The sequence below is a fragment of the Pongo pygmaeus genome, chromosome 2, assembly GCF_028885625.2.
Source record: "Pongo pygmaeus isolate AG05252 chromosome 2, NHGRI_mPonPyg2-v2.0_pri, whole genome shotgun sequence".
NCBI lineage: Eukaryota > Metazoa > Chordata > Mammalia > Primates > Hominidae > Pongo > Pongo pygmaeus.
The window spans coordinates 206,955,295-207,243,652 of record NC_085930.1 but is presented as its reverse complement, the minus strand read 5'-3'; the positions used below and the strand labels follow the sequence as shown (position 1 = coordinate 207,243,652).

General features: G+C 43.0%; 7 protein-coding genes, 1 non-coding gene and 1 pseudogene across 14 annotated transcripts; 5 read left to right on the top strand and 4 right to left on the bottom strand.

Moving 5' to 3' along the window:
* Positions 1–7,224: 7,224 nt before the first annotated feature.
* Positions 7,225–12,481, top strand: PIGZ (phosphatidylinositol glycan anchor biosynthesis class Z). The gene is made up of 2 exons (XM_054480495.2): positions 7,225–7,435; positions 10,604–12,481. The coding sequence occupies exons 1-2, from the start codon at positions 7,318–7,320 to the stop codon at positions 12,130–12,132; spliced, it is 1,647 nt and encodes a 548-aa protein (XP_054336470.1). The 5' UTR covers positions 7,225–7,317; the 3' UTR covers positions 12,133–12,481.
* A 3,273-nt stretch (positions 12,482–15,754) lies between these two features.
* On the bottom strand, positions 15,755–16,653 carry NCBP2AS2 (NCBP2 antisense 2 (head to head)). The gene has a single exon (XM_054480559.2). It carries the CDS (start codon positions 16,651–16,653, stop codon positions 16,282–16,284), a length of 372 nt encoding a protein of 123 aa, XP_054336534.1. The 3' UTR covers positions 15,755–16,281.
* A 50-nt stretch (positions 16,654–16,703) lies between these two features.
* On the top strand, positions 16,704–23,906 carry NCBP2 (nuclear cap binding protein subunit 2). Of its 4 annotated transcripts, none has more exons than XM_054480548.1 (4): positions 16,704–16,874; positions 19,866–20,047; positions 21,667–21,805; positions 22,233–23,906. In XM_054480548.1, exons 1-4 carry the CDS (start codon positions 16,704–16,706, stop codon positions 22,302–22,304), a joined length of 564 nt encoding a protein of 187 aa, XP_054336523.1. In that variant the 3' UTR covers positions 22,305–23,906. The 4 variants fall into 4 exon arrangements, with proteins under 4 accessions (XP_054336523.1, XP_063517452.1, XP_054336524.1 ...); XM_054480550.2 differs by having other exon boundaries at positions 16,873–17,354; XM_063661382.1 differs by having other exon boundaries at positions 21,667–23,906.
* A 700-nt stretch (positions 23,907–24,606) lies between these two features.
* Positions 24,607–91,655, bottom strand: SENP5 (SUMO specific peptidase 5). Of its 3 annotated transcripts, XM_054480480.2 has the most exons (10): positions 91,428–91,655; positions 72,416–73,956; positions 59,467–59,572; positions 59,175–59,313; positions 58,826–58,873; positions 55,617–55,694; positions 35,743–35,880; positions 31,413–31,496; positions 29,613–29,663; positions 24,607–28,491 (listed from the first exon to the last, which is right to left on the bottom strand). In XM_054480480.2, exons 2-10 carry the CDS (start codon positions 73,923–73,925, stop codon positions 28,381–28,383), a joined length of 2,265 nt encoding a protein of 754 aa, XP_054336455.1. In that variant the 5' UTR covers positions 73,926–73,956; positions 91,428–91,655; the 3' UTR covers positions 24,607–28,380. The 3 variants fall into 3 exon arrangements, 2 of the variants coding, with proteins under 2 accessions (XP_054336455.1, XP_054336456.1); XM_054480481.2 differs by lacking the exon at positions 31,413–31,496 and having other exon boundaries at positions 91,428–91,617; XR_010125609.1 differs by lacking the exons at positions 24,607–28,491; positions 29,613–29,663; positions 31,413–31,496; positions 35,743–35,880 and adding an exon at positions 51,741–54,045 and having other exon boundaries at positions 54,727–55,694; positions 91,428–91,620.
* A 38,824-nt stretch (positions 91,656–130,479) lies between these two features.
* Positions 130,480–240,735, bottom strand: PAK2 (p21 (RAC1) activated kinase 2). Its single transcript, XM_063661366.1, has 15 exons — positions 240,632–240,735; positions 180,542–180,755; positions 159,964–160,064; positions 158,829–158,976; positions 156,626–156,657; positions 155,319–155,426; positions 154,107–154,239; positions 151,345–151,408; positions 148,811–148,859; positions 148,213–148,325; positions 146,494–146,611; positions 142,867–142,966; positions 140,499–140,695; positions 133,744–133,881; positions 130,480–133,015 (listed from the first exon to the last, which is right to left on the bottom strand). Exons 2-15 carry the CDS (start codon positions 180,726–180,728, stop codon positions 132,929–132,931), a joined length of 1,575 nt encoding a protein of 524 aa, XP_063517436.1. The 5' UTR covers positions 180,729–180,755; positions 240,632–240,735; the 3' UTR covers positions 130,480–132,928.
* On the bottom strand, positions 226,922–250,953 carry PIGX (phosphatidylinositol glycan anchor biosynthesis class X; the record flags this gene model as incomplete). The annotated part of the gene is made up of 6 exons (XM_054480892.2): positions 226,922–228,069; positions 230,720–230,820; positions 233,732–233,945; positions 240,632–240,773; positions 246,115–246,178; positions 250,416–250,953. Coding segments are annotated over 6 exons (1,203 nt in total), but the record flags the coding sequence as incomplete, so codon positions are not given.
* Positions 247,763–247,817, top strand: LOC129034398 (U7 small nuclear RNA; annotated as a pseudogene).
* CEP19 (centrosomal protein 19) lies at positions 250,783–256,843 on the top strand. Of its 2 annotated transcripts, none has more exons than XM_054480551.2 (3): positions 250,783–251,131; positions 254,405–254,604; positions 255,216–256,843. In XM_054480551.2, exons 2-3 carry the CDS (start codon positions 254,463–254,465, stop codon positions 255,575–255,577), a joined length of 504 nt encoding a protein of 167 aa, XP_054336526.1. In that variant the 5' UTR covers positions 250,783–251,131; positions 254,405–254,462; the 3' UTR covers positions 255,578–256,843. The 2 variants fall into 2 exon arrangements, with proteins under 2 accessions (XP_054336526.1, XP_054336527.1); XM_054480552.2 differs by having other exon boundaries at positions 250,795–251,131; positions 254,408–254,604.
* Positions 254,165–254,270, top strand: LOC129034296 (U6 spliceosomal RNA). The gene has a single exon (XR_008501802.1). It is a non-coding gene; the product is annotated as a U6 spliceosomal RNA (small nuclear RNA).
* Positions 256,844–288,358: the final 31,515 nt, after the last annotated feature.

Genomic DNA, 288,358 nt, shown 5'->3' with positions numbered 1-288,358 from the left:
CCCCAGGCAATGGCACAGGCTTGGGCAGGGTGTGTAGTAACTGGAGGGCAAAATAAGAGTGGGTGAGGGTGAGGGTGAGATAGAGGACAGCAGAGCCACGCTATCGAAGGCCACATGCCCATGAGACTGGCTTGCTCCATCGCGGAAGTCACGATGCCAACTCGCCTACCCTCCCATATGCTGAGGAACAGGCTTCCATCAGTCCTTCCGGAGCCCAGCTCAGAGACCTAGGTATAGCATCCTCCATTCCCACTCACCCTCAGCAGATGCCTTCAGCAGTTGTGGAGATATACAAGTTCCCCCATAGTAGTTTTGAGACACATCCTGTGATTGCAACACAGTCCCCTTATGTTTCCTGCCCCCTCCCCCAAATCATGACCAGAAGGATCCGCTGACCAAGGCTGTCCCTTAAATATATGACTTCCTTGAGAATAACTTGACACGGTTTAAACTAATTTAGCTTTTCTCAATCCCTGTCTTAACTCTCAACGTGACTATTTCTTATGCCAACATTATGCCAAAGTGTAGATATATAAGAATAAACAAATATAATCCTATATTTTCCAAGAAAATCATATATCAAAATGTTAACAGTGTTTTTTTTGTTTGTTTTTTGTTGTTTTTTGTTTTTGACGAAGTCTCGCTCTTGTCCCCCAGGCTGGAGTGCAGTGGCGCGATCTTGGCTCACTGCAAACTCCGCCTCCCAGGTTCAAGCGGTTCTCCTGCCTCAGCCTCCCGAGTAGCTGGGATTACAGGCGCATGCCACCATGCCCTGCTAATTTTTGTATTTTTAGTAGAGATGGGGTTTCACCATGTTGGCCAGGCTGGTCTCAAACTCCTGACCTCAGGTGATCCGCCAGCCTCAGCCTCCCAAAGTGCTGGGGTTACAGGCGTGAGCCACTGCGCCTGGCCTAACAGTGTTTTTTTGAGTGACAGAAACTGCATGTAATTTCCATTTTCCCCTTTTGGCTTACTGCACTTTTTACTTTTTCTACAACCTTGTATTATGTTTATGCATAGAAAAAAAAATAAAGGTTGTTAAACAGGACACAAGTGGAAAGTTGTCCTTGAATTATAAAAGGAATAAAGTGCTGAAAATAACTAAAATGCTGGATAAAATAGTATGTAAGCCGAATAAAATGTCAGTAATACTTGGGCATGAAGACAGGGACTTAGAGAGGTATGCAAAGCGCAGGAGCCAGATTTGGACTTGAGGATACATACAAAACTGTGAATTTGAGAGTATCCTTGGCTTCCTCATTAACCAAACCACTGGCCACTTCAGGCTCCTACATTGCATGCCATTTGACAGCAGGGACCCCTTCCACTATTCCTATCTCCTTCTAGGGTGTCTTATTGTACTGTAAAGGCTAGGAAACAAAAAGCTATTTTTTGTAGATACCCTCAAAGTTGGGTTATGCAAATTAGGTTTTCAGGACTTGGTAGCTTCTCGGGACTAGCAGGACAGAAAATAAAGCCTACTGCCCACCAGGAGGGAAGCCCAACAGGAGACTCCCCGCAAAACTGTGACTCTAGAGGGCCACATTCTAATATAAAGGTGGCCTAAGAAATAAATTCGGCCGGGCACGGTGGCTCACGCCTGTAATCCCAGCACTTCGGGAGGATGAGGGCGGTGGATCATGAGGTCAGGAGTTCGAGACCAGCCTGGCCAACATGGTGAAACCCCGTCTCTACTAAAAACACAAAATTAGCTGGGTGTGGTGGCATGCGCCTGTAATCCCAGCTACTCGGGAGGCTGAGGCAGGAGAATTGCTTGAACCCGGGAGGCAGAGGTTGCAGTGAGCTAAGATCACACCACTGCACTCCACCCTGGGTGACGGAGCAAGACTCTGTCTCGGAAAGAAAAAAAAAAAAAGGAAGAAAAAAATTATTCCATCCCTACAGGACTGAAAGGAAAACTGCCCTTGTTAGATCCTGATGCTAATCAAATTGAGCTCGGGGTGGGGTATCTGTCTTCAGAATTTGTAATCATGAGCCTGCCCTCATGAATTTACATGACCAGGCACTATCCCCCTTCCTAAGAGATACACACACACACACACACACACACACACACACACACACACACAAAACCTGGAGCCAAAAATTTGATTAGAAATGGTCCTAGGCTTGTAATGCCCACAGTTACCTGAGAGAAGCAAGTGTAAATCCTTTCAAGAGGAATTCAGAAATTTGCCTTCATCCCTGACCTTTAAGAATTCCCACAGTAATATTCCAAAGAAAATGAGCAGCCCCTAAATAAAATAATTCACTAACTATACAAATAAACAGGGCACTATGAGTGAGATCCAGCAGAAACAAGTCAGCAGATTCAGATCCAGACTTTAGATGCTGGAGTTATCAAACCTAGTATATCCAACAAGTATGTTTGATATCATTTAATAAGTGAGAGTCTTGAAAATATCACAAAAGAGCAAGCAGATGTGGAAAAAAATCAAACAACTTGTAGAAATGAAAAATATAACAACTGAAATTTAAAACTCCATAGACAGATTTAACATGTAGATACAGCTGAAAGGATGATGATTAGAGACATGGTAGAACAGAACTTATCTGACATATAGCCAAGAGAGCTAAAGATATGGAAAATATGAAATAGAACTTAAAGAGACATGGAAGATAGACTGAGAAGGTCTATGATATGGTTTGGCTGTGTCTTCACTCAAATCTCATCTTTAATTATAGCTCCCATAATTCCCACGTGCTGTGGGAGGGAGCTGGTGGGAGATAATTGAATTATGGGGGTGGTTTCCCTCATACTGTTCTCGTGGTAGTGAATAGGTATCATGAGATCTGATGGTTTTATAAGGGGAAACCCCCTTTGCTTGCTTCTTCTCATTTGCTTGCTTCTCATTCGTTTGCTTCTCATTCGCTTTTTGCCTGCTGCCATGTAAGACGTGCCTTTGCCTTCCACCATGATTGTGAGGCCTCCCCAGCCACGTGGAACTGTGAGTCCATTAAACCTCTTTTCCTTTATAAATTACCCAGTTTCAGGTATGTCTTTATCAGCAGCATATAGTCTAATGAAGGATTACTTTCTATAAATGACAAAGGGTCCTAATCCACAGGTTCGAGAAGCCAAAAAACTTTCGACTATAATAAATAGAAAGAAATGTGCACCCAGAATAATCATAGTGAAGACACATAATATAGCATACTAAATATTAAAATATTAAATAATATATGGTATTTTATAGCATATTGGAAACTGAGTATATGTAACTTCCAAACTGTTAGAGAGAAAAGAGAAAAAATACTAATACAAAAGAAGGCAAGAAAGGACAACAAAAAGTTGAAAAAACAAGAAAAGAAAACACAACATAAGATGGTACAAATAAATGTATCAATAATAACACTAAATTGGCCAGGCGCAGTGGCTTATATCTGTAATCCTAGCATCTTGGGAGGCCAAGAAGGGCAGATCACCTGAGGTTAGGAGTTCGAGACCAGCATGGCCAACACGGCAAAACCCCATCTCTACTAAAAATACAAAAATTAGGCAGCCATGGTGGTATGCGCCTATAGTCCCAGCTACTCGGGAGGCTTAGGCAGGAGAATCGCTTGATCCCAGGAGGGGCAGAGGTTGCAGTGAGCCAAGATCATGCCACTGCACTCCAGCCTGAGCGACAGAGCAAGACTATCTCAAAAAAAAAAAAAAAGAAAGAAAGAAAAGAAAAGAAAAGGGTGGAAAATGATGTAGCAGGTAAATACTAAGTTTCCAAAAAGTGTGTATAGCAACATTAATATCAGAAAAAATATATTTTAGGACAAAACAGAACTAGAGATTAAAAGATTACTATATAATGATAAGATATTCAATTTTCCAATAAGGCATAACAATTATAAACTTCTACAAATATAATAATATAGCTTCAAAAATGAACTAAAATTGACAGAATTACAAGGAAAATTAGATAAGTCAACTATTTCATGAGCTAGTTCAACACACATTTCTGTGATTGATAAAATAAGCAGTAAAAAATCAATGAATTAAGAATATAAAAGATTTGGGCCAGGCAAGGTGGCTCATGCTTGTAATCCAAGCACTTTGGGAGGCTAAGGTGGGAGGATTGCTTGAGCCCAGGAGGTCAAGACCAGCCTGGGCAACATAGCAAGACTTTGTCTCCACAAAAAATTTAAAAATTAACCAAGGATGATGGCACATACCTGTCTTCCTAGCTACTCAGGAGGCTGAGGTCAGAGGATTGCTTGAGCCCAGGAGGTCGAGGCTACAGTAAGCCATGATCGTGCCACTGCACTCCAGACTGGGCAACACAGTGAGATCCTATCTCAAAAAAAAAAAAAAGATTTCAACAATGCAACTAATAAGCTTGATCTAATGACAATTTATAGAGCTCTATATCCAGTAAGTATAGAATGTATGGTGTTTTCAAGCATCCATGGAATATCTACAAAAATGACCATTAAAAATTAAGTCCTTCAACCATAAGACATTAGTGGAAGAAGAAATTACAATGGCAATTAGAAATATTTAGAACCAAAAGTTGATGAAATTATTACATAGCAAAACTTGTGGTGTGCAGTTAATACTATATTTAGAGGAAAATGTGTAGCCTTTAACACTTCTCATAGAAAATAAGGTTCAAAATTAATGAGCTGTGTTCATATCAAAAGATTTGACATAAAACAATGAAATAATCACCCAAAAGAGTAAAAGGAAAGAAAAAATAAAGACGAGCAAAGAAATTAAAAACAAGGGCAAAAGTTGATGTTTTGAAAAAATTCGCAAAATCAACAAAATTCTGGTGACGATTATAAAGAAAGAAAAAAGAATGCACAAGTAAACCAATATTAGGAATAAAAATAAGTTTAGAATATAAGCTACAGTACAAACTACAGTTAGAAGATTTAATTTCTAATGTTTGATAGCAGAGTAGGGTAACTATAGTTAACAATGTTTTCTTTTTAAAAAAATTTTTACTGATTGATTGAGACAGAGTCTTGCTCTGTCCTCCAGGCAAGAGTGCTGTGGCGTGATCTCAGCTCACCACAACCTCCACCTCCTGGGTTCAAGCAATTCTCGTGCCTCAGCCACCCAAGTAGCTGGGATTACAGGTGCACACCACCACATCTGGCTAAATTTTGTATTTCTTTGGTAGAGACCGGTTTTTGCCATGTTGGCCAGGCTGGTCTCGAACTCCTGACTTCAAGCAATCTGCCTGCCTCAGCCTCCCAAAGGGCTGGGATTCCAGGTGTGAGCCACTGCACCTGGCTTTTTTTTTTTGACAGGGTCTTGCTCTGTCACCCAGGCAGAAGTGCAGTAGTGTGATCATAGCTCACTGCGGCCTCAAATTCCTGGGTTCAAGTGATCCTCTTGTCTCAGCCTCCCGAATAGCTGGGACTACCAGCACACACCACTGCATCCAGATATTTTTTCGTAGAAACGGGGGTCTCACTTTGCTGCCCAGGCTGGTCTGAACTCCTGGTTTCAAGCGATCCTTTCATCTCAGCCTCCCAAACTTCTGGGATTATAGGGTGAGCCACCTGACATTACACCTGAGAGCAAGAACTATTTAAGGTCAGAATTTAAAATATCAAGAAGTCAGGGCAACATCACTATGTCTGGAGGAGGGACAAGCAGGTTGTCAAGCTTGCTTTCCTGTTCAGCAGCGATGCTCTGGACTTACAGATCCGGCATGCAATGGGCTCAGATTGTCACTGCTGTTTGAGTTACATAGCAAAACTTGTGAGATGCAGTTAATACTATAGTTGAGTTGAGGGAGTTAGGATTCTCATCATATAGAGTTACAAATGTTCCCATCACCTTCCAAAAGGCAGGTTCCAGGGTGTGTGAAAGTTGGAGGGAGTGACTGGAAACAATGAGGTTGAGTGTAATTTTTGCAGGGAAATGGGTGGCATCCGTTGACTTTCGCAAGTTTTCAGAAATACAAGCAGCAGCCTGCTATGCTGGCCTGTGGATAGGAGCTGGTGATCAGGATGGGCTGCAAGACCCAGATTTGTTGGGTACCCTAATCTTCCTTGCAAATGTCACAGTGAGCAAATGTCATATTTAGACCCTGTATAAGTCAGGGTTCTCCAGAGAAACAGAAACAATAGGGAATTGGCTTTATCATTTACTATGAAAATTAGCTCCTGCAATTACGGGGCTGGTGAAGTCCCACAATCTGACACCTGCAAGCTGGAGAACCAGGAAAGCTGGTGGTTTAATTCAGTCTGAGTCGGGAGCCTTAGAAACAGAGGAGCCTACAGTGTAACTCTCAGTCCTAGTCCGACGGCCTGAGAACCTGATTCAGGGAGGTGGGTTGGGGGGCACTGGTGTGAGACACAGAGTCTGAAGGCCCAAGAACCAGGAGCACCGATGTCTGAGGCAGGAGAAGATGGCCATCCCAGCTGAAGAGAGTGCAAATTCACCCTTCTTCACCTTTTTGTTTTATTGAGACCCTCAATGGGTTGGGTCATGCCCGCCCACATTGGTGCAGCTGATCTTCTTAGTCTACCAATTCAAAGGCTAACCTCAGCCGGGCGCGCGGCTCACGCCTGGAATCCCAGCACTGTGGGAGGCCAAAGTGGGCGGATCATGAGGTCGGGAGTTCAAGACCAGCCGGACCAACACGGTGAAACCCCGTCTCTACTAAAAATACAAAAATTAGCCGGCTGTGGTGGCGCGCCTCTAATCCCAGCTTCTCGGGAGGCTGAGGCAGGAGAATTGCTTGAACCCAGGAGGTGGAGGTTGCAGTGAGCCGAGATCATGCCACTGCACTGCAGCCTGGGTGACAGAGCGAGACTTCATCTCAAAAAACAAACAAACAAACAAAAAAACCACAACAAAGGCTAATCTCTCCCTGAAATATCCTTATAGACACTACCAGAAATAATGTTCTACCAGCTATCTGGGTATCTCTTAGCCCAGTCAAGTGGACACATAAAATTAACCATCAGACTCCTTAGCAAATATGATCAGCAAGTAACCGAGTTACTCAGCAGAGGCCTCCGTTTCCCCATCTGTAAAACAGGGATCCTAAGACCCACTGCCCCAGACTGTGGAAAGGATTAAATGAAATATGCATGTCAAGTGCCTGGCAGTTAGTGGGCATAGAGTATAAAGTAGCTATTATTATTATTGTCATTTTTATTAAATGACAGATCCATTTCGAGTTTGTTCAGACAGCTGAATATATTATAATTTACATCGTGATAACCAAGAAGTGTTATCCTCAACAGATGCAGATCTGAGGATCCAGCGTAGCATCTGTAGCAGCTGGGACATCATTCCAGGTTTTGGGCCCGGTGTGTTGGCAACAACTGGATCTGAAGATGGCAGTCAGGGTGCTTTGGGGTGGCCTCAGCCTGCTCCGAGTGCTGTGGTGTCTCCTTCCGCAGACGGGCTATGTGCACCCAGATGAGTTCTTCCAGTCCCCTGAGGTGATGGCAGGTAAAACTCCGCATGTGTGGCTGAGACAAGTTGCAGCAGAGTCTGGTTGAGAAGCTGACGGGAGACTTTGTGGGGAGGGAGTAGCATGTCTGTGCAGACGAGTAGTAAATCAACAAGCAGAGCATCAGCCTCTCTCTCTGGGGTAAGAACTTGGAAGTGGGGACTTCATATCTCCTTCCCGAGTGGTGACACTGACCTTCTGGGTAATGCTAATAAACCACCAGTCTCTCTGATGTATCCCTGCTTAGACCAACAATACAGGTCATTTAGAATGAGAGCTGTGTTGGACTTCCCAGGGGAACACTTTTAGAGTTAGGCTTCCCCAGTGTTTGGCAAGAGCTTCCATAGGGCTGTGATCTGAGATCATGAAACTTCTCTTCTGTAGATTCAAGTGAGGGGTGAGGCAACCCAGACCTGGGACACTCATTTATCTGTTAGGCGGTGTGGGACACATCATGAGGCTAATTGCCTTGTCCATGCCATCTCACCCAAAGGCCTTGAGGCCTTTCAGATGTGACGGGCATGTGGGGTCATCCTTATAGTTCAAGACAGCTGCTTGAGCTCCAGCCATCAAGTCTACAAGCAGTCTTTCCAGCCAACAAAGGAGAAGGGCATTACTTCTCTCTTTAAGGTCATATTTTGAAGGTCGCATGCTTTTTGCCCATTTCTATCACACTGGGCAGAATGTATCATGAGGCCACACCTAGCTGCAAAGGAAGCTAAAAATTATAGTCTTTATATCTGACCAAGTGCCCAGATAAAGAGTCATAGGAGTCAGACGCAGTGGCTCACACCTGTAATCCCAGCACTTTGGGAGGCCGAGGCAGGTGGATCACCTGAGGTCAGGAGTTTGAGACCAGTCTGGCCAACATGATGAAACCCCATCTCTATTAAAAATACAAAACATTAGCCGGGCATGGTGGCAGGCGCCTGTAATCCCAGCTACTTGGGAGGCTGAGGAAAGAGAATTGCTTGAACCCAGGAGGCGGAGGTTGCAGTGAGCCAAGATTGTGCCACTGCACTTCAGCCTGGGCAACAGAGCGAGACTCCATCTCAAAAAAAAAAAAAAAAAAAAAGTCTAATGAAGGAGGAGGGAATAGATATTTTGGAGGCATCAGCTTTCTTTGCCACAGGGCTCAACAGGTTAATTTTTTTTTAAGTTAAAAGGCTCATCTTCTTTCCCTCACATTGTTTTTTAACCAGAAAAGCAGCCAGATAGATTTGATCCTGGATTTTGCTTCCCTTTCACCATCTAACATAGACAGATAAAACAGCTGAAAGGCTGGAGAAATAAGTAGCAGAATTAAAGAGCCCGAATGATCCCCAGGCTGTATGATCAGCTCGAAACAGCCAGCAGGTGATCAAGCAAGAGACGCTGTGAACAATGAGGCTTGGAGTGGAGCTGCTCCCGCAACCCCACCCTCAGAGCTCTGGGATGTTGGGGCACAGGGTTACAGAACAGGCAGCAAGTATTTCTTAAATTATGTAAGTACTACTTGGATATATTCTTCTTACAAAAAATTTAAGTATCATAGGCAGGGTGCAGTGGCTCACGCCTGTAATCCCAGCACTTCAGGAGGCTGAGGCGGGTGGATCACCTGAGGTCAGGGGTTCGAGACCAGCCTGGCCAACATGGTGAAACCCCATCTCTACTGAAAATACAAAAATCAGCCAGGCGCAGTGGCAGGCGCCTGTAGTCCCAGCTACTTGGAGGCTGAGGCAGGAGAATCACTTGAACCCCAGAGGCAGAGGTTGCAGTGAGCCAAGATAGCGCCACTGCACTCTAGCATGGGCGACAGAGTGAGACTCTGTCTTAAAAAAAAAAAAAAAAAAAATGTAAGTATCGTAAACAAAACTAAACATAAATCACCTCTGACACAACCCTGATGGCTCATCCGCTACCCCTCTTCTCTCCCCCATCTCCTGATAACAATCATTATCAGAGATGGGGCTCTGCAGTCAAGCTTCACGGGTCCTTGACTTTTGAGATCTTAGAACCCTGAGAAGAGGTTAGGCCTCCCCCACCTGCCCGCCTCCCACACACTCTTCCCAGGACACACTGCCGCCTCATCTCCCAGGGAGGCACCTCCTGCCCTCTGCACTCTGAGCTCCCCTGCACTTGCTTCTGCTGCTGCTGACAAATCCTCAAAATCCTAGCAGCTGAAAACTGCACCCATTTGTGAGTTCCCAGTTCTGTCGATCAGAAGCGTGGCACGGGCTCTCTGCTCACAAGGTGGACATCAGCGTATGGACTGGGCTGAGTTCTTGTCTGGAAGCTCTCTAATTCTAGCAGAATCTAGTTCATTTCAGCTGTGGAACCTATGGTGCGGTTTCCTTGCTCTTAGATTTCAGAGGCCACCCACATTCCTAGCCAATGGCCTCTTCCATCTTGAAGCCAGCAGTGGCATGTCAAATCCTTCTCAAGCTTTGAATCTGACTGCCACTTCTGTGTCCGGCTGGTGAAAACTCTGTTATTAAAAGATTGTTGCGATTAGGTCCGGTCCACCGCATAGTCTCCCTATTTTACAGTCAGTGCTCCTGTATAACGTAACCTAATCATACGAGTACAGTCCATCGTATGCGCCAGGTGCAGTGGCTCAAACCTGTAATCCCAGCACATTAGGAGGCTGTGGTGGAAGAATGGGTTGAAGCCAGGAGTCTGAGATCAGCCTGAGTAACATAGCGAGGGCTATGATCTCGCCACTGCACTCCAGCCTGGGTGACAGAGACGAATGAAGGGAAGGAAGGGAAAGAAGGGAAGGAAGGGAAGTAAAGGGAAGGAAGGGAAGGAAAGGAAGGAAGGGAAGGGAAGGAAGGAAGGGAAGGGAAGGAAGGGGGAGGAAGGGAAGGGAAGGGAGGGGAGGGGAAGGGAAGGGAAGGAAGGAAGGGGGAGGAAGGGAAGGGAAGGAAGGAAGGGGGAGGAAGGGAAGGGAAGGGAGGGGAAAGGAAGGAAGGGAAGGGAAGGAAAAGGAAGGAATGGGAAGGGAAGGAAGGAGGGAGAGAGGGAGGGAAGGGAGGAAGGGAGGAAAAAATCCATCCTGTGCACAGTCCCAGGGATTATGCAGGGCACACACCGAGGGGTGGGAAATGTGGGGTGCCATCCTAGAATTTTGCCCACTACATCTCTGAGCTTGGTGCTGGCTCACCTCTGCCTCTCTGTCTCTGCAGAGGACATCCTGGGCGTTCAGGCCACCCGGCCCTGGGAGTTTTACCCCAGCAGCTCCTGCCGCACGGTGGTCTTCCCCCTGCTGATCTCTGGCTCCACCTTCTGGCTGCTCAGGCTCTGGGCGGAGCTGGGGCCGTGGCCGGGCCTGGTGAGCGGCTATGTGCTGCTGGTGGGGCCTCGACTCCTCCTCACCGCCCTTTCCTTTGCTCTGGACGGGGCCGTGTACCACCTGGCCCCACGGTTGGGGGCGGATCGCTGGAACGCCCTGGCCCTGCTGTCTGGTTCCTACGTCACCCTGGTCTTCTACACGAGGACCTTCTCCAACACCATTGAGGGACTCCTCTTCGCGTGGCTGCTGGTGCTGGTATCCTCCCATGTAATGTGGGGCCCTACACGCAAGGAGCCTGCACCGGGTCCACGGTGGCACAGCTGGCTTCTTGGAGGCATTGTGGCTGCCGGCTTCTTCAACCGGCCCACCTTTCTAGCCTTTGCTGTCGTCCCCCTCTACCTCTGGGGCACTCGTGGAGCCACAAACCCTGGCTTGAAGTCCCTGACCCGGGAGGCCCTGGTGCTGCTCCCTGGGGCGGCCCTCACAGCAGCGGTGTTTGTGGCCATGGACAGCTGGTATTTCTCCAGCCCCGCTACATCCAGGACCCTTGTCCTTACACCTGTCAACTTCTTGCACTACAACCTGAATCCCCAAAACCTGGCGAGACACGGCACGCACGCGCGGCTCACTCACCTGGCAGTCAACGGCTTCCTGCTCTTCGGGGTGCTACATGCCCAGGCCCTGCAGGCTGCGTGGCAACAGCTGCGAGGCGGCCTCCAGGCCTCGGCACAAATGGGCCTCCTGAGGGCACTGGGTGCCGGGAGCCTGCTGTCCAGCCCCAGGTCCTATCTCCTTCTCCTCTACTTCATGCCTCTGGCCCTGCTGTCTGCCTTTAGCCACCAGGAGGCTCGGTTCCTGATTCCCCTCCTGGTCCCCCTAGTCCTGCTTTGTAGTCCACAGACCCAGCCTGTGCCTTGGAAGGGCACCGTGGTCCTCTTCAATGCCCTTGGTGCCTTCCTCTTCGGCTGCCTGCATCAGGGGGGCCTGGTGCCTGGCCTGGAGTACCTGGAGCAGGTGGTCCATGCCCCTGTGCTCCCAAGCACACCCACCCACTACACGCTCCTCTTCACTCACACCTACATGCCCCCCCGGCACCTCCTACACCTCCCAGGCCTGGGGTCACCAGTGGAGGTGGTGGACATGGGTGGGACTGAGGACTGGGTCCTGTGCCAAACCCTGAAAAGCTTCACCAGACAACCAGCCTGCCAAGTGGCTGGTGGGCCATGGCTCTGCCGCCTCTTTGTGGTGACCCCTGGCACCACCAGGCGTGCCGTGGAGAAGTGCAGCTTCCCCTTCAAGAATGAAACACTTTTATTTCCCCATCTGACCCTGGAGGACCCACCAGCCCTGTCCTCCTTGCTGAGTGGGGCTTGGAGGGACCACCTCAGTCTTCACATTGTGGAGCTGGGGGAAGAAACCTGACAATATGACAGAGCACCCACTGCCCAAGACTCAGCCATAGAAGATGCTGCCCCACCTTCTACTTGGGTAGCTGGGCTGGGACGCTGGGACAGGACCCCGTTCTTCACGACTCCCACTGCTGCCTCTCCTGGGCACAGTTGTTAGCTGTTCTGCCTTCTGGGTGAGCTGGCACTCTTCTCCCTGAGACCAAAGATTTGACCTGTCAGTCTTGATGTCAAGGTCCCCAAAGACCAGGTTAAGTGACGACACCTGTCTGTTCCTGCCCTGTTGCTTCCAGCCACTGTGATGTTTGAAATATGTAATAGTACCTGGTTGTGAAAAAAGACAATGAACTGCTAGTGACATTCCTCGATGACCTCTCCCAAACCTCCCATGATGCCTTACCCTTGCTGTCACGACAACCCTCTGGCTTCCTAAGACCCATCTGCCTATTGAAATATGTGCACGTCAGTGAGACGAAGTAAAGAGAACAGGTGGCCCAGATCCACGGGACCCAACTTCTAGCCCCTTGGTCTGTCACCCCCTCGCTGTATGATCTTGAGAAAGCCCCTTCCACTCACCCACCCCACTTCCCTGTCTGTTGGAATCAGAAGATCTTTGAGGTGTCTGCCAGCTAACATTGTGTCATTCCTGGAGTCCACAGTACACGTCCCCTGCCTCGACAGGCACAGCTCTCACAAAGCTCTTCAAGCATGGAAGTGGGAGTTGTGTTGTACTTCACGGCACTCTGATGCCTGCTGTCTCAGTGTCTGGTTATTATGCAAACAAGTAATGTTTGAAATATATAATAGCACTGGAGATTTTCTCCCTACTTTCTTTTACTCCTGTTCCTGAGAGGTGGTGGGAAACTCTCCAACCATTTCTGCACCTTGTCCTTAAGAGTCATTCTCCTGGCTGGGCATGGTGGCTCACACCTGTAATCCCAGTACTTTGAGAGGCCAAGGCGGGCAGATCTCGAGGTCAGGAGTTCAAGACCAGCCTGGCCAACATGGTGAAACCCCGTCTCTACTAAAAATATAAAAATTAGCCAGGCATGGTGGCACGCACCTGTAATCCCAGCTACTCAGGAGGCTGAGGCAGGAGAATCGCTTGAACCCTGGAGGCAGAGGTTGCAGTGAACCGAGATCCACTGCACTCCAGCCTGGGAGACAGAGAAAGACTCTGTCTTGGGGAAAAAAAAAAGGGTCATTCTCCCAGATTAGGGAGCCAGATGTTCTTCCTCCTTAGAAGAACTGTGGGTCTCAAGCCCTCCCATCCTGCCCCAGAGAGCAGAGAACACACAACACTCAGCTAGTGTCTGGTTTCCAGCCTCAATTTTTCCGATGGCTTCAGGCTTTCTAGATTGCACGATTAACTGTGCTGCCTAATCAGAAATGATCAGAGCTGGGTGTGGTGGCTCACACCAGTAATCCCAGCACTTTGGGAGGTGGAAGCAGAACTGCTTGAGGCCAGGAGTTCAAGACCAGCCTGGGCAACAAAGTGCAATGCCATTTCAACCAAAAACAAAACAAAACAAAATTGTGGCTCGGTGCGGTGGCTCGCGCCTGTAATCCCAGAACTTTGGGAGGCCAAGATGGGCAGATCACAAGGTCAGGAGATCGAGACCATCCTGGCCAACGTGGTGAAACCCCGTTTCTACTAAAATACAAAAAATTAGCCAGGCATGGTGGCACGCACCTGTAGTCCCAGCTGCTCAGGAGGATGAGGCAGGGGACTCACTTGAACCCGGGAGGTGGAGGTTGCAGTGAGCCAAGATCACACCACTGCACTCCAGCCTGGTGACATAGTGAGGCTCCGTCTCAAAAAAAAAACCCCAAAAACAAAAAAAAAAGTTTTTAATTAGCTGGGCAGTGTCATGGGCCTGTAATCCCAGCTACTTGGGAGTCCCAGGGAGGAAGATCGCTTGGCCCAACGGGTCGAGGTTGCAGTGACAGCTAATATTGTGCCACTGCACTCCAGCCTGGGCAAGAGTTAGGCCCTGTCTCAAAAAAAAAAAAAAAAAAAAATCAGAAATTTAGCTAGGAGCTTCAAATGACAGGACATTTCTATATACAATGGATTTCCTAATCATGGGTCCGCTAACTAGCTGGACCGTAGTCTTAGTTTGTATCCCTGACCCTCTAAAATGAGGGGTAGTGAAGGGGTGGGTTGCCCCTCCACACCTGTGGGTGTTTCTCGTTAGGTGGAACGAGAGACTTGGATAAGAAAGAGACACAAAGTATAGAGAAAGAAAAAAGGGAGCCCAGGGGACCAGCATTCAGCATACGGAGGATCCTGCCGGCCTCTGAGTTCCCTTAGTATTTATTCATCATTCTTGGGTGTTTCTCAGAGAGGGGGACGTGGCAGGGTCATAGGATAATAGTGGAGAGAAGGTCAGCAGATAAACACGTGAACAAAGGTCTCTCTGCATCATAGAGAAGGTAAAGAATTAAGTGCTGTGCTTTAGATATGTATACACATAAACATCTCAGTGCCTTACAGAGCAGTATTGTTGCCCGCATGTCCCACCTCCAGCCCTAAGGTGGTTTTTCCCTATCTCAGTAGATGGAACATACAATCAGGTTTTACACCGAGACATTCCATTGCCCAGGGACGGGCAGGAGACAGATGCCTTCCTCTTGTTTCAATGTCAAAGAGGCGTTCCTTCCTCTTATACTAATCCTCCTCAGCACAGACCCTTTACGGGTGTCGGGCTGGGGGAGGGTCAGGTCTTTCCCTTCCCATGAGGCCATATTTCAGACTATCACATGGGGAGAAACCTTGGACAATACCTGGCTTTCCTAGGCAGAGGTCCCTGCGGCCTTCTGCAGTGTTTGTGTCCCTGGGTACTTGAGATTAGGGAGTGGTGATGACTCTTAACGAGCATGCTGCCTTCAAGCATCTGTTGAACAAAGCACATCCTGCACAGCCCTTAATCCATTTAACCCTGAGTTGCCACAGCACATGTTTCAGGGAGCTGGGGGTAAGGTTACAGATCAACAGCATCTCAAGGCAGAATTTTTCTTAGTACAGAACAAAATGGAGTCTCCTATGTCTACTTCTTTCTACACAGACACAGTAACAATCTGATCTCCTTCTTTTCCCCACAGGATAGGAGTCCAGGTAACTCCTTCTATGGCAGGCAGTAGTCTTTTTTTTTTTTTTTTTTTTTTTGAGAAAGGTTCTCGCTATGCTACCCAGGCTGGTCTCATCTCAGGCTCATGCGATCCTCCTGCCTCTGGTGGCCCTGCCCCTAGACAGTAGTCTTAATGGCTGATGGTGGGGGGTTGGCGAAGGAAGGCATCGAGTATCAGTAATGCTGCAGAGTAATGCTGCAGAGTAATGCTGCAGAGTAAATGCTGCAGAGCTGTGTTAAGAACTTAGGCCCTGGAGTCAAATGCCTCTGCTCACAAGACTTGGGGCAACTTAAGCAGCAGCCTGTTTCTATCGCAGTGGCTCTTGCCTGTAATCCCAGCACTTTGGGAGGCTGAGGCAGGAGGATCACTTGAGCCCAAGAGTTCGAGACCACCCCATCTCTACAAAAAAATCCAAGAAGTAATTTGCTTCCTCATGTGAACGTCGTTGTAAGGAATAAGTGAGACAACACAGAGTGCAACGAGCAAGTCCCAGCACAAAAGACTCATTTCATAAAATACACGTTTATTATTACCATAGGCCTACAGTCCCCGGTGTGCTTAATACATTTTGCCTGAGAAGTATCATATTCATGCCTATCAACCAGCTCATACATTTAATCAAAGGAATTTGGCAGCTGTAGGGGTGTCTTTTCATCCATATCGTCCCTGGAATTAAGTGTCCTGCTATACCAGTGCAGATTCGGCAGCATCTGTCAAGAGTTTCAGTCCCATTTGCAGAGAAAAGGCTCTCTGGCTTCGGTCCGTGGCTCTCCGCAGGTGCCGTGTCTGGACCCAGCCTACCTTCATCTCTGTTAGGCTTAGGGGTCTTTCTCCACACTGTGTCTTGTCCAATCACAAGACTTCAACGGAGCCGGCGGTCTGGCCTACGCTCTTATGCGTGGGATGTCTGCAGGCCAACAATCCGAGTCGGGATTCGAAGCCGCGCGCAGTGCCCGGAACGACCCCTCCACGTCGAGGCCACTGTAGAGCCCGGAAGGAAAAGTCAGCGGCCTCGGCCCCGCACAGCCCAGGATTAAATGTTTGCGCCAGGGCCCCTCTGGCTACCTGGTGGTGGTCCCGAGCGGCCTCGGAGGCCGCGGCGTAGCTCCTGGGTGAAGGCGTCTCTAAATCGCTCAGCGCGGCGGCACAGGGAGCCTACGGGCCCAGCCGCGAGGTCCTGCAGGCGGCGGGCCGCGTCCTGGCCCCGCAGCTGGGCCTGCAGCAGTGCGAAGGCCGTGAGCTGCGCCGCACGTCGGATAGGCCGCGACTCTGACAGACGTTCCACCAGCTGCGGGCTGTGCAGCAGGGCGGCCAGCAGCCGCCGCAGCACCATCTTCTCCAAGCGCCGGGAACCCGACCTCGCCGCCCTCGTCTTCCGCCCCGCGGCGCCCGACCCGGACGTCATATGCCCCCGCGCAGCTTGATGACGACACTGCCGCCCTCGGATTGGGTCCAATGAGATGCTCGCCTCCGCGCGTTTCCGCTTCCGCCATCGCAGACGCAGCCTCGTGCCGGGAGTCGCTGCATTCTCGTCCGCTTCTCTGCACTATGTCGGGTGGCCTCCTGAAGGCGCTGCGCAGCGACTCCTACGTGGAGCTGAGCCAGTACCGGGACCAGCACTTCCGGGTGAGGGAGGCCGGACCGCGAGACGGGAAGGCCCTGGGCCAGAACGCTGAGAAACGGTTTGCTCTTGTCTCATTGTGTCGCCTCCCATTCAGCTGCAATCCGCAAACGCCAAGTGGGGCCCCGGTGCCTGCTGGCGAGGCAGGGAATGGGTGCAGGAAGGGCGCTTGGATATCGCTGAAGCCACTTTCTCTGGAAGACAGGGAATTTGAGGCTCGCTTTCCCATTCGCTCGCAGCCGCTCCCTGTACCCCAGCCAGTGCCGAGAGGTTTGAGCGGTGGTGGTAGTGGTGGCTCCCGTTTCCGCCTCGGCAGATGACTACGTAACAAGGGGGAGGGGTGCCCTTCTCTATCCCAGAGATAGAGGCGCCTTCCTGATGCAGATGCGGGGCTTTTTACTTTGTTTTTTTAAATCGGCGAAGCAGTGCCCTTCGGCGCTTCGGGCCCCTTCTCTGGGAGGATGGTGTTACGGAAGCTGTACGCGGTGCGTGGGAGACACAAGTGGAGTCCTCACTCCGCCCTCGGGGAAGCTTCGGAGTGGGGAGGTGGACCTGCCAAGATAGGCACTTTGAGGGTGTTCGGATGGATGTAAAGATCGGAGAATTGCTGGATTTCAGAAGAGGGAAATTTTTAGTTCGGACTATATCACAGTGTATTTTGTGGAAAAAGGGGAGGCAGCAGATATTCAAAGTAGACTTTTCAGTATCAGCAGAGGTAGGGATGGAATACGGTTGGGGGGTTGGCGGGGCGGGACTCATTAACCCAATTATTTAGTAAACGTTTATTGAGTGCTGTCGCCAAAGCCTTGTGCTAAACCCTAGAGGGAGAGGGAAGACAGTTTCTGCACTCTGCGAGCTCATAATCCCCTGTAGTGAGGATTCAGAAAAGGGAAAAATCTCCTTGTGACTTGGGAAATGAAGGGGCGCATATAGCAGAGGGTAAGTGTGGAGAATGTGTGAAATGTGTTACTAGAGTAGGGAAAAGGAAATTTTGTTTGACGCCAAATTAGGGAAGCTCTTAAATTTATTTAGTCAAGGCTGGGAACGGTGGCTCACGCCTGTAATCCCAGCACTTTGGGAGGCTGAGGCGGGTGGATCACGAGGTTAGGAGTTAAAGACTAGCCTGGCCAAGATGGTGAAACCCCGTCTTACTAAAAATACAAAAATTAGCCGGGCGTGGTGGCGGGCGCTTGTAATCCCAGCTATTCGGGAGGCTGAGGCAGGAGAATCGCTTGAACCCGGGAGGTGGAGGTTGCAGTGAGATCGCGCCACTGCACTCCAGCCTGGGCAACACAGCGATATTCCTTCTCAAAAAAAAAAAAATTTATTCAGTTAATATATTTTATTTTTTGAGACAGAGTCTCACTTTATTGCCTAGGCTGAAGTGCAGTGGCGCAATCACAGCTCATGCAGCCTCAACCTCCTGAGCCTAAGTGATCCTCCCCACCTCAGCCTCCTGAGAAGCTGGGACCACAGGCTCGCGCCACCACATCCGGCTAATTTTTTGTAGAGACAGGGTCTTCCTGTGTTGCTCAGGCCGGTCTCGAACTCTGGGACTCAAGCGATCCACCTGCCTGGGCTTCCCAAAGTGCTGGGATGCCTAAGTGCCAGGCATGATTTCCACTTCTACCGCTTTTACAGTCACTGCTTGAGACAGTTCCACATCCTGACCATTTTGAACTTAAAGCATCCTGTGAGATGAAAACTGAAAACTTTTGACTTTGTCTGTTACTCATCTCCTCAGTCGAAAACCTGTAGCTTTTTTTAGATGGTAATGCCATACTGTCGTGGAATTTCTAGCATTCTGTGAATGGAATCCATATTAATATACTTTAAGTACTTACACCACAGTTATCTTAAAACTGTAGGCTATTTATTTGGATCTTACTTACATGTGTGAGAAAAGCAGAAAGAAAAAGATGCCTCCTCTCCATGTTAACAAATCAGTAACAGCAGTAAAATGAAAGGAATTTACTTTCTCTAATGTCTCACTCCAAAGTTCCGAAAACCTCTTTTTAACATACAATGACTACTGTCCTGTGGACTTTTCTTTTTTTTTTTTGATAAGAGTTTCACTCTTGTTGAACAGGCTCAAGTGCAGTAGTGCGATCTCAGCTCCCTGCAACCTCCACCTCCCAGGTTCAAGCGATTCTCCTGCTTCAGCCTCCCGAGTAGCTGGAATTACAGGCACCCGCCACCATGCCCAGCTAATTTTTTGTATTTGGAGTAGAGACAGGGTTTCACTATGTTGGCCAGGCTGGTCTCAAACTCCGGACCTCAGGCGATCCACCCACCTCAGCCTCCCAAAGTGTTGGGATTACAGGCATGAGCCACCATGCCTGACCCCAATGAGCCATTTTGGACCCAGGGATTTGTCTGTCAGGTGTGTTGGATGAAGCCCAGTTATATTTTTAAGTCTCTGGCTTCATCCTGTTATCCCAATTTGAAAGCCCATTAAGAAAGTGAGCTCTGTTTTGTTTTTAGTGATCACTACATTTTTTCCCTAAACTCAGAGAAAAAAATATATGAGCATGTAAAGCATCAAAGTTGTTGCTTTGAACAATCCTATGGGGTTATTAAAAGAGGAACTCTATCTCTGAAAATCCACTTATTTTTCACTACAGAGGATAAAAGGGCCCTTTGTCATATATTGGGTCAAGGTCCAGAGTCTAAACTTGGGTTTAAAGGATGCACTGCTGAGGATATGATGTGTGCAGGGAAAAGGCAAGCCGCTTGTGTGGCAGTCTGGCGTGGAAGTGACTTTGTTGTATGTGGTATAACTTTTGAGCCTTGTCTCTACTAAGAGTCTGGACTTTGCATAAGTGCTTCACAGAATGTGAACATCCCCCTTTTTTTGGGCAAGGGATTTGTGGTAGGCTGGGATGAGAGAATTTGATTTCCAAATCAGAATGAATGCATGTTTCTGCCGTACTTAGAAATACTCTTTAAGCAAGGCTCTGAAGTTGCTTAACTTTTGTCTCTATTTGAAATTCTAGGGTGACAATGAAGAGCAAGAAAAATTGCTGAAGAAAAGCTGCACGTTGTATGTTGGAAATCTTTCTTTTTACACAACTGAAGAACAAATCTATGAACTCTTCAGCAAAAGTGGTGACATAAAGAAAATCATTATGGGTCTGGATAAAATGAAGAAAACAGCATGTGGATTCTGTTTTGTGGAGTATCCTTCCTGTGCATCTAATGTAGCTGCTGAACCAGGGTAGAGCTGGGAGTGGTAGCTCATAAGCGTCCCTGCACTTGCCCGTTTTCCTTCATCTCCCTCCTACCTTCCACCCAGTGTGTCTCTGCTCTTATACTGTAAAGCTGATACTATTTATATTCTTTTCTGAAATCCGTGCTTTATGGTTCTTTAACAAAAACAGTTTTTCAAGAATGCCCTTCACGTAAAAAAAAAAAATTCCAAAGAATGTAGTGAAAATATAAAAATCTTGTACTGTTCTAAATCCCTAATTCCCTTTGCCAGAGGCAGTCAGTTACCAGTTTCTTGGGCGTCTTTCAAGAAGTAACCCTGTGGGTGTGCGGTAGTGTATTTCATGTGCTGTTTTTAAAATCATTTTTTTATTTTTTATTGTTCCATTTCAGCACATGTAGGTCTGTTTTTAAAATAGCTGTACAGCTGAGCATGATGGCTGGTATTTGTAGTGCCAGCTACTCAGGAAGCTGAGGCAGGAGGATCAGTTGAGCCCAAGAGTTCAAGGCTACACTGAGTTGTGACTGTGTTCCAGCAGGGGTGACGGGTTAAGACCCCATCTTTAAAGAAAAAAATTTTTTAAGTAAATAGCTGTATAGTATTTCATTATATAGATGTATATAAGCTGATTGTATAGGTACAAACCAAAACTGTATTTACTTGTGATCATTTAATTCCCTTACTCAGACTCTCTTAAGTATTGGACCTCTTGGATTTATCCTGTGTTCTTTTTACTTTATGTTTTGGTCATTCAATTTAATATTCTGAGAAATTTTGCAGACCCAATCTAATGTATCTTTTGAATTTTTTCCTGTGCCCTGAATTATGTTTGTTTCGGTTGAAATTTTTCCTTAAGTGTCTGGTGGTCCCTGGATTTCTGCTCATAATTAAGGAAAAGAATGCTGACTCACTGGACCCAGGCAGGGCTTCTCTCCCAGATTGCAGGCTTGTCTTGGGGATACACGGGTTTCCCAAATGCTAGAATGAAAAGAGATTTTATTTTGGCTTGCTAACATCAAAGATACTAGTTTCTCCAGATGGTTTATTCAGAACACTATTGTCTTATTTTTATTTGTCTGAGATTAAATGCCTTCCCCTTTAATTAAAGGGAGGTCTCTCTGATTAAGTAGGTTTGGGAACTGCTACCTTGGTGATACCTTGAGTCTTTCCTTTAGTGAAGTGCAGCACAATTCCATGTGCACGGTGACCTTCTCCTTATTAGGGTGCCTTGGAATATATAGCACCTAACTTGAATATATAGCACTTGTTTCTTGGATAAGAAGTGTACAGTGATCTAAACTTGCATTGAATGTATATTTTGCAAACCAAAATACAGAGATGATGGGACCAAAAATTATCAACAGGAATGTCCAAGAAATATGATCAGTGTAGCCATGGATACGTGTCATATTTGACTCTATGTGCTTCCAAACCAATCGCAAACAGGCCTGTGCAAGCTGAATTACTGTCTTTGAACTCCATCTGGTTGGATTAGCTCTTGTACTTTTTAACAACTCAGCTTCATTTGCATGTTGTTGCCCTATTTCCAGAAATGTCTGGAAAAATGCTAGTGTTCCTTAATACTTAAGATATTACTCACGCGCAGATGCGGAAAACGCCATGCGGTACATAAATGGAACGCGTCTGGATGACCGAATCATCCGCACAGACTGGGACGCAGGCTTTAAGGAGGGCAGGCAGTACGGCCGTGGGCGATCTGGGGGCCAGGTATGCGAGAAGGGTCTCTGGGCTCAGCCACTGCCTGGGATTCCAGTCACAATGACAGGTGTTTTGGCAATCTGTATTTACTCTTTTGTAAATAACTTTGTGTCTATAACCTTGGCTTGAAGTGGATCTGAAAACCACCCAACGGTTTGGGTGAATTGTTTTTTTAAACCCTGAAATGGTATGTTCTGTACGTTTCTAACAAGCAACCATTCTTGAACTTCTGCTAGGGCTAGATATCTTCCACCTGCAGGAACATCTAGAATGAAAGCAAAACGCACTGAAGTGAGTTGAAGTGCTTATGTCCTGCTTGAAATGTTCACATTGTGGCATCTGAACAGGTTTCACTGTTTGTCTGACATGTTTGTGGGAGGCATATTTGTTACACCATTCTTTTTCATACTGTAACTCTGGATTCTTTCCATTAAAGGTTCGGGATGAGTATCGGCAGGACTACGATGCTGGGAGAGGAGGCTATGGAAAACTGGCACAGAACCAGTGAGTGGTGAGAGCTCCGTCAGTGACAAACACTCCTTTGGCCTGTTGAATTTGTTGAAGAACATCACCTAAAGTCTGCAAACGAGCCCATTTTTACCAAGATTTGATCAGTGTCTTTACTGAGCTGGAAGCCTCTGAAAGTTATTAAAGGACAGAATCCAAAAGAATGCCTTTAATTCTTGTCTGAGAATCTTGGCCATGTGTCAGATTATCAGAACAATTTTGTTACCAGGTCAGAAATTGTGTTCTTTGACAACAGATTGGATCTATAATGTTGATTAGTCTTTAGCCATAACCACTACACTTTTAGAAAGACAGAAAAACTTAAAAATTTGTTTTTACCATAATGAGTCTTAAGGAGGTTCATGATCTACATTGGGGCCTGGGATTTTTTTTTTAATTTTAAGTTTGCATGAGACAGCCTAATAAATGGAGGTGGGGCCAGGCATGGTGGCTCACACGTGTAATCCCAACACTTTGGGAGGCTGAGGAGGAAGGATAGCTTGAGGCCAGGAGTTTGAAACTAGACTGGGCAACACAGCAAGACCCCCGTCTCTACAAAGCAAAACAAAAAACAACAAATGGAGTTGTGCTATGTTGTATTGCTTTGCACAAAATTAGGAACAGGTATTTGACAACAGAATTTGTTTTCTATGAATTCTAACCTCTAAAGGCAAGCTTAGAGGTCAAGGACCTTCCTGTATAGTTGGTGCAAAAGCAGTCTCCACAGGACAGCACTGCTTCCATGCTTTACACATCAGGAAATGAGGCCAGAACTTGAGTATTTACTAACACGTTTTTCAAAAGATGTCAATGTTATATCTCAAGCTAAAAAAAAGCAAGGGTTTGTCATAGAGGGAACCTCTAAATAATTTCAGGGGTAGGGGAGATGTTGTCAATAGGAAATGGGATAAAATATCAAGAGACAATGAAAACACTGCCTTGACATGAGGACCAGCAAATTTATTCTTTTCATTTTCAGTGATGTTGGGAATGGACTGGGTTTAAAAAGGGAGCTTGAAGATGGAATGTTTAACAGTCACAGAAGGTTCCTGCAGGAGATGCCTCTTTTAGCCATTTCTCATTTTTTTCCTCAAATTTTACCTACTGAGGCTCAAGCCTTCACAGTGAGCTGATGGTCTTTACAGGGGAGGGGAGTCTAGGGAATTTATTTGGTATTTGTAAGGCAAGAGGTGATTTTTCTCTAATATATCTGAGTTATTGCTCATTTAAAACTGTTAAGTCCAGTATAATTTTCCCTGATATGAAAAAAATGTGAATTTTTTTCACTTAGCAACAAAGTACCTTCTAATTTCCAATAGTCCGTGAAAGTTGGGGCTGAAGTACCATAGTGTGAATGTCTCATGTTAAACTGAGTGTAGAAATCTGAATTTTTAAAAGAGCTATAACTAGTTGTAAGTGCTCAGGAAGAAACTTTGCAAACATTTAATGAGGATACACTGTTCATTTTTAAAATTCCTTCACACTGTAATTTAATGTGTTTTATATTCTTTTGTAGTAAAACATAACTCAGATTTCTACAGGAGACAGTGGTTTTATTTGGATTGTCTTCTGTAATAGGTTTCAATAAAGCTGGATGAACTTATCGTTGTTGCTGCCCGTTTCCTGGCCTATAAAGAGGGTTGTGTTCTGGAACTCCTGTACTCTGGATACACATGAATGAGATCCAGGGGGATTCTATGAATAGTGTGGACAATTTGCATGTCCATTTTGATTGACAGTTGGAAATAACTATTGCTGCATGTGAAGAGAGAGCACAGATGTTCTTGTGAAAGTGATAAAATAGGCACCAAGCAACCTCTACTGATGGAAGAACAGGTTAGTTTTCCAAAAAACATGCTCTGGATGATTGCAGGGGAAGGGAAATTGTGGGTGGATTAAGAGCATCTTATGTTTCCTGGGCCTAAGAACACTAAATGTGAGTCTCTACTGCACCATTCTTTCCTATTTCTCATGGATAGCATCTGACCTGTTTCTCACTTTAATCGGAGAAAGTGAAAATTCAAACGTACACTAAGATGAAGGAATCACTATTAATACATGTTAGTGAAGTGTGAGAATTAAACATTCAGTTTCTCAGTCAAGCTAAGATGAAGATATAGAACATTTCCGTTGTCGAAAATTCGAGTGCTGGTGCTGCTGCTCTGAGGGTGAGGTGCTCTAAGGGTGAGCTGGTTAGGGCCTGCACTGTTCACTGTTCTGAAATGACCTCTGTCGTGACTGGAATGTCACAAGAAAAAAATTACTCCCCACCAAACAGTACATGTTACTCAAGAGAACACAAGTTTATAAAGGCATTTAGTTTATTTTTCAAAAAAATACTTTGCTAGAAGGGTTGAGCACTGTAATTTTACATGATCATAATCTCTAAATAAATTCTTTTTCTGACCAACAGGTACCAGTTAAGTGAACAGCTTGTCTAGGTCTGCTTTTGTAACACCCAAATACAATTAGCACTTCTCTGGTGGTATTCCCTGGGCCGTCTTAATTATCTAGAGGCCAGGAGGCAAAGCCTAGCACATAACAAAGTATGTGCTTTATAACTGCTGATTAATTCAGTTTCTTAACTAGGCAGAGCAGGTCATCAGTATATCTAATTCACACTATTAATACACTGTCTTGCTGAAGAGCCTGACCTGCCCAGAACCCCGTTACGTCTAGCCCAGGGAAGCAGTAAACTGCAAAGCAGAGAAAAGGGGCAGCTAAGATGAGGCTAGTGCTGGCTGAGTCCCAGTTAGGTCTGTTACTGTTCTGTTCCAACTATAAATCCAGGATGACTGTTACTCAGATTCAGTGCTATGTAGAAAATAGGATGCACAGCCAAAAACATAATTTGGGGATGACTGGCAGCACCTTCTTTTCCCTTTCTTAAGAGGCTAACTGAAAGTTGATTAGGATTCTTGAGAGAACGTAACTAAAAGTTGAATCAAATCTATATTCACTGCTATAGATTTAATAAAAGGAAAGACCACTGTAAAGATGCAACTACAACCTGATGCATTTGCTGAGGAGAGGACTGGGCAGCTTGTTGAAGGTTCGTCAAAAGTAGCGCTTAGTTATCACAAGGCCTGCACTCAACCTCAAAAGCATAAGGTCTAGGCCGGGCGCGGTAGCTCATGCCTGTAATCCCAGCACTTTGTGAGGCAGAGGCAGGTGGATCACCTGAGGTCAGGAGTTCGAGACCAGCCTGACCAACATGGCGAAACCCTGTCTCTACTAAAAATACAAAAATTAGCTGGGTGTGGTGGCACACACCGGTAGTCCCAGCTATTGGGGAGGCTGAGGCAGGAGAATCGCTTGAACCTGGGAGGCAGAGGTTGTAGTGAGGCGAGATCACATCACTGCACTCCAGCCTGGACAACAGAGCAAGACTCCATCTCAAAAAAAGAAAAAAAAAAGCATAAGGTCTGCCTACCTCATGTCATGGGCACCCAAACAGTTCAGTGCCAAACTAGTACCAGTAAAGCCATGCCTGCCTCTTTCACCAACAGTCCAGAGTATATTTCAAAAATATCTTTATTAACCAAGGAAGCAATTACTGCAAACATCAGGACAAAGGACATTCTAATCTAGGACTTGAGTTAAATAGAGGTTTACACCTAATCACAAGAAGAGAGGGAAAGCAATTATGTGTGCTGAAACCAAGTTTCATCAATGACAAATATTTTTAAATGACTTTTAAAATACTTAACATTGGCCAGGCACGGTGAATCACGCCTGTAATCCCAGCACTTTGGGAGGCCCAGGCGGGCAGATCACTTGAGGTTAGGAGTTCAAGACCAGCCTGGCCAACATGGTGAAACCCTGTCTCTACTAAAAGTACAAAAATTGGTGGGGCGTGGTGGCACACACCTGTAATCCCAGCTACTTGGGAGGCTAAGGCAGGAGAATCACTTGAACCTGGGGGGTGGAGGTTGCAGTGAGGCAAGATTGCGCCATTGCGCTCCAGCCTGGGGGACAGTGAGACTCTGACTCAAAAAAAAAAACCAAACTCAACATTTAGTCTAAGCCACACTGGGGCAGCACACCTCAAGGTGCCCTATGAAGCATGAGAAGAGTCACTGATTTGGGCAGCTCTCTCTCTGGGCGCTGATTTTCTTCCAGGAACTATTGTGTCTCTTCTGCATGCCAGGTTCTGTCACTGAGGAACTGAAATACTTCCTCACTCCGAAGTACAAGACATTTTGAATTGACAGCCCAGTGACTGGCTAACTGGCTACTTTGGTATACCGCACCGCCACCAAAAAAAAAAAAAAAAAAAATCAGAGGCAAATTTCTGGCATGTTTTGAAAAATCTCATGTTTGTATAATTATGTTTGAAAAACTCATTATGAGATCTTCCTTACCCTAAACCGTCATTTTTTCCTAACGCTGACAGAACCCCACCTATAGCAGCATAAAGTGCCTCTACTCTCAGTCTTTTTAACGACTTGAAACACAGTAAGAAACACTGACCTGGTTTGACATTAAGGATTTTGAGTCTGGAGGACTCAGGAGAGGAAAGTGCTGGGGCTGCTTCCCAGTGTCACCACTGGTGTTGGGAACCCTGCATGTAAACATGGTCGGACTCAATCCTCAACTGCTGGCAGTCAGCTGTCTCAACCATACCTCAGGGCCAAGTGAAACTAAACATTTTAGCTTTTTCAACACTCCAAACCTACGCAGGCATAAACTCGAGAATCTTCTGCCATTTACTTTGTTTTTCTATTCAGACTTCTGAGTTTCTCGTACATACATTGGTTGGTTTTCCTCCCGATTCAGAAAGGGTAATTGGGTAGGTTTCACATACATCTTTCCAATATGTCACGAAAGGCTGGATTAAAGATGTAAGATGCGTGACATTAACTCTAATGCAGCTAAGTGTATGGACAAGGGCCACTTGGGCCTTTCTTCAGAAGATGAGTTTCAATAGGAGAAAAACAACTGTGCTAGTGTCAGCACTGGTCATGCAGAAGCCAGATGTGCCCTGCATGTTACTGAGGTCACTAAAGGGACAGGAGAAAGAACCTGACACGGTTGCTGCGCTCCCATGGGACTAAGTTGTCTCTATTACCTTCCCTCTTCTCTCCAGCCACCTGCAAAACATCTAAAGTCAGTCAGCCTTCAGTTTTGAATGTTTAAATTTCAGATACCCTTGAAATAGAAATGCATTTGGTAAACCTTAACTTCTTCCAATTGGGAGGCAACACAGGGAAATGACAACTTAAAAATTACTCTGAGAATAGCTGCATTCTCATTTGACCACTAGTTTGATGGATGTTAAGATTTTTTTAACAGGTCGAAAACAGAAAAATTCAGGGAATTCAATATCCCAGCAAAAGCCTTTATGAGATGTACGCCACGTATTATAATTCTTAAAACCACGATTGAAATCTGTCATTGTTACTGGCCTCCAAGGTTGTTTTTTCTCACACCTTACTCTTCCCAAAGCAGCCACTGTGCTTACAAGTGTGCCTCCAGAAACAGAAGACACCAGTCAGTTTACGACCACTTCCATCTCACCCTTCAAAAGGAATGGACTGCACTCTCTAAGACTCACTTGGAGAGGGAAGTTGGTGAAAGTTGCCACTGGTAAAGTAAAACAGGACTGGATTTGTCAAAACCACCCCCAGCTACCCTTAATGCCCCAGGGAACACTTACTATTCTGAGTTATGTTGTATCAAAAACATCTTGCGTTTTTAGGTTCTGGGAGTATATTTGAAACCTGTATTCAGTTCACGTCTAACTAAGTTTCAAAAGCTGCACCAAATCTACTAAGCTTTTTTTTTTAATACTCTTCACTGCATGCTCTGTCTATATGCATGCGTTTGAATAATAAATATTAAATATGGGGGACGCACAGAACCATAAAATTAAAAATGAAACCAAACTGAACATTAAACAATAGTACATGGTAGCTGGAGAAATGAATAAGGGCAAAAAATAAATTTGAGGTAACAATAGTGGCCCAACACCACTGATCTGAAATATCTGTAAAAATTCAACTAAGTGTTTGGAGATTCAAGTAACAAACCATCTGCTCCAACTTGGTCAGACTTCCCAGAGTCCCTGCTGAGTTTCAGTCCATGAGCCGGCACTCACATAGCTCCTTGTAAATCCTCTTCCGCACTCGGGGCATGTCTTCTTGTGAAAACTGGAAAGGCTGCTCTAAGGCGAGGCACTTGCAGTACTGCAAAAAAAAGGTCCCAGAAACACTTCAGTGGCACTTGGAGTTGTGGACCAGCCCGTTCTGTTTTACTAAATGCAGACCTAATAGTGTCTAAGGCAGAAGACCCCAACCTTTTTGGCACCAGGGACTGGTTTCATGTAAGGCAATTTTTCCACAGACTTGGGGGAGAGGGGGTTGGTTTTAGGATGAATTATCAGGCATTAGTTAGATTCTCATAAGGGGTGAGCAACCTAGATCCCTCGCATCTGCAGTTCACAACAGGGTTCACGCTCCTGAGAACCTGATGTGGACGGTATCTGTCCGTGGCCCAGGGGTTTGGGACCCCAATCTAAGGCAGCATTTTCATGTCTGTTTAAACTACTGTAAAAATACAGTTTTAAGCATTTACCCAAATTATAGGTGACTGACCAAGCTAGTGCATGGCTTGGGATCTCCTCTCCCTCCTGACCCAATACTGTGAAGAGCAGCAACTGATGAAAAGGCCTTAATTCCTCCCAAAGTGCAACCTGCTGGAATGCAGCTAGACCCATCATGGCCCTTAATGGGAACGTGAATTTGTTTATAAAACCCCAAACATGCATGAGGTATACAAACGAACCTGTCTTCCAAGATCTTTGCAAATCTCTAAATTCATGCATCATATTCTGTAATTTCCTTCATAAATATATGTATAACTGAATTTTTTTCCATAGCCCTTTTCGATCTCTAAGGAGATCTACAGCACGAGATGGCAGTTTTTCAACGTGGACCTCATTTAAAATCTAATCACTGTGTCAACGACCTGCAGATTGCTTGCCAATGGTTTTTTTTTTTAATTCTGCAAATGCCAATGGTTATGATATGGACAAATTCAAGTCAGTCTCCAATGTGGCTTACTAATAACCTCCCATGAGACATGGATGATACCCACAGTTCACTCTTGATCCCTGGAAGGTGGTTCTTCCTAATGATAACATCTGAAAATGCAGAAACTACTGCTCCTCAGCAATAAAGGGGAGGAAAAGTACTCCGTTGCTCATACCTAGCATCATATACACATACAGGAACTGCCATCTCTCCTCTTTCAACCCAACAAACTCAATTCACACATTGTAAATTCCGAAAAAGCAGTATTTCTTTACCTGGAGCACAAAGACTCCACAGTCACTGTCATTTTTCTGTTGTGGAATACACTGAAGGGAAAAACAAAATACTCATTAAAATAAGATCAATTACTTCTCTTCAGATAAGAAAAACTCCTTTATGGAAAAATGCGCAAAAGATAGGAAACTTTTCTCTCTCCAGGACAGCTGGTATATCTGATATCTCAAGCATCTAATTTTATGGAGGCACCTGGCCACATAAAAAGAGCTATCAGGTGGCAACCCCAATTTATAGAACAATGTTTTACCTAAATATGAGAAATGGGAAATCAAATGTAAAAACCTATTTTAAAACATGCATTTGGATACTGAGCTCTGCTATCAATTCACTGACAGTGGAGTCAAAATGGAATTGTGGCTGGGAGAACAAAGGCCCGGCCTCTGGATGCTAGGATGGTGACAACTCCGCTGAGCGGTCTTCACTTGATCTCGTATCACACGACCCTGTCCTATTCTTTGAAAGAAATCGTGAAGGTAAACAGTATGGTTTTTGTTTTGGGTTTTTCGCGACAGGGACTCACTCTGTCACCCAGGCTGGAGTGCAGTGGCACGATCTCAGTCTCCTGAGTTCGCGCAATCCTCCCACCTCAGCATCCCAAGTAGCTGGGACTACGCCTAGCTAATTTTATTATTTGTAGAGATGAGGTCTCACCCTGTTGCCCAGGCTGGTCTTGAACTCCTAGACTCAAGCAATCCATGCACCTTTGCCTCCCAAAGTGCTGGGATTACAGGCGTGAGCCACTGTGCCCAGCCAACCGTATGTTTTTAAAAGAACTGGTTACTGTATTCTGCCCAAAGCGGTAATACAGAAGATCCTGACTACATTTAGAATACCCAGATTTTTTAGTTGGGTAAATTCAGGAAATTTACTGGTTCTGGTTTGAACTGGTATACTAGGTTATTCAAAACACAAAACTTAAGCTTAATTTTAAAATTTAGCATTGGTTGGGTTCAAGGGTGAACTAATAAATCTTGTCTCTTTGGGTTTGGGTTAAAGGTTTGTTTCAAGATCCTGCCTATAACATTGTGTCAATGATCCAGACAGACCTGTGTTCAAGGACCTGACTCTGTATCAATAGTTTTGATGTCCTTTGGGGAAAATCACACCTGGGCTTCAGTTTTCTCATTTACAAAATAAAGACGATGCTTATCCCTAAATGACCTGCCTACCTCACAGGTTATAAGGATCAAATGAGATCTAATATACAAAAACACTGGAAACAGCACAGCCCACCATCAATGGAAGACACTGGTATTTACGACAGGAATAAGCGGCTGTGCCTGGGCACTCTGCCCCACAGTTTGAATGTCATGGGCCAAGCATGGTGCTGCATCCAGACAGCGGTGGGACTGAAGCGCTTGGGCTACTATCTTCCCCACATGCCTGGCAAGTAGCCCAATGCACTTTCTCCCCCTCAGTGGGTCCAAATAGTCATTTCAGCATTTCTCTGGGTCTATATGGGTCATCTGGAAATAAGAGCCATGATGCAAGAGGCAAGTGCCACCCAAAAAATTTTTTTTTTCCCCAGAAGAGCAAACACATCATTAGCAACTTCCTCAGGGAGGAAATGACTGAAGTGATTTGCTCCCGGGAAGCACCGGGCAACTGAGCAGCGATGATGAATACTAAACTGAAGTTTATTCTCAGCTGCCTCCCTGGAGCCTCCAGGCTCTCCTTGGTATCTCTGTCACTAGTCTTCAAATGCTCTTAAAGGCACCCACCCTTAGATAATTCCATCCCCTGGACATGCCTGGGTTTCATTGTTATCACATACTTACCTTCGTAACAGCAGTCTGCCAACCCTGAAGAAATTCAGGTCTATTTTTTTCTCTGGCTTCAGTCAGCAAATACTTTCTTATATTCTGGTTAAAAAGAAACCACAACACAGATGCTGTGTTCCATCAGTTGGTGAAAAATGGAACATGCCCATAGCAGACAGAAGGAAAGGAGGAGGCTGTGGCCCCATAACTGGGCAGAGTATGCATTAAGAAGCTGGAACAATTTTTTTTTTTTTTTTTAAGAGAGAGGATCTTGCTCTGTCACCCAGGCTGGAGTACAATGGCGTGATCATAGCTCACTGCAGCCTTGAACTCCTAGGCTCCAGAGATCCTCCTACCTCAGCCTTCCAAGTAGCTGGGACTATAGGTGTGTACACCACTGCTCCCGGCTAAAGCTGGAACTTTATTTCAGACTCTTCATTTCATATTGTTAAGGGGGAGTCAGACCTTCTGTATTCAAGGTATGCATCAAGACTGTGGACGCTGGCATTTGTTTAATCAGAACATTTTATGAGATGGTTAGCCAGCCCTTCCCAGCAGTAAGTCAGCTTGCTGCATTTGAAACTTACATACTGGCAAGTCAAAAAGAAAGTCTTTATCATTGCCAATGCTCAACAGAGGAAAGGAACCCATGGCAGACATCATTAATAACTAAAACAAAATGAAAAACATTCCAGCCTTAGATATTCTGATACACTCCTTATTTTTGAGGGCTGCAGAAAAGGTTAACATTCAGCTTCTGGAAAGTAATACTAAAATTCATTCTGAATACTAAATATGGTCAAGTCCACTGTTGAAATATCTACCAAGATGAAGCCTGCTGGAGTTTCAAAATGTCCCCAGTGATCTCAACCTCTGTGCATCTCTCTCCACATCAAGAGTGAAGTCAGAGGTTATGTGAATAACCCACCCCACCTCCCCCAACAAAAGTGGACCAGGGCCAGACGCGGTGGCTCACACCTGTAATCCCAGCACTTTGGGTGGCTGAGGCAGGTGGATCACATAAGGTGAGGTCAGGAGTTCAAGACCAGCCTGACCAACATGGTGAAACCCCATTTCTACTAAAAATACAAAAATTAGCCAGGTGTGGTGGTGCACACCTGTAATCCCAGCTACTCCAGAGGCTGAGACACGAGAATCGCTTGAACCCAGGAGGCAGAGGTTGCCATGAGCCAAGACTGGGCCACTGCTCTCCAACCTGGGGGACAGAGTGAGACTCTGACTCCAAAAAAAAAAAAAAAAAAAAAAAGGACTGGAAGCCACCTCTTCAGAAGAAAATACATGATGAAAGCAAATACTTAATATCTAACAAAGTATGACAGCATGTTGCACTGCTCCCTCTAAAGAATTAACTTCAAGTTCTCAGAATAAGCAGTATATATAAATTCTTTTTTGAGATGGAGTCTTGCTCTCTTACCCAGGCTAGAGTGTAGTGGTGCGATCTCTGCTCACTGCAACCTCCACCTCCCAGGTTCAAGCGATTCTCCTGCCTCAGCCTCCCGAGTACCTGGGACTATAGGCGTGCACCACCATGCCCAGCTAATTTTTGTATTTTTAATAGAGACGGGGTCTCACCATGTTGGCCAGGATGGTCTCTATCTCTTGACCTTCTGATCCACCCGCCTCAGCCTCCCAAAATGCTGGGATTACAGGCGTGAGCCACCCTGCCCAGCCAGTATATGTAAATTCTTAAGTAAAATACAGGCAAAAAAGGTTTGTCCTTAAAAATGGTCACCGACACTCAAAATGTACTGAGCATCTCTAATGGTTCAAGTGCTGGGGACACTAGTGAAAAAAGCTCTTGTAGTCTCTGTTGTCATGGAATCTACACATTTATGTGGTGACTGTTTAAAACACTTTTCGTCAATTCTTTGAAAATACAGGCCCCTAACTTAGTTAAGGGCCCCTTCTACAACCCCTACATCCTCTTAAAACAAAAAACAGCTTGACCCCACCTGGCCAGATGACTGAACTGTATTTGGCTCTAAATGACTTCTAGCTATCACTTAAAAGGAGTCTGTTCTTAGGGTCTTTTTGCAAATGTGCAAAATTATTAGGCCAATTGTAATTTTGCTGAAAAGGTAAGAACTCTGCAGGAGGGCTTGGGCAAAAATTCAGAAGATGATTTTTCTTACTGTGCAGAACCAGGCCCTAATGATTCTGAATCGACTTAAACCCAACTGCAAGTTTTACAAACAAAATCCTGTTTAACCATCATTCACTCCATGAAGTCGAACGTCTCTCTAGCCCCTACCTGACTCCCTAGCATCAGTGCCTGGCACAAAGCAGGAGGCACAGTAAATAGTTCCTACATGAAACAATTTTCCCAACACCTCTGCTCTCCTCTGCCTGTCAGAATCCGATTCTTGAAGGCACTGATATGGCTGCACTTTTGGTTATACCTTTGCAGGTTTGTCTAGGAAAGAGACAATATAGACAGGCTCTGGCAGGTATAGGAATATGTTGGTTCAGAGAAAGGCAAGGAATTAGGGGAAGGGAACTGGAAAAGACGCTCACATCTGGTATTGTGAGAACTCTGGGCCCAGGAGGCTTCTCGTTTTTGGGGTATTTTTTTCCTGGATTTCTTGGAAATGAAAATGTGGATTTTGAAAACTTGATTTTCCTCATAGTTTGCATTATACTTAATTTTTAAATTAAATGTTAATTAAACAAATAATACAAGAAAATATTCTCCTTGTAAAAAAAAAAAAAAAATCCCAAAATAAGGCCAAATCCCCTTTAATTAGTAGTCCTGCTTTTCTACACTTAACCAAAGGTAATAATCATTGATATAAAAAATGGTAAGATCCCATCTTTTTACTTACAAATATGTATGTATATATGTGTCTACACATACACCTGCATGGATTTGTGTACTATACCGTATCATTCCACAATTGGCTTTTTAAAGCTCTATGCCTTGGACATCTTTCCATTTGAGGACTTGAAGGTCTACTATATTCAATTTAACTGCTATGGTCAGTTTAATAGTATGGGTATACTGTACCATAGTGTATTTAGCTATTCTCTTGCTAGAGCTAAATTTGGGTTGTTTTATTTTGCACTATTATAAATAATGCTGCCATGAACATCCTAGCACATGCCCCATCCTTGTGTGCATATACAAGCATTTTTATGGAGTAGATAACAAGAAATGGAACTGATATGCAACAGAATTTGTATCTTTTTAATTAACAAAGCACTTAGAACTGATGAGAACTGCAACTATCACCAAGTGGCTGTATCAATTTATACACTCCACCAGAAAATATGAGAATGCCTATTTCCTTACGCTCACATAGACACTTGAATAGCATCACTTTTTCTAACATAATGGACAAAAAATGTAACTGATGTAGTTTCCATTTGCATTTCTTTTATTTCTGGTGAGGCTGAACACCTCTCTGTGTGTTTTTAAATGGTCATTTGCATTTTTCCTAAAATTTACTAAATTAGCCTTTGTCCATTTCTATTAGGTCCTTTTATCCTCCCCTTATTCATTTGTAGGAGTTTCCATGTATTCTGGATAGTTATTGTCTGTTATTTGCATCATACATATTTTCTCCAAGTCTGCTGCTTGTCCTTTAACTTTATGATATACAGAAGTTTTAAATTATTAGGTGGTTAAATTTATCCAATTGTTCCTTATGTCTTTTCTTTGGTTCCATGTAAGAAGTCCTTCCCCACTCTGTGAACATAACATTCTCCATATTTCATTCAAATACTTTTACAGTTTTGTACAGATTTCTTTTAAGTACCTAAAGCTTTAGGAGTTTTCATCATAAAGAATTTCCACATTTCTTCCTAGGGCATATTCCTAGGTTATTTATGTTTTTTTCTTTTATAAATGGAATCTTATTCCCAGTTACATATTCTTATTGGTTCTTGATAGTGCAGGAAAATCCGGAAACCTACTCATTTTTCTTGATTTTGTATCCCACCATCTGTTTATTAGCTGAACACTAATATTTTGTCAATTGATTCCGTTAGGTTATAGTTTATTCTACAGGAGTTATTTTGCAGATACAAGCCAATTTTAGCTCTAAGATGATCAAAGAAACAATTTCTAACCACATTCAAGATGTAGTTTTAAGGGAAAAGCAGAGAAAATCCAAGTGGAGTATCTCAGAGGGGGGGATCTGGATCCTAGACAGATCCTCTCCTCAGCCAGAGATTCCCCTTCTAGTCCTTTTCTCAGCTAACATTTTAGAGGATTTTCATGACATAAACTGTTCCTATACGGTTTTGACTGCTGCTGTTCTATCTAGAGCTAAGATGCTATTTGGCCAATTACAAAACAAATGAAAAAATAGGCAGTATATTAACTTACCTCTACACAAAACTTAAAATGAATGCCTTGGGAATCATAAAATGAAATAATTCGATTAGAGAGTGTCACAGTAATGAGAGACCAGTGGACTTCCAGGTGAATAGGAATCAACAGAAGGCTCTTTTTAAACAAATCCACCTGATCAAGAAAAGAGAAAGAAATGCGGCCATCACCACAGCTATCCAAACCACCAAAAAACAGCAGCTTCCATTTGCTGACCTTTGACCTGCACAAGGGCAAAAAAGGAGGAAGCAATGAACCAGAATTTGAACCCAGGTCTTAATCTAAGCCCATGCTTGTAACTATTAAGCTATAATACACAACAATAATATAAAAATAAAGATATACAAAGTACAGTTTTCCAGTTAATCTACTAAACCTGTGTGTCAAGTGCCTGATAAGACTTGGCTCCTTGTTTACCTCATTTTCTCATATACATATTTAACCTGGATTCAACTCTTGTTTAGAAAGCAATCATAGTATTAGAAAATGGTATAAGGGGCCAGGCACGGTGGCTCACACCTGTCATCCCAGTACATTGGGAGGTTGAGGCAGAAGAACTGCTTGAGCCCAGGAGTTTGAGACCAGCCTGGGCAACATAATGAGACTCTGTCTCTACAAAAAATAAAAAATCAGGCCGGGCTCAGTGGCTCATGCCTGTAATCCCAGCACTCTGAGAGGCCAACAGATGGTTTGAGCTCAAGAGTTCAAGACCAGGCTGGGTGACATGGCAAAACCCTGTATCTACAAAAAAATACAAAAACTAACCGGGCGTGGTGGTGTGCACCGGTAGTCGCAGTTACTTGGTAGGCTGAGGTTCAAAGGATGGCTTGAGCCTGGGAGGCGGAGGTTGCACTGAGCAGAGATTGCGCCACTGCACTCCAGCCTAGGTGACAGAGCCAGACCTTGTCTCAAGAAAAATAAATGAATAAAAAATCAGCCAGGTGTGGTGGTGCACGCTTGCAGTCCCAGCTACTTGGGAGGCTGAAGCAGCAGGATCACTTGAGCCCAGGAAGTCGAGGCTGCAGTGAGCCATGATCACACCTCTGCATTCCAGCCTGGGCGACAGAGTGAGACCCTGAAACTGCATCTACAGACATGGTGTAAGCAGCAGTTAAGATTATGGGCTCTGAAGCAAGTCTGCTCAAGTTCAAATTGTGGCTATTCCACATATTGGTCACATGACTTTGGTAATTTCCCTTGCTTCTTTGCACCTTGATTTCCTCAACTAATAAAATGGATAGAAAATAGTACCTACCTTATGAAGTTTTTAAGAGTAGTAAAAGAATGTGTAAAATGCATAAAACTCTGTTTAGCACATTATAAGTAGCCAAATATCTTAGTTATTATTATGATTACTTGCTTGGGTCTCTCAAATGTCAAAATTGAGAAAAACATCCTTGATAATACTTTATGCATCCTTTACAGTCCTAACATATCCTTTATATCATAATATATATCCCTTTATAATCTAGAAATGCTTGCTATTCCACTCAAAATTCCAGTTGTAGAGTGGGTGATAAAGTAGTAGATGCTCCACACACATTTGTGAAAGAGTGAATCAATTTCCCTTCTCAGGTATTTTTTTAGCATAATTTGGTGATTACTTGGGTTAAAACATTTTAAACTACCTCATATTCTCTGAAACTAATTTCCCGAGATTTCCTTCTCGCTTTCTGATACTCAAATAGTGTCCTGCTCTAAATGAATCTTCTGTTAAGTCTTCATGACCTTGGGGCAGAATCACTTTAGCTTTTCAGTTTCTGCATCCATAAACCTGGGGAGTGAGGTGGGCAGAAGGAAATAGTGAAAATAATAAACAATGTTCCTTTCCAGATTAAAAATTGAGTATCCATTTTTTTTTAATTCCGAGTATCTAAAACAAGGAATCATAGTTAGAATACAGTAGTAAATAAAACCAGATGTATGTTCTTCTCAAAAAGTAATGTTTTCTACATCGTAAAATAGATTTTTATATAAAAATTAGAAATACAGAAAAAGATACACTTCACCTATCTTTCCAAATCATTTTCTTCTTCTAACACATTAACATAGACATACATAGAAGCTTTATACAGGCTGAGTATCCCTAACCCAAAAACCTGAAATCCTCCAAAATCTGGAACTTTTTGAGTGCTGACATGATGCCACAGATTGTCCACAGGGGTGGCTGAGGTAGTGACATTTTTACTTTCTGATGGGTCAATGTACATAAACTGTTGCATATACAAAATTACTAAGAATATTGTAAATTACCTTTAGGCCATGCATCTAAGGTGTATATGAAACATAAGTGAATTTTGTGTTTAGACTTTGGTTCTACCCCCAAAATATCTCATTATATATATGCAAATATTACAAAATCTGAAAGAGTCCAAAGTCCTAAACACTTCTAGTCCCAAGCATTTTGGATAAGGGATGTTTAACCTGTACACATAATTAAGAACAATGTGCATGACAGATTGTATCACTGACCCCAATTATTTGTTGCCCTCCCTGTGAGAAGATTATACAGACCTGCCCATTGCCATGTGACTTCTCTGCCCTCCCAAAGAGAGAACTGTAGTCCTGTCATATGATTTGCTTTAATCAAAAGGATGTAATAAGCAGAAGTGAAGTTATGTCATGATCAGATTGAAACTTTTAGAGCTACCATGTGAGACTGCCATGTCTCAGGAAAGGTGCTGCTCCTTCAGTTTGGGTCCCATTCGCATAATAAAGAAGAAAAACCATAGGTTCATCTGCTTAGATGCAGGAAAAGCATTTGATGAAATTCAGTATTTACTTATGATTAAAAACTCTCAGGAAAATAGGAATAATAGGAAAGCCTACACGATAATAACAGGAAAGCCTGACATCATACACGATAGTGAAAAACTGAATGCTTTCCAAGACTGAGAACTAGGGAAAGATGTCCTCTCTCATTACTTCTATTCAACACTGTAGCAAGTCTTAGCCAGTGCAGTAAGGCAAGGAAAAAATGACACACAGATTGCAAAGAATGAAACAAAACTGTCACTACTTATAAGTGTCTATGAAAATTTCACAGAATATACAAAAAAGCTCCTAAAAGTAGTAAATGACTTTGGTAAGGTCAGAGGATACAAAGTCAAAATACAGAAATCAACTGTATTTCTATATACAAACAACTAGAAGATAATATTTTTTAAAATTCTTTTCATAGCCATTTCAGAAACATGAAATACTTAAGGATACATTTAACAAGAATGTATATATAAGATGTATACACTAAAAATTACAGATAATACTGAGAAAAAATAAATGCAAAGATATACCATGTTCATACACTGAAAGGCTTAATATTAGATGTCCATTCTCCCCAAACTAATGTATAAACACAATCCCAATCATTCCAGCATGCTTACTAAACAACAGAGTTTGACAAACTAATTTTCAAGTTTATATGAAAATGCAAAGGACTCAGAATTGCCAAAACAATCTGGAAAAAGGATAAAGCTGGCAGACTCACAGTGATTTTGAGACACACTATGAAGATACAGTAATATTGTGTAGTGTTAACATAAAAAATAGGCATCAGTCTAAGAGAACAGAAAATCCAGAAGTAGACCTACACATGTATGATCAGTTGACTTTCTATAATGGTGCCAAAGCAATTAAATTGGAAAAGAAAAGTATACTAAGAAAAAAAAATCTTGATCCCTCCCTTTTTTTTTTTTTTTTTTTTTTTTTGAGATGAAGTTTTGCTCTTGTTGCCCAGGCTGCAGTGGAATGGCACAATCTCGGCTCACTGCAACCTCCGCCTCCTGGGTTCAAGTGATTTTCCTGCCTCAGCCTCCCAAGTAGCTGGTATTACAGGCATGCTCCACCACACCCAGCTAATTTTGTATTTTTAGTAGACACAGGGTTTCTCCATGTTGGTCAGGCTGGTCTTGATCACCTGACCTCATGTGATCAGCCCACCTCAGCCTCCCAAAGTGCTGGGATTACAGGCGTGAGCCACTGCCCCTGGCTGGTCATGTTTCTTTGTTGATTTGTTTGTTTTGAGATAGAGTCTCACTCTGTAGCACAGACTGGAGTGCAGTGGCGCGATCTTGGCTCACCAAAACCTCCGCTGCTAGGGTTCAAGCAATTTTTCTGCCTCAGCCTCCCGAATAGCTAGGACTACAGGTGCCTGCCACCACCCCTGGCTAATTTTTGTATTTTTAGTGGAGACAGGGCTTCACGAAGTTGGCCAGGCCGGTCTTGAACTCCTGACCTCAAGTAATCCACCCACTTCAGTCTCCCAAACTGATAGGATTACAGGCGTAAGCCACTGCACCTGGCCCTTTGTTGATTTTGAGTCCAATGTTGAAAGTGGCGTGTTGAGGTCTCTAGCTACTATTGCATTGTTGAGTCTCTCTCTCTGGCTCTTTTCTTTTTCTTTTTTGTGTGTTTTTGTTTGTTTTCTTGCCTTCTTTGTGATGTTCTCTCTTTAGCTCGGATAATATTTGCTTTATATATCTGGATGCTCCAGTGTTAGGTATGTGTGGAAATACATATATATATATATGCTCATACACAATTTTTATATTGTCTGACCTTTTTATCATTATATAATGACCTTCTTTGTCCCTTTTTAATAATTTTTATCTTAATACCTATTTTACCTGACATTAAGTATAGCTACTCTGCTCTCTTTTTTTGGCTTCTATTTGTATGGAAAAAGAGGAGGTCTGGTTTTTCCAGCCCTTTCAGTCTGTGTATATCCTTATAGGTGAAGTGAGTTTCTTGTAGGCAGCATATAGTTGGGTCTTATTTTTCTTTCCATTCAGCCAATCTATGTCTTTTGATTAGAGACTTTAGTCCATTTACATTCAATGTTATTATTGATACATAAGGACTTCCTACTACCATTTTGTTATCTGCTTTCTAATTGTTTTACGGTCTTCCCTTCCTCCCTTCCTTCTTTGTGTTGAAATGATTTTCTCTGGTAGTATATTTTTATTTCTTGCTTTTCATTTTTTGTATACCTGTTGTAGATTTTTTGTTTTGAGGTTACATGGTTACCTCAAAATAAAAGCCTCACGAGGCTTGCAAACAATATCTTATAAACAACTATTTCAAACTGATAACTCCAGTTACCAAAAAAAAAAAAAAAAAAAAAAGTCAAGAGAAAACGAAAACAGAACTCTACACTTTAACTCCAAACTCCATCCCCCTCTGACTTTTTGTTGTTTCTACTTTTTTTTTTTTTTGACAGAGTCTCGTTCTGTCGTCCAGGTTGGAGTGCAGTGGTGCAATCAGGGCTCATTGCAAGCTCCGCCTCCCAGGTTCACGCCATTCTCCTGCCTCAGCCTCCCGAGTAGCTGGGACTACAGGCGCCCGCCACCACGCCCACCTAATTTTTTTTTGTATTTTTAGTAGAGATGGGGTTTCACCATGTTAGCCAAGATGGTCTCGATCGGACCTTGTGATCCACCCGCCTCGGCCTCCCAAAGTGCTGGGATTACAGGCGTGAGCCACTGTGCCCGGCCATTGTTTCTATTTATCTTTTTTTATATTATCGCTTAAAAAATTGTAGTTATAATTTTTGATAGCCTTTGTAGTCTTCCTACTCAAAATATGGCTTACACACAGCAATTAGTGTGTCAAGCCATTCTGTTCTTGTGTACTTACTGATACCAGTGAGTTTTGTACCTTTGGATGATTTCTTATTGCTCATTCATGTCCTTTCCTTTCAGATTAAAGAGCTCCCCTTAGCATCTCTTACAGGTCAGGTCTGATATTGACAAAATCCCTCAGAGCTTTTGTTTGTCTGGGAAAGTATTTCTCCTTCATGTTTGAAGTACATTTTCGCTGGGTATGATATTCTAAGATAAACGTTTTTTTCCTTCAGCACTTGACATGCCACTCCCTCCTGGCCTGTAAAGTTTCCACTGAGATGTCTGCTGCCAGATGTATTGGAGCTCCTTCATATGTTATTTGTTCCTTTTCTCTTGCTGCTTTTAGGATTTTATCCTCAACCTTTGGGAGTTTGACTATTAAATGCCTTGAGGCAATCTTATTTGTGTTAAATCTTCTTGGTGTTCTAGGACCTTCTTGTACCTGAATATTGATACCTTTCTCTGGGTTTGGAAAGTTCTGTTACTATTTGAGTGAAGTTTCTACCCTATCTCTCTCTCTCTACCTCCTCTAATAACTCTCAGATTTGCCCTGTGACTTCTAGATCTTGTAGGTTTGCTTCATTCTTTTTTCTCCTCTGTGTATTTACATATAGTCTGTCCTTAAGCTTACTAATTCTTTCTTCCACTTGATCAATTTTGCTGTTGAGAGATTCTGATGTATTTTCTAGTATGTCAACTGAATTTTTCAGCTCCAGAATTTGTTTTTTGTGTTTTTTGGGGTTTTTTTGTTTGTTTTGAGACAGAGTTCGCTCTGTTGCCCAGGCTGGAGTGCAATGGCATGATCTTGGCTCACTGCAATTTCTGTCTCCCAGGTTCAAGCGATTCTTGTGCTTCAGCGTCCTGAATACCTGGGATTACAGACCTGTGCCACCACACCCAGCTAATTTTTGTATTTTTAGTAGAGATGGGGTTTTGCCATGTTGGCAAGGTTTGTCTCAAACTCCTTGCCTCAAGTGATCTACCTACCTAGGCCTCCCAAAATGCTGGGATTATAGGTGTGAGCCACTGTGCCCAGCCTCTGCTTTTTATTTTTAAAAAAAAAATGTCAATCTCAGCTGGGTGTGGTCACTCAAATCCCAGTACTTTGGGAGGCTGAGGCAGGCAGATCACAAGGTCAGGAGTTTGAGACCAGCCCGACCATCATGGTGAAACCCTGTCTCTACTAAAAATACAAAATTAGCCAGGCGTAGTGGCACATGCCTGTAATCCCAGTTACTCAGGAGGCTGAGGCAGGAGAATCGCCTGAACCTGGGAGATGGAGGTTGCAGTGAGCTGAGATCGCACCATTGCACTCCAGCCTGGGCAACAAGAGGGAAACTCTGTCTTTAAAAAAAAAAAAAAAAAAGTCAATCTCTTTCTTAAATTTCTCTGACAGGATTCTAAATTCCTTCTCTGTGTTATTTTGAAATTCTCTGGGCTTCCTCAAAAGTTATTTTCAATTGTCTGAGAGGTTGCATATCTCTGTCACTATGAGACTGGTCATTGGTGCCTTTAGTTTGGTGAAGTCACGTTTTCCTGCATGTTCTTTTTTTTTTTTTTTTTTTGAGACAAAGTTTCATTCTTGTCACCCAGGCTTGAGTGCAATGGCGTGATCTCGGCTCACTGCAACCTCCACCTCTCAAGTTTAAGCAATTCTCCTGCCTCAGCCTCCTGAGTAGCTGGGATTACAGGTGCCTGCCACCACGCCCAGCTAATTTTTTTGTATTTTTAGTAGAGAAAGGGTTTTACCATGTTGGCCAGGCTGGTCTGGAACTCCTGACCTCAGGTGATCTGCCCACCTCAGCCTCCCAAAGTGCTGAGATTACAGGCGTGACCCACCGTGCACAGCCTTCCTGGATGTTCTTGATGCCTGCAGGTGTTCATCGACGTCTGGGCAATCAAGAGTTAGGTATTTATTCTATCTTCACAGTTGGACTTGTTTTTATCTGTCCTTCTTGAGAAGGCTTTCCAGGTATTCAAAGGAAATTGAGTGTTGTAATCTAAGTCTTTGATCACTGCAGCCATATCTGCACTACGGGGAGCCCCAAGCCCAGTAAGACTGACACTTGCAGGCTTCTAGAGGTCTCACCTTGGTGTGCTTGGGTAAGATGGAGAGGAATTTCCTAGATGATTAGGAAATCTCTCATTCTCTTCCTTCACTTTCCCCCAAACAATAGTCTCTCTCTCCATGCTGGGCTCCCTGGAGTTGAGGGAGGAGTGGTGCAAGCACTCCCATGGCTACCACAGCTGGCACTGGACTGGGTCACAACTGAACACAGCATAGTACTGGGTCTTGCCCAAGGCATGTGGCAACTCCTGCCTGGCGACCGCTGATATTTATTCAAGGTCCAAGGGCTCTTTACTCAGTAGGTGGTAAATTCTTCCAAGACTGGGCCCTTCCCCTCTGGCCCAGGGTGGGGCTAGAAATACCATCCAGGGTCTAGGGCCTAGAACTGGAGGCTTCAGGAATGATTGGTGCTTTATCTTACTGTGGCCCAGCTAGTGCTCAAGTTGCACGACACGATATTCTGTACTCTTTCCTCTCCTTTCCCCAAATGGAAAGATCATCTCCCCAAGCTCCACTGTTTCCAGTTGGGGGAGTGGCAATCCCTTCACTACCAGAGCTGGTGTCTGAGTTGTGTGCACCCCAAATCCACAGGCTCTGACCCCAGGGCAGTGCCAGGATGTGCCAAAGGAATGCAGTCCTGTGGCCTGACTGCCTTTCAAATTTATTCAGGACCCAAGTCCACTTTACTCAACTGGTGGTGGAACTAGCTGCAACTCAGGTTCCTACCACTGGGGCCGAAGATTCTCCTCTGGCTGGAGCTAGTCTGAATGCTCCCTCCATGGGTGCTGGCAGAATTCTGCCCTGTGTTGTATTCCATTGTGACAGGACAGCACTAGAGTTTCAATGCAAAGTCCCACAATCATTTTGCTCTTCCTCCTCCAAGCACACAGATTCTATCTCCGCACACTGCCAGGGGATAGGGAAGGGGTGGTGTAGGCAATGCAAGAGTGTCTTTCCTACCCTCTTCAATGCCTCTTTCCTTGAGATGCTGTTAAAACCAGGTACTAGGATCACTCACCTGATTTCTGGTTCTTATGATTTTGTTGCATGGATAGTTGTTCAATTTGGTGTTCCTGCAGGAGGACGACGGTTGAAGGGTACTATTCTGCCATCTTGCTCCTCCTCCTCTCAGCTTAACCAATTCCTATAAAACCCCTCCCCACACACATATGTATGTGTGTGTAGACATATATATATATATTTTTTTTTTTTTTTTAAAAGCAAACCTCTGGGCTCAAGCAATGCTCCTGCCTCAGCCTCCGGAGTAGCTGGAACTATAAGCACCTACCATTTTGCCTGGCTTTTTATTTTTTTGCATATACTTGTACACTTTTTTTGGAGGGAGACATCAATCACAATATTTTACCCCTAACTACGTCAGATGTTTTCTCCTATATAACCACAATCTCACTATCTCTGAAAACAAAAGATATTTAACATCAGTTTACTAATATCATCTAATGCATGAATGACCAAGTATGGCCCACTGCCAGTTTTTATTAAGTTTAATTGAAACACAGCCACACTCATTACTTGGGTATTATCTATATCTGCTTCTGTGCTGTAACAGGTCAGTAGATAAATCAAAGACCATAAGGTCTGCAAAACCCAAAGTATTTATTATCTGGCTCTTTCAGAAACAGATCGCTGACCCCTGAATATATTACAGTCTATACTAAAATTTCCCCTAATTTACCCAAAATATTGCATCTCTTCCAATCCAGGATCCAATCAAGATTAACTCGTTGCATTTATCTGTCATTCGGTGTGGTTTTCATTTGCTTTTCTTTTACTGTGAAGTTAAGCAACTTTTTATATGTTTAAGAGCCTTTCTTGGCCAGGCACAGTGGCTCATGCCTGTAATCCCAGCACTTTGGGAGGCTGAGGCAGGCAGATCACTTGAGGCCAGGAGTTCGAGACCAGCCTAGCCAACATGGTAAAACCTGTCTCTACTAAAAATACAAAAATTAGCCAGGTGTGGTGGTGTGCACCTGTAATCCCAGCTACTTGGGAAGCTGAGGCAGGAGAATCGCTTGAACCCGGGAGGCAGAGGTTGCAGCAAGCCATGATTGTGCCATTGCACTCCAGCCTGGGCAAAAGAGCGAGACTCCATCCAAAAAAAAAAAAGGCTTTCTTATAAACCTTTTCATCACTGAGTCTTCTAGTGAGTTCAGGGTCTTACTAGTTTTGTTTTTTTTTTTTTTTTGAGATGGAGTCTCACTCTATCACCCAGGCTGGAGTGCAGTGGCATGATCTCAGCTCACTGCAACCTCCGCCTCCTAGGTTTAAGAAATTCTCTGCCTCAGCCTCCCGAATAGCTGGGATTACAGGCGTCCGCCACCACACCCAGCTAATTTTTTTGGATTTTTAGTAGAGAAGAGGTTTCACTATCTTGGCCAGGCTGGTCTTGAACTCCTGACCCCGTGATTCACCTGCCTCGGGCTCCCAAATGCCACCTTGCCCGGCTAATAAAAAATAATTTTCTTTGTGGCTAAGTACATGTTCAATTTTTACAAATATTCCTGAACCACAGCAATAAATGTATATTCTCTTAAGGAGCATAAACATCTATTAAATCAATTATATTAATTGTAATTTTTGTGTATGTCTTTATTGTCTACTAGATTTATCCACTTATGAGAAAAGTCTGCCACTATCAACATTTTACCAAGGTCGTCTTGTTTCTGTTTTAATTGTATTACATATATTTAGCAACTGTGTGCTTTGGTGCATAAAGATTGGTCATTATATCTCCTTTATATTGAAATTTGATAATTACACAATTTGCTTCTCACCTTAAATTCTATTTCAACTGCTACTAATATTATTAATATTCCTTTCTGTTTTTGTTTCAATTTGTCTAGTACCTTTTCATTTCTACAATTTTTAAACAAATTATTATTACCTGTAGAGGAAAGGTCTGTCCCCCAGGCTGGGGTCCAGTGGTGTGACCGCTGCTCACCACAGTCTCAAACTCCTGGGCTCAGCAATCCTCCCACCTCAGCCTCCGGAGTAGCAGAGACTACAGGCACACACCACCACGCCCAGCTGCCTAGTACCTTTAATTTTTTCTTTTAATGAAAACTTGAATTTTTAAAAAAATTTTACTTTAAGTTCCGGGATACATGTGCAGAACAGGCAGGTTTGTTACATAGGTATACATATGCCGTGGTGGTTTGCTGCACCTATCAATCCGTCATCTAGTTTTGTTTGTTTTTTTCTTTTTAATTGAGACAGAGTCTTGCTCTGTCACCCAGGCTGCATTACAGGCATGAGCCACCGCACCTGGCTGTCATCTAGGTCTTAAGCCCTGCATGCATTAGGTATTTGTCCTAATGCTCTGCCTCTCTTTGCCCCCAACCCCCCGACAGGCCCCAGTGTATGTTGTTCCCCTCCCTATGTCCATATGTTCTCATTGTACAACTCCCACTTATGAGTGAGAACATGCAGTGTTTGGTTTTCTGTTCCTGTGTTAGTTTGCTGAGGATGATGGCTTCCAGCTTCATCCATGTCCCTTCAAAGGACATGATCTCATTCTTTAAATGGCTACATAGTATTCCATGGTGCATATGTACCACATTCTCTTTATGTAGTCTATCACTGATGGGCATTTGGGTTGGTTCCATGTCTTTGCTATGCGTACTGCAATAAATTTACGCATGCATGTGTCTCTATAGAGAATGATTTATATTCCTTTGGGTAGATACCCAGTAATAGGACTGCTGGGTCAAATGATATTTCTGGTTCTAGATCCTTGAGGAATTGCCACTCTGTCTTCCACAACGGTTGAACTAACTTACATTCCCACCAACAGTGTAAAAGCATTCCTATTTCTCCACAGCCTTGCCAGCTTCTATTGTTTCTTGACTTTTTAATAATTGTCATTTCTGACTGGCGTGAGATGGTATCTCATTGTGGTTTTGATTTGCATTTCTCTAATGATCAGTGATTAGCTGTTTTTGTTTTGTTTTGTTTTGTTTTTTTGAGACGGAGGCTTGCTCTTGTTGCTGAGGCTGGAGTGCAATGGCACAATCTCAGCTCACTACAACCTCTGCCTCTCAGGTTCAAGCGATTCTCCTGCCTCAGCCTCCCGAGTAGCTGGGATTACAGGCCCCCACCACCACAACTGCCTCAGCCTCCCAGTGTTGGGATTACAGGCGTGAGCCACCACGCCCAGCTGACGAGCTTTTTTCATACGTTTTTTGGCCACATAAATGTCCTTTTTTTTTTTTTGAGACAAAGTCTCATTCTGTCGCCCAGGCTGGAGTGCAGTGGCGCAATCTCGGCTCACTGCAACTTCCACTTCCCAGGTCAAGCGATTCTCCTGTCTCAGCCTCTCGAGTAGCTGAGACTACAGGCATAAATGTCTTCTTTTGCGAAGTGTCTGTTCATATCCTTTGCCCACTTTTTGATGGTTTATTTTTCTTGTAAATCTGTTTAAGTTCCTTGTAGATTCTGGATATTAGATCTTTGTCACGTGGGTAGACTGCAAAAATTTTATCCAATTCTATAGGTTGCCTGTTCACTCTGATGATAGTTTCTTTTGCTGAGCAGAAGCTCTTTAGTGTAATTAGAACCCATTTGTCAATGTTGGCTTTTGTTGCAATTGCTTTTGGTGTTTTTGTCATGAAGTCTTTGCCCATGCCTATGTCCTGAATGGTACTGCCTAGGTTTTCTTCCAGGGTTTTTACGATTTTGTGTTTTACAATTAAGTCTTTAATTCATCTTGAGTTAATTTTTGTATAAGGTGTAAGGAAGGGGTCTAGTTTCAGTTTTCTGCATATGGCTAGCCAGTTTTCCCAGCACCATTTATTAAATAGGGAATCCTTTCCCCATTGCTTTTGTCAGGTTTGTCAATGATGAGATGGTTGTGTATGTGTGGTGTTATTTCTGAGGTCTCTGTTCTGTTCCATTGGTCTATATGCCTGTTTTGGTACCAATACCAAGTTGTTTTGGCTACTGTAGCATTGTAGTATAGTTTGAAGTTAGGTAGTGTGATGCCTCCAGCTTTGTTCTTTTTGCTTAGGATTGTCTTGGCTATACAGGCTCTTTTTTGTTTCCATATGAATTTTAAAGTAGTTTTTTCTAATTCTGTGAAGAATGCCAATGGTAGTTTGATGGGAATAGCATTAAATCTATAAATTACTTTGGGCAGCCAGGAGCGGTGGCTCACATCTATAATCCCAGCACTTTGGAAGGCCGAGGCGGGCAGATCATGAGGTCAGAACATCGAGACCATCCTGGCTAACATGGTGAAACCCTGTGTCTACTAAAAATACAAAAAATTAGCTGGGCATGGTGGTGCATGCCTGTAGTCCCAGCTACTCGGGAGGCTGAGGCAGGAGAATCGCTTGAACCCGGGAAGTGGAGGTTGCAGTGAGCCATGATCACGCCACTGCATTCCAGCCTGGGCAATGGAGCGAGACTCCATCTCAAAAAAAAAAAAAAAAAAAAGATTACTTCGGGCAGTATGGCCATTTTCAAGATACTGGTACTTCCTATCCACGAGGATGGAATATTTTTCCATTTGTTTGTGTCCTCTCTTACTTCCTTGAGCAGTGGTTTGTAGTTCTCCTTGAAGAGGTCCTTCACATCCCTTGTAAACTGTATTCCTAGGTATTTTATTCTCTTTGTATCAATTGTGAATGGGCGGGTTCATTCATGATTTGGCTGTCTGCTTGTCCATTGCTGGTGTATAGGAATGCTTGTGATTTTTGCACATTGATTTTGTATCCTGAGACTTTGCTGAAGTTTCTTATCAACTTAAGGGGTTTTGGGGCTGAGACGATGGCATTTTCTAAATATAGAATCATGCCATCTGCAAGAGAGACAATTTGACTTCCTCTCTTTCTATCTGAATACCCTGTATTTCTTTCTCTTGCCTGATTGCCCTGGCCAGAACTTCCAATATTATGTTGAACAGAAGTGATGGGAGAGGGCATCCTTGTCTTGTGCCAGTTTTCAAAGGGAATGTTTCCAGCTTTTGCCCATTGATATTGGCTATGGGTTTGTCATAAATAGCTATTATTGAGATATGTTTGATGAATACCTAGTTTATTGAGAATTTTTAAATGAAGGGATGCTGAATTTTATTGAAGGTCTTTTCTGCATCTACTGAGATAATCATGTGGTTTTCGTCACTGGTTCTGTTTATATGATGGATTATGTTTACTGATTTGCATATGTTGAATCAGCCTTGCATCCTAGGGATGAAGCTGACTGGATCATAGTGGATAAGCTTTTTGACGTGCTGCTGGATTTGGTTTGCCAGTATTTTATTGAGAATTTTTCACACCGATGTTCATCAGGGATATTGGCCTGAAATTTTCTTTTTTTGTTGTGAGTCTCTGCCAGGTTTTGGTATCAGGATGATGCTGGCCTCATAAAATGAGCTAGGGAGGAGTTCCTCCTTTTCAATTGTTTGGAATAGTTTCAGAAGGAATGGTATCAGCTCCTCTTTGTACCTCTGGTAGAATTTGGCTGTGAATCCGTCTGGTCTTGGGCTTTTTGTGGTTGGTAGGTTATTAATTACTGCCTCAATTTCAGAACTTGTTATTGGTCTATTCAGATATTCCACTTCTTCCTGATTTAGTCTTGGGAAGGTGTATGTGTCCAGGAATTTATCCGTTTCTTCTAGATTTTCTAGTTTATTTGTGAAAAGGTCTTTATAGTATTCTCTGATGGTAATTTGTATATTTCTGTGGGGTCGATGGTGATATCCCCTTTATCATTTTTTATTGTGTCTATTTGATTCTTCTTTCTTTTCTTTAGTTTAGCTAGAGGTATATTTTGTTAATTTTTTCAAAAAATCCAGCTCCTGGATTCATTGATTTTTTGAAGGGTTTTTTTGTGTTTCTATCTCCTTCAGTTCTGCTCTGATCTTAGTTATTTCTTGTTTTCTGCTAGCTTTTGGATTTGTTTGCTCTTGCTTCTCTATTTCCTTGTTGTTGTTGTTTTTGTTTGTTTTGAGACGGAGTTTCACTCTTGTTGCCCAGGCTGGAGTGCAATGGCGCGATCTTAGCTCACCGCAACCTCCACCTCCCGGGTTCAAGTGATTCTCCTGCCTCGGCCTCCCAAGTAGCTGGGATTACAGGCATGTGCCACCACACCCAGCCAATTTTGTATTTTTAGTAGAGATGGGGTTTCTCCATGTTGGTCAGGCTTATCTCAAACTCCTGAACTCAGGTGATCTACCCGCCTCGGCCTCCCAAAGTGCTGGGATGACAGGCGTGAGCCACCACGCCCAGCCGCTTCTCTAGTTCTTTTAATTGTGATGTTAGGATGTTGATCTGAGATCTTTCCAGCTTTTTGATGTGGGCATTTAGTGCTATAAACTTCCCTCTTAACACTGCTTTAGCTGTGTCCCAGAGATTCTGGTACATTGTCTCTCTGTTCTCATTGGTTTCAAAGAACTTCTTGATTTCTGCCTTAATTTCTTTATTTACCCAGGAGTTATTCAGGAACAGGTTGTTTAATTTTCATGTAGTTGCCTTTTTTATTTGTTTTAAATTGAGACAAGGTCTCAGTCTGTCACCCAGGCAGGAGTGCAGTGGCGTGATCAGGACTCACTGCAGCCTCGACCTCCCAGGCTCAAGTGATCCTCCCACCTCAGCCTTCTGGATAACTGAGACCACAGGCTGCCACCATGGCCAGTTAAGTTTTTTAAATTTTTTATAGAAACGGGGTCTCGCTTGGTTGCCTAGGCTGGTTTCAAACTCTTGGGCTCAAGCAATCCTCCCATCTACAGTAATTTTAGGCCTCCCAAAGTGTTCAGATTGCAGATGTGAGACACAGCACCCAGCCTCTTTAAACGTCACTTCATTTTCAACCTTTCTTTTTCATATTATTTTATGTATATTTCTTATATTCAGCATATAGCTGGGTGTTTTTTACTTAACGCAATCTCAGAAGATCTAGAGCAAGCTTGTCCAGTCCACAGCCCACAGGCAGCATGCAGCCCAGGACGGCTTTGAATGCAGCCGAACACAAATTTGTAGACTTTCTTTTATGGGATCATTTTTGCAATTTTTTTTGTTTTAGCTCATCAGCTATTGTTAGTGTTGGTGTATTTTATGTGTGGCCCAAGACAACTCTTCTTCTTCCAGTGAGGCTCAGGGAAGCTAAAAGATTGGACACCCCTGATCTAGAGGAAGGCATAATTTAGTTTATTATTTAATGAATCAACTCACATATTTGACTTTATTCTTTCACTCTCATGTTTATCATTCAGACACTTTTCCATGAATGTGTATTTTTTGCCCACACTGCTTGTTATTTTTCCCCACCCCAAATGGAATATAAGCATCTTTCATTATCTTTTTTTTTTTTTTTGTGAGACGGAGTCTCTCTCTGTCGCCCAAGCTGGAGTGCAGTGGTGCGATCTTGGCTCACTGCAAGCTCCGCCTCCTGGGTTCAATCTCCTGAGTAAGTGGGACTACAGGCGCCCGTCACCACATCCGGCTAATTTTTTTGCATTTTTAATAGAGATGGGGTTTCACCGTGTTAGCCAGGATGGTCTCGATCTCCTGACCTCGTGATCCGCCTGCCTCGGCCCCCCAAAGTGCTGGGATTACAGACGTGAGCCACTGTGCCTGGCCCATCGTTCATTATCTACACAGCTTTTCCTGCTTAAGTAGCATCCAATTATATGGCTGTACATTTTAAATCTGAACGATCCTCTACTAGTTGTCCTACATTTTTCTAATGTAAATACAACCATAGGCCATCCAGTCATACAAGTCACATACGTGGAAGTCATCTTTCACACTTCCTTGTCCTTCATCTCCATAACCAACTTATCACCAAATCCTGTTAATTTTACTTCCTACATCACACTCATCTTCCATCTCTCCTGCTATCATTATAGTTCAAAGTACCATGAATCTGAAATGGTCTCCTGTTCTACCCACATCAACTTTGCTCCCATACCCATCCGTCTTCTTCAGTACTGTTAGAACAAAGACTACAAAGTGGATAATGTCACTTAAAACCCTTCAATGGTTTCCTATTACATTTAGGATAAAATCCAAAATACAAACCTTAAGGCCCTGATCTGTGGATCAGGTGCACTTCATGCCACTCTCTTCTTTACTCTCTGCATTTCAGCTACACCGGCCTTTTCCCATTCTTCTGCCAGATACTTATTCCTTCTGCCTATGTTTCACATACCCCTATTCTCCATTTACCTAGTTAACTTGTATTCATCTTTGATATTTCTGCTTAAATATTACTTCCTATGAGAAACATTCCCTTACCCTCAGGCTAGGTTAACCAAACCTGCATTCCAACACGCTCCCGTAGTACTTTTCTTTTGTACCCACTAAACAAATAATTACACCACCAAAAATATAAATACAAACTGTGGTAGGTGCTGTCTCCACCACTAGACTGAAGACTTTATGAAAGCAAAAACTGTCTCTAATATTATTTTACTTACCACTCTATTTCTTGATTTACTATAATGTCTGGCACTATGATACTGTAAAATAATAAATTTGGTCTTTGACCTCATTTCCTGGCATACAACTCCCTAAAGTCCTTGGAATTTCCGGTATATTTTTTTTTTTTTTTTTTTAGAAAGTCTTGCTCTGTCACCCAGGCTGGAGTGCAGTGGTGCAATCTCGGCTCACAGCAACTTCCACCTCCTGGGTTCAAACGATTCTGTCTCAGCCTCCCAAGTAGCTGGGACTATAGGCACATGCCACCATACCCAGCTAATTTTTGTATTTTCAGTAGAGACAGGGTTCCACCATGTTGGCCAGGCTGGTCTTGAACTCCTGACCTCAAGCGATCTGCCTGCCTCAGACTTCGAAAGTGCTGGGATTACGGGGACATGAGCCCAGGCCCAAAGCGATGTCTTTTTGTATGTTAATGATTAACTGACTGGCTGGCAGCTCCTAGGTAGCTTTAGGGTAAGAGCAAGGCAGAATTAGAGGACTGTGACTTTCAGCCCCACCCAACCCCCCAACCACCAGGGAGAGAAGAGAAGCTAAAGGTTAACCAATGGTCACTGGTTTAGTCAATCACCTATGTAATGAAGCCTCCATAAAAACTGACTGCACTGGGAGAGCTTCTGGATACTAAATACATGGAGGTTCCTGGAGGGTGGTGTGCCTGTGGAGGCCCTAGAGAATCCCTGTGCCCACTCCCCTACATCTCTTCCCATGCATCTCTTCATCTGAATCCTTTGTAATATCCTATATAATAAACTGCTAAATGTAGGTAAGAACTTCCCAGAATTCTGTGAACTGCTCTGGCAAATTAATCAAATTCAAGGAGAGCGGTGTGGGAACCCTCACTTGAAGTCTGTTGGTCAGAAGTTTCAGAAGCCTGGACTTGCAATTGGTGTCTGAAGTGGGTGGGGGGCACTCTTGAGGCATGAGCCCTCAACCTATGGGACGTGGCGCTGTCTCCAGGTAGACAGGTCGGAACTGAATTAGAGGGCATCCAGCCAGTGGTCGCTGCAGAACTGCTTGCTTGCTTTGGTCACAGAAGTCTTCTGTGCTGACTACTGTTGTGGTGTGACAGCAGAGGAAAAAACAGTTTTTCCATTTAAGCACATAACAGGTACTCAATAAATAACTGTTTAATGCCGGGCACGGTGGCTCACGCCTGTAATCCCAACACTTTGGGAGGCTGAGGCGGGCAGATCACCTGCCTGAGGTCAGGAGTTCGAGACCAGCCTGGCCAACATAGTGAAACCCCGTCTCTATTAAAAATACAAGAATCAGCCGGGTACGGTGGCAGATGACTGTAATCCCAGCTGCACAGGAGGCTGAAGCAGGAGAATCGCTTGAACCCGGGAGGCAGAGGTTGCAGTGAGCGAAGACAGCACCTGCAAGACTCCATCTCAAAAAATAAATCAATAAATAAATGTTGAATGAATGAATCAATGTTGCTAAGGACAATCCTATCTATCATTCACACACACACTCATACACACTCCTCACCTGCTGCTTAAACCCTCTAATGTCTTCATTTTTATTTTTTATTTAGTTTTCTTTTGACATGGAGTCTCGCTCTGTCACCCAGCCTGGAGTGCAATAGTGCAATCTCGGCTCACTGCAACCTCCACCTCCCATGTTCAAGCGATTCTCCCACCTCAGCCTCCCAAGTAGCTGGGGTTACAGGCACCCACCATCACAGCCCGGCTAATTTTTACATTTTCAGTAGAGATAGGGTTTCGCCACATTGGCCAGGCTGGTCTCGAACTCCTGACCTCCAGTGATCTGCCCACCTCAGCCTCCCAAAGTGCTGGGATTACAGGCGTGAGCCACCGCGTCCGGCCTAAACTCTCTAATGTCTTTAAATTGCCCTCATGATCCAAACTCTTTACCAGGGCCTATATGGCCCCACATGACTTGACCCCTGCCTCCTTCCCTGACCTCCTGTGTGTAATACTCCAACATACCAAACTCACTTCTGCTTCAGGGCCTTTAACATTCACTCTTCCATCTACTGGGAATGCTCCACTGATCATTACAGTTTTCAGTGAAATGGGATCTCTTCAAAGAGGCCTTTGCTGATGAGCCTATCTAAAAGAACTAGCCCATCTTCCTCCTGCTACCCTATCCCAGTTACCTTGTATTCTCAAACTGTGTTCTGATGTTTCCATAGCAAATAGCACTTACCACTCTCTGACTAGAGTACATCATACGTAGTAAATTAGGTACATGGTTTTTGGAAATTCTTTCAATTACATGTATGTATATGATTTTATGACTAGATTGTGATATAAAAGTTATTTCTCCTGATGGATCAGTTAGCATTTTAAGAGACAGGATCTGGCTATGTTGCCCAAGCTGGCCTCAAATGCTTGTGCTCAAGTGATCCTCTGGTCTCAGCATCCCCAGTAGCTGGGACTACAGGTGCAAGGCATCGTGCCCAGCACTGGCAAAAAATTGTTGAAAGCTTCTGCTGTCTGCTGACAAGCCTACCAGATAATACCAAATGATGGCAGCTCCTTCTTTATCATCCCACTGTTCTACCACTATAATTGGGACCAGGAGGCAATTAAGGTCTTTCAAACAATAAGATTTAAAAGAAACAAATTTAAAACTTGTCACATTAAAAAGTCTGTTTCTACTTAACATCATATTGGCATTGAAGTTCTTATCCTTCCACACAAAGTGGTTTATCATCTGCATTTCAAATTTGGAATAAAAAAGAAATAAAGAGAATACCTTTTTAGTCCATCTTTTTACTCCATTATATCCTTTGGTTACCAGCTGTCTATGAAAAAAGCTGTTGAAGAAGTGAACCTAGAACAGACAACAAATACAAGTAACCAGATTATATTAGGCTGTGCCCAGATTTAACTTCAAAAGAAAGAGGAAATTTTAAAATGTTTGAATGTAAAGCAGACAAAAAAAAAAGGAAAAATTTCTTCTTAAAAACAATGATTGAGGAGGCAAGTGGATCATCTGGGGTCAGGAGTTTGAGGCCAGCCTGGCCAACATGGTGAGACACTGTCTCTACTAAAAATACAAAAATTAGCCAGGCGCAGTGGCACCCATCTGTAATCCCAGCTACTCAGGAGGCTGAGGTAGGAGAATCTCTTGAACCTGGGAGGCAGAGGTTGCAGTGAGCTGAGATCACATCACTGCACTCCAGCATGGGCACCAGAGCAAAACTCTGTCTCAAAAAATAATAATAATGATAATAATGATCAAAATACAGGAAATACATTACATGGTTTACAGAAAATGCTGTTCCAAAGTTTTATTGGAATGACCTTACAGCTGTGGTCTATAGTCAGATTTGGAATGGGGCCGTAAATAGATTACCTGAATCCAATCAAGTAGAGAAGCAACCTGACAAATCTCTCTAAATCAGGTGAAAAAGCTGAAAGAGGCTATGAAAAAAATGAGGTAACAATTACCTTGAACTCAAGGGAGATGGATTACAAAACTAACTCCATGTGAAGGATGTGGATTTAGAGACTCCTGTTGTTATAGTAACTATAAAAATGCCTTAGCATGATTATTTCTAGTACCACAGAATTACCCTGGCTGTACAGAGTATCAGGTCCTGCATCCTCGGCTTTGAATTTCCGACTTATAAGTAAGTGGTATATTAGCTCATCTCAGATGGTAAACATATTGTGATCTCGAAGTGCTCATTCAGTAACTTGAGGTGATAAAACTGTTCCCTTAGCGCTGTGGTTCTCAGAGTGTGGTCACCTGACCCGTAGTGTCAGCATCATCTAGGAACTTGTTAGAAATCCAAATTATCAGGCCTCATCCCAGACCTATTAAAGCAGAAACTCTGAAGGTAGGGCCCACTAATCTGGTTTTACAAACCTTTCAGATGGTTCTGAGGCACATCCTTTTGATAACCATGCAGCTTAACATACAGATTAAAAGAGCTGCCAGACATAGTGGCTCACACCTCTAATCCCAGCACTTTTGAGAGGCAGAGGTGAGAGGATTACTTTAGCTAAGCCCAGAGCTCAAGCTAGCCTGGGCAACATAGCAAGACTCCTGGCTCTACCAAAAATAAAAATAAACTAGCTGGGTATAGTGGCACAGTGGCACGTGCCTCTAGTCCCACCTACCTGGGAGGCTAAGGCGAGAGGATTGCTTGAGCCCAGGAGTTCAAGGCTACAGTGAGCTACGACTGTGCCACTGCACTCCAGCCTGGAGTGTCTTTTTAGTGTCTCTAAAAAAAAAGGTTATTTTTTATAATTTTAACAAAAATAAATAAATAAGAAAGAGCTTATAGTAGCTGTCTCTAGAGCAGTGATTCTCAAAATTGGTGTCCATCAGAATCATCTGGAGAGCTTGTCAAAACACAAATCGGTGGTCCCCACCTCCAGTTTCTGATTCAGTAGGTGTGGGTTGGAGTCTCAGAATGTGCATTTCTAGTAAGTTCTCAGGGGATACTGATGCTGCTAGTACGGGGACCATGCTTTGAGAACTACTGCCTTAGTTAAGTGTCCTTTTGACTCCATGAATGTTTAGAATTAAATGTACAATGGTGGTAAATGAAACCCTTGAAATTAATACTTTTATGTTAAAGATAATCTACATTGTTTAAACTTCCTGATGATTGAGAGAATTTGACAAGAGCATCTAGTAGATTAGCCTCATGATTCCAATTTATAAATGTATAACAGATTTATAATTTAAGTGGAAAGTCATAAAACATTTTCTATAATTCATAAACAGTATCAGAATCTGACTTTTTAGTATTTATGTTACTTTATTAGATTGGTTTTATAAAGCACTTGGAAATTTTTGCACCTATCAGGCATTTGTGTATTCAGAAAAATACATTAAGTAAAAAAATAGTTTTGATATGAAACAAAACTCTTAAGAGAATTTAGAGTTTATGAGGGTTCAATCTGTATTTGAACTATCAAAGATTTATCCAAGGAAAAATGAAAGATGAGTATTTTTTTACATTTTTAAAGAGAGCAAGATTTTAAGTTAAATGTAAAAAGCTGGCCTGGCATGGTGGCTCACATCTTTAATCCCAGCACTTTGGGAGGGGGGTGGTGGGCGGATCACCAGAGGTCAGGAGTTCGAGACCAGCCTGCCCAACATGGTGAAACCTCGTCTCTCCTAAAAATACAAAAATTAGCCAGGCATGGTAGCACACACCTGTAATCCCAGCTACTCGGGAGGCTAAGGCAGGAGAATTGCTTGAACCCAGGAGGTGGAGGTTGCAGTGAGCCAAGATCACGCCACTACACTCCAGTCTGGATGACAGAGCAAGACTCGGTCTCAAAAAAAAAAAAAAAAAAAAAGTAAAATATATACATAAATGTAAAAAGCTTAGCCAGTCCCTTTTGCACATCTCCCCACCAAAAAAAAGCCCTCTCCAGAAATCAACAAACATACCTACCCTAACACAAATAAATAGGAAAACAATTGCACAGTGATTTTCTTATGCCGAAGTGATTTGATGGGGCCAGGCGCTGTGACTCACACCTGTAATCCCAGCACTTTGGGAGACCAAGGCAGAGGCGGATCACCTGAGGTCAGGAGTTCGAGACCAGCCTGATCAATATGATGAAACCCTGTCTCTACTAAAAATACAAAAATTAGCCAGGCATGGTGACACGCGCCTATAATCCCAGCTAGTCGGGAGGCTGAGACAGGAGAATCGCTTGAACCCGGGAGGTGGAGGTTGCAATAAGCTGAGATCACGCCATTGCACTCCAGCCTGGGCAATAAGAGCAAATCTCCATCTCAAAAAGAACAAAAAAGAAGTGATTTGATGGAACTTACGGTCAAGCCTAGTACATGATCAAGACAAAATTGAACTCTTCTTTTAAAAAATTTAAGGAATGTCAGATAATTACATCAAATGTAAAAACAAAAAAACTACTCGTTTTATTTAATACACAAGGACACTCTCTCCTGCAGAAGAGGAAGTTTTTACTTACTTTGTCTGGGACTGCATCCATTATCAGCTCACCATACATATTAATGACCTATAAAAAGTCAACATAAAACCAGCTTACTATCTCTGCCAGTAAGTTGAAGAAAGAAAAACAAAAGAAATAAATAAAATCAGGCTACTAACCCTATACAATTCAGAACATCCCAATCAGAATAAATAATATATTATTACTGCCAACAGTAATCAAACCGTTTGGATCCTGGGGCAAGTAACCAGTAAAGAATAAAGAATCCTTATTCCAAAAGACAACTGTGAAGCCAAACTAGAGATTATATTTTATAGACTAACGTCCTCTGCAACTTCTCCACACTGACAAACTACAATATACTAACCTGGTCATTCAGCCAGTTCTGACCATCCAGAGTCGCCAGGTCGTCCATATCCAGCATGTGTTTATTATAGAAGATACGGAAGTTACATTTTTGATGTCTGGCCCGATAGTTTGTTATTTCTCTATTGATAAATGGTTTTCTGAAAGAGAAAGATTTTGAAACAAAAGGTAAAAAAACATGAGTACTTCTCAATTTACTGCTGAATATCTTTTTTTTCCTGTAAATCAAGAGAAAAGTCATATATGCCAAAAATTTTATTTTCAAGGGCTTAACTTTAGCATCGTTTATATACCTATTAGAAAAGTCTTCATTAAAGACATCTTTTAATCTTCCAAGGACTTCTTTTTCACTGAGTGGAACCAAACTGCCATACTTCTTCATAACCTCATCTAGGAATCCTTAAATAAAGGAAGAAAGAAAAGTTAAGATGGAAAAACAAGCCATTTTCAGTAGAGTCATTCTCCAAACACTTAACCTACACACAGCACTTAACACATACAGTGGTTAACCTATATTACTATATAATATTGATAATATAAATATTTTTGAAGTTATATCTTTTGTAAAAAATAAAATATATTAGGCTCTAACCAATGCAATCTAGAAAGACATACTGTGAGGAATCATTTCACATTAGATTTTTAAGTTACTGATGCATTGTTAGAGAAGGAATGGATAGCTAGAAGGAAATACTAACAGCTTCCCATAGCTTAACCTTCTCTTAAAGCGTGACTTCTAAAGGGCTTAATCACATAGTCAAATGTGCCTATCCTTTTGGTAACTGAAAGAATTATTGTTTTAAAATCACAATTAGCATTAACTGATGAGATCATTGTGATTCTATTATTTGGTAAAGGTATGTACTTTAGTATCAGCAAGGGACAATATCATACAACTTGAAAAGTTATTATACTCATGACACCAAATAACCCTCTGAGGTGAGCTCAACTGGATAACAGCTAGTGAGGCACTTTTTTTTTTTTTTTAGATGGAGTCTCGCTCTGTCGCCCAAGCTGGAGTGCAGTGGCACGATCTCTGCTCACTACAAGTTCCACCTCCCGGGTTCACGCCATTCTCCTGCCTCATCCTCCTGAATAGCTGTGACTACAGGCGCCCGCCACCACGCCCGGCTAATTTTTTGTATTTTTAGTAGAGACGGGGTTTCACTGTGTTAGCCAGGGTGGTCTTCATCTCCTGACCTTGTGATCCGCCCGCCTTGGCCTCCCCCATAGTGCTGGGATTACAGGCGTGAGCCACCGCGCCCAGCTAGTGAAGCACATTTTAAGACAGTAAATAGAATTTTTTGGAGATGGGGTCTCTTTCTATCATCCAGGCTGGGGCATAGTAACACAACCATAGCTCATTACAGCCTCAAACTCCTGGGCTCAAGCCATCCTTCTGCTTGGATAGTTAGCTGGGACTATAGGCATGTGAAACCACACCCAGCTAATTTTTTAAGTTTTTTTGTTTTGTTTTGTTTTTTAAGATGGGGTCTTGCTATGTTGCTCAGGCTGGTCTTGAACTTCTGGCCTCAAGTGATCCTCTCGCTCCAGCCTCCCAAGATGAGAAATAAAATTTAAAGGTGGCTTTTTGGCCACACCATAGGACAGTCTTCAGGTAAATGTAAGTAACATGTATATGTGCTTATATATATCACTGAATGATCCACTGAACCTAAAAAAGCCCTAGGAAATAAACCCAGGACGTTCTTTCTTTTCTTTTTTTTTTAAGACAAAGTCTTGCTCTTTTCACCCAGGCTGGAGTGCAATGGTGTGATTTCGGCTCACTGCAACCTCCCCCTCCTGGGTTCAAGTGATTCTCCTACCTTAGCCTCCTGAGTAGCTGGGATTACAGGCGCCCGCCACCACGCCCAGCTAATTTTTGTATTTTTTTTAGTAGAGATGGGGTTTCACCATGTTGGCCAGGCTGGTCTCGAACTCCTGACCTCAGGTGATTCACCTGCCTTGCCTTCCCAAAGTACTGGGATTACAGGCGTGAGCCACCATGCCTGGCCACCCAGGACATTATTTCTAAGTAAATACAAAAAAGCTGAGGCAAGGCTTAGACACTCACGAAAGTACAGACATGACTTAGGCTGTTCACCAATGCTGAATGGGCAGAGCAACAAACTAGCTAACCATCAGTCTGACAGTTAAGTCTGCTGAGTTAAGACAGGAAAAATGAGGATTGTTAGCCACATATCTTAACCAGCTCCCTTTGTAACTCCAAGAATGGCCTCTGCCATGCATCGATATAAACAGGATAGAAAAGATGATAAGAGTGTCTTGGGAATGAAGTGTTTTGTCTTTTATGAGGGGAGAGACAGACAAAGAAGTGAACAATTTATTTTTCCTCCTGTTAATCTCCCACCAGAGTACCTCTCAATTTTAAAGGCTTAACACAGGTGCAAAGGTCAGGGTACAGTAAACAGAAAAGAGGTCCTTTCTCACGTCCAATCTGCTCTAGGCTTTGGGCAAATACAGTAGACAGGAAGATAGTCCCATGCTCCAACTTCATCAGGGTACGAAATAAAGATTTGGGGCTTCTAATCTAGGAACAGACCATATACTTGTCTCTAGTGTTTACTATTTCACATCTTACAGTTACCTAATCATAACCTTGTGTCTACATGGGGGAATGGGCCCAATGGAAGATAAGGAATCCCACCATTTGAGAAACTGCGTTGAGAATTATTTTTCGTAGTAAAATAATACCCCTAACAACAATAAAAATTAAACTTTAGGCCCCACAACTTTGATTGAGGCTCCTCAAATAAGAAGGCAGTGTCCCCCACAATGGGATATGGACGTGAATTTCAAACTAGTATCATGGTGCTCGTTAACAATGTTATTTCTGGTGGTAGAATGATGGAGATTCTAAATTATTACGCATTTTCCTCTTATCTGTATCTTTATTTTCATTTTCAGATGATAAACATAGATTTCTTATTCAGCAGAAATGCCCTTCAAGGTACGATCTTCAAGGAGAACCCTAGATGACAGTGTCTCACTTACACACACCATTATCTCACTGGGACCAGAAATAAAACAACAGTTAAAAAATACTTATAAGACAAGCACTAGCATGTCTCATTTAGTTCTTATAGCCTCCTTGGGTGTTAAGATAGTATCCCTACTTTACAAATAGAGACACTGGGCCAGGTGCGGTGGCTCATGCCTATAATCCCAGCACTTTGGAAGGCGGGTGGATCACCTGAGGTCAAGAATTCAAGACCAGCCTGGCCAACATGGTGAAACTCTGTCTATGCTAAAACTACAAAAATTAGCCGGGCATGTTTGTGTGCCTGTAATCTCAGCTACTTGGGAGACTGAGGCAGGAAAATCACTTGAACCTGGGAGGCAGAGGCTATAGTGAGCCGAGATTATGCCACTGCACTCCAGTCTGGGCAACAGAGCGAGATCTCATCTCAATCAATCAACAAATCAACCAGTCAATCAAATGGAGACATTAGAAGCTTTGAGAGGTTAAGTTACCTCCCCAAGGCACTTAACTAGCATATGGTAGAACTAAGATCCTGATTGTAGGTCCCGTGACTACAGAAACTGGGCTGTTAACTATCATGCTATGCCACTTACAAAGCAAGAAATATCTGTTATCTTTTCTCTACAAAAACAACTTGATTCTTCACCTTTCCTTTTTAATATCTGTGGGCCAAGAACTATCCAGAAACAGATTTTATAAAATGACAGTTAAATCCACCATTCTTTATCCACTTGCTTTCACTAAACTAACCAACTAAAAAACGAAAAATGCACTTGGTATATACAATTTATTTTACTCAGAAACAGATGTTATAATATGACAAGTTAAATCCACCATTCTTTACCCACTTGCTTTCACTAAACTGATCAACTGAAAAAGGAAAAATGCAATTGGTATACACAATTTATTTTACTCCCAAAGTACTAAAATTTCAAAGTGACCCAAGAAACAAAGGACAAAATGTTAGGAAAAAACAACAGACAAAAACTGGAGTTCAAATTATAGAGCACTCTGCAAGTACAAAAGGTAGTAATATAAAAAACAAAACCTGAGGTGTCATTTTAGAATTTAAAGTACCCGGCCAGGCACGGTGGCTCACGCCTGTAATCCTAGCACTTTGGGAGGCTGAGACGGAAGGATTGCTTAAGCTCGGAAGTTCAAGACCAGTCTGGGCAACAAAGTGAGACCGCTTCTCTACAAAAAATACAAAAATTAGCCAAGCGTGTTGGCACATGCCTGTAGTCCCAGCTACTCGGGAGGGTGAGGTGGGAGGATGGGTTGAGCCTGGGAGGCAAAGACTGCAGTGAGCCAAGATCCCACCACGGCACTCCAGCTTGGGCAACAGAACCAGACCCTGCCTCAAAAATAATTAAAAAAAATAAAAAAGAAAGAACTTTTTTAAAAAAAGAAGTTAAAAGTAAGGCCAGGCACGGTGGCTTACGCCTGTAATCCCAGAACTTTGGGAGGCTGAAGCAGGTGGATCACGAGGTCAAGAGATCGAGACCATCCTGGCTAACATGGTGGAACCCTGTCTCTACTAAAAAATACAAAAAATTAGAGGGGCGTGGTGGCGGGCGCCTGTAGTCCCAGCTACTCGGGAGGCAGCAGAATGGCGTGAACATGGAAGGCGGAGCTTGTAGCGAGCTGAGATTGTGCCACTGCACTCCAGCCTGGGTGACAGAGTAAGACTCCATCTCAAAAAAAAAAAAAAAAAGAAAAGAAGTTAAAAATACCCATCATGTTAAACTAACGGCATTGGACAGTTTTCGTTTGATACAACTGACCTGGGTCACATTCCACCCTGAACGTGGAATGAGGTTCACTGTGTTGTGCACATACGAAATGCAACCACATGGTTCTCCAACAAAACACAATACCTACCTCAGAAAGGGCCCATCAACAATAAGGTATAAAGTATCTAAGAACAAACATAAGGAATGTGCAAAACCTAAGTGAAACGCTGCGAAATATTACTAAGGTACGGGAAGTCTTTTGCAATGAAAGCAACTGTCCCTAAATTAATCTATAAATATAATGCAACAACAAGTAAAAACCACACTTTTTAAAAAGATTACAAAACAAATCCAGAATTTACGTTGGGACAAAAATGTGAGAAATTCCTAGAAATTTCTGAAAAGAATTAAAGGAGAGAGGTGAATAAGGAGCGCCAGGTCCTGTCAAATGATAAAACTACGCTAATTAAGGCAAATAGAGCCAGCACGGAATAGAGATCAAATCCAGGGAGACTCAGTGGTAGGTTGCATTTCTGAACCACAGGGAAAAGAGCAAATTACTCAATAAACAGTATTAGAACTACCAACTAATTTCATTGGTTCCCAGACCCATGGGAATAAATTTAAAAAAAAAAAAGAACTCACAACTAAATATTTTATTAACAGCTGGAATTCATTTTGGTGTAAAGAATGAGGTAAGGATCTACCTTAACTTTTTTCCAAAGCACTAAATTAAAAATAACACATTAGGCCGGGCGCAGTGGCTCACATTTGTAATCCCAGCACTTTGGGAGGATAAGGCGGCGGATCACCTGAGTTTGGGAATTTGAGACAAGCCTGACCAACATGGAGAAACCCTGTCTCTACTAAAGAGGCACCTGTCATCCCAACTATTCGGGAGGCTGAGGCAGGAAAATTGCTTGAAGGCAGGAAAATTGCTTGAACCCAGGAAGCGGAGGCCACCGTGAGCCGAGATCACGCCACTGCACTCCAGCCTGGGCAACAAGATCAAAACTCCGTCTCAAAAAAAAACAAAAAAACAAAACCACATTAATATCTAGAAAAAAAGAGTTGGACATTTTTATAAACATTTACTTTATATGTGGAAACAAGCTTTTAAGTAGTTATTTTTCTAATACACGACCATAAATATTTTTAAATAAATGGCAGTGAGCCCACAATTCCTTTTGGACTTTCAAGCCCCTTGAACATGTATTTCTTAAACACACTAAATTTTTTTTTTTTGAGACGGAGTCTCACTCTGTCACCCAGGCTGGAGTGCAGTAGTGCGATCTCAACTCACTGCAACCTCCACCTCACAAGTACAAGCAATTCTCCTGTCTCAGCCTCCCGAGTAGCTGGGACTACAGGCGCATGCCACCATGCCTGGCTAATTTTTGTATTTTTAGTAGAGACGGAGTTTCACCATATTGGTCAGGCTAGTCTTGAACTCCTGACCTCAGGTGATCCACCCACCTCGGCCTCCCAAAGTGCTGGGATTACAGGCATGAGCCACTGCGCCCGGCCTAAACTTACTCTTCTTGAAGCTGCTTTTTTCCATTCACTATATCATGGACAGTTCTCTTTTCCCTGAAAAAAATGCATACTGTATTGTAACCAGTTCCCTACTGATGGCCATTTATTTTTACCTCTAAATAACGTAACAATTGAAACTCTTGATCTATCCTAGTTCTACTGTTTCCCTTGGACACACCTGCTACAAGTTAAATTTCTGGGTAAAAGGGCATGTATATCTAAATTTTTAAATTTTCATCTAACTTTTGCTATAGACACACACATGCACACAAGATTTAAATGTTTGTAGAGTCAATCTGGTATATTTTCATTGCTTCTGAGCTTCCTATTATGGGCAAAAATGTCTTATCAATATAAGATTATAAAAATGGTCTCCTGCTCAAACAACTGAATAGCAAGAAGATAACCCAAATTAAAAAGCAGGCAAAGGACTTGAATGTGGAGAAAAGGGAACCCTGTACACTGTTGGTGGGAATGTGAATTAGCACAGCCATGAAGGAAAACAGTATACAGGTTCCTCAAAAAATTAAAAATAGAACTACCATATGATCCAGCAATTCCATTTCTGAGTGTATTTCAAAGACAATGAAATCAGTGTGTTGAAGAGGTACCTGCACCCCATACTCACTGCAGCACTATCCACAACAGCCAAGGCATGGCATCAACCTCAATGCCCATGAGTGGATGAATGGAGAAAGAAAATGTAGTATATATACACAATGGAATACAATTCAGCCTTAAAACATCCTGTCATTTGCAACATGGATGAATGTGGAGCATAATATGTGAAATATGCCAGACACAAAGAAATATACTGCATGATCTCACTTATATGTGGTATCTAAGGTCAAACTCACAGACGTAGAGAATCAACGGTGGTTACCAGGGGCTGGGGCTGGGGCAGAGAATTGGAAGATGTTGGTCAAGGGTTATAAAGCTTCAGTGATGGGAGGAAGCCATCCTAGAGATCTATTGTACAGTCTGGTGACTATAGTTAATAATAATGTACTGTGTCTTGAAAATAGATGAGAATCGACTTTAAATGTTCTCACAACGAAGTGAGTGATGGATATGCTGATTATCTTGATTTATTACACAAAGTAAACATATATCAAAACATCACATTGTACCCCATAAATATATATAATTTTGTCAATTAAAAATAATCTTTAGGTCAGGCACAGTGGCTCATGCCTGTAATCCCAGCACTTTGGGAGGCTAAGCCGGGCGGATCACTTGAGGTCAGGAGTTCGAGACCAGCCTGGCCAACATGGTGAAACCCCATCTCTACTAAATATACAAAAAATTAGCCAGGCATAGTGGCGCACCTCTTGTGGTCCTGGCTACTCCAGAGGCTGTGGCACGAGAATCGCTTGAACCCGGGAGGTGGAGTTTGCAGTGAGCTGAGATCACGCCTCTGCACTCTAGCCTCGGAGACAGAGGGAGACTCTGTCACAAACAAAGAAACCAAAAACTTAAAAAGAATGATTTCCTGTATTTTCTTTTTCTTTTTTTAAGAGACAAGGTCGGCCGGGCGCGGTGTCTCACGCCTGTAATCCCAGCACTTTGGGAGGCTGAGGCAGGCGGATCATGAGGTCAGGAGATTGAGACCATCCTGGCTAACACAGTGAAACCCCGTCTCTACTAAAAATACAAAAAATTAGCCGGGCGTGGTGGCACGTGCCTATAGTCCCAGCTACTCCGGAGGCTGAGGCAGAAGAATCGCTTGAACCCAGGAGGCAGAGGTTGCAGTAAGCCAAGATCGCGCCACTGCACTCCAGCCTGGGAGAGAGAGCGAGACTCTGTCTCAAAAAAAAGAGAGAGACAAGGTCTTGCTGTCACCCAGGCTGGAATGCAGTCGAGCGACCATAGCTCACTTCAACCTCAAACTCCTGGTTTCAAGCAGTCCTCCCACCTCATCCTTCTGAGTAGCTGGGACTACAGGCATGCACCACCACACAGATAATTTTATTTTTTGTAGCGATAGAGTCTCGCTAAGTCTATATACATCCCTCTACGTATTTATATTGCTATGTTGCCCAGGCTGGTCTCAAACTCCTGCCCTCAAGCGATCCTTCTGCCTCAGCCTCCTAAAGTGCTGGGATTACAGATGTGAGCCACCATGGCCGGCCTATATTTGTTTCTTTTTAACAGCTTTATTGAGATGTGATTCACACACCACAAAATTTGCCCCATTAAAGAACACAATTCCCTGTTTTTTAATATATTCAGATTGTGTAACTATCACTACTACCTAATTCCAGAACACCTCCATTACCCCACAAAGAAACTCTATACCCATTAACAGTCATCTCTCATTCCCCTTCTTCCCAGCTCCTGGCAACCATTAATCTACTTTATATCTCCATGTATTTGCCTATTCTGGACATTTCAAATGAATGAAATCATATGTTATAAGGCCTTTTGTGTCTGGCTTTTCACTTAGCATGTTTCCAAGGTGCATCCACATTTAAGTATATATCGGTGTTTATTCCTTTTATAGAATAATATTCCATTGTATAGATATACCAAATTTTATTTATCCATTCATCAGTTGTTGAACATTTAGGTTGTTTTCACTTTCTGGCTATTATGAACGATGCTGTTACAAGCATTCGTGTACACGTTTCTGTGTATTTGGTTTTAATTAGCCAAACTTTTAATCCATCTGGAATGTTTTGTGGCACAGGAATCTATCCCTTTTCCCTCCAAAAGAAGTAACCATCCAAGTTATTTCTCTTGGATGTGCTATAATTTTACCAAACTAAATTTAGTGTGAGTTTGTGTATGTATTTGTGTGTTTTAATCCTGATTGGCACTTACAAAGCCTTTCAACTTTAGACTCAGACTTTCTTTCACTTCTAGAAAACATCCCTAATTTCTTCAGTTTCCCTTCCATTATCTCCTGGCATACTCATGACATAGAGGTTAGAACTTTAAAGTGAAGCAAGAACTTAAAGAACTTGCAAAGTAATCTCAGTACAGAGTTCTAGACTTTCATACACTCCCTCAAATCTTTTACAGTTGTCTTGCATAAGCGTATCAGTATTAATTTTTTTGGCAGCAACCCGCTACTGTCATTTTTACAAAGCATTCACCTTGGTTTTCAAGGGAGGAGCTTTCTTCTTACACTCATATTTCATCATTTTATGTAATACTGAATAAAATTATGAAACTGCAACAAGTAAATTTCCCCTAAGTATAACTGACTCTTAAACATGTAAATCAACTGAGGAGCATAATGTGCAGTCACATTAGAGACAAGCCAGCATTCAGCACACCACAGAACTCAATAGTGGCTAATGTTATAGAAGTCAGTTAAAGGATTATCTATTGTACTCATTGCCCCATTAATCAATACTGAGGTTTAGTTCTGTTATTTGCTGAATTTGTCTATTTCATTGTGTTGGCTTTTCTCAGAGGATGGTGATAGACTGTTAGTTCATCTCTACTTAGGTAACTTGCTGAGAATTGAGGGCAAAGGGCTATGATGGGCAGTAGCTGCTGCTCTACCTTGAACTATTTTCAGTGGGAATAAGGACACTAAGAACCCCAGCAGCTGTTCTGAAAATGGATGTTCCTCACTCTTGCCAAGTGTTACAAGGTGTACGTGTGTGGGTGAGTATCCTGTCTCTTGTCCTTAGACTTTTGGCTTGATAACAGATTTGTTCTTTGCTGATATGTGGCACAGGCAGGGAGAGATTCCCCAACTACTCAGTCTTTACCATGGGTGTCCCCTTTCCTCTCCACTTCCACCATCTCCAGAAATATGAGCACTCAGTATCACACCACTTCCCTGTACTAATCTTCCTTCTGCCCGCCTGGACCTTCCCTCTACTTTTTGCCCAGTGGGAGCTGATTCTCAGTTTCTGATCCACCAAAACTCTCTCCTCCTTGTTTGTGAGTATGAAGACACATGTGTTTTTAATATTTTTTCATAATTTCTATGGATTTGGTAGGAGGAAGAAGAGACTCCATGAGCTTACTTCATTCTCTTAAACCTGAAACTGCTATTGGCTTCTGATTGATATTCTGTAGTAATTCAAGGAAGCTTCCTTTATTACTAGTTTTCTAAGAGATTTAAACACAAAAGGAAACAATTTTACTAACAGGCTTTTCAGCACTTGCTGAGATACCATTTTTTTCCCCTTTGGCCTATTAAAATAGTGAATTATATTGTCACTAACGTGAATTCTGTAAGAATTCCTACTTCCTCAGGTCATGCTACAGGTTTTACTATGTGCATATTCAATTTATCAATTGTATTTGAAAGTGTTACATCTATAAAGGTTAATTGGCATTTGTGGGTAAATGCTAATTTTTTTCAGGTTTAAGTATCATGGGTCTGCTAACCTCAGTAGGGAAATCTGGCTTTACTCTAGGACAGTACAGACAAGAGTTTTTTTGGTTTTTGTTTTTTTTAATTTGCTAGGACTCTGTACTTTGTGTCTTTTTGTGAGGAAGAATTTATTTATTTATTTATTTATTTATTTATTTATTTATATTTTTTTTGAGACAGAATCTTGCTCTGTCGCCCAGGCTGGAGTGCAGTGGCGCGATCTCGGCTCAATGCAAGCTCCGCCTCCCCGGTTCACACCATTCTCCTGTCTCGGCCTCCCAAGTAGCAGGGACTACAGGCGCCTGCCACCACGCCTGGCTAATTTTTTAAATTTTTAGTAGGTACGGGGTTTCACCATGTTAGCCAGGATGGTCTCGATCTCCTGACCTCATGATCCGCCCGCCTCAGCCTCCCAAAGTGCTAGGATAACAGGCGTGAGTCACCGTGCCCAGCCAGAAGAATTTATTATACTTAATGGTTGGAAAGAGAAAGTGCTCAGAACTGTTTCAACTACTAAGAAATAAACCTCCTAACTAACTCCCCAAAGCCAATGGTAATAATATCCATCCAGATGTCCTATACAAATGCATATGCACACATATATACACATACTCATCCTACATATGTCATATACATCTTTTAACAAAATGGTTTCATAACATTTTGCAACTTACTGTTTTTGCTTTTTTTTTTTTTTTTTTTTTTTGTGAGACAGAGTCTCGCTCTGTTGCCCAGGCTGGAGCACGGTGGCATAACCTAAGCTCACTGCAACCTCCGCCTCCCAGGTTCAAGCGATTCTCCCTGCCTCAGCCTCCTAAGTAGCTGGGATCACAGCTACTTAGGAGTGCTGGGATCACGCACCACAACACCTGGCTGATTTTTGTATTTTTAGTAGAGATGGGGTTTCACCATGTTGACCAGCCTCGTCTTGAACTCCTGACCTCAGGTGATCCGCCCACCTCAGCCTCCCAAAGTGTTGGGATTACAGGCATGAGCCACAGCACCTGGCCTGTTTTCACTTTATACAGACATCTTTCAGTATCAAAATATAGATCTATATTCTTAAACAGCTGCATAGCAAACTATTGCCTGAATGGGCCATAATTTATACTATCATATTGTCTTCCAAAGAAATGTTTACACCAGTTTACCTTATGGGATAGATTTTTGACAAGAGAAGGCTTCTTAAAGCATGACATAAAAACTAGAAGCCTCAAAGTCAAAGATAGACAAGTTTTAGGCCGGGTGCAGTGGCTCAAGCCTGTAATCCTAGCACTTTAGGCAGACTGGCCGAGGCGGGCAGATTGCCTGAGCTCAGGAGTTCGAGACCAGCCTGGGCAACATGGTGAAACACTGTTCTACTAAAATACAAAAAATTAGCCGGGCATGGCAGCGTGTGCCTGTAGTCTCAGCTACTTGGGAGGCTGAGGCAGGAGAACTGCTTGAACCAGGAAGCAGAGGTTGCAGTGAGCCGAGACTGCGTCACTGCACTCCAGCCTGGGTGACAAAGCAAGATTCCACCTCCAAAAAATAAAAAATAAAAAATAAAAAAAGACAGATAAGTTTTACTACATAAGAACTGAAAACTCCTATTAAGCAAAAATATCAAACAATTTTGGGGTACTGAAGGCTTTTACCTTTCGTGAGGGACCATTCTTATGACATTTATAATCAGCAATTAATTTAACATTTTTATGACTAGAATGACACCAAGTTCCCTGAAGGTCATATATTCTGTTCATTGCTACATTCTTAGGAACCAGCACAGTGCCTGGTACATTGAGCGTCTCCTATATTAAAAAAAAAAATAAAACAGAAACAATCCAGTTGAAAAATAGGCCAAGGGGCAGGGCACGGTGTCTCACGCCTGTAATCCCAGCACTTTGGGAGGCCAAGGTGGGTGGATCACCTGAGGTCAGGAGGTCGACACCAGCCTGGCCAACGTGGTGAAACCCCATCTCTACTAAAAATACAAAAATTAGCCAGGCGTGGTGGCGGGCGCCTGTAATCCCAACTACTCGGGGGGCTGAGACAGGAGAATTACTTGAACCCAGGAGGCGGAGGTTGTGGTGAGCCAAGATCGCACCATTGCACTCCAGCCTGGCGACAGAGTAAGACTCCATCTCAAAAAAAAGAAAAATAGGCAAAGGAAAACCATGCACACACAAAAAAGTGGCCAATAAACACAGAAACAGATGTTCAAACTTAAAACTCAAAAATGCAAATTAAAACAAAACTCTGTGATCTGTAAGACTGGCAAAGCTTAACAAATGTAAACTGGTTCAACTTTTTGGAGGGTAACTTAATTATCTTAAAAATTTAAGTGTGAATATTCCTTCACCATCAATTCTAATAATGAGAATTTAGCTTACAGGAACAAATGTATAAATGTAAAGACATAATTTCATCGCACTATTAGCTTATGAAAAAAATGGAATCAATGCAAGTGTCTACGAGGATTAAATGGTGGAACATCTCCATAATGCAGCAATATAAAAGGCTTCAAGAAGACTAACTGGTTTAAAGAAATATCCATGAGTGGGAGAAAAAAATAGCACTCTTATTAGCAAGGATAATGCACAGCAAATGTGAGCTTGGAGTTTGAGGGAGAATAAAGGAAAAGTGCATACCAGAAAGACAGACTGACAGCTGTTCATCATCCACTGGAGAGGCTTTTTGACTGTTCTTTCCACCTCCTACTTGATTTTCTAGTTTGAGTCCACTGCACACCAAGGGAGCCTCCAGTGGACTTTTACAGTAAGGGTGGTCCAGCAACTCAGAACTAAGAATGTTCTGCTTGAGAGATCCATCCTCCTCCATCTGGTATGAGTTCTCATTTTGAACAGACTTTTGGGACATAGGCCCATCTACGCTACTCACAGATGTATCTGCTCCAGACACTGACAGTTTTACTCTGTCATCACTGACAGAACTTGTCTGATTTTCCTGACCCAGAGTCATAATTTCTCTTTCAGTTTCTGAAATGAACATGGTATTAGAACGATGTTCTGGTAAGGGGATGTCATGAATCAGCTCCGTACACTCCCACTTAGGAGAACAGGATGACTGGTCCCAGGCGTTTGTGGCACTGCCATTCTGTTGGTCAGGGAATGCTTCATCTAAACTAAGCTCCTTGCCCAAGAAAGAGCTTCCTTTAGTGTGGCAATCAGGCACATGAGAGTTCGTCCCCTTCACCACAGCATTGCTGTCCATATCTGGAAAGTACGGCTGATGCCGACAAGAAGGGTCTTTAGGTTCTGGGGAAGGAAATGGGCTGCAACTGCCACCCTCACCGTTCTCCCTACGGGTCTCTTGATGGTCCCCAGTGACCTTCTGTACCCAGCTTCGCTGGGCTTTTCTTAGCTTGCAAACCTTGCTTTTGGTTCTGAAGTGCTGGGATCTGAGAATCCTGTACCGAAATCTAATCATGGATAATTTCTCATACATCATAAGAGGAGATAATTTTATTCTTCTATGTTGGTTAAGTTGGAACTTTTTTGGAATCAAGGGTCCCCTATTCCTGTGGTGCTCCGGCCCTTGGCAGCAGCTGTAACAAAAGCCCTTTCTCTTATGGTTGCTCAAGGTGACCACAATCGTGCCACTCTCACCTGGACTTTGGCTCTCCCCATTGAACTTCATGGGAAAGTCAGAAGCTTGTGGGTCTGTCCTAGGTCTGTGACCATTGGCCTGACCTAAAGCACTATTTGATGGAAAGTCAGTAACTGCCTTCAAGAGATTTTTCTCTCTGCAGTATTCATGGTCAGAATTCTTTGCTGATGACAACAACTTCTCTGCTTGGAGTCTCAGGAGAGTCTTTGAGGAGGAAATGAAGTGTTTAGTGTCCTTTCTTTTCACTTTAGAGGATAAAGTACTAACATTTTGAGTAGCCACATTGAACTTGGTCTTAGCACAAAGGGGTTCATCCTTGATCCACGTTTTCTGGATTTGAAGAGCTTTCTTTCTACCCTGGAAATGTTTCAACTGTCTATTCCAAGTAACTGGCCTTCCCAGCTTAGCTTTCAGAATGCACAAGTGTTGGTGAAAATAAAACTTCTTAAAGCCTCCAAACCCAGTATTCCATTTCTCAGAAAAGGCTAAGTGGATTCCTTTCCTCCATAGAATTTTCCTCTGTTTTTTCATTTTTCTGATGCATAATGAGATCTGGATGCAGCTGTAAAGAAGAGAAGTAAGTTATATTTCTGTCTAAAAATAAGGTCATGAAGACATATTCACAGTAATTAAGATAGAAAATTGAGGGAAAAAAAGAGTATACATACTTCAATTTAGACTATTAGACACAATGAAATCTTATCCGACCAAGGTTTTCATCACAATGAAAACTGGAGAGGAGGGAGGACATGAGTAGCCTAACAAAAAGCCATTTGCTGTACACCTGCCTCTGAGAAAAATAAACTTAAGAATCATTTTCGACCAGGCACAGTGGCTCACACCTGCAATCCCAGCACTCTGGGAAGCCAAGGTGGGAGATTGCTTGTAATCCTCACACCTGACACCAGCTCCTGGGGAGGCTGAGGCAGAACTGCTTGAACCCTGGAGGCGGAGGTTGCACTGAGCCAAAATCGCGCCACTGCACTCCAGCCTGGGTGACAAGAGTGAAACTCCATCTCAAAAAAAAAAAAAAAATCCGATTTCTGTAACCTCAGTGTGATTTGGAGAGGGAACTGAGGTAAACATGTGTTCAGTCCTCCATTTTCTTCCCCAGAGAAAACTTATACACAGAAAGGTAATACAGCACTTCTGAGTAAATTGTTAGCAAGCTGAAATTAGAATATTGGCTTCTGATTCATAGTCTTTCTTCCACTCTACCTGCAGTGGCTGGTTGCCTTTCTTTCTAAAGAGCCTTCGCTAATATTAGATCTTATTAAATCCTGAGGGGAAGTCATTGTTTGGTTTTGACTGTCATTCATTCCCATCTGCTTCTAGAGTGTGTTCCTGCAGTATATGTGTGTATGCTTGTGTTGGTTCTTGTTTCCTATATTCACTTGAGATCCAGAACCATCACTGGGTGAGAACATTTGATAAAGTCCTGTCCTTGCATGGCTACCCAGAGTCTTTGACTGGTAACAGAGGAGCGTGGCCTCCCTCTTGAGATGCTGACATCACATGTATTTACTAAATATCTACTGGTGCATGACTATACAGAACAAAACTACCTGCTCTTTTAAAAATTTGCTGTATGAAACAAATTATTTTGCTATGAGCAAATTATAATTAAGTCAATATGGAATCAGTCTTAACTGGTATTTGGTCTCCTCTCCCTTCCCCATCCTTCATTTTACAAATGAGAACACAGGGCCAGGCGTGGTGGCCCATGCCTGTAATCCCAGCACTTTGGGAAGCCGAGGCAGATGGATTACCTGAGGTCAGGAGTTCGAGACCAGCCTGGCCAACGTGGTGAAACCCCGTCTCTACTAAAAATACAAAAATAATTAGCCAGGCTTGATGATGGGTGCCTGTAATCTCAGCTACTTGGGAGGCTGAGGCAGAAGAATTGCTTGAACCTAGGAGGTGGACGTTGCAGTGAGCCAAGATTGCGCCACTGCACTCCAGCCTGGGAGACAAGAGTGAAGCTCTGTCTCCAAAAAAAAAAAAAAAAGAAGCTACAGGACCTCAGAGGCAACATATACCTATGAAAGTCAGGAGTATGGGTGGTGCTGAAAAAGGAAGGGCTGGCTCAAAGTCTGAATAAGAAGCAGTGAAACTCCTAGATACCATCTCCTACCGTGGCAGATAATGAAAGTTTCACTTTATGTGGAGGATGACCCAGGATAGTCCAGTATATCATGTACTGCTGAGCACAGGGGTATAGTATACCAGGAGGATAAATGAGTTTACACTGTGAATTCCCCTCCAGGCCCTTCCCCACTCAGCTTCCATAAGACTGGCAAGAAGCTCTATACCCACAAGAAGGCGACTAGTCCCTGGGGAAAAACAGATCATTCACGGAGAAAAAACCAACAGACAGTGATATCTGGGGATGTCGCAACAAAACAAGTCTGAACAATTACTCAATAGGGTGGCCTAAAGTTTAAGAAGCAGTTAGACTCCAGATCCCTACTTAACTCCACATGGCAGGTAAGTGACCCTCCCCTATCCAAGACTGGAAGTTTATCCTTTAGATAAAATAGTAAAATGTAAAATGTAAAAAAGAGTAAAATGGAAAGTCTGCACACAGAGGGACTCCAGGCATAGTTTGAAGATGGAATTATGTACTGCATATGAGACTCCAAACACACTTTGCCACTCATCTCTCAGAATGCTAGCAGTCTGTCTCACCCATGCAAGCAGACTGAAGATTCTTTTCTGGAGACTATAACTAGTCCAACAACAACAACAAAAAAATTCCATAAAGATACAGATATTACCCCACAAAATGGCCCACAGTGTACCCCAAAGTTGGCACGTCCCACCATGTGTTAAGAGTTCCCAAGCAGTTTCTTAGTGGTCATTCTTAAAAACAAATAGACGGGCCGGGCACGGTGGCTCACGCCTGTAATCCCAATACTTTGGGAGGCCAAGGTGGGCAGAGCACTTGAGGTCAGGAGTTCGAGACCAGCCTGGCCAACATGGCAAAACCCCATCTCTATTAAAAATACAAAAATTAGCTGGGCATGGTGGTGCATGCCTGTAATCCCAGCTACTTGGGAGGCTGAGGCACAGGAATCACTTGAACCTGGGAAGCAAAAGTTGTGGTGAGCTGAGATCGCACCACTACAGTCTAGCCAGGGCGACAAAGCAAGACTCTGTCTCAAAAAAATAAAATAAAAAATAAAGGATGACCAAGAATCACCAGACGTCTAGGGATAAAAACAGACCAAAACAAACAGATAAAAGCAAAAACTATATAAAGTCAACTTTTATAAACCAACAGAGAGGGGGAGAAAAGGGAGTTATTGCTTAATGGGTACAAAATTTCAGTTTGGGAAGATAAAAAGGTTCTGGAGATGAATGGTGGTGATGGTTGCACAGCAATGCGAATGTACTTTAATGCCAATGAACCGTACACCTAAAAATGGTTAAAATAGTAAATTTTATGTTACGTATATTTTACCACAATTAAAAAAAAAGAGGGGGCCGAGTGTGGTGGCTCACACCTATAATCACAGCACTTTGGGAGGCCAAGACAGGCGGATCACTTGAAGTCAGGAGTTCGAGACCAACCTGGCCAACAAGGTAAAACCCCAACCCTACTAAAAATACAAAAAAAATTAGCCAGCTGTGGTGGCACGTGCTTGTAATCCCAGCTACTCAGGAGGCTGAGACACGAGAACTGCTTGAACCTGGGAGTTCTGAAGGCTGCAGTGAGCCAAAATTGAGCCACTGCACTCCAGCCTGGGTGACAAACCAAGACTGTCTCACAAAAAAAAACAACAACAACAACAACAACAACTAATACTATCTTCAAAGAAGCAAAAGCAAATATTATATCCATTGAAAAAAAGAACAGGATGTTATTCTTTTTCTAAAGGAATGGCCAAAAACAAGAAAGGGGTCTTGAAAATTAAAAATAATAGCAGAAATTAAAAACTCAACAGAAAGCTTGGAAGTTAAAAAAAATAATAAATAAACAAAATGAAAAGACAACTGATAAACTAGAAAAAAATATTTGCAACATGTATCATAAAGGCCTAATATCCCTAATATATAGAACTCTTAAACTAAGGGATAACTGAAAAAAAGCCTAATGGAAAATAGGAAAAATACATAAGGAGACAATTTACAAATAAAGCTTTTTAAATGTTCCTTAAGCTTAAGAAAGATGTCCAAATTCATTTAAAAGACAATTGGCAAAAATTGTAACACATTCTCTTGGTGGGGAAGAGGGGCCTTTCCACACTTTGTTAGGAGGACTACAAATTGATCCAATCTTTTTGGAGGGTAATTTGGTAACATTTAATAACTACAAAAGTATTTACCTTTTAATCCAGCAACCCCACTTTAAGGAATTTACCTGAAGACATGCCTACAATAATACAAATATACACATGTACAAGGCTATTCATTGCAGCATTGTTTATAATAGCAAAATATTAAAAACAACCAGCAGGGAACTGTGGCTCAGCCTATAATCTCGCACTTTGGGAGGCTGAGATGGGTGGACTGTTTGAGCCCAGGAGTTTGAGACCACTCTGGGCAACATGATGAAACCCCATCTCTACAAAAAATATAAAAATTAGCCAAGTATGGTGGCATGTGCCTGTGGTCCCAGCTACTCAGGAGGCTGAGGTGGGAGGATCAACTGAGCCCAGGAGTTTGTGGTTGCAGTGAGCTGAGATTGCACCACGGCACTCTAGCCTGGGCAACAGAGTGATGTCCTATCTCAAAAAAAAATAAAAAAGGAAAAGGGCCAGGCGCAGTGGCTCACGCCTGTAATCCCAACACTTTGGGAAGCCAAGGTGGGCAGATCACCTGAGGTCGCGAGTTTGAGACCAGTCTGGCCAACACGGTGAAACCCTGTCTCTACTAAAAATACAAACATTAGCCGGGCATGGTGGCACATACCTGTAATCCAGCTACTCAGGAGGCTGAGGCAGGAGAATTGCTTGAACCCAGGAGGCGGCGGTGGCAGTGAGCCGAAATCACGCCATTGCACTCCAGCCTGGGGGACAAGAGCAAAACTCCATCTCAAAAAAAAAAAAAAAAATAGAATAACTGGCTAATACTCTTCAATCACGTCAATCAAAGTCCTGAAAGACAAAAACAGACTGTCCTAGAATGAAAGACTGAGATTAAGGAGACGACAATTAAACAAGGTATAATCCTGGATTAAGTCTCAGTTCAGAAAAAGAAAAGTCATGTGACAACTGACAAAACTGGAATAAGGTGTGCTGATCAGTTAGCAGTATTTTCTAAACATTAATTGCCTGGCCTTGACAATGTGCTGTAGTTCTATAACATTGGAGAGGCCAGGTACAGTGGTGCACACCTGTAGACCCACCTACTTGGGAGGCAGAGGCAGAAGGATTGTTTGAGCCCAAGAGTTCAAGATCAGCCTGGGCAACATAGCAAGACTCTGTCTCCTTAAAAAAACTGAAGCAAGGTTGGGCACGGTGGCTCATGCCTGTGATCCCAGCACTTTGGGAGGCTGAGGTGGGTGGATCAACTAAGGTCAGGAGTTCAAGACTAGCCTGGCCAACATAGAGAAACCCTGTCTCTACCAAAAATACAAAAATTAGCCAGGCACGGTGGCATGAACCTGTAATCCCAGCTACTCGGGAGCCTGAAGCGGGAGAATCACTTGAACCCAGGAGACAGAAGTTGCAGTGAGCCGAGATCACGCCACTGCACTCCAGCCTGGGCAACAGAGCGAGACCATGTCTTCAAACAAAAAAAACTGAAACAAAACTTCGGAGCAAAGCTAGGTGAAGCATATATAAAACTGTAATATTTTGCAATTTTTTTCAGTAAATTTGAAGTTATTTCTAAGTTAAAAGTAAAACATTAAAACATTTAAAATTTTGAGCAATCTCCCAGAAAGTACCACAAAACGACAGACTGAAACTAACATAACAACTAACAAAAAAGGTTTACAGAGATGTTAAGTTATCAAAATATTTACCTCCCATGCATCCTTCTCAGAGAGTCACAGGAGAAGGTACTCTGGCAAATAAGGGAGTAAGTCAAGAATACACAGGATGCAGGAAATGAGATCCAAAAACAAGGGTCAGGCAAAAAGAATACTAAAGATAACAGTAAAAATAGATGCAGAATGACAATGTGCCTCAAGCCTGGAGGGCCACCAATCCAGAAGGGAATGGTCAAAAGTCAGTCAAAAGGCTCCAAGAATGTGATCCTGATAGAATTTCTAAAGTGTATGAATGCAAATAAAGGAGACACAGACAACCAGAAGAGAGTCTGCAGTTAGTAGGTGGTACAGAGAACACTAAACAAAAGATAAAGACAATTAATTTCAGGGACAACAGAAAAATGTACAAGAAAGGGAAAACAGTGGTTGTAAACCTTGGTATACTACATGGTTTAACTATGACTACCATTTACATAATAGTAATAAGCTAAACACTGATCTAACCCAATGCTTCTCAACCAGATACTCCATACCACCTCAACCCAACATTTGGAAATGCGTGGGAAATTCTTGGTTGCTGTAATACATTCAGGTTGGTATTGACATTTACCACTGGGGTCCAAGGATGCTAAGTATCATGCAATAAACACAACAATGAAGGATTATCTCACCTGGAATGGTAATACTGCCCCTTATAGTATCCCTATAGTGGGAAGATACAGTGGTATCTTGGAGGGAAGATAAGAAGTATGCAAGTACACAGACGTGGGGAACAGATGTAAAAAAGAACAATCTTCATCTTCAAGTCAACAGATAAAGCATAAACTAAGTAATCAAAAGTTACATTATAAAAAGGTAATTTAGGCCAGGCATGGTGGCTCATGCCTGTACTCCCAGCACTTCGGGAGGCCGAGGCGGGCGGATCATTTGAGGTCAGGAGTTCGAGACCAGCCTGGCCAACATGGTGAAACCTTGTCTCTACTAAAAATACAAAAATTAGCCAGACATGGTGGCGGGCGCCTGTAATCTCAGCTACTCGGGAGGCTGAGGCAGGAGAATCACTTGAACCCAAGAGACGGAGATTGCAGTAAGCGGAGATCATGCCACTGTACTCTGGCCTGGGTGACAGGAAGACTCCGCCTCATAAAAAAACAAAAATAAAAAGGTAATTTAAAGACATGTTGTTTATACCAAAACAATACCTCAAAGACTTGAAAGAGGATGCTTTTGGTGAATGGGAAACAGCAGAAAAGGGCAAGATTCTGAGAACTAAGTCAGGAAAAAAGGCTAGAGGTTTCTACCTTCAGCATATAGATTTCCACTATAAGGCACAGTACCTTATCCTTAACTATGCATGGTATCCCTCAGTCCAGATAATAATCGTTTTCTACTCCAGATAGTAAGTCTCTGGTTACCCTATTTATGTCTACGGGGAGAAGAAAGGGAGGTCAGGAATGGAAATACTTTTCTGAAACAGACTTTCAAACAACTCCTCATATTTTCTGTCCCACCTCCACCTCCACAGTACACGACACAGCTAATCTTGAGACTTTTAAAGGGTTTGGTAACATAACATGACTATTTGAAGGCTCTCTCCATTGTTGGTTTAGGATACAGCTTTCTCAAGTTGGCGAATTAGGTGCCATTAGTCTTTTCTGCTTTCCAGCTTTCACGATATTGTTGTTATTCTCATTGTTCCTGTTCTTTGTTATCTAGAGGGTTTTAGGTCCTCTATTGTTTTAATGAAATTTTCAGGCTGGCATGAAATTAAATGTATGTATTCAATCCACCACCTTTACCATGATACACTGCTGAATGGAAAAAATCAAGCTGCTGACCAATATGTACCAGCACACTTTTGTTAAAAGGAAAAATATATGCATATGCTTGAATGTCTGGAGAAAAATATCTAAAAGCATATACACCAAACTATCAAAAGTTTAGGATCACAGTTCCCAAACTGTGCCCAAGGTAACCTGGGATTCTGTAGAGAACTCACAAGAGCACCACAGGAAATTCTAAATTACAGGGAAAAAGTAATCTTCTATACTTGTCAAACAACCTATCAACTACTAGTTCAAGACAGTTCAGGTTCAAAATAGATCACACTATGTTCCTTTTGATGATATCATAATCTTTGCAAAGCTGAGTATCTGTTGGTTGCTGTGATTTTAAAAAAAATACTGTGCAAAAATCAATTTAGAGCAAAAAATGAGTGGAGAAAACAAAGATGTAAACAAATGTTATTTATTTTTTAAAATAGCGAGATAGTGGCCGGGCATGGTGGCGCATACCTGTAAGCACAGCACTTTAGAAGGTCGAGCAGGGCAGATCACCTGAGGTCAGGAGTTCCAGACCAGCCTGGCCAACATGGTGAAACCCTGTCTCTTACTAAAAATACAAAAATTAGCCATGTGTGGTGGTGGGCACCAGTAATGGCCAGCTTCTCAGGAGCGTGAGGCAGGATAATCGCTTCAACCAGGGAGGTGGAGGCTGCAGTGAGCCAATATCACGCCACTGCACTCCAGCCTGGGTGACACAGTGAGACTCCATCTCTAAATCAATATCTAAAATTAAAAATTAAAAAAATAAAATAAGGTAGCGAGATGGGGTCTCACTATGTTGCCCAGACTGGTCTTGAACTCCTGGCCTCAAACGATCTTCCCACCTCAACCTCCCAAAGTGCTGGGATTACAGGCATGAGCCTCCATGCCCAGCCAAAAGCAAATTTTTTTTAATTAAAAAAAGTAAAAAGCAATGTGGGTGGCAGTGTCCAATATGATTCCACGGTTTGGGTTTTTTAGTGCCCAACAAGTATATACGGTAAATAACTGCAGTTATTTAAGAATGAAATTAAAATGTAATTTTGTCTTTCTCTTATTTCTTTGAGAGTGTCTCACTCTGTCACCCAGGCTGGAGTGCACTGGTGCCATCAGAGCTTGCCCCAACTTTCCAGGCTCCAGCAATCCTCCCTCAGCCTCCTGAGTAGCTGGGACTACAGCAGACACACACCACCATGCCTGGCAATTTTTTTTTTTTTTTTTTTTTTTGTAGAAATAAGGTCTATGTTGCCCAGACTGGTCTTAAACTCCTGGACTCAAGTGATCCACCCACCAAAAGAGCTGAGATTACAGACATGAGCCATCACATCTATCCGATTTTCTCTTTCAATTTGTGTATTTCTTAGATGTCAATTAGGTTGCAAGAACATAAATACTTTTTTCTTTTCTTTTTTTTTTTTTTTTTTTTGAGACAGAATCTCACTCTGTCGCCCAGGCTGGAGTGCAGTGGCGCAATCTCGGCTCACTGCAAGCTCCCGGGTTCACGCCATTCTCCTGCCTCAGCCTAGCTGGGACTATAGACGCCCGCCACCAGGCCCGGCTAATTTTTTTTGTATTTTTAGTAGAGATGGGGTTTCACTGTGTTAGCAAGGATGGTCTCAATCTCCTGACCTCGTGATCCACCTGCTGGAATTACAGGCATGAGCCACAGCGCCCGGCCCATAAATACTTCTTAAGCTGTTTGAACCTAATTATTTAATAAATCAAACTGTTAAGCTTAGGGACATGTAAAAAATACATTAAGGAGGGTGTAAACAGAGAAAGTTTAGGAACCTCTAGTTCAGAATATTGTGTTTTACTTTATCAGTGGAAAAATCACTTCTGTATAAACAAACTTCTTAATATGAAACAAACAGTGTAATTCAAATAAACTCTTACTATGGTACACTGCCAATATCGGCCAGGCATGGTGGCTTATGCCTGTAATCCCAGCACTTTGGGAGGCAGAGGTGGAGTATCGCTTGAGCCCGGGATTTCAAGATCACCTGCCTGGGCAACACACGGAGATCCTGTCTCCAAAAAAAATAGCCAAAAGTGGTGGTACATGCCTGTGTTCCCATCTACTCAGGAAGGTGAGGTGGAAGGATCGCTTGGGCATGGGACATCAAAGTTTCACTGAGCTATGATCACACCACTGCACTCTACTTTGGGTGACAGAGCAAGACCCTGTCTCAAAAAAATAAAAAATAAAAATAAAAAGGTCAAGTTCAGGGTACAATGGAAATATCTGGCAAAAGGGTCAGGAAACACCTCTCTGAAGAAATTATTTTTTCTCTGAAGAAATTAGTTTTCAGCTGAGACAAATGATGAGCAAGACTTACTAGGAAAGAGAGGGAATTCAGTATTTCAAGGAACGGAAAGAACTTCAGTAACGCTTAGAGGCACCGAAGGGGTAGGTAAGGAACAGAAGAGCTAAATTCATGATGCTGATACTTAACATAAGGTTGGTGTGAAGCCACTGAAAGACAAAGATCTGATTCATACTCTTGAAAAAAATCATTCTACCTGCAATGTGCAGAATGGCTGGGAGAAGGCCACAGCAGAAGAAACCCATTAGGAATTTGTTACAGGTAAATCAATGCAGACACAGTGGGAAAGCTTCTTGGATTAAGAGAAAAACTGGGAGGATATAGCAAAGTGAATCAATCTTCAGGACACAGAAATGACAGGACTTGTCATTTGTCAAAAGCCTATCTGTTGTTGGGGGTAAAAGTTCCAGTATCAGCTACTAGGTAGATAGTGCTATCACTGATAGGAAACACAGATGGAGATCGATTAGGGGAAGGTTATACTGAACTATGCCTTTAGTCTTTCACATGTTCAATTTGAGATGACCATTAGAAATCCAAGTGGATATATACAGTTGGATACACAGTTCAAGAATTCTGAAAAGAGGACATCATGTGAATTCCAGTTTTCAGCTTAGAGTAACCAAAGCTATAGAAAATGATAAGATCACCTAGAAAGAATTTGCAAAAGGTAGAAGAGAATGAGAGAATGTACCCTAGGGCAATATCCCAAGGACCTCTAGGAATTTTTTTTTTTCCCCACTCTTGTTGCCCAGGCTAGAGAGTTTTGCTCTTGTTGCCCAGGCTGGAGTACAATGGCACGATCTCAGCTCACTGCAACCTCCGCCTCCCAGGTTCAAGCAATTCTCCTGCCTCAGGCTCCCAAGTAGCTGGGATTACAGGCATGTGCCACCACGCCCAGCCAATTTTGTATTTTTAGTAGAGATGGGGTCTCTCCATGTTGGTCAGGCTGGTCTCGACCTCCTGACCTCAGGTGATCCACCCAACTCAGCTTCCCAAAGTGCTGGGATTACAGGCGTGCCCAGCTGGAACTCCAGGATTTAAGAGTGAGATAAAGAAAGAAGACTAAGCAAAGGAAAGTGAAAAAAAATGACCAGGGAGATAAGGTCAAAAATCAGATAAAGGTGGTATCAGCAAAGCTAGAACAGGTTTCTAAAAAGAGGGAAATGGTCAGTCAAAGGTTGTTGAGAAGTCAAGCAAGATAAGGATTAAAAGTGTTCACTGAATTCTCTTGACATTTGCAGGAGAATTTTTAGTACAATGGAAAGAACAAAAACCAAAGTGGAATAAAAAAGGCGATATATAAAAATTGTTCAAGAAGCCTGAGTAAAGCTGAAACATTTTTTTAGTGGAGATTCTTATACATGTTTAAATTCTGATGAAGTACTTTACTTGTGGATAAAGACTGCAGATTAAGCAGACACATTTTACCATCATTCCCTCCTAAAACTTCATTAAGAATTAAAAAATTGTCCTTTATCTTTTTTTTTTTTTTAAAAAAAAGGTCTCATTCTGTCAGCCATGGCTCACTGCAGCCCCAAACTCCCAGGCTCAATCAAGTAATCCTTCTGACTTAGCCTTCTGAGTACCTAAGATTACAGGTGTGAGCCAATAAATTAATTTTTTAAAAGAAAAAACCAGCCAGGCACCATGGTGCATGTCTGTAATCCCAGCTACTCAACAGGCTGAGGCACAAGGATCCTTTGAGGCCAAGAGTTTGAGACCAACCTGGGCAACACAGCAAGACCCATCCCTAAATAACTAATTAAAATTTATGGTTTTTGTTTTTCGTTTTTTTTTTTTTTTTTGAGACGGAGTCTCACTATGTCACCCAGGCTATAGTGCAGTGGTGCATCTCAGCTTACTGCAACCTCCGCCTCCCAGGTTCAAGGATTCTCCAGCCTCAGCCTCCCGAGTAGCTGGCACTTCAGGCGCCAGCCACCACGCCCGGCTAATTTTTTGTATTTTTAGTAGAGATGGGGTTTCACCGTGTTAGCCAGGATGGTCTTGATCTCCTGACCTCGTGATCCACCCACTTCGGCCTCCCAAAGTGCTGGGATTACAGGTGTGAGCCACCACGCCCAGCCACCAAGAATTTTTTAACTTAATTTTTTAAAGATATAATTTACCTACAGTGAAACACATAAACCTGAAGGGCTTTTGTTTTTTAAAGCATATGTACACAAAATGGAAGACCGAACAACAGCAAAAACATTTTGAAAGTTGGAATGTGGACTGACTTAAAGATCTAAAGAAGTTAAGTCTCAGCTGGCGCCGGGTGCGGTGGCTCACGCCTGTAATCCCAGCACTTTGGGAGGCCGAGGCAGGAGGATCACCTCAGGTCACGAGTTCAAGACCAGCCTGACCAACACGGAGAAACCCCATCTCTACTAAAAATACAAAAATTAGCCAGGCATGATGGCACACGCCTGTAATCCTAGTTACTCAGGAGGCTGAGGCAGGAGAATCGCTTGAACCCAGGAGATGGAGGTTGTGGTGAGCCAAGATTGTGCCACTGTACTCCAGTCTGGGCAACAAGAGCAAAACTCCATCTCGAGAAAATAAATAAATAAATAAAATCTCGGTCAGATGTGGTGGCTCACGCCTGTAACCTCAGCACTTTGGGAGGCTGAGGCGGGCGGATCACCTGAGGTCAGATGTTTGAGACCAGCCTGGCCAACATGGCCAACCCCGTCTCTACTAAAATACAAACATTAGCCGGGCATGGTGGTGTGCACCTGTAATCTCAGCTACTTGGGAGGCTGAGGCAGGAGAATTGCTTGAACCTGGGAGGTGGAGGTTGCAGTGAGCCAAGTTCATGCCACTGCACTCCAGCCTGGGAAACAGAGCGAGACTCCGTCTCCAAAAAAAAAACAAACAAAAAAAAATCTCAAGCTTGCAGGGAGGAAAGCAATCTAAAGAACAATACCTCAAAACAGGTCAGGAATTGTTCTACAGAGGGATGTGAACATGAATATGATGCTAAAAATAAAAGAATTGGTCAAATGATTTAAATATCCTCCCACATGCCACAAAACCAGCCAACTGTCCCCTACCCATCCTTGCAGAAACCTGGAGTCTTCTTCTCTAGACTAGAACAGCACAGCCCAATAAAATTTCTGCAATGACAGAAATATTCTATATCTGCTGTGCCCAATATGGTAGCCTCTGGGCAAATGTGGCCATTGAGCACTTGAAACGTGTCTAGTGCAAGTAAGGAACTAAACCTTTAATTTTAATTATTTAGATTTAGGCTGCTACATGTGGCTAGTGGCTACCGCACTGGATAGTGCAGCTCCGCTATCCAATATGGTAGCCACTAACAACATGTAGCAGCTTAAAACAATCCTATGTAAAAACAAAGAATTCCTGGACTGGAAAGCTTTTCAACTGGTCCAGTTGAGAATGAGGTCATCTTACTGAAAATAGTTGGGTTACATGAACATGAATGAGTGTTCATATAATGAATGCTAAGACCTCCAGCCTTTCCCTAAGTTTAGCAGCCAGACTGCTGGAAGCCCAATTTGTACTCTCCAAGTAGGAGATCCCTTCTTCTTTAGGGAATCTGACCCTGGAGAGAAGACAAGATACTGCCATTGAAGGTTCTCGAATACAACGGTCCAGTAATTAAAAGCAAACTTCACATGCGTTTCCTTTACATTTCTGCCCCTGTATTCCCAGCCATGCTGCTGTATGTTCGTATTGACCAAATATCAACATTCCTTCAAAGATAAAACACACACACAAGGGAAATAGAAGGTTTACATTCTTATTAGATAGATACTCACTGACCCTAGGACAGCCCCAAGTCTAAACAGCTCCTTAAGGAGCCCAATATTTGGGTGAAAGTTCGCAGCGCAGCCACTGTACAGGTTAACTGAAGCTTCACTATGAAAAAGTTGTATCGGCCAAGCGTGGTGGCTCACGCCTGTAATCCCAGCACTTTGGGAGGCCAAGGCAGGCGGACTGCTTAAATCAATCTGCATTCCAACTTCCAAAATGTTTTGCTATTTTTCTGTCTTCCATTTTGTGTACATATGCTTTAAAAAACAAAAACCCTTAAGGTCTATGTATTTGACTGTTTTTTTTTTGTTTGTTTTTTGAGATGGAGTCTCGCTGTGTCACCCAGGCTGGAGTGCAGTGACCTGATCTCGGCTCACCGCAACCTCCACCTCCCAGGTTCAAGAGATTCTCCTGCCTCAGCCTCCTGAGTAGCTAGGAGTACGAGTGTGTGCCACCATGCCCAGCTAATTTTTGTATTTTTAGTAGAGATGGGGTTTCACTATGTTAGCCAGGCTGGTCTCAAACTACTGACCTCAGGTGATCTACCCGCCTCGGCCTCCCTAAGTGCTAGGATTACAGGAGTGAGCCACTGCGCCAGGCCGTAAATTATATCTTTAAAAAATTAAGTTAAAAAATTCTTGAAAATTTTAGTCTCAAGTAGTTTCAGTCAGAAGACTGCCTCAAGAGCCAGCAAGTGACTTCTAACCTTCAATTTTTGCTAGGTTGTTACAGCTCCCTAGAGCTGCTTTGTTTCAATGTTAAATCTACAGTATCAGTTTAGACTGAAACTGTAACCCTGGGTTCATACTAACCCTTCACATGTACCTCTACTTGTCTCCTGTCAGAATCTGAAATTCAACATCAATTAAAACTTCAGAATTAAGGTATTCCAGACACAAAAATAAAATTTTAGAGATTCAGCTATTTGGTTTCTCAGATACATACCAGGTCTCTCTAGACTCTGAATGTATTAGACAACCTATGTGTTAACATGACTTGTTTTTTGTTTTTTGTTTTTTTTTTCTGAGACAGAGTCTCACCCTGTTGCCAAGGCTGGAATGCAATGGTGCAACCTCGGCCTCATGGGTTCAAACCATTCTCCTGCCTCAGCCTCCCGAGTAGCTGGGATTATAGGCGCCCGCCACCATGCCCAGCTAATTTTTTTGTATTTTCAGTAGAGATGGAGTTCCACTATGTTGGCCAGGCTTTTCTCGAACTCCTGACTCGTGATCTACCCGCCTCGGCCTCCCAAAGTGCTGGGATTACAGGCATGAGCCAGCGCGCCAAGCTAACCTGACTTTTTAAATCATTGACTTTAGGATGTCCTTTGTCATCTGGTTGTAGAAAATCAACATGCTGCTGACCGGATACAGTGGCTCACACCTGTAATCCCCGCGCTTTGGGAGGCCGAGACAGATAGATCACTTGAGGTCAGGAGTTCAAGACCAGCCTGGCCAACATGGTGAAACCCCATCTCTACTAAAAATACAAAAATTAGCCGGGCGTGGTGGTGGGCGCTTGTAATCCCAGCTACTTGGGAGGCTGAGACAGGAGAATCACTTGAACCTGGGAGGCAGAAGTTGCAGTGAGCAGAGATCAAGCCGTTGCCCTCCAGCCTGCACAACAAGAGTGAAACTCTGTCTCAAAAAAAAAAAAAAGAAAGAAAGAAAATCAACATGCTATAAACATGATCATTTTAGAGAAAAAAATAATTTAGTATATTTGGAGAATCTGTGATGTAGGGTCCATTTCCAGCTCTACTAATAATAGAGCAGGAATTGCTAAAGCAATGAGAAGGCCACCAAAGAATAATTGGAGAATGAATATATTTCCCTAAAAGAGAATGTTCAACGCAGCCTGATGGCCTATTTACCTTAATTTTGAAAATATTACCCACACCCAAAAAAAAAGTCACAAGGGTTTCACCATAATAAGTAAGAAAAATACATGTAAAGCACTGTGACCACCTTATCAGCTGACCCTTTCTGAGCGTCTAACAAATTCTTTAAATCAGTGACAGAGTACAATCTAACCAAGAAAAGAAAAAAGAACTAAAAATTCGCAAAGACATGCTTAATATCGCGAATGCCAAGGTGATCTACTTCCATCAGAGTTTGGCAACTAGAGAAGCACAGAACCCCCTGTTCTCAAACTGAGCTCCATAGGAAGCTGGCTAATAACACAAAGTAAATGGCCATGCATGCCAGGATGGAAGAGGCAGAAAGGCAGGCCTGCGTATAGAGCACTGGGTTTATGACAAGCTAGAATAAAAGCAAAATATTGTTAAATTTCAATTTTTCTATGATTTTTGAAGGATTCACATAATCGCCTACCAAAAAAAAAAAAAAAAAAGGCTGATTTAGAAAGTAATATAGCCCAGGCGCAGTGACTCACGCCTGTAATCCCAGCACCTTTTTTTTTTTTTTTTTTTTTTTTTTTTTTTTTTTTTTAGACGGAGTTTTGCTCTTGTTGCCCAGGCTGGAGTGTAACGGCACGATCTCAGCTCACCACAACCTCGCCTCCCGGGTTCAAGCTATTCTCCTGCCTCAGCCTTCCGAGTAGCTGGGATTACAGGCATGCGCCACAACGCCTGGCTAATTTTGTATTTTTAGTAGAGATGGGGTTTTCACCATGTTGGTCAGGCTGATCTCGAACTCCCGACCTCAGGTGATCTGCCCGCCTCGGCCTCCCAAAGTGCTGGGATTACAGGCGTCAGCCACCGCGCCCGGCCGATCCCAGCACTTTTGAAAGGCCGAAGCAGGTAGATCACTTGACGTCAGGAGGTCGAGACCAGCCTGGCCAACACGGTGAAACCCCGTGTCTACTAAAAATACAAAAATTAGCCGGGCGTGATGGCGCGCACCTGTAATCTCAGCTACTCTGGAGGCTGAGGCAGGAGAATCGCTTGAACCCGGGAGGAGGTTGCAGTGAGCTGAAAAAATCGCGCCACTGCACTCCAGCCTGGGTGTCAGAGTGAGACCCTGTTCCCCCCCCCAAAAAAATTGTGAGCCAAGGCGTAAATGAAGCCCCCCTCCCCACCACCCTCCTCTACATACCAAGCTTTTCTCCTAGAAAAGATGCACTGGGAAAAAGCTATCTTGAGTAAAAATCAAAACTGATATAAGCCATCACTCATATACCTCATATACCAATATGCCATCAATAAGCGTGAGACATGTGGATGGCTAGAAGAGAGTCTGGTTTCTTCCTGATGCTGCCCACCCAAAACAGAGACTGCAGTTAGGCTCTGACCACACAAGCGCCTGGCATCTCTGGGCACCCTTCTCCATACCAAGCTTAGTTATTCCGGGCAAAATGCAAAAAAAAAAAAAAAAAAAACAAAAAACAAAAAAAAAACAGAATTAGGAACCTATCATGAAATGTCCTGGATATTCTTAAATTAAATTTAACCAGATTCTCAAAACATTTCATAACTAACGTCTGCTTTCTTCATTTAATTCTCCAAACATTATAATTTATATTGGTAGAAGAAAGTCCCACTTTACCTGCGGTGAAAAAGGTCGAAATGTCTAGCATGAGATGAAAAACACTATCAGACAGCAGGGTAGGATTTCACCTCGGCTATTCTCGCTCTAAGTCCAAAACTCCCACATCCTCTCCGCATCCCTCTACCCCAACAGAGTGGCCACAGGGCGTAGAGCGGAGGCTGATACCGCTCAGAGCAGACCGAAGGGAAAAGACGTCTCCCACCGCGCTCATGCCCAAACAGGCTCTCTGGAAAAGGGTCCCGGGGAGCGCGAGGAAAGAAACCAAGGCCGGAAGGAGGCAGAGCGGTCTAAGCAAATAAAAACCCCGGACTTCCAAGGCGGCCGGAGCTGGAGGCCTGTGACAGCGGCTCCTCCTCCCAGAGCTTTCCCGGCTTCAGGAGGAGCTGGGGGGCGCCAGCTTCCCGGTGCCTGCGACGCACAGCCCGGCTGGAGCGAGAGCGCAAGGCAGCGGCCCCTCGGGACGAGCTCGCGCGCCTCCCCCGGAAAGGGAGGCTGTGGTCGAGACGGACGGCGGCCTCCAGCTCGGGCGGGGGAGGGCGGCTCGAGGCCTCCGGACCAGGCGCTGAGGTGGCGCACCGGCGAGGGAATGGCCCCAGCCAGCCCCGCCAGGTGATCGCTGAGTCCGTCACTCGGCTGCCCGCCTCCCCGCTTACCTGCTACCCTCGTTCCTGGCAGCTGCCCCGCCGCCGGCCCCGACGCGGCAGCAGCCTGGACCGCGGACCCCGCCTTCGTCAGCTCCGAGAGAAGCCCCGCCAGCGACGAGGCGTCCGGCCTGCTCGCCGCGGCCACAGCCGCCGAGCTTCCTCTGAAGCGGCTGCCGCGACGCCGGCGCTGGCCTATCGCGTCACCTCCTCCGCGCCCTTCCGCCTGCGGGGCTGGGCCTGGCACCGCCCGCTTCCGGCGCTCCCGCCCCGCCTCCCGACCCGGAGCCGCGCCGCCCCCGCCCGTCACCGCGTTCTTAGCCCCGGCCTCCCTCAGAACGCGCTGGGATGGGAACCGCGTTCAGGAGCTGCTAAGCGCGTTTGAGACTTCAGCCCCTTCTCCAGCTTTTAACCTAAAAGGGCTAAATCAGACCGCAGCTAGTGTACACCCCTACCCTCCGCTGATCCCGTCACCCCTGCGCCGAAAGCAAAAGACCCATTCCAGCTCTGGACGTTGTGAGGCCTGGCCCAGGCGTCCGCTCTCTGATTTTACCATTGATCTTACCCCTGGCATTGTGATTGGCCTCTTTATCTGTGTCCTACCCGCCCCAACTGTGAATGCTTTCTAAAATTATAAGCCAATGTCCTGACAGGTAAAAACATAGTAATAGCAGATTTATGGCGGAAGATGAGTTCAGTTTTGAACATACTCGATCTGGAAGAATAAAGTGGAGGTGACTGCAATGGAATACCAACGGTGTGTTGCTGAGAGCCTGTGTAGGCAGTAAGGATATGCATTGATGGTGGAGAAGATAAAAACAATACCGAAGCCAACTGCAGGATGGTTTGCTTTTAATTATCATGTGTCAGAAAATTCTAAACAATGTTAATGATAAAGTACTTCTTTCCAAACAAAAGCTTTATTTACTCTTAGTTCTAAACAATGGCTACAATTACTGTTGATTTTTTTTTCTTTTTTTTTTTTTTCCAAACACGGTCTTGCTCTCTCGCCCAAGCTGGAGTGCCGTGGCACAACCTAGGCTCGCTGTAACCTCTGCCTCCTGGGATCAAGCGATCCTCCCCCCTCATCCTCCAGGGTACCTGGGACCACAGGCTCCTGCACCATGCCCGGCTAATTTTTTTATTACTATTATTATCATTATTTTTGTAGTGATGACATCTCCCTGTGTTGCCCAGGCTGGTCTTGAATCCTTGGGCTCAAGTGATTCTCCCACCTGGGCCTCCCACAGTGCTCGAATTACAGGCGTGAACCACCACACCAGGCCCTCTCACTTCTTTTTAATAGTTTCTCTGTCAGTGATTTTTTTTTTTTTTTTTAGAGGAGTGTCGCTCTGTCGCCCAGGCTGGAGTGCAGTGGTGCCATCTCGGCTCACTGCAAGCTCTGCCTGCCGGGTTCACGCCGTTCTCCTGCTTCAGCCTCCCGAGTAGCTGGGACTACACGCCTGGCTAATTTTTTTCGTATTTTTTTAGTAGAGACAGGGTTTCACCATGTTAGCCAGGATGGTCTCGATCTCCTGACCTCGTGATCCGCCCGCCTCGGCCTCCCTAAGTGCTGGGATTACAGGCGTGAGCCACTGCGCCTGGCCTGTTAGTGATTTTTAGCCATTTATTTTGTGCCCTATCTTTGTTTTCTTTGTATTTATCTGTCTTGGATATCATTGAGTTTCTCTGATTTGTGGGTTGATGTCTTTCATCAGTTTTGAGAAATTCTCAATCATTATCTCTTCAGATATGGTTTTTGCTGCATTCTCTATGCCTGTTCTCCGAGACACCAATTACATATGTAAGATTATTATTATTATTATTGAGACAGAGTTTCACTCTTTTTGCTCAAGCTGGAGTGCAATGGTGCGATCTCGGCTCACTGCAACCTCTGCCTCCCGGGTTCAAGCGATTATCCTGCCTCAGCCTCCCGAGTAGCTAGAATTACAAGCGCCCACCACCACGCCCGGCTAATTTTTGTGTTTTTAGTAGAGACGGGGTTTTACCATGTTGGTCAGGCTGGTCTTGAACTCCTGACCTCAGGTGATCCACCCGCCTCAGCCTCCCAAAGTGCTGGGATTACAGGCATGAGCCACTGCACCCAGCCCATATGTAAGATTATTTGATCTTGTTCACCATGTCTTTTACACTTTGTGATGTCAATTTTTTTTTCGATTCTTCAGTTTGAAGGTTTTCTGTTTTTCAGGTTACTGAGTCTATCTTCTATAATCTCCAATCTGCTGTTAAATCTATACATTGCGTTCTTAATTTTAAATATTAGATTTTCAGATTTTGTTTTTTTTTGTTGTTGTTGTTGTTTGTTTGTTTTGAGGCCAAGCTTCGCCCTTGTTGCCCAGGCTGGAGTACAATGGCGCACTCTCGACTCACTGCAACCTCTGCCTCCCAGGTTCAAGCGATTCTCCTGCCTCAGCCTCCCAAGTAACTGGTATTACAGGTGACCGCCACCACGCCCAGCTAATTTTTGTATTTTTAGAAGAGACAGAGTTTCACCAATGTTGGCCAGGCTGGTCTCAAACTCCTGACCTCGTGATCCACCCGTCTCAGCCTTCCAAAGTGCTGGGATTACAGGCGTGAGCCACTGCATCTGGCCTGTTGTTAACCATCCTTATATCCACGAATACTCATTATTTAGCTTCTACTTATAACTGAGAGCATGCAGCATTTGGATTTTTGTTCCTGCATTATTTCACTTAGGATAACAGCCTCCAGCTACATTCATAGTTCATGTACTTCATACTTTTTATGGCTGTGAAGTATTCCATAGCCTGTTTGTACATTTTCTTTATCCAGTCCACCACTGATAGGCACCGAGGTTGACTCTATGTCATTGCTATTGTGAATAGTGCTGCAATGAACATACAAATGCATGCGTTTTTTTGGTAGGATAATTTATTTTCTTTTGGATATATACCCAGTAATGGGATTGCTGGGTCAAATGGTAGTTCTGTTTTAAGTTATTTAAGAAATCTCCAGGCCAGGCACAGTGGCTCACGCCTGTAATCCCAGCACTTTGGAAGGCCAAGTGGGGCAGATCACCTTAGGTCAGGAGTTTGAGACCAGCCTGGCCAACATGGTGAAACCCTGTCTCTACTAAAAACACAAAAATTAGCTGGGTGTGGTGGTGGGTGCCCATAATCCCAGCTACTCTGGAGGCTGAGGCAGGAGAATTGCCTGACCCTGGGAGGCGGAAGTTGCAGTGAGCCGAGATCGCACCACTGCACTCCAGCATGCGTGACAGAGCAAGACTCTGTCTTGAAGAAAAAAAATAAAAGAAATCTCCAAACTGCTTTCCACAGTAACTGAACTAATTTACATTTTCACCAACAGAGTATAAGTGTTCCCGTTTCTCTGCAGCCTCACCAGCATGTTATTTTTTGACTTTTTAATAATAGCTATTCTGACTGGTGTGAGATGGTATCTAATTGTGATTTTCATTTGCTTTTCTCTGATGATTAGTGATGTTGAGCATTTTTTTATATGTTTGTGGGCCACTTGTATGTCTTCTTTTGAGAAGTTCCTATTTATGTGTTTTGCCCATTTTATTTATTTATTTATTTATTTATTTATTTATTTATTTATATGGAGTCTTGCTCTATTGCCCAGGCTGGAGTGCAATGGCACAATCTTGGCTCACTGCATCCTCCATCTCCTGGGTTCAAGGAATTCTCCTGCCTAAGCCTCCCAAGTAGCTGGGATTACAGGCGCACACCACCACGCCTGGCTAATTTTTGTATTTTTAGTAGAGTTGGGGTTTCACTATGTTGGACAGGCTGGTCTTGAACTCCCGACCTCATAATCTGCCCTCCTTGGGCTCCAAAAGTGCTGGGATTACAGATGTGAGCCGCCTCTCCCAGCCATTTGCCCATATTTAATGGGGATATTTGTTTCTTGTTTGTTCAGTTAAGTTCCTTATAGATTCTGATATTGGACCTTTCTTGGATGCATAAATTATGAATATTTTCTCCCATTGTAAGTTGTCTGTTTACTCTGTTGATAGGTTCTTTTGCTGTGCAGAAGTTCTTTACTTTAATTAGGTCCCATTTGTCAATTTTTGGTTTTGTTGCAATTGCTTTTGAGGATTTAGTCATAAATTATTTCCCAAAGCCAATGTGCAGAATGGTGTTTCCCAGGATTTCTTCTACGATTCTTATAGCTTGAAGGGTTACATTTAAATTCTCAATTTATTTTGAGTTAATTTTAGTATACGGTGAAAAGTGGGGGTCCAGTTTTATTCTTTTGCATATAGCTAGCCAACTATCTTAGCACAATTTATTGAATACAGTGTTCTTTCCCCTTTGCTTGTTATTATCAACCTTGCCAAAGATCAGATGACCATAGGTATTTTTTTTTTAACCAATACCATGCTGTTTTGGTTACTGTAGCCTTGTAATATAGCTTAAGTCCAGTAATGTGATGCCTCTGGCTTTATTCTTTCCACTTAGGATTGCTTTGGCTATTCAAAGTCTTTTTGATTCCATGTAGATTTTAGAATAGTTTTTTCTAGTTCCTTGAAAAATGACGTTGGTAGTGACAGGTGAAGCCACCTGGACTTCCTGGGTTGAGTGGGGGGGACTTGGAGAACTTTTCTGTCTTTAAAAAGGACCGTAAAATGCACCAATCAGCACTCTGTAAAAACGCACCAATCAACACTTTGTAGCTAGCAAGAGAATTGTAAAATGCACAAATCAGCGCTCTGTAAAATGCCCCAATCAGCACGCTGTAGCTAGCAAGAGGATTGTAAAATGCACCAATCAGCACTCTGTAAAACACACCAATCAGCACTCTGTAAAATGCACCAATTAGTGCTCTGTAAAATGCACCAATCAGCAGGATCTTAAAAGTAGCCAATTGCAGGGAGGATTGAAAAAAGTGCACTCTGGGCTGGGCACCGTGGCTCACCATATAATCCCAGCACTTTGGGAGGCCGAGGTGGGTGGATCAGAAGGTCAGGAGATCAAGATCATCCTGGCTAACATGGTGAAACCCCGTCTCTACCAAAAATACAAAAAATTAGCCAGCATCATACTTAATGGGGACGCAATAAAAGTTCTCCCAAACTTGAAGTCAAGAACAAAAGAGGTTTATCCATTTTTACAGCTATTACTTAATAGTTTTCTGGATGTGTTAGCCAATATAATTTGACAAGAGGTAGAATATAGAGATAGAGAAATAAGAATGGAAGAAAAAATATTATTTTCAGATCAAAATAACTGTATAGTTGGAAAACACAAAGGATTTTATTCAGAAATTACACACCAAATGCTGGTGAGGATGAAAAGCAATAGGAAGGGCCATTCATTGTTGGTGGGAATGCAAAACGGTATACAGCCAGTTTGGAAGAGAGTTGGCAGTTCCTTACAAAACTAAACATGCTCTTACCATACAATCCAGCAGTCGAGCTCCTTGATATTTATCCAAATGAACTGAAAACTCAGGTCTACACAAAAGCCTTACATGAGGCGGGGCGTGGTGGCTGACGCCTGTAATCCCAGCACTTTGGGAGGCTGAGGCGGGTGGATCACAAGGTCAGGAGATTGAGACCATCCTGGCTAACACGGTGAAACCCCATCTCTACTAAAAATAAAAAAATTAGCCGGGCGCTGTGGCGAGCGCCTGTAGTCCCAGCTACTCAGGAGGCTGAGGCAGGAGAATGGCGTGAATCCGGGAGGCGGAGCTTGCAGTGAGCCAAGATCGTGCCACTGCCCTCCAGCCTGGGGGACAGAGTGAGACTCCGTCTCAAAAAAAAGAAGGCACTTTGATAGGACAGAAATGGAACATGGGAGGGCCAATAAGGGAATAAAAGCTGGCCACCCACAGCCAGCAGTGGCAACCTGCTCGGGTCCCCTGCCACGATGTGGAAGCTTTGTTCTTTTGCTGTTCACAATAAATCTTGCTGCTGCTCACTCTTTGGGTCCATGCCACCTTTAAGAGCTGTAACACCGCGAAGGTCCATGGCTTCATTCTTGAAGTCACCGAGACCACAAACCCACCTGAAGGAACCAACTCTGGACACAGTACCTTGATAGGAATAATGTTTAGGCTGGGTGTGGTGGCTCACACCTCTAATACTAGCACTCTGGGAGGCCAAGGGGGGCGGATCACCTGAGCTCAGGAGTTTGAGACCAGCCTGGGCAAAATGGTAAAGCCCTGTCTCTACTAAAATACAAAAATTAATCAGGTGTGGTGGCAGGCATCTGTAATCCCAGCTACTCAGGAGGCTGAGGCAGGAGAATGGCTTGAACCTGAGAGGCAGAGGTTGCAGTGAGCCTAAATTGCACCATTGCACTCCAGCCTGGGTGACAGAGAGACTCTGTCTCCAAAAAACACATAAATAAATAAATAAATAAATAAATAATGTTGAATCTGTAGATTGCTTTTGGATGTATACCATTTTAACTATATTGATTTTTCCAATACATGAGCATCGAATGTTTTTCCATTTGTTGGTGTCATCTAAGATTTCTTTTTTCTTTCTTTCTTTTTTTTTTTTTTTCAGATGGAGTCTCGCTCTGTAGCCCAGGCTGGAGTGCAGCGGCGCAATCTCGGCTCACTGCAAGCTCCGCCTCCCAAGTTCATGCCATTCTCCTGCCTCAGTCTCCCAAGTAGCTGGGACTGCAGGCGCCCTCCACCACACCCGGCTAATTTTTTTTTTTTTTTTTTTTTTTGTATTTTTAGTAGAGATGGGGTTTTACCACGTTAGCCAGGATGGTCTTGATCTCCTGACCTCGTGATCCACCCGCCTCGGCCTCCCAAAGTGCTGGGATTACAGGCGTGAGCCACCACGCCCGGCCTTTTTTTTTTTTTTTTTGACATGGACTCTCGCTCTGTCACCCAGGCTGGAGTGCAGTGGTGTGATCTTGGCTCACTGCACCCTCCACCTCTTGGGTTCAAGTGATTCTCCTGCCTCAGCCTCCTGAGTAGCTGGGACTACAGGTGTGGGCCACAACGCCTGGCTAATTTCTGTATTTTTAGTAGAGATGGGGTTTCATTATATTGGCCAGGCTGGTCTCAAACTTGGGACCTCAGGTAATCTGCCCACCTCAGCCTCCGAAAGCACTGGGACTACAGGCATGAGCCACTGCATCTGTTTTTTGTTTTTTTTTTGAGATAGAGTCTCACTCTGTCACCCAGTCTGGAGTGCAATGGCATGATCTCGACTCACTGCAACCTCTGCCTCCCATATTCAAGCAATTCTCATGCCTCGGCCTCGTGAATAGTTGGGATTACAGGCACATACCAACACATCCAGCTAATTTTTGTATTTTTAGTAAAGATGAGTTTCACCATGTTGGCCAGGGTGGTCTTGAATTTCTGGCCTCAAGTGATCCACCCATCTTGGCCTCATGAATTAACTTTTTGATGTGCTGCTGGATTCAGTTTGCTAGTATTTTGTTGAAGGTTATTGCATCCATTTTCATCAGGGATATTGACCTGTAGTTTTCTTTTCTTTCTTTCTTTTTTTTTTTTTTTAGACAGTCTCACTCTGTCTCCCAGGCTGGAGTGCAGTGCTGCGATCTCGGCTCACTGCAACCTCCACCTCCCAAGTTCAAGCGATTCTCCTGCCTCAGCCTTCCAAGTAGCTGGGACTATAGGCATGCACCACCACACCCGGCTAATTTTTATATTTTTAGTAGAGATGAGGTTTCACCATGTTGGCCAGGCTAGTCTTGAACTCCTGACCTCAAGGATCCACCTCCCTCAGTTCTCCCAAAGCGCAGGGATTACAGCCGTGAGCCACCATACCCAGCAGTTTTTTCATTGTTTTTGCCAGGTTTTGGGGTCAGGGTGATACTGGCTTCCTAGAATTAGTTAGGGAGGGGTCTCTCCTCCTCAATTTTTTGGGAATAGTTTTAGTAGGTGATGTGGTTTGGCTCTGTGTCCCCACCCAAATCTCATTTTGAATTTTCATCCCCATGTGTCAAGGGAGGGAAGTGATTGGATTATGGGGGCAGTTCCCCCCATGCTGTTTTCCCAATAGTGAGTCTCATGAGATCTGATGGTTTTATTTTTTATTTTTTTATTTTTTATTTCTTTTTGAGATGGAGTCTCATTCCATTGCCCAGGGTGGAGTGTAATGGCATGATCTCAGCTCACTGCAAACTCTGCCTCCCAGGTTCAAGCAATTCTCCCACCTCAGCCTCTCAAGTAGCTGGGATCACAGGCATGCATCACCACGTCTGGCTAATTTTTGTACTTTTGTAGAGACAGGGTTTCACCATGTTGGCCAGGCTGGTCTTGAACTCCTGACCTCAGGTGATCCACCCACTTCGGCCTCCCAAAGTGCTGGGATGACAGGTGTGAACGACTTTGCCCAGCCTGATCTGATTTCTGGTTTTAAAAGTGGCAGTTTCTCCTATGCTTGCATTCATTCTCTCTCTCCTGCCACCATGTAAGATGGGCCTGCTTCTCCTTCTGCTATAAGTTTCCTGAGGCCTCCCCAGCCTTGCAGAACTGTGAGTCAATTAAACCTCTTTTCTTTATAAATTCCCCAGTCTTGGGTATGCCTTTCTAGCAGTGTGAGAATGGACTAATACAGGAGGATTAGTCTTAGCCTTTGTACATCTAGTAGAATTCAGCTGTGAATCCACCTGGTGAGGGGCTTTTCTTGGTTGGTAGACTCCTTTTAATGATTCAGAATCATAACTTCATATTGGTCTGTTCAGGGTTTCAATTTCTTCCTGCTTCAACTTTGGCAGATTGTGTGTTTCCAGGAATTTATCCATTTCCTTCAGATTTTCAAGTTTGTGTCCATAGAGGTGTTCATCTTGAGGATCTTTTTTAAATCACTGTGGACTTGTTGTAATGTCATTTCTGATTGTGCTTATTTGGATATTCTGTCTTTTTTTCTTCGTTTTTTAAATTTTTTTGTTATTATTTTTATTATTTATTTATTTATTTATTTTAGATAGAGTCTCACTCTGCTGCCCAGGCTGAAGAGCAGTGGTGCAATTTTGGCTCACCACAACCTCCACCTCCAGGTTCAAGTGATTCTCCTGTCTCAGCCTCCCAAGTGGCTGGGATTACAGGCATGCGCCACCACACCCAGCTAATTTTTGTATTTTTAGTAGAGATGGGGTTTCACCATGTTGGCCAGGCTGGTCTCGAACCCCTGACCTCAAGTGATCCACCTGCCTCGGCCTCCCAAAGTGCTGGGGTTACAGGCATGAGCCACCGCACCCAGCCTCTTTTTTTCTTTGTTAATCTAGCTAGTGGTCTATCGATCTTGTTTATCCTTTCAGAAAACCAACTTTTGGTTTCATTGATTTTTTGTATGGATGTTTGTGTCCCAATTTCATTCAGTTCTGCTCTGATTTTAATTATTTCTTTTCTCCTGCTAGCTTTGGGGCTATTGTGTTGTGGGAAGTCAGGGACCCCAAACAGAGGGACCCACTGAAGCCATGGCAGAAGAACGTGGATTGTGAAGATTTCATGGACATTTATTAGTTCCCCAAATTAATAATTTTATAATTTCTTATGCCTGTCTTTACTGCAATCTCTGAACATAAATTGTGAAGATTTCATGGACACTTATCACTTCCCCAGTCAATACCCTTGTGATTTCCTATGCCTGTCTTTACTTTCATCTCTTAATCCTGTCATCTCATAAGCCAAGGAGGATGTATGTCACCTCAGGACCCTGTGATAATTGCATTAACTGCACAAATTGTAGAACATGTGTGTTTGAACAATATGAAATCTGGGCACCTTGAAAAAAGAACAGGATAACAGCAGTTGTTCAGGGAATAAGAGAGATAACCTTAAACTCTGACCACCGGTGAGACGGCGGAAAAGAGCCATATTTCTCTTCTTTCAAAAGCAAATGGGAAAAATATCGCTGAATTCTTTTTCTCAGCAAGGAATATCCCTGAGAAAGAGAATGCACCCCTGAGGGTGGGTCTATAAATGGCCCCCGTGGGTGTGGCCATCTTCTGTGGTCGAGACTGTAGAGATGAAATAAACTCCAGTCTCCCATAGCGCTCCCAGGCTTATTAGGAAGAGGAAATTCCCGCCTAATAAATTTTGGTCAGACCGGTTGCTCTCAAAAGCCTGTCTCCTGATAAGATGTTATCAATGACAATGGTGCCCAAAACTTCATTAGCAATTTTAATTTTGCCTCGGTCCTGTGGCCCTGTGATCTTGCCCTGCCTCCATTTGCCTTGTGATATTCTATTACCTTGTGAAATACGTGATGTCTGTCACCCACACCTATTCGCACACTCCCTCGCCTTTTGAAAATCAGTAATAAAACTTGCTGGTTTTGCGGCTTGTGGGGCATCACGGAACCTACCGACATGTAATGTCTCCCCCGGACGCCCGGCTTTAAAATTTCTCTCTTTTGTACTCTGTCCCTTTATTTCTCAACCGGCTGATGTTTAGGGAAAATAGAAAAGAACCTACGTGACTATCGGGGCAGGTTCCCAATAATTGAGGTTCCTTTAGGTGTGATGTTACCTCATTAATTTGAGATCTTTCTAACTTTTTTGAGGTAGGTGTTTAGCACTATAAACTTTCCTCTTAACACTGCTTTTGCTGTATCCCAGAGATTTCAGTATGTCTCTGTTTTCATTTATTTCGAAGAATTTTTTTACTTCTGCCTTAATTGCACTATTTACCCAAAAGTCTTTTAGGAGCAAGTTGTTTAATTTCCATGTAACTGTGTGGTTTAAAGAGATCTTCTTGGTATTGATTTCCATTTTTATTCTACCGAGGTCTGAGAATATGGTTGCTATGATTTAGGTTTTTTTAAATTGATCGAAACTTGCTTTATGGCCAGGCATGTGGTGGAATGTGTTCTGTGTGCAGATGAGAAAAATATATATTCCTGTGGTTGATGGGTGGAGTATTCCATAGATGTCTATTAGGTCCAATTGGTCAAGTGTTGAATTTAAGTCCAGACTTTTTGTCAGCTTTCTTTCTTCTTTCTCCCTTCCTTCCTCTTTCTTTTCTTTCCTTCCTTCTTCTTTTTCTTTTGTTTGAGACAGAGTCTCGCTCTTTCATCCAGGCTGGAGTGCAGTGGCGCAATCTCAGCTCACTGCAACCTCCACCTCCCAGCTCAAGCGATTCTCCTGCCTCCGCTGCCTCCTGAGTAGCTGGGACCACAGGCGTGCACCACCATGCCCAGCTAATTTTTGTATTTTACAAAACAGAGACGGGGTTTCACCATCTTGGCCAGACTGGTCTCAAACTCCTGGCCTCAAGTGATCTGCCCACCTCAGCCTCCCAAAGTACTGGGATTACAGGCATGAGCCACTGCACCCAGCCTATTTTTGTCAGCTTTCTGCCTCAATGATCTGTCTAGCAGTGTCAGTGAGGTGTTGAAGTACCCTACTATTATTGTGTGGCTTTCAAAGTCTTTTCATAGGTCTGGAAGTACTCATAAATCTGGGTGCTCCAATGTTGGGTACAAATATATTTAGGATATTTGTCTTCTTATTGAATTGAACTCTTTATCACTGCATAATGCCTTTCTTTGTCCATTTTTATTGTTGTTGGTTTAAAGTCTGCTTTATCTGATTAAGAATAGTGACCCTGCTCTTTCTTGTGTTCTGTTTGTGGACAGATCTCTCTCCAATGCTTTACTCTGAGCATATGGGTGTCGTTACATGTGAGATGGGTCTCTTGAAGACAGTAGATGGATAGGTAGTGTTTTTTTAATCCAACTTGACACCCTGTGCCTTTTAAGTGGGGCATTTGGACTATTTACATTCAAGGTTAATATGGATGTATGGAGGCCAGGCATGGTGGATCATGCCTGTAATTCCAGCACTTTGGAAGGTTGAGGTGGGTGAATCACTTGAGCTCAGGAGTTCAAGACTGGCCTGGGCAACATGGCAAAACCTTGTCTCTACAAATACACAAAAATTAGCCAGGCATGGTGATACATGCCTGTAGTCCCAGCTACCTGGGAGGCTGCCCGGGAGGCTAAGCTACCTAGGAGGCTGCCCGGGAGGCTAAGCTACCTGGGAGGCTGCCCGGGAGGCTAAGCTACCTGGGAGGCTGCCCGGGAGGCTAAGCTACCTGGGAGGCTGCCCGGGAGGCTAAGCTACCTGGGAGGCTGAGGTGAGAATCACCTGGGCCTGGGGAGGTTGAGGCTGCAGTGAACCACGATCATCACACCACAGCATTGTAACCTGGGCAACAGAGTAAGACCCTGCCTCAAAAATATACATATTATAATTATTTTAATACTGGTAGAATTTTTTCTTTTTTTCCCTATAATTTTTTTTTTTGAGTCTCACTCTGTGGTCCAGGCTGGAGTGCAGTGGTGTGACCTCAGCTCGCTGCAACCTCTGCCTCCTGGATTCAAGCGATTCTCCTGCCTCAGCCTCCCGACTAGATGGAATTACAGGCACATACCGCCATGCCCAGCTAATTTTTGTATTTTTAGTAGATACAGGGTTTCACCAGGTTGGCCAGGCTGATCTCCAACCCCTGACCTCAAGTGATCTACCTGCCTCAGCCTCTCAGAGTGCTGGGATTACAGGTGTGAGCCACTGCACCCGGCCTCCTATAATTTTTTTTTGTCTTTTTTCCCTTTCATCTTCCCCATAGGGGGTGTGACTGTAGAGAATGCTGGGTAAGCCAGTGTGGTGGCTCATGCCTGTAATCCTAGCACTTTGGGAGGCCGAGGCGGCCAGATCACTTGAGGTCAGGAGTTCGAGACCAACCTGGCCAACATGGTTGAAATTCCATCTCTACCAAAAATACAAAAATTAGCTGGGCGTGGTGGCATGCGCCTATTTTCCCAGCTACTCAGGAGACTGAGGTGGGAGAATCACTTGAACCCAGGAGTCAGAGATTGCAGTGAGCCGAGATTGCACCACTGCACTCCCACCTGGGCGACAAAGCGAGACTCCGTCTCAAAAAAAAAAAAAAAGTGCTGTTTTGGGCTGGGCACAGTGGCTCATGCCTCCAATCCTAGCATTTTATGAGGCCTAGGCAGGAGGATTGCTTGAGGCCAGGAGTTGGAGACCAGCCCAGGAAACATAGAGAGACCCTCCCAATCCCCCAAATCTAAAATATATTTTAAAAATTAGACAAGGCGCGATGGCTCACGCCTGTAATCCCAGCACTTTGGGAGGCTAAGGTGGGAGAATCACGAATTCAGGAGTTTGAGACCAGCCTGGCCAACATGGTGAAACCCAGTCTCTACTAAAAATACAAAAAATTAGCTGGGCATGGTGGCGGGCGCCTGTAATCTCAGCTACTCAGGAGGCTGAGGCAGGAGAATCACTTGAACCCGGGAGGTGGAGGTTGCAATGAGCCGTGATCTCGCCATTACACTCCAGCCTGGGTGACACAGCGAGACTCCATCTGGAAGAAAAAAAAATTAGCTGGATGTGGTGGGGTGTGCCTGTAGTCCTAGCCATCTGGGAAGCTGATGCAGGAGTATCACCTGAGACTAGGAGTTGGAGACTGAAGTGAGCTAGGACTGTGCCACTACACTCCAGGCTGGGTGACAGAACAAAACCCTGTCTCAAGTTAAAAAAGAAAGAAAGAAAAAAAGGTACTATTTTGCCTTCTCTTCGGTGTGAAATACTCTACACTATAAAAAAGATACCCATGCATAGCTATTTAAACTTAAAAATAAGGCGATGGCTCACACCTGTAATCCCAGCACTTTGGAAGATGGAGGTGGGTGGATGGCTTGAGCCCAGGAGTTGAAGACCACTGTGGGCAACATGATGAAACTTTGTCTCTACAAAAAATACAAAAATTAGCCAGGCATGGTGGCGCACACCTGTAAGTCCCAGCTACTAGGGAGGCTGAAGTGGAAGGCTTGCTTAAGCCTGCGAAGTTGAGGCCATGGCACTCCAGCATGGGTGACAGAACGAGACCCTGTCTCAAATAAAATAAAGTAAAATAAAAATAAACTTTATAAAATAAATTTAACTAATCAATTAACAAGTTGATAAAATTAATAAAACTCAGTTCTTCAGTTGCACTAGTGACATTTTAGATGCTTAATAACTAACTACGTGGGGTTGAAGGTTTTACCATAATGGAGGGTGAAGATACAGATATTTCCATCATTGCAGAAAGTTCTATTGGAAAATGCTACTCTTTGAAAACTTTTAGAGAAAGTATCATGAGAACAACCTTCTCTCCATGCTTACATATTTGGAAAATGTTTATGGCCTGCCTGCCTTTATATGTGAACAATGATTTTCCTGGGCACAGAATTCTAGGGTGACACTTGATTTTATTTTATTTATATAAAATATTAAATATTTTAAAAGCATTAACATAATCATTTAGTATTCAGCCTTGTTATAAACAATTCTGAAGCCAACTTTTAAAAAAATAACTGATATATATCCTAGATATATATTGGTCAATACTGGTATATATCGATACATCAATTTACGTTGCTATATATTCTGGATACAAATACTTTATCATATGTATGAGTTGCAAATACGTTTTCCCTTTCTGGGTTTTTTACTTTTATTTTTTATTTTTTTTTGAGATGGAGTCTCACTCTGCCACCCAGGCTGGAGTGAGTGGCACGATCTCAGCTCACTGCAACCTCTACCTCCCGGGTTCAAGCAATTCTCGTGTTTCAGCCTCCCAAATAGCTGGGATTATAGGTGTGCGCCACCATGCCTGGCTAATTTTTGTATTTTAGTAGAGATGGTGTTTCACCATGTTGGCCAGGCTGTCTCGAACTCCTGACCTCAAGTGATCCGCCTGCCTCGGCCTCCCAAAGTGCTGGGATTACAGGCGTGAGCCACCATGCCCGGCACCTCACTTTCTTAATGATATCATCTGCAGCATAAGACTTTGACGTTTTGACCAATCCAATTTATCTATTTTTTTCTTTCGTCCCTCGTGCTTTCGGTCTCATGTCTAAGTAATGATTGCCTCACTGGAGGTCATGAAGGTTTACTCCTATGATTTATTCTAAGTGTTTTCTAATTTTGTCTCTTACAAGTACATCTGTGATGCATTTGGAATGTTTGTGGATGGTATAAGGAAAGGTCCGAGTTCATTCTTTTGCATATGAATATTCGGATCTCCCAGCACCATTTGTTGAAAACACTTTTGTTTCTTTCTTTTTTTTTCTTTTGAGACAGTGTCTTGCTCTGTTGCCCAGGCTGGAGTGCAATGGCGTGATCTCCACTCACTGCAACCTCCGCCTCCCGGGCTCAAGCGATTCTCCTGCCTCAGCCTCCCGAGTAGCTGGGATTACAGGCACCCGCCACCACTCCTGGCTAATTTTTGTATTTTTAGTAGAGACGGAGTTTCGCCATGTTGGCCAGGCTGGTCTCAAACTCCTGACCTCAGGTGATCCGCCCACCTTGGCCTCCCAGAGTGCTGGGATTACAGGCGTGAGCCACCACACCTGGCCTATATGTCTATTTTTATGTTAGTACCACACTCTTGATTATTGTAGCTTTTTGTTTATTGATCTTGTGTCCTCAAACCTTGCTGAAATCATTTATTAGTTGTAATATTTTTGTATGTGTGTGGATTCCTTAGGATCGTCTTTACTTATATATATATATATATATATATATATATTTTTTTTTTTTTTTTTTTTTTTTTTTGGGTACAGTCCTGCTCTGTCACCCAGGCTGGAGTGCAGTGTGGGACTGTGGATTGTGGCTTACTGCAGCCTCAACTTCCTGGCCTTAAGAGATACTCCCAGCTCAGCCTTCTGAGTAGCTGGGACTACCGACGTGCAACACTACACCTGGCTTGCTCATTCATTAATTCATTCATTCATTCATTCATTCAGTAGAGATGGGGTCTCCCTATGTTGCCCAGGCTGGTCTTGAACTCCTGGGTTCAAATGATTCTCCCACCTCAGCCTCCCAAAGTGCTGGGATTTACAAGCATGAGCCACTGTGCCCAGCCATGATTTTCTTCATAGAAGGTCATGCTGTCTGTTAATTGACAAAGTTTTATTTCTTTCTCTTCAATATGGATATTTTTTATTTCTTTTTCTTACATAATTACCCTGTCTAGGGCTGGGTATGGTGGCTCATGCCTGTAATTCCGACACTGGCTCATGCCTGTAATCCCAACACTTTGGGAGGCCAAGGCGGGTGGATCACCTGAGGTCAGGAGTTCGAGACCAGCCTGGCCAACATGGCAAAAACCCGTCTCTACTAAAAATACCAAAATTAGCTAGGTGTGGTGGCGGACACCTGTAATCTCAGCTACTTGGGAGACTGAGGCAGGAGAATCGCTTGAAGCTGGGAGGCGGAGGCTGCAGTGAGCCAAGATCGCACCACTGCAATCCAGCCTGGGTAACAGAGCAAAACTCTAAAAAAAAAAAAAAAGGCTGGGTGTGGTGGCTCACGCCTGTAATCCCAGCACTTTGGGAGGCCGAGGCAGATGGATCACGAGGTCAGGAGTTTGATACCATCCTGGCTAACACGGTGAAACCTGTTTCCCCTAAAAATACAAAAAATTAGCCAGGCGTGGTGGCACGCGCCTGTAATCCCAGCTAGTCAGGAGGCTGAGGCAGGAGAATCGCTTGAACCTGGGAGGTGGAGGTTGCAGTAAGTTGAGATCACGCCACTGCACTCCAGCCTGGGCGACACAGCGAGACTCCATCTCAAAAAAAAAAAAAAAAAAGAGAGAGAGAGAATAAGCACCGTTGGACCTCCTGCGTGCTTCTGGGAGTCATATCACAGGGGAAGAAAGCACACAGGAACCACGAAGCGAACCTACCTCTTCTTATGCCTTACAGGGCAAAGAATAGTAGATTTCGAGCTGAGGGGTAACAGATTGTGCATGGGGCACACCCTCTACATTTCACGTTGTCTTATGATCCCCAAGTTCTGTCTCAGGACCCTTCAAGCCAATAATGCTTTCACTTTTTGCCACCTGAATTGTGTGTGGGTTGAGGAACAGACTCAGTATAAAACTCATAAATCTCACCAGGATCACTTCTGTCTTTGAGGTAGGATCCCGGGTGCCCCTGCCCCTGGCCCCCACTCAGTTCCTCCTTGCCATTTTGTAGGGGTCCCTGGAGCTCCTGTGTACATTTTGTAGTATGGCCAGCCAGGAATTTAGGCAGAGTTTATACTCAGATTTTGAATCCAACCCAACTATGACTTTCTCATTTCTAGAATTGATCCTTTAAGTTTCTAGCTGCTCCACTGTTTTGAACTCCATCTGCCATGTCCATCTGGTAAGGCTGTGGTATTCTGCATGGAGAGTTGAGAGGGTTCAGAAAGCTACAAAGTTGGGGTTCTTATCTGACATGATAACAGTCTTTTTAAGAGTTAACTCTTCTCTTGACCGGGCATGTTAGCTCAAGCCTGTAATCTCTGCATTTTGGGAGGCAGAGGCAGGAGGATCCTCTGAGGTCAGGAGTTCGACACCAGCCTGGCCAACATGGTGAAACCCCATCTCTACTAAAAATAGAAAAATGAGCTGGGCACGGTGGTGTGTGCCTATAGTCCTAGCTACTCACAAGGCTGAGGCAGGAGAATTCCTTAAGCCCAGAAATTCAAGGCCAGCCTGGGCTACATAGAGATACTTTATCTCGAAAAAAAAAAAGAGACCATAAAACAAAACAAAATATGCCCTAAGACCATTTTGTACAACACCCTGAAAAATTATTTTCTTTCTTTTTTTTTTGAAAGGGAGTCTTGCTCTGTCGCCCAGGCTGGAGTGCAGTGGTGTGATCTTGGCTCACTGCAACCTCTGCCTCCCAGGTTCAAGCGATTTTCCTTCCTCAGCCTCCCGAGCAGCTGAGGATTACAGGCGCCTGCCACCACGCCTGGCTAATTTTTGTATTTTTAGTAGAGATGGGGTTTCACCATGTTGGTCAGGCTGGTCCCGAACTCCTGACCTTGTGATCATCCCGCCTCGGCCTCTCAAAGTGCTGGGATTACAGCATAAGCCACCACACCCAGCCTGAAAAATTATTTTCTTAGTGACATGATCCAGCTCAAATGTAGCCCTATATGTTACAATTATACATGATTTTTTCTTGCACTCATATATAAGCCTATTTTTCATAAAACTATTTTTGAAAGTAAAATACAAAATACAATTTTACTATTTAATGTGTAACCCCTGTTTTATTTTTGCTGAACAAATATTGTATTCAATCCTGCATTGAGCTTGAGATAAGCACACAGTGATTTCATTTGCCACTGAAATAAGATTATTTCCATTTTTTCTCCTGATGTCTGTTAAACAAGAGAAAGTTTGCTCATATGAAGCTAAAATTCTAACAAAATGTGCACTTCTTTCCTAAGAATGGCAGGGTATTCTTCCTTCACAAATATCCAGAACTGTGAAGACCAGAAAATGTCCTTCATCTAGTCACACACTTCTGTTTGTTCCTGCCTAACCCATCTTGCATCCATAGCTGCAGAATTACATTAAAAGTTCCCATTGCTGAATACCTAGCTCACGGATTGTGCTCGGCACTGCTCCTGTCATTTCCCTCAAATCATCTGGCTCTAAACTTTTTTTTTTTTTTTAAAGATGGAGTCTTGCCCTATTGCCCAAGCTGAAGTGCAGTGGTGCCATCTCGGCTTACTGCAACCTCTGCCTTGGGTTCAGGTGATTCTTCTACCTCAGCCCCCCAAGTAGCTGGGATTACAGGCACCCCCACCATCATGCCCAGCTGATATTTGTATTTTTAGTAGAGACGGGGTTTTGCCATGTTGGCCAGGCTGGTATCAAACTCCTGGCCTCAAGTGATCTGCCCACCTCAGCCTCCCAAAATGCTGGGATTATAGGCGTGAGCCACCGTGCCCGGCCACCAACTTTTTTTTTTTTTTTTTTTTTTGAGGCAGTCTCGCTCTGTCACCAGGCTGGAGTGCAGTGGCACGATCTCAGCTCACTGCAACCTCCACCTCCCAGGTTCAAGTGATCCTCCTGCCTCAGCCTCCGGAGTAGCTGGGACTACAGGTGCGTGCCACCATGCCCAGCTAATTTTTGTGGTTTTAGTAGAGACGGGGTTTCACCATGTTGGCCAGGATGGTCTCTATCTCTTGACCTCGTGATCTGCCAGCCTCGGTCTCCCAAAGTGCTGGGATTACAGGCATGAGCCACTGCATCCAGCCCACCAACTTTTTTAAACTTTTTTTTTCTTCCTTTACACATAAACATCCCTCTTTGCCTTATCCACTTTGGGTTGGTAACCCACTCTTGCATTATCTACTCAGCCCCGATATGACACTCCCTTAAGACATTGCTTCCCATGCTGCCCCCTTGGTTGCAGGCACCACAACCCATGAGCAAACAACTATTAAAACTTGCCCAAGTTCCTAGCCCAGCTCCTGGAATTCAGTTTCTGCCCAGTCCTCAGTTCTTAGCATCTGAGACCATCTCCCCAAAGCCCTCAAGCGTGAAAATGATAACTCATCAGATTGACTCAGCCTGTGTGACTGGGAGAGGTACCTTAATGTGAAAGTCCCAAAAAATTAAGGTGAACACCCTAAACACCTCGGAGAGGCCTGATAATGTCACTATACTGAACCCCTGGGATTCAGGATGAACTGAGAACATCAGATTCTCTTTCTTAAAAACTTAATAATACTAAATGCAACTTAATAATACTAAATGCAATATGGTATCCTGGATTGGATCCTTGAACAGAAAAAGGACATTAGTGGAAAAACTGCTGAAATTTGAACAAAGTCTACAGTTTTGTTAATATTATTGTACCAATGTTTTGGTTTTGATAAATGTTCCATGGTTATAGTAAGAGGCTAATATTAGGAGAAGCTATGTGAAGGGTAGATGAGATCACTCTGTACTATCTTTGTAACTTCTGTAGATCTAAAATTATCTTAAAATATTCACAGCCAGGCAAGGTGGCTCACGCCTGTAATTCCAACACTTTAGGAAGCCAAGGTGCGCAGATCACCTGAGGTTAGGAGTTTGAGACCAGCCTAGCCAACATGGCAAAACCCTGTCTCTACTAAAAATACAAAAATTAGCTGGACATGGTGGTGGGCACCTGTAGTCCCAGCTACTCGGGATGCTGAGGCAGGAGAATCGCTTGAACCCAGGAGGTGGAGGTTGCAGTGAGCCGAGATCATGCCATTGCACTCCAGCCTGGGTGACAAGAGTGAAACTCAAAAAAAGAAAAACAAAAATAAATAAAAACAAAATTATCTTAAGTTAAAGTTAAAAATAATAATGAATATGTTTTGAGGGATTTCTATTTACAGACACTGTGCTAAGCACCTTAAGTGAATGAGCAGACGTGTAATAGGCAAAAGAAAGAGAAAAGAAAACAGCTCTCTCTCTAGTGAGAGAGAGGGGACTTAACGAGAGGAAAAGTCTGGCCAGCAGCAGATGTGCTAGATTTGATAGTCTGGCTTGAGGAGGTGGTGTCTGATTTACATGGGGCTCACAGATTGGTTCAATTAGGTATGATATTTACATAACGTGTGGGGAAGGCTGGCCGCCCCACCCTAATCTCATTATGCAACTATCCCCTTGGCCAGTGCCATCTTGTCTGCTCCTTACTGTACATGTGGCTGGCAGAGAAGGGAAGAGGGAGCCGCCATCTTGAACATGACTGGCACAACTGCTGGCATGTATGTCTGCAGCTCAATTTTACAGGCTGTTCTTTGTTAGAAAGGAAAATGATTTGGGGCTGTTTTTCACTAAAAGGAAAACCTTACTGAAGACTTCCATACCCTCACTATCTGCCTAAGTAATTTCTTCTTAACTCCTGTATCATTCCCCCCTTCTGGAGTGGTGTAACCCTAACTGTTGTTAGGGGGTGTTGGATAAAGACTCTTTCTGGCTGCTTCTTGCTGAAAAGGGGCATTGTGTGGGAACAGCAGCTAGGGCTCCTCCTGGGGCCAATCTAAGGGTCCTCGGAAGAAAGGCATGTCCATGCGTGGTTCTGTCTGCGGCAGCGTTTGGAGTTTGATTGCTGTCAGCCATTCTGATGGGTTCTAACACTGGCTTGCCTCCACCAGATGTTGCTGAAATGTTAATATAAAAGCAACATTCCTTTTTCTTTCTTTTCTTTTCTTTTTTTTTTTTTTTGAGATGGAGTTTTGTTCTGTTGCCTGGGCTGGAGTGTAGTGGTGCAATCTCGGCTCACTGCAACCTCCACCTCCCAGGTTCAAGCAATTCTCCTGCCTCAGCCTCCCAAATAGCTGGGATTATGGGCACATGCCACCAAGCCCAGGTAATTTTTAAATTTTTAGTAGAGATGGGGTTTCACCATGCTGGCCAGGATGGTCTCAAAATCCTGACCTCAAGTGATCTGCCCACCTTGGCCTCCCAAAGTGCTGGGGTTACAGGCGTGAGCCACTGTGCCTGGCCAAAAAATAAACATAACAAAATAAAAGTAACATTCCTTTTAGGATAAGTGGCATTGGATTTGGGTGGCTAGGGTAACTTTAGTGTTAACTTTGGCTAAATCTTTCCTGCATAATTCCTAAATTATGAATCCCTTCATGACTTCCGCAGACCATCTAAGACATGCTTAAACTTTCTGACTTGTCTTGAACATCCTTTTTTTTAAACAACCAGGCCGAGTGTAGTGGCTCACACCTATAATCCTAGCACTTTGGGAGGCTGAGGCGGGTGTATTACTTGAGATCAGGAGTTCAAGACCAGCCTGGCCAATATGGTGAAACCCTATTTCTACTTTAAAAAAAAAAAAAATTAGCTGGGCATGGTGGCACACGCCTGTAATCCCAGCTACTTGGGAGGCTGAGGCAGGAGAATCGCCTGAACCTGGGAGGTGGAGGTTGCAGTGAGCTGATATTGTGCCAGTGCACTTAAGCCTGGGCAACATAGCAAGACTCTGTCTCAAAAAACAAAACAAAACAAAACCAACCAACTATTCTTTTTAGGATGAGTATTTACCATACAAGGTCCTTTCTTACATAAAATCTCTTTCTTTTATAACCTTCTTTGCATAGCCAGGGTGTGACATATTACCAAACCCGATAAGAAGTTCTAGCAGACTCAGTGATAGTAAAATTTTCATGCTTCCTTTTTGTTGGTAACTATTATCTCTGCTATAGGTATAATAATTGAGCAAAACATGGCTGGGCGTGGTGGCTCACACCTGTAATCCCAGCACTTTGGGAGGCCAAGGTGGGCGGATCACCTGAGGTCAGGAATTTGAGACCAGTCTGGCCAACATGGTGAAACCCCATCTCTACTAAAAATACAAAAATTAGCCAGGTGTGGTGGCAGGTGCCACCTGAGGCTGAGGCAGGAGGCTGAGGCAGGAGAATCACTTGAACCTGGGAGACAGAGGTTGTAGTGAGCCAAGATCGTGCCATGGCACTCCAGCCTGGGCAACAGAGCAAGACAACGTCTCAAAAAAAAAAAGTCAATTAGAAGGTGCTACTGTGTATAGCTCTATTACAAATAGTAGAGTGAGAATAGCAATTCCTGCAAGGGTGGCATAGTAGATTATTTCCGTCTAAAATTTTACTTGCCAAGATATAAAAAATTTCCCTTGGGGGTTATGAAGTTACTTGGTTTTATTTTCCAAAACAAAGAAACCTCCACGTTATGGAGACCCTACTCACTTTCATTACCTGGCAGAATTTGCAGGATAATTGTCCAGAACTAGTATATTGATCCAAATTTTTACTACCCATCCCTTTTTGTTTCTTCCAGGCTGCAGGAGATCACCACTTGATTCACAGGAATAAGCAGCGTTCGTCTAAAATGTTGGCAAAAAGTTTAAAAACAGGCTGGACGCAGTGGCTTACATCTGTAATCCCAGCACTTTGGGAGGCCAAGGTGGGCGGATCACTTGAGGTCAGGAGTTCCAGACCAACCTGGTCAATGTGGTGAAACCCCGTCTCTACTAAAAAAACAGTTAGCTGGGCATGGTGGCAGGTGCCTGTAATCCCAGCTACTCGGGAGGCTGAGGCAGGAGAATCACTTGAACCCAGGAGGCAGAGGTTGCAGTAAGCCAAGATTGTGCCCCTGCACTCCAGCCTGGGTGACAGTGTGAGACTGACAGAGCCAAAAATCCTTTAAAGACTCTAGTCCTTAAAATATTTTGTCTTTGAAAAAATGTTCATGGCCTTGTGGAACATTTAATGGGGCTCATGCCATGACCCCAAGAACTCGTGTAAGCATCACAGGATATGGACTGTATAATTTAGCCACACTGAACTGGATATTTTGTTGTTGTTGTTAGAGATAGGCATCTCAATTTGTTGCTTACATTGGTCTCTAACTCTTGGGTGTAAGCAATCCGCCTCTCCTGCCTTGGCCTCCCAGGTAGCTGGGATTCCAGGTGTGAACCACAATGCCCAGCTCTAAACTGGAACTGTATTGTATCTTTTTTTTTTTTTTGAGACGGAGTCTCGCCCTGTTGCCCAGGCTGGAGTGCAGCAGCGCGATCTCAGCTCACTGCAAGCTCTGCCTCCCGGGTTCACACCATTCTGCTGCCTCAGCCTCCTGAGTAGCTGGGACTACAGGCGCCTGCCACCACGCCCAACTAATTTTTTTGTATTTTTAGTAGAGATAGGGTTTCACCGTGTTAGTCAGGATGGTCTCGATCTCCTGACCTTGTGATCATCCCGCCTCGGCCTCCCAAAGTGCTGGTATTACAGATGTGAGCCACTGCGCCCGGCCTGTATTGTATCTTATTTATTTTTTCTTTCTTTTTTAAACTGGAATCTTAGAGGTAAAGACACCTGACTTAACTTCTGGGACTAAGACTGGATGCACAGTCTGCCGTAGGCAAAATTTTATGGCACAATAAACCTCTGACATCCTGATACCATCATAAATTCCCAAATAGCCCTAAATAACATAATGTTCCCCCCAAAAAAATCACTAAAGTTCAACTGAAAATTTAAGTTGAACATTAATGGGAGTTAGTGCTTAAACGCCAAGAAGAAAGTTTGGATGAAGAGTGACTGGCTAACTTCATTTACTAAGCCAAGTGATCCTCCTTCCTACCCATCAATCTTCTAGGTCACAAAATTAAATTCCTACCTTAGTAAAATTACAAGCAACTACAAATTACTGCTGATAAGCAGTTAAACTACAAATATTAAGAACCAACTTCTATTATGATGTCTGCAATTTACTTTAAAAGATTTTAGCAAAGATGGTGTGCATTGTTTTATTAGAAAATTCAGGCCGGGTGCGGTGGCTCACGCCTCTAATCCTAACACTTTGGGAGGCCAAGATGGCTGGGTCACTTGAGGTCAGGAGTTTGAGACCAGCCTGGCCAACATAGTGAAACCCTGTCTCTACCAAAAATACAAAAATTCGCTGGAAATTGCTTGAACCTAGGAGGCAGAGGTTGCAGTGAGCTGAGATTGTGCCACTGCACTACAGCCTGGGCAACAGAGCAAGATTCTGTCTTAAAGAAAAAAAAAAGAAGAAGAAGAAGGCCGGGCACAGTGGCTCACACCTGCAATTCCAGCACTTTGGGAGGCCGAGGCAGGTGGATCATCTGAGGTCAGGAGTTTGAGACCAGCCTGACCAACATGGAGAAACCCCATCTCTACTAAAAGTACAAAATTAGCCGGCACGCCTGTAATCCAAGCTACTCGGGTTCAAGTGATCCTTGAGGAGGCTGAGGCAGGAGAATTGCTTGAACCCAGGAAGCGGAGGTTGTGGTGAGCCAAGATCACACCATTGCACTCCAGCCTGGGCAACAAGAGCAAAACTCCGTCTCAAAAAAAAAGAAAAAGAAAGAAAGAAAATTCACACATTAGGGTAGTCAGTGTCTAGTCAGAAAGGTTACACAGAGGCAGCTACTAACGGCACTTTTTTTTTTTTAAGAGATAGGGTCTTGCTCTGTTGTTCCAGACTGGAGTGCAGTACTACAAGCGTTTCTATTATCTACATCTCAATCAACGCCTGAGGCTCAGTTAACAAGCTGAGTGATTATCAGTAATAGATGTTTTGGCTGGGTGTGGGGGTTCACACCTGTAATCCCAACACTTTGGGAGGCCGAGGCGGGAGGATCACTTGAGCCTAGGAGTTTGAGATCAGCCTAAAACCGCTATTGCAAAATTGTAACTGAGTCAGTGAAAAAGATTTGCCCTAACTCACTCCATCTTGCTTCTAACCTCCAAGCTGTCCTTGTTCATTCCTGGGCGTAGGCTGAACTAACTTTGGGAGGAACTTATAGTTTACAACAAATATGGTAACAGCCCTTTCCCAAAACAAACCTCCTTCTTGCCTGGCTACTAGACTGCCTTTGTAGGACAAACAAATTAGCCACAGGATTAGAAATTATGGTTTAGGAGCCATGCAGCAGGAGGCTACAAGATTCTGACCCTCCCTGAACTGCTCCTAAGATCAGCGCTTGGGATATTTTGCAGACTCCGCACTTGATGGATCAGCTGGCACCACCCAGATGGATAAACTGGCTCACCTGATCTTGTGGCCCCGACCCAGGAATTGACTCAGCACAAGAAGACAGCTTCGATTTCCCATGATTTCCTCTCCGGCCCAACCAATCAACACTCTCTCACTGGCCTTCCCCCACCCACCAAATTATCCTTAAAAACACTGATCCCAGAATGCTTGGAGAGACTGATATGAGTAATAATAAAACCGCGGTCTCCTGCACAGCCGGCTCTGCGTGAATTACTCTTTCTCTACTGCAGTTCCCCTGTCGTGATGTATCAGCTCTGTCTAGGCAACGGGCAAGGGGAACCAGTCACAAGCCTGGGCAACATAGTGAGACCCCATCCATACAAAAAATAAAAAAATCAGCCAGCTGTAGTGGCGAGCATCTCTGCTCCCAGTTACTCAGGAAGCTGAACTGGAAGGACTGCTTGAGCCCAGGAGGTCAAAGCCATGATCACACCACTGCCCTCCAGCCTAGGCAACAGAGCTAGACCCTGTCTCAATAAATAAATAAATAAATGAAAAAAGAAATGGTTGTTTCCTGATGAACTTAGCTGCTTGTTAATTAGTAATGAGGTCATAAATGGGCTCTCATCAGTGAAATGAAAGGTGTTCAGGATCCTTCCATTGGCTAAAGTTATTTGAGAGACTCCTGCTGCCTTTGCATAAACAAGTTGTAAGGATCTAGTGAGGCCAGCAACTTGACCCCTTAGGAATGGCCCTCAAGGCTCCATCGTTAAATAATCCTGTGACCAGCCACTAGTTAAGAGGATGTCTGGTTACATGATGCCATCTTTAAGGGTAACAGAATCCTGGCCCCTGGCATGTTTCCCTCTCTGCCTCAAGTGAACTTTTCATGCAAAGTTGTGGACAGAGTATTTGGGTCAGAGAGCATGGATTATAGTGAGCTACAGGATAGGCTGAACAAACACTTTTACTGATAAATGTTTGCTTAAATTAGCTTTCAGGTGTGTGGCAAGATTTGGTCTGAGACTTGCTTTCATTATAATCTGGCAGTGGGGTTGTCAGAAGTTAGTTAACCCTCACCACTTCAAACTCCATAGGTAGCTAACTTTACGGAAGGAACCTAAGCATGTCTGGGTGAGGTAGCTCACACCTGTAATCCAAGCACTTTAGAAGGCTGAAGCGGCGGATCACTTGAGGCTAGGGGTTCAAGACCAGCCTGGGTCACATGGTGAAACCCGTCTACAAAAAACACAAAAATTAGCCGGGCGTGGTGGCTGGTAGTCCCTACTTGAGAGGCTGGGGTGGTAGGACCACTTGAGCCTGGGAGGTGGAGTTTACAGTGAGCTGAGATTGCATCACTGCACTCCAGCCTGAGCGACAGTGTGAAACCCTGTCTCAAAAAAAAAAAAAAAGCAAAAAAACAACCAAACAAAAATGAGGCATGATCAAACCTGGCTTAGGTTCATTTGCAACAATCTGCAAACCACGTTTTTCTTTATCCCTTTGTCAGAGGTGTTTGAACCAGAGTGACTCCATCTTGAATAAGGGCTGGGTAAAATAAGGCTTGCAGCCTGGAGGTCAGCACAAGATACAGGTCATAAAGACCCTGCTGATAAAACAGGCTGTGTTACGAAGCCAGCCAAAACCCACCAAAACCAAGATGGCAATGAGGTGACCTCTGGTGGTCCTCACTGTTCATTAGACGCTAATTATAATGCATTAGCTGCTAAAGGACATTCCTGCCAGCACCATGACAGTTTACAGATGACATGGCAACGTCAGGAAATTACACTAGATGGTCTAAAAAGGGGAGGAATCTTCAGTTCCGGGAATTGCTCACCTCCTTCCGGGAAAACTCATGAACAATCCACCCCTTGTTTAGCATATGATCAAGAAATAACTGTAAGTATATTCAGTCAAGTAGCCCAAGCTGCCACGCTGCCTATTTAGTAGACGTGCTCTATTCCTTTCTTTTCTTTTTTTTTTGAGATGGAGTTTCGCTCTTGGGCCCAGGCAGGAGGAGTGCAATGGCACAGTCTCGGCTCACTGCAACCTCTGCTCCCGGGTTCAAGTGATTCTCCTGCCTCAGCCTCCCGAGTAGCTGGGATTACAGGTGCATGCCACTACTCCCAGCTAATTTTTGTATTTTTAGTAAAGACGGGGTTTCACCATGTTGGCCAGGATGGTCTCGATCTCTTGACCTGGTGATCCGCCTGCCTCGGCCTCTCAAAGTGCTGGGATTACAGGCGTGAGCCACTCTGCCCGGCCCTATTCCTTTACTTTCTTAATAAACTTGCTTTCAGTTTACTCCGTGGACTCCCCTGGAATTATTTCTTGCGTGAAATCCAAGAACCCTCTACTGGGGGACTGGGTCCCTTTCCATGAACACCTTTCTACCTCTTCTCCTTCCAAAAGTCCAGAGTTTCCTCAATCACAAAAGCTCCTCAATATAAAGTCTACCAAAGTCCAGGTGCAGTGGCTCACACCTGTAATCCCAGCACTTTGGGAGGCTGTGGCGGACGGATCACAAGGTCAGGAGTTCAAGACCAGCCTGGCCAATATGCTGAAACGCCATCTACTAAAAATATAAAAATTAGCCAGGCATGGTGGTACGCGCCTGTAGTCCAGCTACTGGGGAGGCTAAGGCAGGAGAATCGCTTGAACCTGGGAGGCAGAGCTTGCAGTGAGCCGATCACACCACTGCACTCCAGCCTGGGTGACAGAGTGAGACTGCGCCCCCTACCCCCCAAAAAAAGAAAAAAATAAAGTCCACCAAACTCTGCAATTCTGAAAGAGGCCAGTCTTCAAAATTGCCTTTTGTGCCTCATTTCCCTATCCACTAATTCAGACACACAACAGGCCCTCAGCATGTTTAGGAGTTATGACTAAAGAGCATCTGAATGGGGAGTATTAAAGTTTGCACTGAATTATCCTGAAAAGGAGGCATAGTGGGTATACAATGTTCATTCATCTCTATTGGATGCCTTTTTGTCTTCCTCTTAGAAGCAGGATCCCTGAATTAGGATAGGCTGAAATTTATAGCCTTCCCAACTATTCTCCTTTTTGAATATTATTATTATTATTATTATTTTGAGATGGAGTTTCACTCTTTTTGCCCAGGCTGGAGTGCAATGGCATGATCTTGGCTCACTGCAACTTCCACCTCCTGGGTTCAAGCGATTCTCCTGCCTGAGCCTCCCAAGTAGCTGGGACTACAGGAGTGAGCCACTACACCCGGCTAATTTTGTATTTTTAGTAGAGACGGGGTTTCACCATGTTGGCCAGGCTGGACTTGAACTCCTGACCTCAGGTGATCCACCCACCTCAGCTTCCCACAGTGCTGGGATTACAGGCATGAGCCCCTGCGCTGGCCTCTACAGGCTACTTTATGGCTTCTGTAAAGTGTCTCTTTATACCAAAATTTAGGGGACTATATATTTCTGACATTGAACCAATGTTTCATTTATCTGGGTTAAATTGAATTAAATTGTTTCTCTTTTCAAGCACAATTTCAACTACCCATAAAACAGTTTCCAATCCAACATTTAAAATCTTTCAGTAAAATCCTCCCTTTTTATTTATTTATTTATTTTTTTTTTTTTTTGAGACAGAGTCTCACTCCATCACCCCAGGCTGGAGTGCAATGGTGCGATCTCGGTTCACTGCAACCTCTGCCTCCTGGGTTCAAGCAATTCTCCTGCCTCAGCCTCCTGAGTAGCTGGGATTACAGGCGCACGCCACCATGCCCAACTAATTTTTGTATTTTTGTAGAGATGGGGTTTCACCATGTTGGCCAGGCTGGTCTGGAACTCCTGACCTCAGGTGATCCAAAGTGCTGGGATTACAGGAATGACCATTTCTAGGTACTTTGTATTTTCGATCTGTTATAAATGGTAGATTTTTAAGATTACATGTTCTATTTGTTGCTAGTGCTTAGCAACATAATTGACTCTTGCACACTGATTTTGTTTACAGCAAACTTGCTAAATTTCTTAATTTTAATAGTTTATTGTATCAACCTTATCTGAAAATAATGAGATTTTATCTTGCTTTCCAATTCCTTTTTTTTTTCGAGACCAAGTCTCACTCTGTTGCCCAGGCTGGAGTGCAGTGGCGTGATCTTGGCTCACTGAAACCTCCACCTCCCAGGTTCAAGTGATTCTCCTGCCTCAGCCTCCAGGATTACAGGTGCCCGCCACCACGCCCAGGTAATTTTGTATTTTTAGTAGAGACCAGGTTTCACCATGTTGGCCAGGCTGATCTCAAACTCCTGACCTCAGGTGATCCACCTGCCTCGGCCTCTCAAAGTGCTGGGATTATAGCCGTGAGTCACTGTGCCCAGCCATTGCTTTCAAATTCTTTTTTTTTTGAGACGGAGTTTCGCTCTTGTTGCCCAGGCTGGAGTGCAATGGTGCCATCTCGGCTCACTGCAACCTCAGCCTCCCAGGTTCAAGTGATTCAGTTCACTCCTGGCTGGCACGGTGGCTTCACTGTAATCCCAGCACTTTCGGAGGCCGAGGCACGTGGATCACCTGAGGTCAGGAGTTCAAGACCAGCCTGGCCAACATGGTGAAACCCCGTCTCTACTAAGAATACAAAAATTAGCCAGGTGTGGTGGCTCACACCTATAATCCCAGCTACTCGGGAGGCTGAGGGAGGAGAATTGCTTGAACCTGGGAGGCAGAGGTTGCAGTGAGCTGAGATCATGCCACTGCACTGCAGTCTGGGCAACAGAGCAAGACTCTATCTCGGAAAAAAGAAAGTTCACTCCTAATTTGCTAAAATATATATTTTTAATCATGAGTTGATATTGAATTTTACTAAATGCTTTTTTTTTTTTTTTTTGAGATGGAGTTTTGCTCTTTTTGCCCAAGCTGGAGTGCAATGGAGAGGTCTCAGCTCACTGCAACCTCTGCCTCCCAGGTTCAAGCGATTCTCCTGCTTCAGCCTCCCGAGTAGCTGGAATTACAGGTACATGCCACCATGCCCGGCTAATTTTTGTATTTTTAGTAGATACAGGGTTTCATCATGTTGGTCAGGCTGGTCTTGAACTCCTTACCTCAGGTGATCCACTCACCTCGGCCTCCTAAAGTGCTGGGATTACAGGCGTGAACCACCGTGCCCAGCCAATGCTTCTTTTTTGTTTTTTAAAAGAGATGGTCTCATGCGGGCTGGAGTGCAATGGTGCGATCACAGGTCACTGCAACCTTGAACTCCTGGGCTCAAGCCATTCTCCTAGCTCAGCCTCCAGAGTAGCCAGGACTATAGGTGTGCTACCATACCTGGCTAATGTTTTTTTTTATTAGGTTTTTTAGAGACAGGGTCTCACTATGTTGCCCAGGCTGGTCTTGAGCCTGGCCTCAAGTGATTCTCCTGTGTTGTCCTCTCAGTGTGCTGGGATTACAGGTGTGAACCACTGGGCCCAGCCACTCTCTTTAATCTGTTGAGATGCCCAGATAGTCTACTAATACTGTAAATTTTCTTGATTTTTACATGCATAACCCTACTTGTTTAGGATGCACTATCTCTTTTATACATTGCTAGATTGTTTGCTAGTAATATATTTAATAATTGCACATTTGTATTTATGAGATTATCCTATAATTTTTTTTTTTTGAGACGGAGTTTTACTCTTGTTGTCCAGGCTGGAGTGCAATGGCACGATCTCGGCTCACTGCAACCTCTGCCTCCTGGGTTAAAGTGATTCTCCTGCCTCAGCCTCCCAAGTAGCTGGGATTATAGGTGCATGCCACCATGCCCAGCTAAAGAGAGGGAGTTTCACCATGTTGGCCAGTCTGGTCTTGAACTCCTGACCTCAGGTGATCCACCTGCCTCAGCCTCCCAAAGTGCTGGGATTATAGTTGTGAGCCACTGCGCCTGGCCTATCCTGTAATTTTCTTCTTCAATTATTTTGGTACCATGGCTACGCCATCCTTATAATAGAATTTGGGGAATGTTTTCTATATCCTCAAATACTGTGTGCAGGATTGGAATTTTTTCTTTGAATATTCTTAGAACTCATTGGTAAAACTGCCTGGGTGTTTGTTCTAAATTTCATCCAGGGAATGGGGAAGAACTACCCCTGTAAGATGGGTTAGAAGAGAGGGAAACAAAAATAAATTGTCTTTGATTGCACCCTTCAAGAACTGCTTGGTCTACAAAACTGACCAGTATCTAGATATAATGCATAGAGAAAGGTCTGAAAAGATGGAAACTAGCAAGAGATTTCCTTTGGAACGGGGACTTGGACTGGGATTGAAGAGGCTTTCTTTTGTCTGAATGGCTGAAATTTTATAAATCAGAATGTATTTCTCTATTATGTAGTTACTTTTTTTTTAAGAATAAGAATTATTATAGGGATCCAGGCTCTCTGGAGCACTAGGAAGTTGGGGAGACACCCAGACTTGTTTTCTCTCCCTGTGAGAATGTAGCTTTGCTGATACCAAGTTTGACTCAAGAACCAAAAGAACTCCATGTTTCTCAACAGTCAGACTGCTTGTAACATTGAATAATGTTACATTTGAGTTCTTCCAGAATGGTGACATAAACCCGAGGATAGCAGTGCAATGGCAAGAATTGGGCTTTCACCTCTGGCAGGCTCCATCTTTGAGGAGAATGACAGTGGGAGCAGCACCCCCTAGAGGACACTCAGGGGCCAGGAACACCCATGAAGGACTATTTGCTCAGGGTCACCTAGGCTCCTGCTAAACTAAATCAATCAATTGCTTAATCAGGAATTTATAGCAGATACTTTTGGTCTCCTCCCACGATGGATCACTAAACTTGCAACACTGCCAATTACATTTAAACTGCATTTATGACTTCATAAGCAATTACGTTTCTTCAAAACTAGCTCTCTAGCTGAGGCCTAGAGAGTTGAAAAGTTTCCAGTTCGTTAACCCAGAAGAGCTGAAATTCTACCTGAATAACACTGAAGAGGTTAATACTCTAGCCCCTTTCCTCATATTTAAAAGTGAGCACCCCCATCAACCATGTAGTATCAAAGGAGTCAACAGACGGGGCAGTGCTCTGTAGAAATAGTAGGGGAGAAGCTACAAAAAAATTCCAATAGGGCAATTTTCACACTGAAACTATAGTGGTCACAGTTATATACTATTTCCATCCCTCCTTCTTTACTAACAAGTCTGATTTTATCTGGAGAAACACTCTTCCCTAGACTCTCTTGCAGCTATGGGGTGCCAAATGACAGTTCTGGCCAGTGGGACAGAAGTTGAGGGTTTCTGGGAAAATTTGTGTTCTCTTGATATAAGCACTACTCCCTTGTGCTTTCCACGTTGCCTTTTGCCATCTCTCTTTTTCCTGCTTGACACCTGGACAAGAGGTTGGAAGTGCACCAGCCATCTAGTATCTATGTTGCAACAGGCATTAAGGATACAGGCCTACATGCTGAGAATGATAGAGTGACAACGTGGAGTCTCCAAGTGCTGGTGGGGTTGCTGGACTCCCTGGTTGTCCCAGGACAACCCCAGACCAACAAACACTGAACTTCTTGTTACATTAAAGGTACTAACACTTTGGAACCTGTGGTTTACAAACTTATTTCTAATAGATACATAAAATAATTCTTGGCTGGGTGTGGTCGTTCACACCTGTAATCCTAGCACTTTGGGAGGCCGAGGCGGGAGGATCACTTGAGTTCAGGAGTTTGAGACCAGCCTGGGCAACATAGTGAGACCTTGTCTCTATTTAAAACAACAACAAACAAACAAAAACTTCAAAAACCAATTCTTGAATTAAATTTTTTTCTTTGCAATCTGTCTTCAGGAAAGTGATTATCCAAACTACAATGCAGAGTCTCATATTGCCAGCTATGCAATACTGTAAAATACACAATTTCACACTGTGTGGCCAAATAGTGATGTACTGGGGGTCTTCTTTGTGGAAAGCTGTGTAACAGCTGGGTGTGGTGGCTCATGCCTGTAATCCCAGCATTTTGGGAGGCTGAGGTGGCGGATCACTTGAGGTCAGGAGTTCAAGACCAGCCTGGCCAACACGGTGAAACCCTGCTTCTACTTAAAACACAAAAATTAGCTGGGTGTGGTGGCTCACTCCTGTAGTCTCAGCTACTTGGGAGGCCGAGGTAGGAGAATTGTTTGAATCCGGGAGGCGGAGGTTGCAGTGAGCAGAGATCATGCCACTGCGCTCCAGCCTGGGTGACAGATTGAGACTCTGTCTCAAAAAACAACAAACAAACAAAAACTTCAAGAACCAATTCTCACATTAAACTTTTTTCTTTGCAGTATCCCTTCAGGAAAGTGATTATCCAAACTACAATGCACAGTCTCTTATTGCTAGCTATGCAATACTGTAAAATACACAATTTCTCACTGTGTGGCCAAATAGGGATGTACCGGCGGCCTTCTTTGTGTAAAGCTGTGGGACAGCCAGATGTGGTGGCTCACGCCTGTAATCTCAGTACTTTGGGAGGCTGAGGCGGGTGGATCACTTGAGGTCAGGAGTTCAACACCAGCCTGGCCAACATGGTGAAACCCCGCCTCTACTTAAAATACAAAAAATTAGCTGGGCGGTAATGGCACGCGCCTGTAGTCCCAACTACTCAGAGGCTGAGGCAGGAGAATCGCTTGAATCCAGGAAGCAGAGAGTGCAGTGAGCCGAGATTGTGCCACTGCACTCCAGCCTGTACGACAGAGTAAGATCCTGTGTTAGGAAAAAAAAAAAAAAAAAAAAAAGCTGTGTAATATTTGCAGCATAATTTCCATAATGCATATTTTTTAAATATGAGAGATGGGAGAAAAGTGCAAATAGCTCTGTGCAGCATTCTGTTACTTCTGCATCTGCTCCCGCAATATCATAGAGGGGAAAAAAAGCAATGAGAGGAGATTACATTTATCAAATGTTTACTTCGTGCTAGACATCATTCTAAATATTTTATTTGAAATTAATGAATTTAACCCTGAAAACCCCCTATGATGTAGGCCCTTGTATTATCACTCAAAACAAAACACAGAAACAAGCCCACCAATTCACAGTAACCATTTTTGTGCACATTCTACTAGAGAGGGCTGTTACTAACTTCAAAAAGGAGTCCTCCCTCTAGCAGCAAATCTCAAAATTAAACAGTTTCATTTAAAAGAAACTCATAAGTTCAAACATGACTCTAAGATGAAACTAAGTAAAAATAAGCTTTCATTCTGTGTCTTGCTTAGTGACTGGATGGGGAATGTGCAGCAAGAAACACTCGTGGACTCAGACCCGTGATAACACTTTGACCAGCTGTGCTTTGTCATAAAACAAAAAAAGACACTACGGAAACCGGACAGAGCAGGCACATAACGGAACACAGTTTATCCGTGGTAAAATATGCAGGGCTAAAGGGAAGTGGAAAAGTATTTGCTGACAATGCAAGTTCTATGAAAGTAGCTGATCCACATATCCAACAGTCCATGGCCTAAGGTCATTTTCAATGACACCAGTCTTATGGCATGGTCCAATAGAGCATGAACAGATGAACAAATAAGATGGTCATTTACACTTCTATAGCACCAAGTGTGAACAAAACAGTGACAATCTCTATAGTAAAAACTCAAATGATTAAGATTTTTAGTTTACTGAAAAACAGCTCAACAAAGATACTAGCAGCAAATCGTAAAGTGTACTAAAATGTAAGGAATATTGAATGTGACTAAGATGTCTTCTAGTTTCAATCCTAAAACTCCTTAAAGATTTTACCGACAATATATTAAAGCAATCAGAGTTGGATTGTACTGTTAGATATTCCTTAATTTTATGGCCTCGATCAACTAGGTTTTGAAAATGGTACACTTCTATTTTATTATTTTTTTTTTGAGATGGAGTCTCGCTGTTACCCAGGCTGTAGTGCAATGGTGCGATCTCGGCTCACTGCAATCTCTGCCTCCCGGGTTCAAGCGATTCTCCTGCCTCAGCCTCCTCAGTAGCTGGGATTACAGGCGCCCGCCACCATGCCCAGCTAATTTTCTATTTTAAGTAGACACGGGGTTTCACCATGTTGGCTAGGCTGGTCTTAAAACTCCTGCCCTCAGGTGATAGATACACCCACCTCGGCCTCCCAAAGTGCTGGGATTACAGGCGTGAGCCACCGCGCCCGGCCCTACACTTCTATTTTAAATATAGAAGTCAAAGTGAAGTAGTTTATTAAGAATTAGAGGAAAATAGTTTTTTGGCAATGTGTTGATGATGCTGTGCTGTACATACCTACAGGTCTAAGAATGAAAAACAGAAATGTATGGCACTGTCACTCTATCTGGACTGTTACAGCACTACAAGGGTGAGACGTTTCCATCTGCTCCAGAGCAAACTGGGATGGATGGAACGAGGGAATGCAACGGGCACCTTTTAACAACTATCCAGAGATGATGTATCCACGGGCGTCATTCAAGATCAGCAGTCTCTTTTTCTTTTTTTTTTTTTTTTTTAAAGACAGAGTCTCACTCTGTCGCCCAGGCTGGAGTGCAGTGGCGTGATCTCGGCTCACTGCAATCTCTGCCTCCCGAGTAGCTGGGACTACAGGCGCCCGCCACCACGCCTGGCTAATTTTTTGTATTTTTAGTAGAGACGGAGTTTCACCATGTTAGCCAGGATGGTCTCGATCTCCTGACCTCATGATCCACCTGCCTCAGCCTCCCAAAGTGCTGGGATTACAGGCAGGAGCCACCGCGCCCGGCCAAGATCAGCAGTCTCTTGACGTAACTCACAAGTTTATATAAATGCTGTCATTTTCTGAACAAATTGTTTCCCAGAAATGCAGCATTTTTAGTCTTTTTCCCTAACCCCAAACTAAGATGTATGGGTAAAACAGCTATAATCAGGATTATTGAGACTATAAAATTCTCTTTATAGAGATATAGGCAATTATCAACTCTCTTTTTGTGAGACAGGGGTCTTGCTCTGTCGCCCAGGCTGGAGTACAGCGGCATCATCTTGGCTCACTGCAACCTCTGCCTCCCAGGATCAAGCCATCCTCCCACCAAGCCCTAGAAATAGAGCTTCTGAAATTAACCGCAGGCTTTTAAAAGTTTTCTTAGGCAATGCTTTGAGCATTTGCTATTAGTTCAAAGAAATATAAATGTTAGAACAAGACGAAACAGCCATATAGTGTAACAAATACATTTCAAAGTCATTGCCTCCACTTCTCACCCAGGATAAAAATGTGTCTTTTTTTTTTTTTTTTGAGACAAGAGTCTTGCTCTGTCACTCAGGCTGGAGTGCAATGGCATGATCTTGTCTCACTGCAACCTTCACCTCCCGGGTTCAAACAATTCTCGTGCCTCAGCCTCCCAAGTAGCTGGGACTACAGACATGCACCAGTACACCTGGCTGATTTTTTTTGTATTTTAGTAGAGATGGGATTTCATCATGTTGCCCAGGCTGGTCTCCTGCCTGAGCTAAGGCAATCCGCCAGTCTCAGCCTCCCAGTGCTAGGATTACAGGTGTGAGCCACCGCGTCTGGCCTTATTTTATGCTTTTTGATAGTAAACCATTATTGTGGCTGTTCCCTGTTAGGTAGGGTACCTAAGATTCCAAATTAACTCACATAATGAAGTGATGCCTTACGATGTATTGCACTCTTAAAGGTTTCTTGGTTCATTTAACACAGAAATTCTGATCAGGTTTTTATTACTCCAGCAAGGTGTGTGTTCAAATCAGAACTGTTTCCCTGGGTCGATAGAGAAACACTGATAAGAAAATTATTCTCAACTTGATTTAGAAAGGGAAAACTTCCCCAACTACTCAGGAGGCTGAAGCAGGAGAATCACTTGAACCTGGGAGGCAGAGGTTGCAGTGAGCTGATATGATATTGCGCCACTGCACTCCAGCCTGGGAGAAAGAGTGAGACTCGTCTCAAAAAAAAAAAAAAAAAAGGAAAACTTCATGTTTACTGTCCACACATTTCTAGAAACCTTCCTACTTTGGAGCTTTGTAATAAATTCAAAATGATGGCACAACACCATTAAAAGGTTTAAAACATTTATCACTAAAAATACTAGAATGTTCTTTGAAAACCTATTAAGACATTTAAACATTCTTTATGCTATCAAAAGACATTTAAGTATTCTTTTATGCTGATCAAAAGAAAGAATAAAAGTTTAGGAAAGGGCAAAATGCATATTTTTTTTAAAAAGTTTATTTCTAGCCCTGAAAGAACAAAATTATTGAACAAAGTCAAAATACAGCAGTTAATGTCAATGTATAACAATTAAATACTTGAACGGGATTAAATTAAAAATAAAAGGCATTATAAAATTTGAAGACAACAGAAAAGACAAACTACTTTTGCTTAATTCCATTTCTATCAAAACAAGAAAAAAAAAGCCAATGCGTTCCAACCAAAGATGTTGAATTCCACACGTAACTGTTTCTCTTATTACTTCTTATTATAAACAGAAGTGTTTCTAAGAGAACAGAAGTGTGCTTGACAGAATGATCATCCATTTCTTTCTGCCTCTGTCGTGGCGGCGTTCTAGAGAAGTGAATAGGAAAGACTTCCGTTCTTTCAAGGCCAGGCCAGTGCTTGCTTCTTCTTTCCAACTCCAACCTCGTCTACCACAGCATCTTTGCCAGTGTTCAATCAATGTGTTGACTGAGAAAAAAGAATGTGTATATATTTTTTCTTATATACACACACTATCAAAAAACTGATTTTACCAGTTTCAATACCTACTGTGGGAGCAGCGGAGACAGGAGGACAATCTGCTTTTTGTATTACTATGAAGTTCCACTATAAAAAACCCCAAATGAGTATTAATCTGGATTTCAGCTATAATCTATAATATTTTGACACTGACATTTCACTAGATGTGGATCTCAGTATATTTTAAAAGATTGACTCAAAAATTGATGCAAATTCTTTAAGCACCTATTTTGTTTTTTTTCTAATTTTAGCTACTACCTGATCAGATCTAAAATTATTCTGGCTAGAATACAGTATATACAAAGATGTATTTAAGTGAGCCCTAAAAGAAATACTCATAGGTAGTTTAAAATTGCTTGTCAAAGGCACAGGCTCGTTTACAACTGGTGGTTACTAGACTGTAAGCAGCTTAACATTTACATGTTAAAGGGAAGAAAATTAATACTATGTGCCAGGCACTCAACACATGAAGGCAGAGTTGTATTAGCCTTGGTGTCTTACGCTTCACAATTACTTGTTTACTATTCCAGGTAGGATAAAATGTTCCATGTTTCATAGTTTCCCAGTTTTAACTGTCCCTAAAAGCAGCAGAAGAAAAAAGAAAAAGAGAAGATAACTTTAAGTCTAAAATATAATAAATAAGTACTATAGTAATACTGTCCTAATAACACAAGAGGACTATTAAGGTAACTTTCAGATTTAAATGGGAATTTTCATTCTAAAGTAATGACAAAAAGGGTAAATATAAAAGGCAATTATTTAAAAAACATGAGGCCAGGCGCAGTGGCTCACGCCTGTTAATTGTAGCACTTTGAGAGGCCAAGGTGGGCAGATTGCCTGAGCTCAGGAGTTGGAGACCAGCCTGGGCAATGTGGTGAGACTCTGTCTCTACTAAAAATACAAAAAATTAGCTGGGTATGGTGGCACGCACCTGTGGTCTCAGCTACTCAGGAGGCTGAGGCATGAGAATTGCTTGAACCCAGGAAGCAGAGGTTGCAGTGAGCTGAGATCACGCCACTGCACTCCAGCCTAGGTGACAGAGTGAGACTCTGTATCAAAAAAAGTAAAAATAAAAAATAAAAAACATGAATCTTGATTCAGATATAATTTTTCTTTCAGATATAATTTTTCTTTCAAGTTCTGAATGTTTTAATTTAAAATTAATAAATCACAATTCTGTATTACTTTTAAGATTGTTTAAAAATGACACATTTCAAAATTAACCAAAGTATATTTCTGTTAGAGGTCAGTTTATCCACGTAACTTAAGAATAAACCACAGTGTAGCTCCCTTAACCAAAGAGCCAGGTTTTAATGACAAGTCGGTTGCCAGCAATGGACGTGCAGGTAACTATCGAAGAAGTCGTAACTACAAATCCCAAACTGCTTCTATCAATGGAAAAGCCCTTTGTTGAGTCACAAGCCTGAAGCGAGGCCTTGGCACATAGTCAGTGAAGATGGTCTTTGACTTAGGAGGGAAGTGCCTCTGAGCACATGAGGATCAGTCTTCTCATCTCGTTGGTTTTCTATTTCATTGGTAGCATCTTCTTTATCATAATCCATCCAACTGTTTACAAAGAATGGTAAAATTTGGAACTCAGGTGGCACTGCAGCTTTCTGCCAGAAATAAACCAGTTTCTATAATTCAGTAATAGCTGTAGAAGGCCAATATATTCCAGAGAAAAATGAAATCAAGAATTATATTGAAAACAGAGACCATTAAGTGCTCTAAATTCGTTTCATTAATTATTTTACTCATTTTTCTGAAAACCTTGCCTTATCAATAAAAAAGTCACTTCTCTCCTTATAATTGCATCTTATCATAGATATAGTGGAAATAAAATAATGGAAATAAAACCTGCTAGTTTCCCCAATGTATACTACAACAGCAAAATTATTTTTTATTCATGATTTATACTACTGCAGGATGGCAAGCAGGGGGGAAGTTAATGGGGGAAGGAGATGGTGGGAACAAAATGCCAGAACCAAACCACAGATACTTGAACAACACCTACTCCAAAAGCAAAACAATGAATAAAGGAAAAGGAAAGGAGAGGAGAGGAAAAAAGAGAAAGGGAGGGGAGCGGAGAAGGGAGGGCACTCAATTAATGCTACAGGTCTCAGACCTTTTTGAATCTTTAAAAGAAACAAATTATTGCTATCAACACGCACATTTCATTTTCCTTTCTCGTTTTTTACATTAATAGTCTCTACTTACTTGAAAAAAAAAAAAACCTAAAGTAACTCAACATCTCAAATGATCTATAAATTCACCAAGAAATACTCTGTCGCTCAAGTTCTCATAGATAATAGCACACTGATGATGACCTGGGGCAATGCCGCCGCTGCCAAGTCCCTATAGTTGATTTGCTATCGGCTGCTTCTCTGTAACACTAACGTTCTCTTTCATGAGTATAATCTCTTCTCACTACATCAGAGCTCACCAAGGTTCATGCCTCTCACTCTGCCTCTGCTGCTAGTCCCAAATAGTTTTCTCCTTTAAGTGGAAAAAAGCTAATGTTTAAATTCCTGAAAATTCACTGGTTATTATATTATTTGCCATGGGAGGGGGTATCTGTGAGGTGAGAGAGGATTAATGAAAAACAAAAAGAACAAACCTAAACCTAAAATTGCAACATATACAGAAATTTATTTCCAAATTGAAGGGGGAAAAGAGGGAAGAGGAAGGTAGTGGCACTAACCAAAGTCATAAAGCCCAGGTTGGAACAAGAACAAATCACTTTGGTTACTGGAGCCAAACCTGAAGGGGAAACAGGCAGAAGGGAAGATAAAATGGGAAGAAGTCTACGGTCAATGGGAATCTTTTTCTATCTCAATGATTTAGTTATAAATAGAGATTATTAGTCTTCTCTCTATACATGTAACAAATGCCAAACTTACTACCACGAAATTTCTAAAACTGACTTTTTCACATTTGTTAAAAAAGGTAAAAATCACATACTTTTCTTCCCTTCCTTCAGGTCAAGTTCTGAACTAAAATATTACATGTAACAACAGCTGGTCCTAACTTTTATACAAAGTGAAACTATATAGAGCTCCTTTGCCAACATAAGGAGCTACATAATTTCTATTACACTTGCCTAGGCATGAGAAACGCAAAAGCAACTCAAAAGGAGCAAGTCCAGGAAAAGGAAAGCTATGAAGGAGAGAAAGACGAGCAGATGAAACACATACTCTGAAAAACTCCAATCTGCCATTCAAGTACTGGAAATACCCCAAAGGGGACAATGAATGGGATCTATTACAACAAAGTCAGCAAAGTAAAATGCAAATCTCACACATGATAAATGGCCCTGATAGGCTGTTTGCTGAAAGACCTAAGGCTAGCAATTCAGTCCACAATTCCTTTTGGACCCTAAAGAAGGGGTTCATATAAAAGTCATACTTTTCTTTTTGCAATTTTCTCTTGGTTGTCTTCAGAGAATAGTCATTTGCTTCTTTCATTCAGGTTATGCAGACCATTTCTTTAAACCCCCAAAAGAGTAATAATTTTCATATACTAAAAGGCTTCTTGTAGAAAATGGAAAAAAGAGTATGAGGCCACAGCAGTGATGTTAACGGTTACTCTTCATTGCTTCTTTAGCTGCCATGATCAGTGGTGTCAAGCTAGATAACGGTTTGGCCAGTTTCAGGAAAGGATGCTGCCAGAAAGAAAGGGAAAAATAAAAGTGTAAGTGCCATTCATCAGGTTAGAAACAAAATAATTTTGTTCAATTAAGCCCCAAAGACTACTTGTCGATCATAATTTAATAAACACATATTAATACCTTCATAAGACTAACATAATCAACACATTACTTTCAGAGTTGAATGAAAGCAGAATCATTTTAGTTTGACAAATATACACACACCAGCAATAAACAGGTCTGAGGATTGATACTATGCACAAACTGCACATTACGATTTTGTCAGAATTTTATTCCCGGCAGATGAAACCCTTTTTTTTTTTTTTTAATACTTTTAAGTTCTAGGGTACATGTGCACAATGTGCAGGTTTGTTACGTATGATACATGTGCCATGTTGATGTGCTGCACCCATTAATTCGTCACTTACATTAGGTATTTCTCCTAATGCTATCCCTCCCCACTCCCCCCACCCCACAAACAGGCCCCGGTGTGTGATGTTCCCCTTCCTGTGTCCAAGTGTTCTCACTGTTCAATTCCCACCTATGAGTGGTAACATGCAACGTTTGGTTTTCTGTCCTTGCGATAGTTTGCTCAGAATGATAGGATGAAACCCTAAATTGCAGCAGCTGCCATACCGCTGGTGATCAATGAATAGTGAAATCTACTTATTAGCCCTAGGAAAACTTTGTCGGTTACCAAAAAAGTCAACTATTCCCCCAAATGAAATCATTTTTAAATTTACCTGTAATAATTCTTTGGCTGAACCCCTTTTTTCCACATCCATTTCCAAACATCGATTTAAGAAATCTCGAAATATTGGGGAAAGTTTCTCTGGATTCTGAAGTTCTGGGGTTCCATTAGTTGCTATTAGGTACAAGGCCTAAAAATAGAAGAACATCTCTGATCCACTTAAGATAGCTCAACAGTCACAGAGCACTCCATAAAGTCTAAGGACTTCTTTCTTCTTTAAAGAAAATCACCATAAATACTAAACTGGGGTTATCATTATCCCATTTAAATTTATATTTGATACTTTCCTCTTATTTTTAGATGTTACATTCCTTAAGTTATTTTTCTGAAATGAGATTCACCTTTGGTTTTTCTTCGGTTATAAATGCAATACATATTGCTTTTGTTTTGTTTTTTTGTTGAGACGGAATCTTGCTCTGTCACCCAGGTTGGAGTGCAGTGGTGCAATCTTGGCTCACTGCAACCTCTGCCTCCCGGGTTCAAGCGATTTTCCTGCCTCAGCCTTCCGAGTAGCTGGGATTACAGATGCATACCACCATGACCGGCTAATCTTTGTATTTTTAGTAGAGATGGGGTTTCATTATATTGGTCAGGCTGGTCTTGAACTCCTGACCTCAAATGATCCACCTGCCTCGGCCTCTCAAAGTGCTGGATTGCAGGTGTGAGCCACTGTGCCCAGCCCATATTGCTTTAAAAAATAAAACAATGTTAATAATTAAAAATAACCACAACCTCACCATTGACCATCCTGTTTACTCTTCTCAAATTTTTTTCAAGTCATACATATCGTTAAAAAAAAAATGAGATCTGTTAAAACTTAAAAAAAAAACCAAACAAACAAGGCCAGGTGCGGTGGCTCACGCCTGTAATCCCAGTACTTTGGGAGGCTAAGGCGGGCGGGTCACGAGATCAGGAGATCGAGACCATCCTGGCTAACACGGTGAAACCCTGTCTCTACTAAAAAATACAAAAAATTAGCTGGGCGTGGTGGTGGGCGCCTGTAGTCCCAGCTACTAGGGAGGCTGAGGCAGGACAATGACATGAACCCGGGAGGCAGAGCTTGCAGTGAGCCGAGACTGTGCCACCGCACTCCAGCCTGGGCGACAGAGCGAGACTCTGTCTCAAAAAAATAAATAAATAAACAAATAAATAAATAAATAAATAAAAACAAATTAGGCTGGGCATGGTGGCTGATGCCTGTAATCCAAGCACTCTGGGATGCTGAGACAAGTGGATTGCCTGGGATCTCGAGACCAGGCTGCGCAACATGGCAAAACCCCATCGCTACTAAAAATACAAAAAAAAAAAAACCAATTAGCTGAGTGGGGTGGCACATGCCTGTAGTTCCAGCTACTCGGGAGGCTGAGGCAGGAGAACTGCTTGAACATGGGAGGTGGAGGTTGCAGTGAGCTGAGATTGCACCACTGAACTCCAGCCTGGGCAACAGAGAAAGACTCCGTCTCAAAAATAAAAACCAAGAAACAAATTATCCCAGGTCACCATTACTAATAACTACCTAGATCTATAAAATTACTGTAATGTCTTAAGTAAATATTGCCTTATATGAATGTTTCCTAATTTAATCAAATCCCTTTAGAAAATCCTTACACAGTTCTAATTATTTCCTTTACATTTCTATAAATTCAATTTTATTTTTTATTATTTATTTTTGAGATGGAGTCTGGCTCTGTGGCCCAGGCTGGAATGCAATGGCACGATCTCAGCTAAATGCAACCTTCACCTCCTGAGTTCAAGCGATTCTCATGCCTCAGCCTTCCGAGTAGCTGGGATTACAGGTGCCTGCCACCACGCCCAGCTAATCTTTTGTATTTTCAGTAGAGACGGGGTTTCACTATGTTGGCCAGGCTGGTCTTAAACTCCCAACTTTGTGATCTGCCCACCTTGGCCTCCCAAAGTGCTGGGATTACAGGTGTGAGCCACTGCATCCGGCCTATTTATTTTTCTTTTCAGACATAGTCTCGCTCTGCTGCCCAGGCTGGAATGCAGTGGCACAATCTCAACGCATGGCAACCTCTGCCTCCCGGGTTCCAGCAATTCTCGCAGCTCAGCCTCCCGAGTAGCTGGGAGTACAGGCATGCACCATGACGCCTGACTAATTTTTGTATTTTTAGTAGAGATGGGGTTTCACCACATTGGCCAGGCTGGTCTCAAACTCCTGACCTCAAGCAATCTGCCCACCTTGGCCTCCCAAAGTGCTGGTATTACAGGCATGAGCCGCTGCGCCTGGTCTAAAATTATTATTTTTAACTATTTTTTAGAAGTTTTAGGTTTACAGAAAATTGAACAGATAGTACAGAGTTCCCACACGCAACCTCCCCAATGTAGAGTTTTATTATTATCTGCATTATTATACTATGGGACACTTGTTACAAATGAACCAATATTGATACGCTTCTATGAAATTAAAGCCCTCAGTTTACATTAGGGTTCACTCTGTATTACATTACACAGTCCTATGGTTTTTTTTTTTTTTTTAATGCATTCTCGATATGTTGCCCAGGCTGGCCTTGAACTCCTGGGCTCAAGAGATCCTCCTGCTTCAGCCTTTCAAGTAGCAGGGACTACAGGTGTGCACCACCGTGCCTAGTTGTTCCATGGGTTTTGACAAATGAATGCTGTCTAGTGCCCACCATTATAATATCATACAATTTCACTGCCCAAAAAAATTCCCTGTGCTTCATCTACTCATCCTCTCTAGCCCCCATCCCCTGCCAAACCCCATAACCACTAATCATTTTTACTTTCTATAGTTGAAATAATATGTAGCCTTTTTAGACTGGATTCTTTCACTAAGCAATATGCATTTAAAGTTCTTACAACTGAAATGCAGTTGTAAGATTGTTTTAATGAACTTGTGTGGTGTCTGTTTCAGTTGCCTGGATGTTTTTCTCATTATGGGCTGCATTTTGCCTGCTCCTTTGCCTTCTGGTAAACTTTGACTATTTGCCTGCTCCTTTGTCTGTCCGGTAAACTTTGACTGATGTCTGGGTGATTGTTGGGTCCTGGCTATTTCTGTATTCCTACCAATATCCTTTTTTTCCCCCATCAGGCAGATAAAATCTTGTTTTATTTGAATGACTGGATCTATGTAATCACCAAGATCCACTACGTACAGACGAGAGAGGGAGACCTTTATTTCTTAGTTTCTTCCTCCTGGGACAGTCTTAATGATTTTCTCTTGGCCCAGAGGCACTCTCCATGGAACTACAGTGCTTTCCTGGTCTTAGACCCATGTGCCCTGGCCTGGTCAATGAGAAGCTTCTTGAGGCCTTGTCTATCTTCAGCTTGGAATGAGTTCCGAAGAACCTGCTTGTTTCTGAACACGTCCCCCTTCACTTCATGTACAGGCTCTGATACATGTGAAGGTTCATCTCCGTAGATTCATAATGTCTTCTGAGCAGCTGGGGTGGATTCTCATCTTTCTCATCCAGGCTGCCTTTTTGGTAATCTGTGCATTAGCAGTTATGCCCATATGCCTGTGGGCCAAGGTGGTTTTTTTTTTTTTTTTTGAGACAGAATCTCTCTCTGTCGCCCAGTTTCAAGCAATTCTCCCACCTCAGCCTCCCGAGTAGCTGGGAATACAGGTGCGTGCCACCATGCCTGGCTCATTTTTGTATTTTTAGTAGAGACGAGGTTTCACCATGGTAGGCTGGTCATGAACTCCTGACCTCAAGTGATCTGTCCACCTCGGCCTCCCAAAGTGCTGAGATTACAAGCATGAGCCACCACGCCCGGCCCAAGGTGTTTTTTTTTTTTTTTTGTGGGGATCCAGCCTGGGAATGGATAGTCACAGGCTTGCAGATGATCAGCCCATCTTTGATCAGCTTCTGGATCTGCTGATAGGAGCTTGGCGCTGGTGATTTTACCGATCTCACTGGGGTTCAAGTAGACCTTTTTGCCACAGTGAAGGCTACTGGAGGCGAGCCTCTTCTGAAGCCTGAGCATACTCCTGGCTGTGGACGCAGCCCTGTAACTCTTCAGCTTTGTACAGGAGTGCAGTTGAGTTACTTGGGAACAGATCCCGTGAGTCTTTTCTCTCTCATGTAGACTCTTCTTTCAAAACACATCCAGAATCACACCACTTTTTCCCACCTCCACTGACACCGTCCTGGTCTAGGCCATCATCACTGCTTGCCTGAATTATGACATCAGCCTCCTGACTGTCTTCTGCTCTGCCTTTGCCTTCCTCGAGGATCTCTCAACAACGTAGCCAGGCCAATCCTATGAAAACCGAAGGAGAATTTGCTCCTCTGCTCAACTCTCTCTAACAGTTTCCCCATTTGGCCTCCAGTAAAAGCCAGAATCCTTCCAGAGCTCTCATAAGGCACTACAGTCTGGCCTGGTTTCTTTGCCAATCGACCGCACCTCTCTCTGTTTGCTCAGCGTACGCCAGCTGTGCTGAGGTCCGGAATCATCTCTCAATACACCAGGAACACTCCTGCTTTAGAGCTTTTGCACTTGCTGTGCCTTCTGCTTAGAATGCTTTTCCCTCAGGTAAGTATGACGCTCTTACTTCCTGAGTCCAAATGTCACCTCAGTGAAGCCCTCCCTATTCACGCTTTTGATTTAATTTTAAATTTTATTTTTATTGTATTTTTTTTGAGACAGGGCCTAGCCGTCACCCAAGCTGGAGTGCAGTGATGTGATAACAGCTCACTGCAGCCTCATCTTCCTTGGGCCCAAGTGACCCACCCAATGGGGCAGGACGATGGTCCCAATTAGCTGTGACTGCAGGCACACACTAACATGCTTGGCTAATTTTTAAATTTTTTTGTAGAGATGGGGTCTCACTATGTTGCCTAGGCTGGCCTTGAACTCCTAGGCTCAAGCAATCCTCCCAAAATGCTGGGCTGACAGGCGTGAGCTACCATGCCCAGCTCTCCAAGCACCTTTAGAAAGTAAACACCCTAACCTCCTTCCTGTCAGTCTCAGCACTCGAGAGTCCATTGTTCAATATATTACACGTTATTCTGATTTATTTTTTCTCTCTTTTCCCACTAGAATATAAGTTCTATAAGAGCAGGAATTTTTGTGAGTTCTTTTAGACAGCATTTTGAATAGTGCTTAGCACATGGCAGGTACTCAAACGAATACTGGCTAAATGAATGAATGAAATTAGAGGGCTTTAAACATCCTTCTGAAAAGTGGTCTAAATTAATCACCTCTATAGAAGTACTTTAACTGCCCACATAAACTGGAATCTTTGGCAACTGGATGAAAAGCATTCAGGAAACAGATGGCCACAATCTACTGCCATGTTCGGCTTCTTTCACTTAGCACAGTACTTTCAAGGTTCGATCCTGTAACACGGATTGGCACTTCCTTCCTTTCTATGGCCAAATAATATTCCACTGTTCACCAGGTTTGAATCATTTCCACTTTTCAGTAGAAATAATTCAGGCTGCATGCAGGTTTTTGTATGGACGTATGATTTTAATTCTCTTGGCTCTGTACCCAGCAGAGGAACTGCTAGGTCATTTGGTAATTCAGTATTAACTTCATACAGAATTGTCAAATTGTTTTCCAAAGCAGATGTACCATTTTATATTTTGCAATGAATGAGGTTTCCAGTTTCCTTATCTTCTCACCAACATTTATTTATTTATTTATAGAGATGGAGTTTCACTTTGTCGACCAGGCTGGAGTGCAATGGCGCGATCTCGGCTCACTGCAACCTCCGCCTCCCGGGTTCAAGCGATTCTCCTGCCTCAGCCTCCCAAGTAGCTGCGATTACAGGCACCCACCACCATGCTCGGCTAATTTTGTATTTTCAGTAAAGATGGGGTTTCTCCATGTTGGTCAGGCTGATCTTGAACTCCCAACCTCAGCCTCCCAAAGTGCTGGGACTACAAGTGTAAGCCACCGCACCCGGTCACCAATATTTATTATTGTCTTTTTGAGTATAGTCATTCTAGTGGTTGTGAAGTGTTATCCTGTTGGGGTGGGGTTTTTTTTGTTGTTTTTTTCTGAGATAGAGTCTCACCCTGTTGCCCAGGCTGGAGTGCAGTAGTGCCATCTTGGCTCACCGCAACTACCACATCCTGGGTTCAAGCAATTCTCTTGCCTCAGCCTCTGATTGTTGAGGTTTTGATTTACATTTCCTTAATAACTGATAATGTTGAGCCACATATGGTAATTTAAAAGAAAGAGAAGTGGCCAGGTGCAGTGGCTCACACTTGTAATGCCAGCACTCTGGGAGGCCGAGGCAGGTGGATCAACTGACGTCAAGAATTTGAGACCAGCCTGACCCAACGTGGAGAGACCCTGTCTCTATGAAAAATACAAAAATCAGCTGGGTGTGGTGGCGCGCACCCATAGTCCCAGCTACTCAGGAGGCTGAGGTAGGAGGATCGCTTGAACCTGGGAAGTGGAGGTTGCAGTGAGCTGAGATTGCGCCACTGCACTCTAGACTGGGCAACAGAGTGGGACCCTGTCTCAAAACATCTTAAAAAATAAAAGAAGGAGAAGGTTTAGAGAAAGGTGCTCCAAACTTCCTACGTAAAATACAAAACAATACAGCTTACTACTAAAAACCTACAATGTCTTCATCTAACACATTAATTTGTAACTCAGAGAGCAAATGATTTTTAGATGCAGAGTTAGGGGCAGAGATTAGGTTTTATCAACTTTCTACTTTAAATTCTTGGACAGTGCCTGGCACATACAAGTTCTAAATAAGTGTGTTAAAGAAAATATTTAGCAAGGCTGGTGTTTAACTGATCTTACCCTCAAGGGATTTTCATTGAGGTATGGAGGCTCTCCTTCTACCATCTCAATAGCCATGATACCCAGAGACCATATGTCGACTTTAGGGCCATAAGCTTTCCGTGTAACCACCTCTGGTGCCATCCAGTATGGCGTTCCGACCATGGTACTGCGTTTGCTCTGCTCAGGGGTGATCTGGGCACAGAAACCAAAGTCAGCTACAAAACAAAACAAAACAGAGTTAATGGCTTCCATGGATGGTTTTAGCAAAAGAGTTCACTTCAGATGATGTAATTAATTATATTTTGACTATTCAGCCTCTTGTTTTTAAAGATTTTATTAATAAAGTAAACCAGAATGAGTTTAAAAATATTTTCATGATGTAACACACTCTCACATTTTACTTTTACTTGCCACAGAGTCCAAATTATCAGGAGGCCTTTTACTCTGAATAATTCATTCTATCCTAAAATATTTAATAAAACTGAAAGAGATCTATGAAAAAGTAAAGCAAAGGTAGACACCAAAACTAAATGCAGTGAATCAGGTGAAGGTCAGGTCATGGAAACTACTTTGTCTTTTAATTTTGTTCAATTTTTAAAATTTTTTGTAGAGACGGAGTCCCCCTATGTTGCCTAGGCTGGTCTTGAACTCCTGGGCAACATAGGGAGGGATCTTCCCACCTTGGCCTCCCAAAGTGTTGGGATTACAAGTGTGAGCCACCACACCCAGCTGTAAACTATTTTTGAATAAAACAAACAGAAGACAGAATCACTAAACATCCATCATCTCAGCAGAGAGCCTAAGGTCGCCACTAGCATTATCTTCTCAATCTCACCTGTAATGGAGGTGCAGGATGCCTAGTGTAGTACTCAATGTTCATTTAGTGGAAAAGTCAGGATTAGTATTTAGAATTCTTTCTTATACTGTTAAAGCCATTCTATTTCATATGTGACTACTGTTAAAATTTTAGGTTTGTAAGCTTTAGACTGTTATGCATGTACATATGCATGAATAATATCTATGAACTGTTTGGTTTGTATTACAAATCAGAATATTCTGTAAACTTTTATAAAACCATTTTTTAAGAGATCTTTCCATATTAGTACATTTATCTGCCTATTTTAAAATTTTTTGTCACAGGGTTTCACTCCGTTGCCCACGCTGTGTGCAGTAGAGCAATTTCGGCTCACGGCAACCTCTGCCTCCTGTGCTCAAGCCATCCTCCTACCTCAGCCTCCCGAGTAGCTGGGACTAGAAGGCGCCTGCCACCACGCCCGGCTAATTGTTGTATTTTTAGTAGAGATGGAGTCTTGCCATGTTGCTCAGTCTGGTCTCAAACTCCTGGGCTCAAGCAATCCACCTGCCTTGGCCTCCCAAAGTGCTGGGATTACAAGCGTGAGCCACTGCACGTGGCCTCCCTCATCTTAAAAACTATACAGAATATAAAAATATAATAATCCATTTAATTATTCCCTTACTGCTCAACACTTAAGATAGTTTTGGTTTTTCTTTACAATATTGCAGAGAACATCCTTGTACTTACTGTGGTATGTAAGTTCAGAAATTCTACAGGAGAGAATTCTAAAAGAGTAACGGTTAGGTCAAATAATACTTATAGCTAAAATGAGTACTTAAAACAATCCAGGTACTGTTTAAGTACCTTATAAGAATTAAAATATTTAATCCTCATGGTAACCCTATGAGAAAGGTACATTTATTATTACAATTATTCCTATTTTACAAATAGGAAAACTGAGGCATAAAGACAACTTATCCAAGGTTATTCACTTAGTAAATGGCAGAGCCAGAAAAAAAAAAGTGTCATCCAAAAGTTTAATTCATTTTCATGTGTATTCACCAAAAATGTATGAGAGCTTGCCCATTAAGATTACTTAAAAATAAGCAATCATGGCCAGGCGCGATGGCTCACGCCTGTAATCCCAGCACTTTGGGAGGCTGAGGCGGGAAGATCACCTGAGTTCAGCAGCTCGAGACCAGCCTGACCAATGTGGAGAAACCCCGTCTCTACTAAAAATACAAAGATTAGCTGGGTGTGGTGTTGCACACCTGTACTCCCAGCTACTCGGGAGGCTGAGGCTGCACTCCAGCCTGGGCAACAAGAGCAAACCTTCGTCTCAAAAGACAAGACAAGACATTACCTAATAATGTCTTATCTAGTGGTAATTATTAGGTAATGTCTTATCCAGCGAGTCCTTTCTCTGGCACTGATTAGTTAAAACCCTCAGAGGATCACTCAGTTTTCAAAGGTCTCACCTCTTCCTATATTAAATCATGATTAATCCTTGTATTGGTCAAGAAAAGTTTTTAATTAAAAAAAGGCAGAAAATTAGAATAAATGATTGTGAATTGTCCATTTGTTACTCACTGAGCTTAACTGATCCTTCCATTCCCAAAAGTACATTGTCACTTTTGATGTCTCTGTGGATCACTTGATTAGCATGTAAAAACTCCAACGCCTGTAAACACTGAACAGAAGAAAAACACCTATTAATGAAATAGTTCCTGAAAAGACACAGGGAGGTTCACACGCAGTAGTTATGGCCTGAGCATTGCTTCCAGTGCCCAGCAGAAGATCCTCCAATACTTTTATTTATAAAGAAAAAACATCCTCTCTTATATAGAAAGTTATGAAAAGTAATTAGATCTCCTCCTTAAAGTTTTATATAAGAAAACAAAACTTTTCAAAAAGTCAGTAGATCCCCTCCTACCCTCTGATCTTACTCAGAGACATTGTTTAGCTGGATCTGTATCATTTCTTGCCTCTTGGCCGGGTGAGACAGCCAGATCACTTGAGGGCAGGAATTCAAGACCAGCCTGGCCAACATGGCAAAACCCCATCTCTACTAAAAAATACAAAAATTAGCCAGGTGAGGCCAGGCACGGTGGCTCACTTCTCTAATCCCAGCACTTCGGGAGACCAAGATGGGTGGATCACCTGAGGTCAGCAGTTCAAGACCAGCCTGGCCAACATGGTGAAATCCTCTGTCTGCTAAATATACAAAGAAAATAGCTGGGTATGGTGGTGTGCACCTGTAACCCCAGCTACTCAGGAGGCTGAGATAGCAGAATCGCTTGAACCTGGGAGGCGGAACTTGCAGTGAGCCAAGATCACGCCACTGCACTCCAGCCTGGGCGACGGAGCAAGACTCCATTTCAAAAAAAAAAAAAAGACAGACAGAAGGAAAGAAAAATTAGCCAGGTGTGGTGCCTCAGGCCTGTAATCCCAGCTACTCGGGTGGCTGAGGCAGGAAAATCCCTTGAATCCAGGAGGCGGAGGTTGCAGTAAGCTGAGATTGTACCACTGCACTCCAGCCTGGGTGACAGAGCAAGACTCAGTCTCAAAAAAAAAAAAAAAAAAAAAATTGCCTCTTTCAGGTTTAAATGCCTTTCAGGTTTAAATGCCTAAAGGTATACAACACTTGGTAAATATGCACAGGCTCTTCAGAAATCATTTCAACGGTAATGAAAAAACCTTGATCATTCCCATTTGAATAAGAGATACTCAGAAGGCTAATCAATGTGAGCCACTGAGAAGCAGGTAAGATTCTGGGTGGCCTGGTTCCACTTAGCTGTTCATCAGAGATAAGATGTTCTTCAATGCCCGATTTTCTATTAAGCTGCATCTACAACTTGGACATGAATGATGCAAGATTAACTTTCCTCTTCCGTCATATTTCAGAGAGCACGGAGTCACAAAAGTGGAGGTAAACTCCTCCCTTCCTTACAAACGAGAACGAGGTGATGTTTTAAAAATCTGCTCACTCTAGTGTTTTTGAATATAAACTATGGGTATAAGTTAGCTGTGCTTTTATTTCTTACTCCCATCAGAGGAGAACAAAGTCTGCACAACTAAAAATCCCATCCAAAATCTTCTACTATTCATTCAAGGAAAAACAGATAAATTGGGTGTTACCACAATACATTTACCGGGCAATAATCAGATTCAAAGCTCCAGAAAATACTTGTACAAATAAATAGAAACAAATTTGTCACAGTTTAAAAGTTCTGGCACACAAAAGAAAACCCAAATAGAGGAACTTCCAAAATTAATTTTTATATCAATTACAAAGAAATGTATTAGAAAAAACAAAATTAAGTATAAATAGGTAAATTCTTGTTTTTATCAGCTTTTCAGTGACCAAGCTTCCATTGTTAAGGACTATCATATTCTATTAATATTCTATTCAAGAGTTCTTATTTCCTCCTTTCAACCAAAGAGGTACTATTCCTCAGGTAGAATACAACTCAGAATTAAAATTTTAATATTTTTAACACCTTAATGACAGGTGGAAAAGGGAAATATTTATGTATCATCCTTACACGAACAAAGTTTGTAATTCACGTGTCACTGAAGAACTGCTGAAAGCCAAATCATAGAAAACACAATATAGTCTTACAAACTTAAAATTTTGCCCTTTGTGACAGTGATTCCTATGATATTAGAAATTCCAATGACAATAAGCAAACCATTAGCCCAAATCTCATCTGTAGAAAAAGCTCAGATATAGGTGGAAAAAAGAAGGCTTATTTTTGGCTTAAATTGGCAATTTGGCAGAATTCTACTGACAAGCTAATAGCATATCTAGAAATTCATTAATGAATATAAAGAAATAACCAGTTTCTTCACCATTAGTGAACTCAATGAAGCCAGGCACAGACTTATTGATACTTAAAGCAAATAAGTGTCCTGCTTGACCTGAGTTAGTTCTAGTTTCCACTGTTGAGTGGCGTATTTCTTTCTTTCTTTTTTTTTTTTTTTTTTTTTTCTTGAGACAGAGTATTGCTCTGTCGCCAGGCTGGAGTGCAGTGGCACGATCTCGGCTCACTGCAATCTCTCCCTCTTGGGTTCAAGCAAATCTCCTGTCTCAGCCTCCCGAGTAGCTGAGACTACAGGCACGTGCCACCACACCCAGCAAATTTTTGTATTTTTAGTAGAGACGGGGTTTCACCATGTTGGTCACGATGGTCTCGATCTCTTGACCTCGTGATGTGCCCGTCTCGGCCTCCCAAAGTGCTGGGATTACAGGCGAGAGACACTGTACCCAGCCTCTTTTTTTTTTTTTTTTGAGACAATCTTGCTCTGTTACCCAGGCTGGAGTGCAGTGGCGCAATCTTGGCTCACTGCAATGTCTGCCTCCCCAGCTCAAGCGATTCTCCTGCCTCAGCCTCCCGAGTAGCTGGGACTACAGGCATGTGCCACCATGCCTGGGTAATTTTTGTATTTTTAGTAGAGATGGGGTTTCACCATGTTTCCCAGGCTGGTCTCAAACTCCCGACCTCAGGGAATCTGCCTGCCTTGGCCTCCCAAAGTGCTAGGATTACAGGCATGAGCCACCACTTCCAGCTGAGTGGTGTATTTCTTTTTCTTTTTTTTTCTTTTTTTGAGACGGACTCTTGCTCTGTTGCCCAGGCTGGAGTGAAGTGGTGCGATCTCGGCTCACTGCAAGCTCCACCTCCCGGGTTCACGCCATTCTCCTGCCTCAGCCTCCCGAGTAGCTGGGACTACAGGTACCCGCCAACACGCCCGCCTAATTTTTTTTGTATTTTTAGTAGAGACAGGGTTTCACCGTGTTAGCCAGGATGGTCTCGATCTCCTGACCTTGTGATCCGTCCTCCTCGGCCTCCCAAAGTGCTGGGATTACAGGCGTGAGCCACCGCGCCCAGCCTGAGTGGTGTATTTCTAATGATATATACCCTTTTACTCTCAAAAGGGTCCTGTTTGGATGGTAAATGATCATCACTCTACTGGAATTTCCTTGTGAATCTGGATCTTCAAAGGTCCACAATTCATTCCCAAATTATCTTATACCTGAAGGAAAGGGCTGAAACTCCTGTGTAGAATGAAATGGTATGGAGATGGAGTAATTTGAAGAGAATGTGTACAGAAAAAGCACCTCCCACAATAACAATTACCTGTGCAGAAAAATTTCCTTTTGTTCCCTTCTTGCTAACCACATATCACCATAACATATCAAGAAGGAGGCAAACCTACCTCTCTGCACACAGCAGCAATCTGTGCTTCATCCATGCAGGTTTCTGTTACCACATCAGTGAGTGACCCCCCAGCAAGGTATTCCATGACCACAAACAATTCATCTCCTACCAGGTAACTAAAAATACAACATACCAAATACAATCACGCTTTTATTTTCCTAAACACATGGTACTCTATGTTGAAGAATTCAAATATTAAACACCCTAACAATAAAACTAGAGCTGGTAGCTTGACAGTTAGGAAGAAAACTGGAAAGCTGCTACGTAACAGCACAGAAAAATAACTGAAGTTATGATCCTGAATCATCTTAAAGTTACAGTTTGCCCACAATTGTAGTTTGAGTATGCACATAGATCATTCTGATTAAAATAACCCTACAATATAGAAATTACTAGTCCTGTTTTAGAGATAAACAGACAAAGTCTTGGAGAGGTTAAGTGACTCATCTAAGGGCACACAGCTATTAATAGTAAGTGACAGAACCAGAATCTGAAGCCAAGTCTCAATGATTCCAAAGCCCATGGCTTATCTTAACCACCATACTATGCTGACTTGAAATGTTATTTTAAAAAGCAGGGAACTGTACCTGAAAAGTTTATTTTTTATTTTTTTTTTGAGACAGAGTCTTGCTCTGTTGCCAGGCTGGAGTGCAGTGGCATGATCTCGGCTCACTGCAACCTCCGCCTCTTGGGTTCAAGCAATTCTCCTGCCTCAGCCTCCCGAGTAGCTGGGACTACAGGTGCACGGCACCACGACCAGCTAATTTTTGTATTTTTAGTAGAGACAGGGTTTCACCATGTTGGCCAGGATGGTCTCGATCTCGTGACCTGGTGATCCGCCTGCCTCGGCCTCCCAAAGTGCTGGGATTACAGGCGTGAGCTACCACGCCTAGCCTGAAAAGTTTATTTCTATGAACATGTTCTCCATAACTAGGGCTAAAGTCTCGAAACATATTGTTTTTTCCTCATTCTAAACAAATTTAAATATGGAAGAAAATCACCTATAATCACCTCTATCTTCAATAAAACCACTGTTATCATTTTCAACGAATCTTCTCTCATGCAGTTGTAGTAATATACATCATTTTCTTTTCTTTTTTTTTTTTTTTTGAGATGGAGTCTCATTCCGTTGCCCAGGCTGGAGTGCAGTGACGCGATCTCGGCTCAGTGCAACCTCCACCTCCTGGGTTCAAGCGATTCTCCCGCCTCAGCCTCCTAAATAGCTGGGATTACAGGTGTGAGCCACTGCACCCGGCCAATATGCATCATTTTCTATTCTGCTTTTTGGTCTGTTATTTAACATTAATTCCTAAACTAAATGAGGTTTTGATAGACATAAAATCTGTCCATGAAGGATGGCATTTGAAATAAAAATTGATCTACAAGTTTAAAAACCATGTAACCAGTCCCTTCTGTCACAGTCAAGGCATGAATCACAGCCAACCATCATGTTTTTGCTTCAGGTCATTTGCGATGAGTAGAAACACTACCAGCTATGGCCTTCATTTAACTGCCTTCTCTCACTTGCCAAGTGATATCCTTGTAGAGGAGGACCTTGTAAAACTGCAGTGTGCTATTTTTACCTCTCCTCTTCTTTCTTCAATCTTATTTCTCGGCACTGACAGTTTATTCCAAAGTGGCTAGCCCTACCCCTCAAACCATGAGACTTAAAATTTCTACATTTTTATCCCAATGTTTAAGAAATATTCATATTTACCTGTCCAAGAAGTTAACGATGTTGGGATTTTTTAATTCTTTCATCACCAGAATCTCATTAATGATCAATTCCTTCTTTGGCTGTTTCTGTAAATTAATTTGTTTGATAGCAACCTATAATGAGAATAGGATTGAAAAAAACCAGGCTTAGGAATTCTCTTAGAAAATTACAAACACCAAGCAGTTGATAACTTACGGTACGTATACTGTATTACACACACAATGCTATTACTCCCAGGTAGCACCATTCCTTGCACAGTGCCTGTCCATAATGCTTTGTAATGTTTACAGCCTAGTTTTAGATTTATCTTGAAGTTGATTAATACACCCACAGTCAGTCCAATACTAAGAATTAATCCTCTTTTCACTTCAAGCTGAGAAAACAATTTTTAAGTATTTGCTTATTTATGACATTAAACTCATGATTCCGTCTTTGTTCCCCTTAATGGCAGAAGTGCCATAAAAACACGTCGAGCGATTCAATTCTTACAGCATGTTCAACCTCAAACAGATTCCCATCACTTCTTCCCAGCTTTATCTACTTTCCACCTATACGACAAAATAATGGTAACACCCAGGATTATGAGAAAGTAACTTACCTCCTGTCCCAATGCAACGTCAGTAGCAGTGAAAACTGTACCAGAAGCCCTAGAGGGAGAAAACACACAACCAGATTTAAGGTTGATAAATCACTAGCATTTGCAATATCCAAAGACTTTACACCTCAAGCAACTGAAAAAGAATTAAAGAACAGGATGACCTAACGTGCTTAAAAGGAGTAAAAGCAAAAACATGAGAAAAGGGGGTGGGGGAAGAAAAAGAGACAATCCTTATGGCCAAAACTTATGTTTGAAATGTTTCAGACCTACAAAAATGCAGGGAAAAAAGAGCAAGAAAAAATATATATAACATATACTTAAGGATACACTTCCCTGATTAAGACACAAATAACTGTAAATAATTTCAGGATTCCCATAAGCCCTTTCCGACAGCAGTCTCCTTCCTCCCAAAGGTGATCTGTATTCGGTGTTTATCCTGTATTTGATGTTCATCATTTTCATGTATTTCTCCATACTCTTAACTACAAAGGACACAGATGTGTATCCCCATAAAATATACTTTGCCTAATTTTTAAACGTCATATAGTTTCATTTCACATATTATTCTGCAACTTGCTTGTTACTCAACACTGGATTTGTGATGGTCATCCATACGGATAGGTATTGCTTGTTCATTCGTGCTCAAAAATAATAAGATAATCTTCAATTGTCTTTCATGAAGCCAGTGCTGCAATTGAATGTAGCTGTTAGGGAGAAATTCAGGCCTGCTGCAGTGGCCCACACCTGTAACAGCAACACTTCGGGAGGCTGAGGCAGAAGAATCGTTTGAACCCGGGAGGCAGAGGTTACAGTGAGACGAGATTATGTCACTGCACTCCAGCCTGGGGGACAGACTCCGCCAAAAAAAAAAAAAGGGAAGGAAGGAAGAGAAGGAGGAAAAGGAAGAGAAGGGAAGGAAGGGAAAGAAGGGAGGAAGGAAGGGAAGGAAGGGAGGAAGGAAGGGAAGGAAGGGAGGAAGGAAGGGAAGGAAGGGAGGAAGGAAGGGAAGGAAGGGAGGAAGGAAAGGGAGGAAGGAAGGAAAGGAAGGAAGGGAAGGAAGGGAGGAAGGAAGGGAAGGAAGGGAGGAAGGAAGGGAAGGAAGGGAGGAAGGAAGGGAAGGAAGGAAGGGAAGGAAGGGAAGGGAGGAAGGAAGGAAAGGAAGGAAGGGAAGGAAGGGAGGAAGGAAGGGAAGGAAGCGCGGAAGGAAGGGAAGGAAGGGAGGAAGGAAGGGAAGGAAGGGAGGAAGGAAGGGAAGGAAGGAAGGGAAGGAAGGGAGGAAGGAAGGGAAGGAAGGGAGGAAGGAAGGGAAGGAAGGGCGGAAGGAAGGGAAGGAAGGGAGGAAGGAAGGGAAGGAAGGGAGGAAGGAAGGGAAGGAAGGGAGGAAGGAAGGGAAGGAAGGGAGGAAGGAAGGGAAGGAAGGGAGGAAGGAAGGGAAGGAAGGAAGGGAAGGAAGGGAGGAAGGAAGGGAAGGAAGGGAGGAAGGAAGGGAAGGAAGGGAAGGAAGGAAGGGAAGGAAGGGAGGAAGGAAGGGAAGGAAGGGAGGAAGGAAGGGAAGGAAGGAAGGGAAGGAAGGGAAGGAAGGAAGGGAAGGAAGGGAAGGAAGGAAGGGAAGGAAGGGAGGAAGGAAGGGAAGGAAGGGAGGAAGGGAGGAAGGAAGGGAAGGGAGGAAGGAAGGGAAGGAAGGGAGGAAGGAAGGGAGGGAAGGGAGGGAAGGAAGGGAAGGAAGGGAAGGAAGGGAAGGAAGGGAAGGAAGGGAGGAAGGAAGGGAAGGAAGGGAAGGAAGGGAGGAAGGAAGGGAAGGAAGGGAAGGAAGGGAGGAAGGAAGGGAAGGAAGGGAAGGGAGGAAGGAAGGGAGGAAGGAAGGGAAGGAAGGGAGGAAGGAAGGGAGGAAGGAAGGGAAGGAAGGGAGGGAAGGAAGGGAGGAAGGAAGGAAGGAAGGGAAGGAAGGGAGAAAGGAAGGGAAGGAAGGGAGGAAGGAAGGGAGGAAGGAATTCATATGGAAGTTTTCAAAAATGGCTTAAGCCCTCACTCTAAATTCACAGAATGCTTTCCAGAGTTTAATAACATTAAAAATTAAGGTGTTTATTTGCTTCCAAGCAACAGAAAAAAGGAGTTTAGTTAGTATACTTTAAAAATACAAATTACACAACAAAATCAGAAGATCAGTAGACTCAAAATTCAATACACAATGACATGATCTAAATGCATTTTTTTATTGCTTATAATCCTGCAGTAAATATTCTTATTGTCTTTTAAATATATTTTATAGGCAATTCTTCCCTCTAATTCTTTATCACGGATGTGAAATGACACTTAAGAAAAAATAATGATACACAGTCACTGCTAACAACTAGTACAGTTTTTTAACAGCATCTACAAATAACTGCATTATTTATTTACACAAATCCCCCAAAGGTACCACTCACAGAATACTATATAAGTACTCGATGTCAGCAGGCAAAATAAACATCATGCTATAAAGCCAGGAAATACTGAATACTGAATATTATCGTAATACAGTCACAGATACTTACCCTTGCCCAATTTTTTCATATCTTGTATATTTTTTCTTAGGGTCACCTATGCTCACAATAGTTCCTAGAATAAACAAAAAGCTGGAAGCTCAGTCAAGCATTTTAAGTGTAAACTGATTGTGATATTATTATTCCTTTTAATCAACTCCACTGTTTTTATAAGTGATTTTCAAACATAATACTAAGTTCCAAAAATAACAGGTTTCAAACACAAAACACTAAAGAAACTTAAATACATAATAAAAGTTTAAAAGTATCAGAAACAAGACACATTAAAAGTTTAAAAGTAACAGAAACAAGAAGACACATTATTTCCATTAGGTTAGACCTCCTAACTAATCATTTGCTCAATAATGGTCACATTTTGGAAAGACTGTACCAGTTTGTCAGAGATTAATTAGGTTCTCAGATGTTCAGTTTTAGAATCAGGTAATCTCAAGGAAATAGACATATTTGAATATAAAATAGATGTATTTGAATATAGAAATAGGTATATTTGAATATATCTATTAATAGATAAGTTTGAGACTACTTAGTATTATAAATAATAAAGGCTATCTAAACCCTAAATGGTCTTTCTGACTCTTCCAGTATACATATCATCTTTCAATACATTTAGAAAACCACTTATTACCATAAAAATTACTATGCTCTAACATGAACTAATCATATGTTTGTTTTAGGAAAGTTCAAAGTCACAAGAAACAGGTTTTAAAATTAGGAAGTTGGACATAAAATCCTAACTTATATTCTTATTACTAGTAAGAAAAACCACATTAAACTTCCACTTGCTCAAGGTAAAAATGGACAAGACCATATCAAGGAAACTCACATAAATAATTTTATGTAGGTACCCAACCTCAAGTCAACAAGCAAAGAAACAGGATCAACAATAAGAGGCTAAGAGCAAAAAGATACCAAAAAGACTGGGCATGTGATAGCTAAAGGTCACAATTGAATGATGACAATTAGGATTCTAGTTAATTTTTTTTCTTTTTTTAAGTAGCAGCTCTCCTAAAATAATTCTTATATGCCCATAGAGTAACAGAGCAGGCCGGGTGTGGTGACTCATGCCTGAGGTCAGGAGTTTGAGACCAGCCCAGCCAACATGGTGAAATGCCATCTCTATTAAAAATACAAAAATTAGTGGGGTGTGGTGGCGCACACCTGTACTCCCAGCTACTCGGGAGGCTGAGGCAGAAGAAATGCTTGAACTGGAGAGGCAGAGATTGCAGTGAGCCACGCCACTGCACTCCAGCCTGGGTGACAGAGCGAGGCTCTGTCTCAAAAAAAAAATAATAATAATAATGATAATAATAATAATAACAGAGTAAGAGCCAGGTTTATACTTGAAAGCACTGAGAAATCAAAAGCAAATAAACATGGGGCATGTAAACATTTGTTTATTTTTTAGAGACAGGGTCTCACTCTGTCACCCAGGCTGGAGTGCAGTGGTGCAATTACAGCTCACTACAGCCTTGAACTCATGAGCTCAAGCAATCCTCCTGCCTCAGGCTCCCAGTCAGCTGGGACTACAGACACGCACCACCATGCCTCGTTAATTTTCTTTCTTTCTTTCTTTTTTTTTTTGGGTAGAGTCGGGGTCTAAGTTGTATATAGTTCGGCCTTGAACTACTGGAATCCAGCTATCCTCCTATCTTGGCCAGCCAACGTACTGAGATTATAGGTTTGAGCCACTATGCCCAGCCTTTATGTTTAAAACAATCCTTCCATAAAGTATTTTTCCTTGAACCCTCTAGATTAGCATTCTTTAATTGTTAATTTTATTTATTATTATTTTTTGAGACTGAGTCTCGCTCTTTCGCCCAGGCTGGAGTGCAGTGGCACGATCTCGGCTCACTGCAATCTCCACCTCCCGGGTTCAAGTGATTCTCCTGCTTTAGCTCCCCAAGTAGCTGGGATTACAGGCACCTGCCATGACACCTTGCTAATTTTTGTGTTTTTAGTAGAGATGGGGTTTTGCCATGTTGGCCAGGCTAGTCTTGCTCCTGACCTCAAGTGATCCGCCCCCCTTGGTCTCCCAAAGTGCTGGGATTACAGGCATGAGCCACAGTGCCCGGCCAGTTAGCATTTTTTTTTTTTTTTTGAGATGGAGCCTCACTCTGTTGCCAGGCTGGAGTGCAGTGGCGCGATCTCAGCTCACTATAACCTCCGCCTCCCGGGTTCAAGTGATTCTCTTGCCTCAGCCTCCCAAGCAGCTGGTTACTACAGGCACTTTGCCACCATGCCCAGCTGATTTTTGTGTTTTTAGTAGAGACGGGGTTTCACCATGTTGGCCAGGATGGTCTCGATCTCTTGACCTTGTGATCCGCCCACCTCAGCCTCCCAAAGTGCTGGGATTGCAGGTGTGAGCCACTGCGCCCGGCCCAGTGACGCAATGTTGGCACACTATAACCTCCACCTCCTGGGTTCAAGTGATTCTCCTGCCTTAGCCTCCGAGTAGCTGGGATTACAGGCACATGCCAGCACATACAGCTAATTTTTGTATTTTTAGTAGAGACGGGGTTTCACCATGTTGGCCAGGCTGGTCTTGAACTCCTGACCTAGTGCTGGGATTTAGGGGTGAGCCACCACACCCGGCGACATCACCAGATTGTAACTGAAGCTACTGTTGCTATAAGGAAACAATTTATTCTTTATACTTTAAGTCACAATGTAAGGTGTAAGTTAAAATTCGTCTGGGCCAAATGTTTTAAGAGCTGTTAACAATTTAACAATGATGTAAAATGTAGATAACATACTTAATTTCTCCATAATCTCTTCATCTGTCATCTTAGTCTTCTTTTTCTGTTTGTCTAAAGACTTGGCACCACCATCAACATTTGAATCACCAACTGGTGCAGGAACAGGGTCAATTACAGACCGTGTGTAAATCTGTGGAGAAACAGTTCATTACTAAGGTTTGAGGAATAATGTTTTCAGATATTCTTCCTGGCACACTAATTCAGTTCTTTGATTTTTAATCTGAACTAAGTCGTCTTTTCTATTGTTCTAAATAATGAGAACACTATTTTCAGATATAAAAGATGCGTAACTAAGAAGAATAAATGTGAAACATTTTTCTTTGGCATAGCATGTATATATTTGAAAAGCTGTCTAGTAAAACAGCAGGTCCATGAATGAAATTTAAGTGTGACCAGGTCTAAAATGGTATAACAATGTATCAAAAAGCATGGTTTAAAAATCATGTTTTTACTACAAATGGTAAGGAAAATGCAAAAGAATGGAAACCTTGATGTTGAAAGAACTATTATTAATTCCCACAAAAGTTTTTACACAATTATAATGCCTACCACCCAATTCAAACAGCCAGGTCGAAAGGCTAAAGAAAACGGAGTCCTCTGCCATCAGCTCGGCATCCAGAGGCCGTCCCCGAGCTCTGCCTGCCCGCTGTGCCAGAAGCACAGCCCGTTCCACGGCACAGCACCTTCCACACACTCTACCTGCAGTACTGCAGGGAGCAGAATGGTAACTGCAGTCATTCATCATTTAAAAAATTCTCCCTTACCTGGTTAGGAATTTCATTCTCAACTGCCTTTTGAATGACATCAAGGCGCTGAGAGAAGTGTAAAATGGGAGATTAAAACGCATAATCTGGGTAAGAGGAAAGCTCTAAGTTTTAGATTTAGTCGTCATCTACATTGAGACAAACAGAGAAAGCTTGGGAAATAGATGAACCCTCTGGAAAAGGTGTACTATACAAAGAAAAAAGCCCAGTGAGGTGAGTGCGTTAACTCTTAAAGACATCACATTTTAATCTTCAGAAAACTAGTTTTAGGTGAGTGGTCTTTGGGTACAGATTTCTTGGTTAAATTTCCCCATACTAAACGATTTTAAACTTGAGGGCTTTTTAAAAGCAATCACTGAAAGTCAAATACAGACTCTGCTGTTTTTTAAAACACACGTGCACACACACAGCCTAGATCACCAATGGAGATTGGTGAATCACTCACTGATTTCGTGTGATCCGGTCGCGGGGCAATAACGGGAGGAGCAGTCTCTTCATCATCATCCTCCTCCTCTGTCACTACTGCAGGTGCTTCTGTTCCCTTGGCATTCAGCTGCGTTGATGATGAGCAAAGTAAGGAAAACAAGTCCAATAGGCTTAAATGCGACTACAGCCCTTTATGAACGTACTTCAAAAAGTTTGCTTCTTTGATAGCTCATTTCAAAACCACTAAATCTCATTAGCTCTTAGATAACTCAACAGAATTATAATCTAACATAATAAGGTGATTCTATGAATTATGAAAAAGTTTATGAAATATATATGGTGAGTACCAAATATTTTTAATAAAGTACTATTTACCCTAAGCATACATATACAATGTCCTGAAAGTAAACTATGTTACTTGTTAAGACCAAAATCAAAGATCCTCTGGGCTTTGTATATCAGAGACAACTGATGACATTTAAAACAGTCAGATTTGGGGCCGGGCACGGTGGCTCACGCCTGTAATCCCAGCACTTTGGTAGGCCGAGGCGGGTGGATCACACGGTCAGGAGATCGAGACCATCCTGGCTAACACGGTGAAACCCCGTCTCTACTAAAAACACAAAAAATTAGCTGGTCGTGGTGGCACACGCCTGTAATCCCAGCTACTCGGGAGGCTGAGGCAGGAGAATGGAGTGAACCCGGGAGGCGGAGCGTGCAGTGAGCCAAGATCGCGTCACTGCACTCCAGCCTGGGCGACAGAGCGAGACTCCAATTCAAAATAAATAAATAAATAAATTAATTAATTAATTAAAATTAAATTAAATATTAAAAAATAAAACTCCAGGAGACTGTTTCCTCCCAATTGAGAAACTGCAAATAAAACGACTGTTTCCAAAAACTGACTGTGTTTATGCGATAACTAAATTTCAGATGACTCTGAAGACTGACAAGGTTCAACTGCTCAGCACCTTTCCATAGTCTATATTCAGTAAAATAGTACCAGAAGGAGAAATGAGGGATGGAGAGGAAAACATATGCTAGCAAGTTCTTTGTGTTCACGTTTGTATATGTTAACATTACCAAAGGTAGCTAAACTGTTCTGAAGGTCATTATAAATTTTAGTTACATTAAGTATCACATCAAGGAATTTCTATTTAATACAGCTTCTTCAACTAATCAGGTGGCTAGCTAAAAACACCTATTGAGTAGTTATTTACCTCTGATGGCTGTATATTTATTTTAGAAAGCAAAATAAAAACTGAGATTTGTCTTGGGTAACCTAAATTAGAACAAGAGATAAAAGAAATAATATCATTAACTTACTGCTGGTGTTCCAGAAGGAAAGCCATCTTTCTCTGAATGTGAAACAAAACATAATATTAGCAATTCAAGAAATAGCACTTTTATATGATAAAAGGAAAAAAAATAAAGCAGAGAAAGTGAAATGTTCTTAAACTGTTTTCAAGTTGAATTAACTCTTGAGAAAAATGACCACGCAAGTAGTCAAATAAGAATTTATATAAGACCAAGCTAAGGAATCTGAAATCTACATGAAACTATAAATTTAGTAAAAATCAGTGAATTACATATTTAAAATGGGTGAATTGTATCGCATGTAAATTATATCTCAATAAAGCTATCAAAATTTAGTTTGAAAGTATACCTATCAATCTGTATTTATTAAAACAAAACAAATTTATTGATAAAGATACTTTCTCCAGAAAACTGCTGACTGAGGAATTTAATGCAACAATTAAGACAATGACAATTGTGCAAAGTAAAATTCTGACATTGTTTTTTCTTTTAAAAATGCCCAGAGACATATGTGTGTGTGTGTGTGTGTGTGTATACGTGTGTGTATATATATATGTATATATATATCGTATATCACATACACACACATATATCACATATAACATACACACAGGCCGGACGCGGTAGCTCACGCCTGTAATCCTAGCACTTTGGGAGGCCGAGAGACGGGCAGATCACCTGAGGTCGGGAGTTCAAGACCAGCCTGACCAACATGGAGAAATCCAGTCTCTACTAAAGATACAAAATTAGCCGGGTGTGGTGGCGCATGCTTGTAATGTCAGCTACTCAGGAGGCTGAGGCAGGAGAATTGCTTGAACCCGGGAGGCGGGGGTTCTGGCAAGCCGAGATTGCGCCATTGCACTCCAGCCTGGGCAACAGAGTAAACTCCGGCTCAAAAACAAAACAAAACACACACACACACACGCACACACACACATATATGCATGTATGTGTACCAGGTGAAAATAAGCTACCATTTTGTGGTTAAACATTGATTTTTCAAAAAAATTACTAATTTACACACAGACTTACTGGTTGATAGAGAAGTTCTAGGAGCAAGTGTGACCTTTTCCTAAGGGTGTACTAGACTCAACAAAAAAAGGTCAAGATCACTTGCAAAAAGATTTCTATTTCTCCCTTGCGCATGGCCTTTGTTTCTGTGAGGATGCAAACATTAAGTATAATCCATTAAAATCACATGTATGATTTTAGCTCAATCATATTGCTTTTGAAAACCACATGTATGACTTCAGAGACAGACAAACATATTGAAAAATGGCATCCTGAGGATGTAGTGAGCAAAATCTAAACTGAGGGAACAGGACAAATGATCTTGTTTCTGCAATAAATAAACGGCAAGAAAAGACATCATGAACCAGTGTGTGGGAGGGGAAGCCTAAAGATCAAAAGAGATTCAAGAGATGTATCAACCAACTGCATTGCATAACTTTACTCTGATCTTTATTTGAACAAAAACTATTTTTAAAAATCCACTACACCAACTCTTACACTATATACCAATTCACTGGTTCTCTCATAGGTAACGGTATATCTCAGATACTGAGCAACTTGGAAAACAAAGTACATCAAACCCAATTTCCATCCAGCTATATTCATCCAGAAAGTAAAATTTACATTGCTGTGACTATGTAGATAATATTCCAGATATTCCATTTCTGAGGTATAAATCCTTTTAGTTCTAACGCTTCTTTCATATATGATTTATCTATTTTATATATTAAAATACATATATTCTATTATCTGCACACTTATGAGTTTCAATTTTTTGAGTGGACCTAAACATTTTTTAGTTCAACCTCCTCTTGTCCCATTAACAATAAATGTATTTCTAGTATGAACATGTCTATCAACCAGCGTCTTTTCCTTTGATTGCTGAAAGTCATTTAAAAGCGGTGAGGAGTGAAAAATGAAAACAAAAACACAGCAATGAGGAGAAAAAACCAAATAAACAAAAAGCCAAAATATTCATCAACTCCCGTTTCTGGCAAACCTATGAGATTACTATAATTCACAGATCCAAATCATGCTTCAGAACTGCCCTGGATCAGTCTACAAAAGGTAGAATCTACCCAGGGAAAAAACGTTATCAACAAGAACCACAGTTTAGCTTTTCATTTTTCCAGGAGTAATCTTTTTATCTAGAAGTGCTTCACAAATCTCCATCTGATCCAGCCTTACACCACTGTCTTACCAGGAGGAGTAAAGCTCAGATATTTCTGCTTCACTGTGTTGGAGTCGTAGAACTTTAGGACATCCAGCACAGCCTGAGGATTCTTCTTTTGCTCTAGTTTGGTGATATTGGAGGTCTGTAGTAATCGAGCCCACTGTTCTGGCATACCCTAACAAAAAGATATTCAGAAATTAGTTATGGTTTAAATTGATGCAATAAAATTAATTTCCAGAGATAAATGACAAAATACACAAAACAAACCAACCTTTTGAGTGTAGGTTTGACTAAATTTTAAAAGATCTCGTTTTCTAAAGGTCTATTTTTTCTTTTTTCTTTTTTTGAGACAGAGTCTCGCTCTGTCACCCAAGCTGGAGTGCAGTCGTGCGAGACCTTGGCTCACTGTAAGCTCCACCTCCCGGGTTCCCGCCATTCTCCTGCCTCAGCCTCCCGAGTAGCTGGGACTACAGATGCCCGCCACCACGCCTGGCTAATTTTTTGTATTTTTAGTAGAGACGGGGTTTCACCATGTTAGCCAGGATAGTCTCAATCTCCTGAACTTGTGATCTGCCCGCCTCGGCCTCCCAAAGTGCTGGGATTACAGGCGTGAGCCACCGCGCCTGGCCTAGGTGTATTTTTTCTAAGTCTGTTTTGCATAACTATAATTAGTAGGCTCTGCTCTCTAGGAAAATGATATATCCAACCACTAACACTTTTATAAAAAGCAAAAAGCAGTAAGAATTCATAGTTAACATATAGATAGAAATGTTAATTTCTCTTTTTTTGAGACGGAGTTTCGCTCTTCTTGCCCAGGCTGGAGTGCAATGGCACAGTCTCTGCTCACTGCAACCTCCATCTCCCAGGTTCACGTGATTCCCCTGCCTCGGCCTCCTGAGTAGTTGGAATTACAGGCGTACACCACCACGCTTGGCTAATTTTTTTGTATTTTTAGTAGGGATGGGGTTTCACCATGTTGGCCACGCTGGTCTCGAACTCCTGACCTCAAATGATCTGCCAGCCTTGGCCTCCCAAAGTGCTGGGATTACAGGCGTGTGCCACCGCACCTGGCCTGAAATGTTAATTTCAAATTTAATAATGAAGGAAAATGTTTGAGTGCTATTTTAAATGTTATAAATGGGCCCGAACTAGGTTAACTTACAGTGAATTCTCCAGTAACAGCATCAAAGCCAACATGGATGGTGTGCTCAAAATCAGATGGAGGAGAAATTTCTGGCCGTTCCTTTTCTTTCTTTTTACTTCCTAGAGAGCATTAGAAAAAAAGAAAAGAATCAAACTATTTAAACAAGACTAGTAAAGGCACTTATAATTTTATTTTTTGTCTTTTTTTTTTAAATGGAGTTTCGCTCTTGTTGCCCAGGCTGGAGTGCAGTGGTGCAATCTCAGCTGAATGCAACCTCTGCTTCCTGGGTTCAAACCATCCTCCTGCCTCAGTCTCCCAAGTAGCTGGGATTACAGGTGCCCACCATCATGCCGGGCTAATTTTTCTATTTTTAGTAGAGACAGGGTTCCATCATGTTGATCAGGCTGGTCTCAAACTCCTGATCCACCTGCCTTGGCCTCCCAAAGTGCTGAGATTACAGATGTGAGCCAACGCATGCCCGGCATATTATGTTCATATTTTTCCTAAAACATATTAGGATCAAAGTTATTCTAGAAAACATAGTAGAATCAAAGTTATTCTAGAAAAGATTTCCCCTAAAAACTGGCTGATAGGAAACTAGTAAATGAAGTAAAGCAGACTGTCCTGCCATAAAGTAGGGCTGGACACAACCAAACACTGGGGAGGCACATGGAGTGACCAACGGCAGGCCGGAGTAACAGAGCACAGGCAGAAGAGACACCCCCTTCGGGCACCAGCTCTCTCACAAAGGGCTACATCTCAGATACTGAGCAGTGTGGACAGCAAACACAGCAAACCCCATTTCCACTCAGTTACATTCATCAGGAAGTCAGATTTGCATTACTGTAACTCCGCAGATAATACACACTGTCAAGACAAGTAGTTGACAAAGCCACCTCTCCTTTTTTGTGCAAGCCTAATCCTTTCTTTTTAGCAGAGTTACTAACTGTCACATTTTAAAACTACGCAGTTTTTCTATGGTCCGATTGTAAATTATTTCTGCAACATTTCTGCCACGCACCTATCAATAATGTTCTCTGTAAACTCCAACACATCAGTTCCTTCCCCCCGTCCCCTCCCTCTCAGCTCCTCCTGCTCTAATCCCCAGTAGCTCATGCCTAGGCTTCCTGCACAGTTACCGTCCATGACATCCCTTCACTCCTGCCCTGTGCTGGAATCTATTTTCTGGAACTTATGTTTTCCTCCTCTTGATTTATCCCTTTAGTTGATAGTTCTTGACTATATATATATAAGTTGGAACCCTCAGCATTTCCAGTGTTGCCATTTAGAAGGCCAGCGCCATTTTGGTTCTTGTTTGGAGCCACTGTTGAAAGTCAATTGTCTGTATACTTGTGAGTCTATCTCTGAAGGCTCTGCTCTGTTGGAAGGCTCTGCTCTGTTGCAATTATCTGTCTGCCTTTATGCCACTATCAGACTGCCTTGATTATTTTATTGCCATTTTGTAATACTCATTGAAACTATGTCACGTAAGTCTTTTTCTTTTGTCAAAGCTGTTTGGGTAATGCAGGTCCTCTGCATTTCCCTATGAATTTTAGAATGAGCTTATTAATTTCTACAGAAAGCCTGTTGGAATTCTGACTAGAATTGGAATGAATGTACAGATGAATTTTAGGGAGAATTTCTTTCTTTCTTTTTTATAGGGAGTCTCATTCTGTCGCCCAGGCTGGAGTGCAGTGGCGTAATCTCAGCTCACTGCAACCTCTGCCTCCCGGGTTCAAGCAATTCTCCTACCTCAGCCTTCTGAGTAGCTGGGATTACAGGCATGCACCACCATACCAGGCTGATTTTTATAATTTCTGGTAGAGATGGGGTTTCACCATGTCGGCCAGGCTGGTCTCAAACTCCTGGCCTCAAGCGATCCACCTGCTTTGGCCTGCCAAAGTGCTGGGATTACAGACATGAGCCACTGCGCCTAGCTGAGAATTTATTTCTTGATTTCTTAACAACACCGAGTTTTCTGATCCATGAAAACAGCAAATCTTTTCATTTATTTAGGTCTTTAAAAATTTCTCTCGGCAGTGTTTGCAGTTGTCTTTATCTGTTCGGTACGCTTTATCAGAATACCATTGCCTAGGCAATTTATTAATATAAACATTAGAAGCTGGCTGGGAGCAGTAGCTCATGCCTGTAATCCCGGCACTTTGGGAGACTGAGGTGGGCAGATCACATGAGGCCAGGAGTTCAAGACCCATCTGGCCAACACGGCAAAACACTGTATCTAAAATGCAAACTTTAGCCGAGTATAGTGGCACGAGAATTGCTTGAACCCAGGAGGTGGAGGCTGCAGTGAGCCGAGATTGTGTCTCTGCACTCCCCAGCCTGGGTCACAGCGTGAGACTCTGTCTCAAAAAAATAAAAGTTCATTTGGCTCACAGTTATCCTGGAGGCTGGAAAGTCCCCCAGATCAAGGATCAAGAAGCCACATCTGGTGAGGGTCCTTCTTGTTGTGTCATAACGTAGCAGAAGGCATCATATTGCAAGAAAGAGAGCAGGAGAGGGCCAAACTGGCTCTCATAACCAACTCGCATCCACAATAAAGACATGAGTCCATCCGTGAGCACTCGCGTCGCCTCTTGAAGGTCCCATCTCTCAACACTGTCTTACTGGGGCTTCAGTTTCTAACACATGAACTCCGGGGGACACTTCGAAACAGAGCAGTAGTTATCAGTGCAGAGCACACACTGTTTCATCAGATTTCTGCCTCGATATTTCCTGATTGTGATACTATTGCAAATGGCAGTTTTAAAATTTCCTTTTTAATCATTCATTGTAGCCATAAAGAAACACAGTTGTTTCTTGAATACTAATCTTATATCCTGAAATTTGTTACACTTACTTCCACTAGTATTTTTGTAAATATACAATTTTGCTATAAAAATTCAATCATGTTGTTGGTGAATAAAATCAAGTTTACTTCTTTCCAGTCTGGATTCCTTTTATTCATTTTCTTAAAAAAAAATTTTTTTTTTGCCTTACTACATTAGCTAGACCCTTCAGTACACTGTCGAATAAAAGTGGATGAAGAGAAATTTTATTTTTCCTGATCTAAGAGGAAAAACTGTCATTCTTCTTACCGTTAAGTTTAATGCCAATGGTAGGTTTTTAAAAGATGTCCTTTATGAGGCTAAAGGGCATTCTCTTCTATTCCAAGTTTACTGAACACTTTTATCAGCAATGGATATTGGGTTCTGTCAAATGCCTTTTCTACATGTACTGAGACGAACCCATGGCTCATCTTTTCTATTGTGTTAATACAGTCAATAACATCAATCGATTTTCAAACTTAAACCAGTGAAATCCACTTGGTGATGATGTATTACCCTTTTTATACACTGCTGGATTCCAATTGCTAAAATCTTGCTAAGAATTTAACATTGGCCAGGCGCAGTGGCTCATGCCTGTAATCCTAGCACTTTGGGAGGCTGAGGCAGAGGGATCACTTGAGCTAAGGAGTTCGAGACCAGCCTGGACAACATGGTGAAGTCTTGTCTCTACTAAAAACACAATAATTAGCCAGGCGTGGTGGTGCATGCCTATAATCAATCCCACCTACTTGGGAGGCTGAGGCAGGAGAATCGCTTGAACCCGGGAGGTGGCAGTTGCAGTGAGCCAAGATCGCGCCACTGCACTCCAGCCTAGGCAACAAAGCAAGACTCCTTCTCCAAAAAAAAAGAGAAAAGAAAAAAAAAATTGGTACATATTTATTCATACCATCTTTTTAATATCTGTAAAATCTGTAGGGGTGCCACCACCTCTCTCATTCTCAATATTGGTAATTTGTCTCTCCTCCCCATCCACTGCCCATACCCCGTCAGTCTGGCTACACATTTATCCATTTTATTGACATTCTAAATGAATCTACTTTTGGTTGCAGTGATTTTTTTCTGCTGCTTTTTCCCCCTATTTCATTTATTCCCATTTTGCTTTTTATTATTTCCTTTCTTCTTCTTACTTTGGATTTCATCTGCTCTTCCCTTCTAGTTTATTAAGACGGCTTAGCTAAAGTCATTGATTTAAAATCTTTCCTTCTAATATGGTGTTTAATACTATAAGTTTTCCACTAAGTATTGCTTTAGCAGTATCCTACAAATACTGATGTTTTGAATTTTCATTCAGCTTAATATATTTTCTAAATATCTTTTTATTTGTGAAGTGCTTTCTTTACTTTACAAATACTTCCAGAGAACTTCTTGTGACTGATTTCTAATTGAATTATATTACGGTCACAAGAACACACTTTATATAATTTAAATCCTTTATTTATTTTATTTTTTTTTTGAGACAGAGTCTTGCTTTGTGGCCCAGGCTGGAGTGTAGTGACACAATCTTGGCTCACTGCAACCTCCGCCTCCTGGGTTCAAGCAATTCTTTGCCTCAGCCTCCCAAGTAGCTGGGATTACAGGTGCCCGCCACCAGGCCTGGCCAATTTTTGTATTTTTAGTAGAGACAGGGTAGAGAGAGGGTTTCACCATGTTGGTCAGGCTGGTCTTGATCTCCTGACCTCGTGATCCACCCACCTTGGCCTCGCAAAGTGCTGGGATTATAGGCGTGAGCCACTGTGCCCAGCCTATTTATTTATTTATTTTGAGAGGGAGTCTCGCTCTGTTGCCCAGGCTGGTGTGCAGTGGCACAATCTCAGCTCACTGCAGCCTTTGCCTCCCAGGTTCAAACGATTCTCCTTCCTCAGTCTCCCAAGTAGCTGGGATTACATGCGCCTGCTGCCACACCCAGCTAGTTTCTGTATTTTTAGTAAAGACAGGGTTTCGCCATGTTGGCCAGGCTGGTCTCGAACTCCTGACACCTCAAGTGATCTGCCCGCCTCAGCCTCCCAAAGTGCTGGGATTACAGGTATGAGCCACCGTGCCTGGCCAACATTTTTGAGAATTTTTAAAAGTAGACCTCCTGTGTCTTTAAAGAGAATGTATATTCTGCTGTTATTGTGTGGAGTGATCTATAAACATCTATTAGGTCAAGTTGGCTGATAGTTACATCAAATTTTTTATAGCCTTACTGATTTTATGTCTACTTTTTCTACCAATTACTGAGAGAAGTTTTGGAATCTCCAATTACAATTGAATTTGTCTGTTTCTTCTTGAAATCCTCTCAGTTTTTGCTTCCTGAATTTTGAAGCTGTTCTTAGGTACATACATATCTAGTTCTATTATATCATCTTAATGAACTGGTCCTATTATCACGAAATAACAACCTTCCTTATTATCACTGATAGTATTTTTTAGCTCTAAACTCTAGTTTGTCTGCTGTTTATAGAGCCAGCCCAGGTTTCTTTTAATTGTTAACACACCTTTTTTCTATCCTTTTATTTTGACCTATTTTGTGGCTTTATGTTTTAAAGTAGATTTCTTGTAGGTAGGTCTGTTTTTATCAATCTTTTCTGCCTTCTTTTGGACTAAGTATTTTGAGATTCCCTTTTATCTACTCAGTTGTTTCTTAAGCTAGAACTCTTCATCTACTATCATGTTTACCTGTTGAAATTGTACACTTCAATGGGTTTTAGTATATTTAGAGTTGTGCCATCATAATCACAATCTAACTTTAGAACATTTTTATCATACCCAGAAGAAACCTTGCACCTAATGGCAATGACTCCCCATTTCAGCCCTTGCCCCACCCCAAATTTCAGGCAACCACCAATCTACTTTGTCTCCATAGCTTTGCCTGTGCTGCTCATTAATATAAATGGGACCATACAATATGCAGTCTTTTGCGAATGACTTTTGTTACTTAACATTTTTGGGATTCATCCACGTTACAAGGTGTATCAGTGCTTTGTTTCTTAAAAACTCAAACGATTATCTTTCAAAGAAATTTAGATAAGAAAGAACGCATACCACAGGGGTCCCCAACCCCCAGGCCACGAACTGGTACCAGTCCGAGGCTTGTTAGGAACCGGCTGCACAGCAGGAACTGAGTGGCAGGTGAGTGAGCATCACTGCCTGAGCTCCACCTCCTGTCAGCTCAGGAGCCGCATTAGATTCTCATAGCGTGAACCCTATTGTGGACTGCGCACGCGAGGGATCTAGGTTGTGCGCTTCTTATGAGAACCTAATGTCTGATGACCTCAGATGGAACGGTTTATCTCGAAACCATTCCCCTACACCACTGGGTCTGTGGAAAAACTGTCTTCTGTGAAACCAATCCCGGGTGCCAAAAAGGTCAGGAACCACTGAGGTGCCACATCCAGTGCTTTTCATTCTTTCCTGTAAGTCCACATTTCCATCTGACATCACCTTCCTTCTGCCCGAAGGGCTTAGTTTAACATTTTTTGTAGTATGTCTGCTGACGATACACTCGTTCAGCTTTTACGCATTTAAAATTCTGTGTCTTCCTTTGTTTTGGAAAGACACTTTCAATAGTATAGAATTCTAGGCTGATAGATTTTTTCCCTTTAAATACTTTAAAGATGTTGTTCCTTGTCTTCTGGCTTGCACTGTTACTTAAAGTCTGTGATCACTCTATCTTTGTCCTATATATATGAGTCTTTTTTTTTTTTTTTCTGGTAGCTTTTAAAATTTTCTCTATCACTGTGTTTTTGTTGTTGTTGTTGTTGTTGTTTTTTTTTTTTTGGTTTGAAACAGGGTCTCGCTCTGACACCCAGGCCGGAGTGCAGTGGTGTGATCTCGGCTCACTGCAGCCTCAACCTCTGGGCTCAAGCTATCCTCCTGCCTCAGCCTACCAAGTCCTGGGAGTACAGGTACACACCACCCTGCCCAGATAATTTTTCTTTTTTTTTGTAGAGATGGGATTTTGCCATGTTGCCCAGGCTGGTCTTGAACTCCTGGGATCAAGTGATCCTCCCATACTGGCCTCCCAAAATCCTAGGATTGGAGGCATGAGCCACTGCGCCCGGCCCTATCACTGGTTTTAAACAATTTGATTACAGTAAGCCTTGGTGTAGTTTTCATGTTTCCTATGCTCAAATTTTGTTAAATTTCTTGAATCTGTGGGTTTACAGTTTTCATTAAATTTGGAAAATTTTAAGCCATTTTTCAAAGAAGTACGAGGATATTTAGTCTGGTTTTTATTGGATATGTTTGCTTAGAGAGTCTCTGTAATTTACCTGTTGATTTTCTTTCTTTTCCTCACCCCCGTGCCTAGGTTGCTGCCTCCTTTCCAGCACTAAATGGCACCATAAGCCCAGGTTTGCCTTGGTTCTAGCAGAGTGCAGCCCATCCTAAATGGGAGAGAGGAGTCCCCAAGGGGATATTCTGGTAGCAGTACAGGAAGGGTGGCTAAGGGTTCTTGCCAAGGGTCCTGTGGAATAAACCTCCTACCACATGGTGTTGCTGAACAGCTGCTCTATTTGGCATCCCCTTTGGCTGAGTTATACAGCAGGGTTTCCAAGGCTGGAAACAGTAATCCCGCCTCCCTCCTTTGCCTCTGGCTGTCCTCAGGGTAGTTCTCCCTATGCCGCCTGTGGGCTAAGGCAGGGACAGGCCTCCTGCCAGGGAACCCAAGATGGTGGGGAAGGTGGTTGTCCTCTTCAATCTCACTTTTTGCCGTGTAGAAACTGTGAATTGGGGGAGATTTTCCCACACTTGGCGCCAGGCGGACAGGGGGAAAGGGTGTTGCAGATACGGAAGTCCGATTCTTACAGCATGCCTGGAGTTCTTTCATTTCTCTGTGCCCCTGGGAACTGTCTCCTTCTCATATCTGAGTTCTTGGATGTTGCTGGCGATCATCTTAGTGCTGTATGTTCTTGGTTTTCTGTGGTGGCAGGGCAGAGTGAGTGAAGCCAGCGTGCTTCTACACCACCATTTTAGAGCTAGAAGTCACTATGTCCTCCACTTAATCATCATTAGTCAGATCTTTTAACTGTTATCTTTTCTCTCATATTTTCCATCTTTGTATTTCTGTTTAATTCTTTGGGAGAATTTTCTTTTCTTTTCTTTTTTTATTTGAGACAGAGTCTTGCACTGTTGCCCAGGCTGGAGTGCAATGGCGCAATCTTGGCTCACTGCAACCTCTGCCTCCCAGGTTCAAGTGATTCTCCTGCCTCAGCCTCCTGAGTAGCTGGGATTACAGGTGTATGCCACCAAGCCCAGCTAATTTTTGTATTTTTAGTAGAGACAGGATTTCACCATGTTGACCAGGCTGGTTTCGAACTTCTGATCTCAAGTGATCCACCCGCCTTGGCTTCCCAAAGTGCTGGGATCACAGGTGTGGGCCACCACTCCAGCAGGGAGAATTTTCTTGATTATCTTCCACTCTTCTTTCTATTGCTATCTTTTGTTTGTTTTGGTAATTTTATATGTTGATATTCCAAGAACTGTTTTCCATTGTTCTCTGATCATTCTTTCTCTGCGAACTCTTTTCTTGTTTCATGGATTCCTCTATCTCCTCTCTTTGAAGATTATACAGTATGTGTGTATGCACAGGCTGCAGTTTGGGGGTTGTTTTCTCCTTACACTGTCTATTTAAGTTCCTGTTTTTATCCCTATTGTTTTGGACTCTCCCTCTCATTTATAAAGGGTTTTTCATAAATGTCGCGTGATCCTTTACTGTCTACTCATACAGAAAAGTATTAAAAAGCTAACTGGGAGTTAAGCCAACCTTAACACTAAAGATAAGGACAGCATGCATGCAAGGTACCTAAAGTATTTTTTTCCCCAGGCCATTGTTTATCCAGAGAAAAACCTTCCAATCTCCTGTCTGAGGCTGTGAGTCAGGCTACAGGTATTCTGAAAGCAGGATGGGGAAAGGAGTTGAAAATGCTGACTTGCATGAAGTCACCTTCTTTATTCTGGTGCTTCAACTTTTCCTGACTCCCCTGATAAGAACAGAGGCTTCTCTGGTTTAAATTCTCTGGAAATAAATGTAAATCCCAGTTTATTCTTTTTTCCTTCCAGAGGATGGGGGTTACATTTACATGGATGTGTGGGGTGTAAAGGAGGAGTCCTGGGGGGCCTTTGACACTTTCTATGTTGGTTTTCAACTAATCCCCCTTCTTTCCAGCATGTGTATTACATCCCACCCCCACTCCGACACAGTATTGTGTGCCTCTAAATCTTGAACTTCTGGAATTTTTACAAGGGAAACTTGGTTCCCTTCTCACAGATTCCCCTCTGCGAACGCTTAGGTTATGTGTTTCTCTGTCCTGCCAAGTCAAGTGCCAATTTTCCACCACGTCCGCCTTCCAAATGTGTACTGAAGCCTCTTTCACACTACTATCTCCTCTCTTTTTCTCTTTGACCGTGTGTGTGTGTGTGTGTGTGTGTATATTTTCTGTCATTTTAGTTGGGTCTTGGGAGGGAGAGTAAATAGAATGCTTCTGTATGTGGTCAACATGCTGTGTTTAACCAGAAGATTCTTCTAATATCAAAGAGTTAAAAACCATGCTGTTTGATAAGTCTATACATATAAAACTGGAAATGTTACCATATGCTCTTCTTTGTTTACAAAGCTACTACTAGTTTAGTACTGGTAGGAAACACAATAATACTTATTTAACTAGTAATGAGGGATTTATGATCAAATGTCCATCTCCTCTCTAGGCACATAACTTAAAAGAGATCTGGTCACAGTGAGAGGGAAGGGAATGCTGGTTATGGACAGGAGCAGAGGGAAAGGAAACAAGCCTGGATTCTCTTTACTGAAACACAAAATTATTAATATGTCTATCATAAATTACCTCTCTCTCAATTTTCACTAGACTTTGAGTAATTTGAGGTAGTGCACTGAACATTTCTTTATGTCCCTTGGCTTCTAACGGAATACCCTACATACAGGAGAAAATATTTATTAGTTAACGATAAACTAGTAGTTTACAATTTAATGTACTATGATTACATGTGTTCTTTCTTTTAAAAAAATCTGCTCAGCATCCTACTTCTGGAAACTTCCTCACTCTTCCTCTATGCAGACAATTGGCAAAGATGCCATTTTCGTACATGACTATGGTCACAGATGACTGGTCCGAGGTGGGCACCTAACTCAAGCCAGGTCAGCACAGCTTCCCACACACCCTCCAGCAACAGGTGCAGGGGAAGCCAGCTCCGCAGCTAAGCCAGACTCAGCTCCCGGAGAATCAGTCTATCACCAGTGACTGAAGTTGTAAGAAACTGAGCCCAGGAATTCTATTTCTTTTTTTTTTTTTTTGACGGAGTCTCGCTCTGTCACCCAGGCTGGAGTGCAGTGGCGCGATCTCAGCTCACTGCAAGCTCCGCCTCCTGGGTTCATGCCATTCTCCTGCCTCAGCCTCCCGAGTAGCTGGGACTACAGGGGCCCGCCACCACACCTGGCTAACTTTTTGTATTTTTAGTAGAGATGGGGTTTCACCATTTTAGCCAGGATGGTCTCGATCTCCTGACCTCGTGATCCGCCTGCCTCGGCCTCCCAAAATGCTGGGATTACAGGCGTGAGCCACCGCGCCCAGCCCAGGAATTATATTTCTTAACACACAGAGAAAAAACATTCTGAAATAAGTATAAAATAAGAAAAAATATAAAAAGAAGGGTGAGAGATAACATATCTAGCAAGAGTATTCCTGGTTCCTGCTGTGTCTAAGGCCTAGTCATATTCTTCAACTTGGAAATGTTAAGAGTTTAGAGAAATATATTAAAGTTTCATATATGATAGGAGTATAGAGTAAAAAGTTAAAGGAAAAACACAAAAACGATTAAGCAGAACTTGAGATAGAGTCACATTAGTTCATTCAAAATAAACATAAAATCCTAAAAATCTGTTTAATGCCATTTGTTTTTACATAACACACATACAGGTACTCTCTGTATTTTAATAGTCTCAATGGGAAAAGGAAGGGATATTAGAAACAGTGTCTAAAGCAAAAAGATACTAAAGCATGTCTCGAATTGAACAATGTGCTGGAAGGATATTGCTATACCAACAGAATGTCTTTAATACTGTTATATAACAACTCTAGAAGCCCAGAAATAGAGGGCCAATCAAAATAAATTTATGTAGATGTGGGGGTTCAGTCAGGATGGCAGAAGAAATTATAGGAATAGAAAAAAGCAAACCTTCTTGGAAGGCCGGGGAGTTTTGCATAGCTTCAAAGTCTGGCTGAAGGTAGCCAGATTCTCTTTTCAGGAGCCAGAGAGCTTAAGGTACAGACACAAAGGAATATAAAGTAGTTTATCTAAAGAGCTTGTTTACTCATGTGGTCCTAAGACTAACCTTTGATCATTCGTGGGCAAGATGGCCCTCTCCAGGGTAGGGGCGACCAGGTGAATTACCCACAGGTGTGTTGACTCAAGCCTCTGTCAATTAATCTATAATAAATAAATGCAAGCTTCGTTGGCTAGTTGAGGCCGATGGTTGCAACGCTTTACAGCACTCTCCTTGGAGTCTGTAAGCGGCCCGGACTCTCAGCTGGACTGACAAGCATAACATCTGTGTCAGTGTAAGTTATTCATCCGTCATTGGGTCAGGGTCTGCGCGACGGACCCCTACATGTGACATCTTAGCTTTGGAGAAATCTGAAATCTGTTCATGTTTCATAAAATAAAAGGAGGTCAACTTCCCACTTCTGCTTATCAAACACAACCATCTACGGGAGGTTCACCAGGCAACCAGATCACTTGATGGGAAGTAACAGACCAGGGCAAAAAACTTTTAATAAAATGAACAATTTAACTAGTGTCCTAGGAGAAAAAAAGATTCTTAGAATCATTTTCCAACTTCATTAGACAACAAAACAGCAGCAGCAGGCAGGCAGCAACCTTCAGCCAAGAGGCAGAGACCCTGAGTCACATGTTGACAAAAGGTACTGAAAAGAATCCTAAGTAGGCTGCTGTCACATTCTCTAGGGCCACTACCTTTTAGACTGCTTTCAAGCTACAGTCTAAGGCTAAACAAACAAATAAAAGAAACCCTTTATCTGTTTAAAAGGAAGACTCTTCTGTTTCTAGTCTAACCATAAGTAATTCCTCCTTTGTTCTTTTGATGTGCAATAGCTTCAAATTCCATCACACAGCAGAGAATTCTCTAGGAAAGGGGTCCCCAGCCCTGGGGCCGTGGACCAGTACAGGTCCATGGCCGGTTAGGAACTCGGCGGCACAGCAGGAGGTGAGCAGTGAGGAGTGAGCATCACCACCTGAGCTCTGCCGCTTGTCAGATCAGTGGCAGTGTTAGATTCCCATAGGAGCGCGAACCCTATTGTGAACTGTGCACGCGAGGGATCTAGGTTGCATGCTCCTTATGAGAATCTAACTAATGTCTGATGATCTGAGGTGGAAGAGTTTCATACCAAAACCACTCCCCCGCCAGCCCCATAGAAAAATTGTTTTCCGGCCGGGCGCGGTGTCTCACGCCTGTGATCCCAGCACTTTGGGAGGCCGAGGTGGGCAGATTACCTGAGGTCAGGAGTTCGAGACCAGCCTGGTCAACATGGTGAAACCCTGTCTCTACTAAAAATACAAAAAAATTAGCTGGGCGTGGTGGCGCACACCTCTAGTCCCAGCTACTCGGGAGGCTGAGGCAAGGGAATTGCTTGTACCCAGGAGGGCGGAGGTTGCAGTGAGCTGAGACCGCGCCATTGCATTCCAGCCTGGGCAACAAGATGAAACAAAAAAAAAAGAAAAAAGAAAAATTGTTTTCCATGAAACCATTACCCCAGTGTCAAAAAGGTTGGGGACCACTCCTCTAGGAAATAGGCAGAGAAGTACGGGCTACTATTATTAATCTCAGAATTCATTTTTTTAATCAGAAAGGTTGTTTACAGATCTAAGTCATAACCAACCAGAAGTGAAGGTGCTTATAGGCTGAACAGCTAGATGTGAAAATTGCTTTAGTTAATAAAGACAATACCATTCAACTCTAGCTGTATGAACAAAGCTTATTTTAAAAAGTCAAATGGCTCATTCACATTTTCATTATTGAAACTAGTAGACTAGTTAGGCCATTTCTCACTTGGGCTACTGCAAAAGCCTCCTAACTAGTTTCCAACTTCACTCTCACACTTCGAACAAAACCTATTTTCTATATACCTACCATTCTTTCCTATCTAAAACAGAGAGATGGCCAGGTCTTTCCCCTGTTTAAAAATCTGTAATGGCTCCCCAGGAAACAGGATAAAATCTGAGCTCTGTAGCATAGAATACAAGGCCCTTTATGACCTGGTCACTGCCTACCTCTTCAGCCTCTTCTGCTGTCTGTAGTGCCTACATACACCCTGCTGTAATTCTCTCTCCTTCCCTCTCTGCTTTCCAATAACACCGGGCGGCACTCAGCTCCAGGGATGTGCTCTGATCCCTCCTGAAGGTGGGCCACTGAAACAGGCTCTTTCCCAGGCATGGAACACACTTTGTAACTATCGTTTTCCTTACCCACCCTGCAGTCTTCAGCTCTATTACCCCTTCCTCAGGAAGCCTTCCCAGACATTCCAGATTAGGCAGATGTCTTACACTACCTCTGTACCACTTTTCATAGCTTCTAATTCTATACCATGGTTTTAGATTGCTGTCACGGGAGCAGGGACACTATCTGCTTTATCACTCATCTCTGATTATTCACATAGTACACACATTAGCAAGCATGGAAAAAAGATCTGTTCTGTCAAGTTGCCCTAAAATGGCACGATCCAAAAGGATTTCTAATTTTCAAGTTTTTTGGTGATGCCAATTAAAACCAGTAATTAATAACTGAAAACATCCTAGAGTCTTTATTTTCTTTTTATAAAAATATTAGCTGTTTCTTTAGTAAGGAAAGCAGTAAGGGATGTAAATTTTTTAGTGGAATAAAATGAATTATCTCTAGATCAGGCCTTACATTAGAGATGGCAAAAGTCTTAAGGTCATTATGATTTTTAAAAAATGGAAATACAATTGTTTGCCTTTTAGACTCTTCTGTTTCAAGATGATGTACTGAGCACAGACTGTAGTTCTCTCCCTTCTACATCAAAACCGAGTGTTTCACAGAATAAAATCCACGAGGAATGCTGAAGAATGAAAAGCAATTAGGATAAGACTAGCGAGAGAAGCAGCAGTTAGGATGTCGGTGGGAAAATGATTCTGCAAACTGCTGCAGGTGGCTGAAACTAGAAGCAAGGTGGGTGGAAATGAGGGGACCCAGAGGCAACCACTAGGGTGATGAACAGGATAATCCAGTGAGAGCAGCAGAACAGGTTATTTCTATGTTCACAAAAGCACGGATGTGTAAACACACACAAGGTTCTCCCTCATTCCTAATGCCGAAAGCTGGGCCCCAGTGACTGGGCTGTGTTTCAGCTTCCAGGTAGGAGCAGTAAGTGTAAGAGGAAAGGGAGGTAGAGCTCCAGGAAACAGGAGGAATCAAGAAGCATCCTACCCTCTAAACATTCCACACATCTCTGTCTCTCTGAGACTGAAAACGACGTGCAACTAAACTTCCCTGTAAACAGGCTACACAAAGGCTCTGCAGATTCCCCACCCTCAACTACAAAGGTGGATGCAATTCTCCCCCATTTGCCCTACAAAGTCTATACAATTCTTTTTTTTTTTGAGACGGAGTCTCGCTGTCACCCAGGCTGGGACTACAGTCACCTGCCACCACGCCTGGCTAATTTTTGTATTTGTAGTAGAGATGGGGTTTCACCTTGTTAGCCAGGATGGTCTTGCTCTGCTGACCTCGTGATCTGCCTGCCTCGGCCTCCCAAAGTGCTGGGATTACAGGCATAAGCCACGGTGCCCAGCCCAAAGTCTACACAATTCTAATCAAAGTAGCCACAGGTTTTTTTTTCTGTTAAAGTACATGATAAACAGATTCTAAAATTTATAGAAAGATGCAAAAAGCCAAAGCAATTAACAGGATTCTGAAGAAGAATCTGGTTAAGAGATTTGTTCTATCAGGCATTAATAATCAATATAACAGCCAGGTGCGGTGGCTCACGCCTGTAATCCCAGCACTTTGGAAGGCCAAGGCTGGCAGATCGTTTGAGCCCAGGAGTTTGAGACCAGCCTGGGCAACATATGAGAGCCTGTCTCTACAAAAAAAATACAAAAATTAGTTGGGCATGGTGTTGTGCACCTGTAGTCCCAACTACTTGGAAGGCTGAGGCAGGAGGATCCCTTGAATCTGGGAGGTGGAGGTTGCAGTGATCCAAGACACATCACTGCACTCCAGCCTGGGTCACAGAGTGAGACCCTGCTTCAAAGAAAAAAAAAAAAAAAGATGGTAAGATATAGTAATCAAGACAGGGTGCTATTATTAGCTCGAGTACAGACAAATAACCTGATGGAATAAAATAGAGAACACAGAAACAGACTCTCACATGGAAACTTGATAAATAATGGTGGTATAGGTCAGTGGGGAAATAGAAGACTCAATAAATGGTCTGGGATACTATCCAAGTTTAAAAGAAAAAAGTGAAAGTGAATCTTTTCACAAATATACAAAAATAAAATCCAGCTAGCTCAAAGATTTAAAGTGAAACGCAAGCTATAGAAAAAATACAGGAAAATGTCTTTATGATCCCAAGTTAGACAAAAATTTCTTAAAAAACAAAAAGCTCGAACCATAAAAAAGAGAAATTGAGGCCAGGTGCGGTGGCTCACACCTGTAATCTCAGCACTTTGGGAGGCTGAGGCAGGTGGATCACAAGGTCAGAAGTTCAAGACCAGGCTGGCCAAGACGATGAAACCCTGTCTCTACTAAAAATACAAAAATTAGCCAGGTGCGGTGGCAGGCACCTGTAATCCCAGCTACTCGGGAGGCTGAGGCAGGAGAATTGATTGAATTCCTCCGGGGGGCAGAGGTTGCAGAGAGCTGAGATTGAGCCACTAGACTCCAGCCTGGGTGACAGAATGAGACTCCGTCTCAAAAAAGAAGAGAAAAATTGATCAATTCCACCATATCAAAATTAATAACTTCTATTCATTAAAATATACTACTGAAAGGGTGAGAAGGCAAATCACATCCTGGAAGACTATCTTTAACATCATATAACTGGCAAAGGATTAGTGTATAGACTAAAAGGAATGTTTATTAATAGAAAACAAAAAAGCTAGCCACCAAGTAGAAAAATGGATTAAAGACCTTGATATGGTTTGGCTGTGTCCCCAACCAAATCTCATCTTGAATTCTCATGTGTTGTCGGAGAGACCCAGTAGGAGGTAACTGAATCATAGGCAGGTCTTCACAAGATCTCCTGGTTTTAAAAGGGGGAGTTTCCCTGCACAAGCTCTCTCTCGTTGCCTGCTGTCATCCACATAGGACACGACTTACTCCTCCTTGCCTTCCGCCATGATTGTGAGGCCTCCCCAGCCATGTGAAACTCTAAGTCCAATAAACCCTTTTTCTTGTATAAATTACCCAGTCTCAGGTATGTCTTTATCAGCAGTGTGAAAACAGACTAATACAGATAGTGAACAGATATTTCTTTCTCTTGAACAGATATTTCACAGAAAGCACACAGGAATGGTCAATTAACCCGAAAAGATGCTCAGTGTTTTGAGTAATCAGGGAAAGGCAAATTTAAAACACAATGAGCTACTATTTCACCCCGCCCAGAGTTGCTGAGGGTGCTCAGCAATGGGAACGCTCATCTTCTATGGGTGAGAACGTACACTAAAAACTTTTAGAAAACAATCTGACAAACCTAGTCAAGTCACACACGGGAACAGCCTGTAACCCAGCAATTCTAATCCTAAATATACATCTCTGAATGACCTTTAAATCTTTGGTCAGGACCCACACCAAGAAATACATTTTATATCCTGACTCAGTATACACATAACTAAAAGAAACTGTTTCATAAGACAATGTTTTTACTGTGTGCACAATACTCTGATTATATTATTCTAGTTCATTTAGTGTTGTCCACTATACAGAGTTCATAACCCACCAATGCATTGGTTTTTAATATGAGCTGCACATCAGTATAATCTGGGGTATTTAAAAAATTAAAAACAAAACCAAAACTGATGCCAGGGTAAGCCCCTAAAGATGCTGATTGCTGATTCAACTGGAATGAAATGGAGTTTGAACACAGATTTATTAAGCTTCCCAGATGATTCTGATTAGCAATTCAAGAACTAAACTAACAGATCACCTGAAGTTTGAGGAGCTTTGCCCTATGTCCAGTAAGATGTACGTTCAAGATTATCCATAGCAACACTATTCATGAAAACAACCCAAATGTCTACAGATAGGAGACTGGCTAAATAAACTGCAGTATATTTACAGTGTAGCAATGAAAGTACAGCAGTGAAAGTGAACAAACTACACCACACACATCAACAAGTCTCAAAAGCATAAAGCTGAGTGAAAAGTATGTGGAAAAAATGCAGACAGCATAATTTCATTCATAAAAGGTTCCCAAACAGGCATGCCTAAACCATACATATTTGAGGGTGACTAGATATGTTATAAAATTACAATAAAAATGCAGAATGCAGAATGGTGGATATTGGGGACGAAGAGAAGGTGAGGATGGGGTATAGCAGATGGGGACTTCAGAGGTACTGATAAAATTCTAGGCTGGATGGTAGGTACAAGGATGTTTTATATACATATATATACATATACTTTTTTTTTTTTTTTTGAGACAGTCTCACTCTGTTCCCCAGGCTGGAGTGCAGTGCCACGATCTTGGCTCACTGTAACCTCCACCTCCCGGATTCAAGTGATTCTCCTGCCTCAGCCTCCCGAGTAGCTGGAATTAAAGGCACGCCACCACTCCCGGCTAATTTTTTTGTACTTTCAGTAGATATAGAGTTTCACCATGTTGGCCAGGCTGGTTTTGAACTCCTGACCTCAAGTGATCTGCCCGCCTCGGCCTCCCAAAGTGCTAGGATTAACAGTGTGAGCCACTGTGCCCGGCCTTTATATATACTATATATATTATACATACTATATATACACTATATATTATATATATTATACATACTATATATACACTATATATTATAAATATATTATACATACTATATATATACTATATATAATATATCCTCTACATATATTATATACTATACATATACTATATATATAGTATACAGTATGCATATATATAGTCTATATAATATATATAAAATATACTATTGTGTCTATCATGTCAACACAAAGTAAAAAATTAAAGCCAAATTCAATTTGATAGTGGTTATGGCTTATATATGGGTGTATCCATTTGTCAAAACTGTATAGTTAATATTTGTGCATTTTGATAATTGTAATTTTCTCTGAAAAATAAGTGGAGGCAGAATGATGGTAACTGCTGAAATTAGGTGACAGCATTGATTACACTGTTCTGTTTACTTTGAATATATTTAACATTTTCCGTAACAGAAATTTTTTAAGGGAAAGAAAAAAATTGGATAAGGCAAAGTTCATTTTTAGAGAGCTTGTAAAGTTTTAAGATCAGCACTAAAAAGTTATTAGATGTTGACTGTAAACATAATAAAGAATTCAGAAATCACCAATAAAAACTGAACGAGTATCAATGACAGCTATAAAGAACTGATACACCTAAATGCAATTAGAGTCCCCGCTAGGAAACCAGTACGTTCACTCCCCCTTTCTTAGGGGGACCTTGAGTTAGCTACAGCTGGTAAGTAATCTGCAGAGAAAGAAATGGAAAGGAGGAGTAAAAGGAAGATAAAACTGGAAGATTCTCAAAATGATCAGAGATGGGGGTGCTCTTCCACATTGATGTAAACGCAGTTCAGTTTGCTCACAAACACTTCCATTACCCAAAATCAAGCACCAGACTGTCCACACTTTCTGTTTCATTTACTTTTCCAGTGCTGTCCCCAAGTATACTTTACTTTATCATGAGAATTCCCCTGCTCGACCTTGGATTCTAGCTCTCCAGAGGGAAGGAATAAGAACTCCTTCAACAATTTTTTCTGGTGTTAACCTTTATCCTTTTTTTTTTTTTTCTGACCTCCATAATTTTAAATACCATGTTTACATTGCCATTTTTAGGTTTTCCCACTTTGAATATACTGACTGACTACTCCAATACACACTTCATTGTCTTCTTCCCATGCACAATTTTTGGTTCATTGCTTTATCTTCCTCTTTAACCTTTACCTAATCTAGCCTAAGTATGTTTTTCATTCTCAAACATGTCAAACACACACCTTATCGCTTCCTTTAAATAAACTTTAAAAACATACTTCCATTAAGGCTTTTCAGTTATAACTTCACAAGAAATCTTAATAAAACAAAATTAGGAAGAGGTGATATACAATGAAATGAACAGGTTTTCAACTGCTCCATGATTATGCCCTGTCTATGAATCTAAATTCTCCAAGACTTGATTCTTCATTAATACTAACTCAAATTTTCACCAGTTATATAATCTCACTTAAATGTGTATTAAGGAGTATTACATACAAAGCACCATTCATCTTCTACTTGGGTTTACCTCTCCATGTAGAATATTAAGAGGTATATCTTTATCTTTGCTTATATCTATTACCAGCCATCAGAGCCATATTACCATGTTTAAGGTGATTAAACAAATGAATCCCTTACCCTTATTCTAAAATCCATTAGTGTCTGTAATCCATTATTTAATTCTAAAATCCAAAAATCCCTGAAAACTGAAGTTTTTTTCCTCAAATTTGACAACAAAACTAATTTAGCAATTTCAACTTATTTGAGACTATTTATAGCCTTTATCCCACCTTTGTGTGACTAGACCAGCGGTTCTTTTTGTTTTTGAGACAGTCTGGATGGAGTGCAGTGGTATGTCCCTGGCTCACTCCAACCTCTCCATCCAGGGCTCAAGCCATCCTCCCACCTCAGCCTCCTGAGGAGCTGGGATTACAGGCATGTGCCACCATGCCCGGCTAATTTCTGTATTTTTGTAGAGATGGGATTTTGCCATGTTGCCCAGGCTGGTCTTGAACTCCTGAGCTCAAGCAATCTGCCTGCCTTGGCCTCCCAAAGTGCTGGGATTACAGGCACGAGCCACTGTGTCTGGCCCAGTGATTCTTAATTGGAGTAACTTTGCCCCCAGGGGATAGGTCCCTGCAACAACAAATTATTTGGCTCCGAGATGTCAATAGAGTCGAGGTTGAGAAACCCTGAACCTCAGGCGCGGTGGCTCACGCTGGTAATCCCAGCACTTTGGATGGCCGAGGAGGGTGGGTCATGAGGTCAGGAGAAACCCTGAACTAGACATATATTTTGCTAAGGACACATCAAACTGTGAGTACTGAGGCTGCCTCTGACACTTCTGAGGGCATTATAGAACATCTGGTAAAAGACAGTATTTACTACCCAAGAATCACAAAAACTCTTAATTCCAAAACACAGTTGGCTCCAGGGATTTCAGACAGGGGACTGTGGGCCCTATGTCACCATTCTTATAATAGCAGGTCTCCCTCAAATGTCACAAATCTCATTAAAATATGGCCAAGGTCTCAGAAAACAAAGGAGATGAATATAGAAATTCATTGGCCGCAACAAGCAGGATGAGAAACAAATTTACATTTTATTCTCTTTTAAAAATCACAATTTAAAATAAACCAGCCTTTTTAATAGTGCCTGTATATTAGCATCGATTGTTTTCATGATCTGTTTTAATGTTCTCACCATAAAAGTTATCAACATGGGTAACGTACAATAATAAATCAATGCTGAGACTCTGAAAGCCACGAGCGCTATTTACCTTTCTCTGTGCCTGAGAATATAGAGATGATTTTATGCCTGGGCTTTTTCTCTTCTGGAACAGAAGGCAAAGGTTTCAAACTGTGATTGGCTGACAAAGGGTCTTTGCCTCCAGTACTAAAGATGGTGCTGCTCATTCGCACAGGAGGTGCTGGAGGCTTGTCTTCCAGTTCTCCGTTATCAGACATGATTCAGAATTATGAAATGGCCTGAAACTGGAAAAAATACAATTAGTAACAAAGTAAAAAATAGCATGAACAAGCAAAAAACAGTAATAACTACCCCTGCCACAACTCCCAATTAGAAAATATTATCCATTTAGAGTGACATTTGCAAAATCTGGAAAAATCAATGTGTAAAAGATGTAACTCTCTTGAGTTTACCCCTAACAAAGCTGGTAATGGTCAGCTGAAAAATGTTTGAAAAGTCAAATGGAAACACGATGGTACTATCAAAAGCTACTGATCTAATCAACGGATTCTAAGAGACCTTCTCAATAGAAAGACAGACAATCTGAAATCTTTTTTTCTTTTTTTTTAAATTCCAAAGAGGGAAAATATGTTCTGACCAGCAAATTATAGGATATCTTGAGGAGATGCACCTCTAGAGCAGAGACAGATGCTTGGCTATTAAGGGTATCAAACAGCACCCCTCCAATCTGATTTCACTCCAAACTTGCAGTTACAACTTAGCCTTCACAGTAACTTTCCTAAAAAATTCTTATTTATTTATTTTCAAGATGGAGTCTCGCTCTGTCACCCAGGCTGGAGTGCAGTGGCGTGATCTCAGCTCACTGCAACCTCTACCTCCCAGGTTCAAGCAATCCTCCTGCCCTCCTGCCTCAGCCTCCTGAGTAGGTAGGATTACAGCCGCATGCCACCACTTTCGGCTAACTTTTTTGTATTTTTAGTAGAGACGGGGTTTCACCATGTTGGCCAGGCTGGTCTTGAACTCCTGACCTCAAGTGATCCGCCCACTTTGGCCTCCCACAGTGCTGGGATTACAGGCGTGAGCCACGGCATCCAGCCTAATCTTTGCATTTTTTAGTAGAAATGAGGTTTCGCTACTTGCCCAGGCTGGTCTCGAATTCCTGATGTCAAGTTATCCACCCGCCTTATCCTCCCAAATTGCTGAGATTATAGGCGTGAGCCCCCACGCCTGGCCAAGGATTCTTAAAACAATGTACTGCTGATACAGTATTTGGTCTCTGAAAATCTGACATCCTAATTTACACAGATTAGTCTTTTGAGTTTTGCAGACAATCACAAAGGAGCTTGACCAATCTGGATATACTGACAAAATTAAATACAGAGCATGGCTGAAAGGCTGAGCGCGGCCACATCCCTCAGGTTCTGTGACACCTGTAAATGCCCTGTCCAGGCAGTTGGGTAATCTGTCTTAGCTACATGGCTAATTGAGTGAAAACTTCAACCCTGCTTACCCATACTTCTAGGGATAAGTCTTTAAAAAAGTAGATGACACATACTTGAAATCAGCAGTAAAAGGGGGAGGATCCCTAACTTATACATGGTTTTGATTGGTAACTGGATCTTAATTTGATTCTAAGATTATTTAATGCATTTAAGTGAACAAAACCTTGCATATATACAATGAAAAGAATGCTAACTGTTCAGAACTTAAAAACAGATTTTTTATTTCGTTTGAATGCTTACACCTGAAGAAAAGTAGGCATAATTTGAGAAGATTAGCCAGGCACGGTGGCTCACGCCTGTAATCCCAGCACTTTGGGAGGCCAAGGCGGGCAGACCACGAGGTCAGGAAATCGAGACCATCCTGGCTAACATGGTGAAACCCCATCTCTACTAAACATACAAAAAATTAGCCGGGTGTGGTGGTAGGCGCCTGTAGTCCCAGCTACCCGGGAGGCTGAGGCGGGAGAATGACATGAACCCGGCAGGCAGAGCTTGCAGTGAGCTGAGATCGCGCCACCACTGCACTCCAGCCTGGTGACAGAGCAAGACTCTGTCTCAAAAAAATAAAAAATAAAGAATAAAAAAATTTGAGAAGCTTATACCAAATCTTACAGCTTTTATTTTCCTTGATGGGAGTGTGTCACTAGCACTATGGTATATTTTCTCTCTGAAAATGATTATTTTTCATTCTACAAAAGAGGAAGAATAAAAAAAGGTAAAGGAGCAAAAATATTTCTGGGAGTGATACGGTTTGGCTGCATCCCCACCCAAATCTCATCTTGAATTCCCACATGTTATAGGAGGGACCTGGTGGGCGGTAAATGAATTATGAGGGCAAGTCTTTCCTGTGCTGTTCTCCTGATAGTGAGTACGTCTCACGAGATCTGATGGTTTTAAAAAGAAGAGTTTCCCTGCACAAGCTCTCTCTTTGCCTGCCACCATCCATGTAAGATGTGACTTGCTCCTCCTCGCCTTCCGCCATGATTGTGACACTTCCCCAGCCACATGGAAATGTAAGTCCAATTAAACCTCTTTCTTCGTAAATGGCCCAGTCTCAGGTATGTCTTTATCAGCAGCATGAAAACAGACTAATAGAGGGGGTAACTAGCTAGAGAAGGGCTGGGAAAAGGGAGTGAAAAAGATCTCTGTGTGCAAAAGACTGGCTGGTCTAAGAAGGAAATGAGGGCAGAATCTAAGGTGGTGCTGACGACATGCCCTAAAATGATTCTTCCTAACCAGCTCACGACATCATGCGGGATTTGTTTAGTTTTGGGGTGGGATGCAAGCAGGATGTAACTGGCTATTCTTAAGTATGGGCTACTACCAGTGTGCATTACAAGAGGGGACCTATCTTGCTACAGATAGAAAGACAAAGCTTAGTAACAACATTGCAGCTGAGCACGGTGGTTCATGCCACACTTTGGGCGGATCGCTTGAGGTCATGACTTCGAGACCAACTTGGGCAACATGGTAAAACCCTGTCTCTACGAAAAATACAAAAATTAGTCAGGTGTGGTGGTGCACGCCTGTAGTCCCAGCTACTCGGGAGGCTGAGGCAGAGGAATCACTTGAGCCTGGGAGGCAGAGGTTGCAAAGCCGAGATCATGCCATTGCACTCCAGCCTGGGTAACAGTGAGACACCATCTCAAAAACAAAACAAAAAACAACAACAAAAAAAACAGAGCACAATAATTAGTGTAAAGTGACTATAAATTCTTTCCTTAAGGCTCCCACATAGATGGAACATGAGCAGAAACTGCCAATGCACCTTCAATAATAATAATAAATCAGCTGCATGTTATCCAGTTTTTTGGTTAACACCATATGTTCCAGAATCAGACTGCTTTGGATGGAATCCTGTTTCTACCACTGACTTAGTGTGTGACCTTGGGCAAATTACTTCACCATGTCTCGTGACTCCTTGAAGGAATGGCTGACTCTAGGCATGGGAAAGGGAAAATGGAAGATGAGCCCAGAGCATGCTATAGTGTCAGAAGGCAAGGGAGCACTTTAAAAGGATGAGGAAATGCCAAAGGGACACAGGAAAGATTTTCCATAGGCCAATGCTGAGATGATTTGAGCAAATTAGTATACTATTAGATTATGACCCAAAGTATCAAATAAGTATGTTATTCCATACTGACATAAATAAATGAATAAGTAAATAAATGGGAGAAAAGGAACAAATCTTTCTTACAAAAGAATTGCAAATAAAATAGGTAAATACATCTCCCTCTAGGAGTTTCAGCTTAATCCATGTCTCCTCTTGAGTGAAGGCAGGACTTAGTGACTCATTTCCAAAGAACAGTGTATGGCAAGAGAAAAATAACTTTGCAGTGAAGAAATCTGGCAAACATGCCTTATTAACCAAGTGACCACAGTTAACATCACCAGCGACAAGTCATGACAATATTACTTATCCCCTAATCTAATGTGATGGGACGCACACTTCACCTCCGTGGTATTCTTCCCCCAAACCCACAGCCCCAGCCTAATCACGAGAAAAACACCAGACAAATCCCAATTGAGGGATATGCTGCAAAACTCCTGACCACTACATTCCTCCAAACTGTCAAGGACACGAAAAACAAGACTGAGAAACTGTAACAGATCAGAGGAGACACAACCATAAACGCAACGTGACATCCTGGATTGGATCCTGGAACAGAAAAGGGGCACTGGTGAAACAACTAGTAGAATCCAAATAAATCCTAGAATTTGGTGAACAGTAAGGTACCAATGTTGGCTGCTTTGTTTTCACATACATATCACGGTTATGTAAGATGTTAATATTAGAGGAAGCTGGGTGATAGGTATACTATCTGTGCAATTCGTCTGTAAATCTAAAATTATCCCCTAATAAAAACTCTATTAAAAAGGGAGTTAGTAAGTTCCTCAAAAATTAAATATACAGCTACTATGTGACTCAGCAATTCCACTCCCAGGTATATAGCCAGGAGAAATGAAAAACATATGTTCACGCAAAAACTTTATATGAATGTTCATAGAAGCATTCATAACAGCCAAAAGATAGACACAACCCAAATATCCATCAACTGATGAACGGATACACAAAACGTGGTGTATCCATAAGATGGAATATTGTTTGGCCGCAGAAAGAAGTACCGACACATGCTGCAACATGGGTGACCCTCGAACACTAAGTGAAAAAAGCCATAAAAGGCCACATATTGTAGGATTCCATTTCATATGAAATGTCCAGAACAGGGGCATCCACAGAGATAGAGAAGAATTTAGCTCATAAACATGGCTGATTAGTGAGTGGTTGCTAAGGAGTGAGGGAAATGAGATGTGGCTGCTAATGGGTATGAAGTTTCTCTGGGGGACGCAAATGTTCTGGTATTAAGACAGTGGAGATGGTTGCACAGCCCTGTGAATATACTAAAACCACTCAATTGTACACTTTAAAATGGTAAATTTTTGGTTATGCAAATTATATCTCAAATTAATATCTACTCACAGAATAAAGATTAAATGAGCTAACAAAGATTAAAAGCTGCTGCAATTGTTATCATCATTACTATTTATAAGGCTCTGTGCTAGACATTAGAGAAAATAAAAGACGACCTGAGTCCTCTCTAAGAGTTCATAACCTAGGGGGAAAGACCAACACGTACTTGCTTAAGTTAGGCATTCCCTTTATCGGTATCTGCTCTCAACACAGGCATATTAAAGCTACTCAGCTCCTTCAAAGTAGCCGTTCTCAAAACATTTTGGCCACAAGACCCTTTACATTTGTCAACATTAATGAAGAGTCCAAAGAGTTTTTGTTGATGAGGGTTATATTTATATATATTAATGTATGAGAAATTAAAACAAGTTATTGGCTGGGCGGGGTGGCTCACGCCTGTGATCCCAGCACTTTGGGAGGCCAAGGTTGGGGGATTACTTGAGGTCAGGAGTTCGAGACCAGCCTGGCCAACATGGTGAAACCCTGTCTCTACTAAAAATAAAAAAATTAGGTGGGCGTGGTGGCATGTGTCTGTAATCCCAGCTACTCGGGCAGCTGAGGCAGGAGAATCGCTTGAACCTGGGAGGCAGAAGTTGCAGTGAGCTGAGATCAAGCCACTGCACTCCAGCCTGGGTGACAGAGTGAGAACCTGCCTCAAAAATACAAAACAAAATGAAAAAAAACAAGCTGTTTAAATAATTCATTTAAAAATAACAACAAACCCATTACATGTTATATATTTTTATGAAAAATGACTATTATCCAAAACAAAATAAGTTGAGTGAGAAGACTGATATTCTTTGACATTTCTGCAAGTCTTTTTCATGTCTGGTGTGGTAGAAGACAGCCAGATGATCAGATCTGCTTCTGCATTCAATCTGTTGTGCTGTGTTGTTTTAGCTGAAGTTTACGAAGAAAAATCTTGTCTTACGCAGATACCCACCTGAAAACGGAGGAGCATTTTAACAGCTGTCACCTAATTGTGGATTTTCTTCTTTGGTATTACACTAAACCTGACCTTCCTAAAAGGTTAGTTGTGGAATCTGAAATCACAGCAATGAATCTTTTTGTACCCTATTACATTAAACCAATTGATTCTCTTGAATTTTGAATGAATCTGTTACCTATGCAGAAGTTTTACGATGTCATGAATTGGTTTTCGGAAAACATTGGTTCCCTGGGTTTTGAAGATACTCCCAATGTTGACACATTTCATTACGCAGTAAAAATAAAATCACATTCATTAATATCACCACCTATCTCATCAGAAAAGTCTTTCAAGTGCTGAGAAACTGCTAAGATCAACGTAGTGGATACAAGTTTTCTAAAACTCTAATTTTTGCTTGAAAGCCTAAATTATATCAGTAGCAACAAATTCTGTCACTATTTTTGAGGAAATGTCTGCAAAATACGTAAGTCTGAACAACCAGAATTTGTGGGTCAGTTGTTCTTCAAATAAAAAAAGGTGTTCCATGAAACAGAGGGCTAGTTTAGCTCTCTTGCAAAAGTGGTTATCTCCAAAACAACGATTCATACTTTGGTATGCAGAAGTACCTTATGAGTACTTCCCATTTTGCTATATAGAATACTTGATCAATAACTTTATTGTTCCATTAAGTATATTATTACGTGAAACTGGCACTCTACTGCAAGCACTTGGCCATGACCTTGGTATGGGTTAAAGTAACGAGCAATTTGACCCACTTCTGCTTTTGCCCCATCAATCCATATGTCAACACAGCGTGAAAGCAAATAATGTGTTAAGAATATTCTGGAAAAAGTTTTGACATCAGACTCCCCCATGGTATTGCAGACCACACTTTGAGAACTGCTGCTTTAAAGTGTACTCCATCTTTATACTTCACCTACATACCCCAAATGTTTTGATGTTTTACAGAGGTGGCAGAAGACTCATATTTATTTCATCTTATACTCGACAGAACACATTTTAACAGAACAAATAAGCAACAGCTAGATTTCCAAGCTAGGGTACAAAAACCTCTTCAATCCTTAACATGTTGAAAACCCAAATGCGTGCAATGGTATTTACCACACTGCTTTTCATTACAGTACCAGAAAGGTCAGAAGGCTTTTTCATGGCTGAGCCAGAGACATTTTCATTCATGAGAAGCAATGCCAAATTCTAAGCAAATGACATTACACAGCAACTTTCAGAACACAGCCTTTCCTTACACTTTGGTTATCCTTCGGTGGCTCACGCCTGTAATCTCAGCACTTTGGGAGGCTGAGGCGGGCAGATCACAAGGTCAAGAGATCGAGACCATCCTGGTCAACGTGGTGAAACCCCGTCTCTACTAAAAATACAAAAATTAGCCGGTTGTGGTGGTGGGCGCCTGTAGTCCCAGCTACTCGGGAGGCTGAGGCAGGAGGATTGCTTGAACCCGGGAGGCAGAGGTTACAGTGAGCCGAGATCACACCACTGCCCTCCAGCCTGGGCCACAGAGTGAAATTTCATCTCAAAAATAAATAAATAATTTTTTTCTACTGCTCAATGTTAGTATACTGTGCAGTAACTTTTTTATTTTCTGTACATATTCAGTCTAATAGAACTAAAGAGGAGCCAGAGCATTGCATTTTTCGGAACTTTTTAGTGACTACACACTATCATGCTGAATGAGCTGTCTCAAGGAAATTCCAATTAACATGACTTACCCTTTAAGCAATACTTGCCTGAACAAAACCCTAATTTAATAGTAAACTTGAGTCAGAGATGTCCCTAATGAAATTATTCAAGATGACAAATATGCCGCAACAATTCTAATATACCACATGAGTGACTAGACCTTAGTAAACATAAGCACAACCTTTGGTACAATACTAATGCCTCTGCCAGCTGCTTAGCTGAAGATTTACCACTTCATCTCTGGATTTCTCTCAGTCTCTACGTTTTCAGTTGTTGTTGAGTGGAAGAAATTCTATTATGTTGGTGCAAAAGTAGTTTCTATTAAAAATAACAAAAACCGCAATTACTTTTGCACCACCTAATAACTAGCTCCCTAGAGGGTTTCTCTGTGTTCAGTTTTTTTGTTGGGAGAAAGAAGTCAGAATTGGTTAAATATACCTTAATTATCATGCAGAAGTTGACTAAAAGTAACAAGTGCAATGACTCTCCCTGGCTACACATCGTCCTGACTAGCTGCCCATAACCTACAGACTGAGGACTAAACTCTGGCATTAGGGCCACTGAACTCCGAACTGCTGAGTCAATCTCATCTCACGTAACTGCACCATGTCAATCCTATGCCTCATATTCCTCAAATACACCAAAGACTTTCCTGGCCTAAATAATTTTTACGTATCTATTTCTGCATTCTTAGCTTTTCTCTTTCCTTTTATCTACCCAACCAAATCTTTCAAGGCTTAGTGAAAATGATTTCCTTCCTGAGGTCAGTCCTTGCTCAAAAAGATCCCTCACATCCTCTAAACTCGAGTTACACAGGAAAACAAATTCACACGGTATTAAGATTGTAAAGGATTAAGTCATCTAGCCCATCTGCCTTGTTTTATATGTGAAAAAACCCAACTTACCAAAAAGTAAGTGGTTAGCCTAAAGGCACATAAATCTAATTACTAACAGAACTAAGACTAGAACTCAAGTTTCCTAACAACTCTGAATCTCAGGCTCTTTTTTCTTACTTATGCTAATATACTGGGCCATTCTTCGGCAATGAATTACAACTACAAACCCTTAGTTATTTTATCTGCTTTTCCTACCTAAGACCTCAAGCAATTCAAAGGCAGGTACTGTGCATGTATTAGGCAACGTTTACTGATTTATGGTACCATACTGTGTCCACAGATTTTTTTTTTTTGAGAGGGAGTCTCGCTCTGTCCCCCAGGCTGGAGTGCAGTGGCGCGATCTCGGCTCACTGTAACCTCCACCTCCTGGATTCTCCTGCCTCAGCCTCCCGAGTAGCTGGGATTACAGGAGTGCACCACCACGCCCGGCTAATTGAATTTGTTTTTGTTTTTTTGTTTTTTGAGACAGAGTCTCGCTTTGTGGCCCAGGCTAGAGTGCAGTGGCGTGATCTTGGCTCACTGCAACCTCTGCCCCCTGGATTCAAGCGATTCTCCTGTCTCAGCCTCCCAAGTAGCTGGGAGGCGGACACCACCACGTCTGGCTAATTTTTGTATTTTTGAGTAGAGATGGGGTTTCACTATATTGGTCAGGTTGGTCTCAAACTCCTGGCCTCAGGTGATCCACCCACCTCGGCCTCCCAAAGTGCTGGGATTACAGGCATGAGCCACTGTGCCCGGCCTGAACTTGTTTTCTTAATCAAACAGCACTAGACAACATCAACTACCCCATATTAACAAAAATATATTTAGAAAGATTTATACTTTTCCCCTCACAGCTGATTCATGACCTTCAGTTCTCTTTTTCATAAAACAGTATTTTTTGTGTGTGAATTGCTGCTTCTGACAGTGTCAAATGCCTGAAAAGTACCAAATGAGACTGTGATAAGGTTCTTTATATGTTCATCTTATATGTTAGCCAAAAACAATATTAGGTATAAAAATAATTCATGGTAAAATACTGATTTACCTTACGTTTTGCTCAACCATTAGTAACAAATGTTTTATTAAAAAAAGAGCAAACAGTAAGTAGTGCCTCTCTCTAAATCTGTTCAAACACTTTTTGCTACTTTTCAGTGAAAAACAAGTAGGCGAAACAAAAAGTGTGCCCAAAACACACTGTACTCTTCTAAGAGGCCCATTGTTTAACTGTGACACGACTCAAACACAAACAATTCCTCAATTGTCTGCTGAAGGAGACTAGGGGTGGCTAAATATACAGCAGAAGCGAACAGCGAAGTGGTATCTGGAACCGGTCAGCCCAAATAGTGGAGATTACTAAACTTACTATTATCTGCTGGGATCAACTACAGTACTCCAAGGGCAAACCATCTATTACTGAAAAACACAATGATTTAAAAAGCATTTTTATTTACTTTTTATATAAATAACAAGTGAGCCTTAATTTTTCAGTACATTATGAATGTAGTAACGCAGCATTAATTAATTACCCAGACTTTCAACCATCTCTCAATAAGCTACAAGAGCCCAACACCAGTGGCCCTTCCCTCCCCACCCGCCCCGTCAAAAAAACAAAAGAGCCTCAGATGTCTTTGAGAGCAGAAGCATGAATGAAAACATTTCCAAATCACCTGAAGATGACAACACACACTCTAAACAGAAGGTTCACAACTCAGAAGCAAAAGAGTGTTCTCATGTGGTGACAATGGCCATAACATCAGTCCCACTAGTAGCAAAGCCAGAAAGAAAAGAGGGAAAGCGAGAAAAGAGATGCAGAAAACACAATCTGGGGGCTGGTAAAAAAGAAGGAAAATAAAACTTCACTTCAAACTCTAAAATAAAGGTCTGGATAACATATCAAGTCTTTTTAAATGCATGGATGGGCTAGTAAAATAAGAGGGATGATTCCACAGAGCCCAAACCAAAGCGAAACCAGGAACTCAAAAGAGTAAGCAATTTACTTCTCTACTTATTCTTGAGGAATTTTGACTAAACCCCGGAGACCTCATGCTTCCACTTTCATAGCTGCCACAGGGGACAGGTAGTAAAACCCAGTCTGCCTAATGTTGAAAAATTAACAGGAGTCCCTCCCACATAAGGCTAGGCCTGAAAAAGGCTACAATGCACGTAAGGACCAATCAGGAATAAATCCCTCTGGACAGAAAGGAACAAGAGAACCTTTAGCATTTTAAAAATGGTGATGGCAAGAGCAGGAAAAATCTCTGAAAAACATAGATATGGAATGCTGTGTCAAAGAACACATAGAAGCAGCTTGAAAATAAAAGCAGAATAGAGAGAATATGAAAACACCATACGGAACTTTCAACAAGAAAAAATAAGTGAAAGCTAAAACTCAACATTTGAAGTAAAAAGCAGCATAGACATAGTGTTAGACAGAACTAATGAACAATGAACTAATGAACTCATTGCAGACAATGAGATAGAAAATATGAAAGAGGAGGCTGGGCGCGGTAGCTCATGCCTGTAATCCCAGCACTTTGGGAGGCTGAGGCGGGTGGATCATCTGAGGTCGGGAGTTCGAGACCAGCCTGACCAACATGGAGAAACCCCGTCTCTACTAAAAATACAAAATTAGCCAGGCGTGGTGGCAAGCGCCTGTAATCCCAGCTACTCAGGAGGCTGAGGCAGGAGAATTGCTTGAACCTGGGAGGCAGAGGTGCAGTGAGCTGAGATTGCACCATTATACTCCAGCCTGGGCAACAGAGCAAGACTCTGTCTCAAAAAAAAAAAAAAAAGAAAAGAAAATATGAAAGAGGAGATGAGTAGACTAGATGGTCTAACATACAACTATCTGGAGTTCCAGAAGGTGGCAGAATGAAGGACTGGTCCACTGAACAGATTAATAGCTGAGAAATTTCCAGAACTGATAAAGAACACAAATCTGTAAGTAGAAGTCTAATGAATCAAAAGCAGGACAGAAAACTATCTACAAGTAGACACATCGTAGTGATATTAATAATATCAAAGACAAAGAATTCCTAAAATCGGCCAAAGGAGAAAAAAAGGCAAATTTCACAGAAGCAGTAATTGAATGGTCAGCTTACTTCTTGATATCAACAATAAAAGCAAGAAGACAGTGGAATATCATCAGTGTGTTGAGACAAGAAGTTGCCAACATAAACTGCAAACTCACAAAACTATTTTTTAAGAATGAGGTAAACAGAAACATTGAGACAATTTTTTTTTAAAAAGACCAGAATCACTGCACACTCTTAAAGTCAATTAAGCTGAAAATAACAAAAAGATAACTAGGAAAGAAACACATGTTTAGAAATTTGAAAACACATCCAACAAACCCCAGTTAAAAAAAGACATAATGAAAATTGAAAAATATTTAGAACTGAATGAAGATTTAAAGACTATATATAAAAAACTCAGGCCAGGCATGGTGGCTCATGCCTGTAATCCCAGCACTTTGGGAGGCCAAGGTGGGCAGATCACTTGAGGTCAGGAGTTTGAGACCAGCCTGGTCAACATAGTGAAGCCCTGATTCCATTAAAAATGCAAAAATTAGTCGGGCGTGGTGGCATGCACCTGCAATCCCAGATACTCGGGAAGCTGAGGCAGGAGAATTGCTTGAACCCAGGAGGCGGAGGTTACAGCGAGCCGAGATGGTGCCACTGCACTCCAGCGTAGGAGACAGAGCAGGACTCTGTCTTTAAAATAAAATACAATAAAATACTACATATAAAAAACTTGCAGGATTGAATAAACAAAATATGGCATATATACGCACAAACAATTCTTTTTTTAAGAGATGGGGTCTTGCTGTGTTGCCCAGGCTGGAGCACACTAGCTACTCACAGGCATGATCAGAGGGCAGCACTGCAGCCCTTCAGCTCCTGAACTCAAGCAATCTTCCCACCTGATCCTCCCAAGTAGCTGTACTGAGACTACAGGCACATGCCACCATGCCTGGCTCAGGAATGAAATTCTGATATATACTATTAATAAGAATGAACCCTGAAAATAATATGCTAAGTAAAATAAGCCAAACACAAAAGGACAAATACTGTATATATATACTTTTAATGGAGATAGGGTCTCACTCTGTCACTCAGGCTGTATTACAATGGCATGATCAGAGCTCACTGCAGTCTAAACCTCCTGGGCTCCAGTGATCCTCCCACCTCAGCCTCCTAAGTAGCTGGAACTACAGGTGCATACTACCATCCCCAGCTAACTTTTAAACTTTTTAGCAGAGACAAGGTCTCACTATGTTGCTCAGGCTGGTCTCGAACTCCTGAGCTCAAGCTATCCTCCCACTTTGGACTCTCAAAGTGCTGGGATGACAGGTGTGAACTGCCATGTCCAGCCTAACAAATACTGTATTAATTTCACTCAAGTGAGATACCTTACAGTAGTCAAAATTCATAGACAGAAAGTAGAATAAAGGTCATTAGAGACTGGGGAAAGTGCAACATGCGGAGTTACGGCTTAATGGATGCAGAATTTCTTCTTCTTCTTTTTTTTTTTTTTTTGTTTTTTGAGACAGAGTCTCGCTCTGTCGCCCAGGCTGGAGTGCAGTGGCATGAACTCAGCTCACTGCAAGCCCCGCCTCCCAGGTTCAAGCGATTCTCCTGCCTCAGCCTCCCGAGTAGCTGGAACTGCAGGTGCCCGCCACCACGCCCAGCTAATTTTTTTTTTTTTTTTTTTAGTACAGACGGGGTTTCACCGCGTTAGCCAGGACAGTCTCGATCTCCTGACCTTGTGATCCGCCCGCCTTGGCCTCCCAAAGTGCTGGGATTACAGGCGTGAGCCACCGCGCCCGGCCAGGATGCGGAATTGCTGCTTGGGATGATGAAAATGCTCTGGAAAAGGATGGTGGTGATGGTTGTACAACACTGAATATACTTAATGCCACCAAATTGTACACCTAAAAATGCTTAAATAATACATTTTATGTTGTGTATATTTCACCACCAGCACAACAAAAAACCTTGCTAGGATATGAAGCCCTTATAGCTCTGAATTTTTATTTTTTATTTATATTATTTTTTTGAGACTCATTGTCACCCAAGCAGGAGTGCAGTGGTGCAATAACAGCTCACTGCAGCAACCTCCTGGGCTCAGGTAATCCTCCCACCCACCTCAGCCTCCGAGTGGTTGGCACCACAGACGTGCACCATCATGCCCAGCTAATTTCTATATTTTCTGTAGAGAAAGGGCCTCCCTTTGTTGCCCACGCTGGTCTTGAACTCCTGGGCTCAATTGATCCATCCTCCTCAGCCTCCCAAATTGCTGGGATTATAGGTGTGCACTACAGCGCCCAGCTAGCTCTGAATGTTTACATCAAAAAAGGAGAACTTCCAGCCTGGGTAACATAGCAAGACCCTGTAAAAAAAATAAAAGTAGGCCGGGCACAGTCGCTCACACCTGTAATCCCAGCACTTTGGGAGGCTGGGCGCGGGGGATCACTTGAGGTCTGGGAGTTCGAGACCATCCTGGGCAACATGGTGAAACCCTGTCTCTACTAAAAATACAAAAATTAGCCTGGCATGATGAGGCGTGCCTGTAATCCCAGTTACTCAAGAGGCTGAGGCAGGAGAATCACTTGAACCCATGAGGACGACGTTGCAGTGAGCCGAGATTGCACCCCGTATTCCAGCCTGAGGGACGGAGCAAGACTCCATCTCAAAAAAATAAAGAAAGAAAGAATTAGCTGGCCATGGTGGCTTGCACCTGTAATCTCAGCTACTTGGGAGGCTGAGGCAGGAAGATCACTTGAGCCCAGGAGGTTGGGGTTGCCACTGCACTCCAGCCTTGGCAACAGAGTAAGACCTTGTTTCAAATAAATAAATAAATAAATAAAATAAAGGAGAACTAAAAATTAACGAGTTAAGCATCCAACCTAAGAAGTCCAAAAAACAGTAAAATAAATCCAAAGAATGTAGGAAGGAAATAATCAAGATAAAAGCAGAAATTGCTGAACAGAAGACTAATATACAAAAAGAGTATCAATAAAGCTAAAAATAGTGTCTTTGGCAAAACTAGTAAAATATCTCGGCAAAATTAATCAAAACAAAGAGAGTAAAAAATAAACATGATTAGGAATGAAAAGCAGTTCTGCTGGCATTTAATGAGCAGGGGCCACAGGTATCTGATGTTCTGCAATGTGCTCACAACTCCTCGGTGTCCCACCACGTGTTGATTTATCATTTTAAAACTTGTAATGATCTGAACTGAGGACACAATTCTATTTCACATATGAAAATATTTTTCCAGTTTTAGCATACACTGAATTTTCCAGATATGCAACCACTATGTGAACCAAGAGGAGCTTGTATTTTTGCTCAGACTTTACCGAGAAGTTTATTCACAATTTCGGAAATCATGTCACCAGCAATACCGTGCTCATGCTGATTGAGTCACCAATAGCAGAGTCCATATGATGAGACCGCACTGTGGTCACCCCTACGTATAGACACGAGTCTCTGGTCACTGCATAATGGCTTTTAGCATAGTTGTGATCAAGTATTTACAAATAAAAACATGTATTTCAGCCAGGCACGGCAGCTCACGCCTGTAATCCCAGCACTTTGGGAGGCAAGGCGGGTGGATCACGAGGTCAGGAGATTGAGACCATCCTGGCTAACGTGGTGAAACCCTGTCTCTACTAAAAGTACAAAACAAAAAAAAAAAATTAGCCTGGCGTGGTGGCGGGCGCCTGTAGTCCCAGCTGCTGGGGAAGCTGAGGCAGGAGAATGGCGTGGTGAACCCGGGAGGCGGAGCTTGCAGTGAGCCGAGATCGCGCCACTGCACTCCAGCCTGGGTGACAGAGCAAGACTCTGTCTCAAACAAACAAACAAAAAAAAACATGTATTTCATTATAAATTGCTTGCCTTTTATTTCTTTTTTTCTATTATAGTCAGGGCATTATATTGATTTTTTCCTGATTTCTTCCTCCTAAAATTCTGTGAGGATAGGTTTAATAATCTACAATTTTCAAGTCATAGGAAAGCAATATAACACAGTGTTTAGGAGTACCGACTATATATATACCTTTTGACTGATATATTCCGTTTCTAAAACTCTATCCAAAGAATATAATCACAAAAATACAAAAAGATATATGAACTAGTTTGTTATTGTAGCATTATCAGTAACAGCAAAAGACTGGAAGTAACTCAAACAGCCATAAACAGGGGAATGGCTCAACTAACTACAGAACACTCTACACTAAAGAATTTTGAAGCTATAAAAACAAATGAGAAAATCGCTCTATACACTGCCTTGGAGTAATCTCCAGGATATATGAAGTGAAAACCAGTTGGAAGAAAAAAATATATATGGGATGCTATCATTTACCAAAAGAGATGGGTGGAAGAAGGTATATCAATACACACATACACATACACACACACACACACACACACACACACACATACACACACACGTGGGGTGTACTTGTTTCTATTTTTTTTTAATGGAAGAACCATAATTTTTTCCCAGCTTTACTGAGGTATAATTGAGAAAATTGCATATATTCAACATGATGATTTGATATACATATATACTGTGCAATAATTATCACAATCAAATTAAGACATCCATCACCATCCATAGTTACCGCATAGGTCGGGGGTGGGGTTGGCGGAGGAATCATAATTTTAAAAAATAGTTACCTTGGGAGAGATGGGACCAAGTTAAAACCTAGATTTCTCCGAATATATATTTTTTGTATATTCGCTTTTGGAACTCTGTAAATTATATAAAATCACCAGCTTATGAAGAATGAATAACACTGCTTGTAGTAAGATAGCCATCCGCTGATCACTTAAGAAAATCCTTGTACTTTTTTGCTTTGTAGACGACATATCCACCTTATTTGCATTTACAATTAAATGAAGACCAAAATACGGAACAGAATTGAATGTAAACTGGCACTGGTTCTGTTCTTACATCTTTAGAGATTATGGTATCTATAATGGTAACTTTTTGTATTATACGTATTACACAGTTAGCAAACACTCATTAACAAGATTATGACCGGGTTATTAGCTCTATTATGTATAGGTTATGTCTCTATTATTAGCTACTATGATGTATCATATTTCCTCTACTGAACTCTACTCTTTGTGAGAAGGTACTATTTTTGAGAGAGGATGAGAAAATATAAAAATTAAAATTAAAAGAGAGGCCAGGCGCGGTGGCTCATGTCTGTAATCCCAGCACTTTGGGAGGTCAAGGCAGGAGGATCATGAGACCAGGAGTTCGAGACCAACCTGGCCAGCATGGTGAAACCTCATCTCTACTAAAAGTACAAAAACTAGGCGGGCATGGTGGTGCTCGCTTGGAATCCCAGCTACTCAGGAGACTCAGGTAGAATCGCTTGACCCCAGGAGACGGAGCTTGCAGTGAGCCGAGATCATGCCACTGCACTCCAGCCTGGGCAACAGAGCAAGACTCCATCTAAAAAGAAAAAAAGAAGATACTAATTTTATAGCTCTTTTTATTCTCAAGGAGCACCTAGCAAAGTGTTATATACATCATAGAAACTCAAAATCTGTTTTTCAAATAAACAATGTTAGCCAGTCTAGGCAAATAAACTACTGCCACTTATCAAGTTGCATACTGAAAGCCAAATCACTCTTCCTTTTAGTCTCTTTGTTTAACCACCAATATAATGGAGTAATACCTGTATTATCCATTATCACAGTGATGACAAATAATGAACACATACATAAGAATATGTCCAACCTCAGACATTAATGAAATGTAAATTAAGGCCTCTAGCAGATACCATTTTACACCTTCTACATTGGCAAAAAACAAGAAGGCTGACTCAAATCAAGTGTTACCAGGAATATGGCACAAAGAGAACTCTTATATACGGCTGGCAGGAGTATAAACCGGCAAAACTACTTTAGAAAATCTGGGAGGCTGGATGCGGTGGCTCGCACCTGTAATCCCAGTTACTCAGGAGGCAGAGGCAGGGGATTGCTTGAGGCCAGGAGTTCGAGCCCAGCCTGGCTAACATGGCAAAACCCCGTCTCTACTAAAAATGCAAAAAAATCAGATGAGCGTGATGGTGTGCGCCTGTAATCCCAGCTACTCAGGAGGCTGAGGCAAGAGAATCGCTTGAACTCAGAAGGCAAAGGTTACAGCGAGCTGAGATCACGCCACTGCACTCCAGCCTGGGTGACAGAATGAGACCCGGTCTCAAAAAAAAAAAAGGCCGGGCGTGGTGGCTCATGCCTGTAATCCCAGCACTTTGGGAGGCCGAGGTGGGCGGATCACGAGGTCAGGAAATCGAGACCATCCTGGCTAACACGGTGAAACCCCGTCTCTACTAAAAATACAAAAAATTAGCTGGGCACAGTGGCGGGCGCCTGTAGTCCCAGCTACTCAGGAGGCTGAGGCAGAAGAATAGCGTGAACCCGGAAGGCGGAGTTTGCAGTGAGCCGAGATCACACCACTGCACTCTAGCCTGGGTGATAGACTGAGACTCCATCTCAAAAAAAAAAAAAAAAAAAAAAAGAAAAGAAAAGAAAAGAAAATTTGGGGTCGGTGCAGTGACTCACAGCTATAATCCCAACATTTTGGGAGGTTGAGGCGGGAGGATTGCCTGAGCCCACTAGTTAGAGACCAGCCTGGGCAACGTGGCAAGACGCTGTCTCTATTTTAAAAAATTAAATTAAATTAGAAATTGGGTATTAGCTTGTAAAGTTGACTTCTATCTGTATTTATTTATTTATTTATTTATTTATTTTTGAGACAGAGTCTCACTCTGTCACCCAGGCTGGAGCGCAGTGGCGCAATCTCAGCTCGCTACAACCTCCGCCTCCCAGGTTCAAGCGATTCTCCTGCCTCAGCCTCCTGAGTAGCTGGGACTACAGACACCCACCACCACGCCTGGCTAATTTTTTGTATTTTTAGTAGAGATGCAGCTTCACGATGTTGGCCAGGCTGGTCTTGAACTCCTGACCTCAAGTGATCTGCCCGTCTTGGTGTCCCGAAGTGCTGGGATTATAGGTGTGAGCCACTGTGCCTGGCAAGAAAAAATGGACTTCTAAGATACAATGTTCCATCAGAAAATCTCTTCCTAAAGGTCACTTGAAGAGCGCTAAAATGTTTATTTGACAAACTTATCATAAAGAAGTTATGCAAATAAACTTCATATAGTTGAAATACCAAAAGTAGGAAGTTTTTCCCAGTGTCTGTTTATAAAGTTTAGCATTATAACACCCAAAAGCCAATTGTTTCCTGCAAAGATACAAAAGCAGCAGCAGGCCGGGCACGGTGGCTCACGCCTGTAATCCCAGCACTTTGGGAGGCTGAGGCAGGTGGATTACCTGAGGTCAGGAGATCGAGACCATCCTGGCTAACATGGTGAAACCCCATCTCTACTAAAAATACAAAAAAAAAAAAAAAAAAATAGCCGGGTGTGGTGGCGGGTGCCTGTAATCCCAGCTACTCTGGAGGCTGAGGCAGGAGAATGGCGTGAACCCGGGAGGCGGAGCTTGCAGTGAGCTGAGATCGTGCCACGCCACCGCACTCCAGCCTGGGTGACAGAGTCTGGCCAGACATCTTTTATCAAGCAATTCACACGGGATCTCTCTGTAGACAGTGGATCTGAGTGCCTTTCCTTTCTTTCTATAGAAAACAGACAACAATACTTGTCTATATTCAATTTTTTCTAAAATGCACAGATACTATTTTGCAATGAAAATAGTAAGCAATCTTCAATTTAAAAAATCTACTCATCTTATAAAGCTCTCAAATACTTTTTACTGTCATGTGACCTCTGCTCTGTCTCTGAGCTCCCACAGCAGTTAATACCATTCTCCTGCCAGTTACTGATCTAGTGCCTCTCAATTCCAAATTCATCCTTTCTGTCCATTCTGAAAATGGATCTGAGGGCTTTAAGCAATTTTCCTTTACCAGGGCATGATGCTAAGCTTTGTCGATATAGGGCGCTGGAGAGACATCACAGAAGAAAAGGAGTTTTGCTTCCTGGTTCCAGTTGTCACAAGACTCCTGATGGGCAGGCAGCTCCTCCAGCATCAGACTCCAATAGGGGAAGGTGGCCAGCAGCACTGAGTCTACTGGAACAGGGAGCCACCCCACATACTCTTTTTGGACAGTTTTGTATCAGAGTTAACAACTCTCCTTGGCACCCTAAAGGGCAGATGTCCAACAACTTTGGCCAACAAAGAACCATTAAACGGCAGAAACGTCTCTGCCATTCAGTGATTTACAACCATGCTCTCTCCAATAAGGTCTGGATCTCAGCTCTGAGGAAAGGAAGAGCTCTTTCCCAGGCAGGGGGTGGGGGGTCTATCTCAGCCCTAGGGGTAGTAGCTGCTTCTTACTTTTGCTATTCCAATGTTCTTTAAAGCTCTATTTATTTTTTTTTACTGGCTAATCCCTCATTACTCAATTACACTGTTATAGTCAGTCAATTATGTTTTTTCATGTTCAAATTACTGTATGGCCTCTCTCTCCTGATTGGATCCAGAATAATACGGTCCCATCCATCCACACGGTACTTGCACACTTCCTTGAAATTCAGTCACCTGGCTTCTAACTTTTCTTCTTCTTTTTTTTTTTTTTTTTTTTGAGACGGAGTTTCACTCTTGTTACCCAGGCTGGAGTGCAATGGCACGATCTTGGCTCACTGCAACCTCCGCCTCCTGGGTTAAAGCGGTTCTCCTGCCTCAGCCTTACCGAGTAGCTGGGATTACAGGCATGTACAACCACACCCGGCTAATTTTGTATTTTTAGTAGAGACACGGCTTCTCCATTTTGGTCAGGCTGGTCTTGAACTCCTGATCTCCATCCGCCTCAGCCTCCCAAAGTGCTGGGATTACAGGCTTGAGCCACTGTGCCTGGCCCTAACTTTTCTTTTTTCTACAAGATTATAAACTGGCTGGCAGGTAACACTTTCCATACATCTCTGTACCTATCTGACACTATCTAACATAATGCTTTTAACACAGAAGCACCAACGAACATTTAAACTCACACTTTGAATCACGACTCATAAATATCCTATACACCTTCAGTAGTTTAAGGCCCTTATAAACAAGTAAACACTTTCTAATGACACACCTTGTTTCAGAATCTTCACCAGCAAAGCACAAATAATTTGGATAGCATGAGAATGCATCCTTATGCATTCAAACCGCTCAAACTCACAGACTGGTCACGGTTACAGGGCCATAATGCGGCTGCACATGAATGATGCCTACTTATTACTGCAGAAATATGAACAATGAGGTAAGAAATTATGCTCAGAGTCCGGGCATGGTGGTTCACATCTGTAATCCCAGCACTTTGGGAGGCTGAGGCAGGCGGATCACCTGAAGTCAGGAGTTCGAGACCAGCCTGGCCAACATGGAGAAACCCTGTCTCTACTGAAAATACAGAAATTAGCTGGGTGTGGTGGTGGGCACCTACAATCCCAGCTACTCAGGAGGCTGAGGCAGGAGAATTGCTTGAACCCGGGAGGCGGAGGTTGCAGTGAGCTGAGATCGCGCCAGTGTGCTCCAGCCTGGGCGACAGAGCAAGACGCTGTCTCAAAACAAACAAACAAACGAAAAACTGAAAATAACCCAGATGTGCACCATCCCAGCTACTCAGGAGGCTGAGGCAGGAGGATCACTTGAGCCCAGGAGTTCAAGGCTGGCCTAGACAATATAGAAGAACCTGTCTCTTTCACCCATACAATGGAATATCATTTGACTGTAAAAGGAATGAAGTACTGAGAGATGCCACAGCATGGATGGACCTTGAAAACACTGTGTTAAATGAAAGAAACCAGTCACAAAAGACCACATATTGTATCATTCCATTCATGAGACAAAAAATAGATTAGTGGTTATTTGGGGCTGGTGGAGAGATGAAATAAGGAGTCACTGCTATTCAGTGCAGTATTTCTCTCTGAGGTGATATAAATATTCTATAATTAGATAGTGGGGACAGCTGTATAATTTTGTGAGCACACTTAAAAAACCCACTTAACTGGCTGGGCACAGTGGCTCACGCCTGTAATCCCAGCACTTTGGGAGGCTGAGGCGGACAGATCACGAGGTCAGAAGTTCAAGACTAGCCTGGCCAGGATGGTGAAACCCCATCTCTACTAAAAACACAAAAATTAGCTGGGCGTGGTGGTGCGCGCTTGTAGTCCCAGCTACTCGGGAGGCTGAGACAGAAGAATCGCTTGAACCTGGGAGGCGGAGGTTGCAGTGAGCCGAGATTGTGCCACTGCACTCCAGCCTCCAGCAAGACTCTATCTCAAAAAAAACACAAACAAAAAACAAAAAAACAACAAAAAAACCCACTTAACTGTATACCTTAAAGGGTGAATTTTACTGTATATGAATTTTACTGTATATGAATATCTGTTTTTTAAAATTTAAGGAATTCTTAAGGAAAAGAAAGAAACTAATTGGGCCAAACATAGATGCAGAAAGCAGGAGAAATTGACCTGAAACAGAGGCACAGGCAAGGATTAAAAGTTTGCCTCTGGTGAAGAAGAAACTCTGAAGAATATGCCAGAGGCTCCCAGGGCAATGCAAAAAGAAGAGTTCTAGAAATAATCTGAAGAGTGGAAACATCACTGGGATCATCAGTCTCTCAATGGGACTACTTTGATGGTGACAAAAACCATTTATAGTATTTGCCGTGTTCAGGAAAAGATCACTTCAACGACCTCACAGCCATGCCTCCTACCTTCTATGCTTACTCTTCATGTCTGACAAAAAGGCTGATGACAGGCATCTGGATTATTTACTCTGTTAGTAATATTTCTATCCAGTAACAGAAAAATATGAGAATAAAAATGTGTAGTTTTTCAATTTTTAAGAAATTAACATCCTTGGATGGGTGTGGTGGCTCATGCCTGTAATGCCAGCACTTTGGGACACTGAGGTGGGCAGATCACTTGAGGTCAGGAGTTCAAGACCAGCCTGGGCAACATGGTGAAACTGTGTCTCTACTAAAAAAATATAAAATTTAGCCAGGCGTGATCAAGAGTGCCTGCTGTCCCAGCTACTCAGGAGGCTGAGGCATGAGAATCGCCCGAACCAGGAGGTGGAGGCTGCCGTGAGCTGAGCTCGTGCCAGGGTACACTCCACCCTGGGCAATAGAGCGAGACACTGTCCCAAAATTAAATTAAATTAAATTAAATTAAAAAAAGAAAATAAAAGAAAAGAAAAATACTATCACTTCATCCTCCTACTTAAAACCTTCCCATGGTTCTTGAGGTAAAGCCCAATAGTACATGCATCATCAGGCTCCTGTCTAACTTTCTAGACTCATCTCATTTTAGTCTTGCCCTCTTCAGGCTTTAAGTTTTTTCTTTTCTTACTATTTCTTTAATTGCCGTCTGAAACTTTCACACATGACCTCCCCGGACACAGGACTTGCAGTGCTAAAACCAGGAAAGCTGTGGACAAACCAGAATGAACTGATGACTCTACTTTCCGCCTGCCACCTCCACCTGGCAAACACCTACTTCAAGTACTAGCTCAAATGTCATTCTCTCAGGAAACCTCTGACTCCTCTTCACCGCCACAAGTGTTGGCTTATTTCCTTTTATCTCAACACTCATCACACTGGATTTGTTTTTTTAATGCCTGTCTTCTCTAACTACGTATAAACTCCACAAGCATGGACCCAGTGAGTATCTATCTTGTTGACCATTACATCACCATCACACTGGACACTGTGTTTAGCCCAGAGTAGGTGATGAGTCATTATTTCTTGAATGAATTAATCAGTGAATGAAAGGATTTCATCTGTGACAGCATCAGAATTAAAGAGTTTTTTCTTCTTTAGGCTAGTGGAGACCCAGGCAAGTTTGAAGATACATTCACTATTCTATTTCTTTTAAGGTCACTATTCTAGAAGCTAGGACAAATGCTCCATTTATCTTGTTCATCACAACCGATAAAACTGACCCAGAAATCTCATCCCTTAAGCACTGTATGTTCAAGATGAGACCCCAGGTCATTAGTCTAAACTCTCACTATTCAATCTCTAACGCAAGTATTCTCAGTATTTATAGCAGATCATCTTCCTAACCAGAAGACGGGATTCCAGGCAACAGGAACAGTAAGTATGACGTAGCTCATGAGACAGCAAGATCACAGGGCACAGGTAGCAAGCAGTGGGAAATAAAACTAGGATGAGTGGGGCCAGAATGGTGCAGGTGCTGGGCAATAGGAAGCACCTGGAAATTTGAGGGGTTTGATGTTAATGGTTTTTTCTATTCTTATATAATAAAAGTAGTACATGATGATCACAAAAACCTCAAACCAGAATAAAGTCTAAAAGAAAAAAAGGATAACCCTAAGTCTACTTCTCAGAGATACCTGTTTTTGATATTTTCAGACTAGAAGTTACTAAGCAGGGAAATGACGTGGATGGAAAAAATAACAGAAACTCTTCGTAAATGTCTCCTGTTGGATACAGCGAGTTCTAGATTTCTCTTCAAAGAACCAGTATTGTCCTCCATTTTAAAGTTTAACTTCCGCATAGTTTCAGTAAACAACCTTTTCCACCAGTTTTCATCAGTAGTTCACATCTGTTCCCCAAGTCACCTGCTCCGTCCTGACTCATCCCAGTCACCTGCTTTGACCTGAGTCACCCCTGGCCACCTGCTCTGACCTAAGTCACCTTGAGTTACCTGTTCCTAACCATCCTTCCACTAAACTACTCACCCCGTCACTCTGGCTCATACCCCTGGTCTCTTTAAAATAGCCAATCGAAATTAGCTTAGATGGTGCGGTCCAACCCTAGCCAACAGGGGAACGACACACAAATAGGGGTTACCTGTGTCAGGAATAAGAACCCCTTCCCCTCCTCTGTCCAGGTGTGCTCTCACCATTGTTCCACCTGCGAGGAGCACCCTTTCTGCAGCAAGTAAAATTGCCTTGCTGAGAAAGTTAAATTTATGTTGAGTGCTATTTCATTGCAGCACCAAGGAATAAGCATTTCCTCCCTCCCTCCCTCCCTTCTTTTTTTCTTTCTTTCTTTCGAGACGGAGTCTTGCTCTGTCACCCAGGCTAGAGTGCAGTGGCACAATCTCAGCTCACTGCAACCTCCTCCTCCCGGGTTCAAGCGATTCTTCTGCCTCAGCCTCCTGAGTAGCTGGGACTACAGGTGCATGCCACCATGCCAGGCTAATTTTTGTATTTTTAGTACAGACAAGGTTTCGCCATATTGGGCAGGCTGGTCTCTAACTCCTGACCTCGTGATCCTCCCACCTCGGCCTCCCAAAGTGCTGGGATTACAGGCATGAGCCACCGCGCCCGGCCCAAGCATTTTGTTTCTAATATTCCTAATTTATTCATTCATTCAAATATTTATTAAGTGCCTAAAAGAGTTAAGTCTCAGTTTGGAGCTCACAAATAAAGACTACTCTGAAATGAGTTAAGCTGCTGACAGGGCCCAGTGGAACACACTGGAGAGGGGGACCAAGAGCTCCTATTTAGATGAGAGTAATTAGGCAAAAAAAAACCTAGAATTGCTTTTTGAAGGATGAAAAGGAATTTGTCAGGCAAAGAAAGAGAGGAAGGTATCTGTATACAGAGGACACACGGAGTGTAAAGGCATTTTGTAATTCAAATGTGACCCTTTTTTCTCTTTTTCTTCTTCCCCTTGGCTTTTACTCAATCACCACATTAAAAAACTGAAACAATGACAAAGCATAAAGGAAGTCAAGTGGCGAGGCTCAGAAAATGCTTCAAAACTGCCTGACGGTAGGGAACAGGGAGAGAACAGGTCAGCAACAAGAAAGATTACTAAAAAAGTTGGAAGAAGGGGCCGGGTGCAGTGGCTCATACCTGTAATCCCTGCACTTTGGGAGGCCAAGGCGGACGGATCACGAGGTCAAGAGTTCAACACCAGCCAGACCAACACAGTTAAACCCCGTTTCTACTGAAAATACAAAAATTAGCCGGGCATGGTGGCACTCACCTGTAATTCCAGCTACTAAGGAGGCTGAGGCAGGAGAATCGCCTGAACCCAGGAGGCGGAGGCTGCAGTAAGCCAACATCATACCACTGCACTCCAGGCTGGCAACAAAGCGAGACTCCGTCTCAAAAAAAAAAAAAAGTCTGGGTGCAGTGGCTCACGCCTGTAATCCCAATACTCTGGGCAGGCGAATCACCTGAGGTCAGGAATTCGAGACCAGCCTGACCAACGTGGAGAAACCCCATCGCTACTAAAAATACAAAATTAGGCAGGCGTGATGGCACATACCTATAATCCCAGCTACTCAGGAGGCTGAGGCAGGATAATCACTTGAACCCGGGAGGTGGAGGATGCAGAGGGCCGAGATTGTGCCATTGCACTCCAGCCTGGGCAACAAGAGCCAAACTCCATCTCAAAAAAAAAAAAAAAAAGTCGGAAGAAGAAATGCGTAAACACTCTGAAGTCTAGTTTTTCCTAATTTTGGCCATGAATCCCAAATAGCAATTCAAAATGGAAAAATGGGGAGGGAGGGTCCATAGACATATGAAAAACTTTCAGCCTCACTAGATTTATAAAACAGATGCAAAATGGAACAAGATGCCATTCTCCTACTACCAAAGTGAGAATCTATCAATCTGAGGTGAAATCTTTTATTGAAAGATGAAGGTCAAGACTGATGTTACTACTTAAGTGATTACCTAAGTTTCAAAAAATTGGAACAGGTTTACTCTAGTAAATAATGCTATCAAATCAGAAATCTCCAATGTAGTCTGTCCCAAATCTCCACCAATACAATTTATATGAGATCTTTGAAGGATTTCAACTAGCTTTAAGGTCAACCGTACTGCAAAAAGACTCGTGACCCAGCCATGCTCTGCCTCATAAAACTAAGTTCAACCATCTGCCTCAAAGAACATGTGAAGATACCTTGTCTCTCCCCACTAGCCATCCCTTTATTTGGAGACTCAGAGTCGGCTTTGAAGAATCAAGGCAGAATCAAGAATTGGTCAGCCACTCCTTGCTACACAGAGGCAGTTTTTATGGCAGCCACAGTTCCTTATCTTCTCTGACCTCTCAACATACGTTCAGGGAGACTACCAGGCGCAAATTCCACAAAGCAAACCAGGAAGTGCGTGCCTGCGCCTGTGCGCAGGTAAGGTTCCAGCAGGGCTGTGTAAGGGCAGGAAAACCTGAATGGACACACTGCTTCCTGGGAGGTTTAGTGAAGTAACAAGGAGAGTGTTATGTTGTGGGTGTAAGATCAGAATCAGAAAACCCGTAACAGCAGCACACGCTAGAAATCAGGGCCACTCTCATACATCAGTTCAGACTCACACAGATAGAAACAGGGTAGGGTAAGATCCTGCTACCCTAGCCCAGAATACCATATGAAAAGGAATGTCTGTTAATCACCGGAAATTAGGCTGGGAGCTGTGTATTTATCCCTCAGAAATACATCTGAGAAGTGGTTTCATCAGAACTCCAGTCCCCTGGAGAGGCATGGAAAACCCACACACATCTCTGACAAATGCACATCAGATAGGACATAACAGTTACTGCTCAATGATAAGCACTAAGAAATCCAGCACTGATCCTAATAACAAAAGAAAACCACAAGGAAGACTACCCTTCACACAAAAGCAGAACCTAACTTACAAGGTAAATTACTTCAGGAACTTGAGATAAGATAATTTAAGAAAAGTGAGATAAATTTTAAAAGGATACTAAGAAATTAAGATTGCAATAGCAGAAATAAAGCCAACATTAGAAGTGAAAAAGAAAAACGAGTGGTAAAAAAGGGCAAACTTTTGAGCAGTTCACGTAGGGGACAGAAATGGTGAGCCAACCTAATAATTACATGTGTTTTCAAGGAAGGAAACAGAACAATTGAAACAAAAGTAATCACCAAAAGTATTATTGGAAATTTTTTAAAAAGCACCAAGTACAAAGATCATAAGGAACTAATGCTTCAGGCAACATTAGTGAACATGTACAAGACAGAATCTGTCAAAATATTTTTAAAAAAAGAAAAAGGAAAATTCCTACCATCATCCAGGCACAAGAAAAAAACAAAATGATCAATGCAAGACGACAGAACAGCAACAGAATTTCTAAGGGAAGTTAGCAATCTAAATCATTAAATGTGGCTTCCAGGTACTCCTAGTGAAAATACTAGCTGAAAATGTACACGAGATGATATACATGACTAATGAATTTAAATGTAAAACAGAAAGCTGGCAATGAGCAATGAATTCACCTAAATAAGGTTTCAATAACTTGTGTTAATACTAAATGTAATTACCGAGATAAAAGAAATAATTAGGCCAGGTGTGGTGGCTCTCACCTGTAATCCCAGCACTTAGGGAGGCTGGGGCAGGAGGATAGGATCACGTGAGCCCAGAAATTAGGCGGGTGTGGTGGCATGCGCCTGTAGTCCCAGCTACTCGGGGCTGAGATGGGAGGACTGCCTGAAAGACTGCAGCAAGCTGAGGTTGCACCACTGCACTCCAAACTGGGCAACCTTCTTATATCTGAAGATTGTAAGATTTTTTCTCAGGCCGGGTGCGGTGGCTCACACCTGCAATCCCAGCACTTTGGGAGGCCGAGGCGGGCGGATCACGAGGTCAGGAGATCGAGACCATCCTGGCCCACGTGATGAAACCTCGTCTCTACTAAAAACACAAAAATTAGCCAGGCGTGGTGGTGGGTGCCTGTAATCCCAGCTACTCAGGCTTGAACTCGGGAGTCGGAAGTTGCAGTGAGCCATCGCACCACTGCACTCCAGCCTGGGTGACACAGGGAGACTCCGTCTAAAAAAAAAAAAAAAAAATTTTTTTTTCTCTTAACCCATTCTCACATTATCCTCTTTTCACCTCCATGGTAAGCTTGGGACAAGAGCGAGACCTTGTCTCAAAAATAAATAGGCCAGACGTGGTGGCTCACATTTTTACTACCAGCCCTTTGGGAGGCCAAGGCAGGCGGATCACTTGAGGCCAGGAGTTTGAGACCAACATGACAAAACCCTGTCTCTACTAAAAATATAAAAATTAGCCAGGTGTGGTGCTACACACCTGTAATCCCAGCTATTTGGGAGGCTGAGGTCAGGAAAATTGCTTGAACCAGGGAAGAGGTGGTTGCAGTGAGCTGAGATTGTGCCATTGCACTCCAGCCTGGGCAACAGAGTGAGACTCTGTCGCAAACAAACAAACAAACAAATAAAACAAAATTACCAAAAGAAGATGGAATTAGAAACATGAAATATACAAAAAATATATTAACAATATTCTGTGTCCCAAGCTCACCATGGAGGTGAAAGGATAAAGTGAGAAAGGGTTAAGAGAAAAAAATCTTATAATCTTCAGATATAGGAAGAGTCAACACAATTTTCTTTTTCAGGCTTACAGATCAGAAAATTTTTTTCAATTTAGATTTAGACTTGAATTCACTTAAGCTAATATACTTTAAAAACAGGATTTATACATTCCAAATATCTGAGATAAAAGCAAACCAAATACAATTTACAAAGCAAAAAAAAGAAAACATTGATAGGTGAACAGATAAACAAAAGTGGTATAATATGTACAATGGAGTATTACTCACCCTTAAAAAGGAATTAAGTACTACAGGTTGAGTATTCGTTATCCAAAATGCAAAATGCTTGGGGCTAGAACTGTTTCAGAGTTCTAATACTGGAACATTTGCATATACATAATGAGATATGTTGGGGATAAGACCCAAATCTAAATACGAAATTCACTTGTGGCTGGGTGCAGGTTCTCACACCTGTAATCCCAGCACTTTGGGAGGCCGAGGCAGGCAGATCACCTGAGGTCAAGAGTTTGAGACCAGCCTGGCCAACATGGTGAAACCCTATCTCTACTAAAAATAGAAAAATTAGCTGAGAGTGGTGGCATGCACCTGTAATCCCAGCTACTCAGGAGGCTGGGGCAGGAGAATCACTTGAACCTGGGAGGCGGAGGTTGCAGTGAGCCGAGACTGTGCCATTGCACTCCAACCTGGGCAATAAGAGCAAAACGGTCTCAAAAAAAAAAGAAAAAAAAAAAAGAAATTCATTTGTGTTTCATAAATGCCTTTTATACATAGCCTAAAGGTAATTATATATGTATATAAATTTGTGTGTTTTTTGGGGGGACAGTCTTGTTCTGTCACCCAGGCTGGAGTGCAGTGGTGTGATCTGGGCTCACTGCAACCTCCGTCTTCTGGGTTCGAAAGATTCTCATGCCTCAGCCTCCTGAGTAGCTGGGATTACAGATACGCACCACCACACTGGCTAATTTTTCTATTTTTAGTAGAGACAGGGTTTTACCATGTTGGCCAGGCTGGTCTTGAATTCCTGGCCTCAAGCAATCTACCCATCTTGCCGTCCCAAAGCGCTAGGATTACAGGAGTGAGCCACTGAGCTTGGCCAATATTTTAAATAATTTCGTGCATGGAACCCAGTTTTCATTAAGTACTTATATATGGAATTTTCTACTTGTGATGCCATGTCAGCACTCAAAAAGTGTTGGAATTTGCAGCATTTCAGATTTTGGATTTTCAGATTAGCGATGCTCAACCTATACCATATGCTACAAAACGGATGAACCCTGAAAATACTGCGCTACATGAAATAATGAGTGAGACACAAAAGGACAAACATTGCACGATTCCAGTTATAAGAAATATCCAGAAGAGGCAAGTTCATTGAGACAGAAAATAGATTAGAGATAGGCTACTAGGGGTTGGAGGTAGGGAATGAGGAGTTAAGTGTTTAATGAGTACCAAGTTTCAGTTGGGGAAGATGAAAAAAATTCTGAAGATAGATGGTGGGGAAAGTTGTACCACAATGTGAGTACTTAATGCCAAAGAACTGTACACTTTAGAATGTTTAAGATGGTAATTTTATGTTACATGTATTTTACAACAGTTAAAAAAAAAGCAACAATTAATCATTAAAAAACAGAAAGCATTAAATAAAGTAATAGAAACATACCAGAAAGCATTTATTATAATGAACATGTTTGGGTTTAAAAAAAAAAAAAAACATACACACACACTTTATTTTAGGTTTTAAGCATCCATTTTTAATGCTTTAAGCATTAATATGTTTTAAGCATTCACTTTGGAATAAAGCAAAAATAAACTACATGCAATTTTAAAAAGACACAACAAAAAACAGCAAGGAAAGATAATGGTGAATAATTTATTGAACAAAAAAGAAAGTACAACAGGAATTTAAGACAAGCAAAATATAAGACGCAAAAATGTTAAATCATGATCGTCCAGGACAATCATTTTCATGGATGAGGTATAATTCATAATGAAGATCTTGAGCAGTGTAGAATTTACACATGTACCAAATAATACTGAATCAAAACATGACAGAAATCATCAGAGTTGGAAGAATGAGAACTTAAACCACAGACTTAGAAAAAAAATATCTGCAAAAGAAGTATCTACCAGCCTGGGCAACAGAGTGAACTGTCTCTACAAAAAGATTTTAAAAATTAGCCAGGTATAGGCCAGGCGCCATGGCTCACGCCTGCAATCCCAGCACTTTGGGAGGCAGAGGTGGATGGATCACCTGAGGTCAGGAGTTCGAGACTAGCCTGGCCAATATGGTGAAACCCCATCTCTACAAAAAAAAATACAAAAAATTAGCCAGGCGTGGTGGCGGGTACCTGTAATCCCAGCTACTTGGGAGGCTAAGGCATGAGAATCACTTGAACCCAGGAGGCAGAGGTTGCAGTGAGCCCAGATCATGCCACTGCACCACAGCCTGGGCGACAAGAGCGAAACTCCGTTTCAAAAAAAAAAAAAAAAAAAAAAAGCCAGGTATGGTAGCATACCCGTAGTCCTGGCTACTCTGGAGGCTGAGGTGACAGGATCGCTTGAGTCTAGGAGCTCGAGGCTGCAGTGAGTTCTCATCGTGCCACTACATTCCAGTCCGGGCAACAGAGCAAGACTCTATCTTAAAAAAAAAAAACAAAAAAAAAAAAAAAAAACCGAAAACAATGAGACACCACTACCTATTGGAATGGGTAAAATCCAAAACAATGATAACATTACATGCTGGAAAAGATATGAAGCAACAGGAACCCTCACATCCATTGCTGGCGGGAATGCAAAATGGTACAGCCACTTTGGAAGACAGTTGAACAGTTTCTTACAAAATGAAATACATTCTTACCATACACTCCAGCAATCATGCTCCTTGGTATTCACCCAAATCAGCTGAAAACTTATGTCCCCCCCGAAAACCTACACATGAGCACTTGAATAGACATTTTTTCAAAGAAGATATGGTCAGTAAGTACATGAAAAAATGCTCAACATCACTAATTGCTAGGGAAATGCAAATCAAAACTAATGTGATACCACCTAATACCGATTAGGATGGCTACTATTAAAAACAACAGTTGTGTTAAAAAGGATGTAGAGAAACTGAACTGCTGTGCGCTGCTGGTGGAAACGTAAAGTGATACAGACGCTGTGGAAAGCAATATGGTAGTTCCTCAAAAAAGGAAACACAGAATTATCATATGACCCAGCAATTCCATTCTGGGTATGTACCCAAAATAACTGAAAACAAGGTCTCAAAGAGGTATTTGTACACCCATGTTCGTAGTAGCATTATTCTCAGTACCTAAATTATGGAAGCAACCCAAGTGTCTACTGATGAATAAATGGACAAGCAAAATAAGGTAAATACATATACGGGAATACTATTCACCCTCAAAAAAAAGAAAAGAAATTCTGACATGCTACAACACAGATGAACCTTGAGGATAAGTGAAATAAGTCACAAAAACACAAAATATGATTCCACTTACATAAGGTACTTAAGAGTAGCCAAAATCATGCAGACAGAAAGGAGAATGAGGAGTTATGGTTCAGTGGGTATAGAATTTCAGTTTTGCAGGATGGAAAGTTTTGGAGATGGATGGTGGTGATAACTGCACACTATAAATATATTTAGTACCACTGAACTGTATACTTCAAAATGGTTAAGATGGTAAATTCTGTTACATGTACTTTACACCACAATAAAAAAGACTCCACACATCAATGTTTACAGCAGCTTTATTCATAATCACCAAACCTGGTCCTTCAATAGGTGAATGTACATCCAGACAATGGAATATCATTCAGTGCTAAAATGAAATGAGCTATCAAGCCATGAAAAGACACGGAAGAACCTCATGCATACTGCTAAGTGAAAGAAGCCAAGTTGAAAAGGCTACACACTATATAATTCCAACTATGGGACATTCTGGAAAAGGCATCGCGATGGAGATAGTAAAAGGATCAGCAGTTGCCAGGGGTTGTTGCAGTAAAGGTGGGAGGAACAGGTGGAGCAAAGAGTTTTAAGATGGGGAAACCATTCTGTATGATACTGGTGGAGACATGTTGTTATACATTTGTCAAAACCCACTGAATGTACAATACCATAGGAGCAAACCCTAACGTAAACTGTGGGCTTTGGGCAGTAATGATGTGTGAATGCTGATTCACTGACTGCACCAAATATACCACAGTGATGCCGGATGTTGATGAAGGGGAGGCTTGGAGAAGAGGGGCGTGAGAAGCATGGGGTATATGGGAACCCTGTACCTTAGGCTCAGTTTTGCTGTGAACCTAAAATGCTGCAAAGTCTATTAATTAAAATGAATAAAAATTTTTAAAAATCGTTAGAAATAAGAAAGTGACACTCAACCAACACATACTTATTTCATACCTATTTGTCCAAAGCTCTGTAAAATAGAATAGTATATTAAAGAAAACCAAATAAATGAAAAAGAAACTTCAGATGGAAGTGCTATAAAGGAAAATAAACACACTGAGGGGCAGGAAGTTAGACGCAGAGTGGGGGTAGGCAGAGGTGATCGTGAAAGATCTCTTTCAAATATGGCCTCAGTGACATTCAGGCAGAAGAAATAAAAATCTAAAGGTCCCAACGTGAGAACAAGCTTCTCAGAAACAATGCTACCTCTTTGTCTTTGGCAGATTAGGAAGATTTTTAAATTAATAAGAATTATTAATAACGACTATAGTTCTTACTAGGACTAATAAAGACTAAGTCCTATATTTAGTAAGAACTATTTATAAAAACTGGTAATTCATACAAATAATCTTAGTTATTAAATTTAATCAATAGGTTATATATAAAACTCTGTATATTACCAACAAAAAATGTTCTTTTTAAGTTTTCATAGAACATTTTCCAAAATGGATTATGTTTTCAGTCACAAAGAAACCCTCAATAAGTTCAAAAGATATTTTAAAAGATTATAGAAGCTGACAACAATGAAAGAAAATATGAGTGAATAGAATTATCCTAAATACCTCCTGAGTCAAAGAGGAAATCAAAACTAGAACCACCAACTATTTGGAAAATACTGAGCAGAAGAACATCATTCATGTAAATTAGAACGTGCAGCCAACGCTGCATTCAAAAGCAAATTAAGAACATTAAACGTTTTTATTATTAAAAGACATTAAAAGGAACTAGCTTTGCACAGTGGCGGTATCTAGCCAATGAGGTCTATCCGAGGCGTGATTACTGCTCTCTGAAAACACATTAAAGGAACTAAGAATTCATTAAGAATTAATAACATTAACATTAACTTAATGTTAACATTGTTAACAACAACAAAAAAAGCAGGAGAGCAAAATAAAAGGAAAAGTAGAAATCAGGGATTCAGAAAACAAAAAAAAAAAAACCAATACAATAAGTAAATCTCAAAGCTGGTTAGTAAAAAAAAAACCACTAAGTAGACAAACATTTGGCAAATTCAGAAAAATAATGAAATCACTAATAAAAAAAGAAAATGAATACCACAGATCTCAATGACAAAAGATTATACACACTATATAGTAACAGATTTGAAAATCTAAAAGAAATGATCTAGGAAATACAAATTATCAAAAGTGACTGATGAATAAGGATTCCTGAATAGGTTATAGAAGTTAACCACAGAAGTTATCATAAAGGCCTATTCTTTTTTTTTTTTTTTTTTTAATGAGACAGAGTTTCACTTTTGTTGCCCAAGCTGGAGTGCAATGGCACTATCTCGGCTCACTGCAACCTCCGCCTCCCGGGTTCAAGCGATTCTCCTGCCTCAGCCTCCCCAGTAGCTGGGATTACAGGCGTGCGCCACCACGCCCGGCTAATTTTCTATTTTTGGTAGACACAGGTTTCTCCATGTTGGTCAGGCTGGTCTCAAACTCCAAACCTCAGGTGATTCGCCCGCCTCGGCCTCCCAAAGTGCTGGGATTACAGGCATGAGCCACTGTGCCCAGCCTATTCTTATTAAACTAAATTTATATGAGATTCTCCTCTAACCTTTCAATAAATTCTGTATGCATATGCATTACTAATACGAGTGGGATTTTGGTTATTCAAGGTATATATTCAAGGTATATATATTCACATATATACCTTGTGATACCTTTGATTAGCAGCAAATTTACTATTATATATCCTTAGCAATAGTTAAAAGAAGAAAACCATATCATCATCTAAATGTTACAATAGCATTTGATAAAATTCAGAAGCCATTCCTACTTTTTGTAAAGCAGAAACAGAATAAAATAATAATCTTTCTCTAAATCCAACAGCTGCCATCACCCCTAACTGTAAAAATATTAATACCAGAGTCATTTCAAGACAATGACACCTCTCTTGTTTAACGAAGTCTTGGAACTTCAGGTCAATGTAATAAAGACCTAAAACAGGGTTAAGGGCTGGGCATGGTGGCTCATGCCTGTAATTCCAACACTTTGGGAGGCTGAGGCAGGCGGATCACGAGGTCAGGAGATCAAGACCATCCTGGCTAACATGGTGAAACCCCATCTTTAAAAAAGAAAGAAAAAGAAAAAAAAAAACAAAACAAGGTTAAATATTATAACCATAGAAAAGTGGCTGAAGTTACTATTATTCTCAGATAAAACAATGAACCTGGAAAACAAAATGAACAGACTTTTACTGAAGTCCAGTAAGATGATAAAAATACCAATGAACAGAAAAATCTAGTTACTTTTTTTTTTTTTTTTTACTTAGAGATGGAGTCTCGTTCTGTTGCCCAGGCTGGAGTGCAGCGTGGCTTGATCTCAGTTCATTGCAACCTCTGCCTCCCAGGCTCAGACAATTCTCCCACCTTAGCCTCCGGAGTAGCTGGGACTACAGGTGTGCACCACCACACCCAGCTAATTTTTTGTGTTTTCAGTAGACACAAGGTTTCACCACGTTGGTTAGGCTGTTTCCAACTGCTGACATCAGGTGATCCACCCACCTAGGCCTCCCAAAGTGCTGGGATTACAGGCGTGAGCCACTGCGCCCGGCCACATATTTTTATACCTGTATTTTATTTCTGTAGCAAAACTATCCCCACCAGGCATGAAAAAATTCCAGAAAGATTAAGATTGAAACACAATGGGCCGGGCAGGGTGGCTCACGCCTGTAATCCCAACACTTCAGGAAGCCAAGGCAGGCAGATCACCTAAGGTCAGGAGTTTGAGACCAGCCTGGTCAACATAGCAAAACCCCATCTCTACAAAAAAAAAAAAAAAAAAAATCAGTTGGGTGTGATGGTATGGTGCCTGTAATCCCAGCTACTCGGGAGGCTGAGGCAGGGGAATCGCTTGAACACGGGAGGAGCAGGGGCTGCAGTGAGCTGAGATCCAACACTGCACTCCAGCCTGAGTGACAGAGTAAGACTCTGTCTCAAAAAAAAAAAAAAAAAAAAAAAGGATTGAAACACAATAATTATTAAAAGTACCAGAAGAAAACACATAAGAATGTTTTTTGTAAAGGTGGAATGAGGAAGATCTTAAACAGAAGGCAATAGATTAACATCTATTACATGTGAAGAGCTTCTACAATTCAATAAGGAAATATAGATTACAAGTTTTTTTGGAATGCAATTCAAAAAAAAAAAAGAAATTTAAATGCACACTTACAAGTCATTTTAATGGAAATACTTATATACATATGCATGTAGATAAAGACATACGTATCAGTTCATTAAGCCTCTAGTTTTAGTTGCTCAAAGTTAGAAATAACATAAATGATCACAAATAATTAAAGTACTACCATATAGCGTAATATCTTATGACTTAAAAAGTAGAGGTGCCACTATATGTCATGATATGGAAAACAATACTTAATGATCAGATTTTTTATTTTAAAATCAACATAAAAAGTATCCGACACACAAAACGTACTTATTTCTAACTCAGTAAGTAAAACTATTAACAGCGGGTAGGTACTTCTAAGGAATGGGACTAAAAAGAAAGTAATTTTCACTTTTTAAGAATTTTATAAGACAGGGTCTTTGCTCTGTCACCCAGGCTGGAATGCAATGGTGCAATCATAGCTCACTATACCTCCAACTCCTGAGCTCAGGCGATCCTCCTGCCTCAGTCTCCCAAAGAATTTTCACTCTTTAAATATTTAATTGACTTGTTTGAACCTTTTATAATAAGCATGTACTGCTTTCAGAATTTAAATTTAAAATAAGGAACAAAACCACTGTTCCAGTTTGTTACAATGGTTCTCTCTGCCAGCTGAGACTAAGGTAATTTTGTCTTAAAAGTTTTTACTACTTTCCAAATTTCTTATTTAATATTTTTTCTACTTTTATTTTTGTCTCATTTAAGAGATGGGTCCCCCTGTGTTGTCCTGGCTGACCTCAAATTCCTGGACTCAAAGGATCCTCAGCCTCCCAAGGAGCTAGGACTACAGGCACCACCAGCCACTGCCCACTCTTCAACTTTTATACAGGAAATATGCACATTTTTAAATCTGAGAAATTTGTGTTAAAAAACCCTATGTTTTATTTCAGTGGTGAAACTATTTTATATTTTTTCTCCTGAAAAATTATATTTTATTCACCCAAAAGTAATTATTATTTTATTACGGTCTCAGAAACTTCGTTCTTTTGGAAGGCAGTTTTTTGTTTGTTTGTTTTTGAGACGGAGTCTCACTCTGTCACCCAGGCTGAAGTGCAGTGGTGCAATCTCAGCTCACTGCAGCCTCTGCCTCCTGGGTTCAAGCAATTCTCCTGCCTCAGCCTCCCAAGTAGCTGGGATTACAGGCACCCGCCACCACGCCCAGCTAATATTTTTATTTTTAGTAGAGAATACTAAATTCTCTACTAAAGAATAGTAGAGAATATAGGTTTCACCATGTTGGCCAGGCTGGTCTTGAACTCCTGACCTCAAGTGATCGGCCCGCCTCAGCCTCCTAAATGTGTTGTGATTACAGGTGTGAGCCAACGCACCCGGCCTAGAAGGCAGTTTTAAATCTAAGTTTAGGAGTATCAACTCTACAGCATATAAGAACAGACTATTAACTAACGTTTATTAAGAACTATAATTACAGAATACTTTACCTGCATTCCCTCATTTGATCTAAATATCCCTATGAAATTGGTATTATTATTATTATCCCGATCTTACAGGTGAGAAAAGCAAGTCTTGAAAAGAATGTATATCTTGCCCAGGGTAAAGTAACATCAAGAATTCAAACGCAGGACTCTAGCTCCTAACCACATGGGATACATGGAGTAAGTACTAAAGAAACTCAGAGATACTAGGCTGGAACACTGAAATCCTGAATGAATGTTCAGACTGACTACCCTTAACCAGGCAGGTGACCCTAGAAGGGAAGAAGTGATGAAACTCAACTCTGATTACAGAAGAAAACAACCAGTATTTTGTTTTTTGGGGGCAATGAGGGTTTTTTTTCCTTTCCTATTCTGCTCTGTTAAGGCACAAAAAGGATACTAGGAAGAGCTTGGACACAAAATTTGCAATTAACATCCTCCCTCTGATTAGTCTGGAAACTCAACTCTTACAACAAACTGATCAAAACCTTTACGACTGAAAGTCTTGAAGATGACCCAGTTTCTTTTTCTTTTTTTTTTTAATGAGACGGAGTCTCGCTCTGTCGCCCAGGCTGGAGTGCAGTGGCGCGATCTCGGCTCACTGCAAGCTCCACCCGGGTTCACGCCATTCTCCTGCCTCAGTCTCCCGAGTAGCTGGGACCACAGGCGCCCGCCACCACGCCCGGCTAATTTTTTATTGTATTTTTAGTAGAGACGGGGTTTCACAGTGTTAGCCAGGATGGTCTCGATCTCCTGACCTCGTGATCCGCCCGCCTCGGCCTCCCAAAGTGCTGGGATTACAGGCGTGAGCCATCGCGCCCGGGGAAGAAGACCCAGTTTCAAATTTTAACCAAAAGTGTAAAAGTCAGAAAGCCAAAAGAAATATACTCAAATATTATTATAATAATAATCAATTTTGATAGATAAAAGATAGGAAGAATCTAACAATTCCTACTTATTTTATCCTTGGCTACTTGAAGAAGTTCTTAAATATTAGAAAAGTGTAATTGAAAGTTTATCTCTAGCTACCCGAACAAATTCTAAGTTGTCTCTCTGAAAAAGTATAATTGAAATAGAAACTGTTGGTGGGGTGCAGTGGCTCACGCCTATCCCAGCATTTTGGGAGGCTGAGGCGGGCAGATCACCTGAGGTCGGGAGTTCGAGACCAGCCTAACCAACACGGTGAAACCCCATCTCTACTAAAAATACAAAATTAGCCGGGCGTGGTGGCGCGTGCCTATAATCCCAGCTACTCGGCGGGCTGAGACAGGAGAATCGCTTGAACCCAGGAGGCGGAGGTTGCGGTGATCGCACCATTGCACTCCAGCCTGGGCAACTGAAACTCCGTCTCAAAAAAAAAAAAAAAAAAGAAAAGAAAAAAAAGAAATATTAATTGTTAACCGCATCTACTTGGGAACCTGTCTATCATAAAGATCAGAGAGCCCTATCACCTGTATACTCGAACTACAAACTTAATTTTGAATTTGGGTTTGCAAGGTTAGTATTAAATAGCACGGAGTCCAGAATAGTATCTCTCTCTGAATGATAGTAAACCATAAACCAAGGCCCTAAGGGAAGTGAAATACCCAGGAACCCTTCCTTCATAGAAATATCTGCTGATTAGAAGAAACTGGCAGAGAAGCCAACATCTACAGAGCAAGTTTCAAACTCCAACAAAACTCCAACCTTTCTACACCTTAATCCCTCAGGCCAATAAAACACCCATTAAGGACAACTGATACTACTATTTAAGAAATGATGACAGTATTGAAGCTGAGTATTGGAGCCATTTTTTTCAGAGCCTTGCTGGAGGGAAAGGTAACAATGGGCTATTTAGTGAAAACACAAAATACACTGAATTTAGGTCAACCTCTGTTACCAAATCGGAAAGTTGGTTTAAGACCTACATCTATTACAGGTTCACTTTCCGTAATAAGTGTCAATCAGTGTGCTTGGCTAATAAGTAGCTCGAAAGATTTAATAGCCGAGGATGACAGAGTGAAAAAGTTGCCTGAAATCCATACTCCTAACAGAACATGAAAAAGGCTCTTCATATATACACGAGCATGAGTGGGTTACAGAAGCCACAGAGCTTCTGGCAAAGTTGACAAGTTTTAACCTGCTATAAAAATTACTATTCACTGCCTTCATCCCAACGTAACTTTATTGAGTGTTATTCTATTGGACAACCCTACAAAAACAAAACCCCCAGAGCAAATTCTTGTACATTTCAATATCCTGCCTACTTATAAGAGCGGAAGAGTCGAACACAGCAGGGGAAAAAACGTGACGTGCACAACCTTGATCCAAAACACAGCTCTTCGTAGTCTAATTTTAGGCCTAACCATTTTGTCTTTTTATAAAGGTTTAAAAAGAAAACAAAGAAAGGACACATCACCTGTAACGCAGAAGTGAGATAATGATATCAACCGGAGTTCGTTATTTATCAAGGGAAAACAAATCACGCTCACACTGCCCAGAGAGTAGTACTATTAAAATTAAGATACAAGGATGGGTACAACCTCACACCCACTGACGATGACACGCTTCTGTTCTTGGATGACTTATCTTTAAAGAATTAGTTAAAAGGTTGAGTCCACAGAGAAATCTGTGCAACGTTTTGTGTTTGTGCTTGCGTGTTTCCAAGAAAGCCAAACATGGTGAAAAACCAATCTTAACTTCACCTAAGTTATCTAAAGAAGCAAATTTCACCCCTAGGCTGAAGCTCAAACAGGAGCGAGGAGAAGCTCCGAAAGTTCCGTTCGTAAGCGGTGGCCCTCAAGCGCCCGGGACGCTCTACGTTTTTACCAATGTGGAATGTGGAAAAGAGGTTACAGGCTGGAGCTGAGAAAACAGTCAAGCTACTCGCGACAATATTCCTGAGCAGTGAAACTGGGGTGAACAGAGAGCGAGCAAGCAGGGGCTGAGAATCAGTAAGAGAGGAAAAATCAAGGAACAAAACCGGAGAGTCTGGTCCAGCTGTAAGAAAACGGAGCAAAGGAAGAGGGTGAAACGCGAGGGGAGGGAAGACCGAGAGTCAGCAGAGACCGTGGTGCCGCGCGGTTCAGGGCAGGGCTAGGTCCAGGAAGAGTCAGACCTCGGCAGCCCAGCAAGCTTCCCATTTCGGGCTAAAGCCAGCGAAGAAAACGGCCCTGGGGAGCAGACAATGAGCCACCGCCCCAGGCGCTGCGGCTCCCAGCACGCAGGTGGCGGCTCCCCGGCCCCGCGCGAGGCAGGTCGGCCGTCCCGGGCCGCTCCCGCCCGCCAGGCCGCGGAGAAGGAAGGAGGAGGAAGAGAGCCGGCCTGCGTCCCGCGCCGGCCGGCCCGTATGCACTTACCCCAGGCAAGGCAAGGTCTCCGCCCCAGCGAGGCGCCTCGGTCAGAGCTCCCGGCGGGCTGCGGAGCCGCCCCGGGATAGCGCGCGGCGCGGGGAGGGGAGGGGAGGGAAGGGGAAGCGGGGCGGGAAGAGACGCCGCGCCGGAGCAGCCGCTGCTACCGCTAGGCCCAGCAGCGGCGGAGCCCTGCGGCAGCCAGGGAGGGGAGGGGAGGGAGCCTTCGGCAATGGCGACGGCCCGGGCCGGAGGGGAAGCGGAACAACCGCCGCCGCTGCGCGTGGCCACAACCCTGGGGGAGGGCGACGGCGGGGAGCGGGGCGGGGCGGGGCCAGAACCCAGAACCCAGAACCCCTCCCGCCCCGAAGCCGGAGCTCCCCGGGGTGGAGACGAGCGCCGCCTCCCATGGGCAGGCCCGCGCGGGGGCCGCTGGGAGTAGTAGTTCGGTGATAGACGTTGCTTTCATTCCTTTGGTAGTCTTTGTATTGAGAGGAGCAGCCAGTCCCTCATTTAATTCAGCATTGTCTCCAAGCAGGTTTCTGCCGACGGAAGACGCTGACAGACGATTGCTGTTATACACATCTGCTCCGCGACATTTGTTTCTGGGAATTCATCTGTTATCCATTTTGCTTTTTTGCTTACAAATTCTTAACTAAAATTTTGCTGCTAAATTAAATCCCACCTCCTTGCAAATTAAGACTTCCCTATTTTATCCACGGAGGAGTTCATCAACGTTTCACTTATTCTACAAATATTTGAGTGTCTGATATAGACTAGACACTGTTAAGCATCAGAAATACAAGGGTGGGCCAGGTGCAGTGGCTCAGGCCTGTAATCCCAGCACTTTGGGAGGCTGAGGCAGGCGGATCACCTGAGGTCAGGAGTTCGAGACCAGCCTGGCCAACACGATGAAACTCCGTTTCTACTAAAAATACAAAAATTAGCTGGCCATGGTGGCACGCATCTGTAGTCCCAGCTACTCGGGAGGCTGGGGCAGGAGAATCGTTTGAACCCAGGAGGAGGAGGTTGCAGTGAGCCAAGATCGGGCCACTGCACTCCAGCATGACAGAGTCGTCATGCCTCAAAAACAAAACAAAAAACACAAAAGAAATGCAAGGGTGAACACGATTCACCAAGCCTTTGTGGCGCTTATATGAAGACGTAGTAATTAAAGTAGTCACACCTGGTATAAGAAAAAACTTGGCGAGGTTACTTTGGATAGGGTGGTCGGAGAAGGCCTCGTTAAGGAGGTGACACTTAAGGCAAAAACAGAAAGAGACAGTAATAAGAAGCGCCCAGAGAAAAGCAATACAGGCAGGAGAAGAAAGAAAAGGGCTTGCTACGGTCGGTTAAGAAGGCCTGTGTAGCTGGGGCCTAGAACAAGAAGGTGGTACTATTAAGAAAACACTACAGCAGACAAGATTCAGGTCATGAAAGATCCTGAATGCCATGGTAAAAAGTCTATATTACAAAAAACCATTAAAAGGCTTTTTTAAGCAGGAAAGCGATGTTACCTGGCTTACACTTTAAGATCACTAGACTGCAATGGGGATAATGGAGTATAGAGATGCAAGAATAGAAGGCAAATAAAGTAGGAAGGCAGTGGAAAGAAAGAGGAATTGTGCTTCTCTATCAATGTAGAGCAAAAAACTCAATTAATGCAGAGGGTACAAGAGAGAAAGGAATCAAGGAGCAACATGGCACAGTAAGAGATAACCTGAAAAATGCTCTGATTCTTAAACACGCAGAAACACTGGATAAAAAAGACATCGTTTCAAAGGCATAACTTGCAAGAATGAAAACCGAATGCTTCTGACAGTCTTCCAAATGTCACACTCAACCTGAAGAAGGGGCAGGAAACCAGAGTGGTAAGCAGGGCAGTGAAGCCATGGTTGTGCTGAGGGCACCTACCTATCTCAGAAATCTCTAGGGTTTTAATAGGTGCACAGGAAACTAAAGACAAGGACTTGGGCCTATACAAGAAATCAGGACTGTGAGCCTGCATAGGACTGGAAATTCAAAGCACTATACCCTCCAAGAACAGACTGGGAAAAAAAAAACCTATACTAGCCCAGGGAGACACACAGGACATTTGTTTACTTTGGCCTGCAGTGGGCTTGCAGGGCAGAAGAAAATTTTCCTTTTAGAATTAATAACCTTTTAGAATTTTCCCTCACTAAGGTTTTAAAGTTCAAATTTGTCAAGAAAGTGGTCCCAGGCTGGAGTTCTGGGGGGCCTGGAAGAAACAAATACAAATCCTGACTGCACAGGTGTACCCTCAACCTGGTTCTCAAAGGATTTCAGAGATAAACAGGATTTCCAAAGCCAAACATAAGCACCCAAAATACAATACACCTGAGGAAATAAGCAGCGATGAGTGAATCAATAGAAACTACAAAGAACATAATGAAACCCACAGACTTTAGCTGCTGGAATTGATGGCTACAGAATATACAATACGCCTATTTAAATGATCAAAGAAAGTAAGACAGGAGCTAGAAAACACGAGCAAGAAACAAGATGCTTTTTTTTTTTTTAACGACCAAACAGCTTTGAAAATGAAATAAGTAGGCCAGGCGCGGTGGCTCACGCCTGTAATCCCAGCAGTTTGGGAGGCCGAGGTGGGCGGATCACCTGAGGTCAGGAGTTCGAGACCAGCCTGGCCAACATGGTGAAACCCCCTGTCTCTACTAAAAATGCAAAAATTAGCTGGGCGTGGTGGTGGGCACCTGTAGTCCCAGCTACTCAGGAGGCTGAGGCAGGAGAATCACTTGAACCTGGGAGGTGGAGGTTGCAGTAAGCCAAGATCATGCCATTGCACTCCAGCCTGGGCAACAAGAGCAAAACTCCGTCTCAAAACAAAAACAACAACAACAAAAGAATTAAGTAGAATTTCTAGAAACAAAGAATAATTGAAACCAAAGCCAATGTTTGGTTAAATAGCAGATTACACACAATTGAAGAGAAAATTAGTAAACTGGAAGACAGATCAAAAGAAATTACTGAGAACAGCCTAGAGACAGGAAAAATGAAAGCAAGCTTAAGAGACATGGGGATAGATTGTTAAGGTCTACCATACTCCTAATGAGAATTCCAGGAGAGAAAAGAAAAAAACCAAAAGAGGCAGATAATGATGAGATAATATCTGAAAAATTTCCGGAATTGATTAAAGACAATCTTCAGATTCAGGAAGCAAACTGAATACCAAGCAGGGTAAGTAATGAAATTTCAAACACATGAAAATGATACTGCAGAGTACCAGAGATAAAACAACCAGAGAGAAAAGACATTCTGCACAAACAACTATTACATTCATAGCAGATTTCACAACAGCAAAACGGGTGCCGGTCAATAATGGTATATTTTCAAAGTACCAAGAGAAAATAACCAAGCTTAGAAGTGTACAGCTACCAGCTGGGCACAGTGGCTCACACCTGTAATCCTAGCACTTTGGGAGGCTGAGGTGGGTGGATCACCTGAGATCAGGAGTTCAAGACCAGCCTGGACAACAATGGCAAAACCCTGTCTCTGCTAAAAATATAAAAAATAGCAGGGTGTGGTGGTGTGCGCCTGTAGTCCCAGCTACTTGGTAGGCTGAGGCAGGAGAATCACTTGAACCCAGGAAGCGGAGGTTGCAGTGAGCAGGGATCACACCACTGCACTCCAGCCTGGATGACAGAGCAAGACTCTGTCTCAAAAAAAAAAAAGAAGTGTACAACTACCTAAATTATCCATCAGATGAGTGAGGGTGAAATAAATGTATCATCAAACATAAACAAGCTACCAACAGAGACACACTAAAGGAACTCCTTAAAAGGTATATTTCTTTTTCTTTTTCTTTTCTTTTCTTTTTTTTTTTTTTGCGACAGAGTCTCACTCTGTCGCCCAGGCTGGGGTGCAGTGGCACGATCTCGGCTCACTGCAACCTCTGCCTCCCGGGTTCAAGTGATTCTCCTGCCTCAGCCTCCCGAGTAGCTGGGATTACAGCCGCATGCCACCACTCCCGGCTAATTTTTTGTATTTTTAGTAGAGATGGGGTTTCACCATGTTGGCCATGTTTACAAGATAATACAAACAAAACCAGAAATGTTCTGTTATACTAAAAGTGATGTCATCTGCAACCATTTATCCAGGCAAGAAGAGTTCTATCAAAGTTTTCTTCATTCACATTTTTATTACACTTCTGAATATTTGTATAAGTGAGTAAAATGGCTGAACCACATTCCAAGCCACAATCTTAAATATTTTAAATACTGATGAAACCTGGTTGTGATGAGCAAAAACAAAAACATTCTATATACACATACCCCCACATACTCTTAAGATGTTAAACAGTACTGTGTTCCCTCCCCGTCTAACCATATTCCAAAACGTTGCCTGTCAATCTAACCACATTCCAAAACAATGCCTGAATTGTAGCTGACATATAATTCCATTTCAGTATCACATTATTAATCCCATAGTGAAAGAAATGTTTCTAAAACATGAAATTCTTTCTTACGAGAAAGCATGAAATAGGTATGAAACTATACTGGGTTGAAATTTTAGTCATTTTAAAAGTCACTGTTTCTGCTTTATGGCACTCGGTTGCCTTTTCCAATATTTAAGTCTCAAATACACGTTTAAAAAGAACTGTTATGACTATTCAGGTCATACGTATCAAATTATACAAGATGTAGTCCCATGAAAACACCAAAATACTTTAGCAAATGGAGCAGTGATGGCATATACAAAGGTTTATCACATCTCAATACTCTACATAAAACAAATAATGCCAGCACACCCTGGTTTGATGTCTTCTGTTTTGAAACACGCTTGCCCTAAGGTTTTATTTACTTATTTTTATTTATTTTTTTTTTTGAGACAGAGTCTCACTCTGTCGCCCAGGCTGGAGTGCAGTGGCGCGATCTCGGCTCACTGCAAGCTCTGCCTTCCGGGTTCATGCCATTCTCCTGCCTCAGCCTCCCAAGTAGTTGGGACTACAGGCTCCCGCCACCCCGCCCGGCTAATTTTTTTGTATTTTTAGTAGAGACAGGGTTTCACCGTGTTAGCCAGGATGGTCTCAGTCTCTTGACCTCGTGATCTGCCCATCTTGGCCTCCCAAAGTGCTGGGATTATAGGCGTGAGCCACCGCACCTGGCCAAGGTTTTATTTTTTAATTAGCCTATGGCATTTACTTTATTTTCTAATTTTTTTCCAATCATAACAGTAAATGAAGAACCTTTGTTTAAAAAAATTACCTGATGATTCCAATTATTGTTCATGTACAACTTTATTTAAAATGGCAATCTGAGTTGTCTTCCTGACATACTCTGTACCAAATCTTAGTACTCAGTTTCATCAAGTCCTTTGCCAATTCATATATTCAAAAGAAACATGATAAAATGTAAAAGGAGAATGGAGTGCGTTAAGGAATAATCAATAATTTAAGATTAAGATTGTCAATAATTTTGATACTAATATTAATTTCTTAGCTGTCCTACTTTAATGATTTTCATTGAAGCTCTGGCACATCTTTAATAGTCTCATGACATTACTATTTAAATAAACATGATTTTCATCCAAATTATTTTATTATTCTTTTTTTTTTTCCTTTGGAGACAGGGTCTCGTTGTGTCACCCAGGCTGGAGTGCAGTGGTGCGATCTTGGCTCTCTGGAACCTCCGCCTTCCAGGTTCAAGCGATCCTCCAACCTCACCCTTCCAATTAGCTGGGACTACAGATGCCCCCCACCACCCCCAGCTAATTTTTGTATTTTTAGTAGAGACAGGGTTTCACCAAGCTGGTCTCAAACTCTTGACCTCTGGTGATCCACCCACCTCGGCCTCCCAAAGTGCTGGGAATACAGGTGTGAGCCACTGCGCCTGGCCTATTTTATTCATATTTATAACGGTTTTCTCAATTTGTAGCTTAAATTGAAAGTATTCGCAAAATTAGAATAATTTGTCTCTACTACATAAAGAAATAATTTTTCTATCCCAAATGAAGATAAAGTCACTTCTCACAAAATAAACATTAATTTAGCAGAATTAAGTTTCCTCTTATGGCATTTGATGCTTGAGGATTACCAAGGATCCATGCAATAGAGCACTAAATTTTGGAATTAGCTGAGAATGATCCCAAATTTCCTCTAGTAAACATAATTTTGGCCACAAATGAAGACAAAAGATAAAAGTAATTAATTCTAGAAGAACACCTCTCGTCAGAAATTAATAGATCTTATTTAGGTTTCTAGGAAGCATTTAACTACATAAAACCTATAGGGAAAAATGGCCATATTTGAAAACTGCTGCAAGGATCAATGTAGAGCACAGGATTGTAATGAGCAGAGTCACAGAACATACTAAAGAGGTATGTACAGTCAGTCCCACTGGAACCTGTAGAATCACATTCTTATATACCTATGGAGAGAGAGAGAAGTTAGACATTGAAAATGCATGTCATGGGCCCGGTGTGGTAGCTCATGCCTGTAATCCCAGCACTTCGGGAGGCCAAGGCGGGCAGATCGCTTGAGGTCAGGAGTTCGAAACCAGCCTGGCCAACATCTCTACTAAACCGTCTCTACTAAAAATACAAAAATTAGCCAGGTGTGGTGGCAGGTGCCTATAGTCCCAGCTACTAGGGAGGCTAAGGCAGAACAATCACTTGAACCCGGGAGGTGGAGATTTGCAGTGAGCTGAGATCACGCCACTGTACTCCAGCCTGGGAGACAGAGGAAGACTCCGTCTCAAATAAATTAAATAAATAAATAAATAAAAAATAGTAAAATAAAATGCATGTCATAAGGTGAGACCACTATTTCTTTGATTTTTAATTGGATATTTTTCTTTCCTTTTTCTTTTAAATATATTTCAGCCAGTGCTACACTACATGTAATATTATTGGTTTGAATGACTTTTGAATCTAACATTTCATTTAATGTTACAGAATCAGACTCAATTCCCACAATAATTTGTTAAATCTCATTAGTTCTGATTTTTCTGCTTTTTACATAAAGTGTAGTATTTTAAGAAAAGCTATATCCCAGTGTCACCTCTGTAATCAATATAAACATTTACTTCCTCTTACCATGTTTCAAATTAGAATACAGAATTCCTCTAAATTGAAGACTTAGAGGAAAAACATTAAAACAACAAAAAACTAAATTATTCTTTCATTCCCATTTGCCTTTCTCTCCCCAGAGGCTTTTCAAGCCTTGTTATTCACATATTGTACAACTGAATGTGACCTTTACTATGACTAGCAATGGAAAAACTCCTACATTCAACTCAGTTTCTATTTTCTATTTGGTTTTGAAGAGAAAGGAGTTCAATGAAAAACACTGGGAAAGTTTATACTTTAAAAATATCTTTTAAAAAACATTAAAATGTAGGTAACTTGGGAATACTTTTTGTTTTCTTTTTGTAAATACCTGAATTATGATTTCACACCTCAAAAAATACAAGTAACCAACCCAATCTGCAACAAAGTGCTATCTGAAAACCATCATTCAAAAAATGACATCTTCAACAATCCTTGGGATGGAATACCACCTTAGTAATGGCCACCTATTTTTCTGGTATATATGAAGATGAAATATATATAAAGTTGGCCGGGTGTGGTGGCTCATGCCTGTAATCCCAGCACTTTGGGAGGCTGAGGCGGGTGGATCACGAGGTCAGGAGTTTGAGACCAGCCTGGCCAACATAGTGAAAACTTGTCTCTACTAAAAATACAAAAATTAGCCGGGCGTGGTGGCCTGCACCTATAGTCCCAGCTACTCAGGAGGCTGAGGCAGGAGAATCACTTGAACCCAGGAGGCGGAGGTTGTGGTGAGCCGAGATCGCGCCACTGCACTCCAGCCTGGGCAACAGAGCGAGATTCTATCTCAAAAAAAAAAAAAAAAAAAAAAAAATATATATATATATATATATATATATATATACACACACACATATATATATAGTTAAAAGCTATATTTAAAGTGTTAAATCATGACCTCTTATGGCAAGTTACAGAATTTTAAAGACAACTGAGGTCAGGTGTGGTGGCTCACGCCTGTAATCCCAGCACTTTGGGAGGCTGACGGGGGTGGATCACCTGAGGTCAGGAGTTTGAGACCAGCCTGACCAACAAGGTGAAACCCCGTCGCTACTAAAAATACAAAAATTAGCTGGGCATGGTGGCAGGCGCCTGTAGTCCCAGCTACTCGGGAGGCTGAGACTGGAGAACTGATTGAACCAGGGAGGCAGAGGTTGCAGTGAGCCGAGATTGCACCACTGCACTCCAGCCTGGGCAACAGAGCGAGACTCTGTCTCAAAAAAATAAATAAATAAATAAAGACAACTGAATTCAAAATGTTTTAAAAGGGTCACTACTTATCTTGTAGCAATGCACACTAATTTGCTAAATCAATAAATCATAAACACTAAGCATACTCTTCATTGACATAATCAATCAAATGCAGGTCTCCAGATGTATTTTAGAGTTTGAGAAAAATTTTCAGGTACCATATGGCAATGGCAACCTACTCAAAAACAATTCTACACTGCATAAGATTGCAGAGTCATCCGTCTTCCCAACTGTATGTTCAATGAAAGTTCCCCAACAAAAAACAGCAGTGCTTTGTAGTAACCCTTTGCTGTAAGAAAAAACAGCTTTCTATATTAGAAAATGCTAATCCCAGCTGGGCACGGTGGCTCACACCTGTAATCCCAGCACTCTGGGAGGCCAAGATAGGCGGATCACCTGAAGTCAGGAGTCTGAGACCAGCCTGGCCAACAGGGTGAAACCCTGCCTCTACCAAAAATACAAAAAGTAGCTGGGTGTGGTGGCGGGCATCTGGAATCCCAGCTACTTGGGAGGCTGAGGCAGGAGAATCACTTGAACCTGGTAGGCAGAGGTTGCAGTGAGCCAAGATTGTGCCACTGCACTCCAGGCTGGGTGACAGAGTGAGACTCCGCCTAAAAAAAAAAAAAAAAAATGCTAATCTCTTAAATGTGGCAGAAACATTACAGAAAGAGCTTTAAATGAGGCACATGATCTAAAAAACAACATAAAATATTAGCTTACTGATTTATACTTCATCTTGTTCCATTGGCAGATATCCTCATTCTCCAAAGCACAAGGGGCTGCCACTTCTGAGTGAGCCCAGCATTTCAAAATCGGGAACTCTGAGAAAAGTGGTAGAAAATGATGTCAGAAAACCTGTATTTGGACTCAAAGCTATACTTGTATTAAACCTCAACAGATAGAAGTTGTCAAACATTTTAATACATTATGTATATGATCTGGGCCCATCTATCACATTCTGTTATTTTAGCATCCTTTTTTATGTGAATGCCTAAGAAATCAGAAAATTACAAAAGTATTGCAAAAGTTGAACATGACTTCTTTTTTTTTTTTTTTTTTTGAGACGGAGTCTCACTCACTCTGTCACCCACGCTGGAGTGCTGTGGTACAATCTCGGCTCACTGCAACCTCCACCTCCTGGGTTCAAGAGATTCTCCTGCCTCAGCCTCCAGAGTAGCTGGGATTACAGGTGCCTGCCATTGTGCCCAGCTAATTTTTGTATTTTTAGTAGAGATCGGGTTTCACCATCTTGGCCAGGATGGTCTTGAACTCCTGACCTTGTGATCCACCCGCCTCAGCTTCCCAAAGTGCTAGGATTACAGGCATGAGCCACGACGCCTGGCTGAACATGACTTCTTAATGAATCTCATTGTACTCAAATTTGGGGCTGCTCTTAAAAATTTAATGTAAACTTCTTTTTGAAGCATCACTCAGAAAAGTGAACATATCGTTAAGTGCAAAACTCGATAAATTTCCATATGAAACACACCCATAAAAGAGCATTCAGATAAAAAGACAGAATACCAGAATCCAGTTCTCTCAGGAGAGGAACTTTTTCAAACTTTATTTATGCTAAGAGGTACCTTTAATAGAAACAGAAAACAAGGTTGGATGAACAAAGGTAATATAATTGAACATTTTTAATTTTCTCATCATGAAAGGTATGATGGTAACAAATGCAGTATTAAAAACTTCCCATCTGTCGGTTTTTAGTAACAGTGCTACTAACTTTTTTTTTTTTTGAGACAGTCTCACTCTATCTCCCAGGCTGGACTGCAGTGGCGCGATCTCAGCTCACTGAAACCTCTGCCTCCCAGGTTGAAGTGATTCCCGTGCCTCAGCCTCCCGAGTAGCTGGGATTACAGGCACATACCACCATACCTGGCTAATTTTTATATTTTTAGTAGAGATGGGATTTCACCATGTTGTCTAGGCTGGTTTCAAACTCCTGACTTCAACTGATCCTCCTGCCTCGGCCTCCCAAAGTGCTGGGATTACAGGTGTGATACACTGCACCTGGCCCCAGTGCTACTGACTTTTATAAACTTTCTAAATCAACCCAAATTTGAAGACACAAAGAACCAAAAACTGAAAGGGGCTTCATAAACTAAAGAAAATGTCTTGGCCAGGTGCTGTGGCTCACACCTGTAATCCCAGCACTTTGGGAGGCCGAGGCGGGAGGATCATGAGGTCAGGAGTTCGAGACTAGCCTGGCCAACATAGTGAAACTCCGTCTCTACTAAAAATACAAAAACTGGCCAGGCATGGTGGCACACGCTTGTAGTCCCAGCTACTCAGGACGCTGAGGCAGAAGAGGTGGAGACTGTGGTGAGCCGAGATCACGCCACTGCACTCCAGCCTGGGCAACAGAGCGAGACTCCGCCTCAAAAAAAAAAAATAAATAAGAGAGAAAGCAAACATGTTGAGAAGACTGCAAACTGCAAAAGCTTTTTTATTTATTTATTTATTTATTTTTTGAGATGCAGTCTCACTCTGTCACCCAGGCTACAGTGCAGTGGTGTAATCTCGGCTCACTGCAACCTCCGCCTCCTGGGTTCAAGTGATTCTCCCGCCTCCGCCTCCCAAGTAGCTGGGATTACATATGCCCGCCACCTCGCCCAGCTAATTTTTGGTATTTTTGGTAGAGACGGGGTTTCACCATGTGGGTCAGGCTGGTCTCGAACTCCTGACCTCATGATCCACCCGCCTCGGCCTCCCAAAGTGCTGGGATTACAGGCGTGAGCCACCACGCCCAGCAGCAAAAGCTAATTTTTCAATTTACCCAAATTCCCACACAAAAACAGAAACGACAATTATGCAGCAAAGTAAAAAACTCACAGACAAAATTTACAACAAAACCAGTGATAAAATATCTTCCCAAACATCAAAATACATACAAGTGGAAACAAAACATCAAAAGCCACAGAGTCCTGCAATACTGATAAGAAGAAACAAAAAGCAACAGAGGGGCAATGTGGACCAATGGCTGCAAAAAGAAACACATAGTATATGCCTACTAATATTAAATGGCTACTGAGAAGAGAACACAGCACTACCTATAGTTTAGTCAAAGGAATCAAACCGTAATCTGATCATTCTTCTGGAGCCAGCTGCCAATTGCCAGTAAATAAAGAAGTATGAGGAACACGAGTCCAATTAGCAAAACCCCAGCTATGACCAACTCTACAGGTCAAATGGCCCGGGTTCTTTCAACAGATCAGTGTTGAAGAAAGGAAAGGGAGAGAGAGAAACCTCTACATTAAGAGACTTAATGGAAATAACAGATTTTTATAAACGGACAAGACCTTAGTCTTGGTATAGTGTCTTGGAATGCCCATCTGGATGATAAACATATAAAGAAACATAAGGAAGTATTTAAAAGTCAGGGTGGTGGGTTAGTCTTAGAGGGAAGGAGACAACAGTTGGGGCAGCGCAGTCAGGATGGTGGGTTAGTCTTAGAGGGAAGGAGGCGACAGCTGGGGCAGCGCAGTCAAGGACAGGGATGGCAAATGCATGTTTCTCTTTCTTTTAACTTTTTGATTGTAAATTAAGGCACACACATAAAAATCTACTCAAATACATAGTTTAGTGGATTACTATAAGGCAAATACCCTTGCAACTACCACCTAGGTCAAGAAATAGAGCTTTGCCAGCCACCCTAGCAGAAGGAGGACTTGCCACCATACCTTTATTCTGATGTTTCAACCCTTAGAAAACACTTGCAGCCCTCACCTTGGTCACAAAACATCAACAAATCTGGGTTATTGACCACAATCGAGGCTTCTCCATCTTTACTGTGCGGCCGATGATAGCGGCAGTGCACAGGCAAAAAGGCTTGAAAACAGTCAATGCACTGTGAATCTCGTCTGGCATAAATGAGAACTTCAGACTCCTTGGACAAATAGTTAGGGGCCTCTATATCAAAATTTTCTGAAACCATCACTGCCTGTTCAAAAAGAAAACAAATATTAATCAAGAAGAAATTAATGAGGAAGATTTTTAAAAAGTTAAAACCAGAAGACTATATACAGATACATAGCAGGGTCAAATTTGCCCCCTTCATAAACAATTTCCATTCCCCTTCCATCCTCAATTTTAAGGAGAAAAACACAAGACCAATTTATGCTTAATAAAAGTCTGCTTACTAAAAATAAACTGGGGAAATTATATTCCAGGGTACCAAATTTACCCATAATAAAAATTATTCCTGTAATATTTTCTTCTTAGTCTTTGTTTAGGTGACAAACAGGTACCTAAGACAGAGAAATTTTGTGAATATAGCATTATTCAGTAAGTACAAAAACTATGACAAAAGGTTAAACCTGTATTGAGTTAAAATGATTGGTATCATTCTGACAATTTCCTGTTCTTCAGAGAAGCAAGTGAGATGGCAGTGAGTAAGAGCACTGCGGTCAGGAAGCCAAAGCAAAGGTCAGCACTCTTTCTAGAGACGGTATAAACAGTTAATGGAAAAAATAGTAAATGATTTCTTAAAATAATATGGTAAAAACTATTTTATAGAAAAGTATAGTATTCTACACCAAAAGTGAAAATGTACATGTGGCAGAAATTAGACCTAAGTTATAACATGTATATTTATTTATTACACATATATCCACATATACATACATATTTATGTACACACACTCACATATATCCACATACACACATAGGCATTATATACGTGACCTATGTGTATATGTATGGATGTACACACACACACACAACTTCTCTTTAGATTGTCCATGCAAAACCCTGGTATAACTCAGAGAAACAAACAGCATTAACTCCTTCCCATCACATCAAGCATCCTAACTTTCCTCTGACAGTCACACCAAGTGCTATGTTTTCTTTACATGTTGCTCCTTTTCAGTTAGTCACAGCAGGAACAGAACTCACTGGCAAAAGTCAAGGAATTATATCATCTCATGAGTCATAAGGGACTTTGGAAGTAATAAAATTAAACCACTGTCCCAACAAAGGTATTTTTCAGGTATACCGCCACTGCTTGAATACTTTCAGTGACTGGAAGGAAGCTCATTACTATAAGTCATCTCGATCTATCTACTGTTATAAGGTTATTTCTTTTTCATGAGTAGAAACTTTATGTACTAGCCTATAACATTTACCAGTTGTTCTTGCTTACAATGTCCGCAATAAATTCGTTCCTTGTTCCACTAGGAATCCTTCAATTATCAGAAGGCAACCATAGCCGCCGCCAAGAAGTCTCCTCCTGACAAGGGAAATGTTCACAGTTCTCCTGGGTTCTCATGACATGGTTTCCAAATCATTCATTATATTAGCTGCCTTTGAAATACTCAGAGTATAGTAGCAATATTATCTTCTTTAGGCAAAACTTGCATTAGCTTTTTGGCAGCCTTATCTCACTATCTCACTATGCTTTATATGTACTACTATTTTATTTTATTTTTTGAGACGGAGTCTCACTCTGTCACCCAGGCTGGAGTGCAGTGGCACAATCATCATGCATTGCAGCCTTGACCTCCTGAGCTCAAGCGATTCTCCTGCCTTATCCTCCCAAAGAGCTGGGATAATAGGCATGAGCTGCCTATTCTTTTTTTTACCTAGCCTCTTCTTTTTTCTTTTTAAGACAAGGTCTCACTCTGTCACCCTGGCTGGAGTGCAGTGGCGTGATTACAGCTCACTGAAGTGTCAACCATCCAGGCTCAAGCAATCCTTCCACCTCAGCCTCCCAAGTAGCTGAGACTATAGACACACGCCACCACGCCTGGCTAATTTTTTGTATTTTTAGTAGAGATGAGGTTTCACCATGTTGGCCAGGCTGGTCTTGAACTCCTGACCTCATGATCCTCCCGCCTTGGCCTCCCAAAGTGTTGGGATTACAGGTGTGAGCCACCACGCCCGGCAGTTAATTAATTTTTAAACTTTTTGGTAGAGATGGGGTCTCACTGTGTTGCCTGGGCTAGTTCAAACTCCTGGCCTCAAGCAATCTTCCCACCTCGGCCTCCCAAAGTACTTGGATTACAGGTATGAGTCACTGAGCCCAGCCGTTTGTGATATTTCTGTCACACATCTGATTTGTACACATGGTATCAATGCTATGCTACATTGTTATTATTTTTGTCAATTATCTTGTAAAGAGATTGAAATAGTAAAAAAAAAAAAAGAAAGGAAGGAAGTCTTACATATTTACCCATGTAGTTACCACCTGTCATCATTAACTTTACTCCTCTGGATGTAACATCTTTTTTCCTCTTACTACTTTAAACATTTTCTTTATCATTGTTTTAAGCTATTTGATTATCATGTGCCTTGATATAGTTTTCTTCATGTTCCTTGTACTTTAGCATCTTACATATTTGAGTTTACAGTCTTCATTAAATTCAGAAAATTTTCAGCCAGTTTTTCTTCAAATATTTTTTCCATCTCTGCCTCTCAATTTACTCTTTGGGGACTCCAGTTACATGTAGGGCAAGCCACTTAGTTGTTACACAGTTCATTAATGCTCTGTTCACCTTGTAAATCTGTTTCTTATCTGTTTTACATTTTTGGTAGTTTCTATTGCAGTATCTTCAAGTTCATTCATCTTTTCTTCTGCAATATTTGATCTGCCACTAACTCATCCAGTGTATTTTTCATTTCACACACAGCAGTCTTAATCTTTAGAAGTTCAATGCTGACTTTTTAAAAATATCTTCCATGTTTCTAGTTAAATTCTGAACACATGGGATGCAGTTACAGTAACTGTTTTAAGGGCCTGTTAATTATTATTATTTTTTTAGACGGAGTTGGAATTTCGCTCTTGTTGCCCAGGCTGGAGTGCAATGGTGCAATCTCAACTCACTGCAACCACTGCCTCCCAGATTCAAGTGATTCTCCTGCCTCAGCCTCCAAGCAGCTAGGATTATAAGTGCCCACCACCACACCCGGCTTATTTTTGGGTTTTTAGTAGAGATGGGGTTTCACCATATTGGCTAGGCTGGTGTCGAACTCCTGACCTCAAGTGATCCACCTGCCTCAGCCTCCCAAAGTGCTGGGATTATAGGCGTGAGCCACCAAGCCCAGCCTATAGCCTGTTAATTCTAACATCTGGGTCAATTCTGGATTGGTTTTAACTGATTGATTCACCTCCTCATCATAGGTCATTTTTCCCCCCATCCTTGCTTAGCTGCTAATTTCTTATTAGAGTCAAGAAATTGCTAATTTGATCTTGCTGGATATGTCTGTATTCCTATACATATTCTTGAGCTTTGTTTGGGATACAGATAAGTTACTTAGAAACAGTTTGTTTTTTTTTAAGGTTTTGTTTTTAAGATTTGTTATGCAGGACTAAAGCAATGTTCAGTTTGTGGCTAAGTATTCCCTGCTACTGAGTAAAAGTTCTCTGTTTTTCCATTGTTCAAGAAATTATAAGGCTTTTCTCAGTCTGGTTGCTGAGACGAGGTACTACTCCTGTCCCTGTGTGAGTGCCAGACACTGTTACGGCTCATTTTGTCAGATGGTTCTTTCCCTGGCATCAGGTAGTTTCCTAACATATACACACTGATAAATACTCAGCTACATACTTGAAAGGAACCTTCTGTTATTTCTGGAGTTCTGCCTCTATGAAGTTCTCTCCCCTCTGGTACACTGTCCTATGAATTCTAGTGACCTTGGCCTGCCCAGAATCTCCACTTTATCTCCTCAACTCAAAAAGTCCACTAGGCTCTGCTTGAGTTTCTCCTCCCTGCATTAAGCCTGAAAGTATTCTCAAGGAAATAAGCTGGATGACAGTAGGGCTCACCTTATTTCCCTTCTCTCGGATATCTCTGCCCTTCATTGCCTGATATTCAATGACTTTTTTCATTATTTCACATATTTTGTCTATTTCTTGCTTGTTTCAAGTGAGAGACTAAATCTGTTACCTGCTCTCCACTTGACCAGAAGCAGAAGCCTTAATACTACATACTTTGAGTAAAACTTACAGTTTCAAAAAGTGTTTCCATTTTGACCCACAAAACAGCAATTTTATATGTTTCAATCTAATATTATACTGCTTTCAAAGAATCTAAGAGACTTTTGATGAAAAAATATGTTTAATAACCCTACCTAAAAAAGTGAAATGAGGTTTATTTGATCTGCCTTATCCTTGGTGAACCTACTTAAGGCTTGCATTTATTTTCAAATTATTCACAAACCATCACAAACTCCTTAGAAAGCATTTTGCTGGCACATCACTCATTTAATTTGGGCCCACAGTTCCATTTGCTGCAGCGAAAAATTTTATTTCCTGGAGCAGAGTCAAGACATTAATCCAGGTATACAAGCATCAATCAGTCCCTACATATAAATTCCTTCTACCCAGTTACACTTATTATATAATAACATTTAGCATAACAAAGTTTCTCTGTACAAGGAATTGGGCCACAGTCCCAACTAGGCAGAAGGAAACAGCATCTAATATGTCAGGCATCAAATTCCATATATTTAAACGTCACAAATGTAACATCTATTTTTCTAGAAGTTTCCAAAATAAAGAAGTAAATACACTTACAAGGCTTATAGTTAGAGATTAGAAGATTAGAAAGCAGAAAATCAAGATCAAGATAAACTTGTTAATCAATCTATAATGGCACTCTCTACCTGTACCCTTTTCTTCTAACAGTCAACCTTCAAACATCCAAATCTCATCCCCATCCAAAGGTATGAATTTTTGGGTAACCCCCATCCAAAAAACTTCCATTTTCTTAGAACATGGTAAGTGATTTTATTAAGTAGATTTAAATATGATTCCAACCCATATCCTTACAAGCCAAAAACAGTGTTGAAATTTGAAATCTATTATTTTAAATTTGAAAAGCCTCACTTAGAATTCATAATTCATTGAAGAAAAGAAATAAATGAGATCCTTCTGGCCGGGGGCTCACGCCTGTAATCTCAGCACTTTGGGAGGCCAAAGTGGGCAGATAACCTGAGGTCGGGAGTTTGAGATCAGCCAGGCCAACACTGTGAAACCCCACCTCTACTAAAAATACAAAAATTAGCCAGGCATGGTGGAATGCACCTGTAATCCTAGCTACTCGGGAGGCTGAGGCAGGAGCACTTGAACCTGGGAGGCAGAGGTTGCAGTGAGCCGAGATCGTGCCACCGCACTCCAGCCTAGGCAACAGAGACTCTGTCTCAAAAAAAAAAAAAAAATTAAATTAAAAAAAAAATGAGGTCCTTCCATAATTGTATGTGTATGTAAACTGTCATACATATGCAAAAAACTGAGAACACACTTGCTGACTGGTGGCTGACACAGGCAGAATGTTATCATTGTATACCTTTTTATATCTACTCAATGAACCCATGAGAATGTAATTACTTATTCAAAAACAATTAAAATAAAATAAGTGGGTAAAGAAACTGGCCTAAACCACAATTAGAAATAAGCTGCCATCATGAATAACTACAGATGCATCTATTTTACAGTTTTAAAAATTCGTAAGTAGATTACAATCTTATCAACTAAGACAGTGTCTCCCAAAATTTCTTAACAGAAATCACCTGGGTTACATATACCTACTGCGTACCCACAATAATTAAAAAAAAAAAAAAGGAAAAAAGAAATCGTCTGGGTTCTTCAAACCAGATTTTGGGGCCCAATCTAGACCTACTGAATCAGGATTTCCCAGAAAGGCAATAATCTGTACAAAAGTGCCCCCAAGGAATTCTTATTAAAGTTGGGGAAACTTTTCTAACTACGGGGTAAGATTCAGGTCCAGCAAGGGCAACAACATTGCAACTAGACAATCCTGGATCCATTTATTGGCTCTTCCATTTACCTATATGATTTTGGATAAGTTACTTGGCCTCTTTGTGCCTCAGTTTCTTTTTTTTTTTGAGACAAAGTCTCATTCTGTCACCCAGGCTGGAGTGCAATGATGCGATCTTGGCTCACTGCAGCCTCCGCCTCCCAGGTTCAAGTGATTCTCCTGCCTCAGCCTCCCAAGTAGCTGGGATTACAGGCGCCCACCACCACACCTGGCTAATTTTTTGTATTTTTGTAGAAGTGGGGTTTCGCCATGTTGCCCAGGCTGGTTTCGAATTCCCAAGCTCAGGCAATCTGCCTGCCTTGGCCTCCCAAAGTGCTGGGATTACAGGCGTGAGCCACTGCACCCAGCTCTCAGTTTCCCTATATATAAAATGGAGATTCCACCTCCAGGGTTGTTATAAAGATTAATTTATGTAAAGGGTGTGGGACACGATCTTTCTTTTTAAAAGAAAATGAAGATATCTGGCATATAGACATCTATTATATATTAGTTTCTTCTCCTCACATATCAAACTTACCCAGATGTTGGGGGTATATGTCATTCTCATTAACAAAGTTACTGTTGAGGCACTATTTATTCATCATTAATTTTCTCAAGACATACACATACACACAGATAATTTTCTTAGTCACTGAAGTATGAACCACCTTAAAAAGCATGTAACTAGCTCAGTTTAGTTGGCTTATTCCTGACAAGAGTCACTCACTTGTCAAAGACTATGCCCATTCTACCTCTAAAAATGTCACTTTATACACTTTAAGAAAATGAAAAGAAAACCTACTATTTTTCCTTAATCCAAACTATAGCACCCCTAAATTAATTTCTCTCCCAAAAAATCCCCTAATAACTGTACCTCTGTTATGTTTCTCTCTCGTAATGAAGCCAACTCATATGGATCCACATAAAGTCCCGCAGGAACGTCCTGTTTAATTAAGAGTCGGCAGGTCTGCAAGTCCTCAATGCTTTCCCCAAACTTCACTTTGATTAAAAGGTCTCTGTAAGACAAGTACATTTAAAGTAAATCTCTTCATTCAACTGTCAAATGAGATAACATAACACTGTATTCCTATTAGTGAAAACACTATATTTCAAAATTCATTTTCCAAAAGTAGATTATAAGGTCAAATGAAATATTTATAACATGTCAGAATCATCCATTAGATCTTTCATAATTCATGTCATAAGCCACTATAGCATTATTGTAAAAATAGACAAAGATCACTGAAAAGGAATGGAATCCAATAACATTCACACAATTTTCAATAAAGGTACCAATGTAATTTAACGGGGAAAGGATAGTCTTTTCAACAAATCGCACTGAAAACTGGATATTTACACAGAAAAAAATAGGCCAGAGGGCAGGCATGGTGGCTCATGCCTATAATCCTAGCACTTTGGAAGGCTGAGGCAGGTGGACTGCCTGAGCTCAGGAGTTCGAGACCAGCCTGGGTAACACAGTGAGACCCAGTCTCTACCAAAAATACAAAATTTAGCCAGGCATGGTGGCACATGCCTGTGGTCTAGCTACTCAGGAGGCTGAGGCAGGAGAATCTTTTGAGCCTAGGAGGTGGAGGGTGCAGTGAACCAAGATCATGCCCCTGTACTCCAGCCTGGGTGACAGAGCAAATCCCCATCTAAAAAAAAAGAAAAAAGAAAAAATAGGCCAGGGATGGTGGCTCATGCCTGTAATCCCAGCACTTTGGGAGGCTGATGCGGGAGGATCATTTGAAGCCAGGAGTTTGAGACCAGCCTAAGCAATATGGAGAGACCCCTGTCTCTAGAAAAATAAAAAAATTAGCCAGGCATGGTGATGTGTGCCTATAGTCCCAACTACAAGGGAGGGTGTGGTAGGAGAATCTTTTGAGCCCAGGAGGTCGAGGCTGCAGTGAGCTCTGAAAGCGCCACTATATTCCAGCTCGGGGGACAGAGACAACACCCTGTCTCAAGAAAAAAAAAAAAAAGAGAGAGGGAGAGAAGATATTTTTTGAAAAACTAAATGCAACTTTAAGAGATGAAGAATATAATTTCTGAAATAAAAACTTACCCAGATGTAATTAAAAGCCATTAGATGCTGAAGAAGAAAAGATCAGTGACTTGGAGACAGAGCAACAGAAACTATCCAAACTGAAGCACAGAGAGGAAAAAAGACCAGGGAGAAAAAAGGAACAGGCTCCATGGCCTTTAAACAATATCAAGTAGTCTGGTATACGTATATCTGGAGTTCCTAAAAAAGAGAAGAGAATGTAACAGAAAAAAAATGAAGATATAATGGCTGAACACTTTCTGAATTTCATAAAAATTATAAGTCTACAAATCCAAGAAGCCAACCAACCCTAAACAGGATAAATACAAAGAAAATCACACCAAGGCACATTATTATCCAGTCAATGGAAAACAATCTTAAAAGCTATCAATAATTATGGAGAGATTAACAAAGATAAGAATAAGCTAGAAAATAATGGAGCAACTTATTTAAAGCACTAAAAGAAAAGAGGCTGTCATTCTAGAATTTTATATCCAGGAGAAAAATCCTTCAAAAATAAAGGCAAAATAAAGATTCAGACAAACACAAACTAAGAGAATTTGTCACTGCAAGAAATGACAGAAAGTAAATGATACTAGATAGAAACATAAATCTATAAGAAAGAAGAGATCAGAAATGATAAGTATGTGGGGGAATATAAAATACTTCTTTCTCATGTTTTAATTGCTTTCAAATATGATTGCTAGACAAATTGGAGCCCTTGAGCATTGTTGGTGGGAACGTAAAATGATGTGGCCACTACGGAAAACTCTATGACAATTTTTCAAAAAATTACAATAGAATTATCATGTGATCCAGCAATTCCACTTCTGGGTATATGAAAGCAGGCATTTAAGAGACAACCGTAAATCCTGTTCACAACAGCATTATTTGCAACAGCCAAAAGGCAGGAGCAACCAAAGTGCCCATCAACAATGAACAAATAAGCAAAATGTGGTATAAACATACAATGGAATATTACTCAGCTTTAAAAAGAAGGGAAATTCTGACATACCCTAAAACATGAAGGAACTGTGAGAACATCATGCTATGTGAAATAAGCTTCACAAATATTATGTGATTCCACTTATATGAGGTACCCAGAGGAGTCAAATTCACGGACAAGAATGCTGGTTGCCAGGAGCTGGGAGAAGGAGGAATGAGTAGTTATTGCTCAATAGGCAGAGTTTCAGTTGTACAAAATGAAGAGCTCCGTAAATGAGTGGTGGTGATGGTAGCACAATAATGTGAATGTACTTGATGCCACTGAATTGTACACTTAAAAATAGTTAAAAGTAGGCCGGGCGTGATGGCTCACGCCTGTAATCCCAACACTTTGGGAGGCCGAGGCAGGCGGATCACGAGGTCAGGAGATGGAGACTAGCCTGGCCAACATGGTGAAATCCCGTCTCTACTAAAAATACAAAAATGAGCTGGGTGTGGTGGCGGGCGCCTGTAATCGGGAGGCTGAGGCAGAAGAATCACTTGAACCAGGGAGTCAGAGGTTGCAGTGAGCCGAGATCGTGCCACTGCACTCCAGCCTGGCAACAGAGCGAGACTCCATATCAAAAAAAAAAAAGTTAAAATTGTAAATTTTATGTTATAGGTATTTTATCACAATTAAAATAAATAATGTGAAAAGTGACTGCTTAAAGAAAAACCAATAACAATATATTGTGGGGTTCATAACACAAGTAAAAATTAAAGTAAAATATGTGATAACAACAGCATAGAAAAGAGAAGGAGATGAAGCTGTCATGATAAAACAGTATCTGTGACATGGAATAAAATTATCTGAAGACTGTGATAGGTAACGATTGCACATTGCAAACCCTAAAGCAACAAATTAAAAACAGAGAGACGTATAGCTAACCATCCGAAAATTGAGATAAAATAGAATGCTTAATAAATACTCAATTTACCCAAAATAAGGTAAGAAAAAAAGGAGAAGACTAGATGCAACAAAGAGAAAAACAAATGGATAAAAAAGTAGCTAGACAGATTTAAACCAAACCAACCATATTAATATTTACATTAAAAATAAACAGTCTAATCTCTCCAATTAGAATGCAGAGACTGACAGATGGATAAAACAGCAACTCCTTTCACAGGCTCTTGGGATTTGGAAAGAAAAAATACGGCCACCCTGAACTATATGCTATGTACAGGAAACACACTGAAGATAAAGACGATAAAAGTAAAAGGATAAAAAATATATGCAAATATTAATAATAAATATGGGATGGCTATATTAGTATTAGAATAAGGTGACTTCAGGACAAGGAATATTGTCAGTCATAAAGAAAGACATTACACAAAGATAAAAGGGTCAATTCATCCAATTCATCAAGAACATATCAAGAGCATCAACAACAACCCTGAATGTAGCATACACATCCAAAAACAGAGCTTCATTGTTAAATTCTATTAAACATTAAAGGAATAAATAATACCAATGATACACAGGCAGAAACTAGAGAAGAAGAAAATGTTTCCCAAACTATTTTATAAGGCCAAGAATGCCCTGACAGTGAAACCAGAATATGGCATCACAAGAGTCATGGGCCAACAGCCTTCATGAACACACAAGTAAAAATACTTAGCAAGTTATTAGCAAAACAGATCCAGATATATTTCAAGAAGATAATATCGCATGACCAAGGAGTAGGTTCACTATTGGAAACATCAATGTACTTCATCATATTAACAGAATAAAACATAAAAATTGTATGATCCTCTCAAAACAGAGGAAGAAAAGGTATCCGACAAAATTTAACACCCAATCATGAAAGAAAATTCTCAGGAAACTAGAAACTTAAGATTAAGTCCTCAACTCATAAAAAGCTATCTACAAAATCCTAACATAAATATACTTCATGGTGAAATAACTATACTCTTCCCTTTTTTTTTTTTTTCAGATGGAGTCTTGCCTCGCTCTGTCGCCAGGCTGAAGTGCAGTGGCATAATCTCAGCTCACTGCAACCTCTGCCTCCCGGGTTCAAGCGATTCTACTGCCTCAGCCTCTTGAGTAGCTGGGATTACAGGCGCCCGCCACCACGCCTGGCTAATGTTTTGTATTTTTAGTAGAGACGGGGTTTCACCATGTTTGCCAGGCTGGTCTCGAACTCCCGACCTCGTAATCCGGGGGCCTCGGCCTCCCAAAGTGCTGAGATTACAGGCATGAAACACCCGCACCCAGCATAAAAAAATTTAAAAAAAATAAATGAATCAGAATTTATATATCAAGTATCTGAGAATCATTTCAAAATAATCACCTTGCGAAGCTTCAGTTTGGGCAAGTTTTCTTAAGGAAAAGTTTCCACACCTTTTTACCAGACTTTTAAAGGTCTTCAATATGGGCAAATATTCATCTTTTGAAGATAATTTCTTTTATGGAAACAGCTTGGTCATTTAGAATCAACTGTAGTAAGACATAGTGATTTAGAGTAGTGTATCATAGTACTTGAGATGGCTTTGAAGTATGATATTACTAAATTAGAGTCAGAGCTCTATCACCCTAATTTCTACCAAATTATTTAAATTCTTTGAGCTCTACCTCCCTCATCTGAAAAATAAGAAAAATCATCTATTTCATGCCACTGTGAAGATTAAATGGAATATTGTATATATAGGCACTAGTTGTATACATAAAACAACCTCTGTATACGAGAGGGTGTGTGTAGGTTCTATACAAGTGCTATGCCATTTGATATAGGGAACTTGAGGATCTGAGGACTTTGGTGTCCTCAGGGGAGGTCCAGGAGGAACCAATCCCCTCAGATACCAAGGGACAACTGTACGTGGTAAACAATACATATTTGTTTTCTTCTTTGCTCCACTCAGTTAATCATTATTTCAAAATGTGAACCACATATGCCATCACTGAGTAACTTTGAGGAAGCAAGTGATTTTTCTTTTTTCTTTCTTTTTTTTTTTGAGACAGTCTCGCTCTGTTGCCCAGGCTGGAGTGCAGTGGCATGATCTTGGCTCACCACAACCTCCACCTCCCGGTTTCAAGTGATTCTCTTGCCTCAGCCTCCGAACTAGCTGGGACTACAGGTGTGTGTACCATCATGCCCAACTAATTTTTGTATTTTTAGTAGAGACAGGGTTTCACTATGTTGGCCAGGCTGGTCTCGAACTCCTGACCTTGTGATCCGCCTGCCTTGGCCTCCCAAAGTGTTGGGATTACAGATGAGAGCCACCACATCTGGCCTGATTTTTCAATTTATACATATTTCAACCATCAATTTTTTGCTCTCAATTATATGAGACATTATTTTAATAGAAATAGAAATCAATGGGCAACTTACCTGTGGAAACCATCTTTCAAAACTTCTTGCCTCAAAATAATTTCAGAACACGTGGCCCTTATGCCTATAAGAACCAAAAGATATTTTTTAAAAAACAAAAGCACTAAATAAAGTATTTAAATAATTAGAAAAGAGTTATTTTAGTAGGCTTTACTTGCCTAGAAAATCTAACCAATCTAAAAATAAAAACTTTTAAAATTTAAGCAATTTGAGATATATATATAAATCTACTTCCAATATAGCACTGTGGTTAAGAACAATGACTCTGGAGTTAGATTGTCTGATTTCAAATCCCAGTCTGTAACTTAATAGCTGTGTCAACTTTGGGCAAGATAGTTTATCTCTCTACTAGCTGTCATAAGAATTTAATGTATGTAGAAGCACTTAGAACAGTAGCAAGAGTACATATTAAGTGTTCTATATAACTGTTTGTTATTAATATTACTTTATTCAGGTGATCCCAAGATGCCAAAAAGGAACAGGATGGCTAAAGAGCCAGGAAATCTCCATTTTAATCCTAGTTCACCGAAACTGTGTATCAGATAGATACATAATGGCAACTTCTGTATTCTAACATCCACACCTACAAAACCAGGAAAATGGTACATTTATGCCTTATGGAGATGCTGGAAGGTTTAAAAAAAAAAAAAAAAAGCAAAGCTGGAGGCATGTAAAGGTTCAATGGGTTCCACTGTAAACTTAGAATAAGCACAAATCTCAGTATACTGACTTCATCCAGATTCCAGACATTCAAGCTGTTAGAGCCAGGTGTACCAGCTCACACCTCAGGTGGGAGGATTGCTTGAACCCAGGGGATGGGGGCTGCAGTGAGCTATGACTACACCACTGCACTCAAGCCTGGGTGACAGAGAGAGACCATGTCTCTAAACACAAAAAAAGAAAACTATTACTCAATGTAAGCATCTTAAAACTGAAAATTCAGTTACTACTGACCAGCAACTCTGCCAGGCATTTGCTATGGAACTTTGTCCCATTTCAAAAGCTGTAAATCTGTGGGAAGAACATTTAAAAAACACACACAAGCCTGGACAACATAGCGAGACTCCATCTCCATTAAGAAAAATACAAAAATTAGCTACCTAGGAGGCTGAGGTGGGAGGACGGCTTGTGGCCAGGAGGCAGAGGGAGGCTGCAGTGAGCAGAGATTGCACCACTGCACTCCAGCCTGTGTGACAAAGCCAGACCTTGTCTCAAAACAAACAAACAAACAAAAAAACCCCAAACACATACAGAAAACTATATATTATTTACATAATCCTGTTATTGTCATTGAATATTGTTGAATCCATTAGATGTATTTCTGAAAAGATGCATTAAGAAAAATGATGTGAAGGTGAAACTATTTGAAGGAATGAAAAAAGAATAGAAAAAAATAACATTTGTTAAATAATATCTAACATGCTAGATTCTCTACTTGGTGCTTTCATATGTGTTTTAACTTTCACAATCTATAGCAAAATAAGCAAAATTACTGCCATTTGTTTGCTGGAGGAAACTTGAACTTCTAAAGCATTAGTAAATGGCCCTGGGTCATACAACTAACTACGTGACCAATTAGAAGAAAGGTTTGCCTGACTTTTAAAGCCTAAGATACTTCCACTTTCAACACTAAAATTGAAAGAAATTTTAGTGTTACAGCTCTTTTAGAATTTGTCTAGTTACATTTCACTGAAAAATCTCCAACCCTCAAAAAAGAAATTGTATTTGCTTTGGAGAAGCATATGATCTTTTCCCAAATAAACAAATCCCCAAATCCCATATGTATCTTGTACCAATCCAGATTTTTATTTGTTCTTTTTTTATTTTTATTTATTTATTTTTTTTTTGAGACAGAGTCTCACTCTGTTGCCAGGCTGCAGTGCAGTGGCACGATCTTGGCTCACTGCAACCTCTGCCTCCCGGGTTCAAGCAATTCTCCTGCCTCAGCCTCCAGAGTAGCTGGGACTACAGGCGCGTGCCACCACACCCAGCTAATTCTTGTATTTTTAGTAGAGATGGAGTTTCATCACGTCGGCCAGGCTGGTCTCGATCTCCTGACCTGGTGATCTGCCCACCTCGGCCTTCCAAAATGCTGGGATTACAGGCATGGGCCACAGCGCCCAGCCAAGCAAGTCTCTGCCTCTTAAAAAAAAGAACAAACAGCCTGGGTGCAGTGACTCATGCCTGTAATCCCAGCACTTTGGGAGGGCGAGGCGGGCAGATCACAAGGTCAACAGTTTAAGACCATCCTGGCCAACATGGTGAAACCCCGTCTTTACTAAAATACAAAAAATTAGCCGGGCGTCATGGTGTGCACCTGTAGTCCCTGCTACTTGGGAGGCTGAGGCAGGAGAATCGCTTGAACCTGGGAGGTGGAGGCTGCAATGAGCCAAGATTGCGCCACTGTACTCTAGCTTGGCAACAGAGGGAGACTCCGTCTCAAAAAAAAAAAAAAAGAGAGAGATAGGGGCTTACTCTGTCATGCAAGCTGGAATGCAGTGGCATGATCACAGCTCACTTCAGCCTTGAACTTCTGGGCTCAAGCAATCCTCCCGCGTCAGCTTCCCAAGTAGCTAGGATTATAGGCCCACGCCACCACACCTGGCTACTTTTAAATTTTTTTGTAGAGACAGGGTCTTGCTATGTTTTCCAGGCTGGTCTTGAACTCTTGGCCTCAAGCAATCCTTCCACCTCAGCCTCCCAATGTGTTAGAACTTCAGATGTGAGCCACTACGCCCAACACAAATCCAGATTTTTCTTCATCATGTTTAATTTTAATGGCGGTAGGGTGGCAAGTGAGGACTACTATCCAACTATAAATTAAATTAGAAGAAAAATTATGAACAGGCTTAAATTCTATTGGTATGTACAGACAGCAGTTGATCATTGGGACAGGAGAAAGGCTAATTTACAAATAGTACAGCAAATACTAGAATATTATGATTTTAAAGGCAAAAGTACCATTTTTAAACGAATTTGTTGGATGTGAATTTACCTTCAACATTTTTCCTCTTAAATATTACTTTGGTTGTGGTGAACTGGCTCTGGAAATTGACTCCTTTTTACTTTTTTTTTTTTTTGAGACAGAGTCTCCCTCTGTCACCCAGGCTGGAGTGCAATGGCGCGATCTCGGCTCACTGCAACCTCCGCCTCCCTAGTTCAAGCGATTCTCCTGCCTTAGCTTCCCGAGTAGCTGGGACTACAGGCGCATGCCATCACGCCCCGCTAATTTTGACCCCTTTTTAATTATAAAATGCCAATGTTGGAAGCTTCTACAGATTACCAAATCCAACTGTTTAAAAATTCTTCTGGCCGAGTATGGTGGTTCACACCTGTAATCCCGGCACTTTGGGAGGCTGAAGAGGGTGCATCACCTGAGGTCAGGAGTTCAAGACCAGTCTGACCAATATGGTGAAACCCCGTCTCTACTAAAAATACAAAAAAATTAGCTGGGCATGGTGGCGGGCACCTGTAATAATCCCAACCACTTGGGAGGCTGAAGCAGAGGAACTTGGGAAAGGCGGAGGTTGCTGTGAGCCGAGACCGCGCCATTGCACACCAGCCTGGCAACAGAGTGAGACTCCATCTCAAAAAAAAAAAAAAAAAATCTTCTTGGCCTCATAATCCTTTGTTTAGATAAACTTGAAAACCCAATATGTAAACACACAAGTAGAACTGCACTGATTGACAGATACTAAACGGATCTAAATGGTACCAAGGATGACAGAAACATCCTCATTTTACAGATGGAGAAACTTGCCGGGTTTGTGCTTTCCTCCCATCAAACCTTAGCACTTTATTGTAATTATTCCCGCACTTGCCCGTCTCAGTAGTACAAGCAGTTTGCCAACTACTACTTGCACGAACAACTAGCAGTTTGCCACGCAGTCCTATATTCAGTTTGAGGATTCTCAGGCCTCACAGGGCGCTAAGGCCTCGCTGGCCCTTGGTGATCAGAAGCTTCGTGCAGCTTAAGAGCATCCCAAGACGCTTGACGACTGACTTTCCTTCTCAGAACTTTAGTAACAGGGCGGCCAGTCCAGCCTGGGAACCGCAAGGCCCGAGCCCGACTCTCCCGGATACCCGGGATCCGCCGCAGAGCAAAGCGCACGGGAGGGCAGGGGAGGGGAGGAGGGCACGCGGCTCTAGTGTCTGACCTCCTCCCGCTCGCCCTACTGATCTAGGTCCCGCGCCGGGTCCCCACATCCCCGCAACCCGCGGAGAAGCCCGGGAGCCGGGACCGCTCCCCACGCTCTGGCCCCCAAGCCCCGCCCGCACTTTGCAGCCCCGCCCCCCCTTACCGGCGTCAGAGCGCGCGGCAGTGAAGGCCGCGGCGGGCCCGTGCGTGAGCGCGGTCGCCGCCCCGAGGAGCAGCAAGGCGACCGCCCGAACCGCCGCCACCCGAGGCGCCAGGACGCCGGAGGCCGGACGCCCGAGAGGGGCGCGCGGGGCCAGATGCGGACGCAGGAAGGGGCCTGGCCGCCCGCAGCTCCTACCGCGCGCTGCCCCAGATTTACCGGCCGGGACCGAGGGCTGGGTGCGCGCGCCTAGCGCCCGCGGTTCCCAGCTGCCGGCAGCCCCGGCCCCCAACGGTTCCCGCGCGGCGTGGGGCGGTCGTCCCCGCCCAGCCGTTCCTCGCTCCGCCCACCCGGGGGCGGGCGAGGAGCTGCGCACGCGCGGGGACGCGCGCCCGGCCTGTCGCTGTGGAAACGGCTCGGCCAGCGCCCGCCGGGACCCGGAATCCCTGCACGCGGAGGTGGGAGCCGGTGGACTGTGCCCCCGGCCGGCCCCCACCTCCGCTTCCCGGTGTTTGAGGGTTCGGGCCTCCCGCCGGGGAGTTCACCCTTCGGGCTCGTCAGTAGGGCTGTGGCTGTCGCCTCTTCCTGCAGCGCCAGGCTCCGCCCGGTCTCACAGTCGGCTTAGGTGCTTTGCGTGCACTGCGGTTGGGTGGAAAAACCCACTCCTGGTTGTTTAGACGTTGGCCTGCAGAAGATGTCATTTCTGTATTCCTCTAAGGGTAAGCAAGCCAGCCTTGCACTAGTGGAGACGTGAGTAGGGAGAGAATCGTCTACCCTTTGGGGGACATCCGTACCCTTAGGTGCTGTGGGGCTTCCTAACAAGATTGTAGGCAGTTATTGATCTCTGGGGAGAGGAGTATTGGTGTCCAGGAAGAATAATTGGATAAACGTGCCGTCCTTCTTCCTAAATGGAGTGGAACCTGTAAGCAGGCCAAGAGAGCATCCAGGCGGCTTGGAGTGGAATAGAGGGCTCTAGAGCGAGTGTCTCAAAGAGGAAACAGAATGTATGTCAAAACATACTATCCAAAACTGAAAATAGCCGGGCAAGGTGGCTCACGCCTATAGCCCCAGCACTTTGGGCGAATCACCTGAGGTCAGGAGTTCGAGACCAGCCTGGCCAACATGGCGAAACCCCGTCTCTACTGAAAATACAAAAATTAGCTGGGCATGGTGGCAGGCACCTGTAATTCCAGCTACTCGGGAAGCTGAGGCACGAGAATCGCTTGAACCCAGGAGGCGGAGGTTGCAGTGAGGCGAGATCACGCCACTGCACTGCAGCCTGGGTGACAGAGCGAGACCCTGTTTCAAAAAAAAAAAAAACTGAAAATGGTAGTATAAGCATGTTTCTTAAGAAATGGAGAGATAAATTTTGGAAGACATGCCTTTTAAAATTCAATCTGGCTCCCTATGAAGAGGAGTAGGGCCAAGGACTATAGTTTGTTGTTATAAGCCTCATAGAATTATTTTATATTCCAAATACAAACATTACTTTAGCAAAAATTAAATTTAAATTTTAAAAAGAGAGTCTAGTAAAAAAATAAACTACATTATTTGAGTACCAACTGCATACATCTTTGACGAGTACAGCCATTGCTTCAGTGTGTGGAGTTTATGTTGTGCCCGGTAGGTTCTAGTTTACTAACATCAAATTTTAGTTAGGTGAATTGGGAGTAGTATTTGTTTTAAAAAAAAAAAAAAAAAAGCAAGAAAAGAGAAGGAAAAGAAGGAGAAAATGGTGTGAGATCATTGCATCAGATTAGAGGTAGAGCACAGTAATTTTTTAAAGTAGTTTTTTTTTTTTTTTTAAGAATAGGCGTATCATGCTTTGGAGATGCTGTTGTGCAGTGGCACCATCTCAACTCACTGCAGCCTCAAACTCCTGGGTTCAAGCGATCCTCCCACCTTGGCCTTTGGAGTGGCTGGGACTACAGGTGCATGCTGCCACGCCTGGCCAATTTTTAAATTTTTTGTAGAGACATGGTCATGGTCTCGCTGTGTTGCCCAGGCTGGTCTCAAACTCCTAGCCTCAAGGGATCTCCCCTCCTTGGCCTCCCAAAGTGTTGGGATTACAGGCCTGAGCCACCATGCCTGCCTCCATCTTTTTGAGATGGAGTCTTGCCCTGTCACCCATGCTGGAGTGCAGTGGTACTCCAGCTCCATCTCAGCTCACTGCGACCTCCGCCTCCCAGGTTCAAGTGATTCTCCTGCCTCGGCCTCTTGAGTAGCTGGGATTACAGGCACCTGCCACTAAGTCCAGCTAATTTTTGTATTTTTAGTAGAGACGTGGTTTCACCATGTTGGCCAGGCTGGTCTCGAACTCCTGACCTCAAGTGATCTGCCCAACTTGGCCTCCCAAAGTGCTGACTGGGGTGAGCCACTGTGTCTGGGCTTATATGTGATTAATTTTCTAAGAGTAAAAATTCTCACGTCCAACAATAAGTAGTGAATAATATGATTATAGTACATCCATAAAATAAAACACTTAGCAGTCATATAAAATGTTACATTGTAATAAAACATTTAATGACAAAATAATAATATATGTTGTTAAATTTGAACATCAGGAAATAGCTTGTATGATATGGTATGTATGAAACATACTATAAACTATATGCCTAGAAAAAAGACTGGACACAATCAAGGGTGATTATTTTCTATATGTTTCCCCTCTCCTTTGCCCCCAGTATTCTACAATGAACATGTATAGTCACTGCTAAGTATTTTATAAAAAGTATGTTCCTAATAGTGATTCTCCAGCAGAACTGAGTTCATGAAGATATCATCACCCTATGCCACTTTACCTCAGTGTTTCTTGACATTTACAAATCTTCCTGAGAATGTCATAGTCACATCTAAAGCAGTGCTTAGGATTAAGTGTATTATTTGGGATTGAGGGTGGGGAAAGGAAGAGAGAATAGTAAGTATTCATCTACAAATAGCTGTGTTTCTTGTAGCTAGAAAAATATCATATAGTGAGACACACAGGCCAAAATAAAAGCCCTGCAGACGTTACTGACTCTTGTATATGAAGAAGCTGATATATATGATGTATATGATGTAGCTGCAGACATTACTGACTTGTATATGAAGAAGCTGATATATATGATGTATATGATGTTGCTGCAGACATTACTGATGTGTATATGAAGAAGCTGATTCTGCAGCAGGTCTGCTTTTTGATCAGGCTTCTAGACTAAATGCTTACGAAAATGTACAGGGACCATCATGTTAATTCATAGCATTAAACAATGTATGGAATGCCTACTACGTTCCAGGTATTATGCTGAGATATTGTGGTGAAAAATGAATATGCCCCCACCCTCATGTAGCATATTGACTAGAAGGGAAGATAGATGATTAAATAAATAATAACAAAAAACTCCAGTAAAATAATTGGGAAAGTACAAAGGAGACAGTTCTGGACTGGTGAACCTCTCAGGACAAAATGATTAAGGTTAAAAAACTTACCTTATCATAGTACCTTGATACCGAGGATGCTTGATACGCCCTTTCTTAATTGATAAATAGTAAAGACCCTATAGGTCAGCTATTGGGCTGACTTAGGGGTTCATATTCGATCTTCAGTAAGAGTGCAGTACACTAAGAGGTTCAAACTGGATTGCATCCCCAGATTCACATATGAACAAGTCTATATCCTTGAGAAAACCAGAGAGTCTTAGGGATCCAACAGATTGAAACTAACCCAGGATCAAACTGAACTTTCAGGGCAGCTCTCAAAATAACTGAGCTTTGTGGTCGCTTCAGTGCACATACACCAAAATTGGAATGATACAGAGAGGATTAGCATGGCCCCTGCGCAAGGATGACACACAAATTCATGAAGCATTCCATATTTTAATTAAAAGAAAAATAATGAGCTTCACAGGCTGAGCATGTGTGGCCAGAGCTGGACTAGAACCAGATCTTCTGGGGCAAAGGGGTGAAGGGAATGAATGACATTTATCCAACACCTAGTTGTTTTTTCCCTTTAGCAGGAAATCATTATGCAACTTACACATATTCATCAGATTTCCTCTGACTTCCCTGGACATGTACGTGGGAATGATGTGCACTGCCAAGAAATGTGGGATTAGGTTTCAGCCTCCAGCTATTATCTTAATCTATGAGAGTGAAATCAAGGGGAAAATTCGCCAGCGCATTATGCCAGTTCGAAACTTTTCAAAGTTTTCAGGTACCTCATGTCTTATCTTGCCTCCTGTCTTAAATATTCTCTAAATACAGGTTCGCATCATGACTCTGTTAGGGACTGGATGTGTGACACTGGATGGATTACTTACTGTCAATGAGCTTCAGCTTCCTAATCTATAAAAGGGAATTGTAGTGTTTTTTCCAGTTTGATAATTAATAATCCTTTTGGGATTGCTGCCTAGGTTAAATGATATAGCATTGTTCAATAATATTAATTCCCTTCTCTCCTTCCAAATGTTTTTTGTTTATAGTCTTAATATTTTATTAATACCACTACTGCTATCTAAAAGCTATAATATCACTTTTCTTCTCAGACATATTCTCCAGTTGAAAGTGTTTAGTATCTCTACAAAGTGATTTTTAAGTTAAAGAAGTCAAAACTATATCTGTCCTTCTCCCACCACACTGAAAGCTCAATATAAAGGAATAGTTCTACAAAATAATTCATTCCAATCAAGCCATTTAGCTGCTTGACTATAATGGAGATGCTTTCAGGGTTCAGAGTTTTTGTTCTATTTTGGCTGTTGCAGTAGTTTGTGGCGTATATGATGTACGTGGTATGTATGTGGTATACAGTTTTCTTCTCTCTTCCAGATTGCACCAGAGCTGCTGAACAATTAAAGAATAATCCAAGACACAAGAGTTACCTGGAACAAGTATCCCTGAGGCAGCTAGAGAAGCTATTCAGTTTTTTACGAGGTTACTTGTCGGGGCAGAGTTTGGCAGAAACAATGGAACAGATTCGACAGGAAACAACCATTGATCCTGAGGAAGACCTGAACAAACTAGATGACAAGGAGCTTGCCAAAAGGAAGAGCATCATGGATGAACTTTTTGAGAAAAATCAGAAGAAGAAGGATGATCCAAATTTTGTTTATGACATTGAGGTTGAATTTCCACAGGACGATCAACTGCAGTCCTGTGGGTGGGACACAGAGTCAGCTGATGAGTTCTGATACCAAACACTCAAAACATGCATTGGGCTAGCAGAATATCCATGTTTATTACCAGACTGGTTCTGGAAAAAGCTGTAAAGAATACTAAATATGTTGGGTTATAGGGGACTGACCATGTTACTTTTCAAAACCAGGACATTTAACGCATCTACTATGTAGGTGCATGAGGAATATGGGAAAAACAGAATAAAGGAATCTGCCTTTAAGGAGCTTACAATCATGCCGGGCGTGGTGGCTCATGCCTGTAATCCCAGCACTTTGGGAGGCTGAGGCAGGTGGATCACCTAAGGTCAGGAGTTCGAGACCAGCCTGGCCAACATGGTGAAACCTCACCTCTACTAAAATACAAAACTTAGCAGGGTGTGGTGGTGGGTGCCTGTAACCCCGGCTACTCAGGAGGCTGAGGCAGGAGATTCACTTGAACCCAGGAGGCGGAGGTTGCAGTGAGCCGAGATCGCGCCATTGTACTCCAGCCTGGGCAATGAGCAAAACTCCATCTCAAAAAAAAAAAAAAAAAAAAGCTTACAATCTGACTGGAAGATGTCAAAACCTGTGAAAAGCTAATTAGCAGCATTAAGCAACACAAGCATTATCGCCAAATGCATGATAAAGGCTAAAGAAGGCCAGAGCGTATATTACTGTAGAGTAGAATAGTAAGGGAAGACTTTGTCCTTTAGTAAAGAGATAGGAGGTGGCCTGGCCCTTGAAATAGTAGTGTTTAGGTAGATGCTTGTGTAGGATTCCTGATAAGAGCAACTGAAAGGAGAGGGGAAGTAGTAAAGGGACAACAATCAGAATTTTTTTTTGAGGAACCATAAGCAAATTATAGTTTGACAAGATTGGGGGACATATATGGTTACCAGGGAATTACCTCTTATGTGTTATATCTTTATATTATTTATCTCTGGAAAAGAGTGCCCTGCAAAATTCCCTACAGCTGCAAGCAGATGTCACTTGATGGACAGAGGGGATTTCTGCCCCTCCGGTATCAGGAAATATATACTAAAGACATTGGGAAACGCCGAACCTCTTCCCATAAATAAAAGGTTTGTTTGTAAAATGGGAAATCCACCCATAATAAATGAACAATAGGCACTGCCAGTTTAGGCCTGTTCATGAATGGATCTGCAAGAGAGCATCTTCGTTTAACAACGTTATCTGTGATTTGATACATTTATCCTTATTACAATATTGTTTAATTGGTAGAAATTCTATGTTTTCTACAAGGAAATTGATGTTTATTAAATAAAACAAAATAATTACTCACTGTTTCTACCTGTTCACTTCCACTCTCCTTACCATTAAGCGCTTCATTAAAAGGGAGCTCATTCTTGTAGGGATATCACCAGAGTTTTGAAATAGTCAGATCTCATACATATAGTAGCCAAATGGAGCCAAATAATTTTCTTTGGTTTGGTTTGTTTTTGTTTTTGTTTTTTTTTTTTAAATTAAGTATTTATTGATCATTCTTGGGTGTTTCTCGGACAGGGGGATATGGCAGGGTCATAGGATAATAGTGGAGAGAAGGTCAGCAGATAAACACATGAACAAAGGTCTCTGGTTTTCCTAGGCAGAGGACCCTGCGGCCTTCTGCAGTGTTTGTGCCCCTGGGTACTTGAGATTAGGGAGTGGTGATGACTCTTAAAGAGGATGCTGCCTTCAAGCATCTGTTTAACAAAGCACATCTTGCACCGCCCTTAGTCCATTTAACCCTGAGTTGACACAGCACATGTCTCAGAGAGCACGGGGCTGGGGGAAAGGCCATAGATCAACAGCATCCCAAGGCAGAAGAATTTCTCCTAGTACAGAACAAAATGGAGTCTCCTATGCCCACCTCTTTCTACACAGACACAGCAACAATCTGATCTCTCCTTCCTTTCCCCACACTTCCCCCCTTCTTTTCAACAAAACCGCCATCGTCCTCATGGCCCACTCCCGATGGTCGCTGTCTCTTCGGAGCTGTTGGGTAAACCTCCCAGACGGGGTGGCCGGGCAGAGGCGCTCCTCACCTCCCAGATAGGGCGGCCGGGCAGAGGTGCTCCTCACTTCCCAGACAATGGGCAGCCTGGCAGAGGCGCTCCTCACTTCCCAGACGATGGGCAGCCTGGCAGAGGCGCTCCTCACCTCCCAGACGATGGGCCACCAGGCAGAGGCGCTCCTCACTTCCTCCCAGACGGGGCGGCCGGGCAGAGACGCTCCTCACTTCCTCCCAGACGGGGTGGCAGCCAGGCAGAGGCGCTCCTTACCTCCCAGACAGGGCGGCCGGGCAGAGGTGCTCCTCACTTCCCAGACGGGGCGGCCGGGCAGAGGCGCTCCTCACTTCCCAGAGGGGGCGGCCGGGCAGAGGTGCTCCTCACTTCCTCCCAGACGGGGTGGCCGGGCAGAGGCGCTCCTCACCTCCCAGACGGGGCGGCCGGGCAGAGGCGCTCCTCACTTCCTCCCAGACGGGGTGACAGCCAGGCAGAGGCGCTCCTCACCTCCCAGACGGGGCCGCCGGGCAGAGGCGCTCCTCACCTCCCAGACGATGGGCCAGGCAGAGGCGCTCCTCACCTCCCAGACGGGGCGGCCGGGCAGAGGTGCTCCTCACTTCCTATACGGGATGGCGGCCGGGCAGAGGCGCTCCTCACTTCTCAGACGGGGCGGCCGGGCAGAGGCGCTCCTCACCTCCCAGACGATGGGCGGCCAGGCAGAGACGTTCCTCACTTCCTATAGGGGATGGCGGCCAGGCAGAGGCGCTCCTCACATCCCAGACGATGGGCAGCCGGGCAGAGACGCTCCTCACTTCCTATACGGGATGGCGGCCGGGCAGAGGCGCTCCTCACCTCCCAGACGATGGGCGGCCAGGCAGAGACGTTCCTCACTTCCTATAGGGGATGGCGGCCGGGCAGAGGCTGTAATCTTAGCACTTTAGGAGGCCAAGGCAGGCGGTTGGGAGGTGTAGGTTGTAGCGAGCCGAGATCACGCCACTGCACTCCAGCCTGAGCAACATTGAGCACTGAGTGAGCGAGACTCCGTCTGCAATCCCAGCACCTCGGGAGGCCGAGGCGGGCAGATCACTCGAGGCCAGGAGCTGGAGACCAGCCAGGTCAACAAGGCGAAACCCCGTCTCCACCAAAAATACAAAAACCAGTCAGGTGTGGCGGCGCGCGCCTGCAATCCCAGGCACTCCCAGGCAGGCCGAGGCAGGAGAATCACAGGAGCCCGAGGCAGGGAGGTTGCAGCGAGCCGAGATCACAGCAGTACAGTCCAGCTTCGATAACAGCGGGAGACCGAAAAAAGAAGTAGAGGGAGACCGAAGAGAGGGAGAGGGAGAGGGAGAGGAGGGACAGGGAGAGGAGGGAGACGGAGAGGAGGGAGAGGGAGAGGGCTGTTTTTTTTTTTTTTTTTTTTGAGACGGAGTCTCACTTTGTCACCCAGGCTGGAGTGCAGTGGCGCGATCCTGGCTCACTGCAAGCTCCGCCTCCCGAGTTGACGCCATTCTCCTGCCTCAGCCTTTCAAGTAGCGCCACCGCGCCCAGCTAATTTTTTTTGTATTTTTTTTAGTAGAGACGGGGTTTCACCACGTTAGCCAGGATGGTCTTGATCTCCTGACCTCGTGATCCACCCACCTCCGCCTCCCAAAGTGCTGGGATTACAGGCGTGAGCCACCGCCTGGTTTGGTTTTTTGAGACGGAGTCTCACTCTGTCGCCCAGGCTGGAGTGCAGTGGCGTGATCTATGCACTCTGAACTCTTAGGTTCAAGCGATTCTCCTGCCTCAGCCTCCTGAGTAGCTGGGATTACAGGCACGCACCACTGTGCCCGGCTAATTTTTTGTATTTTTAGTAGAGACAAGGTTTCACTATGTTGGTCAGGCTGGTCTTGAACTCCTGACCTTGTGATCCACCCGCCTTGGCCTCCCAAAGCCACAGCGCCCGGCCCAGAGCCAAATAATTTTCTGAATTAGAGATCTTTCCATATCTACATAGTATTCCTTTATTCTTTATTGTATAGATATAGGTAGTTTATTTTTTATTTGAGACAAGGTCTCACTCTGTCACCCAGGCTGGAGTGCAGTGGCATGATCATGGCTCACCACAGCCTCAACCTCCCGGGCTCAAGTGAGCTTCCCCTCTCAGCCTCCCAAGTAGCTGTGAGTACAGGTGCCCGCCACCACACCTGGCTAATTTTTGTATTTTTTGTAGAGACAGGGTTTCACCATGTTGCCCAAGCTTGTCTGGAACTCCTGGGCTCAAGTGATCCAACTGCCTCAGCCTACCAAAGTGCTTTGTGAGCCACTGTGCCTGGCTACAGGTAACTTATTTTAAAATTTGTCCTTGGGTTGCTGTGCACGGTGGCTCACGCCTGTAATCCCAGCACTTTGAGAGGCTGAGGCGGGCAGATCACATGAGGTCGAGAATTCAAGACCAGCCTGACCAACATGAAGAAACCTCTTCTCTACTAAAAATACAAAATTAGCTGGGTGTGGTGGTGCATGCCTGTAATCCCAGCTACTCAGGAGGCTGAGGCAGGAGAATCGCTTGAACCCGGGAGGTGGAGATTGTGGTGAGCCGAGGTCATGCCATTATTGCACTCCAGCCTGGGTAACAAGAGTGAAACTCTGTCTCAGAAAAAAAAAAAAAAAAAAAATTGTCCTTGGGTTGTTTTCTCCTTTCATGACTACAAACAGTGCTACAACAAATAACCTTGTACATTCTCTGTTTTGCACATGTGCAAGGATATCTGTTAGATAAATTACTAAGTATGTGCATTCTAAGTTTTAATAGATATAAGTTGTCACCAATAGAGGTTCATTCATTCATTATTTGTAGTTAATGAGCACTTACTACATTCTAAGCCTGTACTGTTCTGGAGTTTGGGGTTACAGCAGTATATACAACAAAGTCCTGGGTTTACAGTTGGAGAGCAGAGACATAAATGCATAGAATAGTGTCATCAGATGGTAAGTGCTCAAAACGGGGTGAAAAGGAGAATGATAGAGGGGATGGGAGCCACTGTTTTAGATCACATGATGAGCAAAGGCCTCAAGGAGGTAAGGAAAATTTGGTATGCATTTCAGGACTAGCGGGGAAAGGTAAGTTTATTAGTCCTGGGGCTGGAGTGTGCCTTGCATGTTTGAGGAGGAGCAGGAGGCCAACGTGGCTAATACAAATTGTGCAAGAGAAGAAATGGTAGGAGATGAGGTTGGAGTGCATTTTACCAATGCGTAGTACTTACCACGAAGGTTGTACCAACTTAAACTATCAGCAATACATTTGAGTACCCATTTCCCCCATATACTCATCAATGGAGAATGTTATCAAACTGAGTTTTGCCAATTTTGTAATATAAAAATGGTATCTTATAGTTTTGATGTGCATTTCTCTTATTTTAAGGGGGTCTGAGTATCATATATAAGAGCCTTTTTTTTTTTTTTTTAAGACTGAGTCTCGCTCTGTCGCCAGGCCAGAGAGCAGTGGCGCGATCTCAGCTCACTGCAACTTCCACCTCCTGGATTCAAGCAATTCTTCCACCTCAGCCTCCTGAGTAGCTGGGACTACAGGCATGCACCACCAGGCCAGGCTAATTTTTGTATTTTTAGTAGAGACGGGGCTTCACCGTGTTGGTCAGGATGGTCTTGATTTCTTGACCTCGTGATCAGCCTCCCAAAGTGCTGGGATTACAGGCGTGAGCCACTGCACACGGCCAAGAGCCATTTTTTATGAAATAACTTAAGTCCTTTGTTCATTTTTTTATTGGGTTGCTGGTCTTTTTCTTACAGATTTATGAAAGTTGTTTATTAAGGAAATTAGTCCTTAGTCTATGATATAAGTTGTCATTTAAAAAAATTTGATATTTTTTCCAGGTAGAATTTTTTAATGTGGTAAAATTTGTGAATATTTTTCTCTACACATCTGCACCTTTTGTCATACGTAGAAAGGCATTCCCCACAAGATTTTTTTTTCTTTTTTTTTTTTGAGATGGAGACTCACTCTGTTGCCCGGGCTGGAGTGTAGTGACGTGATCTTGGCTCAGTGCAAGCTCCGCCTCCCGCGAGTTCACGCCATTCTTCCGCCTCAGCCTCCCGAGTAGCTGGGACTACAGACCCCCGCGACCACGCCCAGCTAATTTTTTGTATTTTTAGTAAAGACGGGGTTTCACCGTGTTAGCCAGGATGGTCTCAAACTCCTGACCTTGTGATCCGCCCGCCTCGGCCTCCCAAAGTGCTGGGATTACAGGCGTGAGCCACCGCGCCCAGCCATGAAATATTATTTTTTTAAGGCAGCTCTATAGAGACAGAAAGCAGATGACGGCTGCCTGGGACTGAGGAATGGGAATTGACTATGGCTGCCTGGGACTGAGGAATGGGAATTGACTATGGCTGCCTGGGACTGAGGAATGGGAATTGACTATGGCTGCCTGGGGCTGAGGAATGGGAATTGACTATGGCTGCCTGGGGCTGAGGAATGGGAATTGACTATGGCTGCCGGGGGCTGAGGAATGGGAATTGACTATGGCTGCCGGGGGCTGAGGAATGGGAATTGACTATGGCTGCCGGGGGCTGAGGAATGGGAATTGACTATGGCTGCCGGGGGCTGAGGAATGGGAATTGACTATGGCTGCCGGGGGCTGAGGAATGGGAATTGACTATGGCTGCCGGGGGCTGAGGAATGGGAATTGACTATGGCTGCCGGGGGCTGAGGAATGGGAATTGACTATGGCTGCCGGGGGCTGAGGAATGGGAATTGACTATGGCTGCCGGGGGCTGAGGAATGGGAATTGACTATGGCTGCCGGGGGCTGAGGAATGGGAATTGACTATGGCTGCCGGGGGCTGAGGAATGGGAATTGACTATGGCTGCCGGGGGCTGAGGAATGGGAATTGACTATGGCTGCCGGGGGCTGAGGAATGGGAATTGACTATGGCTGCCGGGGGCTGAGGAATGGGAATTGACTATGGCTGCCGGGGGCTGAGGAATGGGAATTGACTATGGCTGCCGGGGGCTGAGGAATGGGAATTGACTATGGCTGCCGGGGGCTGAGGAATGGGAATTGACTATGGCTGCCGGGGGCTGAGGAATGGGAATTGACTATGGCTGCCGGGGGCTGAGGAATGGGAATTGACTATGGCTGCCGGGGGCTGAGGAATGGGAATTGACTATGGCTGCCGGGGGCTGAGGAATGGGAATTGACTATGGCTGCCGGGGGCTGAGGAATGGGAATTGACTATGGCTGCCGGGGGCTGAGGAATGGGAATTGACTATGGCTGCCGGGGGCTGAGGAATGGGAATTGACTATGGCTGCCGGGGGCTGAGGAATGGGAATTGACTATGGCTGCCGGGGGCTGAGGAATGGGAATTGACTATGGCTGCCGGGGGCTGAGGAATGGGAATTGACTATGGCTGCCGGGGGCTGAGGAATGGGAATTGACTATGGCTGCCGGGGGCTGAGGAATGGGAATTGACTATGGCTGCCGGGGGCTGAGGAATGGGAATTGACTATGGCTGCCGGGGGCTGAGGAATGGGAATTGACTATGGCTGCCGGGGGCTGAGGAATGGGAATTGACTATGGCTGCCGGGGGCTGAGGAATGGGAATTGACTATGGCTGCCGGGGGCTGAGGAATGGGAATTGACTATGGCTGCCGGGGGCTGAGGAATGGGAATTGACTATGGCTGCCGGGGGCTGAGGAATGGGAATTGACTATGGCTGCCGGGGGCTGAGGAATGGGAATTGACTATGGCTGCCGGGGGCTGAGGAATGGGAATTGACTATGGCTGCCGGGGGCTGAGGAATGGGAATTGACTATGGCTGCCGGGGGCTGAGGAATGGGAATTGACTATGGCTGCCGGGGGCTGGGGATGGGAATTGATTATGGCTGCCTGGGGCTGGGGATGGGAATTGATTATGGCTGCCTGGGACTGAGGAATGGGAATTGATTATGGCTGCCTGGGACTGAGGAATGGGAATTGACTATGGCTGCCTGGGACTGAGGAATGGGAATTGATTATGGCTGCCGGGGGCTGGGGATGGGAATTGATTATGGCTGCCTGGGACTGAGGAATGGGAATTGATTATGGCTGCCGGGGGCTGGGGATGGGAATTGATTATGGCTGCCTGGGACTGAGGAATGGGAATTGATTATGGCTGCCTGGGGCTGAGGAATGGGAATTGATTATGGCTGCCTGGGGCTGAGGATGGGAGATGATATTTTGGGGGTTGATGCCAACACTTTAAAACTGGATTGTGTCTTGTTTTCACAATTCTATAAATTCACTGTAATTGATTTGTGCACTTAAAAACAGGTAAATGTTATGGCATATATTGAGCTATATAAATTATGTCTCGATAAAGCTATTAAAAAATAGAAAACAAATGTCTGCAGACCATTTTTTTAAGACCGAGCAAAGGGGACCAAAAATACATGTAAAACTTCCTTGCGCCCACACAAAGGTAGAGGTTGAAAAAGGCTGGAGAAGGGACAGAATAAATGCATTTATTCAGTAAACACTTTTGAGTATTTACTGTGTGGAAACTCCTTAGGATGTCTGGAAACAGACAGCTTTCAAGGAGAGGGAAGAACAAGATAAAAGACTGACGTAGTTATGGTCAGGTCAGTTTATGATGCCAAGAGCTGGTTGAGGTTAACGATTTCTGTTTTCCCCTAAATGGCGCAAGCAGAGCCATGGGATTAGAGCGAGACGGGAAGAAGCGTGGGAGAGAGGGAGTAGTTAGGGTGAAAAGAGCAAGTGAGCAGAGGACCTTTTTTCAGATGCAAGGCTAAGGTTGAATATGTTCAACATAGATGGAGAAAGTATATTCTGGGGGTGTCAAACAAAAATGGATAATCCAGGAGTTACTTTTTTTTTTTTTTTTTTTTGAGATGGAATCTAACTTTGTCGCCCAGCCTGGAGTGCAGTGGTGAGATCTTGGCTCACTGCAACCTCCACCTCCCAGGTGCGGTGATTCTCCTGCCTCAGCCTCCCGAGTAACTGGGATTACAGGCACCCGCCACCATGCCTGGCTAATTTTTGTATTTTTAGTAGAGATGTGGTTTCACCATGTTGGTCAGGCTGGTCTTGAACTCCTGACCTCAAGTGATTCGCCGGCCTCGGCTTCCCAAAGTGCTGGGATTACAGGCGTGAGCCACCGCGCCCAGCTAATTTTGTATTTTTAGTAGAGACATGGTTTCATCATGTTGGTCAGAGTGGTCTCAAACTCCTGACCTTGTGATCCGCCTGCCTCAGCCTCCCAAAGTGCTGGGATTCCAGGCGTGAGCCATTGCACCCGGCCAGGAGTTACAAATTAAAAAGAATCTCCCTCATCCTCACCATCTCCCCTGAAAAAACAACTGACAAACTAACAAAAGAACTTCCCATGGTCAAATTTACAAGAAGAGACCGTTAATGGTTAAATTAGCGACCTTCAAGCTGATAAGTGTTTATAAAGTCTTCCTCTCAATGGTCCACCATTTCACACTGTAGCAGATACTGCTGATTACCTACTCAACATCCTTAATCTCCTTTATTGCCTGCAGAAGTCCAATTTTGTTGTTCAAGTATAAGCCTCCCACACAAGTCTCAGATCCAGAGGCAAATCCTGACTGATCTAAATAAATCTCTGGGCGTAGTATGCTCATGCCTGTAATTCCAGCACTTTGAGAAGCCGACGTGAGAGGATTGCTTGAAGCCTGGAGTTCAAGATCAGCCTGGGCAATATAGTGACTGTGCTCCCCGCCCATCTCTACAGAAATTTTAAAAAATTAGCACACCTGTAGTTCCAGCTACTTGGGAGGCTGGGCAGGAGGATTGCTTGAGCCAGGAGTTCAAGGCCGCAGTGAGCTATGATTATGCCACTGCACGCCAGCCTGGGTGAGAGACAGAATGACCCTGTCTCTAAAAGAAATAAAGAATAGGCCAGGTGCAGTGGCTCACGCCTATAATCCCAACACTTTGGGAAGCTGAGGTGGGCAGATCACCTGAGGTTGGGAGTTTGAGACCAGCCTGACCAACATGGAGAAACCCTGTCTCTACTAAAAATACAAAATTAGCCAGGCGCGGTGGCACATGCCTGTAATCCCAGCTACTTGAGAGGCTGAGACAGGAGAATTGCTTGAATCTGGGAGGCAGAGGTTGCAGTGAGCCGAGATCATGCCATTGCATTCCAGCCTGGGCAACAAGAGTGAAACTCTGTCTCAAATAAATAAATAAATAAATAATAAAATTTAAAAATGAATAATAAAGAAATACCAGTGATCCCATTCCATTGTCTATGATTTGTTTAGAGATGGGCACATTACCTGTTTCTGACCAATGAGATGTGAAAGCAACATCTACAAGGACTTGTGAGAAAGATGTTCTAGATTTCTTCTCTGCCTTTTGGCTGAGATCAACTGTAGAAAGGTGTTCTATATTTGCGGGAGAAAAGAAAAGGCCTCTCTGCTTCTCTAGACGTGGTTGTGTCTGAATGTGATATTGGGAAATACTGTGGTCGTTTTGTTGCCAGCCTGAGGATGACAGTCATCATTAATGAGGGCAGAACAAAGAGAATCACAGAAAGAAGGATACAGAACCCTGATACGCTGTACATGGAGGCTGCCCTACGTCATTATATGAAATAACAAATTTCCCATTTTATTGATTGATTGATTGATTGATTGAGACGGAGTCTCGCTCTGTCCCCCAGGCTGGAGTGCAGTGGTGCGATCTCGGCTCACTGCAACCTCCACCTCCCGGGTTCAAGCGATTCTCCTGCCTCAGCCTCCTGAGTAGCTGGGAGTATAGGCGCCTGCCACCACGCCCAGAAATTTTGGTGTTTTTAGTAGAGATGGGATTTCACCATGTTGGCCAGGCTGGTCTCAGACTCCTGACCTCGTGATCTGCCCGCCTCGACCTCCCAAAGTGCTGGGATTACAGGCATGAGCCACTGCAACCGGCCAAATTTCACATTTTAAAAACCAATTTAGGCTGGACACAGTGGCTCATACCTGTAATCCCAGCACTTTGGGAGGCCAAGGCAGGCGGATCACCTTAGGTCAAGAGTTCGAGACCAGCTTGGCCAACATGGTGAAACCCCATCTCTACTGAAAATACAAAAATTGGCCGGGCATGGTGGAGCATGCCTGTAGTCCCAGCTCCTCAGGAGGCTGAGACAGGAGAATCGCTTGAAACCGGGAGGCAGAGGTCACAGTGAGCCCAGATTGCGCCATTGCATTCCAGCCTGGAGACAGAGCAAGACTCCGTCCCAATAAATAAATAAATAAATAAAGATAATAAAAATAAAAAACCATTTAAATTGGTATTTTTCTGTTTCTTGCAGCAAAAAAAATCCGTTAACAAGGGAATAGGCCTCTTCCATTAGCCTCTTCCATCTCTGGACACAATGTGGACTAACTGTCTCAAGAATAGTCCTGGAGACCTCCGGGAAGAGATTGATACAGTGGACAGAGCAGGCATCAGGGATTGAGGAAGGCCGGGAAACTGGCAAGGGCAGCGCAAAGCAGTGGAGCTTGGAATCTAAGGCTGGATATAGTCCTGTGGAGCCAGCAGGCAGCGTGTAAAATGATAGGGGCTGACTCATTGCACCAGGGCAGATTTAGCAAGTTGTGGCAGGTTTGCTTGGGAGAAAACAGATAAAGCAATTGGGTCATAGAAGGGGAATGCTGAGTAAAGAGATCTCAGAAGTTTAGAAGCCCTGGTGCTAATCAGATCCGGCCTCTGCACATTTCAAAACAAGACAGATAGAGAGGGAAGTACAGGAAATCAAGAAAGTTATAGAGTCTTGTGAAATCAAGGAGTCTAAAGGAGCAACAGCTCAGATGTTGAAAGATCCAGGGAACATTGATGAGCAGCAAAAGGGAGAATAAAATCAGCCAGATCCTAAAGTCACTTGGGTGGGTACAAAATGCTTACTATGGTATTGGCAACTGCACCAACAATTTGAAGAAGAAAATGTAAAAAGGTGGAATTATAATAGATGTTTAGGAAAAAGGAAAAAAAGGTACAGAGGAGAGAAGTGATAAAAGATTAGGAAGGTTAGGCTGGGCGTGGTGGCTCACAGCTGTAATCCTAGCACTTTGGGAGGCTGAGGCAAGGGGATCACCTGAAGTCAGGAGTTCGAGACCAGCCTGACCAACATGGAGAAACCTCATCTCTACTAAAAATACAAAAAATTAGCTGGGCGTGGTGGCAGGTGCCTGTAATCCCAGCTACTTGGGAGGCTGAGGCAGGAGACTCACTTGAACCTGGGAGGCGGAGGTTGCAGTGAGCCGAGATTGCACCATTGCACTCCAGCCTGGGTAACAAGAGCGAAACTCCATCTCAAATAAAATAAAATAAAAAAGATTAGGAAGGTTAGATTTTAAAATATATACATTTTCCATTTTTAAAAAAATGGAAAAAAATTTTCCACACACATATATATGTACACATATATATATGTGTGTGGAAAATTTTATATATGTACATATGTATATGTGTACATATGTATACATGTGTACACATATACATATGTATATGTATATATGTATGTATACATATATGTGTGTGTGTATATATATATATATATATATACACACACATACACACACATGGTCCACCAAAAGGAAAAAAATGGTAGTACATGCGCAAGACAGATACGGCAGTCTTCGAATGGAATGAATGTTCCTTGGGCCTAACTTAAACATGGACACCTAATCCAGGAACCTTTTAGGGCTGCCTTCTTCTCCCCGCTATGGCCTAATTGTAGCCTTGTATGGTTGGGCCAGTAAGATTGCCACATGCCTCTCTACTGAGAAGGAAATTTTAGCCACAGCCAAGACATCTGTCATCACTACTATTAAATATTTCTTGATTCCATTGTCCCTCTTTCCTGATATTATGTACTGGATACTAGATAATTTTCACATTTTTTGCCAGAGGCCTTCTCTACCCTCAGGAAACTTAGAGGTATCTGTTATTTCTAATAATGAACAATAGAAATAGAATGGATACATTAAACTTCATTATATATAATCCTCAAAATTCATTTAACTCAAAACTTTTTTTTTTTTTTTTTGAGACGGAGTTTCACTCTTGTTGCCTGGGCTAGAGTGCAATGGCAAGATCTCAGCTCACTGCAACCTCTGCCTCCAGGGTTCAAGCAATTCTCCGGCCTCAGCCTCCCGAGTAGCCGGGATTACAGGCATGCACCACCACGCCCGGCTAATTTTTTGTATTTTTAGTAGAGATGGGGTTTCTGCATGTTGGTCAGGCTGGTCTCGAACTACTGACCTCAGGTAATCCGTCCTCTTCGGCCTCCCAAAGTGCTGGGCTTACAGGCATGAGCCACTGCACCCAGCCTTTTTGTTTTGTTTTGTTTTGTTTTTCCTTTGAGACGGAGTCTTGCTCTGTCGCCAGGCTGGAGTGCAGTGGCGCAATCTTGGCTCACTGCAACCTCTGCCTCCCAGGTTCAAGCGATTCTCGTGCTTCAACCTCCCAAGTAGCTGGGACTACAGGCGTGCACCACCACGCCCAGCTAATTTTTGTATTTTTTTTTTAGTAGAGATGGGGTTTCACTATCTTGGCTAGGATGGTCTTGATCTCTTGACTGCGTCATCTGCCCTTCTCAGCCTCCGAAAGTGCTGGGATTACAGGCATGAGCCACTGCACCCGGCCTAACTCAAAACTTTTCATCTCTTCCCTCACTTTTCCTTTTTTCTCCCCACCCTGAAATTAGAATTGTCAACTAGTAACAACAGAAGTTTTGAGAGATTTACATTTTCTGTTTTTCATATCCCCTGTTTAATTTGAGAAGTACTAACACACTCCAAAACAGGGAAAGACTAATAGAAGAAGGTAAGACATTGAAGAATACATAAACTTGTGTTAACTATCCAAAACTATCCAAAACTTACAATAAGGCAAAAATCAGGGCCATATGTCTTTTCAATGTCATACTGGGGCATTATTTAAAAGCTTGCACAAGGGTTAATTTTCTAGAACAATGTAACTGTTTGACTTTGCTATTTACTATTTGATTAGAGCCTAGACATGGTGCAGCTACATATTAACTTGAAGATTTCTGCCCAGTCAAAAAGATAACTGTGAAGGTTATAGTTCATTTCCCTAGAGGACATTAACTGCTTTTTTTTTCCCCCTTGAGACAGCGTCTCACTCCGTTGCCCAGAATACAGTGCAGTGGCCGGATGCCGGCTCACTGCAGCCTCCGCCTCCCAGACTCAAGTGATCCTCCTGCCTCAGCCTCCCAAGTAGCTGAGATTACAAGTATGCACCACCACGACTCATAATTTTTGTATTTTTAGTAGAGATGGGGTTTCACTATGTTGGCCAGGCTGGTCTCGAACTCCTAATCTGAAGTGATCCACCTGCCTTGGCCTCCCAAAGGATTACAATTGTGAGCCACTGCGTCCAGTCCATTAACCACTTTTATATCTAAACTAACAGTCTTATTTTAACATCCCTTTGTGAATGCCTGTAAGTGTTCTTTGAACTAGCTTTACATCTTACTGGTCTTCTTCACCAATGGATTAATAAGTCTTAAACATGGATTCATATTCTATTTATATGAGAATTATGTTTTTTGAATTTTGAAAATTATACTTTGGCACTGATAGCCTGTATGATAAAGAGATTAACATCTTTTTAGGGCCAGGTGCAGTGGATCACGCCTGTAGTCCCAACACTTAGGGCCAGGTGCAGTGGCTCACACCTGTAGTCCCAACACTTTGGGAGTCTGAAGCAGGAGGATCAGGTGAGTCCAGGAGTTCAAGACCAGCCTGGGCAAAAAGTGAGACCTCATCTCTGAAAAAAATACAAAAAAATTAGCTGGATGTGATGGTGTGCACCTGTGGTCTCAGCTACTAGGGAGGCTGAGGTGAGAGGATTGCTTGAGCCTGGGAAGTGGAGGCTGCAGGGAACTGAGATTGAGTCATTGCCTGGTTCCATTGCAGGGAACTGAGATTGAGTCATTGTCATCCAGCCTGGGTGACAGAGCAAGACCTTGTCTCAAAAATAAATAAATAATAAATTTTAAAAAATCTATTTGCCTTCTATGGCATGCTTGGATGCTTTTGTGTTTTGTTTTGTTTTGTTTTTTTGAGGCAGTCTCGCTCTGTCACCCAGGCTGGAGTGCAGTGGCACAATCTCAGCTCACTGCAACTTCCACCTCCCAGGTTCAAGCGATTCTCCTGCCTTGGCCTCCCAAGCAGCTGGGGCTACAGGCACCCACCACCACGCCCAGCTAATTTTTGTATTTTTAGTAGAGATGAGGTGTCACCATGTTGGCCAGGCTGGTCTCAAACTCCTGAGCTCAGGTAATCCACCTGCCTTGGTCTCCCAAAGTGCTGAGATTACAGGTGTGAGCCACCGTGCCCGGCCTCCCTTTTGGGGTATGCTTTTGATGCAATGGACTAATATATTTTAGATTTTCCACATTTCTATCTATGAGAGGAGCTGAGAACAGGAAGCAGGAAAGAGCAGCAAGTTGGAGGCAAAAAAAAGAAGAGGTCAAGTTGAGAAGCCAGACAGAATAAAGAACAATTGCCATGTTACGGGTTACCCGCCTCTGGATCCCAGCTGGCGCAAGCAAGCAAGCTGTGTCTCTATCTTCCTGACACTGTGTCTGGACAGGCCCACCCTAACACTGCCAAGTTCATCAGTGGGGTTCTAGAATTTCTGTATAAGAGAGGCTAGGGCTGGGCGCGGTGGCTCACGCCTGTAATCCCAGCACTTTGGGAGGCTGAGGTGGGTGGATCATCTGAGGTCAGGAGTTCAAGACCAGCCTGACCAACATGGTGAAATCCTGTCTCTACTAAAAATACAAAATTAGCCGGGCGTGGTGGCGCGTGCCTGTAATCCCAGCTACTCAGGAGGCTGAGGAAGAAGAATCCAGGAGGCAGAGGTTGCAGTGAGCCAAGATCGCGCCACTGCAGTCCAGCCTGGGCGACAGAGTGAAACTCCGTATGTATCAAAAAAAAAAAAAAAAAAGGCTAAGGGCAGCAATGTAGTTGGAAGGTTGGGGTGTGTGGGTGTCTGGGTGTGTGGGTGTGTGGGATGTGTGGGTGTGTGGTGTGTGGGTGGGGGTGTGTGGGGTGTGCGGGTGTGTGGGTGGGGGTGTGTGGTGTGTGGTGTGTGTGGGTGTGTGGTGTGTGGGGTGTGTGGGTGTGTGGGGAGTGTGGATGTGTGGGTGTGTGGGGTGTGTGGGTGTGTGTGGGTGTGTGTGGGTGTGTGTGGGTGTGTGTGGGTGTGTGTGTGTGGGTGTGTGGGTGCGTGTGGGTGTGTGGGTGTATGGTGTGTGGGTGTGTCGGGTGTGTGGGTGTGTGATGTGTGGGTGTGGTGTGTGTGGGTGTGCGTGGTGTGTTGGGGTGTGTGGTGTGTGGGGTGTGGGTATGTAGGGGTGTGGGGTGTGTGGGGTGTCGGGTGTGGTGTGTGTGGGTGTGTGGTCGTGTGGGGTGTGGTGGGTGTGGGGTGTGTGGGGTGTGGTGTGTATGGGTGTGTGGGTGTGTGGGTGTGTGTGGTGTGTGGGGTGTGTGTGGTGTGTGGGTGTGTAGGGTGTGTGGGTGTGTGCATGTGTGGGGTGTGGGGTGTGGAGGGTGTGGAGTGTGTGGGGTGTGGTGTGTGTGGGTGTGTGGTTGTGTGGGGTGTGGGGTGTGGGAGTGCGGGGTGTGGAGTGTGGGGTGTGTGGGTGTGGGTGTGTGGGGTGTGTGGGGTGTGTGGGTGTGTGGGTGTGGGTGTGTGGTGTGTGATGTGTGGGTGTGTGGGGTGTGTGGGTGCGGGGGGTGTGTGGGTGTGTGGGTGTGTGGGTGGGGGTGTTTGAGTTGTGTGGGGTGTGGGTGTGTGGGTGTGTGGGTGGGGGTATCTGGGTTGTGTGGGGTGTGGGTGTGTGGGTGTGTAGGTGTGTGGGTGGGGGTGTGTGGGGTATGTGGGGTCTGTGGGTGTGTAGGTATGTGGTTTGTGTGGGTGTGTGGGGTGTGTGGTGTGTGGGTGTGTGGTGTGTGGGTGTGTGGGGTGTGGGGTGTGGTGTATGGGGTGTCTGGGTGTGTGGGTGTGGGGTGTGTGGTGTGTGGGGTGTGTGGGTGTGTGGTGTGGTGTGTGGGTATGGGGTGTGGGTGTGGGGTGTGTGGGTGTGTGGGTGTGGGGTGTGTGGGGTGTGGTGTGCGAGTGTGCGGGTGTGTGGTGTGTGTGTGTTTGGGTGTGTGGGTGTGTAGATGTTTAGGGTGTGTAGTGTGTCGGTGTGTAGTGTTTGGCTGTGTGGTGTGTGGGTGTGTGGGTGTGCGGGTGTGCAGGTGTGCGGGTGTGGGGGTGTGTGGATGTTGGTGTGTGTGGGGTGTGGGTGTGTGGGTGTGTGAGTGTGGGTGTGTGGGTGTGCCGGTGTTTGGGTGTGGGGTGTGGGGTGTGTGGGTGGGTGTGGGTGTGTGGGTGTGGGTGTGTGGTGTGTGATGTGTGGGTGTGGGGGGTGTGTGGGTGTGTGGGTGGGGGTGTCTGGGTTGTGTGGGGTGTGGGTGTATGGGGTGTGTGGGTGTGTGGGTAGGGGTGTCTGGGTTGTGTGGGGTGTGGGTGTGTGGGTGTGTAGGTGTGTGGGTGGGGGTGTGTGGGGTATGTGGGGTCTGTGGGTGTGTAGGTGTGTGGTGTGTGGGTGTGTGGTGTGTGGGTGTGTGGGTGTGGGGTGTGTGGTGTGTGGGGTGTGTGGGTGTGTGTGTGATGTGTGGGGTGTGTGGGTGTGTGGGTGTGGGGTGTGTGGGGTGTGGTGTGCGAGTGTGCAGGTGTGTGGTGTGTGTGTTTGGGTGTGTGGGTGTGATGTTTAGGGTGTGTAGTGTGTGGGTGTGTAGTGTTTGGCTGTGTGGTGTGTGGGTGTGTGGGTGGGCGGGTGTGCAGGTGTGCGGGTGTGGGGGGTGTGTGGATGTTGGTGTGTGTGGGGTGTGGGTGTGTGGGTGTGCAGGTGTGCGGGTGTGGGGGTGTGTGGATGTTGGTGTGTGTGGGTGTGTGAGTGTGCGGGTGTTTGGGTGTGGGGGGGTGTGTGTGTGTGGGTGTGCGGGTGTGCAGCTGTGTGTGGGGTGTGGGCGTGTGTGTGTGTGAGTGTGGGTGTGCGGGTGTGTGTGTGGTGTGGGGTGTGGGTGTGTAGATGTGTGAGTGTGGGTGTGCGGGTGTGTTTGTGGGGTGTGGGTGTGTGGGTGTGTAGGTGTGTGGGGTGTGTAGTGTGCGGGTGTGCGGGTGTGTGGGGTGTGGGTGTTGGGTGTGGGTGTGTAGGTGTGTGGGTGTGTAGTGTGTGGGTATGTAGGTGTGTGGGGTGTGTGGTGTGAGGTATGGGTGTGTGAGTGTTGCGTGTGGGGTGTGTAGTGTGGGTGTGTGGTGTGTGGGGTGTGTAGTGTGGGTGTGTAGGTGTGTGGGGTGTATAGTGTGTTGGTATGTAGGTTTGCGGGTGTGTAGTGTGTGGGTGTTGGGTGTGGGGTGTGTAGTGTGTGGGTGTGTAGGTGTGCGGGTGCATAGTGTGTGGGTGTGTAGTGTCCGGGGTGTGGGTGTGGTGTGTGGGGTGTGTAGTGTGTGGGTGTGTAGGTGTGTGGGTGTGTAGTGTGTAGGTGTGTAGTGGGTGGGTGTGGGTGCGTAGTGTGTAGGTGTGTAGTGGGTGGGTGTGTAGGTGTGTGGGGTGTGTAGTGTGTGTGTGTGTAGGTGTGTGGGGTGTGTGGGGTGTGTAGTGTGTGGGTGTTGGGTGTGTAGGTGTGTGGGGTGTGTAGTGTTTGGGTGTGGGGGTGTGGGTGTGTGTGGTGTGTGGGGTGTGTAGTGTGTGTAGTGTATGGGTGTGTAGTGTGTAGGTGTGTAGTGAGTGGGTGTATGTGTGTGCGTGTGTAGTGGGTGGGTGTGTAGTGTGTGGGTGTGTAGTGGGTGAGTGTGTAGGTGTGTGGGGTGTGTAGTGTATGGATGTGTAGTGTGTAGGTGTGTAGTGGGTGGGTGTATGTGTGTGGGTGTGTGGGTGTGTAGTGGGTGGGTGTGTAGTGTATGGGTGTGTAGTGTGTAGGTGTGTAGTGGGTGGGTGTGGATGTGTAGTGTGTAGGTGTGTGTAGTGTATGGGTGTGTAGTGTGTGGGTGTGTAGTGGGTGTGTAGGTGTGTGGGGTGTGTAGTGCGTAGGTGTGTAGTGGGTGGGTGTATGTGTGTGAGTGTGTGGGTGTGTAGTGTGCGGGTGTGTAGTGGGTGGGTGTGTAGGCGTGTGGGGTGTGTAGTGTATGGGTGTGTAGTGTGTAGGTGTGTAGTGGGTGGGTGTGGGTGTGTAGTGTGTAGGTGTGTAGTGGGTGGGTGTGGGTGTGTAGTGTGTAGGTGTGTAGTGGGTGGGTGTGGAAGTGTAGTGTGTAGGTGTGTGTAGTGTATGGGTGTGTAGTGTGTGGGTGTGTAGTGGGTGTGTAGGTGTGTGGGGTGTGTAGTGCGTAGGTGTGTAGTGGGTGGGTGTATGTGTGTGGGTGTGTAGTGTGCGGGTGTGTAGTGGGTGGGTGTGTAGGCGTGTGGGGTGTGTAGTGTATGGGTGTGTAGTGTGTAGGTGTGTAGTGGGTGGGTGTGGGTGTGTAGTGTGTAGGTGTGTAGTGGGTGGGTGTGGATGTGTAGTGTGTAGGTGTGTGTAGTGTACGGGTGTGTAGTGTGTAGGTGTGTAGTGGGTGGGTGTGGGTGTGTAGTGTGTGGGGTGTGTAGTGTGTGGGTGTGTAGTGGGTGGTAGCTGAGAGAACTATCCTGGACTCAGATGGCAAAGCACATTGTGCATCTTCCCGTCCCTCCCACTGGCTCTGCCATCGTGGGCAGCCATAGTTTGGTATTCAGGAAATGAGGATGTTTATTGCTGCTAAAATTAAAAATTAAAAAACTACTACCATCAGAGGGCAGTATTTGTTTTTTAATTTATCAAAAAGTAGCTGTGGCTTGGCACTGCGTATTAGCAATATTTTCTTTTTCTATTTCTTATCGTTTTTTTAAATTTAAATTTATTTTTTTTTATTTATTTATTTATTGAGATGGTATCTTGCTCTGTTGCCCAGGCTGGAGTGCAGTGGAACAGTCTCCGGTCACTGCAACCTCCGCCTCCTGGGTTCAAGGGATTCTCCTGCTTCAGCCTCCTGGGTATCTGGGATTAGAGGAGTGTCAGGCTGGCCTTGAACTCCTGACCGCAAGTGAACCACCCGCCTCGGCCTCCCAGAGTGTTGGGATTACAGGCGTGAGCCACCACGCCTGGCCGCAATTTTTTCTTGTAATTTAAACGTGACTACCTCCCCATCTAGAGTGAGCCTTGCTCAGAATTTACATTGTTTTTAAATAATCTTTTAAAAACACTAGGTCGTCTGTGCCATACATAGAATCATTCTTTAATTATTGATCTAATATGTCTGAAGCACTTCACAGGTGCCAAGCACTGTTCTAGGTAACAGGGATACAGAGGAGGACCAGGCAGCCAGGACTTTTCTTTCGTGGAGCTCACATTTCCGTCGGGGAGCAACAGTCAACAAGAAAACATCTTTTTCCAACAAGAAACTATAGGTAAAAAGAAAAGAAAAAGAAAAATATCACACAGTCATAAATGCAGTGTAGATGGAGTAGACTATGTGGGTTCCTCCTTCACTCAATCCATTCCCTCCTGCAAAACGGAAAAAGGAAGTCAAGGCCGGTGCGGTGGCTCACGCCTGTAATCCCAGCACTTTGGGAGGCGGAGGCCAGCGGGTCACGAGATCAGGAGATCGAGAGCATCCTGGCGAACACTGTGAAACCCCGTCTCTACTAAAAATACAAAAAATTAACTGGGCGTGGTGGCACGTGCCTATAGTCCCAGCTACTCGGGAGGCTGAGGCAGGAGAATAGCTTGAACCCGGAAAGTAGAGGCTGCAGTGAGCCGAGATTGTGCCACTGCACTCCAGCCCGGGCGACAGAGACTTTGTCTTAAAAAAAGAAAAAATAAATAAATTAAATAAATAACATAAAGGAAGTCAAGGAAGAAAAAATATTTCAGCCTGATAAAGCCACTGTATGCAAATATCAGGGTCTTACATCCAAGACAACTGCATGAGCAAGCACGTTTTATAGCATTATATGCTCAATAAGGTTTATTTTTAAGATCCAGCTTTCACCGTTTTTCATTTTCTTGGTCCATTCCTATGCCTGGCCCCACTTTCTTCAAAAGGTGGATGAGGTGTCACCCTAGGGAGAAGGAACCAGGAGTGATGAGTTTTTCTGCTGCTCTCGCTCCCTGTGGTTCAAGCCTTTCATCCGGCGCTGAGCCTAACTCTTCCCTTAGGACTGCTGAGTGGGGCTTAAATGGCCGTGTGTGTAGAACACCTCCCTGCCCAGCTATCACTGACACTGACAGCCAAAAAGACCCTCAGAAATCAGGATACATTCGTCGTTGTTCCTTTCCCCAGTTTTCTCATTTGTGAAATGGGACATTAATACCTGTTTCCACTGGGCCAGGGTAAGGAGGAAGTTAGATACCATATGCATAGGACAGCATCTGTCATGGAGTAAGTGTTCAATATGTGAAAGTTTTTTTAAAAAGTCTTTTGCCAGCCGGGCGTGGTGGCTCACGCCTGTAATCCCAGCACTTTGGGAGGCTGAGGTGGGTGGATCACCTGAGGTCAGGAGTTCAAGACCAGCCTGGCCAACATGGTGAAATCCCGTCTCTACTAAAAATATAAAATTAGCCAGGCGTGGTGGTGCATGCCTGCAATCCTGGATACTTGGGAGGCTGAGGCAGGAGAATTGCTTGAACCCGGGAGGCGGAGGTTGCAGTGAGCTGAGACTGCACCACTGCACTCCAGCCTGGGCAACAAGATCAAAACTCCATCTCAAAAAAAAAAAAAAAAAAAAAAAAAAAGAAAAGATCTGTATTTTATAATATTTTGAGTGACTGGACTAACACCTACAGGACGAGATATTATGGAGACACAAGTGAAGTCCACGACTTGCATTAAGAAATGCCAACAGCAAGAGCACAGGACAGGAAAGAGTTAACCTAAAAAACAACGTGAAACAGACAGAGGGCATCGAATTGGCAGCAGTTGCAGTGTGAACACGCTGTGGACTGGCTGCCCGGAAAGCTAATGTAAGCCTATGCTGCATTAATTGAGGGTTAGTGCTCAGCTCGGGGAAAGGAATGTCTCCATTTTACACCGTCCTGATCAGATCCTGTCTGGAGCCATGTTTTCTTCCAGGAGCCTCATTTTAAAAGATGTTGACAAATGAGTGTGTCCCACAGAGAGTGACCATGTCACACGAGAATCCTTTGCAAGAAGTGATGAGATTTTTGCCTGGAAAAGGCAAAAGTTAAAAGATTGCTCTTAAAGCTCTTTAGTTCTTTAAAGATCTTTCACGTAGAAGAATATATTAGTACTTCTAGAGGGAAAAACTAGGCACAGTTATTGCAAATTTAGGGAGCAGCTGTCACCTCAAGAAAAGATAGAACTTTCTGGCCGGGCGCAGTGGCTCACGCCTGTAATCTCAGCACTTTGGGAGGCCAAGGAGGGTGGATCACTTGAGGTCAGGAGTTTGAGACCAGCCTGGCCAATATGGTGAAACCCCCATCTCTACTAAAAATCCAAAAATTAGCCCGGTGTGGTGGTGTGCACCTGTAATTCCAGCTAGTCGGGAGGCTGAGGCAGGAGAATCACTTCAACCCAGGAGACAGAGGTTGCAGCAAGCCCAGATCACGCCATTGCACACTCTAGCCTGGGGGACAAGCATAAAACTCTACCTCAAAAAAAAAAAAAAAAAAAGCAGAAGAGAAAAGAAAAGACAGAACTCTCTGAAGATCAAAACCGCCAGCAATGGGAAGGGTGACTTTGTGAAGCAGTGACCCAGCTGTCCCTACAGCAGCCCAGCGAGGCGCCAGAGAGGAGGTTAACCATCAGCGTTTTCAAGCTGCCTTCTGTGGAGCAGCATCCTGGGGAGCTAGGGTTGGGGTAGGGTGTAAAAGTGGTCATTGTTCCTGAGTGATAAAAAGAATAAGGAGGTGGGAACTGGACTCCTAATTTATCCACAGCAGCTCAATTCTTACGTGTTTAAGTTTTTACCATTTCAGAGTTCCACTTGAGATCTTCATTAAGGGTTCTGCTGCGAAAATCAAACTTGCAAACCACCAGAGATGACGGCTTTCTTCACTATCTCTTTTCTTTTTTGAGATGGAGTCTTGCTCTGTCACCCAGGCTGGAGTGCAATGGCGTGATCTTGGCTCATTGCAACCTCTGCCTCCCAGGTTCAAGCGATTCTCCTGCCTCAGCCTCCCGAGTAGCTGGGATTACAGGCGTGTGCCACCACGCCTGGCTAATTTTTGTATTTTTAGTAGAGACAGAGTTTCACCACCTTGGCCAGGCTGGTCTCGAACTCCTGACCTCAGGTGATCCGCCCACCTCGGCCTCCCAAAGTGCTGGGATTACAGGTGTGAGCCACTGCACCCGGCCTCTTCACCGTCTCTGGTGGACACAACGCCCCATCTCTTAGGTGCCTGATTCTCAGACAGGACTCAGGAGCAGAGACCAGATAAATCTCAGATTTGTCTGAGCTTATTTACTTCTGGAGTTTTCTAAATAGCTCCTCTCTTCTCTGGGGTGGGTTGCTTTTTTTTTTTTTTTTTTTTTAAGGCAGTTTTTTCAATCTTTTGGGTAGTAGCTCTTGAGTCTGTAAAGCCTGGTAATTTTCTAGAGGTAACTGGCATTAACCGTCAAGACTCTCCTCACATGCTCCCTTCCCACTCTGGCACCCTCCTCCCACAGGCCTTCCTCCCGTCCTGCCACTTCCATCAGTCTCTTCCTCTGGCAGCCAAGGGTTGCCTCTCCAAGTGGTCCCAGGAGAGAAATCCTAGGGCCACGTATCAGTCAGAACACTAGTCCTGGACACCTGTGTTTCTCCTGCCCACAGGCAGACCCTCCGGGAGACCCTTGACCAGCGCAGGCCCTTGGGGGGTAGCTCGCCAAGTAGGACCCCTCCCTGCCAGCTGGGGCTTCCCAGCTCCCCACGCTTGAGTTCTCCTACCTAAAATCTTCTTAGGATTACTCTTAACAGCTGCAGTCCTCTCTGCTTGCTTTAAGCCTCCCGAGACTCGTTGTTGCAAAAGTCTTTCTGTGCTGGAGACACAAACTTTGAATCTCTACTCAAGCTAGTGGTTCTTAGACTTCAGCATGAACCAAACTCACCTGTAGGACTTACGATAGCGCAGATTGCTGAGTTCCACCTCCAGAATTTCTGATTCAGTAAGTCTGGGGCGGAGCCTAAGAATTTGCATTTCTTTTCCTTTTTTTTTTTTTAAATTTGTTTGAGAGAGAATCTCGCTCTTGTCACCCAGCCTGGAGTGCAGTGGCACAATCTCAGCTCACTGCAACTCCCACCTCCCAGGTTTAAGCAATTATCCTGTCTCAGCCTCCTGAGTAGCTGGGATTACAGATGTGCGCCACCACGCCTGGCTAATTTTTATATTTTTAGTAGGGACGGGGTTTTGCCATGTTGGCCAGGCTGGTCTTGAACTCCTGACCTCAGGTGATCCACCTGCCTTGGCCTCCCAAAGTGCTGGGATTACAGGTGTGAGCCACTGCGCCTGGCCAAGAAATTACATTTCTAACAAGCCCCCAGACCACACTTTGAGAAGCGCTGTGCAAGCCTTCTGCTTTCCTTCACTGCTGCTGTGGGTATTGATGTTCCAACCCACAATTCCCTTTTGCTCATATTAGCTTCAGTATATTCCAGTGTCTCTCTGCTTATAGGCTTTTTGTAATAATCTTATTTCTATGGAATTCTGATATACTATAGCCTTTTTTTTTTTTTTTTTTTTTGAGACGGAGTCTCGCTCTGTCGCCCAGGCTGGAGTGCAGTGGCGTGATCTCGGCTCACTGCAAGCTCCGCCTCCCGGGTTCACACCATTCTCCTGCCTCAGCCTCCCGAGTAGCTGGGACTACAGGCGCCCGCCACCACGCCCAGCTAATTTTTTGTATTTTTAGTAGAGATGGGGTTTCACCGTGTTAGCCAGGATGGTCTCGATCTCCTGACCTCGTGATCCGCCCACCTTGGCCTCCCAATATACTATAGCCTTCTATTTTAACTTTCCTACAACCACTGGCTCTGTGGGCCAGGGTTTCACCCTCACACAGGTGCTATGCACTTAGAAGGCATTCTCTCTTTTTTTTTTTTTTTTTTTTTTGAGACAGAGTTTCGCTCTTGTTGCCCAGGCTGGAGTGCAGTGGCACGATCTCAGCTCACCGCAACCTCCGCCTCCGCCTCCGCCTCCGCCTCCACCTCCCGGGTTCAAGTGATTCTCCTGCCTCAGCCTCCTGAGTAGCTAGGATTACAGGCACACACCACTACACCTGGCTAATTTTGTATTTTAGTAGAGGCGGGGTTTCTCCATGTTGGTCAGGCTGGTCTCGAACTCCCAACCTCAGGTGATCCGCCCGCCTTGGCCACCCAAAGTGCTGGGATTATAGGCGTGAGCCACCGCGCCTGGCCTAGAAGGCATTCTTGCTGAAGAAATTCGGTGGAGGGAAGGATTCATGCCGGCTGGAGCAACTGGGAAAGCTTCACAAAAGGAGTTGGAGTTGAGTGTGTCCTCAAAGGAAGATTTGTCTGTGTAGAAGGGAGAGGAAAGAGCATTCCTGACAATGGCCTCTGAACATAGGAGCATTTATTGGGATGACACGGAGGAACAGACTCACACTGGAACACACGTCTCTTCAGTGAGGTGGTGAAATACACCATGGGAAGGAGCCTGTCTGTGCCAGAACTATTATAACCTATTAAGTGCAATTAGCCACGCCGTAGCCAAAGGGATGTTGATTTTGCTCAGCAGATTGTTATTCAGGATCCCCAGGGACAGTGGTGCTGTGTGGGCAAAGCAGCGTGGGCAGCAGCAGCAAGGGAATGGGTGTGTTTACTCCCGAAGCCCAGGACAGATAACTCCACTTCTTCTTTCTGTAGAAAGAAGTGTGGCAAGAGCTGACTCGAGGAAGAAGCTTTGCTCAATAGGAAATGAGCTATGATGATGAAATGAGGAAGCCCTGCTGGGCTTCAGCTTGATGGTTCTGAATTATAAAGAGAAAAGAATGTGTAAAAAGCGAATATGATCGTGGAAAACTGGAAACACTCCAAATATCCATCAATAAGACATCGGTTAAGTGAATTGCGCAGTGTCCATGCTGCGGCATACTATGAAACCTGTAGGAAGAAGAAGGTAGCACTGGGCACAGTGACCTGGAAATAACTCCTAGCTACGTGGTTAAGTGAGGAAAACAAGCTGCCAAATAGTATACTATAATTCCTTGATTTAAAAAATACATCAGTAAAAACTCTTGAATGAGGCCAGGTGCAGTGGCTCACGCCTGTGATCCCAGCACTTTGGAAGGCCAAGGCAGTCGGATCACCTGAGGGCAGGAGTTTGAGACCAGCCTGACCAACACAGAGAAACCCCGTCTCTACTAAAAATACAAAATTAGCCGGGCATGGTGGCGCATGCCTGTAATCCCAGCTACTCAGGAGGCTGAGGCAGGAGAATCGCTTGAACCTGGTAGGCAGAGGTTGTAGTGAGCTGAGATCACACCATTGCACTCCAGCCTGGGCAACAAGAGCAAAACTCTGTCTCAAAACAAAAACAAAAACAAAACAAAACACTTGAATGATGTTTGCAAAGTGACGTTAACAGTTTGCCTGTGGAAAGAGGAGTGGGGTTAAAGTGGGAGATAGAGAGTTTAAGTGACTTTTTATTTTTTATTTTTAAAATTAAATTTCTGAATGGTTTACATGTTTTCAACATGCAATTGAAATAAATTCCAGCTAATGTGTACTCAGTGCCAGACACTGCTCTAGGTGTTTCAGGCCTGTTATTTAATCCTCCCAACAAACCTCCGGAGATAGGTATTATTAATCTCCCCCATTGTGCAAATTAGAAAACTGAGGCCCGGAGCAGTGAAGCAGCCTGTCCAAGGTCACACGGTCATAAGTGGGAGAGCTGAGATTTGAACCCACGTCATGTGGCTCCAGCATCTATGCACTGACCCTCGACCCTCTCACTGCTATAGCCCTCGATGGGCCATGTTGGTCCATGGGATGGTAACTGTAACTGTAATAAGATTCCAGTAAAAACCACACAAAAACTATGTGCATAGAAAAAGCAATGGGAGTCTCTATAGATGTCCCTTTAAAACATGGATCCAAAGAGTCACTCTGAATTCCAGCTCAGACAGGCTAATTCAGGCATGAAATATAGTGATTTCAGAACACAAGGAAAGCCTCGCTTCTCCCTCCTACCCCAAACTGTTGGTTAACATTTCTTGAACAAGGACTAACTGTTTTTACCACCCAAATACAGATCAGGCTTAATATGTGAATATTTCTAGACAAGGCGTAACTATCTCAAATTTAACTGTGTACATCTCTGATTTAATATTATCAAGGTGTAAATAGCAATCACATACAAAAAGCAGGTTGTGATAGGAGATGGGGAAAAGGCAGGAAGGAGGGACTCAGAGCATGATAGGGTACATATGGGGAGGGCAGACGGCAGCAGATTATCATATACTAGCTATCAATGATACTTCTTTACAGTGATAGAAGCCTTCCCTTTCATAAGAACTTGCCTATGTATTTACACATTTGATCTTGACAACTTATGAACTAGAGAAGACAGATTTCTTCATTTTATTGATAGAGAAAACCAGGCTCCAGGAGGCTGTGACTTGGTAAATTACCAAGTTGGAACCAGAACCCAAAACTCCTGATTCTCCCTCGAGGATTCTTGAATTACACCCAGACACTTCAGCCACATCACGACTTCACCCAGGATTAGGCCTGAGTCAGCATCAGTGTAAGACAATGTAGCAGACAAAAGCTCCAGAGGTTAAAGGGAGCAATAGGACACTGGCCAGGACCCACTAAAGAACATCCAGGTGGAAGGACAGAGGAAGAGCCCAGGTCCACATAGGGGGTGCCAAGGTCACAGGCTGGGGGAATGGCCCCAGCGCTGACACCAAGCAGCTAGGAAACAGGGCAGAAGTTTTGATTGTGGCATCTATATGCCAGGACTTTGCTCCCGCCACTTCTCCCATGCTGCTCCCATTTCTAGAATCTTCCTCCTATTTCTTTCCCTTCTTTGCTTTCCTCTCCCACTCCAGCTCCAAACTCACATTTGCAGCTGTATAAAGGGAGGGAAATACATGAACTTTTAGAAATAAAATTTGTCTTACCAATGAGATTGGAACTGTAATCCTATTATCTTAAACTCAATTTAAACCCCTACTAAATCTTTGAACCTTTTCTACTTTGTCACCTGGTTAGAATGGGTGAAGTTCCATTACTCAATTCTTTCATCACTTAATTAAATCCAATTAATCTATTCAGTGCTTTGTTCATTTTTTTTGAGACAGAGTCTTGCTCTGTCGTCCAGGATGGAGTGCAGTGGCACCATCTCGGCTCACTACAACTTCTGCCTCCCGGGTTCAAGTGATTCTCCTGCCTCAGCCTCCCGAGTAGCTGGGATTACAGGCGTGTGCCACCACACCCAGCTAATTTTTGTATTTTTAGTAGAGATGGGGTTTCACCATGTTGGCCAGGCTGGTCTCTAACTCCTGACGTCAGGTGATCCGCCTGCCTCGGCCTCCCAAAGTGCTGGGATTACAGGCCTGAGCCACTGCGCCCGGCCACGTTGTTCAATCTTGAATTCTCTTCATATTCTTTCTATCACTAGTGCTACAGCAGTGCTGGATATTTAAGTGATCTTCAGCCGAATTCTGCATCTCCCACAGCTTCGACTCTGTGATCACCTCCCCTAAAAGTCATGCTGATGACCTGAAGACATGGACATGCTCCACAGTCCATGCGATGTAGAGGAGAAGGAAAACAAGAACAAAACCAAATACCACACACTATCATTCCTCTAGGGTAGGGGTGTCCAATATTTTTTCTTCCCACATTAAAAGAAGAAGAATTGTCTTGGGCCACACATTAAAAAATACACTAACACTAATGATAGCTGATGAGCTAAAAAAAAAAAAGTCACACAAAAAAGCTTACCAATTTGTGTTGAGCTGCATTCAAAGCCACCTGGCCACATGAGGCCCGCAGGCAGCAGGTGGGGACAAGCTTGCTCTAGGGTAAGTGATGACTCCTGGAACTTTCTGCAATGTGTCGTTGGACCACTGATAGTCGTGGGAGGGAGAAAGTACCGAGAAGGCAAGACAATAGACGATTCAAGCGCGGCTGTGCATGACAAGGAAGACGTTGCGTGGTTTTTGTTTTACACTTCGCGCATTTTATTTTGACTCTCGCCACTGCCCACATAGTTCTAAAAATTACCACCAGGGGGCAGAAGGGTGCCAATGTCCATTGTCTCTGCTGCGTTTGGGTTTTCCTTTGCGAATTTCCTCACAGAAGAATTTCTGATCCTATTATGCAGATTAAGAAACCAAGGAGCAGAGTGAAGTAAATGGTAGGCAACCCAGCATTTCGTGAGTGGCAGTGGCAGGAGTTAAACACTGGTTTGGGTAAATCCAAGGACTAGGCACTTTCAGAGCTCACCTGAGTTTAAAAACATTTTACAACCCTCTTTGATTAAATGCAATACATTAAGAAAACTTCAAACAGGCTGGGCACGGTGGCTCACGCCTGTGATCACAACACTTTGGGAGGCCGAGGCAGGCGGATCACCTGAGGTCAGGAGCTCGAGACCAACCTGGCCACCGTGGTGAAACCCCATCTCTACTAAAAATACAAAAATACAGGCATTGTGGTGAACACCTGTAATCCCAGCCACTCAGGAGGCTGAGGCAGGAGAATCGCTTGAACCCGGGAGATAGAGGTTGCAGTGAGCCGAGATCGCGCCATTATACTCCAGCCTGGGCGACAGAGCAAGACTCCATCTCAAACAAAAACAAAACACTTCAAACAATGTTACTGTAACTCCTATTTTCCTGTTTTGTGTTTCACTTATCACCAATTTTTGTCACTCATAGTCTTTTCAGCTCTGTGTCCATTGTAAAAGACAGGGCCTTGCCCCTTTCCACTAATATCAACTTTACGTCCCTCCATTAAGAAAACCTTGGCCAGGCACGGTGGCTCACGCCTGTAATCCCAGCACTTTGGGAGGCCGAGGCGGGTGGATCACGAGGTCAGGAGATCGAGATCAGCCTGGCCAACATGGTGAAACCCCATCTCTACTGAAAATACAAAAAATTAGCCAGGCGTGGTGGCAGGTGCATGTAGTCCCAGCTACTGGGGAGGCTGAGGCAGGAGAATCACTTGAACCCAGAAGGCGGAGTGTTGTGGGAAGCCAAGGACCCCAAACGGAGGGACCGGCTGAAGCCATGACAGAAGAACGTGGATTGTGAAGATTTTATGGACATTTATTAGTTCCCTGAAGGGGGTGGGTCGCCCCTTCGCAGCTGTGGGTGTTTCTCGTTGGGTGGAACGAGAGACTTGGAAAAGGAAAAGACACAAAGTGAAGAGAAAGAAATAAGGGGACCCAGGGGACCAGCGTTCAGCAGATGGAGGATCCCACTGGCTTCTGAGTTCCCTTAGTATTTATTGATTACTTATCGGTGTTTTTTAGAGAGGGGGATGTGTCATGGTCGCAAGACAATAGTGGGGAGAGGGTCAGCAGACAAACACGTGAACAAAGGCCTTTGCATCATAGACAAGGTAAAGAATCAAGTGCTGTGCTTTAGAAATGCATAGACATAAACATTTCAATGCTTTGTTAAGCAGTACTGCCGCCCACATGTCTCACCTCCAGCCCTAAGGCAGTTTTTCCCTATCTCAGTAGATGGAACGTACAATCGGGTTTTATACCGAGACATTCCATTGCCCAGGGACAGGCAGGAGACAGATGCCTTTGTCTTGTCTCAACTGCAAGAGGTATGCCTTCCTCTTATACTAATCCTCCTCAGCACAGACCCTTTACGGGTGTCGGGCTGGGGGACGGTCAGGTCTTTCCCTTCCCACGAGGCCATATTTCAGACTATCACATGGGGAGAAACCTTGGACAATACCTGGCTTTCCTAGGCAGAGGTCCCTGCGGCCTTCCGCAGTTTTTGTGTCCCTGGGTGCTTGAGATTAGGGAGTGGTGATGACTCTTAAGGAGCATGCTGCCTTCAAGCATTTGTTTAACAAAGCACATCTTGCACAAACCTTAATCCATTTAACCTTGAGTTTGACACAGCACATGTTTTAGAGAGCACGGGGTTGGGGGTAAGGTCACAGATTAACAGCATCTCAAGGCGGAAGAATTTTTCTTAATACAGAACAAAATGGAGTCTCTTATGTCTACTTCTTTCTATACAGACATATTAACAATCTGATCTCTCTTGCTTTTCCCCACAGTTCCCCAAATTAATACTTTTGTAATTTCTTATGCCTGTCTTTACTGCAATCTCTAAACATAAATTGTGAAGATTTCATGGACACTTATCACTTCCCCAATCAATACCCTTGTCATTTCCTATGCCTGTCTTTACTTTCATCTCTTAATCCTGTCAGTTGAGGGGATGTATATCGCCTCAGGACTCTGTAATAATTGCATTAACTGCACAAATTGTACAGCATGTGTGTTTGAGCAATATGAAATGTGAGCACCCTGAAAAAAGAACAGGATAACAGCAATTGTTCAGGGAATAAGAGAGATAACCTTAAACTCTGACCGCCAGTGAGCCGGGCAGAAAAGAGCCATATTTCTCTTCTTTCAAAAGCAAATGGGAGAAATATCGCTGAATTCTTTTTCTCAGCATGGGACATCCCTGAGAAAGAGAATACGTGCCTGGAGGTATAGGCTTATAAACAGCCCCCCCACGTGTGCCTGTCTCTTAGGGTCGAGTCTGCAGAGATGAAATAAACTCCAGTCTCCCATAGCGCTCCCAGGCTTATTAGGAAGAGGAAATTCCTGCCTAATAAATTTTGGTCAGACCGGTTGATCTCAAAACCCTGTCTCCTGATAAGATGTTATCAATGACAATGGTGCCCGAAACTTCATTAGCAATTTTAATTTCGCCTCGGTCTTGTGGTCCTGTGATCTCGCCCTGCCTCCACTTGCCTTGTGATGTTCTATTACCTTGTGAAATACGTGATGTCTGTCACCCACACCTATTCGCACACTCCCTCCCCTTTTGAAACTCCCTAATAAAAACTTGCTGTTTTGCAGCTTGTGGGGCATCACGGAACCTACCGACATGTGATGTCTCCACCGGATGCCCAGCTTTAAAATTTCTGTCTTTTGTACTCTTTATTTCTGTCCCTTTATTTCTCAAGCCGGCCGACGCTTAGTGAAACTAGAAAAGAACCTACGTGATTATCGGGACAGGTCCCCCGGTAGCGGAGGTTGCAGTGAGCCGAGATCGCGCCACTGCACTCCAGCCTGGGTGACAGAGGGAGACTCTGTCTCAAAAAAAAAAAAAAAAAGAAAGAAAAAGAAAAGAAAAGAAAACCTTTCTGGGCCAGGCACAGTGGCTCATGCCTGTAATCTCAGCTGATGCGGGCAGATCACCCAAGGTCGGGAGTTCGAGACTGGCCTGACCAACATGGAGAAACCCCATCTCTACTGAAAATACAAAAAAATTAGCCAGGAGTGGTGACTGGCGCCTGTAATCCCAGCTACTGCGGAGGCTGAGGCAGGAGAATTGCTTGAACCTGGAAGGTGGAGGTTGCAGTGAGCCGAGATCATGCCATTGCACTCCAGCCTGGACAACAGAGCAAGACTCTGTTTCAAAAAAAAAAAGTCTTGGCCCTTTGAGTTTGACAAGAGGCTAGCTGCATCCTCACTGGAGACTAGCATTTCATTTGTGTCAAGTGAAATGGAGTAGCACCGAAAAGGTCGGAGATC

Excerpts from the sequence above, each read along its gene's own strand:
- PAK2 (XM_063661366.1), bottom strand. The coding sequence starts at position 180,728 with ATGTCTGATAACGGAGAACTGGAAGACAAGCCTCCAGCACCTCCTGTG. Across the intron at positions 140,696-142,866 it reads GGAAGGATCAGTTAAGCTCA|CTGACTTTGGTTTCTGTGCC; the intron begins GTGAGTAACAAA and ends TTTGTTTTGTAG. Across the intron at positions 133,882-140,498 it reads TCAATGAAAATCCCTTGAGG|GCCTTGTACCTAATAGCAAC; the intron begins GTAAGATCAGTT and ends TTCTATTTTTAG.
- SENP5 (XM_054480480.2), bottom strand. The coding sequence starts at position 73,925 with ATGAAAAAACAGAGGAAAATTCTATGGAGGAAAGGAATCCACTTAGCC. Across the intron at positions 59,573-72,415 it reads GCTGTCAGTCTGTCTTTCTG|GATTCCTAGATGAGGTTATG; the intron begins GTATGCACTTTT and ends CCTTTATTTAAG. Across the intron at positions 28,492-29,612 it reads GTGGAGTCTTTGTGCTCCAG|TACTGCAAGTGCCTCGCCTT; the intron begins GTAAAGAAATAC and ends TTTTTTTTGCAG.
- NCBP2AS2 (XM_054480559.2), bottom strand. The coding sequence starts at position 16,653 with ATGACGTCCGGGTCGGGCGCCGCGGGGCGGAAGACGAGGGCGGCGAGG.
- CEP19 (XM_054480551.2), top strand. The coding sequence starts at position 254,463 with ATGTACGTGGGAATGATGTGCACTGCCAAGAAATGTGGGATTAGGTTT. Across the intron at positions 254,605-255,215 it reads AAACTTTTCAAAGTTTTCAG|ATTGCACCAGAGCTGCTGAA; the intron begins GTACCTCATGTC and ends TCTCTCTTCCAG.
- PIGZ (XM_054480495.2), top strand. The coding sequence starts at position 7,318 with ATGGCAGTCAGGGTGCTTTGGGGTGGCCTCAGCCTGCTCCGAGTGCTG. Across the intron at positions 7,436-10,603 it reads GTCCCCTGAGGTGATGGCAG|AGGACATCCTGGGCGTTCAG; the intron begins GTAAAACTCCGC and ends CTGTCTCTGCAG.
- NCBP2 (XM_063661382.1), top strand. The coding sequence starts at position 16,704 with ATGAGATGCTCGCCTCCGCGCGTTTCCGCTTCCGCCATCGCAGACGCA. Across the intron at positions 16,875-19,865 it reads ACCGGGACCAGCACTTCCGG|GGTGACAATGAAGAGCAAGA; the intron begins GTGAGGGAGGCC and ends TTGAAATTCTAG. Across the intron at positions 20,048-21,666 it reads TGTGGATTCTGTTTTGTGGA|ATATTACTCACGCGCAGATG; the intron begins GTATCCTTCCTG and ends TTAATACTTAAG.